We start from the raw sequence: 227,339 nt of genomic DNA on the forward strand, positions 1-227,339 counted from the left end.
ATCTCTATTTCTGTTTTATATCCCATAAATGTGAAGATCCCACACACAGGAAACGGGGGTAGATCTGTTAACAGTTTAATGGGGATAAGTAAATCATAAAACCAGTCCAGGCAGGGGTTTTTCAAGGAAAAAAATAAAAATGTAATTTTGGTAATCAAAGATTAGTTTTAAAGGGTTAGTTCACCAAAAAAAAAAAAAATTAAATAAATACCCCATGATTTACTAAGTCCATCAAAGTGTTTCCATCCATCATAAAAGTAATCCACATGGTTCTGCAGGGTAAATAAAGGCCTTCTGAAGTGAATTGATATGTTTGTTTTATCAACTAAAATTTCCGTCAGACGGCCATGCGCATCGATTTAGGGTGGAAGACTAACCTCTGACCCGACGTTCAACATAATGACAAACGTGGACACGTACAGTAGAGGATAAAGTAAAACAAAACACTAGTCACGAATTAGAAGTCTAAAACAACCATTTTTAAAGAGAAATCTTGGAGGAGCTTGAGTTTGTTACCCAAGTGCGAGAGGCGTAAGACACTTACGAAGTCCACTTGCGTATAAGTGTACGGCCAGAAACTAGTTATATGTTTTAAACATGGGTATTTCTCTTACACAAACATCCCTTCAGAAATCCTTTACCAACCCCCACAAAGCCATGTGGATTACTTTTATATTTTTTATAGTACTTTTTAAGTACCAGGTATTTTTTAAGTACCAGGTGTAAACAAGGCCTCGGACAGCATTGGTGGGATATAAAAATTAAGGGATTAATGCTAAATAAAGAAGTCTACTTCTCAATAAATATTACCGGGACTATCCTGAAAAAAAGTGCTATAATAAACTTGGGGTTAAAGGAAAATTAACTGCAGGTTGATACAGATTTTACTCCAGATGCTATGTTTAGGACTGATAAGAAAAAGAAAAAACACCATTACAAAAAAAGTAAACTTAGAGGGGCTTGGCAATGCTCGAGTATCAATATGTGCAGTCAAGCCACAAACAGGAGTTACACAACCTTTAAAGGTGCAGTGTGTAGATTTTTGTGACATCTAGCGGTTCGGTTACAAGCAGTGGGCTCAGCCCACTGCCCCCCCCCCTTTCCAAGAATCTACGGTTGCTAAAGCGGGACGAACATATCGTCGTCTGAAACAGCAGAGAATAACCAGAGTGAGCCAAGTTTCTGTACCACAGTCCACACCATGGATAACGTCTACAAAGCCATAGTCAGATGAGGATCAAGGGTCTTAATAGGGTCATTGTTTACAGTCAACGCATCTGCATGAGTGCAAAGGTGCGCCCGGCAAAAATAGTGTGATTGTAACAACGCACGTGCCTCCGCATCCCCTAGACACCATTTACTACACACAAATAAAAATGTTTTCTCCGGTTTTGAAAACTCTTCACGATCAGCAGATTGGTGACTCCTGTAACATTGACAGTCAGTAGTACAAATCAGCTGATTATCAAAGCCATAACAGCAAGGGAGAAGAATGAAGTTACACGTCCTTCTCAAAAAATTTGCATATTGTGATAAAGTTAACTATTTTCCATAATGTAATGATAAAAAAATAAACTTTCATATATTTTAGATTCATTGCACACCAACTGAAATATTTCAGGTGTTTTATTGTTTTAATACTGATGATTTTGGCATACAGCTGTAATGCCAAACCAGCAGAGGGAGCCCTCACCTGATTACTGACTGTGTTCCACTCCCTCTGCTTCTTCTGCACTCATTTCCTGTTTGACTGCTATTTAACCAGAGACCATTCTTTACTCATTGCGACGTATTGCCAGTTTACATGCCTTACCGAGCGGTATTTCCTGTTGATCCTGCTTGTCCATTGTGTATGATTCTGCCTGGTAATCTGTTTTTCGATTTTCTGTATTATTCCCTTTGTTTTGGTTGCCTGATCGGACTGATGTTTTTGCTTGGACCTTTTGCCTGCCTACTCACTCTTGCCTTTTGGAATTCCCCTTTGTATGTTGAAAGATCTGACTGCTACGGTACCTTGGTTTTGACCCTCTGCCTGCCTTATCGTATTTGTTTGTGGAAACTGTCTTTAATAAACTTCCGCACATGGATTCTAAATCAGCCTCAGCGTCCTTGTTACAGAATACTTCGCCTCCCATGAATCCAGCGGAAGTTTCGAACCTGCAAGCCTTCACTTATCAAAGCAAAATGTTAAAGGGATACCAGGAACAACTAACCAAGCTCCAATCAGTAAATGAACATCTAACACATTACATCCGATCACTCCCACAGCCAACGCCCAAGACGGTAAGCTTTGCTCTTTCTGAAAAGTTTGATGGTTCTTCTGAACAATGTAAAGGCTTCATTCGTCAAATCAGACTGTACTTTGATCATCAAGGGGATAAATTTGAATCAGAGGAGAAGAAATGTGCATTCTTAATGACGTTGTTAACGGGGAGAGCTATTGACTGGGCTGCAGCAGTTTGGGACTCTGATTCACGGTTCAAATATTCAGTGGAATATTTCATCCAGCAACTCCGTGAAGTGTTTAAATACCCCGCCGGAGGCAAAGATGTGTCAACACAAATCATTAACATCACACAAGGCAACTGCAAAAAAAATTTAAAAAAAATAAAATAAATGGGCATTTTTTATAAAATATACTTTATTTCACAAGAACATGTGCAGCATGCATTTTTTTTCGTGTAAAATAATAATGTCAAAATCTACAAGAGAGAAAATTCGGCATTGTTTTAAACGAAACAAATGTGTATACAAAATGACCAATTCAACCCTGGCAGGCCTGTTTTATCACAACAGTTTTCTATATATTTAACTTACAATTTATCAAATGAGTAACTCATTCTCAAGCCCATTTTGTCCTTACATTCTTGCTAAAATAACTATAATGCAATAACAATAATTGCACCCCTCCCTCACTTCCGGTAGAATTTAGAATTTTCCGGAGAATTTAATTTTTATCATTACATTATGGAAAATAATTAACTAGATCACAATATGCTATTTTTTTTTTTTTGAGAAGGACCTGTACATGAAACAATCCAACTTCATTTTACACCACTGACAAGGGAAAAGTAAATAAGTGTCTATGGCTAGTTTCTAGCATCTTTCTAGGTATAAACAAAACACGCTCTGTAAATTATGCTGAAACATGACATCACAAGATGTTGACCTTCATAGAAGGCTGCCTGCAGTTACATAGATATAAATGTCTCACTCTTGGGTAATAAAACATATTGGTTCATTGAGGAAAGCATTTATACACCACTGAACACAATTGTGGATCTTATTGCAATAGATCCTCAAATATTACCTATTGCACCTACAGTATAATTTGATACCATGTGAAACATGAACGGTGGCCCCAAGTTAGCAACTAGAGCTTAGTTAAATAGTTAAGTTAAATGGCTTGGGCAGATGCTTGGTCCATTTAGATCAAGTCTAGAACCTCAATGCACAAAGGTTTATTAGCGTGGCCCTATAAGTTAAACTGACAAGTCACGAAACATCCAACTCCGTCAGAAATCAATACCAAAGAGAAACTAATGTGTAGTTTCAGGAAGTTTATTAAATCACCAAATTCACAGGACCAGGAGGACTTCTCCACTAGACACCACAGTTTTCCCACTAGAGATGGTCTTGACGTGCACATCTCTTCCTGTAAAAAGTAGTAGAAGCATGAGGGGCATTTAAATAAATTCAGATCCTGAAGTCAATTTACAACAAACACTCACTTTTCCTAGCGCAACTTTGCTCACAGGAGCCAGAAGAGGTATTGCACACCGCTGTACTACAGTGGATGAAGATCTAACAGATGAGGAAAGGATTAAGCCATATAATTCACTATACATAGCACTAATATTAAAGTTCTCCGTAAGACTGTGGAGCTTACGGTTTCCTGCAGAGGAGCCAGTGATGCTGGATCTACAAATGTGAACATCTTCACAACAAAGCGCTTGTAGTGGGTTGGAAACTGAAGACCAGAAGATCCAGGCACTGGAACCAATGTGGTCAGGTAACGATCATCCTGGTACGGGCATCTGAGGGGCAAAGAGGCAGTCAGAAATGCCCAACAGCACACAGATAAAGACTAGCCTTACTCACCCATCAACCAGAAGGTCCCATTGGGGTAGACTGAGTGGATTGGGGGCTTGTGTTGCCCAGCAATGTCCCAGCATTAGGACAATGTTGGGGTCGGTCCTCTCCAAAATGCGCACCTCAACATACACAGGCTCTCGGAGGACTTTAGTAACTGGATAATCAGCGGCACTGTAGTAGGATGTGTACGCCTCGTCCCCTGAGGATACAGTGTTCAACTAAACTGCTACAACCTGGAGTTTAAGAGGCTTTAGGCATACTTGGGGCAAGCACCTACCTTCTGCACAGCCTTTAGTGACACATTGGCCATTTGCTAGTCTAAGTTCTACCCTGAGTGGTCCAGGAGCAGCTACTGGAGGTGGTGGAGGAACACTGTTGACCTCCACAACCAGAGCTTCAATAGAAGTACCAGAGTACCTACACTGGAAAAGAAGCCTAGACAAACCATGAGCTTGTAGCATTTGTCAGTGATTAACATGTATGATAAAGCATGTCACTTACTCAAAATGGCTGTCCCTTGTGATGGAACCAAGTGGTCCATTACCCACTTCATACGAGGAGCTCATTCGGTTTTCATACACCACATATCCACTGTCCTCCTGCATATAGCAACACTGTTGGCAATCCAATCCATTCTAAGCCATCCAGAAAATAAATATACACAAGCAGCTACTCACCATCATGCTCGTGCCACATGCGGTGACAGGGAACTGGTATATAACAAAGAAAGGAGTGGAACCCACAGGACTGCAAGGTGGGTCACTTCCACCCAGGAGACGGACTGAATCCAGGCTCAGTCGAGGCAGCGTAACATCTCTAGCCACCACCACCACAAACTGACCATCTCTTATACACTGGACAGTCACTGGAATGAGTTACTAATGAGTTTTTGCTGAAGATCAGTTTAACATGAACTCTTTGGATTGACTCACTCTTACCTGCCTTCCCATAGTAACACTGCTGTCCATTAAAGCAGCAGTTGATGGCAGCACACTCAGCATCACTAATACCAGGTGGTCCACATTGGATCTGCTCATAATCAGCAACAGCACATTTGTCAAGGGGCTCTGCCTGTGCCACTGGCTGCTTAGGCTGAGGAAATTGTTGACTAGCTTGCTGTTGAACAGACTGTTGAAACTGCTGAGGAATCTGTTGACTAGCTTGCTCTTGAACTAGAAATTGTTGACTTGCTTGCTGCTGAAACTGCTGAGGTGTCTGTTGACGAGCTTGCTGTTGAATCTGCTGAGGAAACTGTTGACTTGCTTGCTGTTGAACCTGCTGAGGAAACTGTTGACGAGCTTGCTGTTGAAACCGCTGGTCAGTTTGCTGGAACATCAGGGTTTGAGGATTCTGGGGCAGATTATTCCACTGTGGAACAGCGTGACATAAAGCACAGATCCAGACACAAAGTGCCAGAGATGGACAAGCACACCAACTTCCTGCCATTGTTCAACAACTATTCACACTGTTGAGATGCTGCACTTTGGTCTTTTTGTACCCTACAGACTGTGGCCAATTAATGATAATCCCTCCCTATTCATTAACAGTCATGATTCTCCAGACTTGCAAGGGTGGGGGTTAACGCAACCGCGGGATTCTATTGGTTCTTAAAACATGTTTGTTTGTTTTTCCACCCTATGTGAACATACACAAAACCACATATTGAGGCCATGTCCACACTAATACGTTTTCGTTTGAAAACGTATATTTTTCTCTCCGTTTTGGCCTTCCGTCCACATTGAGACGGCGTTTTAAGTCAACAAAAACGTATCGTTTGGAAAACGCTCTCCAAAGTGGATAAATTTGAAAACGCCGTTTTCGCGTTGTAGTGTGGACAGTGAAACCGGAGGTATTTCAAAACGATGACGTAAGTTTAGTCCATCAATAGATATTCATGTTTATCGGTATTGTGCCTGTTATGTGTTATTCATTTTTACACTATTGCTGTTACTTTCTATGTTACTTAATATGTGCTATTCTTCATAGCACAGTACTGCAAAGATAACAGATAATGTAGTCTACTCACATTGGCTGTCCTGCGGCAAAACAGGAGAGCAGTTGCGTTTTAGACCAAACATATGGTGACTGAATGGGACCTGGACGCATCCGTGATGGTGAGTCGCTGCCACAAAATGGCTATTTCTCTTTTCTAAATATATATATATATATATATACATGTGTGTTTTCTAAATATATATGGGCCTACTTAATTTCAACATATACTCTCCTTATCCAGTCCAATGAAAAGCATGTTGGGAAATCAACACAGCAAAGGACAGCAAATATCAGGAAATCAGGACAGCAAATACTCACTGAGTACATTTTCTGTCATATTTGCAGTACTGTGATATGTGCAAAGAGTGTGCAAAGTAACATTTTAGGAACAGTGTAAAAGTGAATAGCACAGGCACAATACCGGTAAACATGAACATCTACATGAATATCTATTGGCACAACGTGGATCACATGACTAAACTCTCATGACTTAAGAGTCACGGATGCGCATCACAGAACAGAGCAAGGTGAGCATTTGTGCTTATAAAACTTAAACTTTTTTATTTATTTTTTAAATGACCGATCGTTTCACTAGATAAGACCCTTATTCGTCGTCTGGTGTCGTTTAAAGCCCTTTGAAGCTGCACTGAAACTGTCATTTGAACCTTGAAATGGTTGGAGTCCATTGAAGTCCATTATGGAGAAAAATCATGTAATGTTTTCATCAAAAACATTAATTTCTTTTTGACTGAAGAAAGAAAGACATGGACATCTTGGATGACATGGGTGTGAGTAAATTATCAGCAAAAGTTTTTTTAAAAGTAAACTAATCCTTTAATTAAGGTAAGACTAAGCAGAAGTCAGGATCTGTCCCTTACCAATAAGCTGCCAATCTTAACTTCCTTCAATGGGAACTCATATAATCATGCCATGGTTTTCCATGTACACTTAGTTAGAATAATACTGCAATTATCAGAGGTTGAGGCTCACCCTATAGATTGTTCTAGGAACACTCTGTTGCTCTACGTGAAAATTCCATTATTAGTCTCTCCAGTCTAAGTACACATGACATGACTAATGCCAATTCTTCAGGTGGATCTCTAAAATTTCAATTGGCGTGCCCCAATGCTCCACCTAAACTGAATTTTAGTCTGTTACTAACTATCTTCACTGTTCAGGCATGTTATTTTCACATTGAATCACTTCACTCGCAGTACTCCAAACCGTGCTTCCTGATCTAGTCACATAGATATACAGTGTGTGTCGGACACTTAGGCATTTTTAAATGTGGTAATATTTAAACTATATGGACGAAGGAGTTATATGGATGAAGTTTTTACCACCAAGAAAGGCAGTGCTGTCTTTATGGCGAAAGTACTGGATTGAGACATCCAGAAGGAAATGTCACACACTATTGCTTGATTTTGAAATTAGTGGGGAGATCCCCGGAAGCTGAGGATTCAGGAAATTAATATGATAATGAAAATCCACTCAGGGGGACTTTTGTGCTTTGAAGCTGGTCATTTACGATGAGCAGTAAAGGACCAGCTTCAAAGCACAAAACCTATTTTGGATGATATTAAAAGCAGATTGTAAAAAAAAAAAATACAGGTTGCTCTTAGAGGAATCTGGACAATAAATAATAGTATCATCTGCGTAAAAATGAAACCTTGTATTATCAATATTAAAATCCAGACAATTTGTATGCTAAATAATTGACAGCACAGTTCTTTGAGGGACTCCCTTAACAACCTCAGTGGATCTGACTGAATACCTAGTTTCAACTCTGAAAAAAACCATTAAACTCTTACCTTAGCATTCAAGTTTAGAACTATGATGAAATGGTCCCTCTGTAGTTTTATTAGTCACCGCTTCAGCTGTGAAATTGACATTATTTCAACGTTTAATGTCAGTCGATTGCCACCTGGGGAACTTGTGACCATATTGGCCAACAATACTTTTGGGAAACACATTGAATGATTTGTGCAATCTGAATGCCGCTCCCAAACTGACATTTCTAGTATCAAAATGATAAACCTGCCAGACAACTTTTTTTACGGTGTTCTATGATTTAATATTGAGATGAGAAATGGAAAAAGTGTTAAAGGGAAAAGGTAAAAAAAAAAAAAAACAGGCAATATGAGGTGGTAAAGATTAGATTTTCACAATTACTTGTAGAAATTGTTGTACTAATTTACAGGGTGGTGAAACTGGTGCCAAATGCACCAATTTGAGCCACTGAATTAAATCCTTACAGTATACGTTGATTATTCCAACCCGATCTCACGTCCAAATCGTATGAATTCGACGAATGATTAAAAAGTGGCTAAATCGTAACAATTCATACGACCTCACTCGTACGAATTAGTACGACTTTGCTAAATTGTACATATTTTACGAATTGGCCAATTCGTATGACCTACCCCTTACCCCGGCCCTAAACCTACCCATCACTTGGGATTAGACAAATCGTACAAATTCGTATGAGTGAGGTCGTACGAATTAGTACGAATTAGACACTTTTTAATCATTCGTCGAATTCGTACGAATTGGTCGTGAGATAGCGTAGATTATTCCTAGGACAACAAACTACTATTCACGAGCAGTGTAAGCTATGTCACTACAGAAATGATTCTTATTTATGTGTCCTTGATTTTCTCTATTCTTGAGGCAGGATCATGACAGAATCATGTTTTGTGTACAAGCTCATGGCCTGTTGTTTGGGCCATATGCTTGTGTTGTCTCGTCACGTTACCCTGCCCCCTTATTATCCTCGTCTTGTCATCATTGCCTTGTTAGAATTACCTGTTCCCCTCATTAGTTTCTCCCCATTTAATCCCCTTGTGTTTGCTGTCCTGTGCCGGTTGATTGTCAAACTTTGTGATATTCTACCTGTGAGTGCCTTGTCTGGTAACAACTACAAGTTTTGTGTTAGTTTGCATTTTGTATTTACTGTCAGTTTAATGTCTAGTTCTTGTCAAGTGAATTCTAGTTTTGTTATCCTTTGTTCATCTTGCCCTGGTTTTGCCCCCCTCGCGGGTTTTGTATTCTGTTCTTAATAATAGTGAGTTTGCATACTGTCTGCATTTGGGTTCATCTGCTTTAATATGAAATCTAAAGGGAATTATGCCATGGTGCATTGAAGGGAAGAATGTAGTAAGCAATTCTTAGCTAGATGTGTGAAGCTGTTCTAACCATACAAAATTGATGTTTTGATGGAACACACTTTGTTTTTATGAGTGGTCAAGTTACACAATGAAGTACAGACACTTCATGAGGCGTTTGAGGTGTTCCATAGCAAAAACTATACTTAGTTCATTTCAGAGGAAGTACATTTAATGACTAATGAGGAAGGTTGTTTTACAAGATCGATTGGCTCTTGATGTATACTAGCCTCCCAGAAAGGGAATGCAAAGTGATTGCAACTGAGTGTTGTTCAAATATCACAGACTGGAAGAGCAGTGAACATTTAGCTTATGTTCTGCATGAACAGGTTGGCGAGGCAAGGCAAGGCAATTTGTTTATATAGCACATTTTATATACAATGGTAAGCTTTAAAAAAAGCTTTACATAGAAACAGAATTAACATACACTCACCTAAAGGGTTATTAGGAGCACCTGTTCAATTTCTCATTAATGCAATTATGTAATCAACCAATCACATGGCAGTTGCTTCAATGCATTTAGGGGTGTGGTCCTGGTCAAGATCTCCTGAACTCCAAACTGAATGTCAGAATGGAAAAGAAAGGTGATTTAAGCAATTTTGAGCGTGGCATGGTTGTTGGTGCCAGACGGACCGGTCTGAGTATTTCACGATCTGCTCAGTTACTGGGATTTTCACGCACAACCATTTCTAGGGTTTACAAAGAATGGTGTGAAAAGGGAAAAACATCCAGTTTGCGGCAGTCCTGTGGGTGAAAATGCCTTGTTGATGCTAGAGGTCAGAGGTGAATGGGCTGATTGAAATATCCACTCGTTACAACCGAGGTATGCAGCAAAGCATTTGTGAAGCCACAACACGCACAACCTTGAGGCGGATGGGCTACAACAGCAGAAGACCCCACCGGGTACCACTCATCTCCACTACAAATAGGAAAAGGAGGCTACAATTAGCAAGCGCTCACCAAAATTGGACTGGAAAAAATGGAAAAAACACTGGAAAAATGTTGCCTGATCTGATGAGTCTCGATTTCTGTTGAGACGTTCAGATGGTAGAGTCAGAATTTGGCGTAAACAGAATGAGAACATGGATCCATCATGCCTTGTTACCACTGTGCAGGCTGGTAGTGGTGGTGTAATGGTGTGGGGGATGTTTTCTTGGCACTGTTAGGGATTAACAATTTAAGGACCCAGAACCAGATATGAAGAATGAAGACCCGGAGTCAGAATTATAAAAAAATTAAAGAAAGTTTTACTGAACATAGTTTGCCATTTCATCAGCAGAAGTCAGCTTCAAGACTCACTCAGGAGTTCGTAGGCCGCCCCCTTACAGTTACAACAATCACAGCAGTTTTCAAGGTCTAAGCTACGTCATTGCTTACACGTTGAATGATTCTCATTGGCTAAGAAATAGATAAACACAGTAATTTTCCACACATATACAGATAGACGAAGCATATCTCCATCGATGATGTATCTGACATTCAGAGGCACGTCATGACCTTCCAGGTCACAGATTTGGGTTTCTGGCCTTCTCATTCAACCTCCAATAATGGCAGTGGTTCCTTAACCTGCAACCAAGAAGACTAACACTAAACTTTAGTCTAACTGGAGTAAGACTTTAACAAAGAAAAGGTGCCTTAAACTGTTGGCCTCTAATGCCCCCTTTATGTTTTAACACTCAAACATAAACCAAAATCCCTATTTCCTTATTATTTTCACTGTTACCGCATTCACATAGGACACTAGCAAATAAGAGCTCCTATCAAGGCTGAAGAGAGTCTGAGCGGCTTATTATCAGTTAAGTGTACCAAAAAGAAGCTGGTGACTTACATCAGCATGCATTTAAGAATATTATTTCACAAGCAAAAGCTCAAAGAATAAATGTATGTGTCGATAAATGATTAAGTAATAATGAATATACTTAATTATTGATTTTATAAAAGAAAAACATAAGCATTCAAAAGGATATGATATATATGCTGAAGAGGCAAGGGATTTGACCACCCCTTCAGCACACCTTAGTGACAATTGGGCATCGTTTAAATGCCACGTGCAGCCTACCTGAGCATTGTTTCTGACCATGTCCATCCTCTGATGGCTATTCCAGCAGGATAATGCATCATGTCACAAATCTTGAATCATTTCAAATTGGTTTCTTGAACATGACAATGAGTTCACTGTACTAAAATAGCCCCCACAGTCACCAGATCTCAACCCAATAGAGCATCTTTGGGATGTGGTGGAACGGGAGCTTCTTGCCCTGGATGTGCATCCCACAAATCTCCATCAACTGCAAGATGCTATCCTATCAATATGGGCCAACATTTCTAAAGAATGCTTTCAGCACCTTATTGAATCAGATGCACAAGTACAATAAAATCATAGAATAAAAATTATTAAATCAAAAACAGTTATAAAATAATTGAAATAATAAAAAGAGGATACATGTATCAGAAAAAGTGCAACCACAGATGTACACATTGTGCTCATTCACTAAATGCACTGCTAAACAGTTTTGTTTTGAGTCTGGATTTGAATTTGACTACTGAAGCCAATGGTTTTCATACCTTGCTTCGTTTTTTCTTTCTTTTTGAACACTCAATAGGCTACCATTTACAGTTGTGCTTAAGAGAAAGATATGCAGTGGAGAGAAGAGACCTGATGCACCTGCTCATAGAAGTTAACAGGTTACGTTTTTTTATGGCAGATAAATGGATGTAGCTGTTGAGTGTTGATTAAGGAATAACGATTTATTAATTTATGTTCACATTTTTTTTTAATTTACACACGCACACACAGGAACAGGAAGTAACAGTAACAAAAGTACCAAAATCACAAAACAAAGCAGGGGAAAACAATCATATATTAGTAACAAGTACTAACAAACACTGGAGTAACTGGAATTACAGGTGTGGAAAACCAGTCGATGAACATCATGCGCGTGCACGCGAGGTTGAGTCAGATTCTGGCAGGGAGACGAAATTGACAACACCTCAAACTCACGCCATTGGTTGAGCGCTAACTCAAATTCGTTTTCGTCCTTATATAAGCGTGATTTTCCAGCAGAGTTCATTGTGATCGCAGGTCGAAAGGATGACAGCTCGAGTGTACTGCACTGTGTTATTGTGTCTGGCTGGATGCTGGAGCTCAACAGAAGCTGCTCCAGAACAAAACTTCACAGGTGAGAAGATCCATGTTCTTTATCCTGGGTAAGATTTGTATGCACTTCATTTAGCGGAGAATATCTCAACTGCTGTAGACTATATGACCTCATTGAACAACATGTGATGTGTGCCAAAATTTTAATCTTTATAGAAATTCTTATACATTTCTACCAGTTTAATCTTCACATAAAGAGAAATACTTTTTGTATTACACTTTATCTTAAAAATAAAATAAAATATGCAAATTAGGCAATATCTCATTACATATGCGTACCTCTTGAAGCTACAGATTTTCTTTTTTTTATTGCAGAAAGGTAACATACAAACAATAACAAAACATAAACAACCAAAACAAAAATAAATACATAAATAAATAATAGAGCATAGTTCACATTCAATTTTAGCAAATAAGAGTATTACAAAACACCAGGGGTATTGAAGAGTGTATCGTAGCATTGTAAATATTTCACAGATTTTTCATTTTTTAACAATCTTATTGAAGAAATGTAGGAATCAAAATCATAACAAAATAAATTTAACATAGGAGATGAATTAAGGAATTTTTGTTTATGTATGTGAAATTTTGCTAATAAGATAAAAAGGTTAGCTACAGATTTTCTGTTGTGATCACAATGTTCACAATGACCATGTAGTGTAAGTGTTATACCTTTTTCACCAATGCCATGAAGTCGATAATGATTGCGTGTGTTTGCGGGTATGGAATGTCAAAGCTGACTTAATTAAAAAATAAATAAATACATAAATAAATAAATATACGAAGATATGTAAAAAAGCAAAAATACATTAATAAATACAGAAATTAATATATAAAGAAATGTAAAAAAGTACAAATAAATGAGTATTTATACTTTTATTTCCTTATTTATGTATAATTGTTTTTGATACAATAAATTATAAACGGATACTTTGACTGCCTGTTGCTATGGTTACTCACAGCTGATGTAGCCAGCACATTTATTAATTAATTTCAAATGGTAAACAATCAGTTTCACCTAGGGCTCTTTCTTCGTACATTGCTTAAAACATCTGAGATCAAATGAGACATCTAAGATGATATCATCATGCTAATCATGATCCGGCTAATTGGGTTCTTCGAACACTCCTGCCGGTTATGATTAGTATAGCTGGATTGAGTTATCTGAGATAACTGCGCGTTCTCCCGTTGGTTTATAAGGGGACATGTATCGATCAAGGGGGTAATCCATTGACCGGAAGTTGAAGCCTCGCGGGAGCTGCCATCTTGTAGCAGAACTTCACTTGCGTTAGCATTCCCATTGACTCCCAATCATTTTGGCGTCACTTTGACAGCGAATAACTTTACATCTGAGGCGTTTGAAGACCCCATTTGTCCTTTATTTATTTCTAAAGAAACACGACAATGTATAAAATGCTCCATTACCTTGTAGCTTATGTTATGGCCCCGTAGAAGCAGTTTTTTGTAAAAGTAGGCTAACGATTGTGTCATACCCATGCGACTCTCTGTCGCACAGTAGAGAGATTACCGTATGGACAGGAGAAGAAGCTCGCGCGCAATCGGGGAAACGTGGAGGCAAAATGACAAAATAATTAATCAGAATACCTAGCAAAATTGTCTCCTTCTCCTAGCTTATGGACAGCTCCTATTCACACTCTCCGCCTCTGCGAGTTTCAGAAGGGAATGATTCGGATTTCTCATGCCACATCCACTACAAGACAGAAGACAGATGGGTTGCTCTCGTCACATCTACGTTATCAAGCTCTGTTTGAGTCTGCGCGTCAGGGACGGAAGTGCTAAAAAATCGCCAAAAACAGGCTTGAATCGTCTCAATGGAGTTCCAATGAGATCACTCTGTCCACTTCTTATACTGTCTTTATACTAAATAGTGATCAGCAACGCTGCTATTGGCTGTTCAGCATGGCCAAAGAACACACCCATTTTTTCTCCCAAGCAGAGCAAGAGCTTTTAATGGAAGGTTATGCCGAATTTCAGTCTTTAATTAAAACGCCAGGGAACACCTCAAAGTGTGCAAAAGCCAGGAGAGAATGCTGGCAAAAGTAGAAGACAAATTAAATGTGTTTGTGGTGGCCATGTTAGATGTTTTAATAACTTATTATTATTATTAGCCTATTTTATTTTTATTTTCAAAATTTCATAATTACTTTGTTTATTGTAATGTCAGAGTCACCAAACTATAATAATGGACATGGTGAAAGTGAAGTACAAAAAAATTCTACTTAATGGTAATTTTACTAGGCCTTATAGGCCTACTAGTCTATTTTAAACACTGTTAAATAAATGATTGTCTGTTTATAAAAGCAACCAGGAAAAAGGCTGAGAATAAAATAAGGATGCTTCTACCCGGTATCACGACAAAACGTGAAATAATCACGTTGGTCCACTTTGGAAAACGTGTAGATGTCACGGTTTAACCCCCTCAAACGTGAAAACACGTTTGCGTTAACACGCTCCAGTGGAGAGATACCTGGATGTTGACCTATTCTACACGCTTCGCCTCTGCCATAACGACCTATTGGTTTTCATTAAACCGAGAAAATGGAAATTTGTTTTATTGACGATCACTGAGAAATGTTCTATTATTTAAGATGAAAAAAACATTTATTTTCAAGGTGAAAAGGATTCATTTGCATTGATCCACACCGAAAACAACGTCTAAATGTACGTTTTTAATGAAGTAGCCACCTAATGACAGTGTTACCCCTTTCGTTTTTTTCGTTTTCGGCGAAAAATTTACGTTTCTCCAATCTTCTCAAAACTCTGGATTCTGGTAGAGGGCCACGAGACTTTGACCTGAGTGCAAAAATGGAGGCTCTAGACCCTTCCAGAGCTGGGATATCAAAATTCAAAATTTCGACCCGAAAAAAAAACGACAGTGTTACCCCTTTCGTTTTTTTTTTAGTTTTCGGGTGAAAAATTAAGTTTCTCCAATCTTCTCAAAACTCTGGATTCTGATAGAGGGCCACGATACTTTGACCTGAGTGCAAAAATGGAGGCTCTAGACCCTTTCAGAGCTGAGATATCGAAATTCAAAATTTCGACCCGAGAAAAAAAACGACAGTGTTACCCCTTTCGTTTTTTTTAGTTTTTGGGCGAAAAATTAAGTTTCTCCAATCTTCTTAAAACTCTGGATTCTGATAAAGGGCCACGAGACTTTGACCTGAGTGCAAAAATGGAGGCTCTAGATCCTTCCAGAGCTGAGATATCGAAATTCAAAATTTTGACCCGAAAAAAAAAACGACAGTGTTACCCCTTTTGTTTTTTTCGTTTTCGGGCGAAAAATTAAGTTTCTCCAATCTTCTTAAAACTCTGGATTCTGATAGAGGGCCACGAGACTTTGACCGGAGTGCAAAAATGGAGGCTGTAGACCCTTCCAGAGCTGAGATATTGAAATTCAAAATTTCGACCCAAAAAAAAAAAAAAACGACAGTGTTACCACTTTCGTTTTTTTCGTTTTCGGGCGAAAAATTAAGTTTCTCCAATCTTCTCAAAACTCTGGATTCTGATTAAGGGCCACGAGACTTTGACCTGAGTGCAAAAATGGAGGCTCTAGACCCTTCCAGAGCTGAGATATCGAAATTCAAAATTTGACCCGAAAAAAAAACGACAGTGTTACCCCTTTCGTTTTTTTCGTTTTTGGGCGAAAAATTAAGTTTCTCCAATCTTCTCAAAACTCTGGATTCTTATAAAGGGCCACGAGACTTTGACCTGAGAGCAAAAATGGAGGCTCTAGACCCTTCCAGAGTTGACATATCGAAAATTCAAAATTTCGACCCGAAAAAAAAAAACGACAGTGTTACCCCTTTTGTTTTTTTCGTTTTCGGGCGAAAAATTACGTTTCTCCAATCTTCTCAAAACTCTGGATTCTGATAGAGGGCCACGAGACTTTGACCTGAGTGCAAAAATGGAGGCTCTAGACCCTTCCAGAGCTGAGATATCGAAATTCAAAATTTCGAGCCGAAAAAAAACCGACAGTGTTAACCCTTTCGTTTTTTTTCGTTTTCGGGCGAAAAATTAAGTTTCTCCAATCTTCTCAAAACTCTGGATTCTGATAGAGGGCCACGAGACTTTGACCTGAGTGCAAAAATGGAGGCTCTAGACCCTTCCAGAGCTGACATATCGAAATTCAAAATTTTTTGCACCAAAAAAAAACGACAGTGTTACCCCTTTCGTTTTTTCCATTTTCGTTAAAAAAATTAAGTTTCTCCAATCTTCTCAAAACTCTGGATTCTGATAGAGGGCCACGAGACTTTGACCTGAGTGCAAAAATGGAGGCTCTAGACCCTTCCAGAGCTGAGATATCGAAATTCAAAATTTCGACCCGAAAAAAAAACGACAGTGTTACCCCTTTTTTTTTTTTTTTTTGGCGAAAAATTAAGTTTCTCCAATGTTCTCAAAACTCTGGATTCTGATAGAGGGCCACAAGACTTTGACCTGAGTGCAAAAATGGAGTTTCTAGACCCTTCCAGAGCTGAGATATCAAAATTCAAAATTTCGACCCGAAAAAAAAACGACAGTGTTACCCCTTTCGTTTTTTGTCATTTTTGGCGAAAAATTAAGTTTCTCCAATCTTCTCAAAACTCTGGATTCTGATAGAGGGCCACGAGACTTTGACCTGAGTGCAAAAATGGAGTTTCTAGACCCTTCCAGAGCTGAGATATCGAAATTCAAAATTTCGAGCCGAAAAAAAAAAACGACAGTGTTACCCCTTTCGTTTTTTTTCGTTTTCGGGCGAAAAATTAAGTTTCTCCAATCTTCTTAAAACTCTGGATTCTGATAAAGGGCCACGAGACTTTGACCTGAGTGCAAAAATGGAGGCTGTAGACCCTTCCAGAGCTGAGATATTGAAATTCAAAATTTCGACCCAAAAAAAAAAACGACAGTGTTACCCCTTTCGTTTTTTTCGTTTTCGGGCGAAAAATTAAGTTTCTCCAATCTTCTCAAAACTCTGGATTCTGATAAAGGGCCACGAGACTTTGACCTGAGTGCAAAAATGGAGGCTCTAGACCCTTCCAGAGCTGAGATATCGAAATTCAAAATTTCGACCCGAAAAAAAAAAACGACAGTGTTACCCCTCTCGTTTTTTTTCGTTTTCGGTCGAAAAATTAAGTTTCTCCAATCTTCTCAAAACTCTGGATTCTGATAAAGGGCCACGAGACTTTGACCTGAGTGCAAAAATGGAGGCTCTAGACCCTTCCAGAGCTGAGATATCGAAATTCAAAATTTCGACCCGAAAAAAAAAACGACAGTGTTACCCCTTTCGTTTTTTTCGTTTTCGGGCGAAAAATTAAGTTTCTCCAATCTTCTCAAAACTCTGGATTCTGATAAAGGGCCACAAGACTTTGACCTGAGAGCAAAAATGGAGGCTCTAGACCCTTCCAGAGCTGACATATCGAAATTCAAAATTTCGAGCCGAAAAAAAAAACCGACAGTGTTACCCCTTTCGTTTTTTTTTCGTTTTCGGGCGAAAAATTAAGTTTCCCCAATCTTCTCAAAACTCTGTATTCTGATAGAGGGCCATAAGACTTAGTCCTGAGTTCAAAAATGGAGGCTCTAGACCCTTCCAGAGCTGAGATATCTAAACTCAAAATTTCGACCCGAAAAAAAAAAAACGACAGTGGTACCCCTTACGTTTTTTTGGGGGGGGGGGGGGCGAAAAATTAAGTTTCCCCAATCTTCTCAAAACTCTGGATTCTGATAGAGGGCCATGAGACTTACCCCTGAGTGCAAAAATGGAGGCTCTAGACCCTTCCAGAGCTGAGATATAGAAACTCAAAATTTCGACCAGAAAAAAAAACGACAGTGGTACCCCTTATGTTTTTTTTTTTTCGGGTGAAAAATTAAGTATCCCCAATCTTCTCAAAACTCTGGATTCTGATAGAGGGCCATGAGACTTAGTCCTGAGTGCAAAAATGGAGGCTCTAGACCCTTCCAGAGCTGAGATATCTAAACTCAAAATTTCGACCTGAAAAAAAAACGACAGTGGTACCCCTTACGTTTTTTTTGGGGGGGGGCGAAAAATTAAGTTTCCCCAATCTTCTCAAAACTCTGCATTCTGATAGAGGGTCATGAGACTTAGTCCTGAGTGCAAATATGGAGGCTCTAGACCCTTCCAGAGCTGAGATATCTAAACTCAAAATTTCGACCCGAAAAAAAAACGACAGTGGTACCCCTTACGTTTTTTTTTTTTCCGGTGAAAAATTAAGTATCCCCAATCTTCTCAAAACTCTGGATTCTGATAGAGGGCCATGAGACTTAGTCCTGAGTGCAAAATTGGAGGCTCTAGACCCTTCCAGAGCTGAGATATCAAAACTCAAAATTTCGACCCGAAAAAAAAAACGACAGTGGTACCCCTTACGTTTTTTTTGGGGGGGGGGGCGAAAAATTAAGTTTCCCCAATCTTCTCAAAACTCTGGATTCGGATAGAGGGTCATGAGACTTAGTCCTGAGTGCAAATATGGAGGCTCTAGACCCTTCCAGAGCTGAGATATCTAAACTCAAAATTTCGACCCGAAAAAAAAACGACAGTGGTACCCCTTACGTTTTTTTTTTTTCCGGTGAAAAATTAAGTATCCCCAATCTTCTCAAAACTCTGGATTCTGATAGAGGGCCATGAGACTTAGTCCTGAGTGCAAAATTGGAGGGTCTAGACCCTTCCAGAGCTGAGATATCTAAACTCGAAATTTCGACCTAAAAATATACGACAGTGGTACCCCTTACGTTTTTTTGGGGGGGGCGAAAAATTAAGTTTCCCCAATCTTCTCAAAATAGAGGGCCATGAGACTTAGTCCTGAGTGCAAAAATGGAGGCTCTAGACCCTTCCAGAGCTGAGATATCGAAACTCAAAATTTCGACCGGACAAAAAAACGACAGTGGTACCCCTTACGTTTTTTTGTCATTTTTGGCGAAAAATTAAGTTTCTCCAATCTTCTCAAAACTCTGGATTCTGATAGAGGGCCACGAGACTTTGACCTGAGTGCAAAAATGGAGTTTCTAGACCCTTCCAGAGCTGAGATATCGAAATTCAAAATTTCGAGCCGAAAAAAAAAAACGACAGTGTTACCCCTTTCGTTTTTTTTCGTTTTCGGGCGAAAAATTAAGTTTCTCCAATCTTCTTAAAACTCTGGATTCTGATAAAGGGCCACGAGACTTTGACCTGAGTGCAAAAATGGAGGCTGTAGACCCTTCCAGAGCTGAGATATTGAAATTCAAAATTTCGACCCAAAAAAAAAAACGACAGTGTTACCCCTTTCGTTTTTTTCGTTTTCGGGCGAAAAATTAAGTTTCTCCAATCTTCTCAAAACTCTGGATTCTGATAAAGGGCCACGAGACTTTGACCTGAGTGCAAAAATGGAGGCTCTAGACCCTTCCAGAGCTGAGATATCGAAATTCAAAATTTCGACCCGAAAAAAAAAACGACAGTGTTACCCCTCTCGTTTTTTTTCGTTTTCGGTCGAAAAATTAAGTTTCTCCAATCTTCTCAAAACTCTGGATTCTGATAAAGGGCCACGAGACTTTGACCTGAGTGCAAAAATGGAGGCTCTAGACCCTTCCAGAGCTGAGATATCGAAATTCAAAATTTCGACCCGAAAAAAAAAACGACAGTGTTACCCCTTTCGTTTTTTTCGTTTTCGGGCGAAAAATTAAGTTTCTCCAATCTTCTCAAAACTCTGGATTCTGATAAAGGGCCACAAGACTTTGACCTGAGAGCAAAAATGGAGGCTCTAGACCCTTCCAGAGCTGACATATCGAAATTCAAAATTTCGAGCCGAAAAAAAAAACCGACAGTGTTACCCCTTTCGTTTTTTTTTCGTTTTCGGGCGAAAAATTAAGTTTCCCCAATCTTCTCAAAACTCTGGATTCTGATAGAGGGCCATGAGACTTACCCCTGAGTGCAAAAATGGAGGCTCTAGACCCTTCCAGAGCTGAGATATAGAAACTCAAAATTTCGACCAGAAAAAAAACCGACAGTGGTACCCCTTATGTTTTTTTTTTTCGGGTGAAAAATTAAGTATCCCCAATCTTCTCAAAACTCTGGATTCTGATAGAGGGCCATGAGACTTAGTCCTGAGTGCAAAAATGGAGGCTCTAGACCCTTCCAGAGCTGAGATATCTAAACTCAAAATTTCGACCTGAAAAAAAAACGACAGTGGTACCCCTTACGTTTTTTTTGGGGGGGGGCGAAAAATTAAGTTTCCCCAATCTTCTCAAAACTCTGCATTCTGATAGAGGGTCATGAGACTTAGTCCTGAGTGCAAATATGGAGGCTCTAGACCCTTCCAGAGCTGAGATATCTAAACTCAAAATTTCGACCCGAAAAAAAAACGACAGTGGTACCCCTTACGTTTTTTTTTTCCGGTGAAAAATTAAGTATCCCCAATCTTCTCAAAACTCTGGATTCTGATAGAGGGCCATGAGACTTAGTCCTGAGTGCAAAATTGGAGGCTCTAGACCCTTCCAGAGCTGAGATATCAAAACTTAAAATTTCGACCCGAAAAAAAAACGACAGTGGTACCCCTTACGTTTTTTTTGGGGGGGGGGGGGGGGCGAAAAATTAAGTTTCCCCAATCTTCTCAAAACTCTGGATTCGGATAGAGGGTCATGAGACTTAGTCCTGAGTGCAAATATGGAGGCTCTAGACCCTTCCAGAGCTGAGATATCTAAACTCAAAATTTTGACCCGAAAAAAAAACGACAGTGGTACCCCTTACGTTTTTTTTTTTTCCGGTGAAAAATTAAGTATCCCCAATCTTCTCAAAACTCTGGATTCTGATAGAGGGCCATGAGACTTAGTCCTGAGTGCAAATATGGAGGCTCTAGACCCTTCCAGAGCTGAGATATCTAAACTCAAAATTTCGACCAGAAAAAAAAACGACAGTGGTACCCCTTACGTTTTTTTTTTTTCGGGTGAAAAATTAAGTATCCCCAATCTTCTCAAAACTCTGGATTCTGATAGAGGGCCATGAGACTTAGTCCTGAGTGCAAAAATGGAGGCTCTAGACCCTTCCAGAGCTGAGATATCGAAACTCAAAATTTCGACCCGAAAAAAAAAACGACAGTGGTACCCCTTACGTTTTTTTTGGGGGGGGGGGCGAAAAATTAAGTTTCCCCAATCTTCTCAAAACTCTGCATTCTGATAGAGGGCCATGAGACTTAGTCCTGAGTGCAAAAATGGAGGCTCTAGACCCTTCCAGAGCTGAGATATCGAAACTCAAAATTTCGACCCGAAAAAAAAAACGACAGTGGTACCCCTTACGTTTTTTTTTTGGGGGGGGGGGGGGCGAAAAATTAAGTTTCCCCAATCTTCTCAAAACTCTGGATTCGGATAGAGGGTCATGAGACTTAGTCCTGAGTGCAAATATGGAGGCTCTAGACCCTTCCAGAGCTGAGATATCGAAACTCAAAATTTCGACCGGACAAAAAAACGACAGTGGTACCCCTTACGTTTTTTTGGGGGGGGGCGAAAAATTAAGTTTCCCCAATCTTCTCAAAACTCTGGATTCGGATAGAGGGCCATGAGACTTAGTCCTGAGTGCAAATATGGAGGCTCTAGACCCTTCCAGAGCTGAGATATCGAAAATCAAAATTTCGACCTGAAAAAAAAAAACGACAGTGGTACCCCTTACATTTTTTTTGGGGGGGGGGGGCGAAAAATTAAGTTTCCCCAATCTTCTCAAAACTCTGGATTCTGATAGAGGGCCATGAGACTTAGTCCTGAGTGCAAAAATGGAGGCTCTAGACCCTTCCAGAGCTGAGATATAGAAACTAAAAATTTCGACCAGAAAAAAAAACGACAGTGGTACCCCTTATGTTTTTTTTTTTTTCGGGTGAAAAATTAAGTATCCCCAGTCTTCTCAAAACTCTGGATTCTGATAGAGGGCCATGAGACTTAGTCCTGAGTGCAAAAATGGAGGCTCTAGACCCTTCCATTGCTGAGATATCTAAACTCAAAATTTTGACCTGAAAAAAAAACGACAGTGGTACCCCTTACGTTTTTTTTGGGGGGGGGGGGGGCGAAAAATTAAGTTTCCCCAATCTTCTCAAAACTCTGGATTCTGATAGAGGACCATGAGACTTAGTCCTGAGTGCAAAATTGGAGGCTCTAGACCCTTCCAGAGCTGAGATATCGAAACTCAAAATTTCGACCCGAAAAAAAAACCGACAGTGGTACCCCTTACGTTTTTTTTTTTGGGGGGGGGGGGGGGGGGGCGAAAAATTAAGTTTCCCCAATCTTCTCAAAACTCTGGATTCGGATAGAGGGTCACGAGACTTAGTCCTGAGTGCAAAAATGGAGGCTCTAGACCCTTCCAGAGCTGAGATATCTAAACTCAAAATTTCGACCCGAAAAAAAAAACGACAGTGGTACCCCTTACGTTTTTTTTTTTTTTCGGGTGAAAAATTAAGTATCCCCAATCTTCTCAAAACTCTGGATTCTGATAGAGGGCCATGAGACTTAGTCCTGAGTGCAAAAATGGAGGCTCTAGACCCTTCCAGAGCTGAGATATCTAAACTCGAAATTTCGACCTAAAAAAAAAACGACAGTGGTACCCCTTACATTTTTTTTGGGGGGGGGGGGGGGGGCGAAAAATTAAGTTTCCCCAATCTTCTCAAAACTCTGGATTCTGATAGAGGGCCATGAGACTTAGTCCTGAGTGCAAAAATGGAGGCTCTAGACCCTTCCAGAGCTGAGATATCGAAACTCAAAATTTCGACCGGACAAAAAAACGACAGTGGTACCCCTTACGTTTTTTTGGGGGGGGCAAAAAATTAAGTTTCCCCAATCTTCTCAAAACTCTGGATTCGGATAGAGGGCCATGAGACTTAGTCCTGAGTGCAAATATGGAGGCTCTAGACCCTTCCAGAGCTGAGATATCTAAACTCAAAATTTCGACCTGAAAAAAAAACGACAGTGGTACCCCTTACGTTTTTTTGGGGGGGGGCAAAAAATTAAGTTTCCCCAATCTTCTCAAAACTCTGGATTCTGATAGAGGGCCATGAGACTTAGTCCTGAGTGCAAAAATGGAGGCTCTAGACCCTTCCAGAGCTGAGATATCGAAACTCAAAATTTCGACCTGAAAAAAAACGACAGTGGTACCCCTTACGTTTTTTTTTGGGGGGGGGGGGGGCGAAAAATTAAGTTTCCCCAATCTTCTCAAAACTCTGGATTCTGATAGAGGGCCATGAGACTTAGTCCTGAGTGCAAAAATGGAGGCTCTAGACCCTTCCAGAGCTGAGATATCGAAACTCAAAATTTCGACCCGAAAAAAAAAACGACAGTGGTACCCGAAAAATTAAGTTTCCCCGATCTTCTCAAAACTCTGGATTCGGATAGAGGGCCATGAGACTTAGTCCTGAGTGCAAAAATTGAGGCTCTAGACCCTTCCAGAGCTGAGATATCTAAACTCAAAATTTCGACCCGAAAAAAAAAACGACAGTGGTACCCCTTACGTTTTTTTTTTTCGGGTGAAAAATTAAGTATCCCCAATCTTCTCAAAACTCTGGATTCTGATAGAGGGCCATGAGACTTAGTCCTGAGTGCAAAATGGAGGCTCTAGACCCTTCCAGAGCTGAGATATCTAAACTCGAAATTTCGACCTAAAAAAAACCCGACAGTGGTACCCCTTACGTTTTTTTTTGGGGGGGGGGGCGAAAAATTAAGTTTCCCCAATCTTCTCAAAACTCTGTATTCTGATAGAGGGCCATGAGACTTAGTCCTGAGTGCAAAAATGGAGGCTCTAGACCCTTCCAGAGCTGAGATATCGAAACTCAAAATTTCGACCCGAAAAAAAAAACGACAGTTGTACCCCTTACGTTTTTTTTGGGGGGGGGGGGGGCGAAAAATTAAGTATCCCCAATCTTCTCAAAACTCTGGATTCGGATAGAGGGCCATGAGACTTAGTCCTGAGTGCAAAAATGGAGGCTCTAGACCCTTCCAGAGCTGAGATATCTAAACTCAAAATTTCGACCCGAAAAAAAACGACAGTGGTACCCCTTACGTTTTTTTGGGGGGGGGGGGGGGGGCGAAAATTAAGTTTCCCCAATCTTCTCAAAACTCTGGATTCTGATAGAGGGCCATGAGACTTAGTCCTGAGTGCAAAAATGGAGGCTCTGGACCCTTCCAGAGCTGAGATATTTAAACTCAAAATTTCGACCTGAAAAAAAAACGACAGTGGTACCCCTTATGTTTTTTTGGGGGGGGCAAAAAATTAAGTTTCCTCAATCTTCTCAAAACTCTGGATTCTGATAGAGGGCCATGAGACTTAGTCCTGAGTGCAAAAATGGAGGCTCTGGACCCTTCCAGAGCTGAGATATCGAAACTCAAAATTTCGAACGGAAAAAAAAACTACAGTGGTACCCCATACGTTTTTTTTGGGGGGGTGAAAAATTAAGTTTCCCCAATCTTCTCAAAACTCTGGATTCGGATAGAGGGCCATGAGACTTAGTCCTGAGTGCAAAAATGTAGGCTGTAGACCCTTCCAGAGCTGAGATATCTAAACTCAAAATTTCTACCAGAAAAAAAAAACGACAGTGGTACCCCTTACGTTTTTTTTGGGGGGTGCGAAAAATTAAGTTTCCCCAATCTTCTCAAAACTCTGGATTCTGATAGAGGGCCATGAGACTTACCCCTGAGTGCAAAAATGGAGGCTCTAGACCCTTCCAGAGCTGAGATATCGAAACTCAAAATTTCGACCAGAAAAAAAAAACGACAGTGGTACCCCTTACGTTTTTTTTGGGGGGGCGAAAAATTAAGTTTCCCCAATCTTCTCAAAACTCTGGATTCTGATAGAGGGCCATGAGACTTAGTCCTGAGTGCAAAAATGGAGGCTCTAGACCCTTCCAGAGCTGAAATATCGAAACTCAAAATTTCGACCGGAAAAAAAAACGACAGTGGTACCCCTTACGGTTTTTTTTTTGGGGGGGGGGGGGGGCGAAAAATTAAGTTTCCCCAATCTTCTCAAAACTCTGGATTCTGATAGAGGGCCATGAGACTTACCCCATAGTGCAAAAATGGAGGCTCTAGACCCTTCCAGAGCTGAGATATAGAAACTCAAAATTTCGACCAGAAAAAAAAACGACAGTGGTACTCCTTATGTTTTTTTTTTTTGGGGTGAAAAATTAAGTATCCCCAATTTTCTCAAAACTCTGGATTCTGATAGAGGGCCATGAGACTTAGTCCTGAGTGCAAAAATGGAGGCTCTAGACCCTTCCAGAGCTGAGATATCTAAACTAAAATTTCGACCCGAAAAAAAAAACGACAGTGGTACCCCTTACGTTTTTTTTGGGGGGGGGGGCGAAAAGTTAAGTTTCCCCAATCTTCTCAAAACTCTGTATTCTGATAGAGGGCCATGAGACTTAGTCCTGAGTGCAAAAATTGAGGCTCTAGACCCTTCCAGAGCTGAGATATCTAAACTCAAAATTTCGACCCGAAAAAAAAAACGACAGTGGTACCCCTTATGTTTTTTTTTTGGGGGGGGGGGGGGGGGAAACGACAGTGGTACCCCTTACGTTTTTTTTGGGGGGGAGGGGGGCGAAAAATTAAGTTTCCACAATCTTCTCAAAAGTCTGTATTCTGATAGAGGGCCATGAGACTTAGTCCTGAGTGCAAAAATGGAGGCTCTGGACCCTTCCAGAGCTGAGATATTTAAACTCAAAATTTCGACCTGAAAAAAAAACGACAGTGGTACCCCTTATGTTTTTTTGGGGGGGGCAAAAAATTAAGTTTCCTCAATCTTCTCAAAACTCTGGATTCTGATAGAGGGCCATGAGACTTAGTCCTGAGTGCAAATATGGAGGCTCTGGACCCTTCCAGAGCTGAGATATCGAAACTCAAAATTTCGACCCGAAAAAAAAAACGACAGTTGTACCCCTTACGTTTTTTTTGGGGGGGGGGGCGAAAAATTACGTTTCCCCAATCTTCTCAAAACTCTGGATTCGGATAGAGGGCCATGAGACTTAGTCCTGAGTGCAAAAATGGAGGCTCTAGACCCTTCCAGAGCTGAGATATCTAAACTCAAAATTTCGACCCGAAAAAAAACGACAGTGGTACCCCTTACGTTTTTTTGGGGGGGGGGGGCGAAAATTAAGTTTCCCCAATCTTCTCAAAACTCTGGATTCTGATAGAGGGCCATGAGACTTACCCCTGAGTGCAAAAATGGAGGCTCTAGACCCTTCCAAAGATGAGATATAGAAACTCAAAATTTCGACCAGAAAAAAAAACGACAGTGGTACCCCTTATGTTTTTTTTTTCGGGTGAAAAATTAAGTATCCCCAATCTTCTCAAAACTCTGGATTCTGATAGAGGGCCATGAGACTTAGTCCTGAGTGCAAAAATGGAGGCTCTAGACCCTTCCAGAGCTGAGATATCGAAACTCAAAATTTCGACCAGAAAAAAAAAACGACAGTGGTACCCCTTACGTTTTTTTTGGGGGGGGCGAAAAATTAAGTTTCCCCAATCTTCTCAAAACTCTGGATTCTGATAGAGGGCCATGAGACTTAGTCCTGAGTGCAAAAATGGAGGCTCTAGACCCTTCCAGAGCTGAAATATCGAAACTCAAAATTTCGACCGGAAAAAAAAACGACAGTGGTACCCCTTACGGTTTTTTTTTTGGGGGGGGGGGGGCGAAAAATTAAGTTTCCCCAATCTTCTCAAAACTCTGGATTCTGATAGAGGGCCATGAGACTTACCCCTGAGTGCAAAAATGGAGGCTCTAGACCCTTCCAGAGCTGAGATATAGAAACTCAAAATTTCGACCAGAAAAAAAAACGACAGTGGTACCCCTTATGTTTTTTTTTTTCGGGTGAAAAATTAAGTATCCCCAATCTTCTCAAAACTCTGGATTCTGATAGAGGGCCATGAGACTTAGTCCTGAGTGCAAAAATGGAGGCTCTAGACCCTTCCAGAGCTGAGATATCGAAACTCAAAATTTCGACCAGAAAAAAAAAACGACAGTGGTACCCCTTACGTTTTTTTTGGGGGGGGCGAAAAATTAAGTTTCCCCAATCTTCTCAAAACTCTGGATTCTGATAGAGGGCCATGAGACTTAGTCCTGAGTGCAAAAATGGAGGCTCTAGACCCTTCCAGAGCTGAAATATCGAAACTCAAAATTTCGACCGGAAAAAAAAACGACAGTGGTACCCCTTACGGTTTTTTTTTTGGGGGGGGGGGGGGCGAAAAATTAAGTTTCCCCAATCTTCTCAAAACTCTGGATTCTGATAGAGGGCCATGAGACTTACCCCTGAGTGCAAAAATGGAGGCTCTAGACCCTTCCAGAGCTGAGATATAGAAACTCAAAATTTCGACCAGAAAAAAAAACGACAGTGGTACTCCTTATGTTTTTTTTTTTTGGGGTGAAAAATTAAGTATCCCCAATCTTCTCAAAACTCTGGATTCTGATAGAGGGCCATGAGACTTAGTCCTGAGTGCAAAAATGGAGGCTCTAGACCCTTCCAGAGCTGAGATATCTAAACTAAAATTTCGACCCGAAAAAAAAAACGACAGTGGTACCCCTTACGTTTTTTTTGGGGGGGGGGCGAAAAGTTAAGTTTCCCCAATCTTCTCAAAACTCTGTATTCTGATAGAGGGCCATGAGACTTAGTCCTGAGTGCAAAAATTGAGGCTCTAGACCCTTCCAGAGCTGAGATATCTAAACTCAAAATTTCGACCCGAAAAAAAAAAACGACAGTGGTACCCCTTACGTTTTTTTTGGGGGGGGGGGGGGGGAACGACAGTGGTACCCCTTACGTTTTTTTTGGGGGGGGGGGGGGGCGAAAAATTAAGTTTCCACAATCTTCTCAAAAGTCTGTATTCTGATAGAGGGCCATGAGACTTAGTCCTGAGTGCAAAAATGGAGGCTCTGGACCCTTCCAGAGCTGAGATATTTAAACTCAAAATTTCGACCTGAAAAAAAAACGACAGTGGTACCCCTTATGTTTTTTTTGGGGGGGGCAAAAAATTAAGTTTCCTCAATCTTCTCAAAACTCTGGATTCTGATAGAGGGCCATGAGACTTAGTCCTGAGTGCAAAAATGGAGGCTCTGGACCCTTCCAGAGCTGAGATATCGAAACTCAAAATTTCGACCCGAAAAAAAAAACGACAGTTGTACCCCTTACGTTTTTTTTTGGGGGGGGGGGCGAAAAATTACGTTTCCCCAATCTTCTCAAAACTCTGGATTCGGATAGAGGGCCATGCGACTTAGTCCTGAGTGCAAAAATGGAGGCTCTAGACCCTTCCAGAGCTGAGATATCTAAACTCAAAATTTCGACCCGAAAAAAAACGACAGTGGTACCCCTTACGTTTTTTTTTGGGGGGGGGGGGGGGGGGCGAAAATTAAGTTTCCCCAATCTTCTCAAAACTCTGGATTCTGATAGAGGGCCATGAGACTTACCCCTGAGTGCAAAAATGGAGGCTCTAGACCCTTCCAAAGATGAGATATAGAAACTCAAAATTTCGACCAGAAAAAAAAACGACAGTGGTACCCCTTATGTTTTTTTTTTCGGGTGAAAAATTAAGTATCCCCAATCTTCTCAAAACTCTGGATTCTGATAGAGGGCCATGAGACTTAGTCCTGAGTGCAAAAATTGAGGCTCTAGACCCTTCCAGAGCTGAGATATCTAAACTCAAAATTTCGACCTGAAAAAAAAACGACAGTGGTACCCCTTACGTTTTTTTTGGGGGGGCGAAAAATTAAGTTTCCCCAATCTTCTCAAAACTCTGGATTCTGATAGAGGGCCATGAGACTTAGTCCTGAGTGCAAAAATGGAGGCTCTAGACCCTTCCAGAGCTGAGATATCGAAACTCAAAATTTCGACCGGAAAAAAAAAACGACAGTGGTACCCCTTATGTTTTTTTTTTGGGTGAAAAATTAAGTATCCCCAATCTTCTCAAAACTCTGGATTCTGAAAGAGGGCCATGAGACTTAGTCCTGAGTGCAAAAATGGAGGCTCTAGACCCTTCCAGAGCTGAGATATCTAAACTCAAAATTTCGACCCGAAAAAAAAAACGACAGTGGTACCCCTTACGTTTTTTTGGGGGGGGCGAAAAGTTAAGTTTCCCCAATCTTCTCAAAACTCTGTATTCTGATAGAGGGCCATGAGACTTAGTCCTGAGTGCAAAAATTGAGGCTCTAGACCCTTCCAGAGCTGAGATATCTAAACTCAAAATTTCGACCCGAAAAAAAAAACGACAGTGGTACCCCTTACGTTTTTTTTTGGGGGGGGGGGGGGCGAAAAATTAAGTTTCCACAATCTTCTCAAAAGTCTGTATTCTGATAGAGGGCCATGAGACTTAGTCCTGAGTGCAAAAATGGAGGCTCTGGACCCTTCCAGAGCTGAGATATTTAAACTCAAAATTTCGACCTGAAAAAAAAAACGACAGTGGTACCCCTTACGTTTTTTTTGGGGGGGTGAAAAATTAAGTTTCCCCAATCTTCTCAAAACTCTGGATTCGGATAGAGGGCCATGAGACTTAGTCCTGAGTGCAAAAATGTAGGCTGTAGACCCTTCCAGAGCTGAGATATCTAAACTCAAAATTTCTACCAGAAAAAAAAACGACAGTGGTACCCCTTACGTTTTTTTTGGGGGGGGGGTGAAAAAATAAGTTTCCCCAATCTTCTCAAAACTCTGGATTCTGATAGAGGGCCATGAGACTTACCCCTGAGTGCAAAAATGGAGGCTCTAGACCCTTCCAGAGCTGAGATATAGAAACTCAAAATTTCGACCAGAAAAAAAAAACGACAGTGGTACCCCTTACGTTTTTTTTGGGGGGGCGAAAAATTAAGTTTCCCCAATCTTCTCAAAACTCTGGATTCTGATAGAGGGCCATGAGACTTAGTCCTGAGTGCAAAAATGGAGGCTCTAGACCCTTCCAGAGCTGAAATATCGAAACTCAAAATTTCGACCGGAAAAAAAAACGACAGTGGTACCCCTTACGTTTTTTTTTGGGGGGGGGGGGGGGGGGGGGCGAAAAATTAAGTTTCCCCAATCTTCTCAAAACTCTGGATTCTGATAGAGGGCCATGAGACTTACCCCTGAGTGCAAAAATGGAGGCTCTAGACCCTTCCAGAGCTGAGATATAGAAACTCAAAATTTCGACCAGAAAAAAAAAACGACAGTGGTACCCCTTATGTTTTTTTTTTTTGGGTGAAAAATTAAGTATCCCCAATCTTCTCAAAACTCTGGATTCTGATAGAGGGCCATGAGACTTAGTCCTGAGTGCAAAAATGGAGGCTCTAGACCCTTCCAGAGCTGAGATATTTAAACTCAAAATTTCGACCTGAAAAAAAAAACGACAGTGGTACCCCTTATGTTTTTTTTGGGGGGGGCAAAAAATTAAGTTTCCTCAATCTTCTCAAAACTCTGGATTCTGATAGAGGGCCATGAGACTTAGTCCTGAGTGCAAAAATTGAGGCTCTAGACCCTTCCAGAGCTGAGATATCGAAACTCAAAATTTCGACCGGAAAAAAAAAACGACAGTGGTACCCCTTACGTTTTTTTTGGGGGGGGGGCGAAAAATTAAGTTTCCCCAATCTTCTCAAAACTCTGTATTCTGATAGAGGGCCATGAGACTTAGTCCTGAGTGCAAAAATGGAGGCTCTGGACCCTTCCAGAGCTGAGATATCTAAACTCGAAATTTCGACCTAAAAAAAAACGACAGTGGTACCCCTTACGTTTTTTTGGGGGGGGCGAAAAATTAAGTTTCCCCAATCTTCTCAAAACTCTGGATTCTGATAGAGGGCCATGAGACTTACCCCTGAGTGCAAAAATGGAGGCTCTAGACCCTTCCAGAGCTGAGATATAGAAACTCAAAATTTCGACCAGAAAAAAAAAACGACAGTGGTACCCCTTATGTTTTTTTTTTTTGGGTGAAAAATTAAGTATCCCCAATCTTCTCAAAACTCTGGATTCTGATAGAGGGCCATGAGACTTAGTCCTGAGTGCAAAAATGGAGGCTCTAGACCCTTCCAGAGCTGAGATATTTAAACTCAAAATTTCGACCTGAAAAAAAAAAACGACAGTGGTACCCATTATGTTTTTTTTGGGGGGGGCAAAAAATTAAGTTTCCTCAATCTTCTCAAAACTCTGGATTCTGATAGAGGGCCATGAGACTTAGTCCTGAGTGCAAAAATTGAGGCTCTAGACCCTTCCAGAGCTGAGATATCGAAACTCAAAATTTCGACCGGAAAAAAAAAACGACAGTGGTACCCCTTACGTTTTTTTGGGGGGGGGCGAAAAATTAAGTTTCCCCAATCTTCTCAAAACTCTGTATTCTGATAGAGGGCCATGAGACTTAGTCCTGAGTGCAAAAATGGAGGCTCTGGACCCTTCCAGAGCTGAGATATCTAAACTCGAAATTTCGACCTAAAAAAAAACGACAGTGGTACCCCTTACGTTTTTTTGGGGGGGGCGAAAAATTAAGTTTCCCCAATCTTCTCAAAACTCTGTATTCTGATAGAGGGCCATGAGACTTAGTCCTGAGTGCAAAAATGGAGGCTCTAGACCCTTCCAGAGCTGAGATATCGAAACTCAAAATTTCGACCCGAAAAAAAAAACGACAGTTGTACCCCTTACGTTTTTTTTTGAGGGGGGGGGGCGAAAAATTACGTTTCCCCAATCTTCTCAAAACTCTGGATTCGGATAGAGGGCCATGAGACTTAGTCCTGAGTGCAAAAATGGAGGCTCTAGACCCTTCCAGAGCTGAGATATCTAAACTCAAAATTTCGACCCGAAAAAAAACGACAGTGGTACCCCTTACGTTTTTTTGAGGGGGGGGGGCGAAAATTAAGTTTCCCCAATCTTCTCAAAACTCTGGATTCTGATAGAGGGCCATGAGACTTACCCCTGAGTGCAAAAATGGAGGCTCTAGACCCTTCCAAAGATGAGATATAGAAACTCAAAATTTCGACCAGAAAAAAAAACGACAGTGGTACCCCTTATGTTTTTTTTTTTTCAGGTGAAGAATTAAGTATCCCCAATCTTCTCAAAACTCTGGATTCTGATAGAGGGCCATGAGACTTAGTCCTGAGTGCAAAAATGGAGGCTCTAGACCCTTCCAGAGCTGAGATATCTAAACTAAAATTTCGACCCGAAAAAAAAAACGACAGTGGTACCCCTTATGTTTTTTTTTGGGGGGGGGGCGAAAAGTTAAGTTTCCCCAATCTTCTCAAAACTCTGTATTCTGATAGAGGGCCATGAGACTTAGTCCTGAGTGCAAAAATTGAGGCTCTAGACCCTTCCAGAGCTGAGATATCTAAACTCAAAATTTCGACCGGAAAAAAAAACGACAGTGGTACCCCTTACGTTTTTTTTGGGGGGGGGGCGAAAAATTAAGTTTCCACAATCTTCTCAAAAGTCTGTATTCTGATAGAGGGCCATGAGACTTAGTCCTGAGTGCAAAAATGGAGGCTCTAGACCCTTCCAGAGCTGAGATATTTAAACTCAAAATTTCGACCTGAAAAAAAAAACGACAGTGGTACCCCTTATGTTTTTTTTGGGGGGGGGGAAAAAATTAAGTTTCCTCAATCTTCTCAAAACTCTGGATTCTGATAGAGGGCCATGAGACTTAGTCCTGAGTGCAAAAATGGAGGCTCTAGACCCTTCCAGAGCTGAGATATCGAAACTCAAAATTTCGACCGGAAAAAAAAACGACAGTGGTACCCCTTATGTTTTTTTTGGGGGTGGCAAAAAATTAAGTTTCCTCAATCTTCTCAAAACTCTGGATTCTGATAGAGGGCCATGAGACTTAGTCCTGAGTGCAAAAATGGAGGCTCTAGACCCTTCCAGAGCTGAGATATCGAAACTCAAAATTTCGACCGGAAAAAAAAACGACAGTGGTACCCCTTACGTTTTTTTTGGGGGGGGTGAAAAATTAAGTTTCCTCAATCTTCTCAAAACTCTGGATTCTGATAGAGGGCCATGAGACTTAGTCCTGAGTGCAAAAATGGAGGCTCTAGACCCTTCCAGAGCTGAGATATCGAAACTCAAAATTTCGACCGGAAAAAAAAACGACAGTGGTAACCCTTACGTTTTTTTTTTTCGGGTGAAAAATTAAGTATCCCCAATATTCTCAAAACTCTGGATTCTGATAGAGGGCGATGCGACTTAGTCCTGAGTGCAAAAATGGAGGCTCTAGACCATTCCATAGCTGAGATATCTAAACTCAAAATTTCGACCTGAAAAAAAAAACGACAGTGGTACCCCTTACGTTTTTTTGGGGGGGGGCAAAAAATTAAGTTTACCCAATCTTCTCAAAACTCTGGATTCTGATAGAGGGCCATGAGAATTAGTCCTGAGTGCAAAAATGGAGGCTCTAGACCCTTCCAGAGCTGAGATACAGAAACTCAAAATTTCGACCAGAAAAAAAAAACGACAGTGGTACCCCTTACGTTTTTTTTTTCGGGTGAAAAATTAAGTATCCCCAATCTTCTCAAAACTCTGGATTCTGATAGAGGGCCATGAGACTTAGTCCTGAGTGCAAAAATGGAGGCTCTAGACCCTTCCAGAGCTGAGATATCTAAACTCGAAATTTCGACCTAAAAATATACGACAGTGGTACCCCTTACGTTTTTTTTGGGGGGGGCAAAAAATTAAGTTTCCTCAATCTTCTCAAAACTCTGGATTCTGATAGAGGGCCATGAGACTTAGTCCTGAGTGCAAAAATGGAGGCTCTGGACCCTTCCAGAGCTGAGATATCGAAACTCAAAATTTCGACCCGAAAAAAAAAACGACAGTTGTACCCCTTACGTTTTTTTTTGGGGGGGGGGGGGGGCGAAAAATTACGTTTCCCCAATCTTCTCAAAACTCTGGATTCGGATAGAGGGCCATGAGACTTAGTCCTGAGTGCAAAAATGGAGGCTCTAGACCCTTCCAGAGCTGAGATATCTAAACTCAAAATTTCGACCCGAAAAAAAACGACAGTGGTACCCCTTACGTTTTTTTTGGGGGGGGGCGAAAAATAAGTTTCCCCAATCTTCTCAAAACTCTGGATTCTGATAGAGGGCCATGAGACTTACCCCTGAGTGCAAAAATGGAGGCTCTAGACCCTTCCAAAGATGAGATATAGAAACTCAAAATTTCGACCAGAAAAAAAAACGACAGCGGTACCCCTTATGTTTTTTTTTTCGGGTGAAAAATTAAGTATCCCCAATCTTCTCAAAACTCTGGATTCTGATAGAGGGCCATGAGACTTAGTCCTGAGTGCAAAAATTGAGGCTCTAGACCCTTCCAGAGCTGAGATATCTAAACTCAAAATTTCGACCTGAAAAAAAAAACGACAGTGGTACCCCTTACGTTTTTTTTGGGGGGGGCGAAAAATTAAGTTTCCCCAATCTTCTCAAAACTCTGGATTCTGATAGAGGGCCATGAGACTTAGTCCTGAGTGCAAAAATGGAGGCTCTAGACCCTTCCAGAGCTGAGATATCGAAACTCAAAATTTCGACCGGAAAAAAAAAACGACAGTGGTACCCCTTATGTTTTTTTTTTTGGGTGAAAAATTAAGTATCCCCAATCTTCTCAAAACTCTGGATTCTGATAGAGGGCCATGAGACTTAGTCCTGAGTGCAAAAATGGAGGCTCTAGACCCTTCCAGAGCTGAGATATCTAAACTCAAAATTTCGACCCGAAAAAAAAAATGACAGTGGTACCCCTTACGTTTTTTTTGGGGGGGCGAAAAGTTAAGTTTCCCCAATCTTCTCAAAACTCTGTATTCTGATAGAGGGCCATGAGACTTAGTCCTGAGTGCAAAAATGGAGGCTCTGGACCCTTCCAGAGCTGAGATATTTAAACTCAAAATTTCGACCTGAAAAAAAAAACGACAGTGGTACCCCTTATGTTTTTTTGGGGGGGGGCAAAAAATTAAGTTTCCTCAATCTTCTCAAAACTCTGGATTCTGATAGAGGGCCATGAGACTTAGTCCTGAGTGCAAAAATGGAGGCTCTAGACCCTTCCAGAGCTGAGATATCGAAACTCAAAATTTCGACCGGAAAAAAAAACGACAGTGGTACCCCTTACGTTTTTTTTGGGGGGGTGAAAAATTAAGTTTCCCCAATCTTCTCAAAACTCTGGATTCTGATAGAGGGCCATGAGACTTAGTCCTGAGTGCAAAAATGGAGGCTCTAGACCCTTCCAGAGCTGAAATATCGAAACTCAAAATTTCGACCGGAAAAAAAAACGACAGTGGTACCCCTTACGTTTTTTTTTGGGGGGGGGGGGGGCGAAAAATTAAGTTTCCCCAATCTTCTCAAAACTCTGGATTCTGATAGAGGGCCATGAGACTTACCCCTGAGTGCAAAAATGGAGGCTCTAGACCCTTCCAGAGCTGAGATATAGAAACTCAAAATTTCGACCAGAAAAAAAAAACGACAGTGGTACCCCTTATGTTTTTTTTTTTTTGGGTGAAAAATTAAGTATCCCCAATCTTCTCAAAACTCTGGATTCTGATAGAGGGCCATGAGACTTAGTCCTGAGTGCAAAAATGGAGGCTCTAGACCCTTCCAGAGCTGAGATATTTAAACTCAAAATTTCGACCTGAAAAAAAAAAACGACAGTGGTACCCCTTATGTTTTTTTTTGGGGGGGGCAAAAAATTAAGTTTCCTCAATTTTCTCAAAACTCTGGATTCTGATAGAGGGCCATGAGACTTAGTCCTGAGTGCAAAAATGGAGGCTCTAGACCCTTCCAGAGCTGAGATATCGAAACTCAAAATTTCGACCGGAAAAAAAAACGACAGTGGTACCCCTTATGTTTTTTTTGGGGGGGGCAAAAAATTAAGTTTCCTCAATCTTCTCAAAACTCTGGATTCTGATAGAGGGCCATGAGACTTAGTCCTGAGTGCAAAAATGGAGGCTCTAGACCCTTCCAGAGCTGAGATATCGAAACTCAAAATTTCGACCGGAAAAAAAAACGACAGTGGTACCCCTTACGTTTTTTGGGGGGGGGGGGGCGAAAAATTAAGTTTCCCCAATCTTCTCAAAACTCTGTATTCTGATAGAGGGCCATGAGACTTAGTCCTGAGTGCAAAAATGGAGGCTCTGGACCCTTCCAGAGCTGAGATATCTAAACTCGAAATTTCGACCTAAAAAAAAACGACAGTTGTACCCCTTACATTTTTTTTGGGGGGGGGGCGAAAAATTACGTTTCCCCAATCTTCTCAAAACTCTGGATTCGGATAGAGGGCCATGAGACTTAGTCCTGAGTGCAAAAATGGAGGCTCTAGACCCTTCCAGAGCTGAGATATCTAAACTCAAAATTTCGACCCGAAAAAAAACGACAGTGGTACCCCTTACGTTTTTTTGGGGGGGGGGGGGCGAAAATTAAGTTTCCCCAATCTTCTCAAAACTCTGGATTCTGATAGAGGGCCATGAGACTTACCCCTGAGTGCAAAAATGGAGGCTCTAGACCCTCTCCAAAGATGAGATATAGAAACTCAAAATTTCGACCAGAAAAAAAAACGACAGTGGTACCCCTTATGTTTTTTTTTTTTTCGGGTGAAAAATTAAGTATCCCCAATCTTCTCAAAACTCTGGATTCTGATAGAGGGCCATGAGACTTAGTCCTGAGTGAAAAAATTGAGGCTCTAGACCCTTCCAGAGCTGAGATATCTAAACTCAAAATTTCGACCTGAAAAAAAAACGACAGTGGTACCCCTTACGTTTTTTTGGGGGGGGCGAAAAATTAAGTTTCCCCAATCTTCTCAAAACTCTGGATTCTTATAGAGGGCCATGAGACTTAGTCCTGAGTGCAAAAATGAAGGATCTAGACCCTTCCAGAGCTGAGATATCTAAACTCAAAATTTCGACCCGAAAAAAAAACGACAGTGGTACCCCTTACGTTTTTTTTGGGGGGGCGAAAAATTAAGTTTCCACAATCTTCTCAAAAGTCTGTATTCTGATAGAGGGCCATGAGACTTAGTCCTGAGTGCAAAAATGGAGGCTCTAGACCCTTCCAGAGCTGAGATATCTAAACTCAAAATTTCGACCTGAAAAAAAAAAACGACAGTGGTACCCCTTATGTTTTTTTGGGGGGGGCAAAAAATTAAGTTTCCTCAATCTTCTCAAAACTCTGGATTCTGATAGAGGGCCATGAGACTTAGTCCTGAGTGCAAAAATGGAGGCTCTGGACCCTTCCAGAGCTGAGATATTTAAACTCAAAATTTAGACCTGAAAAAAAAACGACAGTGGTACCCCTTATGTTTTTTTGGGGGGGGGGGCAAAAAATTAAGTTTCCTCAATCTTCTCAAAACTCTGGATTCTGATAGAGGGCCATGAGACTTAGTCCTGAGTGCAAAAATGGAGGCTCTAGACCCTTCCAGAGCTGAGATATCTAAACTCAAAATTTCGACCTGAAAAAAAAACGACAGTGGTACCCCTTACGTTTTTTTTGGGGGGGGCGAAAAATTAAGTTTCCCCAATCTTCTCAAAACTCTGGATTCTGATAGAGGGCCATGAGACTTAGTCCTGAGTGCAAAAATGGAGGCTCTAGACCCTTCCAGAGCTGAGATATCGAAACTCAAAATTTCGACCGGAAAAAAAAACGACAGTGGTACCCCTTATGTTTTTTTTTTTTTGGGTGAAAAATTAAGTATCCCCAATCTTCTCAAAACTCTGGATTCTGATAGAGGGCCATGAGACTTAGTCCTGAGTGCAAAAATGGAGGCTCTAGACCCTTCCAGAGCTGAGATATCTAAACTCAAAATTTCGACCCGAAAAAAAAAAGACAGTGGTAACCCTTACGTTTTTTTGGGGGGGGCGAAAAGTTAAGTTTCCCCAATCTTCTCAAAACTCTGTATTCTGATAGAGGGCCATGAGACTTACTCCTGAGTGCAAAAATGGAGGCTCTAGACCCTTCCAGAGCTGAGATATTTAAACTCAAAATTTCGACCTGAAAAAAAAAACGACAGTGGTACCCCTTATGTTTTTTTTGGGGGGGGCAAAAAATTAAGTTTCCTCAATCTTCTCAAAACTCTGGATTCTGATAGAGGGCCATGAGACTTAGTCCTGAGTGCAAAAATGGAGGCTCTAGACCCTTCCAGAGCTGAGATATCGAAACTCAAAATTTCGACCGGAAAAAAAAACGACAGTGGTACCCCTTACGTTTTTTTGGGGGGGGTGAAAAATTAAGTTTCCCCAATCTTCTCAAAACTCTGGATTCGGATAGAGGGCCATGAGACTTAGTCCTGAGTGCAAAAATGTAGGCTGTAGACCCTTCCAGAGCTGAGATATCTAAACTCAAAATTTCTACCAGAAAAAAAAAACGACAGTGGTACCCCTTACGTTTTTTTGGGGGAGGGGGTGAAAAATTAAGTTTCCCCAATCTTCTCAAAACTCTGGATTCTGATAGAGGGCCATGAGACTTACCCCTGAGTGCAAAAATGGAGGCTCTAGACCCTTCCAGAGCTGAGATATTTAAACTCAAAATTTCGACCTGAAAAAAAAAACGACAGTGGTACCCCTTATGTTTTTTTTGGGGGGGCAAAAAATTAAGTTTCCTCAATCTTCTCAAAACTCTAGATTCTGATAGAGGGCCATGAGACTTAGTCCTGAGTGCAAAAATGGAGGCTCTAGACCCTTCCAGAGCTGAGATATCGAAACTCAAAATTTCGACCGGAAAAAAAAACGACAGTGGTACCCCTTACGTTTTTTTTGGGGGGGGCGAAAAATTAAGTTTCCCCAATCTTCTCAAAACTCTGGATTCGGATAGAGGGCCATGAGACTTAGTCCTGAGTGCAAAAATGTAGGCTCTAGACCCTTCCAGAGCTGAGATATCTAAACTCAAAATTTCTACCAGAAAAAAAACGACAGTGGTACCCCTTACGTTTTTTGGGGGGGCGAAAAATTAAGTTTCCCCAATCTTCTCAAAACTCTGGATTCTGATAGAGGGCGATGCGACTTAGTCCTGAGTGCAAAAATGGAGGCTCTAGACCCTTCCAGAGCTGAGATATAGAAACTCAAAATTTCGACCAGAAAAAAAAACGACAGTGGTACCCCTTACGGGTTTTTTTTTGGGGGGGGGGGGGGGGGGGGTGAAAAATTAAGTTTCCCCAATCTTCTCAAAACTCTGGATTCTGATAGAGGGCCACGAGACTTACCCCTGAGTGCAAAAATGGAGGCTCTAGACCCTTCCAGAGCTGAGATATTTAAACTCAAAATTTCGACCTGAAAAAAAAAAAACGACAGTGGTACCCCTTATGTTTTTTTTGGGGGGGCAAAAAATTAAGTTTCCTCAATCTTCTCAAAACTCTAGATTCTGATAGAGGGCCATGAGACTTAGTCCTGAGTGCAAAAATGGAGGCTCTAGACCCTTCCAGAGCTGAGATATCGAAACTCAAAATTTCGACCGGAAAAAAAAACGACAGTGGTACCCCTTATGTTTTTTTTGGGGGGGGCAAAAAATTAAGTTTCCTCAATCTTCTCAAAACTCTGGATTCTGATAGAGGGCCATGAGACTTAGTCCTGAGTGCAAAAATGGAGGCTCTAGACCCTTCCAGAGCTGAGATATCGAAACTCAAAATTTCGACCGGAAAAAAAAACGACAGTGGTACCCCTTATGTTTTTTTTGGGGGGGGCAAAAAATTAAGTTTCCTCAATCTTCTCAAAACTCTGGATTCTGATAGAGGGCCATGAGACTTAGTCCTGAGTGCAAAAATGGAGGCTCTAGACCCTTCCAGAGCTGAGATATCGAAACTCAAAATTTCGACCGGAAAAAAAAAACGACAGTGGTACCCCTTACGTTTTTTTTGGGGGGGGGGTGAAAAATTAAGTTTCCTCAATCTTCTCAAAACTCTGGATTCTGATAGAGGGCCATGAGACTTAGTCCTGAGTGCAAAAATGGAGGCTCTAGACCCTCCCACAGCTGAGATATCGAAACTCAAAATTTCGACCGAAAAAAAAAACGACAGTGGTACCCCTTACGTTTTTTTTGGGGGGGTGAAAAATTAAGTTTCCCCAATCTTCTCAAAACTCTGGATTCGGATAGAGGGCCATGAGACTTAGTCCTGAGTGCAAAAATGTAGGCTGTAGACCCTTCCAGAGCTGAGATATCTAAACTCAAAATTTCTACCAGAAAAAAAAACGACAGTGGTACCCCTTACGTTTTTTTTTGGGGGGGGGCGAAAAATTAAGTTTCCCCAATCTTCTCAAAACTCTGGATTCTGATAGAGGGCCATGAGACTTACCCCTGAGTGCAAAAATGGAGTCTCTAGACCCTTCCAGAGCTGAGATATAGAAACTCAAAATTTCGACCAGAAAAAAAAAACGACAGTGGTAACCCTTATGTTTTTTTTTTTCGGGTGAAAAATTAAGTATCCCCAATCTTCTCAAAACTCTAGATTCTGATAGAGGGCCATGAGACTTAGTCCTGAGTGCAAAAATGGAGGCTCTAGACCCTTCCAGAGCTGAGATATCGAAACTCAAAATTTCGACCGGAAAAAAAAACGACAGTGGTACCCCTTATGTTTTTTTTGGGGGGGGCAAAAAATTAAGTTTCCTCAATCTTCTCAAAACTCTGGATTCTGATAGAGGGCCATGAGACTTAGTCCTGAGTGCAAAAATGGAGGCTCTAGACCCTTCCAGAGCTGAGATATCGAAACTCAAAATTTCGACCGGAAAAAAAAACGACAGTGGTACCCCTTATGTTTTTTTTGGGGGGGGCAAAAAATTAAGTTTCCTCAATCTTCTCAAAACTCTGGATTCTGATAGAGGGCCATGAGACTTAGTCCTGAGTGCAAAAATGGAGGCTCTAGACCCTTCCAGAGCTGAGATATCGAAACTCAAAATTTCGACCGGAAAAAAAAAACGACAGTGGTACCCCTTACGTTTTTTTTGGGGGGGGGGTGAAAAATTAAGTTTCCTCAATCTTCTCAAAACTCTGGATTCTGATAGAGGGCCATGAGACTTAGTCCTGAGTGCAAAAATGGAGGCTCTAGACCCTCCCACAGCTGAGATATCGAAACTCAAAATTTCGACCGAAAAAAAAAACGACAGTGGTACCCCTTACGTTTTTTTTGGGGGGGTGAAAAATTAAGTTTCCCCAATCTTCTCAAAACTCTGGATTCGGATAGAGGGCCATGAGACTTAGTCCTGAGTGCAAAAATGTAGGCTGTAGACCCTTCCAGAGCTGAGATATCTAAACTCAAAATTTCTACCAGAAAAAAAAACGACAGTGGTACCCCTTACGTTTTTTTTTGGGGGGGGGCGAAAAATTAAGTTTCCCCAATCTTCTCAAAACTCTGGATTCTGATAGAGGGCCATGAGACTTACCCCTGAGTGCAAAAATGGAGTCTCTAGACCCTTCCAGAGCTGAGATATAGAAACTCAAAATTTCGACCAGAAAAAAAAAACGACAGTGGTAACCCTTATGTTTTTTTTTTTCGGGTGAAAAATTAAGTATCCCCAATCTTCTCAAAACTCTGGATTCTGATAGAGGGCGATGCGACTTAGTCCTGAGTGCAAAAATGGAGGCTCTAGACCATTCCATAGCTGAGATATCTAAACTCAAAATTTCGACCTGAAAAAAAAAACGACAGTGGTACCCCTTACGTTTTTTTTGGGGGGGCAAAAAATTAAGTTTACCCAATCTTCTCAAAACTCTGGATTCTGATAGAGAGCCATGAGAATTAGTCCTGAGTGCAAAAATGGAGGCTCTAGACCCTTCCAGAGCTGAGATACAGAAACTCAAAATTTCGACCAGAAAAAAAAAACGACAGTGGTACCCCTTACGTTTTTTTTTTCGGGTGAAAAATTAAGTATCCCCAATCTTCTCAAAACTCTGGATTCTGATAGAGGGCCATGAGACTTAGTCCTGAGTGCAAAAATGGAGGCTCTAGACCCTTCCAGAGCTGAGATATCGAAACTCAAAATTTCGACCGGAAAAAAAAACGACAGTGGTACCCCTTATGTTTTTTTTGGGGGGGGCAAAAAATTAAGTTTCCTCAATCTTCTCAAAACTCTGGATTCTGATAGAGGGCCATGAGACTTAGTCCTGAGTGCAAAAATGGAGGCTCTAGACCCTTCCAGAGCTGAGATATCGAAACTCAAAATTTCGACCGGAAAAAAAAACGACAGTGGTACCCCTTACGTTTTTTTTGGGGGGGGTGAAAAATTAAGTTTCCTCAATCTTCTCAAAACTCTGGATTCTGATAGAGGGCCATGAGACTTAGTCCTGAGTGCAAAAATGGAGGCTCTAGACCCTTCCAGAGCTGAGATATCGAAACTCAAAATTTCGACCGAAAAAAAAAACGACAGTGGTACCCCTTACGTTTTTTTTGGGGGGGTGAAAAATTAAGTTTCCCCAATCTTCTCAAAACTCTGGATTCGGATAGAGGGCCATGAGACTTAGTCCTGAGTGCAAAAATGTAGGCTGTAGACCCTTCCAGAGCTGAGATATCTAAACTCAAAATTTCTACCAGAAAAATAAACGACAGTGGTACCCCTTACGTTTTTTTGGGGGGGGGGCGAAAAATTAAGTTTCCCCAATCTTCTCAAAACTCTGGATTCTGATAGAGGGCCATGAGACTTACCCCTGAGTGCAAAAATGGAGTCTCTAGACCCTTCCAGAGCTGAGATATAGAAACTCAAAATTTCGACCAGAAAAAAAAAACGACAGTGGTACCCCTTATGTTTTTTTTTTTCGGGTGAAAAATTAAGTATCCCCAATCTTCTCAAAACTCTGGATTCTGATAGAGGGCCATGAGACTTAGTCCTGAGTGCAAAAATGGAGGCTCTAGACCCTTCCAGAGCTGAGATATCGAAACTCAAAATTTCGACCGGAAAAAAAAACGACAGTGGTACCCCTTACGTTTTTTTTTTCGGGTGAAAAATTAAGTATCCCCAATCTTCTCAAAACTCTGGATTCTGATAGAGGGCCATGAGACTTAGTCCTGAGTGCAAAAATGGAGGCTCTAGACCCTTCCAGAGCTGAGATATCTAAACTCAAAATTTCGACCCGAAAAAAAAAACGACAGTGGTACCCCTTACGTTTTTTTTTTGGGGGGGGGGGGGGGGCGAAAAATTAAGTTTCCACAATCTTCTCAAAAGTCTGTATTCTGATAGAGGGCCATGAGACTTAGTCCTGAGTGCAAAAATGGAGGCTCTGGACCCTTCCAGAGCTGAGATATTTAAACTCAAAATTTCGACCTGAAAAAAAAACGACAGTGGTACCCCTTATGTTTTTTTGGGGGGGGCAAAAAATTAAGTTTCCTCAATCTTCTCAAAACTCTGGATTCTGATAGAGGGCAATGAGACTTAGTCCTGAGTGCAAAAATGGAGGCTCTAGACCCTTCCAGAGCTGAGATATCGAAACTCAAAATTTCGACCGGAAAAAAAAAACGACAGTGGTACCCCTTACGTTTTTTTGGGGGGGGCGAAAAATTAAGTTTCCCCAATCTTCTCAAAACTCTGGATTCGGATAGAGGGCCATGAGACTTAGTCCTGAGTGCAAAAATGTAGGCTCTAGACCCTTCCAGAGCTGAGATATCTAAACTCAAAATTTCTACCAGAAAAAAAACGACAGTGGTACCCCTTACGTTTTTTGGGGGGGCGAAAAATTAAGTTTCCCCAATCTTCTCAAAACTCTGGATTCTGATAGAGGGCCATGAGACTTACCCCTGAGTGCAAAAATGGAGGCTCTAGACCCTTCCAGAGCTGAGATATAGAAACTCAAAATTTCGACCAGAAAAAAAAACGACAGTGGTACCCCTTATGTTTTTTTTTTTCGGGTGAAAAATTAAGTATCCCCAATCTTCTCAAAACTCTGGATTCTGATAGAGGGCGATGCGACTTAGTCCTGAGTGCAAAAATGGAGGCTCTAGACCATTCCATAGCTGAGATATCTAAACTCAAAATTTCGACCTGAAAAAAAAAACGACAGTGGTACCCCTTACGTTTTTTTTGGGGGGGCGAAAAATTAAGTTTCCACAATCTTCTCAAAAGTCTGTATTCTGATAGAGGGCCATGAGACTTAGTCCTGAGTGCAAAAATGGAGGCTCTGGACCCTTCCAGAGCTGAGATATTTAAACTCAAAATTTCGACCTGAAAAAAAAAACGACAGTGGTACCCCTTATGTTTTTTTGGGGGGGGCAAAAAATTAAGTTTCCTCAATCTTCTCAAAACTCTGGATTCTGATAGAGGGCAATGAGACTTAGTCCTGAGTGCAAAAATGGAGGCTCTAGACCCTTCCAGAGCTGAGATATCGAAACTCAAAATTTCGACCGGAAAAAAAAACGACAGTGGTACCCCTTACGTTTTTTTGGGGGGGGGCGAAAAATTAAGTTTCCCCAATCTTCTCAAAACTCTGGATTCGGATAGAGGGCCATGAGACTTAGTCCTGAGTGCAAAAATGTAGGCTCTAGACCCTTCCAGAGCTGAGATATCTAAACTCGAAATTTCGACCTAAAAAAAAACGACAGTGGTACCCCTTACGTTTTTTTGGGGGGGGCGAAAAATTAAGTTTCCCCAATCTTCTCAAAACTCTGGATTCTGATAGAGGGCCATGAGACTTACCCCTGAGTGCAAAAATGGAGGCTCTAGACCCTTCCAGAGCTGAGATATAGAAACTCAAAATTTCGACCAGAAAAAAAAAACGACAGTGGTACCCCTTATGTTTTTTTTTTTTGGGTGAAAAATTAAGTATCCCCAATCTTCTCAAAACTCTGGATTCTGATAGAGGGCCATGAGACTTAGTCCTGAGTGCAAAAATGGAGGCTCTAGACCCTTCCAGAGCTGAGATATTTAAACTCAAAATTTCGACCTGAAAAAAAAAAACGACAGTGGTACCCATTATGTTTTTTTTGGGGGGGGCAAAAAATTAAGTTTCCTCAATCTTCTCAAAACTCTGGATTCTGATAGAGGGCCATGAGACTTAGTCCTGAGTGCAAAAATTGAGGCTCTAGACCCTTCCAGAGCTGAGATATCGAAACTCAAAATTTCGACCGGAAAAAAAAAAATGACAGTGGTACCCCTTACGTTTTTTTGGGGGGGGGCGAAAAATTAAGTTTCCCCAATCTTCTCAAAACTCTGTATTCTGATAGAGGGCCATGAGACTTAGTCCTGAGTGCAAAAATGGAGGCTCTGGACCCTTCCAGAGCTGAGATATCTAAACTCGAAATTTCGACCTAAAAAAAAACGACAGTGGTACCCCTTACGTTTTTTTGGGGGGGGCGAAAAATTAAGTTTCCCCAATCTTCTCAAAACTCTGTATTCTGATAGAGGGCCATGAGACTTAGTCCTGAGTGCAAAAATGGAGGCTCTAGACCCTTCCAGAGCTGAGATATCGAAACTCAAAATTTCGACCCGAAAAAAAAAACGACAGTTGTACCCCTTACGTTTTTTTTTGAGGGGGGGGGGCGAAAAATTACGTTTCCCCAATCTTCTCAAAACTCTGGATTCGGATAGAGGGCCATGAGACTTAGTCCTGAGTGCAAAAATGGAGGCTCTAGACCCTTCCAGAGCTGAGATATCTAAACTCAAAATTTCGACCCGAAAAAAAACGACAGTGGTACCCCTTACGTTTTTTTGAGGGGGGGGGGCGAAAATTAAGTTTCCCCAATCTTCTCAAAACTCTGGATTCTGATAGAGGGCCATGAGACTTACCCCTGAGTGCAAAAATGGAGGCTCTAGACCCTTCCAAAGATGAGATATAGAAACTCAAAATTTCGACCAGAAAAAAAAACGACAGTGGTACCCCTTATGTTTTTTTTTTTTCGGGTGAAGAATTAAGTATCCCCAATCTTCTCAAAACTCTGGATTCTGATAGAGGGCCATGAGACTTAGTCCTGAGTGCAAAAATGGAGGCTCTAGACCCTTCCAGAGCTGAGATATCTAAACTAAAATTTCGACCCGAAAAAAAAAACGACAGTGGTACCCCTTATGTTTTTTTTTGGGGGGGGGGCGAAAAGTTAAGTTTCCCCAATCTTCTCAAAACTCTGTATTCTGATAGAGGGCCATGAGACTTAGTCCTGAGTGCAAAAATTGAGGCTCTAGACCCTTCCAGAGCTGAGATATCTAAACTCAAAATTTCGACCGGAAAAAAAAACGACAGTGGTACCCCTTACGTTTTTTTTGGGGGGGGGGCGAAAAATTAAAGGTGCAATGTGTAACAAAGTTGAGTATCTATTAACAGAAATGCAATATGACATCCATAACTATGTTTTCAGTGGTGTATAAAGAACTTACTTAATTAGCCGTAATGTTTTTATTACCTTAGAATGAGACATTAATAGCTCCATAACCGCGGGAATCCCCTTCTATGAAGGTCGCCATGTTGTGACGTCATTTTCCTACCGTAGCCGAACGCGAACAAACAGCGCTACAGAACGCGTTTCATCACTACCTTGAAAGAGAAGTAGCGGAAAGCTGGAAGCTAGCCTTACACTCCGTGAGTAGTGACTTTTCCCTTGTGAGTGGTGTAAAATATGTAGTTGGGATTGTTTCATGTAACTTAGTTCTCCCTCGCTGTGTTATGGGTTTGTTATGTTGGGGATAGATGTGCTGTTACGTTCGTGAGACAGCTGATGATTAGTATTCATGTCATTGACCGTAAAACAGTACGTTACAGGAATCACTAACCCGTCGATAGAGACTTTTACTAAAGTCTTTTATCACTAAAGTCGATCGCGAAGAATTTTAAAAATCAGAGAAAAAAAGCCTATTGTGTGTAGTAAATAGTATCTATGGGATGCGGAGATGACATGATTGTAACAGCGCGCGCACTTCCGACCTTTGGACTCATGCGATGCAGACGCGTCCCAGCTCAGCCACAGTAACAGCTCATATTAGCCAGCTAAACTATTACTACCCTGTTAGAAAAAATATATAGCTGCTCCCTCGCTGTATTATGGGTTTGCTACAGTATGTGGGGAGAAATGTGCTGCTGGTTACGTTTGTGAGACAATCAGCTGATTATTATTTTATTAAATTATATATTAAAACCCTTGATCCTCACCTGACTATGGCTTTGTAAACAGTATTCATGATGTGGTTTATAATGGACTGTGGTACAGAAACAGTGACAATGTTACACACTCTTGGCTTACTCTGGCTATTCTCTGCTGTCTCAGCCGACGAGATGTTTGTCCCGTTTTAGCAACCGTAGCTTCTTCGAAAGGGAGGGGTGAGCAGTGGGCTGAGCCCTTAGTGCAAACCTGGTGCAAACTCGCAACCGAACCACTAGATGTCGCTAAAAGTCACACATTGCTCCTTTAAGTTTCCACAATCTTCTCAAAAGTCTGTATTCTGATAGAGGGCCATGAGACTTAGTCCTGAGTGCAAAAATGGAGGCTCTAGACCCTTCCAGAGCTGAGATATTTAAACTCAAAATTTCGACCTGAAAAAAAAAACGACAGTGGTACCCCTTATGTTTTTTTTGGGGGGGGGGAAAAAATTAAGTTTCCTCAATCTTCTCAAAACTCTGGATTCTGATAGAGGGCCATGAGACTTAGTCCTGAGTGCAAAAATGGAGGCTCTAGACCCTTCCAGAGCTGAGATATCGAAACTCAAAATTTCGACCGGAAAAAAAAACGACAGTGGTACCCCTTATGTTTTTTTTGGGGGTGGCAAAAAATTAAGTTTCCTCAATCTTCTCAAAACTCTGGATTCTGATAGAGGGCCATGAGACTTAGTCCTGAGTGCAAAAATGGAGGCTCTAGACCCTTCCAGAGCTGAGATATCGAAACTCAAAATTTCGACCGGAAAAAAAAACGACAGTGGTACCCCTTACGTTTTTTTTGGGGGGGGTGAAAAATTAAGTTTCCTCAATCTTCTCAAAACTCTGGATTCTGATAGAGGGCCATGAGACTTAGTCCTGAGTGCAAAAATGGAGGCTCTAGACCCTTCCAGAGCTGAGATATCGAAACTCAAAATTTCGACCGGAAAAAAAAACGACAGTGGTAACCCTTACGTTTTTTTTTTTCGGGTGAAAAATTAAGTATCCCCAATATTCTCAAAACTCTGGATTCTGATAGAGGGCGATGCGACTTAGTCCTGAGTGCAAAAATGGAGGCTCTAGACCATTCCATAGCTGAGATATCTAAACTCAAAATTTCGACCTGAAAAAAAAAACGACAGTGGTACCCCTTACGATTTTTGGGGGGGGGCAAAAAATTAAGTTTACCCAATCTTCTCAAAACTCTGGATTCTGATAGAGGGCCATGAGAATTAGTCCTGAGTGCAAAAATGGAGGCTCTAGACCCTTCCAGAGCTGAGATACAGAAACTCAAAATTTCGACCAGAAAAAAAAAACGACAGTGGTACCCCTTACGTTTTTTTTTGGGGGGGGGGGGGGCGAAAAATTAAGTTTCCACAATCTTCTCAAAAGTCTGTATTCTGATAGAGGGCCATGAGACTTAGTCCTGAGTGCAAAAATGGAGGCTCTGGACCCTTCCAGAGCTGAGATATTTAAACTCAAAATTTCGACCTGAAAAAAAAACGACAGTGGTACCCCTTATGTTTTTTTGGGGGGGGGCAAAAAATTAAGTTTCCTCAATCTTCTCAAAACTCTGGATTCTGATAGAGGGCCATGAGACTTAGTCCTGAGTGCAAAAATGGAGGCTCTGGACCCTTCCAGAGCTGAGATATCGAAACTCAAAATTTCGACCCGAAAAAAAAAACGACAGTTGTACCCCTTACGTTTTTTTTTGGGGGGGGGGGGGGCGAAAAATTACGTTTCCCCAATCTTCTCAAAACTCTGGATTCGGATAGAGGGCCATGAGACTTAGTCCTGAGTGCAAAAATGGAGGCTCTAGACCCTTCCAGAGCTGAGATATCTAAACTCAAAATTTCGACCCGAAAAAAAACGACAGTGGTACCCCTTACGTTTTTTTTGGGGGGGGGCGAAAAATAAGTTTCCCCAATCTTCTCAAAACTCTGGATTCTGATAGAGGGCCATGAGACTTACCCCTGAGTGCAAAAATGGAGGCTCTAGACCCTTCCAAAGATGAGATATAGAAACTCAAAATTTCGACCAGAAAAAAAAACGACAGCGGTACCCCTTATGTTTTTTTTTTCGGGTGAAAAATTAAGTATCCCCAATCTTCTCAAAACTCTAGATTCTGATAGAGGGCCATGAGACTTAGTCCTGAGTGCAAAAATTGAGGCTCTAGACCCTTCCAGAGCTGAGATATCTAAACTCAAAATTTCGACCTGAAAAAAAAAACGACAGTGGTACCCCTTACGTTTTTTTTGGGGGGGGCGAAAAATTAAGTTTCCCCAATCTTCTCAAAACTCTGGATTCTGATAGAGGGCCATGAGACTTAGTCCTGAGTGCAAAAATGGAGGCTCTAGACCCTTCCAGAGCTGAGATATCGAAACTCAAAATTTCGACCGGAAAAAAAAAACGACAGTGGTACCCCTTATGTTTTTTTTTTTGGGTGAAAAATTAAGTATCCCCAATCTTCTCAAAACTCTGGATTCTGATAGAGGGCCATGAGACTTAGTCCTGAGTGCAAAAATGGAGGCTCTAGACCCTTCCAGAGCTGAGATATCTAAACTCAAAATTTCGACCCGAAAAAAAAAATGACAGTGGTACCCCTTACGTTTTTTTTGGGGGGGCGAAAAGTTAAGTTTCCCCAATCTTCTCAAAACTCTGTATTCTGATAGAGGGCCATGAGACTTAGTCCTGAGTGCAAAAATGGAGGCTCTGGACCCTTCCAGAGCTGAGATATTTAAACTCAAAATTTCGACCTGAAAAAAAAAACGACAGTGGTACCCCTTATGTTTTTTGGGGGGGGGGCAAAAAATTAAGTTTCCTCAATCTTCTCAAAACTCTGGATTCTGATAGAGGGCCATGAGACTTAGTCCTGAGTGCAAAAATGGAGGCTCTAGACCCTTCCAGAGCTGAGATATCGAAACTCAAAATTTCGACCGGAAAAAAAAACGACAGTGGTACCCCTTACGTTTTTTTTGGGGGGGTGAAAAATTAAGTTTCCCCAATCTTCTCAAAACTCTGGATTCTGATAGAGGGCCATGAGACTTAGTCCTGAGTGCAAAAATGGAGGCTCTAGACCCTTCCAGAGCTGAAATATCGAAACTCAAAATTTCGACCGGAAAAAAAAACGACAGTGGTACCCCTTACGTTTTTTTTTTGGGGGGGGGGGGGGCGAAAAATTAAGTTTCCCCAATCTTCTCAAAACTCTGGATTCTGATAGAGGGCCATGAGACTTACCCCTGAGTGCAAAAATGGAGGCTCTAGACCCTTCCAGAGCTGAGATATAGAAACTCAAAATTTCGACCAGAAAAAAAAAACGACAGTGGTACCCCTTATGTTTTTTTTTTTTGGGTGAAAAATTAAGTATCCCCAATCTTCTCAAAACTCTGGATTCTGATAGAGGGCCATGAGACTTAGTCCTGAGTGCAAAAATGGAGGCTCTAGACCCTTCCAGAGCTGAGATATTTAAACTCAAAATTTCGACCTGAAAAAAAAAAACGACAGTGGTACCCCTTATGTTTTTTTTTGGGGGGGGCAAAAAATTAAGTTTCCTCAATTTTCTCAAAACTCTGGATTCTGATAGAGGGCCATGAGACTTAGTCCTGAGTGCAAAAATGGAGGCTCTAGACCCTTCCAGAGCTGAGATATCGAAACTCAAAATTTCGACCGGAAAAAAAAACGACAGTGGTACCCCTTATGTTTTTTTTGGGGGGGGCAAAAAATTAAGTTTCCTCAATCTTCTCAAAACTCTGGATTCTGATAGAGGGCCATGAGACTTAGTCCTGAGTGCAAAAATGGAGGCTCTAGACCCTTCCAGAGCTGAGATATCGAAACTCAAAATTTCGACCGGAAAAAAAAACGACAGTGGTACCCCTTACGTTTTTTGGGGGGGGGGGGGGGCGAAAAATTAAGTTTCCCCAATCTTCTCAAAACTCTGTATTCTGATAGAGGGCCATGAGACTTAGTCCTGAGTGCAAAAATGGAGGCTCTGGACCCTTCCAGAGCTGAGATATCTAAACTCGAAATTTCGACCTAAAAAAAAACGACAGTTGTACCCCTTACATTTTTTTTTGGGGGGGGGGCGAAAAATTACGTTTCCCCAATCTTCTCAAAACTCTGGATTCGGATAGAGGGCCATGAGACTTAGTCCTGAGTGCAAAAATGGAGGCTCTAGACCCTTCCAGAGCTGAGATATCTAAACTCAAAATTTCGACCCGAAAAAAAACGACAGTGGTACCCCTTACGTTTTTTTGGGGGGGGGGGGGGCGAAAATTAAGTTTCCCCAATCTTCTCAAAACTCTGGATTCTGATAGAGGGCCATGAGACTTACCCCTGAGTGCAAAAATGGAGGCTCTAGACCCTCTCCAAAGATGAGATATAGAAACTCAAAATTTCGACCAGAAAAAAAAACGACAGTGGTACCCCTTATGTTTTTTTTTTTTTCGGGTGAAAAATTAAGTATCCCCAATCTTCTCAAAACTCTGGATTCTGATAGAGGGCCATGAGACTTAGTCCTGAGTGAAAAAATTGAGGCTCTAGACCCTTCCAGAGCTGAGATATCTAAACTCAAAATTTCGACCTGAAAAAAAAACGACAGTGGTACCCCTTACGTTTTTTTTGGGGGGGCGAAAAATTAAGTTTCCCCAATCTTCTCAAAACTCTGGATTCTTATAGAGGGCCATGAGACTTAGTCCTGAGTGCAAAAATGAAGGATCTAGACCCTTCCAGAGCTGAGATATCTAAACTCAAAATTTCGACCCGAAAAAAAAACGACAGTGGTACCCCTTACGTTTTTTTTGGGGGGGCGAAAAATTAAGTTTCCACAATCTTCTCAAAAGTCTGTATTCTGATAGAGGGCCATGAGACTTAGTACTGAGTGCAAAAATGGAGGCTCTAGACCCTTCCAGAGCTGAGATATCTAAACTCAAAATTTCGACCTGAAAAAAAAAAACGACAGTGGTACCCCTTATGTTTTTTTGGGGGGGGCAAAAAATTAAGTTTCCTCAATCTTCTCAAAACTCTGGATTCTGATAGAGGGCCATGAGACTTAGTCCTGAGTGCAAAAATGGAGGCTCTGGACCCTTCCAGAGCTGAGATATTTAAACTCAAAATTTAGACCTGAAAAAAAAACGACAGTGGTACCCCTTATGTTTTTTTGGGGGGGGGGGCAAAAAATTAAGTTTCCTCAATCTTCTCAAAACTCTGGATTCTGATAGAGGGCCATGAGACTTAGTCCTGAGTGCAAAAATGGAGGCTCTAGACCCTTCCAGAGCTGAGATATCTAAACTCAAAATTTCGACCTGAAAAAAAAACGACAGTGGTACCCCTTACGTTTTTTTTGGGGGGGGCGAAAAATTAAGTTTCCCCAATCTTCTCAAAACTCTGGATTCTGATAGAGGGCCATGAGACTTAGTCCTGAGTGCAAAAATGGAGGCTCTAGACCCTTCCAGAGCTGAGATATCGAAACTCAAAATTTCGACCGGAAAAAAAAACGACAGTGGTACCCCTTATGTTTTTTTTTTTTGGGTGAAAAATTAAGTATCCCCAATCTTCTCAAAACTCTGGATTCTGATAGAGGGCCATGAGACTTAGTCCTGAGTGCAAAAATGGAGGCTCTAGACCCTTCCAGAGCTGAGATATCTAAACTCAAAATTTCGACCCGAAAAAAAAAAGACAGTGGTAACCCTTACGTTTTTTTGGGGGGGGCGAAAAGTTAAGTTTCCCCAATCTTCTCAAAACTCTGTATTCTGATAGAGGGCCATGAGACTTACTCCTGAGTGCAAAAATGGAGGCTCTAGACCCTTCCAGAGCTGAGATATTTAAACTCAAAATTTCGACCTGAAAAAAAAAACGACAGTGGTACCCCTTATGTTTTTTTTGGGGGGGGCAAAAAATTAAGTTTCCTCAATCTTCTCAAAACTCTGGATTCTGATAGAGGGCCATGAGACTTAGTCCTGAGTGCAAAAATGGAGGCTCTAGACCCTTCCAGAGCTGAGATATCGAAACTCAAAATTTCGACCGGAAAAAAAAACGACAGTGGTACCCCTTACGTTTTTTTGGGGGGGGTGAAAAATTAAGTTTCCCCAATCTTCTCAAAACTCTGGATTCGGATAGAGGGCCATGAGACTTAGTCCTGAGTGCAAAAATGTAGGCTGTAGACCCTTCCAGAGCTGAGATATCTAAACTCAAAATTTCTACCAGAAAAAAAAACGACAGTGGTACCCCTTACGTTTTTTTGGGGGAGGGGGTGAAAAATTAAGTTTCCCCAATCTTCTCAAAACTCTGGATTCTGATAGAGGGCCATGAGACTTACCCCTGAGTGCAAAAATGGAGGCTCTAGACCCTTCCAGAGCTGAGATATTTAAACTCAAAATTTCGACCTGAAAAAAAAAACGACAGTGGTACCCCTTATGTTTTTTTTGGGGGGGCAAAAAATTAAGTTTCCTCAATCTTCTCAAAACTCTAGATTCTGATAGAGGGCCATGAGACTTAGTCCTGAGTGCAAAAATGGAGGCTCTAGACCCTTCCAGAGCTGAGATATCGAAACTCAAAATTTCGACCGGAAAAAAAAACGACAGTGGTACCCCTTACGTTTTTTTTGGGGGGGGCGAAAAATTAAGTTTCCCCAATCTTCTCAAAACTCTGGATTCGGATAGAGGGCCATGAGACTTAGTCCTGAGTGCAAAAATGTAGGCTCTAGACCCTTCCAGAGCTGAGATATCTAAACTCAAAATTTCTACCAGAAAAAAAACGACAGTGGTACCCCTTACGTTTTTTGGGGGGGCGAAAAATTAAGTTTCCCCAATCTTCTCAAAACTCTGGATTCTGATAGAGGGCGATGCGACTTAGTCCTGAGTGCAAAAATGGAGGCTCTAGACCCTTCCAGAGCTGAGATATAGAAACTCAAAATTTCGACCAGAAAAAAAAACGACAGTGGTACCCCTTACGGGTTTTTTTTGGGGGGGGGGGGGGGGGGGGGGGGGGGGTGAAAAATTAAGTTTCCCCAATCTTCTCAAAACTCTGGATTCTGATAGAGGGCCACGAGACTTACCCCTGAGTGCAAAAATGGAGGCTCTAGACCCTTCCAGAGCTGAGATATTTAAACTCAAAATTTCGACCTGAAAAAAAAAAAACGACAGTGGTACCCCTTATGTTTTTTTTGGGGGGGCAAAAAATTAAGTTTCCTCAATCTTCTCAAAACTCTAGATTCTGATAGAGGGCCATGAGACTTAGTCCTGAGTGCAAAAATGGAGGCTCTAGACCCTTCCAGAGCTGAGATATCGAAACTCAAAATTTCGACCGGAAAAAAAAACGACAGTGGTACCCCTTATGTTTTTTTTGGGGGGGGCAAAAAATTAAGTTTCCTCAATCTTCTCAAAACTCTGGATTCTGATAGAGGGCCATGAGACTTAGTCCTGAGTGCAAAAATGGAGGCTCTAGACCCTTCCAGAGCTGAGATATCGAAACTCAAAATTTCGACCGGAAAAAAAAAACGACAGTGGTACCCCTTACGTTTTTTTTGGGGGGGGGGTGAAAAATTAAGTTTCCTCAATCTTCTCAAAACTCTGGATTCTGATAGAGGGCCATGAGACTTAGTCCTGAGTGCAAAAATGGAGGCTCTAGACCCTCCCACAGCTGAGATATCGAAACTCAAAATTTCGACCGAAAAAAAAAACGACAGTGGTACCCCTTACGTTTTTTTTGGGGGGGTGAAAAATTAAGTTTCCCCAATCTTCTCAAAACTCTGGATTCGGATAGAGGGCCATGAGACTTAGTCCTGAGTGCAAAAATGTAGGCTGTAGACCCTTCCAGAGCTGAGATATCTAAACTCAAAATTTCTACCAGAAAAAAAAACGACAGTGGTACCCCTTACGTTTTTTTTTGGGGGGGGGGCGAAAAATTAAGTTTCCCCAATCTTCTCAAAACTCTGGATTCTGATAGAGGGCCATGAGACTTACCCCTGAGTGCAAAAATGGAGTCTCTAGACCCTTCCAGAGCTGAGATATAGAAACTCAAAATTTCGACCAGAAAAAAAAAACGACAGTGGTAACCCTTATGTTTTTTTTTTTCGGGTGAAAAATTAAGTATCCCCAATCTTCTCAAAACTCTGGATTCTGATAGAGGGCGATGCGACTTAGTCCTGAGTGCAAAAATGGAGGCTCTAGACCATTCCATAGCTGAGATATCTAAACTCAAAATTTCGACCTGAAAAAAAAAACGACAGTGGTACCCCTTACGTTTTTTTTGGGGGGGCAAAAAATTAAGTTTACCCAATCTTCTCAAAACTCTGGATTCTGATAGAGAGCCATGAGAATTAGTCCTGAGTGCAAAAATGGAGGCTCTAGACCCTTCCAGAGCTGAGATACAGAAACTCAAAATTTCGACCAGAAAAAAAAAACGACAGTGGTACCCCTTACGTTTTTTTTTTCGGGTGAAAAATTAAGTATCCCCAATCTTCTCAAAACTCTGGATTCTGATAGAGGGCCATGAGACTTAGTCCTGAGTGCAAAAATGGAGGCTCTAGACCCTTCCAGAGCTGAGATATCGAAACTCAAAATTTCGACCGGAAAAAAAAACGACAGTGGTACCCCTTATGTTTTTTTTGGGGGGGGCAAAAAATTAAGTTTCCTCAATCTTCTCAAAACTCTGGATTCTGATAGAGGGCCATGAGACTTAGTCCTGAGTGCAAAAATGGAGGCTCTAGACCCTTCCAGAGCTGAGATATCGAAACTCAAAATTTCGACCGGAAAAAAAAACGACAGTGGTACCCCTTACGTTTTTTTTGGGGGGGGTGAAAAATTAAGTTTCCTCAATCTTCTCAAAACTCTGGATTCTGATAGAGGGCCATGAGACTTAGTCCTGAGTGCAAAAATGGAGGCTCTAGACCCTTCCAGAGCTGAGATATCGAAACTCAAAATTTCGACCGAAAAAAAAAACGACAGTGGTACCCCTTACGTTTTTTTTGGGGGGGTGAAAAATTAAGTTTCCCCAATCTTCTCAAAACTCTGGATTCGGATAGAGGGCCATGAGACTTAGTCCTGAGTGCAAAAATGTAGGCTGTAGACCCTTCCAGAGCTGAGATATCTAAACTCAAAATTTCTACCAGAAAAATAAACGACAGTGGTACCCCTTACGTTTTTTTTGGGGGGGGGGCGAAAAATTAAGTTTCCCCAATCTTCTCAAAACTCTGGATTCTGATAGAGGGCCATGAGACTTACCCCTGAGTGCAAAAATGGAGTCTCTAGACCCTTCCAGAGCTGAGATATAGAAACTCAAAATTTCGACCAGAAAAAAAAAACGACAGTGGTACCCCTTATGTTTTTTTTTTTCGGGTGAAAAATTAAGTATCCCCAATCTTCTCAAAACTCTGGATTCTGATAGAGGGCCATGAGACTTAGTCCTGAGTGCAAAAATGGAGGCTCTAGACCCTTCCAGAGCTGAGATATCGAAACTCAAAATTTCGACCGGAAAAAAAAACGACAGTGGTACCCCTTACGTTTTTTTTTTCGGGTGAAAAATTAAGTATCCCCAATCTTCTCAAAACTCTGGATTCTGATAGAGGGCCATGAGACTTAGTCCTGAGTGCAAAAATGGAGGCTCTAGACCCTTCCAGAGCTGAGATATCTAAACTCAAAATTTCGACCCGAAAAAAAAAACGACAGTGGTACCCCTTACGTTTTTTTTTTTGGGGGGGGGGGGGGGGCGAAAAATTAAGTTTCCACAATCTTCTCAAAAGTCTGTATTCTGATAGAGGGCCATGAGACTTACCCCTGAGTGCAAAAATGGAGGCTCTAGACCCTTCCAGAGCTGAGATATAGAAACTCAAAATTTCGACCAGAAAAAAAAACGACAGTGGTACCCCTTATGTTTTTTTTTTTCGGGTGAAAAATTAAGTATCCCCAATCTTCTCAAAACTCTGGATTCTGATAGAGGGCGATGCGACTTAGTCCTGAGTGCAAAAATGGAGGCTCTAGACCATTCCATAGCTGAGATATCTAAACTCAAAATTTCGACCTGAAAAAAAAAACGACAGTGGTACCCCTTACGTTTTTTTTGGGGGGGCGAAAAATTAAGTTTCCACAATCTTCTCAAAAGTCTGTATTCTGATAGAGGGCCATGAGACTTAGTCCTGAGTGCAAAAATGGAGGCTCTGGACCCTTCCAGAGCTGAGATATTTAAACTCAAAATTTCGACCTGAAAAAAAAAACGACAGTGGTACCCCTTATGTTTTTTTGGGGGGGGCAAAAAATTAAGTTTCCTCAATCTTCTCAAAACTCTGGATTCTGATAGAGGGCAATGAGACTTAGTCCTGAGTGCAAAAATGGAGGCTCTAGACCCTTCCAGAGCTGAGATATCGAAACTCAAAATTTCGACCGGAAAAAAAAACGACAGTGGTACCCCTTACGTTTTTTTGGGGGGGGGCGAAAAATTAAGTTTCCCCAATCTTCTCAAAACTCTGGATTCGGATAGAGGGCCATGAGACTTAGTCCTGAGTGCAAAAATGTAGGCTCTAGACCCTTCCAGAGCTGAGATATCTAAACTCAAAATTTCTACCAGAAAAAAAACGACAGTGGTACCCCTTACGTTTTTCGGGGGGGCGAAAAATTAAGTTTCCCCAATCTTCTCAAAACTCTGGATTCTGATAGAGGGCCATGAGACTTACCCCTGAGTGCAAAAATGGAGGCTCTAGACCCTTCCAGAGCTGAGATATAGAAACTCAAAATTTCGACCAGAAAAAAAAACGACAGTGGTACCCCTTATGTTTTTTTTTTCGGGTGAAAAATTAAGTATCCCCAATCTTCTCAAAACTCTGGATTCTGATAGAGGGCGATGCGACTTAGTCCTGAGTGCAAAAATGGAGGCTCTAGACCCTTCCAGAGCTGAGATATAGAAACTCAAAATTTCGACCAGAAAAAAAAACGACAGTGGTACCCCTTATGTTTTTTTTTTCGGGTGAAAAATTAAGTATCCCCAATCTTCTCAAAACTCTGGATTCTGATAGAGGGCCATGAGACTTAGTCCTGAGTGCAAAAATGTAGGCTGTAGACCCTTCCAGAGCTGAGATATCTAAACTCAAAATTTCTACCAGAAAAAAAAACGACAGTGGTACCCCTTATGTTTTTTTTTTCGGGTGAAAAATTAAGTATCCCCAATCTTCTCAAAACTCTGGATTCTGATAGAGGGCGATGCGACTTAGTCCTGAGTGCAAAAATGGAGGCTCTAGACCCTTCCAGAGCTGAGATATAGAAACTCAAAATTTCGACCAGAAAAAAAAACGACAGTGGTACCCCTTATGTTTTTTTTTTCGGGTGAAAAATTAAGTATCCCCAATCTTCTCAAAACTCTGGATTCTGATAGAGGGCCATGAGACTTAGTCCTGAGTGCAAAAATGTAGGCTGTAGACCCTTCCAGAGCTGAGATATCTAAACTCAAAATTTCTACCAGAAAAAAAAACGACAGTGGTACCCCTTACGTTTTTTTTTTGGGGGGGGGGGGGGTGAAAAATTAAGTTTCCCCAATCTTCTCAAAACTCTGGATTCTGATAGAGGGCCATGAGACTTAGTCCTGAGTGCAAAAATGTAGGCTGTAGACCCTTCCAGAGCTGAGATATCTAAACTCAAAATTTCTACCAGAAAAAAAAACGACAGTGGTACCCCTTACGTTTTTTTTTTTGGGGGGGGGGGGGGGGGTGAAAAATTAAGTTTCCCCAATCTTCTCAAAACTCTGGATTCTGATAGAGGGCCATGAGACTTACCCCTGAGTGCAAAAATGGAGGCTCTAGACCCTTCCAGAGCTGAGATATTTAAACTCAAAATTTCGACCTGAAAAAAAAAAAACGACAGTGGTACCCCTTATGTTTTTTTTGGGGGGGCAAAAAATTAAGTTTCCTCAATCTTCTCAAAACTCTAGATTCTGATAGAGGGCCATGAGACTTAGTCCTGAGTGCAAAAATGGAGGCTCTAGACCCTTCCAGAGCTGAGATATCGAAACTCAAAATTTCGACCGGAAAAAAAAACGACAGTGGTACCCCTTATGTTTTTTTTGGGGGGGGCAAAAAATTAAGTTTCCTCAATCTTCTCAAAACTCTGGATTCTGATAGAGGGCCATGAGACTTAGTCCTGAGTGCAAAAATGGAGGCTCTAGACCCTTCCAGAGCTGAGATATCGAAACTCAAAATTTCGACCGGAAAAAAAAACGACAGTGGTACCCCTTACGTTTTTTTTGGGGGGGGTGAAAAATTAAGTTTCCTCAATCTTCTCAAAACTCTGGATTCTGATAGAGGGCCATGAGACTTAGTCCTGAGTGCAAAAATGGAGGCTCTAGACCCTTCCAGAGCTGAGATATCGAAACTCAAAATTTCGACCGAAAAAAAAAACGACAGTGGTACCCCTTACGTTTTTTTTGGGGGGGTGAAAAATTAAGTTTCCCCAATCTTCTCAAAACTCTGGATTCGGATAGAGGGCCATGAGACTTAGTCCTGAGTGCAAAAATGTAGGCTGTAGACCCTTCCAGAGCTGAGATATCTAAACTCAAAATTTCTACCAGAAAAAAAAACGACAGTGGTACCCCTTACGTTTTTTTGGGGGGGGGGGCGAAAAATTAAGTTTCCCCAATCTTCTCAAAACTCTGGATTCTGATAGAGGGCCATGAGACTTACCCCTGAGTGCAAAAATGGAGTCTCTAGACCCTTCCAGAGCTGAGATATAGAAACTCAAAATTTCGACCAGAAAAAAAAAACGACAGTGGTACCCCTTATGTTTTTTTTTTCGGGTGAAAAATTAAGTATCCCCAATCTTCTCAAAACTCTGGATTCTGATAGAGGGCCATGAGACTTAGTCCTGAGTGCAAAAATGGAGGCTCTAGACCCTTTCAGAGCTGAGATATCGAAACTCAAAATTTCGACCGGAAAAAAAAACGACAGTGGTACCCCTTACGTTTTTTTTGGGGGGGGTGAAAAATTAAGTTTCCTCAATCTTCTCAAAACTCTGGATTCTGATAGAGGGCCATGAGACTTAGTCCTGAGTGCAAAAATGGAGGCTCTAGACCCTTCCAGAGCTGAGATATCGAAACTCAAAATTTCGACCGAAAAAAAAAACGACAGTGGTACCCCTTACGTTTTTTTTGGGGGGGTGAAAAATTAAGTTTCCCCAATCTTCTCAAAACTCTGGATTCGGATAGAGGGCCATGAGACTTAGTCCTGAGTGCAAAAATGTAGGCTGTAGACCCTTCCAGAGCTGAGATATCTAAACTCAAAATTTCTACCAGAAAAAAAAAACGACAGTGGTACCCCTTACGTTTTTTTGGGGGGGGGGGCGAAAAATTAAGTTTCCCCAATCTTCTCAAAACTCTGGATTCTGATAGAGGGCCATGAGACTTACCCCTGAGTGCAAAAATGGAGTCTCTAGACCCTTCCAGAGCTGAGATATAGAAACTCAAAATTTCGACCAGAAAAAAAAAACGACAGTGGTACCCCTTATGTTTTTTTTTTTCGGGTGAAAAATTAAGTATCCCCAATCTTCTCAAAACTCTGGATTCTGATAGAGGGCCATGAGAATTAGTCCTGAGTGCAAAAATGGAGGCTCTAGACCCTTCCAGAGCTGAGATACAGAAACTCAAAATTTCGACCAGAAAAAAAAAACGACAGTGGTACCCCTTACGTTTTTTTTGGGGGGGCAAAAAATTAAGTTTACCCAATCTTCTCAAAACTCTGGATTCTGATAGAGAGCCATGAGAATTAGTCCTGAGTGCAAAAATGGAGGCTCTAGACCCTTCCAGAGCTGAGATACAGAAACTCAAAATTTCGACCAGAAAAAAAAAACGACAGTGGTACCCCTTACGTTTTTTTTTTCGGGTGAAAAATTAAGTATCCCCAATCTTCTCAAAACTCTGGATTCTGATAGAGGGCCATGAGAATTAGTCCTGAGTGCAAAAATGGAGGCTCTAGACCATTCCATAGCTGAGATATCTAAACTCAAAATTTCGACCTGAAAAAAAAAACGACAGTGGTACCCCTTACGTTTTTTTGGGGGGGCGAAAAATTAAGTTTCCACAATCTTCTCAAAAGTCTGTATTCTGATAGAGGGCCATGAGACTTAGTCCTGAGTGCAAAAATGGAGGCTCTGGACCCTTCCAGAGCTGAGATATTTAAACTCAAAATTTCGACCTGAAAAAAAAAACGACAGTGGTACCCCTTATGTTTTTTTGGGGGGGGCAAAAAATTAAGTTTCCTCAATCTTCTCAAAACTCTGGATTCTGATAGAGGGCAATGAGACTTAGTCCTGAGTGCAAAAATGGAGGCTCTAGACCCTTCCAGAGCTGAGATATCGAAACTCAAAATTTCGACCGGAAAAAAAAACGACAGTGGTACCCCTTACGTTTTTTTGGGGGGGGCGAAAAATTAAGTTTCCCCAATCTTCTCAAAACTCTGGATTCGGATAGAGGGCCATGAGACTTAGTCCTGAGTGCAAAAATGTAGGCTCTAGACCCTTCCAGAGCTGAGATATCTAAACTCAAAATTTCTACCAGAAAAAAAACGACAGTGGTACCCCTTACGTTTTTCGGGGGGGCGAAAAATTAAGTTTCCCCAATCTTCTCAAAACTCTGGATTCTGATAGAGGGCCATGAGACTTACCCCTGAGTGCAAAAATGGAGGCTCTAGACCCTTCCAGAGCTGAGATATAGAAACTCAAAATTTCGACCAGAAAAAAAAACGACAGTGGTACCCCTTATGTTTTTTTTTTCGGGTGAAAAATTAAGTATCCCCAATCTTCTCAAAACTCTGGATTCTGATAGAGGGCGATGCGACTTAGTCCTGAGTGCAAAAATGGAGGCTCTAGACCCTTCCAGAGCTGAGATATAGAAACTCAAAATTTCGACCAGAAAAAAAAACGACAGTGGTACCCCTTATGTTTTTTTTTTCGGGTGAAAAATTAAGTATCCCCAATCTTCTCAAAACTCTGGATTCTGATAGAGGGCCATGAGACTTAGTCCTGAGTGCAAAAATGTAGGCTGTAGACCCTTCCAGAGCTGAGATATCTAAACTCAAAATTTCTACCAGAAAAAAAAACGACAGTGGTACCCCTTATGTTTTTTTTTTCGGGTGAAAAATTAAGTATCCCCAATCTTCTCAAAACTCTGGATTCTGATAGAGGGCGATGCGACTTAGTCCTGAGTGCAAAAATGGAGGCTCTAGACCCTTCCAGAGCTGAGATATAGAAACTCAAAATTTCGACCAGAAAAAAAAACGACAGTGGTACCCCTTATGTTTTTTTTTTCGGGTGAAAAATTAAGTATCCCCAATCTTCTCAAAACTCTGGATTCTGATAGAGGGCCATGAGACTTAGTCCTGAGTGCAAAAATGTAGGCTGTAGACCCTTCCAGAGCTGAGATATCTAAACTCAAAATTTCTACCAGAAAAAAAAACGACAGTGGTACCCCTTACGTTTTTTTTTGGGGGGGGGGGGGGGGGGGTGAAAAATTAAGTTTCCCCAATCTTCTCAAAACTCTGGATTCTGATAGAGGGCCATGAGACTTACCCCTGAGTGCAAAAATGGAGGCTCTAGACCCTTCCAGAGCTGAGATATTTAAACTCAAAATTTCGACCTGAAAAAAAAAAACGACAGTGGTACCCCTTATGTTTTTTTTGGGGGGGCAAAAAATTAAGTTTCCTCAATCTTCTCAAAACTCTAGATTCTGATAGAGGGCCATGAGACTTAGTCCTGAGTGCAAAAATGGAGGCTCTAGACCCTTCCAGAGCTGAGATATCGAAACTCAAAATTTCGACCGGAAAAAAAAACGACAGTGGTACCCCTTATGTTTTTTTTGGGGGGGGCAAAAAATTAAGTTTCCTCAATCTTCTCAAAACTCTGGATTCTGATAGAGGGCCATGAGACTTAGTCCTGAGTGCAAAAATGGAGGCTCTAGACCCTTCCAGAGCTGAGATATCGAAACTCAAAATTTCGACCGGAAAAAAAAACGACAGTGGTACCCCTTACGTTTTTTTTGGGGGGGGTGAAAAATTAAGTTTCCTCAATCTTCTCAAAACTCTGGATTCTGATAGAGGGCCATGAGACTTAGTCCTGAGTGCAAAAATGGAGGCTCTAGACCCTTCCAGAGCTGAGATATCGAAACTCAAAATTTCGACCGAAAAAAAAAACGACAGTGGTACCCCTTACGTTTTTTTTGGGGGGGTGAAAAATTAAGTTTCCCCAATCTTCTCAAAACTCTGGATTCGGATAGAGGGCCATGAGACTTAGTCCTGAGTGCAAAAATGTAGGCTGTAGACCCTTCCAGAGCTGAGATATCTAAACTCAAAATTTCTACCAGAAAAAAAAACGACAGTGGTACCCCTTACGTTTTTTTGGGGGGGGGGGGCGAAAAATTAAGTTTCCCCAATCTTCTCAAAACTCTGGATTCTGATAGAGGGCCATGAGACTTACCCCTGAGTGCAAAAATGGAGTCTCTAGACCCTTCCAGAGCTGAGATATAGAAACTCAAAATTTCGACCAGAAAAAAAAAACGACAGTGGTACCCCTTATGTTTTTTTTTTTCGGGTGAAAAATTAAGTATCCCCAATCTTCTCAAAACTCTGGATTCTGATAGAGGGCCATGAGACTTAGTCCTGAGTGCAAAAATGGAGGCTCTAGACCCTTTCAGAGCTGAGATATCGAAACTCAAAATTTCGACCGGAAAAAAAAACGACAGTGGTACCCCTTACGTTTTTTTTGGGGGGGGTGAAAAATTAAGTTTCCTCAATCTTCTCAAAACTCTGGATTCTGATAGAGGGCCATGAGACTTAGTCCTGAGTGCAAAAATGGAGGCTCTAGACCCTTCCAGAGCTGAGATATCGAAACTCAAAATTTCGACCGAAAAAAAAAACGACAGTGGTACCCCTTACGTTTTTTTTGGGGGGGTGAAAAATTAAGTTTCCCCAATCTTCTCAAAACTCTGGATTCGGATAGAGGGCCATGAGACTTAGTCCTGAGTGCAAAAATGTAGGCTGTAGACCCTTCCAGAGCTGAGATATCTAAACTCAAAATTTCTACCAGAAAAAAAAAACGACAGTGGTACCCCTTACGTTTTTTTTGGGGGGGGGGGCGAAAAATTAAGTTTCCCCAATCTTCTCAAAACTCTGGATTCTGATAGAGGGCCATGAGACTTACCCCTGAGTGCAAAAATGGAGTCTCTAGACCCTTCCAGAGCTGAGATATAGAAACTCAAAATTTCGACCAGAAAAAAAAAACGACAGTGGTACCCCTTATGTTTTTTTTTTTCGGGTGAAAAATTAAGTATCCCCAATCTTCTCAAAACTCTGGATTCTGATAGAGGGCCATGAGAATTAGTCCTGAGTGCAAAAATGGAGGCTCTAGACCCTTCCAGAGCTGAGATACAGAAACTCAAAATTTCGACCAGAAAAAAAAAACGACAGTGGTACCCCTTACGTTTTTTTTGGGGGGGCAAAAAATTAAGTTTACCCAATCTTCTCAAAACTCTGGATTCTGATAGAGAGCCATGAGAATTAGTCCTGAGTGCAAAAATGGAGGCTCTAGACCCTTCCAGAGCTGAGATACAGAAACTCAAAATTTCGACCAGAAAAAAAAAACGACAGTGGTACCCCTTACGTTTTTTTTTTCGGGTGAAAAATTAAGTATCCCCAATCTTCTCAAAACTCTGGATTCTGATAGAGGGCCATGAGACTTAGTCCTGAGTGCAAAAATGGAGGCTCTAGACCCTTCCAGAGCTGAGATATCTAAACTCAAAATTTCGACCCGAAAAAAAAAACGACAGTGGTACCCCTTACGTTTTTTTTTGGGGGGGGGGGGGGGGCGAAAAATTAAGTTTCCACAATCTTCTCAAAAGTCTGTATTCTGATAGAGGGCCATGAGACTTAGTCCTGAGTGCAAAAATGGAGGCTCTGGACCCTTCCAGAGCTGAGATATTTAAACTCAAAATTTCGACCTGAAAAAAAAACGACAGTGGTACCCCTTATGTTTTTTTGGGGGGGGCAAAAAATTAAGTTTCCTCAATCTTCTCAAAACTCTGGATTCTGATAGAGGGCAATGAGACTTAGTCCTGAGTGCAAAAATGGAGGCTCTAGACCCTTCCAGAGCTGAGATATCGAAACTCAAAATTTCGACCGGAAAAAAAAACGACAGTGGTACCCCTTACGTTTTTTTTTGGGGGGGGCGAAAAATTAAGTTTCCCCAATCTTCTCAAAACTCTGGATTCGGATAGAGGGCCATGAGACTTAGTCCTGAGTGCAAAAATGTAGGCTCTAGACCCTTCCAGAGCTGAGATATCTAAACTCAAAATTTCTACCAGAAAAAAAACGACAGTGGTACCCCTTACGTTTTTTGGGGGGGCGAAAAATTAAGTTTCCCCAATCTTCTCAAAACTCTGGATTCTGATAGAGGGCCATGAGACTTACCCCTGAGTGCAAAAATGGAGGCTCTAGACCCTTCCAGAGCTGAGATATAGAAACTCAAAATTTCGACCAGAAAAAAAAACGACAGTGGTACCCCTTATGTTTTTTTTTTTCGGGTGAAAAATTAAGTATCCCCAATCTTCTCAAAACTCTGGATTCTGATAGAGGGCGATGCGACTTAGTCCTGAGTGCAAAAATGGAGGCTCTAGACCATTCCATAGCTGAGATATCTAAACTCAAAATTTCGACCTGAAAAAAAAAACGACAGTGGTACCCCTTACGTTTTTTTTGGGGGGGCGAAAAATTAAGTTTCCACAATCTTCTCAAAAGTCTGTATTCTGATAGAGGGCCATGAGACTTAGTCCTGAGTGCAAAAATGGAGGCTCTGGACCCTTCCAGAGCTGAGATATTTAAACTCAAAATTTCGACCTGAAAAAAAAAACGACAGTGGTACCCCTTATGTTTTTTTGGGGGGGGCAAAAAATTAAGTTTCCTCAATCTTCTCAAAACTCTGGATTCTGATAGAGGGCAATGAGACTTAGTCCTGAGTGCAAAAATGGAGGCTCTAGACCCTTCCAGAGCTGAGATATCGAAACTCAAAATTTCGACCGGAAAAAAAAACGACAGTGGTACCCCTTACGTTTTTTTGGGGGGGGCGAAAAATTAAGTTTCCCCAATCTTCTCAAAACTCTGGATTCGGATAGAGGGCCATGAGACTTAGTCCTGAGTGCAAAAATGTAGGCTCTAGACCCTTCCAGAGCTGAGATATCTAAACTCAAAATTTCTACCAGAAAAAAAACGACAGTGGTACCCCTTACGTTTTTCGGGGGGGCGAAAAATTAAGTTTCCCCAATCTTCTCAAAACTCTGGATTCTGATAGAGGGCCATGAGACTTACCCCTGAGTGCAAAAATGGAGGCTCTAGACCCTTCCAGAGCTGAGATATAGAAACTCAAAATTTCGACCAGAAAAAAAAACGACAGTGGTACCCCTTATGTTTTTTTTTTCGGGTGAAAAATTAAGTATCCCCAATCTTCTCAAAACTCTGGATTCTGATAGAGGGCGATGCGACTTAGTCCTGAGTGCAAAAATGGAGGCTCTAGACCCTTCCAGAGCTGAGATATAGAAACTCAAAATTTCGACCAGAAAAAAAAACGACAGTGGTACCCCTTATGTTTTTTTTTTCGGGTGAAAAATTAAGTATCCCCAATCTTCTCAAAACTCTGGATTCTGATAGAGGGCCATGAGACTTAGTCCTGAGTGCAAAAATGTAGGCTGTAGACCCTTCCAGAGCTGAGATATCTAAACTCAAAATTTCTACCAGAAAAAAAAACGACAGTGGTACCCCTTATGTTTTTTTTTTCGGGTGAAAAATTAAGTATCCCCAATCTTCTCAAAACTCTGGATTCTGATAGAGGGCGATGCGACTTAGTCCTGAGTGCAAAAATGGGGGCTCTAGACCCTTCCAGAGCTGAGATATAGAAACTCAAAATTTCGACCAGAAAAAAAAACGACAGTGGTACCCCTTATGTTTTTTTTTTCGGGTGAAAAATTAAGTATCCCCAATCTTCTCAAAACTCTGGATTCTGATAGAGGGCCATGAGACTTAGTCCTGAGTGCAAAAATGTAGGCTGTAGACCCTTCCAGAGCTGAGATATCTAAACTCAAAATTTCTACCAGAAAAAAAAACGACAGTGGTACCCCTTACGTTTTTTTTTGGGGGGGGGGGGGGGGGTGAAAAATTAAGTTTCCCCAATCTTCTCAAAACTCTGGATTCTGATAGAGGGCCATGAGACTTACCCCTGAGTGCAAAAATGGAGGCTCTAGACCCTTCCAGAGCTGAGATATTTAAACTCAAAATTTCGACCTGAAAAAAAAAAACGACAGTGGTACCCCTTATGTTTTTTTTGGGGGGGCAAAAAATTAAGTTTCCTCAATCTTCTCAAAACTCTAGATTCTGATAGAGGGCCATGAGACTTAGTCCTGAGTGCAAAAATGGAGGCTCTAGACCCTTCCAGAGCTGAGATATCGAAACTCAAAATTTCGACCGGAAAAAAAAACGACAGTGGTACCCCTTATGTTTTTTTTGGGGGGGGCAAAAAATTAAGTTTCCTCAATCTTCTCAAAACTCTGGATTCTGATAGAGGGCCATGAGACTTAGTCCTGAGTGCAAAAATGGAGGCTCTAGACCCTTCCAGAGCTGAGATATCGAAACTCAAAATTTCGACCGGAAAAAAAAACGACAGTGGTACCCCTTACGTTTTTTTTGGGGGGGGTGAAAAATTAAGTTTCCTCAATCTTCTCAAAACTCTGGATTCTGATAGAGGGCCATGAGACTTAGTCCTGAGTGCAAAAATGGAGGCTCTAGACCCTTCCAGAGCTGAGATATCGAAACTCAAAATTTCGACCGAAAAAAAAAACGACAGTGGTACCCCTTACGTTTTTTTTGGGGGGGTGAAAAATTAAGTTTCCCCAATCTTCTCAAAACTCTGGATTCGGATAGAGGGCCATGAGACTTAGTCCTGAGTGCAAAAATGTAGGCTGTAGACCCTTCCAGAGCTGAGATATCTAAACTCAAAATTTCTACCAGAAAAAAAAACGACAGTGGTACCCCTTACGTTTTTTTGGGGGGGGGGGCGAAAAATTAAGTTTCCCCAATCTTCTCAAAACTCTGGATTCTGATAGAGGGCCATGAGACTTACCCCTGAGTGCAAAAATGGAGTCTCTAGACCCTTCCAGAGCTGAGATATAGAAACTCAAAATTTCGACCAGAAAAAAAAAACGACAGTGGTACCCCTTATGTTTTTTTTTTTCGGGTGAAAAATTAAGTATCCCCAATCTTCTCAAAACTCTGGATTCTGATAGAGGGCCATGAGACTTAGTCCTGAGTGCAAAAATGGAGGCTCTAGACCCTTTCAGAGCTGAGATATCGAAACTCAAAATTTCGACCGGAAAAAAAAACGACAGTGGTACCCCTTACGTTTTTTTTGGGGGGGGTGAAAAATTAAGTTTCCTCAATCTTCTCAAAACTCTGGATTCTGATAGAGGGCCATGAGACTTAGTCCTGAGTGCAAAAATGGAGGCTCTAGACCCTTCCAGAGCTGAGATATCGAAACTCAAAATTTCGACCGAAAAAAAAAACGACAGTGGTACCCCTTACGTTTTTTTTGGGGGGGTGAAAAATTAAGTTTCCCCAATCTTCTCAAAACTCTGGATTCGGATAGAGGGCCATGAGACTTAGTCCTGAGTGCAAAAATGTAGGCTGTAGACCCTTCCAGAGCTGAGATATCTAAACTCAAAATTTCTACCAGAAAAAAAAAACGACAGTGGTACCCCTTACGTTTTTTTGGGGGGGGGGGCGAAAAATTAAGTTTCCCCAATCTTCTCAAAACTCTGGATTCTGATAGAGGGCCATGAGACTTACCCCTGAGTGCAAAAATGGAGTCTCTAGACCCTTCCAGAGCTGAGATATAGAAACTCAAAATTTCGACCAGAAAAAAAAAACGACAGTGGTACCCCTTATGTTTTTTTTTTTTCGGGTGAAAAATTAAGTATCCCCAATCTTCTCAAAACTCTGGATTCTGATAGAGGGCCATGAGAATTAGTCCTGAGTGCAAAAATGGAGGCTCTAGACCCTTCCAGAGCTGAGATACAGAAACTCAAAATTTCGACCAGAAAAAAAAAACGACAGTGGTACCCCTTACGTTTTTTTTGGGGGGGCAAAAAATTAAGTTTACCCAATCTTCTCAAAACTCTGGATTCTGATAGAGAGCCATGAGAATTAGTCCTGAGTGCAAAAATGGAGGCTCTAGACCCTTCCAGAGCTGAGATACAGAAACTCAAAATTTCGACCAGAAAAAAAAAACGACAGTGGTACCCCTTACGTTTTTTTTTTCGGGTGAAAAATTAAGTATCCCCAATCTTCTCAAAACTCTGGATTCTGATAGAGGGCCATGAGAATTAGTCCTGAGTGCAAAAATGGAGGCTCTAGACCATTCCATAGCTGAGATATCTAAACTCAAAATTTCGACCTGAAAAAAAAAACGACAGTGGTACCCCTTACGTTTTTTTTGGGGGGGCGAAAAATTAAGTTTCCACAATCTTCTCAAAAGTCTGTATTCTGATAGAGGGCCATGAGACTTAGTCCTGAGTGCAAAAATGGAGGCTCTGGACCCTTCCAGAGCTGAGATATTTAAACTCAAAATTTCGACCTGAAAAAAAAAACGACAGTGGTACCCCTTATGTTTTTTTGGGGGGGGCAAAAAATTAAGTTTCCTCAATCTTCTCAAAACTCTGGATTCTGATAGAGGGCAATGAGACTTAGTCCTGAGTGCAAAAATGGAGGCTCTAGACCCTTCCAGAGCTGAGATATCGAAACTCAAAATTTCGACCGGAAAAAAAAACGACAGTGGTACCCCTTACGTTTTTTTGGGGGGGGCGAAAAATTAAGTTTCCCCAATCTTCTCAAAACTCTGGATTCGGATAGAGGGCCATGAGACTTAGTCCTGAGTGCAAAAATGTAGGCTCTAGACCCTTCCAGAGCTGAGATATCTAAACTCAAAATTTCTACCAGAAAAAAAACGACAGTGGTACCCCTTACGTTTTTCGGGGGGGCGAAAAATTAAGTTTCCCCAATCTTCTCAAAACTCTGGATTCTGATAGAGGGCCATGAGACTTACCCCTGAGTGCAAAAATGGAGGCTCTAGACCCTTCCAGAGCTGAGATATAGAAACTCAAAATTTCGACCAGAAAAAAAAACGACAGTGGTACCCCTTATGTTTTTTTTTTCGGGTGAAAAATTAAGTATCCCCAATCTTCTCAAAACTCTGGATTCTGATAGAGGGCGATGCGACTTAGTCCTGAGTGCAAAAATGGAGGCTCTAGACCCTTCCAGAGCTGAGATATAGAAACTCAAAATTTCGACCAGAAAAAAAAACGACAGTGGTACCCCTTATGTTTTTTTTTTCGGGTGAAAAATTAAGTATCCCCAATCTTCTCAAAACTCTGGATTCTGATAGAGGGCCATGAGACTTAGTCCTGAGTGCAAAAATGTAGGCTGTAGACCCTTCCAGAGCTGAGATATCTAAACTCAAAATTTCTACCAGAAAAAAAAACGACAGTGGTACCCCTTATGTTTTTTTTTTCGGGTGAAAAATTAAGTATCCCCAATCTTCTCAAAACTCTGGATTCTGATAGAGGGCGATGCGACTTAGTCCTGAGTGCAAAAATGGAGGCTCTAGACCCTTCCAGAGCTGAGATATAGAAACTCAAAATTTCGACCAGAAAAAAAAACGACAGTGGTACCCCTTATGTTTTTTTTTTCGGGTGAAAAATTAAGTATCCCCAATCTTCTCAAAACTCTGGATTCTGATAGAGGGCGATGCGACTTAGTCCTGAGTGCAAAAATGGAGGCTCTAGACCCTTCCAGAGCTGAGATATAGAAACTCAAAATTTCGACCAGAAAAAAAAACGACAGTGGTACCCCTTATGTTTTTTTTTTCGGGTGAAAAATTAAGTATCCCCAATCTTCTCAAAACTCTGGATTCTGATAGAGGGCCATGAGACTTAGTCCTGAGTGCAAAAATGTAGGCTGTAGACCCTTCCAGAGCTGAGATATCTAAACTCAAAATTTCTACCAGAAAAAAAAACGACAGTGGTACCCCTTATGTTTTTTTTTTCGGGTGAAAAATTAAGTATCCCCAATCTTCTCAAAACTCTGGATTCTGATAGAGGGCGATGCGACTTAGTCCTGAGTGCAAAAATGGAGGCTCTAGACCCTTCCAGAGCTGAGATATAGAAACTCAAAATTTCGACCAGAAAAAAAAACGACAGTGGTACCCCTTATGTTTTTTTTTTCGGGTGAAAAATTAAGTATCCCCAATCTTCTCAAAACTCTGGATTCTGATAGAGGGCCATGAGACTTAGTCCTGAGTGCAAAAATGTAGGCTGTAGACCCTTCCAGAGCTGAGATATCTAAACTCAAAATTTCTACCAGAAAAAAAAACGACAGTGGTACCCCTTACGTTTTTTTTGGGGGGGGGGGGGGGGGGGGGGGGGGGGGGGGTGAAAAATTAAGTTTCCCCAATCTTCTCAAAACTCTGGATTGTGATAGAGGGCCATGAGACTTACCCCTGAGTGCAAAAATGGAGGCTCTAGACCCTTCCAGAGCTGAGATATTTAAACTCAAAATTTCGACCTGAAAAAAAAAAACGACAGTGGTACCCCTTATGTTTTTTTTGGGGGGGCAAAAAATTAAGTTTCCTCAATCTTCTCAAAACTCTAGATTCTGATAGAGGGCCATGAGACTTAGTCCTGAGTGCAAAAATGGAGGCTCTAGACCCTTCCAGAGCTGAGATATCGAAACTCAAAATTTCGACCGGAAAAAAAAACGACAGTGGTACCCCTTATGTTTTTTTTGGGGGGGGCAAAAAATTAAGTTTCCTCAATCTTCTCAAAACTCTGGATTCTGATAGAGGGCCATGAGACTTAGTCCTGAGTGCAAAAATGGAGGCTCTAGACCCTTCCAGAGCTGAGATATCGAAACTCAAAATTTCGACCGGAAAAAAAAACGACAGTGGTACCCCTTACGTTTTTTTTGGGGGGGGTGAAAAATTAAGTTTCCTCAATCTTCTCAAAACTCTGGATTCTGATAGAGGGCCATGAGACTTAGTCCTGAGTGCAAAAATGGAGGCTCTAGACCCTTCCAGAGCTGAGATATCGAAACTCAAAATTTCGACCGAAAAAAAAAACGACAGTGGTACCCCTTACGTTTTTTTTGGGGGGGTGAAAAATTAAGTTTCCCCAATCTTCTCAAAACTCTGGATTCGGATAGAGGGCCATGAGACTTAGTCCTGAGTGCAAAAATGTAGGCTGTAGACCCTTCCAGAGCTGAGATATCTAAACTCAAAATTTCTACCAGAAAAAAAAACGACAGTGGTACCCCTTACGTTTTTTTGGGGGGGGGGGGCGAAAAATTAAGTTTCCCCAATCTTCTCAAAACTCTGGATTCTGATAGAGGGCCATGAGACTTACCCCTGAGTGCAAAAATGGAGTCTCTAGACCCTTCCAGAGCTGAGATATAGAAACTCAAAATTTCGACCAGAAAAAAAAAACGACAGTGGTACCCCTTATGTTTTTTTTTTTCGGGTGAAAAATTAAGTATCCCCAATCTTCTCAAAACTCTGGATTCTGATAGAGGGCCATGAGACTTAGTCCTGAGTGCAAAAATGGAGGCTCTAGACCCTTTCAGAGCTGAGATATCGAAACTCAAAATTTCGACCGGAAAAAAAAACGACAGTGGTACCCCTTACGTTTTTTTTGGGGGGGGTGAAAAATTAAGTTTCCTCAATCTTCTCAAAACTCTGGATTCTGATAGAGGGCCATGAGACTTAGTCCTGAGTGCAAAAATGGAGGCTCTAGACCCTTCCAGAGCTGAGATATCGAAACTCAAAATTTCGACCGAAAAAAAAAACGACAGTGGTACCCCTTACGTTTTTTTTGGGGGGGTGAAAAATTAAGTTTCCCCAATCTTCTCAAAACTCTGGATTCGGATAGAGGGCCATGAGACTTAGTCCTGAGTGCAAAAATGTAGGCTGTAGACCCTTCCAGAGCTGAGATATCTAAACTCAAAATTTCTACCAGAAAAAAAAAACGACAGTGGTACCCCTTACGTTTTTTTTGGGGGGGGGGGCGAAAAATTAAGTTTCCCCAATCTTCTCAAAACTCTGGATTCTGATAGAGGGCCATGAGACTTACCCCTGAGTGCAAAAATGGAGTCTCTAGACCCTTCCAGAGCTGAGATATAGAAACTCAAAATTTCGACCAGAAAAAAAAAACGACAGTGGTACCCCTTATGTTTTTTTTTTTCGGGTGAAAAATTAAGTATCCCCAATCTTCTCAAAACTCTGGATTCTGATAGAGGGCCATGAGAATTAGTCCTGAGTGCAAAAATGGAGGCTCTAGACCCTTCCAGAGCTGAGATACAGAAACTCAAAATTTCGACCAGAAAAAAAAAACGACAGTGGTACCCCTTACGTTTTTTTTGGGGGGGCAAAAAATTAAGTTTACCCAATCTTCTCAAAACTCTGGATTCTGATAGAGAGCCATGAGAATTAGTCCTGAGTGCAAAAATGGAGGCTCTAGACCCTTCCAGAGCTGAGATACAGAAACTCAAAATTTCGACCAGAAAAAAAAAACGACAGTGGTACCCCTTACGTTTTTTTTTTCGGGTGAAAAATTAAGTATCCCCAATCTTCTCAAAACTCTGGATTCTGATAGAGGGCCATGAGACTTAGTCCTGAGTGCAAAAATGGAGGCTCTAGACCCTTCCAGAGCTGAGATATCTAAACTCAAAATTTCGACCCGAAAAAAAAAACGACAGTGGTACCCCTTACGTTTTTTTTTGGGGGGGGGGGGGGGGGCGAAAAATTAAGTTTCCACAATCTTCTCAAAAGTCTGTATTCTGATAGAGGGCCATGAGACTTAGTCCTGAGTGCAAAAATGGAGGCTCTGGACCCTTCCAGAGCTGAGATATTTAAACTCAAAATTTCGACCTGAAAAAAAAACGACAGTGGTACCCCTTATGTTTTTTTGGGGGGGGCAAAAAATTAAGTTTCCTCAATCTTCTCAAAACTCTGGATTCTGATAGAGGGCAATGAGACTTAGTCCTGAGTGCAAAAATGGAGGCTCTAGACCCTTCCAGAGCTGAGATATCGAAACTCAAAATTTCGACCGGAAAAAAAAACGACAGTGGTACCCCTTACGTTTTTTTTTGGGGGGGGCGAAAAATTAAGTTTCCCCAATCTTCTCAAAACTCTGGATTCGGATAGAGGGCCATGAGACTTAGTCCTGAGTGCAAAAATGTAGGCTCTAGACCCTTCCAGAGCTGAGATATCTAAACTCAAAATTTCTACCAGAAAAAAAACGACAGTGGTACCCCTTACGTTTTTTGGGGGGGCGAAAAATTAAGTTTCCCCAATCTTCTCAAAACTCTGGATTCTGATAGAGGGCCATGAGACTTACCCCTGAGTGCAAAAATGGAGGCTCTAGACCCTTCCAGAGCTGAGATATAGAAACTCAAAATTTCGACCAGAAAAAAAAACGACAGTGGTACCCCTTATGTTTTTTTTTTTCGGGTGAAAAATTAAGTATCCCCAATCTTCTCAAAACTCTGGATTCTGATAGAGGGCGATGCGACTTAGTCCTGAGTGCAAAAATGGAGGCTCTAGACCATTCCATAGCTGAGATATCTAAACTCAAAATTTCGACCTGAAAAAAAAAACGACAGTGGTACCCCTTACGTTTTTTTTGGGGGGGCGAAAAATTAAGTTTCCACAATCTTCTCAAAAGTCTGTATTCTGATAGAGGGCCATGAGACTTAGTCCTGAGTGCAAAAATGGAGGCTCTGGACCCTTCCAGAGCTGAGATATTTAAACTCAAAATTTCGACCTGAAAAAAAAAACGACAGTGGTACCCCTTATGTTTTTTTGGGGGGGGCAAAAAATTAAGTTTCCTCAATCTTCTCAAAACTCTGGATTCTGATAGAGGGCAATGAGACTTAGTCCTGAGTGCAAAAATGGAGGCTCTAGACCCTTCCAGAGCTGAGATATCGAAACTCAAAATTTCGACCGGAAAAAAAAACGACAGTGGTACCCCTTACGTTTTTTTGGGGGGGGCGAAAAATTAAGTTTCCCCAATCTTCTCAAAACTCTGGATTCGGATAGAGGGCCATGAGACTTAGTCCTGAGTGCAAAAATGTAGGCTCTAGACCCTTCCAGAGCTGAGATATCTAAACTCAAAATTTCTACCAGAAAAAAAACGACAGTGGTACCCCTTACGTTTTTCGGGGGGGCGAAAAATTAAGTTTCCCCAATCTTCTCAAAACTCTGGATTCTGATAGAGGGCCATGAGACTTACCCCTGAGTGCAAAAATGGAGGCTCTAGACCCTTCCAGAGCTGAGATATAGAAACTCAAAATTTCGACCAGAAAAAAAAACGACAGTGGTACCCCTTATGTTTTTTTTTTCGGGTGAAAAATTAAGTATCCCCAATCTTCTCAAAACTCTGGATTCTGATAGAGGGCGATGCGACTTAGTCCTGAGTGCAAAAATGGAGGCTCTAGACCCTTCCAGAGCTGAGATATAGAAACTCAAAATTTCGACCAGAAAAAAAAACGACAGTGGTACCCCTTATGTTTTTTTTTTCGGGTGAAAAATTAAGTATCCCCAATCTTCTCAAAACTCTGGATTCTGATAGAGGGCCATGAGACTTAGTCCTGAGTGCAAAAATGTAGGCTGTAGACCCTTCCAGAGCTGAGATATCTAAACTCAAAATTTCTACCAGAAAAAAAAACGACAGTGGTACCCCTTATGTTTTTTTTTTCGGGTGAAAAATTAAGTATCCCCAATCTTCTCAAAACTCTGGATTCTGATAGAGGGCGATGCGACTTAGTCCTGAGTGCAAAAATGGGGGCTCTAGACCCTTCCAGAGCTGAGATATAGAAACTCAAAATTTCGACCAGAAAAAAAAACGACAGTGGTACCCCTTATGTTTTTTTTTTCGGGTGAAAAATTAAGTATCCCCAATCTTCTCAAAACTCTGGATTCTGATAGAGGGCCATGAGACTTAGTCCTGAGTGCAAAAATGTAGGCTGTAGACCCTTCCAGAGCTGAGATATCTAAACTCAAAATTTCTACCAGAAAAAAAAACGACAGTGGTACCCCTTACGTTTTTTTTTGGGGGGGGGGGGGGGGTGAAAAATTAAGTTTCCCCAATCTTCTCAAAACTCTGGATTCTGATAGAGGGCCATGAGACTTACCCCTGAGTGCAAAAATGGAGGCTCTAGACCCTTCCAGAGCTGAGATATTTAAACTCAAAATTTCGACCTGAAAAAAAAAAACGACAGTGGTACCCCTTATGTTTTTTTTGGGGGGGCAAAAAATTAAGTTTCCTCAATCTTCTCAAAACTCTAGATTCTGATAGAGGGCCATGAGACTTAGTCCTGAGTGCAAAAATGGAGGCTCTAGACCCTTCCAGAGCTGAGATATCGAAACTCAAAATTTCGACCGGAAAAAAAAACGACAGTGGTACCCCTTATGTTTTTTTTGGGGGGGGCAAAAAATTAAGTTTCCTCAATCTTCTCAAAACTCTGGATTCTGATAGAGGGCCATGAGACTTAGTCCTGAGTGCAAAAATGGAGGCTCTAGACCCTTCCAGAGCTGAGATATCGAAACTCAAAATTTCGACCGGAAAAAAAAACGACAGTGGTACCCCTTACGTTTTTTTTGGGGGGGGTGAAAAATTAAGTTTCCTCAATCTTCTCAAAACTCTGGATTCTGATAGAGGGCCATGAGACTTAGTCCTGAGTGCAAAAATGGAGGCTCTAGACCCTTCCAGAGCTGAGATATCGAAACTCAAAATTTCGACCGAAAAAAAAAACGACAGTGGTACCCCTTACGTTTTTTTTGGGGGGGTGAAAAATTAAGTTTCCCCAATCTTCTCAAAACTCTGGATTCGGATAGAGGGCCATGAGACTTAGTCCTGAGTGCAAAAATGTAGGCTGTAGACCCTTCCAGAGCTGAGATATCTAAACTCAAAATTTCTACCAGAAAAAAAAAACGACAGTGGTACCCCTTACGTTTTTTTTTGGGGGGGGGCGAAAAATTAAGTTTCCCCAATCTTCTCAAAACTCTGGATTCTGATAGAGGGCCATGAGACTTACCCCTGAGTGCAAAAATGGAGTCTCTAGACCCTTCCAGAGCTGAGATATAGAAACTCAAAATTTCGACCAGAAAAAAAAAACGACAGTGGTACCCCTTATGTTTTTTTTTTTCGGGTGAAAAATTAAGTATCCCCAATCTTCTCAAAACTCTGGATTCTGATAGAGGGCGATGCGACTTAGTCCTGAGTGCAAAAATGGAGGCTCTAGACCATTCCATAGCTGAGATATCTAAACTCAAAATTTCGACCTGAAAAAAAAACGACAGTGGTACCCCTTACGTTTTTTTGGGGGGGGCAAAAAATTAAGTTTACCCAATCTTCTCAAAACTCTGGATTCTGATAGAGAGCCATGAGAATTAGTCCTGAGTGCAAAAATGGAGGCTCTAGACCCTTCCAGAGCTGAGATACAGAAACTCAAAATTTCGACCAGAAAAAAAAAACGACAGTGGTACCCCTTACGTTTTTTTTTTCGGGTGAAAAATTAAGTATCCCCAATCTTCTCAAAACTCTGGATTCTGATAGAGGGCCATGAGACTTAGTCCTGAGTGCAAAAATGGAGGCTCTAGACCCTTCCAGAGCTGAGATATCGAAACTCAAAATTTCGACCGGAAAAAAAAACGACAGTGGTACCCCTTATGTTTTTTTTGGGGGGGGGCAAAAAATTAAGTTTCCTCAATCTTCTCAAAACTCTGGATTCTGATAGAGGGCCATGAGACTTAGTCCTGAGTGCAAAAATGGAGGCTCTAGACCCTTCCAGAGCTGAGATATCGAAACTCAAAATTTCGACCGGAAAAAAAAACGACAGTGGTACCCCTTACGTTTTTTTTGGGGGGGGTGAAAAATTAAGTTTCCTCAATCTTCTCAAAACTCTGGATTCTGATAGAGGGCCATGAGACTTAGTCCTGAGTGCAAAAATGGAGGCTCTAGACCCTTCCAGAGCTGAGATATCGAAACTCAAAATTTCGAGCGAAAAAAAAAACGACAGTGGTACCCCTTACGTTTTTTTTGGGGGGGTGAAAAATTAAGTTTCCCCAATCTTCTCAAAACTCTGGATTCAGATAGAGGGCCATGAGACTTAGTCCTGAGTGCAAAAATGTAGGCTGTAGACCCTTCCAAAGCTGAGATATCTAAACTCAAAATTTCTACCAGAAAAAAAACGACAGTGGTACCCCTTACGTTTTTTGGGGGGGCGAAAAATTAAGTTTCCCCAATCTTCTCAAAACTCTGGATTCTGATAGAGGGCCATGAGACTTACCCCTGAGTGCAAAAATGGAGGCTCTAGACCCTTCCAGAGCTGAGATATAGAAACTCAAAATTTCGATCAGAAAAAAAAACGACAGTGGTACCCCTTATGTTTTTTTTTTCGGGTGAAAAATTAAGTATCCCCAATCTTCTCAAAACTCTGGATTCTGATAGAGGGCGATGCGACTTAGTCCTGAGTGCAAAAATGGAGGCTCTAGACCATTCCATAGCTGAGATATCTAAACTCAAAATTTCGATCAGAAAAAAAAACGACAGTGGTACCCCTTATGTTTTTTTTTTCGGGTGAAAAATTAAGTATCCCCAATCTTCTCAAAACTCTGGATTCTGATAGAGGGCCATGAGAATTAGTCCTGAGTGCAAAAATGGAGGCTCTAGACCCTTCCAGAGCTGAGATACAGAAACTCAAAATTTCGACCAGAAAAAAAAATGACAGTGGTACCCCTTACGTTTTTTTTTTCGGGGGGGCGAAAAATTAAGTTTCCCCAATCTTCTCAAAACTCTGGATTCGGACAGAGGGCCATGAGACTTAGTCCTGAGTGCAAAAATGGAGGCTCTAGACCATTCCAGAGCTGAGATATCGAAACTCAAAATTTCGACCCGAAAAAAAAACGACAGTGGTACCCCTTACGTTTTTTTTGGGGGGGGGCGAAAAATTAAGTTTCCCCAATCTTCTCAAAACTCTGGATTTGGATAGAGGACCATGAGACTTAGTCCTGAGTGCAAAATTGGAGGCTCTAGACCCTTCCAGAGCTGAGATATCTAAACTCAAAATTTCTACCGGAAAAAAAAAAACGACAGTGGTACCCCTTACGTTTTTTTTTGGGGGGGGGGCGAAAAATTAAGTTTCCCCAATCTTCTCAAAACTTTGGATTCTGATAGAGGGCCATGAGACTTACCCCTGAGTGCAAAAATAAAGGCTCTAGACCCTTCCAGAGCTGAGATATAGAAACTCAAAATTTCGACCAGAAAAAAAACGACAGTGGTACCCCTTATGTTTTTTTTTTTCGGGTGAAAAATTAAGTATCCCCAATCTTCTCAAAACTCTGGATTCTGATAGAGGTCCATGAGACTTAGTCCTGAGTGCAAAAATCGAGGCTCTAGACCCTTCCAGAGCTGAGATATCTAAACTCAAAATTTCGACCCGAAAAAAAAAACGACAGTGGTACCCCTTACGTTTTTTTTGGGGGGGCGAAAAGTTAAGTTTCCCCAATCTTCTCAAAACTCTGGATTCGGATAGAGGGCGATGCGACTTAGTCCTGAGTGCAAAAATGGAGGCTCTAGACCATTCCATAGCTGAGATATCTAAACTCAAAATTTCGACCTGAAAAAAAAAAACGACAGTGGTACCCCTTACGTTTTTTTTGGGGGGGCGAAAAATTAAGTTTACCCAATCTTCTCAAAACTCTGGATTCTGATAGAGGGCCATGAGAATTAGTCCTGAGTGCAAAAATGGAGGCTCTAGACCCTTCCAGAGCTGAGATACAGAAACTCAAAATTTCGACCAGAAAAAAAAATGACAGTGGTACCCCTTACGTTTTTTTTTTTCGGGGGGGGGCGAAAAATTAAGTTTCCCCAATCTTCTCAAAACTCTGGATTCGGACAGAGGGCCATGAGACTTAGTCCTGAGTGCAAAAATGGAGGCTCTAGACCATTCCAGAGCTGAGATATCGAAACCCCACGTAGCATTAATGCCATTATAAATATCTCAATATCTCAGCTCTGGAAGGGTCTAGAGCCTCCATTTTGGCACTCAGGACTAAGTTTATATATTTCCTGCTTTATATTTTGGGGTGACGTGTGACCAGGATCTGGTTTTGATGAGATTCACACACTGACTGCGGTGTGTGTGTGTGTGTGTGTGTGTGTGTGTGTGTGTGTGCGTGTGCACCTGCTGTCTGGTCTAGTACACAGTAGTGCAGTGCCAGATCAGTGCTGTGTGTAATAAGCCCAGCAGTGTTTATGTGGATGAGTGCGTGTTGGCGCTGATTGTGTCCTCTTCACATCCGTTCCTCCAGTCCTCCAGCACCTGACTGCCAACACTCACTTCAGTCCCTAATATGAAGACATGTTGTGATGGATCCGTGTCAATATCGGGATTCTGATAACACCTGGTTTGGCCTATACATCCTTTAACATTCCCAGTTATTTAAGCCTCTAAATGTGTGTGTTGTGTACCGTTATAACTGATCTTCAGGCAGTTTCATGGGATTTATGTAACACGTTGGCCCCCCCTTTTTTTTGTAGGGAAAGTGTTGGATATTTATAATGGCATAAATGCTAAGTGGGATCTCCATATCTCAGCTCTAGAAGGGTCTAGAGCCTCCATTTTGGTACTCAGGTCTAAGTCTCATGGCCCTCTATCAGAATCCAGAGTTTCGAGAAGATTAGAGAAACTCAAAATTTCGACCCAAAAAAAAAACGACAGTGGTACCCCTTTCGTTTTTTTTTTTTTTCGGGCGAAAAATTAAGTTTCTCCAATCTTCTCAAAACTCTGGATTCTGATAGAGGGCCATGAGACTTAAACCTGAGTGCAAAAATGGAGGTTCTAGACCCTTCCAGAGATGAGATATTGAGATTCCACGTAGCATTAATGCCATTATAAATATCTCAATATCTCAGCTCTGGAAGGGTCTAGAGCCTCCATTTTGGCACTCAGGACTACGTTTTTATATTTCCTGCTTTATATTTTGGGGTGAAGTGTGACCAGGATCTGTTTTTTTTTTTTTTTTTTTTTTTTAAATCCTTTTATTTTCAATTTTCATGAAGACAACCCACATGCACAATGCCACCAAACAATAACTGTACAGTAGTACGGCTAAATATATTTCTTAAGCAATATCATTGTACATGTTATATTAGGCTGAATACTTAACAGCTTTTTAAAATTAGAAGAACCCCCCCCCCCCCCCCTCCCACAATATTGCAATGATTGTAGAAGGTATCTTCAAGTGCTCTACAAACAAAAAGTTTTATAAATAGGCAAAGAATAAACATACACAGTTTTATCCTAGTGAATGGCAACAACAGGAATCAAAATAACATATAAAGCTTGATCAATCCATCTGTAAAAATTTTCTTACTGGTTCCCAAATCTTAATGAAAATGGATAATTTGTCTTTTAATGTAAATCTCAGTTCTTCCAAGTACAACGTATTTCCCAATTCCCTAGCCCACATCTCAAAAGTGGGGACAGCATCTGCTTTCCACATTTGTAAAATAAGTTTTTTTGCCAACATCATACACAACGAAATGGCCTGTGTCTGATATTTATTACAAAAAGCGTTCTCTGCTCCTAAAAGTCCAGTGCAAGGCTCAGGCTCCAACTCAATAGAATTTGCTTCAGAAATCAATTTAAATATACATTTCCAAAATTGCTGAATTTTACAACATAACGAATGAAACAGTGTGCCTTCTGCCATCTTACACTTATTGCATAGTGGAGAAATTGTGGGATATATTTTATGAAGTTTTGACTTTGAATAATGAAGCCTATGTATTACCTTAAAATGAATCAAATTGTGCCTAGCATTCACAGAACATGTATGTATGTTTCTCAAGCATTCATCCCACACATTTTCATGAATGCTAAGACCAATTTCCTCCTCCCAGTCATGTTGTATTTTCTCTGTGTTGCTAACCAGATTTTTTTACCAGTAATTTGTAAAAGTTATACACACTACCATTCAAACCAGGATGTACATTCACGATTCTCTCTAAGGTGGGATTCAAATTCAAAACTTCAAAGTTTTGAATGTGCTTTCTAACAAAGTCTCTAACTTGCAAATAACGGAAGAAATGTGCAGAAACAAGAGCATAGTTCTGTTTTAGCTGTTCAAAATAGCTAAATGTGCCTTCTCTATAAAGATCTAGAATTGTTACTATACCCATGTGTCTCCATTGAAAAAAGAGTTTATCATGTAACCCCAGAGGAAAAGCATGATTATTACAAATTGGAGTGCAGGATCTGGTTTTGATGAGATTCACAGACTGACTGCGGTGTGTGTGTGTGTGTGTGCGTGTGCACCTGCTGTCTGGTCTATTACACAGTAGTGCAGTGCCAGATCAGTGCTGTGTGTAATAAGCCCAGCAGTGTTTATGTGGATGAGTGCGTGTTGCAGCTGATTGTGTCCTCTTCACATCCGTTCCTCCAGTCCTCCAGCACCTGACTGCCAACACTCACTTCAGTCCCTAATATGAAGACATGTTGTGATGGATCCGTGTCAATATCGGGATTCTGATAACACCTGATTTGGCCTATACATCCTTTAACATTCCCAGTTATTTAAGCCTCTAAATGTGCGTGTTGTGTACCGTTATAACCGATCTTCAGGCAGTTTCATGGGCTTTATGTAACACGTTGGCCCCCCCTTTTTTGTAGGGAAAGTGTTGGATATTTATAATGGCATAAATGCTAAGTGGGATCTCCATATCTCAGCTCTGGAAGGGTCTAGTAAAGATATAAAATGTAAAACCTAACATTAAGGTCTGTAGCGTTATATTTTGCCAACGAACTAAAATTGAAACCATGTTATACAAATCTGTGTTTCGAAAAGGGAGAAGAGAGAGTTCGGCAAGGCGGATTCGAACTCGCGTTCAGCGCTTCAAAAATCTGCTGTCAAGTACTTCACGCCCTACCACCCACGCCACTGAGGCTGTTTCAACACGGGTGTCGTTTTGCTGTAAAGACAGGCACTAGTGCAAATATATGTTCCGTTGTAGAAAATGTAAAAAAAAAAAAAATGTTTTCTTCCCTTAGCTTGGGCCATGGCGAACTTCCAATAAATACATTTTATCAGACCGGGCCGGGCCGGCCCTCGCGGCTTCGAAACTACCGGTGTCAGAACACCGGCCCACCGAGAAAACTCCCGACTCTCCCGATTGCCACTCCGCTTCTGATGAGCAGTGACAGATCAATGCGACTCAGATGAACGCACTGAATTGTCACTACTGAAGTGAACACAAATCTGTGTAGCCAACTCAATTACTAATTATTATTTTTACTAACCCCCCAAACTATAATTTTCATCCCTTTTGGGATGGTCCAAATGTTTTCAGACTCTTTAAAGTGATGTGGAGCATAAGTAAAATGGTGCTTTTGACATTGGGTTAATGTAAACCTGTTGTAGGAGAGCTGCAAAATAAAAACAGCCTAGTAGGCCCTTTAAAAACTAATGGAAATGTTGATAGCACACAAATCATTTTTTTATGCTTATTCAAACCTACCTACCTAGATCACTCACATCAGCTAGAAACACCAAGGGTTCACTCTAAGCATGGAGATTCTGCTTTTAGCTATTATGCCAGCAGCCGCCACTGGAACCAGCTTCCAGAAGAGATCAGGTGAGCTCAGTAGTCACATTTAAATCCAGGCTCAAAACACATCTGTTTAGCTGTACATTTTGCCACTGTTCGTCCGACTGTTACTGTACTTCGTTTTATTTTTGATTCTAAATTGTTTTAATTATTTACTGTATTTTATTTTTATAATTATTTTTATTTTTCATATGTTTTATTCTAAACTGTTCTAATTATTCTGATTTCTTTTGATTATTTTAATTTTTTCTATGTAAAGCACTTTGAATTGCCATTGTGTATGAAATGTGCTATATAAATAAACTTGCCTTACCTACCTACCAGTATTAACTTTCACATGCAGTTACACATTAACCTACCTACCAGCATTAAATAAAAAAAAATATCAAACAACCCATACATCCCCACATGTTGTTTGAGAGGGTTTCAAGAAAGATCCTCCTCACTCCTCCAAAAACAAACTCCAGCATATTCAGGTGTCAGACACGACTGGATCTTCAAACGGCACAGGGTTCTGTGGTCAGATGAGACTAAAAAAAGAGCTTTTTGGCAGTAAGCACACTAGATAGTTTGGTGGACATGAGGATAAAAAGTACCATGTGTACAATTTAATAAACCATTGGATCTTTAATGTTGGGGACCTATTTTTCAACAGGAGGTCCTGGACTTCTTATTCAGACACATGGCATTGTGGATTCTATTAAATATCAACAGATACAAAATCAAAACCTGACACCTTCTGCTAGAAATCTTATTATGGGCCATGGTTGGATCTGCCATCTGGACAACGATCCAAGACAAACATCAAAATCAACACAAAAATTTGTTAGGGAGCACAAAATTAAGCTTCTGCCATGACCGTCCCAGAACCCTATAGAAAATGAGTGGTCCGAACTGAAGAAAAGAAGCACAAACATGGATCTGGGAATCTGAAGGATCTGGAGAGTCTGTATGGAGGAATGGTCTCTGATCTCAGGTCAGGTGTTATCCAAACACATCAGGCATTATAGCAGAAAACTCAGAGCAGTTATCTTGGCAAAAAGATATTGCAAAAAGGTATTTAATAAAAGGGTATGAGTAATTGTGGCCAACGTGTTTTGGAAAAAAACATTTATTTTATGTGATCCCAGATTACACATTAACAAACATACCTACCAACCAGTATTAACGTTCACATAGTTACACATAAACCAACCTACCAGTATTAACTTTCACATGCAGTTACACATAAACCAACCTACCTATAAGTATTAACTTTCACATGCAGTTACACATTAACCTACCTACCTACCAGTATTAACTTTCACATGCAGTTACACATAAACCAACCTACCAGTATTAACTTTCACATGCAGTTACACATTAACCAACCTACCTATAAGTATTAACTTTCACATGCAGTTACACATTAACCTACCTACCTACCAGTATTAACTTTCACATGCAGTTACACATTAACCAACCTACCTACAAGTATTAACTTTCACATACAGTTACACATTAACCTACCTACCTACTGTATTAACTTTCACATGCAGTTACACATTAACCTACCTACAAGTATTAACTTTAACATGCAGTTACACATTAACCTACCTACCAGTATTAACTTTCACATGCAGTTACACATTAACCAACCTACCTACCTATAAGTATTAACTTTCACATACAGTTACACATTAACCAACCTACCTACCTATAAGTATTAACTTTCACATGCAGTTACACATTAACCTACCTACCTACAAGTATTAACTTTCACATACAGTTACACATTAACCAACCTACCTACCTATAAGTATTAACTTTCACATGCAGTTACACATTAACCTACCTACCAGTATTAACTTTCACATACAGTTACACATTAACCTACCTACCTACAAGTATTACCTTTCACATGCAGTTACACATTAACCTACCTACCTACAAGTATTAACTTTCACATGCAGTTACACATTAACCTACCTACCTACCTAGAAGTATTAACTTTCACATACAGTTACACATTAACCTACCTACCTACAAGTATTAACTTTCACATACAGTTACACATTAACCTACCTACCTACCAGTATTAACTTTCACATAAAGTTACATATTAACCTACCTACCTACCAGTATTAACTTTCACATACAGTTACACATTAACCTACCTACCAGTATTAACTTTCACATACAGTTACACATTAACCTACCTACCAGTATTAACTTTCACATACAGTTACACATTAACCTACCTACCTACAAGTATTAACTTTCACATGCAGTTACACATTAACCTACCTACCTACCTACCAGTATTAACTTTCACATACAGTTACACATTAACCTACCTACCAGTATTAAATTTCACATACAGTTACACATTAACCTACCTACAAGTATTAACTTTCACATGCAGTTACACATAAACCAACCTACCAGTATTAACTTTCACATACAGTTACACATTAACCTACCTACCAGTATTAACTTTCACATGCAGTTACACATTGACCTACCTATCAGTATTAACTTTCATAGTTACACATAAACCAACCTATCAGTATTAACTTTCACATACAGTTGCACATTAACCAACCTACCAGTATTAACTTTCACATGCAGTTACACATTAACTTTCACATACAGTTACTCATTATCGTTCGCATGCTGTTACTCGTCATTTCACATGCAGGTACTCATCATTTTTCACAGGCAGGTACTCGTTAACTTTCACATGAAGCTACTCGTAAACTTTCGCTTGCAATTACTCAACAACTTTCTCACGCAGTTACATATCGATTTTCACTGCAGTTACACATTAGCTTTCACATGCAGTTACACATCAACTTTCACAAGCAGTTACTCGTCGCCTTTCGCATGCCGTTACTCATCAACTTCGCTTGCAAGTTACTCATTAACTTCAGTGCAGTTACTTATCATTTCACATGCAGCTACTCATAAACTCCGCTTACAAATTACTCATCAACTTTCAGATGCAGTTCCACATCAACTTTCTCATGCAGTTACACATAGACTTTCACATGCAGTTACCGGTTAACTTCGCTTGCAGTTACTCATTACCTTTCACATGCTTGCTACTCGTCTTTCACATGCAAGTACTCATATCTTTCACATGCAGCTACTCGTTACCTTTCGCATGCAGCTACTGGACATTTTCTGATGCAGTTACATATCGATTTTCACTGCAGTTACACATTAGCTTTCGCATGCAGTTACACATTAACTTTCACTGCAGTTACTCGTTGCCTTTCGCATGCAGCTACTCATTAACTTCGCTTGCAAGTTACTCATTAACTTCACGTACAGCTACTCACCATTTCACTGCAGTTACACGTTAACTTCGCTTGCAAGTTACTCATACTTTCACCTCAAGTTACTCGTACTTTCACCTGCAGTTACACATTAATTATCACACGCAGTTACACATATGACTTTCGCAAGCATTTACTCAATAACTTTCACCAGCAGTTACACATTAACTTCCACTTGCAGCTACTCATAAACTTCATCTGCAGATACTCATCAACAGTAACATGCACTTTACTCACCGACTTTCACCTGTAGTTACACATAGACTTTCACTGCAGTTACACATCGACTTTCACAGCAGTTACTAAATAACTTTTACATGCAGTTACACATTAACTTTCACATGCAGTTACTCATTAACTTTCACATGCAGTTACACATTAACTCTCACATGCAGTTACACATTAACTCACATGTAGATTAGGGGTGTGCGATATGACGATTTTTAATCGTGGACGATTAAAATGTCTCCACGATCTGCTTTTGAAGAAATATCGTAGTATCGTGTTACAGTGCATTCTATCAGTTCAGTTCTGGCGCCCCGTCTCAACTGTACAACGCGACGTATAGCCTACACATCACACGTTAATGAACAGGTACGGGACACTGCAATTCACAAAAGTTCATTACTTGCATAAGCCTTGCCGGTTAAACATTTAATTCACGCGCTGATGCGCTGTTTTAACGTGCGCTTTCCTGACCGCAAACCCCCGACGCTCACAGGCACTAGAAGCCTGTCAAACAGCGCCTGAATACTGGACTAAGTTATCTCTCGAGTCTTATTACGCTAATACTGTTAAATACACACAATGTTTACATAAACAGACTATGTCTAAAGTGAAAGCAAACATTTGAGAGAATATCTGGTGTAATATGCGTCTATATTAAACGCGTCGCGTGCTGGTCTAAAAGCCACAGGAATAAATAGTAGCCTACTGCCGCTTGTCCTTAAAGGGATAGTTCACAAAAAAAAAAAAAAAAAAAAAAATCTGTCATTATTTACTCACTCTAATGTTGTTCCAAACCTGTATTAATTTCTTTCTTGTGCTGAACACAAAAGATGATTTTTTTTTTTAATGTGGGTAACCAAACAGTTGCTGGTCCCCATTAACTTCCTGGAGAGAACCTATAAAAAACTATAGGGGGACCAGCAACTGTTCGGTTACCCACATTATTCAAAATAACTTTTATTTTCAACAGAAGAAAGAAACTTATTCGGGTTTAAAACATCTTGAGAGAGTAAATTGAGACCATTTTCATTTTTGAGGGAACTATCCCTAAAAAACACAAGGAGAAAATCACTCTGACTGAGAACTTTAATAGTAGCTTTAATAAGAATCAATAATTTATTCAGTGAAGTCTATGTAGTGTTTTAATTTCATATTTGTTAATTTAATCACTTTCTTCAATGCTACTGCTAAATACACCTACTGCATCTGAAAAAATAACGTGCTATTTATTTAATTTGAATATTAATTTGTGTAATGTTTATCTTGTCTTATTTTTTTAATAACAAAGAAAATAATGACAAAGATTTTTATCTTTACCACTGGCCTAAATGTATGCCTTTCTTTTTTTATTTTGTTACCTAAGGCTTTGTTTTTAACATAGGGACATTAGTTTGGCTGTAATGAACAGCCACTTGCAAAATATTAAAACCAACTTGAAAAAGAATCGTGATAAAAAATCGTGATCGTGATTTTCCTAAAAAAATCGTGATATTATATTTTTGCCATATCGCCCACCCCTAATGTAGATACACATTAACTTTCACATGCAGTTACACGGTAACACTTTACAATAAGGTTCGTTAGTTAACATTAGTTAACTACATTAGTTAATATGAACTAATAATGAATAGCACATATACAGCATTTGTTAATCTTTGTTAATGTTATTTTCAACATTTACTAATACTTGATTAAAATCTTGTTAACATTAGTTAATTCACCGTGAACTAACATGAACAAACAATGAACAGCTGTGTTTTCATGAACTAACATTAACAAAGATGAACAAATGCAGTAACAAATGTATTGCTCATGGTTAGTGCACGTTAGTAAATACATTAACTAATGAACCTTATTGTAAAGTGTTACCAGTTACACATTGTCGGTTAAAAACAAGAAAGTGGCTAGTAAAAACGTCGAGTGGCTGGTCGATTTTGAAATCCACAGTGGCCGCCGGTGGACAAAAGAGTTGATTTCCATCCCTGCTTGGTAATGTCAAGGTGTCATAACAAAGACATCTCAAACAATGTCATATTTGCATTAAAACTTTCATAACTGAGCAAAAGACACTTAATGACAGTTGTCACAAACATGCATAAACCTTCCTTCATATTCATAATACATCATGTTAGTCTTATGCATACCCCTTCAAGTAATGTGTTACCAAAGAATGACTCTGAGACAGTTCATAAGAGAAACGTGTGCAGTATTCCGTGTTGCAAGAATGCTGTCTTGACGAAGCCTAACTTGCTTCATAAATGTAATATATTTTTTAATATTTAATTTATCAGTCAGAGCAGGAATCAAGGCTACATTCGAATAAACAAAGCCAGCGGAGCGATTATCTCTGTCCATCTTGAGGAATGAAAACGGTTGAACCAAAGAACGTATATTGACAAGAAGTGAACGCTCCATTGCAACACAAGTATTTTGCAGTATTATCTTATATTAATGACCGTTGAAACAAAACTATGTAAACAAAAAAAAAAAACACAGCCACTGTTCAAAGTGGCAATTAAAGTTATAGGATAACGGACACAGCGCATCAATGATCATCATGTTTGTAGCATGATCCAGGGGATTAAAACGTACAAAATATATTTCAGGCCTAATGGAGTTGGTAACTAATATAAGTAGTAAATGTGTAAAGTTGCATACAATGGAAATACCATAGACTGTAAAAAATATGGACAAAGCGTCTGTGACGTCACTCATAGACTTTCTGAAGAACAGGTTTGAGGCTGTTTATGGGGGGTATGGGTGGCACCATATTAGAAAATCTTGAGAAATACAAAATACAAATGTTCAGAAATACAAATGTTTCAGAAAGGATACAGAGATGCGTCGTGTCAGATCATGGCCAAGACGTCCAATTCCACTCGGTGCAGCCCGTTATCAGCTGTCAATCAAAGTTAACCGCCCTTATTTTTCATACATTTTACATCCAAATACGATCTAAACTAACGAGTTAGAAAAAAATTCACTCACCTCACAGTTGTCAGGCACTCAGAACCTATCGAAAAATACAATAAAAGTCAAACTGTAAACATATGAATTGATGCTGTGAAAACGGACATTTTAATGTGAGGTCTATGGATATTCACCCCCTTTTGGGACCGGCCTCTAGCGGATTTTCGATGGATTGCAGTTTTTCCCACTTCCGGGTAGGCTTCATTTTTCAGATTAGAATTTTGCCGCTTGGGAAAAATTAGAAGAAAAAACTACCTCAAAAAACTGTTATCTATGCTGTTGTCCAGTAACTCCAGTTGGAATTTTCACCCCAAAATGGCGGCCCCGCTCCTGAAGCGCCACCTAGTGGCTTTTACCAAAAAAGCATCAGAGTTTTGCTTCTTGTTCTTCTATACTCTTTGGTTGAACTCTGACCAATAAGAGGATCGTTTTATACATGTGGCTTGCATAAACACATTTTGGTACGCTTTGAAATGTTGCCTTGTGAAAGCAAACCGAACGAGTAAAAAATTAAATCCGTGCTTCAGAACACAGAAAATGACCTACAGGTATGAAAATGCAGTCCTACACTGCAACCTATGGCATGAGTTGGGCTTTGCTTATCAGGTTTTCAGATAATCAAGTCATTTTGTGTGAAAAGACAATGGTCATGAAAACAGTAGACTTCCTTTTGGAAAAAAATACTTTTGGCATTTGGTTGGAGAGACAGTGCTCACAGAAGGCACATGCAAACTTTCTTTCTCAATTGGCTCATTTTGGCTTTCATGGGCTCTATAATAACATTTTCTACTAGGGCTGAACGATTTTGAAAAATTGCGATTTTTTTTAACCAATATTGCGATTGCGATTTAATATGCGATTTAAAAAAAAGTTCTTTACCTTCTGTATTAGTCGACAAAGACAAGCAATAAATCATTGTACAGTAGAGATGGGAATCTTTAGATAGCTCATGATCCGATCTAATTAATTAATCTTAATAACTCTTAAAATATGCATTTAATTACTTGTGTAAAAACACATACTTTAAAAAATAAAAAACATTTAATTAAACCAATTACATGTTAAGAATTTTAAAATAGGCTATATAAAATAATATAGCTTCAAAATATAAAAGCTAGTAAATAAAGAGAAACAAAAAAAGCATTACAAGCAATTAACAAAGAGTGGTCTCAGTATTTAAAAGTAGGCTGTCTGAATGTTTTTCATTCAAGAGCTGGAGTGATTTCCCCTCAGTTTAGATATGATAAGCTGCATTCACACTAATGCATCTCTTTTGAAATTGTAAATGTGGTTTGTCCTGTTGGTTTAAGATATAACTGACCGTGTTCACATTAATTTCGTGTCATAAAAGCATTTTGACATGCAAGTACATTTAACCTAGTGTTGTCACGGTACCAAAATTTCAGTATTCGGTACCGATACCAGTTAAAATTCACGGTTCTCGGTACCAATTTCGGTACCAAAGCTTAGTTTAAATTTACATATATTTAAGTGTTTATCACGGTTACAAGTATGGAAACTGTACATTCGTATTATAAACACTTTAGAAAAAGATTAGATAAAATGACCTAAAATAAACAATAGTATACACTAACACATTTTTAAAGTTGTTTGTAAAGTTTTAATCCATTATTTATTTAATGCACAATGAATTAAGTGAACAAACATGAACAATCAGGTGTTTGTAATAAATAACATTTTCAAACATTAATTAATGTTGTAAAAATATATTGTTCACTCAATGTGTTGATAACTAAGTAATGTTTATGAATGGTATCTTTGTAGCATTACCATAAAACATGTTTTATTTGACTTGACTGTCCTTTTATTAATCTAAAACTGAATTCATATTTAATTTTAAAAAGGCTTTTTAAACCTGCTGAGTTATAAAGGCAAGAATACGCCTAGAACTGGCACTGACATTAAATGACAATACTAATACCAGTAGTACTCTGGTGTCGGGTAGATACTACTGTGCTCATGTACTCGTAAAACTACCCCGAAAGCACTTTAGAGGCCGTTCACATGTCGCGCGTGTTTTTTATTATATTTTTGCGCGTGCTTATTCTTTCCAAAGCGCTTGCTCTCACGCGGCGTCTGTCGTTGCTATGCAACGCCAACGAGTTTTTATTAGGAGCGCGCTTGAATCACGCCTATATTTGAAATTGCAAATTTGCATGTAATCGGCCTCTTATGGCAACGTGACATTAGTAGGGCTGCAACTAACGATTACTTTGATAATCGATTAATCGGACGATTATTTTTTCGATTAATCGATTAATCTGATAAAAAATTATATTCCTTTTTTTTTATTATAACAAAATAAAACCCTAAAAACCACACTCTTTTGTGTGTTAAACTTCATTATAAAGAAAAACAACAAATAAAAAAAATATATATGACCATAACCTATGACAAAAATGCTATTGTAAACTAGATTAGTGGATAAGTCAGCAAAACTTAGCCAAGAAAAATCACAAGTGCACAATAATTTTATAAAATCTGAACATTTAGTGAAAAAAACATTCCTTAGTGGGGAACAAATAAGAGACAATAAGTGTAGCACTAACTATGGTAAAATGTACACATTGCTCTTTGTATTCTTGTTATACATTCATGAAAAACATCGTAAAAATCAGATGCACAACTGTTTTAAATGTAAAGCACAGCTGTTTAGTGAGGAAGCAAAATATAATAGATAGGACAGAACAAGAAAGGCTATTAATAAGCTTTCATTGCGCAAAAGTATTATGACATGATCATGAAAGAGCTGCACAAAGTGCTTATGCGCATCGCGAGCGCTGAATAATGCGCTTGAAGCAACACGGAGTCACAGGGCGGCGCGCAGCTCTTCAGTGTCCGCCGCATTAAAGTTAAAAGCACCAAGGAAAGAGAAAGGCATATTGACTGTGTATTATACAGTATCTATGCAATAGTTTATTAAGCCTTTTCTTTTAACAGTTTTAAATTTCAGTTAGGCTACTGTGCACGTGAAGAACAAATATACTGCGCCGACTTTACTATAGTGTTGTGATCTAACAGACACTCAGTAGAAAGTGATTAAGTTACAGCAATAAAAGTCTAGCAAGATAGAAAAACCATCATAGACCTTTATCTACGGATCAATTATAATAATAACATTGAATCATCTTGGAAAGAGATCATCATGCTAACTGTTGTAACGCGACGCGCTGTTTGAACACCGAATAGAGAATGACTGACAGCCGCAGTGGAGGGAAAAAGCTTAGGTTAACTTGAATTTAATGACTTAAATATACATTTCTATCTCACATTATACTATAGTATGGCTTCATAAAGTATACACGATTAACGTAGGTCACCTATTATGGTTTTAAAACGGCGAATTTGCCGAAAGGTGAATGATTTTCGTGTATGCTGCATATTGATAGCGGTTTCCTGATGCCTGCAAATTAGTTCAAACTCACGAATCAAGAGCGCGCATGCGAGACAGAAGATAATGTGCTCCAAACCGTCCGTGTTGCGCGCGCGAGACAGGGTAGAGCGGCGAGGGAGAGAGACTGCATGTGCGCCTCATGAAGCGCATGTAAGAAGCGCATGTTCCATGTAAACAATCCCCGTGACGTAATCAGAGCAACTAATCGATAATGACATTCGTTGACAACGATTTTCATAATCGATTATAATCGATTTTATCGATTAGTTGTTGCAGCCCTAGACATTAGCCTAATCCAAAATGTTTCCATATGTGGCTCTTTCCTCCTTTCGTTTCAACAAGTGGATTCAGAGAGAGAGCGAGCCATATCAGCGTTATGAAGAGGACGCAACTGTGCACGTTTCAGACATCGCGTCTAGAACAGAACTGGATTAACCTGGTACTCGGTACCTAGAAAAGCTGGTACCGTAACATTTTTTTTTTTTAGTACCGACTTGGTACCGAAGTACCGAGTTTTTTGACAACACTAATTTAACCAATGAGTCGCTTACGGCCGCGTGCACGAGCGCTCTTCACAAAGCACGCGTTAGTATTTTAAAATGAAATCAGCCTTCTCAGTGATTTTCAATGGTTTTAATATATATATAAGCCAACTGCATTCCAAAAGACATAAATAATGCCTCTGTGAAGCATTTGTAAAGAAAATTCCCACGGGAGAGAACGCGCACTGCAAGTGTAACGTTATAAACATCAAGCAAAGCGGCAAAACCTGTTCAATGAAGCCCGCGAATGTCCTTGTAATTCGGTTCAATCCCGAACTTTATGAAATAACGCTCCTATGTTTCGGAAGGTTCGAGCGGTGTCGTGTGTGTGAGTGAGGAAGAGAGAGAGCGAGAGAGCGAGAAAATAGAAGCAAGCAGAACGGTTCGTTTCTAAAGCACGCGCAGCGTCATCACGCATCTGTGTTTAAAAACTAAGCTCAGACTTGATTCTGAAATACTCTGAATCGATCCAGGATTGTTGAGGAGAGAATAAATAACACAATATCACATACATTAAAAATAAACTGTTCTTTTCTGAACGCCAAACCGCGTAGCGTGGCAAGTTGATGCTTTTATCTTGCAGACTGCTTTTCTCTCGCGTGTCACGTGACCAGTGTAATCGCAGCTCTTGCGATTACAAAATCGCGTTTCATCATATCGCGATTTTATCGCAAATGCAATTAATCGTTCAGCCCTATTTTCTACCTCATGAATTTCGCTGAATATGAAATGAATATCTTCATAAATGGATATTAAAGGCTTTAGCTGTGCTTTGCCGCTGCAGTATAATAGAAACCCACATTTTGCTTAAGCCGAACAATAACTCCTGGCAAATAAACCGTCGAGGTATAAAACAGTTAACGGTAAAGCTGTAAACGTGCATGGGAGAGAGCAGACCTTGCCTATATCAGAGCAACTCAAAATTTCGACCCAAAAAAAACGACAGTGGTACCCCTGTGGGTTTTTTTTGGTGCGAAAGAATAAGTTTCTCCAATCTTCTTGAAACTCTGGATTCTGATAGAGGGCCATGAGACTTAGACCTGAGTGCAAAAATGGAGGCTCCAGACCCTTCCAGAGCTGAGATATTGAGATCCCACTTAGCATTTATGCCATTATAAATATCTCAATATGTCAGCACTGGAAGGGTCTAGAACCTCCATTTTTGCACTCAGGTCTAAATCCCATGGCCCTCTATCAGAATCCAGAGTTTCAAGAAGATCAGAGAAACTCAAAATTTCGACTCCAAAAAAAAAAAAAAACGACAGTGGTACCCCTGTCGTTTTTTTTTTCGGTGCGAAAAAATAAGTTTCTCCAATCTTCTTGAAACTCTGGATTCTGATACAGGGCCATGGGATTTAGACCTGAGTGCAAAAATGGAGGTTCTAGACCCTTCCAGAGCTGAGATATTGAGATCCCACGTAGCATTTATGCCATTGGGTTCGTGGACGGTGGAATTATGGGACGGCGCTTGGTGCTACGGACTCAGGGGCCCTAGCTGAGTGCAGTAAAATAGTTTTTATCATGACAGGAACTTTAATTAAAATGTCCAAAAAAAAAAAACACTACCCAAATCCCCATTCAATAGATTGCCGGTGGGATCGCGTCTAATTGCAGCTTATTGCATGAACTGCGGAAAAACTTTAAAAATATATAGTGGGCTATTGGACAAATAGTGGGTTTGTGGGATGGAAGCATGGCCTGGGAGTGGTAACGGGACGTTTGGTAAATATAGTGGGTTATTGGACAAATAGTGGGTTCGAGGGGACCGGTCAGTGGGCGGGGGGCCGGTCGCCCTTACGAAGCGGTGGTCGGATGGAGACCTCCAATGATTCCACGCTCATTCACGGCATCATCAAGCTATGCCTTTGTTTAGAATAAGCGACTTCTAGTGGCGAAACTTGCATACTGTGCCTTTAATACAGAATCAAGAATTAACACCAACCTCTTTGTTCTTCAGTATGTTTCATTCTGCAGTGTTCTGGATCTCATGTTCTCAGTGTCCTTCAATAAACTCTGTGTTTGTGTAAGCTCTTCCTGATGGTTTGATGCTCGTCTTCATTTGTAGCTGAGGGAAATATTCCAGCGTTTATTGGTGAACTGCAGTGGGAGGAGTTTCACTGAAGGAGGAGTTTCACTGGAGGAGGAGGAGCATCACTGAAGGAGGAGATCTGACAAAATCAATAAGAAAACACATACTGAGTTTGTTTTTATACTAATTTACACATTTTAAATGTTTATGCCCACCTTTTCTATCTAGTAAAGTAACTTTTTAGTTAATTAATCTCAAAGGTCTGATTTCACAGACAGGGCTTGGATTAAGCCAGGAATAGGCCTTTGATCAATTAGGGCAATTAAGTAGCTTTTGGGCTAGGGGTGTAACGATACCCTCATGTTAGGATTCGATATATATCATAATAGTGAACTCCGAATATCGAATGATATTGCGATACTGCAAGACATATGGTAAAAGGTAAACAAAGAAATTACTGTTGATTAAAATGCTAAATTTGGTATTACATTGGGAGTGGAAATGAAAAGGTTTGGACTTGGTGTTGGGAAACCAATGCACAGGACCACAGACACCAGAATAAAAAGAATTCATGATTCTGAAGCTGAAAATACAGAATTATATTTAGATGAATATGCTTGCAATGTTATTGGTAACATAGGACATTTGGCATTATCAGAACTGACAAATATCCCCCTCATTGCTTTATTATACTCAACATAATACAGTAGTTTAATGTAGTACCACCGACACTAAAACTCTATAAACTTGAATTTTTTTGCATACAGTAATTTTCATTTTGGGTGAACTACACTCAAAACCGTTTGTTACTATCCGCGCAATGCCCTGAACACACACTAAATGTAGACTATCTTGAATACCGCATTGGAGCGTATCCTATCATGCATTAGGTGCGGGAACTCGCATGCCCCGAAATCACAAGATGATGAGGAAAACATTCCACTGCAAGTTAAATGAACTACATTTTACATGTAATTTGGTAGAAAAACACATTGTTAAAGGTGCCATCTGTAAAAATTGAGGTTAAAATATCCCAAAAATGAGCAACACGCATCAAAAGATTGAGAAGAAATAAGGTTGATGATGTCATTAAAAAACTGACAAGTAATAGTGCTGCCGAGATATTAACCTGAATTAGCATGCTAAATTACTAGCCCCGGCCCGGCAGGTGTCGTAATACCAGTTTCGACCATGGGAGGCGGTATGCGGGCGGGCAACGTTACCACCAGCCAAACTGCAGTACACGAGTAAGTCGCGCTCGCGCCAGCTTGTGTGTACTTGAACCTGACGTCAGTCGTGTGGAAAATACAGCCCACTACTACATTTCAGTTCAGGGAAGAGTTAAAAAAAAATGATTGGTCGATATTATGCATGAGGAATACATTTTGGTAAGTTGTAGCATACTGTATCTTTCAACAGTGTTCGTGTTCTTTTACCATTAGCTAGTAGAGATGATCGGTTCACGTGCGCTAGGGATCTGTCGTGTAAAGCGCCAATACTGTATTTATTGTTTGAATTGCGTAATAAAATGAACAGAATCTGAGAGCTGACATCGGTCTCCGTGTCCTTTTCTGTGCATGACAAAAATGTGTGGCGTGAAAGTGTGTGAAAAGTGTTGTGAGAGTTGGCAGCTCTGAAAGACGCTAGCTTGGTCCACATCAGGGAATTGCTGTCTGTCAAATTAATTCAAACTAATGATAAAAATGTAATATGAACAAATCGAATATCATAAAACTAGAAATAATAGCCTGGGCTTTAATTTTCCCATATCGTCGAAATGCACCGACTTGTCTATGAGACGGCCCTTATAATTTAGTATTGAGATGTTGTTCATTAAGTCTCTAATCTCTGAAAATCTCCAAATGCTCCACGTGAAACTGCGGTCTTCCAACCTTTTACTATCGCGTCAATTGATTTGATTAATATGCACGAGGGAGACAGAGCAACACAGCACTCGCCCATATTGTTTGAAGACATGAGAGAGCGCGTGGCCGTGGAGGTATTTCTGGAGGTATACTGCCCCCATCTGGTATGAAACATGTTGTATGATTTGATTTTAAATCCCATTTGGCACCTTTAAAGTGTCATTATAATGTTGCAAAGATGAGTATGGTATGTGTATTTTGTACATTTGCAGCTGCTTTTTAAATCACTTAATTAAAAGCACCATATTTTTTAATTATGCCTTTTGTTACATTGGGACTACTAACCAGACATTGTTGATTTTAAAATGCAAAGAATTGAAAATTTAAATAAAGCTCTGTAAACACTTGCATTTTTGTGTCCCATTGGGTAATCAAAAGTTCTAGTCATCACACCTACTTGAACACTTGGGCTAAATGCAGGAAATACCTACATCGTGCAAGTACACAAGTGCAAAGACCGCAAGTGTGGTCCTTCAAAAAACAAAAACATTACTAATGTGCATCTTGAGACAAAACAATAGCACTGACATTTTAAAATGCACTGACATTTTGCTGCTAGAAACAGATTGTTACAGACTGTATACTGAAAGAATAAAAGTGGTCTAATGTTAAAATATTATTTCTCAAATGATACAGTAAAATTGCAGGAACATAAAGACTAATGAAACCCATCTTTATCAAACATTGTAATTCGCCGATATGAATAGTTAATTTTCTACAACTATGTTACACATCTAGAAAGGAGCAGACGTCGTTTCTGGTGCAACACATTTTATATTGGGGCTTTGCATGCAATCCTGCAAGACAGATTTAACAGTACACGGTCAATCATCAGTGGAGCATCTCAATTTGGTGTGTTATCTGCTCGTCTCTGCATTAACTGCTATATTGTGCGCATTCTCACATTCAGTATGACATTTAATAATTGCTCATTATAACATTCCCTGTTGCTCACTAACCTAAATTAACATACAGTTTGCAAATCAAACATGTGAACATACAGTATATCTCGCCCCATATCAAAAATAACAAATAACCCTCGTTAAACTTAATTTGAACCTATACATTTCCCTTTGTCTGTTAAACACTTTCCAAAGTACATACATTCTCTTTCTCAGCATGACTTGTTTACTCTAAATAACACATTACACTTTAATGTTCTCTCATGTCACATTTCACGACTCTTTTATATCATTATTGAGCAAATCACTTTGTTTGAGTTTCACGTATACCGTGAAACCGTGATATTTTCTGAGACGATTATCATACCGTGAAAATCTCATACCGTTACAACCCTATTTCTAACAATGGAAAGATTAATGCAAATGGGTGGAGTTGCTAGGGCTGTAACATATACGATATAAAATCGAAATCGCGATACTCAGGTCCACGATACTGTATCGCGATGTGAGAAGGCAGAATCGCGATACACCCCTTCCACCTCCCAGTTATCTTTCCCATCCAGATCCAATGCTATCTTTGAATTACTATTTATATTATTTGAAGTTAACATTATAAAATATGTAGACCTACACCACAAAACTAGTTGAGGTTAAATTAGCCAAAACTGAAATCCATCAAAATAATACATTCTCAGAAAATGCATTTAATACCAATATATTGACACTTCTGTTTATATGTTTTATGTTTATAGTAGGGGTGTAACGGTACACAAAAATCACGGTTCGGTACGTACCTCGGTTTTAAAGTCACGGTTCGGTACGTTTTCGATACAGCAAAAAGAAAGAAATGCCAGAGAACTTTCCTATTTGTTTAAAGAAAAAATATTTTTAAATAAGTGTGAGATAGATCTTGAAACTTTCAGGTTTATAAATAGGGGTCATCTTTGAAGGATGAACAAATAATGTTTTGGTCATCACATTAAAAATAACATTTAAATATATATTTATTTATATAATATTTGAATTTTAAAGTGCTGGAAAAAGATGTGTGAAGTACTTGAAAGCATTTCCCATTCCAGCCAAACTGGTTCCGTCTTACTATATTAAATCCATGGTGAATGTTGCTGGTCTGTGGACGTAAAGTACTAGTTCATTCACGGCACAATGTTTCTCCTGGTTTCCATGACAGCGCTGTTTGATCTAATAGAGATCTACGGTTAATAACGTAGAAATGTGAATGCATCTCACTAGATCTCACAGCGATGTTATTACCTCAGTGGCGAATTCAAATGTTTTCTTTACCGGATCCCTTAGCGCGGTGTGGTAACAGTGTTGCTTGAGGCCACCCTTAAAAATATTCTTGTTTGCCGTAACCCGACCGACCCTGTCAATTTAGAGCCGACCCAATTTTTTATTTTTTTTCCTTTTTGTCCGACCGACTTGCCGATTGTAACTTGCGTTCAGACCGACCGATTTTTTTTTTTTACTCTTCAAACGACTAATTCAAATTCAATAAAAAAATATTAATTATATTTTAGTTAGTATTGTGAAAGTTGCTTGTGTCTACATAGCCTACAAACGTAGGCTACGTTCTTTATTAAACAAAAACCCGTGGCGTCATATTCATCAGATTATGTTTACACTAGGGCTGCACGATTAATCGAAAAAAAATCACGATCTCGATTCAAACATAAATGCGATCTCCTTTCTTAATGATGGCGATTCACTTCCGTGTATTTCCCTGCATTCAGATCATGCTGCATTTACGCGTTATATTGGTCACACTCACACAAAAACAAAACAATAATTCACAAATCAATCATGCGGACGTTTCATCAGGGAATGTCTAAATTAAAGTTGTTGCACGTGAGCAGCGCATATTTTTTTTGGGCTTGCATGTTAATCAAAGTATTCACCGGGTGCAGGGGCAGCGCGTGAGCAGCAGTGAAACGCGCGCTCAATTAAAGTGAAAGCACACTTTTGAGGGACAAAATTAATGATTTCACTCAAAAAGTAGTTTCACACAATGTCTAGTCAGTTTTAACAAGAACTGAAGTACCTTAAAACTTATATAAAAATAATAGCCGAGTCCCATAGACGCCTGTATCTTTTACACGCCTGTGTGGCTGCAGGTTTGGGTAAATAAAAGCTCGTCTCAAATAGGGCGGGTCTGTTTTTTAATTTCGGTTTGTTAATCTTCTAAAACCGTCAGATCGTCTGCTTTTTGGAGGCCGCTTTAGCACATATTAGTCCCGCCAAATTCTAGTTTGATCGGCGAGTGATGATGTAGAATAGAAACTGCTGCGCTTGAAAGGGCGGAGAGAGAGAGAGAGAGAGGGAGAGAGAGAGAGAGAGAGAGAGAGAGAGAGAGGTCTTCAAACAACACGAAAGTTTGGAAAACCGCAGTTTCACATAGAGCATTTTGGAGAGTTTTAGATATGAAGACTCAAATATTTATAGAAGATTTAGGCTACCCATTTAAACTTGTTTGTAATTATTCAGTTTGGGTGAAAGTGTGATGTCTAATTTAAAAAAAAAGCTATAGTAAACTAGCCAGAAAATATTAAATATAGCCTACACTTACTTTTACAGTAGTTCATGACTAATACACAGACAGCTACATAGGCTAGCCCCAAAGAACCAGCTTAAACAATTTAGATTTTTTTTTTTGTTACTGCACGTTATTAGACTGTCTTATGTTTTTTTTTTTTTTACTTGAGTGCAATACATTTTGGATGGAAAAAAAAAGAGAATCGTGTAAGAGAATCGAGATCTCAATTCCCATGGAGAAAAATCGTGATTCACATTTTAGCAAGAATCGTGCAGCCCTAGTTTACACCATTGGTTTAACGTTACGCGTGTCACTATATGGCTTGAACGTTCGCTCGTTTCAGTGTTCCCGCTTGGTACCCGGTATTAAAAGGGCAACGGGGCTGAATATAAACCATTTCTATATATAATAAAAATATTAAACAATTTGTCTGTGATGCAATTTTGCTATTCGCAGTCCAGAAGAGAGAGCGATCTCTCACCCGGAGCCACAGCGAGCACAGCACGACAGCCCTGCTTAATGAGTGACAATGAGGACAGAACGTGGTTACCTACACTTTAGATCTGGGATATTATTCTAATTGTATTTTAGATTTCCGCTTTCAAAGATTATAAAAAGAAGATATTTGAGATGAAACCATTACAGACGCATTCTGTCTAGCGCAACTTCCTTCCCTTCACAGCGTTGCGCTGTCATTTCTTCCTAAAACCCAAACGTACCGTCAGAATCAGCACGATCGGTGATTGTTGTAAAATGCAGTCTGTACTGTTGCTAAACTGCGGACACGTTCAATCATTAAAAGAGCTATTAAAAGTACAAAAGTCTGCGCAAAACACGTTGTTCACGACGCGCGCTCCGAAATGCACTAAAACGAGACAAGAAAAGTAGGCTATAGCCTCGTTTTGGGCTTGATGTGCGCATCTAAACCATCAAATATACATAAAATATAAAATGACCTGCTCTGAGATTCATTTAAACACAGTTTATGTCTTAATTGGACGTAAATAGTTGGTAAAAATTATGGTGCATCAGTCATCTATTACAGTAGAGTTCTGCATTCGGTCTTAAAGGGGCAGTAGTCTAATAAACGTGACGATTGAGCCAATGCGAATCAAACAACAAAAGGCAGATAAAAATCACTCACAGCTCTTGAATGAATAACTTAAACTTTAATAACCATTAATCTAACTATGATAAACTATGCAGTGTCATTTTACATTTGATTACTAGCTAAATTAAATTTCTTTTCAGAGAGAGCGACAGACTTAACTGAAAAGTAGCTAATTTTAGACCTTCCTGAAATTAAAGCACTGTGTATATAGGCTAATTTGTATCTTTGTTTAATTGTATTCTTTGTTTGACCATGTGTTTGTACTTGTTTTTGCTTATCTCATGTATATATGCATAACAAATAGATATATTATACATTTTGTGACTAGCCTAAAATGTAACTGGTCATATTTTGCATTAACACCTAGCGGTGGATCCACAGTTTGAAGACCCAGTCAGTGACGTCACAATATGCATTTTTTTTTTTTTAATTCACGATCACCATCTCCAAAATTGTACCTTTTTTTTTACACTGAATCTTGGAGAAAAAAAAATATAGACCTACCTACCGACCCTTTTTTTAAAAAAAATTGCTGTTACTGCAAACCAAAATATTTTTAAGGATGGCCTGATCGAGATCGGCTCGCGCTGCACAGATGTTGCTGGTCCGAACTGATAAACGATCCGTGAAGCACATAACGAGGAGCGCAGTTTCGTTCTGCTTTCATTACGCTTGCCATTTGGATGTTGCGCAACGTTGTGTTGGCCGCGTCAGCACGAATTTTGCCGGCAAGAAAAATGGTCCAAGCAATCGTTCGGTTTGTATGCGTACCGAACCGGAAGCCTCGAACCGAAACGGTTCAATACGAATACATATACCGTTACACCCCTAGTTTATAGCCTACTCCCTTAATAAAATCCAGTACGTCCACACATTAGAAAAATACAAGTCTACACTTGCATTTTATATTTAATATGAAGGAAACACACGCGTACATGGACGCGACACAAAACATCTTTAATATTTAGGTAGCAAAAATATAGCCTATATTTTTTATAATTCTGTAAATTACACTGTACAAACCAAAATAAATACTAGGCTGCCCACCGAATATATTTATATATTTATATTTACCATATATAGGGCGCACCAGATTATAAAGCTCATAAGATACTGCAGTCAAACGTTTGACTGGGTTTGCGTTATGCATCCACTATGTGCTAAAGGCTAAAGAGAATGTAGCGAGTGCGCGGCGCCGGAGGTGAGGCGTTTATTTAGTAAGCATGAGCGCGCTGAAGCGGGCACGTACATTCGCAGCCTGACCCATATGAGTATTCAATGTGCGAGGCTCGCTAACAGCAACAGTTGGCTGTTTTGAATGAGACGACACGGTTACCGTGAACAACGGGGAGCGCTTTATGCGCGAGCAGCACCGGGGACAGTGGGTCTGTTAAGAGTGAGCGCTCGTGAGCGGGCATGTGATTTACACACATAAAAATACGTACTACTTTTTTTTTCTTCGTCATTTTCTTTGCTTTATTTGTGGTAGTCCAGTGTTCCTCTTTATGTTTGGCGGTTTCGCCGGGTCCCGCATGGAAGTTAGAGAAAATAGAGGAGTCAACGGTTATATGACGCCATAAACGGGCGACGAAACGGAAATAAAGAAACGTCCCGTGTCTTCGAATTAAACTATTTCTCCGTATTTGAAAGTTGGTGGAAACTGTCGGGATAATGTAAATACACATCTAATAGAAATATATAACATAGATACAGTTATTTTTGCTATTTTTAAAGCAGAAAAAATACATTTTGTGGTTTTAAAATGATGGTACACGGCAACCTTTTCACGACTTCAAAGACAGACGCAGGTAATCGCACGCGCTCTGCTGATATATCTGGCTACACATCATCACCAAAATAAAACAGTCTTGTTATCATATTACATTATATACTTGTTTAACATGCAATACATGCATGAAGTTCAAAACAAGAAGGGTATAGCCTTATAAATAATATATAGTTGGAGCACAGAAAACAACCCAAAAGCAGCAGCCTACACTGCCTAGTTTAGTTTAATAATTTGCATAGTTATTATTGTTTTTTGGTGTTCAGATTCTATACGTTTCTCCAAATGTTATTTAATAAAAATACCTGTATATTTTTTCCTCTCAAAATCTATTTTTCAGCCCAAGCCTCGCCCCCGTGATAGAATCACGATACGAATCGAATCGTGGGTCAAAAATCGTGATACGAACCGAATCGTGGGTTTGGTGTATCGTTACAGCCCTAGGAGTTGCCCTTTAACTCTAATGTCCCCGCTGCGTGCAACTTGGGCAAAATGGCGGACACCCGCGAACTCCACGTGTGTTACTGAACTCGCGTCACTTAAACTATTATTTTACCCATCAATATCACACAACCTCTACATAACAGTACTGTCTTTCCATCTCCATTGCATAATACCAATTATCGTTTCACATACGAAGTTTCATTGCCGCGTTGTTTCTGATCACGCTCTATCCACGGGTGATAACAATTTCGTGCTCAAAACTTACGTTACTTAACATAAATCCTAAATACTCAAATACTAAACATAACTGTTCGTGGACCCATTTGACTTAAGTAATCTTACCTGTAAAAAAGATATAACAGTAGCAACACAGTCAATCATCAGTGCAGCATCTCTGCTAGTTGCACCGTACGTGGCCGCCATTTTGGATTTCTGATCCGTGGCGTGAGTGTGCGGTCGGACACTTCCGGTTTCGCTTTACGTCGCCGGTGTGGTGAAGAGATGGGCTGCGTCCGAAACCGCATACTTCCCTACTATATAGTAGGGAAAAAGCAGTAGGCGAGCGAATAAGTATGCCCGAATCCTAAGTATCCATAAAAGAGTAGGCGAGAATTACCAGAATGACGTACTAATTATCGCGAGATTCCGGCATACGTATACTTATATATCCCATAAAAGAGTAGGCGAGAAGTTCCCTTGATTGGTAGACATCCTGATGGACAGTGTGAATGTGGAGAAAAGGAAACAGTGGTGCATGTATTAATGCAGTGCAGGAGGTACTCTCGGCAAAGGAAGAAATTGTTCAGGGAACTGGGAGCAACAGGAGAAACTGTTTTTAATTTATGCTCTTTATTGAATTTGGACAGTTGGGAAAAATTAAAGAAATTGATGGAGTATTTGCGAAATATTGGAGTATATAAAAAGATATAATTTTTTTTTTTTTTTTTTTTTTTTTTTTTTTCCCGAGCAGTTTTCAAATTGTAAATAAAGATTAGAGAACGGAGGAGGGCAGCAATACGCCATAGCTGCGTCTAGCCTGCCGGAAGTATAAGAAGAAGAAGAGAAGTTCCCGGATGATCTCCTGCTTTCGCCCAGATTTTTGAGTGTTCATCGTATGGATGCTCTTCTATCCCAGGAGGCCACGGGAGAGCATACGTCATTATCAACATCGCGGAGATCAGCGAAGCAGGGGTTTTCAAATGTGAGTAAACACGGTTCCTTGTGTTTAAATCGTATGTGTTAAACTACTATAGAGTAAACGTTTTAACTGTTGAAGGTCTAAAGGACTTAGACAGTATAGTATTGTGATTTTGCTGTAAACACATGTTTTATTATAGCTAGTTAGTTAAACAGGGGAGCTCCAGTAAGTAGGCTACACGTAACGTTAAGTTTCTAAAATGGATTTACATAACCATATAACGTTACATCTTAAACACGCTTATTTAAAATGTCTATTTACATCTGAAATGAAAATATTGTTTAAGTATTGCATATTGCACATCCCAAAATGAAAAATACATCTGAGTGATGTAACGTTATGTGTGCTATTATGAAGGATAATTCACTGACACTACTTAGACAAATGTGCTGTAAATAAGGTAAATAAACAAATCTATAAAGTAACTAAATATGTTATATTTAATTTGTCCCTTATTAGTGTTGATATATTTCAAACATTTAAGTTGGATTAAAAGTGAGTTAACATATCAACCTCCGCATGTAAATTCAGTGTTGAGCTCGTAATGTGAATCGTATGTTACAGGGACAGAAGAACCGGCTCATGATGCTGAATGCTGTCATCAAAGGCTTTGAGTAAGTATACTACAGAAATGGATAACAAAATCTATTCAATCTTAAATTGTAGTTTATTTGAATTATTGTAAATTCAAGTCGAGAAATTACAACACTTTTCTGATTCTTGATTTCTGTGCATTTGCTGCAGAGCTTTTGTGGTGGAGCAGGACCTGCAAGGAAAGATGATGGCAGCATTTGTTTTAGGGATTTTACTCAAATATAAAGTAAGGTTATTTTTAATACATAAATCAAATGACATTGTGTGTTAAAATGACTGCTTTTGTATAATGTTTGTGCATTTTTGTAGGATCTGAAATGTCTGCAGACTGGTGTGAGCACTGAGGATGAGGAGCCCAGAGCTGCATCCTGGAAGTGGTGCCATGGATGAGACGCTCCATCTGTCCACCTGCCCTTATGAGTTCCTCCATCTCTCCACCTGCCTTTACGAGACCCTCGATCTCTCCACCTGCCCTTATTGCCTCAGATTGTGAAGCGCAGCGCAGCAACAAGCTCTGGGACGAAGGCACAGTCACCTCTGGTGAATTCATCAGAATAAAGCCGCAGAATGGGAACCGCTGTGTTGAGTCGGCAGTAGGTTATGGTGTTCAGCGCCTGTAAATACATGTTTGTAGTTTGAATAAAGCTTTGTTTCATGTGTTGTTGACTTTTATTGTTTATTGTGATGGTTACTTTTATTTGTTCTTTTACTCATTTATTCATTTTTATTATTGTTGTCAGTATATAAAATGTAATTATTTAATTAATGTATCCATTAATTAATTGATTGACTGACAATTGAGATGTTTCACTGCATTTGCATTTATGAATAGAAATGTATTCATGCATAACTGTCATATGACAAAACAAATTACATTTTGCTTGTTATATTAAATTATGTTTTTAGTATATAAAAAAGTTATATTTAAGTATTGGTCAGCATTTAATATTACGTATTATTTTGTATAAGTTTTGGGGTGGGCTAACAATGCAATTCATTCTGAGGTAATATTAATTTTTAAGGAGTGATACTTACATTTTTCGAGTATAAAATCAACAGTTTTCTCCAAAAGAGATCTTCGAGCAGCTGCCCGTCTCCTTTATGCAGACATTACAAACGCAGGGGAAAACTGTTCTAGGTTGTGCTGTCGAGTTACTGATGTTATGAAGTGTTAGTGCACCTGTTAATCATATAATTTAAACTTCTAAACGTATTACATACAAGATACCATAACAGTCAAAATGACAAAACAGAAAACACAAAGATCATTGGCTTGTGTACATCATAATATGACATCATAATATAATATTTATACACAGGAAAAAGGAACAATAACAAGGCTAAATATCTTTAAATAGTTCTTCATAATACATACAAAAAAATGTTGTTTTGTTGTTATAAGTCTGAGGGATGAAACGAGGTAAATTCATCAAGAAAAGGAGGAAAACTTAAATGAGAAACTTTTTGGGTATAAAATAAAGAAATTAACAACATATATTCAAGAGGTGACGATTTGGGGGTTTCTTAAAAAAAATATATCGTTATAAGAATAACACTGTGGGTCACATTAGTAGGGTTTAAAATATAACAACTTAAATCAACCTTAAAGGCAGCTGTTTCTTAGTAGGTAGTAGGTCACATGATAACGTAGTAGGTCTTTTCGTAGTAGGTCACATGATAACGTTAACATGGCAGATGTTCTCATTCATACTCAACGAGATTTGGCTATTTAGCGCTCGTTGAGTAATTATTATGAGTCATTCATGTATTTTAACTTATATGTTTCATAATACTAGTATATAAACAAATCTGTAGATTGTAAATTTAAACATTTCTCGTTCTTATTGTTTTTTAGTTAGTTTACATAGTAGCATAGCATTTATACGCGGCAAACGTCAGAATGACTAGCCGAGTTAAGGCTGTTCCAGGCGGGCTAGATGTGCTGCTGATCCCTGGTTCTGACAACTCCGAAAACGTCAGAACAATGTTTTAAAAAGGCGCAGTCTTTATAAATAAACCACAGATTTGAGCTTTAAAGGTGCAATGTGTAACAAAGTTGAGTATCTATTAACAGAAATGCAATATGACATCCATAACTATGTTTTCAGTGGTGTATAAAGAACTTACTTAATTAGCCGTAATGTTTTTATTACCTTAGAATGAGACATTAATAGCTCCATAACCGCGGGAATCCCCTTCTATGAAGGTCGCCATGTTGTGACGTCATTTTCCTACCGTAGCCGAACGCGAACAAACAGCGCTACAGAACGCGTTTCATCACTACCTTGAAAGAGAAGTAGCGGAAAGCTGGAAGCTAGCCTTACACTCCGTGAGTAGTGACTTTTCCCTTGTGAGTGGTGTAAAATATGTAGTTGGGATTGTTTCATGTAACTTAGTTCTCCCTCGCTGTGTTATGGGTTTGTTATGTTGGGGATAGATGTGCTGTTACGTTCGTGAGACAGCTGATGATTAGTATTCATGTCATTGACCGTAAAACAGTACGTTACAGGAATCACTAACCCGTCGATAGAGACTTTTACTAAAGTCTTTTATCACTAAAGTCGATCGCGAAGAATTTTAAAAATCAGAGAAAAAAAGCCTATTGTGTGTAGTAAATAGTATCTATGGGATGCGGAGATGACATGATTGTAACAGCGCGCGCACTTCCGACCTTTGGACTCATGCGATGCAGACGCGTCCCAGCTCAGCCACAGTAACAGCTCATATTAGCCAGCTAAACTATTACTACCCTGTTAGAAAAAATATATAGCTGCTCCCTCGCTGTATTATGGGTTTGCTACAGTATGTGGGGAGAAATGTGCTGCTGGTTACGTTTGTGAGACAATCAGCTGATTATTATTTTATTAAATTATATATTAAAACCCTTGATCCTCACCTGACTATGGCTTTGTAAACAGTATTCATGATGTGGTTTATAATGGACTGTGGTACAGAAACAGTGACAATGTTACACACTCTTGGCTTACTCTGGCTATTCTCTGCTGTCTCAGCCGACGAGATGTTTGTCCCGTTTTAGCAACCGTAGCTTCTTCGAAAGGGAGGGGTGAGCAGTGGGCTGAGCCCTTAGTGCAAACCTGGTGCAAACTCGCAACCGAACCACTAGATGTCGCTAAAAGTCACACATTGCTCCTTTAAACAACTATATTCAACTATATCAAATTACACTGAAGGCGCAATCGCTACGGTATTTCCTTTAAAGGGAGGGGGTTGACTGCTTTTTTCTTTGCATGATTCTGTTTATGGGATGCAATATATTCGTGTTTTTTTAAGTCTTATTTTTTCATTAACTTCACCTTTATTGTAAATGGCCTAAATAAAGTTATGAAACTTCACTTTTCCCTCAGCCAAAACGATTTGGCATGAAACAAACTATATTAAAATAGTTTAGCATTGTTTGGTCTTATAAGATAAACAAAAACATGCACTGAAAAGTTGATGGTTGATTAGGCCTATTTGTCAAGATAGCATAAGTAATTGTTTTTCATAGATTAAAATAGCTTTTAAATTACACAAACTGGCAATATTAGATCGGTTTAAAACATCTCCCCTTAAAACGCTATTGGTCTCGACTATTTAAAGGTTCTCAAAGCGATCCTGGTGTTGACGTTCGAATATTTTCAAACAAATCGGAGCTCCCTCCTCCGCATCTCATCTCCTCCCCCTCCCTTCCGTGCTTCCTGAAATAATTGTGAACGTGCATAGTTCTAGCTAATTATATCCTTGTGTGGGTTTGGCGAACATAAGCGTCAATTTAGAAGAAAAAGAAAACAATTTAACGTTACCCACCTGTCCAGCAAAAACAGAGCAACCTGAATGTCGGACTGGAAGCCCTTCTGCCGCCGGAGTTCTCGCCATCGTTCAAAAGCTTTGCTAGCGATGTAAATTCGGAACTTCGCACGTTCTTTATCCGACTCCTTCTTCTTTTTAATTTGTTCCTCAGAACGACGTCTCTTTGGTCGTGTGTTGGTAATTTTTCACACTTCCCTCTGATGCTTAATTCGCTGCTCTCCTTCACACACACACCCCCTTCATGTGCACGCGCACTAACCCCCCAGACCCACCCTCAAATACTTGCCAGTGATTGACTGGAACACTGTTTGTTAGGTTTCGTGGTGCGGGTGGGACATGATTGTTTTTGTTGCCTTTTGTGGAGCCTGTGGTGTCTACAGAGACGGCGTTTTTTTACAGTGTGTTTAGGGGACAGGCAGCTAGCCGATAGTGAGGAGACGTTTGAAGTATGTGACAAAAAATGTTTTGGCCCAGCATCGCTTAGAGAACCTTTAAATAAAGTTACAGGAATTTGACTTGGCCTGAAAAAAAAAAAAAAAATTCAGTCAGAAGAATTTTTTTGTCAATTTAATCCCTGCATCCAAAAACATTCTCAAAAAAAAAAAAATCATAAATAAATAAAAATGCATGATTAAATAGCAAAATAAATAATTAATACTAGAATAACACTGCATTAAGTCATTCTAAACTGTTTCTATGATCCACATATTTTACGTCAAACTAAAGCATTCCTTTTTGAAAAAGTAGCTATCTAACAAAGTATTTATATATGATATTTTACAATCAATATGCTCAAGACTAATTAGCCTTCCTTGAAATAAGCAGATTTGGTCTATTCATCAATGCAAATTTACTGCAACTGCTGAAATGCAAATTGAATAGGATGAAAAAATATGTATTGTATACAATTTTATTACAGTTATATGAATTCATTAATTGTGTGTTTATTATATGAATGATTAATATAATTATGCATTTATATAAATAAGGCTGTTCTATTATTATTTGTGAGTGACACTAATACATTGGATTGTTTTATTTATTACAGTTTTTCTATCACTTTTGTAAAGTGAAAAGTTAATATAAATTGTATTTTATTGTTTTGATTTAGAGCAGTAAATAACTGCTATTAAAAGATAACAGGGTATCACTGTTTATTGCTGATTTTAAAGCTTACTGAACTTGAACTGATTTGGATATCTACAGTTCTACATAAAAACACAACATAATAATGGCCCCTCTGTAATAATTGTGGCCCCTCTTGTGCCCCCCAGTTGAAAAAATCCTAGAATCGCCCCTGCGCGTGTGTGTCACATACATTAATAAATATGAATAAATAAAGAACATTTAAATAACTATTTCTATCCAGTTATTTCAGGTACGTGTTGAGTATATTTGCACTCATAGATGTAACTATTAGAGTCATAAAGCTTGAAGTGTGTAGCTGTTGGTTTAGGTGACATTTTGTGGGTTATAACAACAGGATGTGTGGTTTGGTTTTCTAAAGTACAGTGCAAGCTTTTCTCCTCTTTCTCATTAAGCTAATGAGAGGCTGTTTCTTTGTAATTAATTGTGAAATTTACTTGCAACTTGCACTGTGCAAGTACTGGTATTCACTTGTTTTGTGGAAAAGACTATTTGATTAATTAATGCAGAAGTGCATTACTTGTAATTTTTAAACATATATATATATATATATATATATATATATATATATATATATATATATATATATATATATATGTCTCATTTGTTTTTCACAATATTTTTTTAAAGCAGGGTTTTTAGCATATTTCTAAAAGTGTAATTAAGTGTATATTTATTAGCATTGCGTTTCTAAAACATTTTTAAATACAATTAAAATATGTTTGTATTTAGCATATTTCTTAAAAATGTAATTAAATACCAATGTACTTCTAGTACACTTTTTAGAAACATATTTAAAGCATGATTGTCATTAGCATATTTATTAAAATATAATTAAGCATACATTTATTACCAATGTACTAATAATATACTTTTTTAGAAATACATTAAAAGTATGCTTTTCTATAGTGTATTTCTTAAAAGTGTATTTAAACATATATTTATTACCAATGTAGTTCTAATATACTTTTTAGAAATACATTTAAAGTATAATTATCATTAGCATATTTATTAAAAATATAATAAAGCATACATTTATTACCAATATATTACTAATATACTTTTTATAAATACATTAAAAGTATGCTTTTCTATAGTACATTTCTTAAAAGTGTAATTAAATATATATTTATTACCAATGTACTTCTAGTATACTTTTTAGAAATATACTAAAATGCAATAAAATACATTTTTAGTACACTTTAAATAAGCATGTTGTAAATACAAATGTATTATAAACACACTATTTGTATTTCAAATATATTTTTAATACATTTAATACAACGTCTTTTTCACCTGGGTACGGCTCCAGTTATAGGTATTATATTATACTCTATTGGATTATATTGTATATTGTATTGTATTATAATATATAGTGCTGTCAATCGATTAAACTAAACTAATCACACGTTTTTCTGTAATTAATCGTGATTAATCATTATTTAAAAGTTCTTTATATATTTGTATATGTTGTGTCCAAATGAATGTAGACACAACATAAAGACAGCAGCAAAGATTTTAAACATTTGTATAATGGCATATTTTAATAAAAAGCTACTACTGGAGTAAAGTAAAACTAAAGTAAAATGACGCCGCTGCTGAGAAACTAGTTCCTGTAAATGTAATGTGATCATTGAGATGTAAAAGTACTTTGATTTCTAACATTATTCTCTCAACAGACATTTACATCGATAGCCTGGCGTTATAATTTATTTGATTTTGGTCTGATATTGTGGGTAAAACTGCACCGTTGAAATATGCAACTGGAAGGACTGGATTTTTTTTTTTTTGGAAAACTGTCTCTACTGTTAAATAACACCCAGGCTAACTTGAAAATGATCCTGACCTGAACCACGCCTTTAATGTCACTAAATGGCCAGACTAAATCTAAATCTCTATCCATACAGTCTAGGTGCCCAACTGAAGCGAATCCAGTGAGTGGTCAGTGCCCTGCCGGACACAAATGATGCTCATCCACCTGTGATCATGCATGCAGTGACGCTGTGCCGATTTAATCACCGGAAAGAGTTGTGGGAATGATTTAGCATAATGCATATATGAATTATTTTACTTAAATCAAATCAATACTTTTTTTTTCTTGCATTAGTGTGTTGCATATGCATATGCATATGGACATGGCTAGACGGCTAACTAAATATAACAACCCCATGTCCTTAGGAACAAGCTGAAGTAATCAAAAAAAAAACTAATTTGCTTTTCTGGGGCGGTTTCTGAATTACACATGCATAGAACTGATTACATTAGAGAATGATGATGTAACGAGTCCTGTTAACTTTGCCATGCACCTATCCCTAAACTGCTGTATCGTTTTTAGTTTGATATGAGGTCCTCTCGGCCATGATTAAAGCATCTTCAACAGGCATCGATTGGAGTCTTTCTGTCAGGCTAGACACTAGAGATCTCACTTCTATTCTCAAGTGATAGTGTGTTAAGTAGAATAAGTGTAGAGCCATCTAGTAGAGTACACATTTGAAGTGTCTAAAAGCACCAGTTTAATTTAAGTCGGGTGCATAAGGTAATTTCTACCACTATACGTATAGGCCTATATATTATTGATTTTGAGAAGCCCTGGCAGCTACAAATCCCACTTGTCTAAAATCCACTTCATAACACCATACCTTGAACATCAGTCTCTTCTGGCTAGGACTGTATCATGTTGTCCAGCAGTATCACATTCCTTCTGCACAGACAAATTGCTTCCTGCTGGAAGTGGAAATGAGTTTTGCATTGGGCCTAGTTAGGACACAGTGTAACTGCCATACTTGCATCTGTAGTGGCAGAAATAGGTAAAAGCAGATGATGGTACGACTTGTATAGTTTGATTTGATCAGTGGTACTAGTGAGCAGTGCCGATCCTGACCTCCCTGAGGCCCTAAGCAAAATTCTAAGGGGCCCTCTACCTGACCCGTCACGCTGTGACGTGAGCTCATTGATATCAAGAATTAACTTTTGTACAAGTGAACATGTAATTCCTGATATCAAAAATAGACATTGGTAGATAAAAATGTAACTAAGGGGCCTTACTAGTAAAAAATAATCAAGAATTCACATTGAAAATAGTAAAAAAAAAATGATATTCTTAATATCAAAAATACATAAACTGTGAATGAATAAAAGCTAAAATGGCTTGCCATGGCATGTTAGTTTTTTTTTTTTATTATGCATGTTGAAGCAATTCTTGATTTATGGTTATTATTTACTGAGGGATGTGCATCCATATTGACCAGTATGTCCAGCTAATCAACATTTTAAATTCAATATAGCCTATATATCAATAGTCAATCAATGACAAATTGTCAATATTGCTTTCCATCTTGCATAAGTAGTGCTGCTGCAGTTGTTTAGAATGTTTAACTACACATTGACTGAGACTAGATAATCAGTGTCTTGTTTTAAAAGTATGTATGTATAATGTGTACTTTGATGAGAGGAGTGCCATCATTTCCCGCCCATATATTGTATAGTATGTCCACATATATTTCTGCTTGAAAAAATGCGCGTTTCATTTCGTGCACGCGCATATGAACACACATGATAGCCTAACACACGCGACGCGGTTATCTTTTCCGAGCTGCAGTAAACAAACACCGTTGCGCAACTTGCACTTTGTTGTTTATCAAAAACAAACGTAATAAATAATTGTATTTTACTCTCACTTTTGTCAGTCAGGCACAAAGAGAAGTGACGCAAGAGATGCACTGCCTGTCTGCCCAGCTAGGTCAGCAAGACCGAAAAAACACAATAGAAATGCATATAAACTTAACTTTACTTTGCTGACTGACATCAAACTTGGAGAGGAGAGAACACAAGTTTACCTAAATGTTGTTCCCGCAATTCACTCTCATGCTTTTTCTTCTTTCTCTTATCTTGTCCAGAGGGATAGTTTCGCTTCATTTTGTCAACATTAATTGACGTGCTATGACACGAGGAGGGGGAGGCGGGGCCTTGAGTAATTTGCGGGGCCCTAGGCAGCTTGCGTAGTGAGCGTATAGGGCGGATCGGCTCTGCTAGTGAGTTACTACAAATCTGTTTTCATTCTGAAAAAAAAAACAACAACAAAAAAACACGTTCAACATGTTATGGGTTTCCAGTTAATTTATTATTGGAAAGTTAACCAGTGTTAAAGAGCTGTTTCAGAATTTGAATTCAATAGCACACAGTCTGAAAGCCATTATTTGGTCAGCCCATGGGAAAATGCACAACAATAGACAAAACACTAAAAAAAATAGTCCAGTCCTTCAAAACAACACATATTTGAATATCAGTGCATTACAGAAAGTGGAAAATACTTGCCACATCAATTTTCAGTAGTTGGATTGTAGTGTATGTTTCTGTGACACTTGGTCGCACTCTCAAAGAGGTGGTGGACACAGATTACTTACCATCACGCTCTTCCATGTATATTTATCCCAGAAGCCCGATCCATGCAGTTCCTTTGAGAAACGTTCACGTGACAGCAAACTATGGTTTTATAAAAACATAGCAACATACATACAACAAAACATAAAAAGGTGGCTAATCTTTGCTTATGTGACTCACAAAACAAAAACATTAAAAAGGTGGCAAATCCATCTGTCTTGGAAGCTCACTTGTTCAACAAAAGTTCAGAAAAGTCACTAGGTACCGTGTCCTTCCAGGGCTGAAAAGCATCTTTAAACTCCATCAGATGCTGTTTTAGAGTCATGATTCTCTCAGCTGCTTAATATGGACATTTCCGGCATCAGACCTGCTCTCGGCACTCAGGTCAGCAGTGGCACTCCTCTTATGCGACGAACGAGGTTGGCCAACCGTTTGGCGAGCGGTGGACTCGGTTCATCCACCTGGAACGTACGGGTCAGCAAGTTGTAAAAGGAGCCGTAGCCGACCGCGACCACTGTGCAGGTGAGGCAGATGACGTTGTAGGGCATGCTGAAGTCAGGCGTTGGTAAATTTACCAGCAGGGGTTCGGTGTACACTCGCACAAAGTAGCTCGATTCTTCTTTGACTGGAACACTGGAAGTCAGAGGTGAAAATGTTACGATGAACCAAAACAAATAAAATCACATTTATTTACTATTAACCAGTTTATCCTTACAAACTGCTAAACAACGGTTGGTCTTGTGTGAAGTTGGTGTTCACTGCAACCATACTTGGCACAAGGGCGCTGACCACAGAGGACCTGCAGTAACATTTATGGCACATCATTCAGATATATAGTAGGGAGTGGCAGACAGGATGTGTAACAAATTCTTACATCAATAGACATTTTATCACATTTGAATTACAAAAAAAAGAAAGGATCTTTCATAATACTTAATCAAGAGTCTTACCCAACGTAGAAGCCGTGGTTGGGATCAGGGGTGTACTCTGTCCATTTGAGCAGGGCCCTTTCAAACTGTACCGTGACCTCTGTCATCGAGTGAGGCGGTAACTGGATCAGCATCTCCAGTAGATGAGGACGATGGCGGTCTTTAGCGGGCTGGTAGTGAATATAACCTACAGGACAAGCAACAAATGTCTAGAAACTCTTTATGGCCTTGAGACCTATTTCTGTCCACTTAAGCCTAGTTCACACTACATGATTTTAAAATGTTGGGCTGAACTGTGCAGTTCACATTACATGACTTGCTCTCAGTGAAATCATGAGTGTTCAAGTTGTTTAGCTGTTCACACCACACAACACAACGTGATTGATCCACAACAGGAGGTAACTCACTACACGAGTTAACAACGCACTGCATAGAGATACAACCACGATCGGATGATAAGAGCATATCATTTGTGACTCAATGAGAGCTGTTTCAGTACTATAGTACGGTCTAAATCCTGAAAATAATCAAACAAATAACGAGTTGACAACACGATTCTATCTGGTCTAGAAACCATGTTTTGTAACGAAAAACCACGCAATAAAACGAACCAGAAATGACGCGAAACTACAGAGAAGAACATAACACGCGAATATGGACGTCAGACAGAAACTAGTGCTGCACACTGTTTGCTCGACGATCTGCTCTGAGAAAAAAAATGCAAAAAAGAAAAAGTAAGATTTACCTGGTGTCCTCAACCCATGCGTTGCTATGATTGGCTGTACTCATGACATCACTGAGATTGAGTCGCGCGACTGCTCGAGATATCTAGCAGGCTAGATATTTTTCTGAGCTCGGTGACCTGTCTGCGAGCTGTCTTTGATGCGTTGTTGGCTCTTTCACACTAACGGATTGGCGAGCGTTAATCGTCCGCTAATCGCCCGCGATTTGCACGCGATAACACCCTGACTTGTCGGCGACTCAACGATTTGCAAATCGGGCTTAAATCGGGCTTAAAATCACGTAGTGTGAACTAGGCTTAAGGATGATTTTAAAATAAGGATGGTTTAATAGCTTTAAACTTTATACTTTATACATTTTAAAAGAATGTTGACTAGTCATTTGCCTAGTCAAACGTTCCCTATCAAAAGCTACTCTCAATAATGCGCCAAGTTGCGCAATGAAAAAAAACATCGTTGTGAATCTGGAGAGGTTATCATCTCGATTGGCACATCAATTGCCTTGAATTGATGGCTGTATTTCTGACCCTGAAGTACTTCCTCCAACACTTAAGGGGCTACCATGTCCTAGAGCGGGTGGACAACACATCGGTAGACACCCACATAAATCGCCAAGGAGGACTGCATTCGCACAGGTTCTGCTTTGGACTCAGGGCGATTTACATCCCTGGGCATTTGAATATGTCTTTCTGTCAGGCTGTGACAATGGGAATGGAAATGCCACCCCGAGGTAGACAAACAGATTTGGGAAGAATTTCGTGAGGTAGAAGAAGACCTCTTCACCGGACACTAAACAGTGCAATTTCCCCTCTAGTTATCTCTATCTCTGACTCACAAAACAAAATATAGAAAAGGTGGCTAATCCATCTGTCTTGGAAGCTCATTTGTTCAACAAAAAAAAAAACGCTATTGCCTGGGCTGGACGCCATTGCCACGCATGGCCAAGACTGCTTCTTTATCCATTTGCACTGATTGCTCTGTTCCTGGGAGTCCTAGCCATGGTCCGTCAACTCAACAAGGATCTTGACTCTTATTGATGAAATAGGAGGTATCTTCTGTCTCAGGCATAAGGGACAATATCTCATCCCCGACCTTCACGTTTGGCCCCTGAGGCCACCCTTAAAAATATTCTTGTTTGCCGTAACCCGACCGACCCTGTCAATTTAGGGCCGACCCAATTTTTTATTTTTTTTTCCTTTTTGTCCGACCGACTTGCCGGTTGTAACCTGCGTTCAGACCGACCGATTTTTTTTTTACTCTTCAAACGACTAATTCAAATTCAATAAAATAATATTAATTATATTTTAGTTAGTATTGTGAAAGTTGCTTGTGTCTACATACCCTACAAACGTAGGCTACGTTCTTTCTTAAATAAAAACCCGTGGCGTCATATTCATCAGATGTTTACACCATTGGTTTAACGTTACGCGTGTCACTATATGGCTTGTACGTTCGCTCGTTTCAGTGTTCCCGCTATTAAAAGGGCAACGGGGCTGAATATCAACCATTTCTATATATAATAAAAATATTAAACAATTTGTCTGTGATGCAATTTTGCTATTCGCAGTCCAGAAGAGAGAGCGATCTCTCACCCGGAGCCGGAGCGCGCACAGCACGACAGCCCTGCTTAATGAGTGACAATGAGGACAAAACGTGGTTACACTTTAGATCTGGGATATTATTCTAATTGTATTTTAGATTTCCGCTTTCAAAGATTATAAAAAGAAGATATTTGAGATGAAACCATTACAGACGCATCTGTCTAGCGCAACTTCCTTCCCTTCACAGCGTTGCGCTGTCATTTCTTCCTAAAACCCAAACGTACCGTCAGAATCAGCACGATCGGTGATTGTTGTAAAATGCAGTCTGTACTGTTGCTAAACTGCGGACGCGTGCAATCATTAAAAGAGCTATTAAAAGTACTAAAGTCTGCGCAAGAGACGTTGTTCACGACGCGCGACGCGCTCCGAAATGCACTAAAACGAGACAAGAAAAGTAGGCTATCGCCTCATTTTGGGCTTCATGTGCGCATCTAAACCATCAAATATACATAAACACAGTTTATGTCTTAATTGGACGTAAATAGTTGGGAGAAAACGATGGTGCATCATCAGTCATCTATTACAGTAGAGTTCTGCGTTCGGTCTTAAAGGGGCAGTAGTCTAATAAACGTGACGATTGAGCCAATGCGAATCAAACAACAAAAGGCAGATAAAAATCACTCACAGGCAGCTCTTGAATGAATAACTTAAACTTTAATAAGCATTAATCTAACTATGATAAACTATGCAGTGTCATTTTACATTTGATTACTAGCTAAATTAAATTTCTTTTCAGAGAGAGCGACAGACTTAACTAATTTTAGACCTTCCTGAAATTAAAGCACTGTGTATATAGGCTAATTTGTATCTTTGTTTAATTATATTCTTTGTTTGACCATGTGTTTGTACTTGTTTTTGCTTATCTCATGTATATATGCATAACAAATAGATATTTTATACATTTTGTGACTAGCCTAAAATGTAACTGGTCGTATTTTGCATTAACACCTAGCGGCCGATGCACAGTTTGAAGACCCAGTCAGTGACGTCACAATATGCATTTTTTTTTTAAATTCACGATCACCATCTCCAAAATTTTACCTTTTTTTTTTACACTGAATCTTGGAAAAAAAAATATAGACCTACCTACCGACCCTTTTTTTTCAAAAAATTGCTGTTACTGCAAACCAAAATATTTTTAAGGATGGCCTGAGGGGTATCAACTGAGGGATGCTGGGCCTTCCAGCTGATGTTGTAAAGACAATTCTGGGTACCAGCACTCCCTCCACAAGAAGGATTTATGCCCTTAAATGGGAACTCTTTGAAAGATGGTGTACCGCACACTGTGCAGAGCCAGTTCACTACCAGATTGTTTGAGTGCTGGAGTTTCTGTAGGAAAAATTATCAGCATGCCTTGCAACTCTCAGGGTATCTGTGGCCGGCTGATTGACTTGTCAGTTGTCACACCCTTGATGGGTCTCCAGCCGAGAAGCACGCTCTGATCGCCCGCCTCATTTGTGGAGCAAGGCGGCTGAACCCTCCCATTAGAGAAAAGATTCCTTCGTGGGACTTGGCCGTGGTCCTTGAGGAGCTAGTCAAGACCCCTTTTTGGACCACTTGAGTTAGTGCCTGACAAGCTTCTGACTGTAAAGATGTTTTTTTTTTTTTCTTATGGCCATTACTTTTCTAAAGATAATTGGGGATTTGGAGGCTCTCTTAATTTCACCATCCTGCTTAGACTCTGCCCCTGGATGGGTCAAGGCTATTTTGCACCATTCTTGACCAAGCATCCAGTCGTTCTTGAAGCCTCCGGTCTTCCTCCGTTCACTTCACTGGAGCAGGAGAAACTTAACCTACTGTGTCTAGTTTGTGCTCTTCAGACTTACATCCACTTCACTAGCCAGTGGTGTAAGTCAGAGCAACTTTTCATTTGCTATGGGGCGGAGATGGCCACCACCAAAAGCAAACAATGTCATACTGGGTGTGGGATACTATTGTTCTAGCCCAGTGGTTCCCAAACTTTTTAGAGTGGCCTATCCCTGAGGGGTTTACCATCCTTCTGCATATCCCCTCTCTTGATGGTAAAAACAAAGTGATACTTTTAAATATTAAACTAAAACCACCATTAGGTGGCGGTAAGTGACTGCCTTAATGAGCGAGTCATCGAGTCAGTCATTCGTTCTGTAGCCAATTTCTGAATTAATCATTGAATGATTGACTCCGAGTTTGTTCAAAGCTGCAGATTTGTTTCCGAAACACTGATGTGTGCTGTAGTTTTGCTGTGTCCTTCGTTGGAACTATTATTTCGTTGAAGTAAATACTGACAGTACAGTGTTTAAAATGCACGTTTTGTTTGTTAAACCGTTGTATAACATTCAATGTCACGTTTGCAATCGTGTAGATATTTGGGAACAGTTGCATTCTTGCTCGTTATCAACATTAAATACAAGAACTCACACATATTTTTGATATATCCTCACGCATTTCAATGACGTCAGAGGTTCTTAAAAGTTCTTGCCGTGTTTGCCACCCATACTTCACAACCGGTTAAACAAAGTTTTCCCATAGCGCTAACTCAGTGTAGCATCTCGTTCCCGCTTTTTCAGGGAACAGGGTTACAGTCAAATAACTACAAGACATTTATAAAAAATAAAAAAAATAAATCATTTTTTACATAAATAAATAAGTATACATGTTAATATACTGTGTTTTTGTAAGAAGTCTCACCAAGGCTACATTTATTTGATAAAAAAAGGTGAAAATTAGGGCTGTGAAATGATTAATCGCATCCAAAATAAAAGTTTGTGTTTACATAATATGCGTGTACTGTGTATAATTATTTATTACCTCTGACGTAATTATTTATATATATATATATATATATATATATACATATACACACACACACACACACACGTATATTTAAGAAAATGTATATATAAATATACACAGTATATATACAAGCAAATATTTTTTAAACATATACATGCATGTGTGATTTATATATACAATTATACACAGTACACACACATATTATGTAAACAAACTTTTAATCGTGATTAATCATCTCACAGCCCTAATACATACATACATATATATCATACATATAAATGCTGACTAAATTTATATTACAATACATTTAAAGAAGATTCAAGTGCCCATAATTGAAGAACTAAAACTAGCAATAAATATATAAAAACAATACATAAAGTTTGGAATCCAAGATAATGGTAGAATAAACTCACTGGGTTTGTTATCACGTGACTTGCTGGTGACTGTCAGGGTGTGAATGTACAGCTGCAGATACCAGGGCACCGAATCCATCAGCAGTACAGGAAAAGCCCGATATGGGTGGTTATTATAGATGACTGTGTGAATTTCCCCTGTCTGCAGCCCAAAACCAGCCACGTACCGCTCTGCGTGAAGCAGAGGACGCAGCATATCACCTAAAGATTTAAAGAGTCACACATAAAAAATTAGTATGTTCCAAAGTACATTAGATTGTAACAATAACGTAAATAGTCACTTATTTTCACCTTTTATATATATTTTTTTTACAATAATAATGCTGAAACCATCACAGTCTTACAATGGCTATAATAGGGCAATCAGGGTCAAGTCCATCACATGGACACCAACTATTAAACTCATTCATACCACTGTCCCCTTTCCAGCGCAGTAGGAGATTGAGTGACCGTAACTGGCCAAACGTCTCCGCTCTGGTCAGGTCATACACTGAATATGTCCTGCGATCCCCAAGCACTACAGCTTGGCTGAGCAGATGAGTGGCTGGACTCAAGTCAAACAGCTCCCCCTGTTGGACAAACAGCATAACGCTCAAACAAAACTGACTGAAAACTACAGTGGAAAATAACAAATCATCACAAAGCAGATAGAAAGTTTTTGTCTTTGTTTCACCTCAGGGTTGTCTGTGATGTCGACATAGACTTTACTAGAAGAAGCAAGAGGACATGCCTCTGTCAGTGTTCGAGAAAACATCTTAAACAGGGACCACTCTGTAAAAAGATTAAAGTAAATAGTAATCAATACGCAGATAGATAGAGCATAGTATTTGCTTCAGGTATGTAACTGCAAAAATAATGTATAGGGTGCACCAAACCTTATACAAAGTCTAAGCCTTTTCTATGTTTTTATGACACTTATATTTAGATTTCCTCTTATTTTTATTCTATTAAACCTGTGAAACTCATGTAAACAACACTTCAGTGAAATGGAGACATTTTAGCTAAGATTCAACAAACAAATACACGTGTACTAGAAGAGCTCGGCCATTGTAGGATTACAAATTCATTTAAATGTTTAATTTAGATTCCAATACAGTATTTTATATTGAGAAAGTTAATAAATGATGAGATCAGGAAATCTCTGCAAACGGTAGGGGTTCTCGTGTCTCATGCTGAGCCACATGCTTTGTTTCAGAGTGTCTCCACCTCTATGTAACCCCTCCCCCTTAAAAGGTATATCAACTACAATGTATACTGCATTAGGCAGACTTAGCTAAGATTTTTGGATGAAGCAGATTACAGCAATGCAACAGCGATAAAGAACCCTTCTTAAAAAGACACAACCGACATCTTCTAACATCAAACATTCATTTATTACTCACCCTTTTTGCCTTGGCCTGAAGTGTAGAGATCAAACACAACATTGAGAGTTTGTCTCAGCTCCCATGCTTTACTTGTGCATTGCTCATCCTAGGAGAGAAAATCTGGAGGGTCAATGTACAGACTGTACAATTTTCCAGACAATATAGTCTGAGCCAGAGCATAATTTCTGTATATTTAAAGAAAGCTTTAAAAAGACCCTTACCTGACAGACAGGTCTGATGTGAACAGCCTGAGAGTGGAAACTGCTGTGAAACAGCTTCTCTGACTTCATAAGAACAGCCAGACCTGCCTGCAGAAAAGAAAAAAGGCATAAATCAATGCATTTAATGCCTTCTTTTAAATGACAAGCAATTAAAATCACATGCAATGATCTGAACCTTAGAACCGCAAGGGAGAAGTTTCTTCCAGGGTGTCAGATTCTCAGTGCACACAATTTCACGTGGTAATGTGGCATATCGTAGAAAACGGTGATCTGTAGCTGTTTAGACAAAAAAATATTAATATCAAGTACATAAACGTTACCGTAATTTGTTGCTTTAAAAATATAGTGTGAGCTTTCAGGGTGAATTTAAATAAAGATAAATCTCCTGCTGACGTGACATTGACTGAAACCTAAATGTTCAACAACTGAAGTTGCAAAGTAACGTATTTTCTTCCGTATTGTGAAGTACAAAGTAAAAATGAATTATTGGGAAAAATTAGGGCAGGGACTTGGATCTGTCTATCTGTTGATCTCCAAAAAGGAACATCTCACATAATAAGATCAATAACATGCATTTAAAAATGATTAACATTGTCAGTGTGAACACTTCTCTATAATGAACTAAAAGGGCCATACCATTCCCCAGACCCAGCGGTTTAAAAGAAGCACTGGGCTGAACTGTGTTGGTCAGGTCAATGAAGTTCAGAGACGCACAGAAGATTCCAGAGAGGACGTTGGTAAGCTCCTTCCAGTTTCCATCCACACTGAGAATTCAACAAAAGTCAGTGGACTGTTAATCCATTTTGGGGTTACATACTATTCTATTCAAATTGCAGAATCAATATAATTTGTTTATAAATCAGGGATCCTTTATGATGATTTCCACACCTGATTAAAGCACATATAACTACTCACTCGCTAACGGTGTGATGGAACCAGACCCACAGCTCCGCTCCAGGTGGAGAGGGGATGAAGGGCTGCCCCCACTGCATGGTCCTCCAGAAGCCCTGCGTGAAGGAGATGTGCAGCTCTCGCACAGAAAACTTGGACAGCACTTGGCCGAGGGATTTGGGGAACAGCCGGTAGTGAGAAACTGAAGGCAAAAAAAGACAAATCATGAAATGCTTTTGGGATATTTAGAGTAGAGTCGTCATGAAACGGTAGTTTTTTCCCTAATGTGGTACATTTGAGTGAAACGGTTTCTTGAACAAGAAAAAAATGTAGGATGGGACTTGATTTTGTCCTTCAGGAAATTGTTTGAATCGTTGTGGTTTGCTATGCTGTGACATTAAACACTGACAGGTATCCTTATTATGTTGTACAAAAAGCACATCTCAGAATCTGTAATTTGGAGTATTTGTTGTGGTGTCAAACACCTGTGCCAGTGAACACGTCACCGGAGAAGAGAAGTTGTTACAAGAACAATGGGAAGTTATTTTGATTCAAGGTTATGAGGCACATTAACATTGATGTGGGCAGAGATAGATCTTTTCTAATAAATACTGTAATATTCCATGTAATTCCTAAAAAAAAAAAGTGTCCTGGTTACTTGTTCCTGGTTTAAATTAAGAACTAGATTTGACTTCATTTTCTAAATCCATTTTCTTTTGTTTAAAATTGTATTTTATTTAAATATTCCATGTGCGTGTGTGTTATATATGCTAGAGTTCTTTGTGATGCACAAATTCTTTAGGTGATGTGACATGGGTCACTTCTAACAGAGAGGATAACTCACCTTTCTGTCCCTCTTGCAGGAAGTCAGTATCCCATAGTGTGCGAAACTGGAAGCTGGCATAAATGTCCCCGGAGTGCAGGGGCCGGATGACCAGCTCCTCCTCAAACTGATCTTTCGCCGGTGCTAGTCTAAAAGATTCGCTGTCTTTCGTGCCATCGCTTCTGTCCAGCTCAACATCAGTCGACTGCCATTGCCTTTCATTCGTTTTCTCTTCAGCGATGCTTTCGTCGGCATTTACTTCACGCAGAGAGTCTGATACGCTCTGTTGTTCTCCAGTATTATCGTTTGATTTTTCAAGCGTTTCACAGCTAACGTTACTTGGGTGAGTTAAACTAAAAACAATCAAAATGATTACTGTAGACAGACCGCACCTGTGCGCTGCCATTTTTGCTATGGTTTCTCTCGCGGCAACACTTCCTGGATGTGGTTGATAGAACTGACCAATCAGCGAAGGGTATGTTGAAATTTGACCAATGGGAAAGATGAATCTTATATTTCACCTACAGCAGAAGAGATTCTTTCTTAGTGCATAAGATTGTAATTAATTGTTAATAAATATCAGTATTATCTTAAATATCAGTAGTAATGTGAAGTAAGAAATGCTAGATTAACTTTATTGCTATTCAGAAACCCACTATAAGCTCAGTAATTAGGGTAATTACTAAGACTGTAGAACTTTAGAAGATTATATTACAGGGGGTTCTGATGTTATGAATAATAAACTAGCTTATTAATAATTTCGCAAGTAATGATGAATAATTCTTTAAAGAACGCTGCTAAGACTACATCAAGTATGCTACATTAGTTAATTTCAATGTAGCTACACTTCTCTGCCTGTGGTGTCACTCTTGGATTCTGTGTGAAAATCCAGACAGGATTCAATTTATTTGACTACTTTTTGGTTTAAAATACTCTTTTAGGTTATTCAAGACATCACTCATCCGGACCAAACTGGCTTTAATAGAAATAGACAAAGCTTCTTTAACCTCAGAAGGCTGATGAACATATTTTATCCCTCATCAGACTCATAGTACATGATGCCAGAAGCCCAGTCTCTGTCAATGCAGAGAAGGCTTTTGACCATGTTGAGTGGTACTATTTATTTTATACATAAAAAGAAATGGGTTTGGTGATAAATTTGTGTCCTGGATAAAACTCTTATAGGCTATTCTTCCCCTTTGACGTTGATAAAAACAAATGGTATTAGTTCTGGATATTTTTTCTCTTCACTGTGGGACAAGACATTGCCCGTCACCATTTTTGTTTGCTAGAACTTCTTGCAATCTCTTTTCGTACTAATTGCAATATCACTGGCATCCCATAGCCTAGAGCTGTAAAAGAACAGAAAATTTCCCTCTATGCTGATGATGTCGTGTTATATTTCAGATCCAGAAACTTTAGGACAATGTCTCAGGTTATAAAATAAACTCTAAAGAGTGAGTTTTTTTAAAATAAACACAGCCAGAGCAAGAGCTCTTTTAGCATCAGGTCTTCCATTTAAATCAGCCTCAGATTAGTTTCATTGCTTGGGAGTTACAGTAACATGGGAACATGCAATCTCTTCAAAAAAAATACTTTATTCTAATCTTGGAGAGAGCAAAAGAGGAGGTGGAAAACTCTCCCACTGCACTTCCATCGGTCCATACCTAGTGAGATATTGTATTGTGAGTTTGCAGCCAACACCCAGCCCTACAATATTTTGGCCTAATATTTACTATAAGCACCCAGAGACCTCACCACCACATCCCAGAGCATGGGCAAACTAGACCAACATTTTTCTGAAGTTCTTAAACCTTTCAGTTATTCAGAATGTAGTATGTAGCATGATCTTCAAATCTGAATTTATATTTTTCTTCCTTCTTTCAACAGGTCCCCTAGTCCCTTCAGCATTTACTTTAAAACTTCAGCTTTGTTGCAAAGCAAAAACAAAGGCACTTTTAAGAGCCACATTTGTCTAGTTAATTGTTGTCAGTGTCTCTGGTGCTGTTGTTTATGCTCTTCCCCCACCCACCCCCTATCCCTTTAGTGTTGTTATGTCAGTGTTTTGTCTTGTTTGTCCTTGTTCATCATGAGTGACAATTCCAATGTCGAACTGGTCCTTAAGGAGCTTGATGAGCTTGTTGGTCATTCTAAATTAAATGATGAACTTCAGACCTTGGAAGGTTTCATCAATAAGATGCAGGGAGAACAGGAGCCAGCACCATCCACCAGCCATCAATCTGTCCAGAAGACTCCACCATCCACCAGCCCATCAACCAGAAGCTGTAACGTGCTGCGTAACACGAGAATGAAGCTCATTGGTTCCTGCAGAAGCTCAAATCAAAAAGATCTTAATTTGTATTCCGAAGATGAGCGAAAGTCTTACAGGTTTATGGGAACGACCCTTCACATGACCCTTCACATGAATCACTCCCATTTTCTCAAATAGTGCATTTTAAAGTCATCATGAAATAGACTTTGCAATAGTCTTTTAGTCCATGTATACCAGTGAAACTTATTGAACAAGAATAAATGAAGGGTGGGATTTTGATTTTGTCCTTTGGGAATTGATTTTATCTTCATGGTTTTCTGTGACAGGTTGTCCCGCCCTCTTCATGATGAGATGTCACTGCATGAATGGGGTTAAGTTAAAGACACATATATTAAAATACGAATAATAATGATGTGCACGGATAAATAATAATAAATAATGCAATGTTCCTTTAAAAAAACAAAAAATAACAATAATTAATCTATCAATTTTGATTTCAAGGGGACTTTAAGAGTTCCGTTCAAAAACACAGATTCGTTCCGAACGAAACACTAGGCTAAGGTCTACTGTTTATAAAATGCTCAAATAAATGAATTAATTTATGAAAGCACTGTAAAAACGTCATGCGCTAGCATCCTGTGATTCAGAACGGATGCTCGCTTCTCAGTGGGTCATTGTGGAGTGGAGAAAGGTGGCATCTGCGCGCGCGCGTACACACACACACACACACACACACACACACACACACACACACACACACACACACACACACACACACACACACACACACACACACACACACACACACACACACACACACACACACACACACACACACACACACACACACAAATACCCCAGCCCTTATGACAGACACACTCGGTCTCCCTCCCTCATGCACACACACACACACACACACACACAGTGACTGTAAAGGGTTCTAATTCAGCATGCTTGCTGCTGGATGCTCGTAGACCGAGACACACTCGCCCCACCGTCGGGTTTTTACTGCCTCAGAAAGGGATTTCAATATTATATTTCTAGCTCCTCATGGCTTCATCGGACGGAATAGACAAATGTCTTCTGCACAGAGGCAGATCTCAAAGTGACCCGAACATCCTCAGCGAGTCTGGCATTGATCTCTCGCACAGCGCAGGTAAGATGATGCAGATATTGTCTGGAGATGCCATTAGAATAAGCGCTTTTCATTTCCACGCGCAATGGAGGTGAAAGTGGTTCAATAATCTGCGCTAATAGCCCCCACTTTCATTTGGATGTTGTGTGCTGCACGATTGAAATCAATCAAATTACGCCGCATTTGGTGCTCTTGTCTGTATCCCGTTGAAATGCATCTGGATACCATAGTGATATTTCCCTACGGACCTGTGTTATAGTTGCTATAACGAGACGTTGAGTGAACGAGAGACAAAACAGCAGAGCAGACAGTATAGAGATTATGTGCCCAACTGTGGCTTATGCTACAATTCAAAATGAGCAGACACAAAGATTTAGATGCTTTTTTTTTCATTGTGGGAGGATCCGCGTTGTCTTTTGTCTCGTGCACATCCTTTCGTGTGCAATCTCTGTTAGCATTTAATACAGATTTGCTATGGAAGACCTGATGAAATGAGATGCATTTTTTTTTTTTTTTGCTGCTTTGGCAACATTGCCAACAGTGTCTGATACCTTCGTTCCGCACTGAGACTGCGCATTCACTGCATTCAACAGAGCAGGTCAATGGTGTCTCCACAAGAAACTGATGTAGTCCCAGCCGTCATGTTTCTTGATGCTGTACTAAAAGCACATCTCACAGAGTCTGTGATTTGGAGTCTTTTAGTGTGGTGTAAAATCGCTTGTGTCTATTCATTGTCATCGTAGAGTGAACGTCTGGGTCATTACACCCTAAATTCAGAGGAAAGAATACAAGACTGTAGGCCTACTATAATAAGAAACTGGAAATAGAAGCTAAGTCAAATTTATGCCTGAAGTTTTTGTGCATTGACATTATTTTTTAAAACAGTTAACCACATTTCTGCTCCCAATTCTTATTACTGTAATGTATGACATAATAATATAGTAGCCTATTGAAAATTGTATGTGCAACAGTAAGCAGTAATTGTTGTTTTGCTTTATTTCTGCTGAATATTTAATATATTATAGCAGGGATGATTCTAGTATTTCAATATTGGGAGTGCCCAGCCCCAATGAGGGTATGATTAAAAAATAAATTATATATATATATATATATATATATATATATATATATATATATATATATATATACAGTATATATATATACAGTATATATATATATATATATATATATATATATATAATATATATATAAATAAAATATATAAAATAAAATAATAAATAATATAAAATAATAAATTATTATAAATAAATAAAATAATTGCCCTATTTTAAACCATGCCCTTTTTGTTTTCTAATAAAACAATAAGAATAACAGCACATTGATTCTATAAATTTGATACAATTCAAATTGACATAGAAAAACACGTCACTTTGTAAAGAAACACCACACGCCTGTAGACTGAACACATAATACACACGTGCATGATGTCACTCTTTTCATAACTTCGCTTTTTGTAGTTTGACACGAGTATCATTTTCAAAAACTTGCACTCTGAAACTCAAAAGTTAGCATTTTCAGGCCCCCTAAACGTAGGCTAGTTGTTGTGAAAATGAACAGCCAAAATGCATAAAAAGTTTTCAGTGTTTAATTGAATACAGTGTTGTAAACAGCCCCTAAGGCTAATATACAGTATGTGTCATAATCAGCTGCCGGGTCATTATTATTATTATTATTATTTATTTATTTATTTATTTTTTGCTGCCGGGTCATTATTTAGTAGATTGAAATAATCGCATGTTGTTTCTCCTCTGTCATGATAAGCAGTTTAAATGTGAGCGTTGATTGAGTGCTGTCTGTCACTGCACTGTAGAAATTATTTATATGATTTGTTGTCATGTTATTCAGATTTCAGTTTCTGTTGAATAAACTAATCTTGTGTATTGTATTAAAAGTAGGGTAGGTAATTTCAGACAGGCTAGCAATAGCAAGCTAGCTTTAAAACCATAAGATTCCACCTTTCCTTCAGAGTGTCTCCAAAGCCACGCTTCCTTCAAAACACACGAACGAGTACAGCAGAGTCTGCAAAGCGACACGAGAGAATGCGTTAAATTACCTCATTTCTCAAAGGAAAAGTTCGTAGTTTTGGTTCAGGAGGACTGTTAAAGGTGACTGCTGTTTGTTTGCGGCGCGTGACTGCCTGTCTACAACTCTGTACTGTCATGATGATACACACTGATGACGTGTGATGTTTGCACGAGCAGGTGCTCGGAGGTGTGCAAACACATGGGGTTGTCTGGCAGGTATCATTGCTTTATAATAAAAAGTATTTATGAAAAACATTGCATACCCTACATTTAACTTATTGTTTATGAAATAAAAATGTTAAGGCAACCAGCTTAGGCTACTTACTTTTTAAGTTTAACCACCCAATCATTTTTACACTGTGATTTTGTCTTTGATAGTTTAACGATTTAATGTCTTTTTAGCTGGACAATAACTTTAGCCGACGTAAACCAAAACAATCTGTTATTTTAATTTCCTATTATCACTGTAAATCTGATTTGAAACAATCTATATTGTTAAAAGCGCTATATAAATGATGGTGACTTGATTTGACTTTAATCATTTCTGTGCATGATGTTAATCTAATTCTACATCCACAATACCACTTTTTTAATGCATTTGAAGTATTTAAAATATTTAAAATAAGTACTGTATTTAAAATATTTAATGTATTTAAAATAAGGACCTACTCTCTGCGATTCCGATTCGTATAAATTTGAAAGGGGACTGAGGCCAATGCAGAATTGTGTAGAGATTATAGAGCTACAGGTAATCACAAATTTATATATACATTTTTACTGTAACACACTGAGAAATCACTGAGAAAAAGAATTACAAAAGTATTTATGTGTGTGTGTGTGTGTGTATATGAAGAGTTCAGATGCAAAAGCCTCTAAATGCCATTTGAAATTGTCTTCTTTAATGATGATTTTTATCAAACTTGTATATTTAAGTTCAGTAATTTCACTTAAATAACAATTAATAGGTAATTATCATTGCCATTTAAGTGAAATTACTGAACTTAAATATACAAGTTTGATAAAAATCATCATTAAAGAAGAAAATTTCAAATGGCATTTAGAGGCTTTTGCATCTGAACTCTTCATATATATTAGGGCTGTCAAATGATTAATCGTGATTAATCGCATCCAAAATAAAAGTTTGTGTTTACATAATATATGTAGGTGCACTGTGTATAATTATTTTATGTATACAAATACACACACATGCTTATGTATATATATATATATATATAAAACGTCGGGCATTCATGATGCTAAGTGTCTTTTAGGACTGGAAATATTGCCCAATGACCAATCAATCCTGTACTGTCTTGGGAAAGATGAAGAGAAAATGGCAGTTGATCTTTTTCAATCTGAACTTAAAATCTATTGTGATGAAGATAACTTCTTTGAATCCCCCCCCCCAGTGTCACCTTTAGGTTTATTGGATTATTCTGTATGGACCACTGTTTCATCATGGCTGTGCTACCAATCAATATGACCAAGAGTCAAGTTAACCGTACTCTTTCTGGTGATGAGAAAATCAGATGTAACGTTACATATGCAGGTACTTCCACTCTGCCAGTGTGGGAGCAGCGCATTTTTACAAGAGACTGTTCACTGTTGAGTGCAGGTATTTTTAGGCCTTTAAATACAGAGGAGATGCACTTCTAGATTAATATTGCTCAGATGCTCTGCAGATATATAGAGAAAGGGTTGCTTTGAGTGACACTTTGTTTATTTAAAAAAATAATCCATTTAATGAATTACATTTGCATTAAAATGTCTCTATTACAGGAGCACATGGGAAAACTGATGAAGCTAAGAAAGATATGCGAGCTGTAAGAGAGCGAGATAGAGACTGAAATAGAGAGAGAGTGAGCTTTACCAGTGCTTTTCTGAGAGGAGCTCCGCTATCATTCTGTTCCTGAGCTAAACATTCATTCTTTAAATGTCTGAACGATATGTGACCATTCTCTCGAGTGCACATCATGCCTAGAGAAGACTGCTGCATCACGACTGAACAATGTGGCAGTTCACACCGCTCACAGATCTATGCCTGTTAACGCTTCGGTTTGTGATGAAGCTGTTTTAGCACTTTCCTTCTTCATCAGAAAATCTGTCGTTGCGTTTCATCATTCCACACTCTTAAAAATAAAGGTTTTTTACTGCCATTGATGAAAAATGAAGAATCTTTAATATCCAATGAAACTTTCCATTTCACAAACAGGCTCTGTAGGTTCACACTTAAACCTTAAATGTTTTTAGTTATAGGAACGCCTTTTGGGGTACTAAGGGTGTGTTGCATTAAAACAAACTCTGGTGCGGTTTCTTTGTTTGTGTGGTTCATTTGAACAAGTGTGAACGCTGTCATCCAAACCCTGGTGCTCACCAAACACCTTAAAAGATGGATCTCTCCACTTCCCAAAAAACTCTGATGATATCAAATGATATATGGACATGGATCAAAGACATAAACAAACCAAAAACGGGACATGAAGTCACTAGATGTGACAGATGTGACGCTTAAATGTACAGAATGCTTAAGCATTCCTGTTTTTCTCTCTGTTTCTCACCTGTTTTGCCACTTCTCACCAAAGTCACATGATCCACTTCTCATGTGTCCCATCACAGTTCTGTACAGGCGTCAGAACCACGTCTCCTGCCAGTAGATCTTTGTGTGTGTAACGGAGGGATTCCTGACGCTGTTTTGACTCCTTTACACGTTTTATAAGCTCTTCGGGAGTTCTCAGCTGGTCAAGACATCATCATATGTAGGCTACGCACATACAGCGAGCACATTTAGCCCAGCACACAGCATTGTTTTGGATGTTTTGTAAATTCTGTCTCAAAATATACGTAATAAAAGTCGACCAATCAGGTTTTGAACATATGCCTTTAGGTTCAGTCTCTTTAGGTTCGGTGTTAAAATGTCAATGTGAAAGCCAAGCGGACAAGGACTAATGTTTTTTCGTTTGGTCCGTACCAAGCAAACCGAACTACAAGTGTGAACAAACCCTAAATAAGCATCTACTTTAGGGTTAGGGCCCTTTCACTTCAGACCTACCTTGTTTGTCTTGTTTGTACCTTGTCACTTCAGAGTTTCTACTGTGGTGCAAATGCAACCAAATGGCCCATGGGGAAAATGTAGTTCTCTGCAGACCGCCCTGGTGACTAGTTGCTAAAACTGAGTTCCTAGAACTAGTGTGAAAGCATCTTAAATAAAAGTATACTTTACACACACACACACACACACACACACATATATATATATATATATATATGAAGAGCTCTTTTCCAAAACGCTATAAATCCATTTCAATAGTTTTCAGGAAAACTACATTTTTTACCTAGACCCACACATTTTGTGAATATTCAAATTATCCTGTTTAAATGTTTTATTGGTTCAGTCTGAACATTTTGAACAATAATTATTAAATCAAACAACAATATTGTTAATGATAATTTAAAAGTTAATTTTATTTTTTTCCAAAACGCTATAAATCGAAATAAACCTCAAACAAATAGTACCAATTTCAGCATATGCATGAAAAAAACAAATTATTAATACCAATTTCAACATATGCATGAAAAAAGCGAATTATTAAAAATGATCAATATATGATAACGATATTCAAAAAAGGGATGGGCACCCCTCCAGCACATGCACACACACACAGGCTACATAACATGTGAGCAAAGCGGAGCAGCATGACGCTTAAATATAAGTTAAAAAAAACAAAAAAACAAAATAAACATTTCACATTTGTTTTTAATAATATTACATTACTTATTTTTATTATTTCATCTATGTTGAGTAGGCTATGAAAAGGGAACCGCATGAGATTAGTAAGATAGGATCAAAATTCAAAAGCTGCCCAATATCGGAAAATATTTGGAGTGCGTCAGACATGATTTTGACCACTTATTAAGTTTTGTTTTGTAGAAAGCTTGTAAATTTCGTTTCATATAAATTGTATCTTCATTTTAATAAATGTTTCATCGACAAATTGACTGGATTAATACATTAGAAGTAAATATCAGACAATATAATCAGGACACAGAGGCGCGCAGGTGAACCGGAGCGCGTCTCATAATATGAACCGAAACACCGCGATGCTTGCCTCACACAGGCCTGAGAACTAAGCTACAGAAAGCTTTAAATATCTACTTTTAAACAAAACAATTAAAAACTAAAATAAATTGGCAACTCTCTGCGTATGTAGGCTAATTCGAAGTATGCGTTTCTCTATGCGCGTTCACTGCGAAGATGGCGAGTAAGCATCATCAACTTTATCTTTGTTGCTGACACTGAGACCCCGTTTACACCTGGTATTAAAATGCGATCTGTATCCAGATAAGTTATCCGGATAATAAGTACTGATTCCATTTACATGGCCACATAAATGTGTTTTTGCAAAACGGATATAAATCCGATCTTCACCTCCTGCGTTATATGCAGATTTATTGGATTGCACGCCACCAAAAGCAACAGATCTGAGCGGCATTTTATTGATCATCAGCTAATTTCCAAATCAGAGACATCAATAAGAGAGAGTGGCAACAGGCCTGGTAAGATAATTTCGTTTCTTTACTTGAAGATGTGTTAACTGCGTCTGTGACTTACTTTTCGATGTTTGCACGTTGAATAGACGCTCAGCTGCTCATCTGCGGTGATGCGTGTCGCATCTGACTAGGCTATAACATGACATATAGCCTATATAACACGCTCTCACTCGTTTATTTTTTAGCATTTTTGGGAGGAGTAAAATATACATATGTGGTTTCAACAACCAGATTGCGTTTACACCTAGTAAAGATCCGGACACAATGCGAGCCAGACTACCTCCAGATGTGGTCAGGCAGATTCGATCACGATCCGATCACAACGCGTTTACACCTTGCATTAACATGCGTTTTTTATTATCCGGATAACTTATCTGGATACAGATCGCATTTTAATACCAGGTGTAAACGGGGTCTGACAGAAAACACTAGTTTATTAATAAACAATTCAAATGTTTCATCCATCATTACTTTTGCCGGTTCTTTGTGGCAAGCTTTATGCATACGTTGAGATGCGGAATATGCAATTAAAAACGCTCATATGGTTTCTCTCCCATTTAATTAAATCAATATATGTGATTACTGATAATACAAATGGCTTAAATGATCTACTACTAGTCGACTAGAAAACTAGGACTCATTTTGAGGAATGAATGAACATAATAAACCTCTGTTCAGAGTGCCGCCGTGCTGGATTGTGTAGAGCGCTCATTGAATTTGAGGATTTATCGTGTTTAGGCTAAAAACAGGGCTGGCGCTTATCGTGGTTTGGAAAGAAACTGTATCTTGCAGTACATTTTAAACAAGGAAATATAGCGATTCGGCATGAAACGTTGATAGAGCAGTGAAAGGGTTCTGTCCGCAGCAGAATGACACGACAAACTCATTTTTTTTAAAAATGTCGTTTAACGCGTTTTGGAAAAGAGCTCTTCATATATATATATATATATATGTTATGAATATATTACTAATTCAATCATTTACTTCGTTAGAAATATATTCCTGTGATCAAAGCTGAATTGCTGCACCATTACTCCAGTTACATATTTTTTTTAGAAATCGTTCTACTATGATGATTTTACAGCTTGATAAATATTTTTCTTTGGTGAATAAAAATATAAAAAAACATTTATTTGAAATAGAAATTATCTTTAACTTTAAAGGGTTAGTTTACCCCAAAATGAAAATTCTGTCAGTATTTACTCACGCTCACGTTGTTCCAACCCCGTAAGACCTTCGTTCATCTTCGGAACACAAATTAAGATATTTTTTATTAAATCTGAGAGCTGGATCACTCCTCCATAGGCTTCTAAAGGAATCGAAACTGGCCGGCCCAGAAAGAGTGACTACAGCAGCTCAATCTTAACTTTATCAAGCGACGAGAATATATTTTGTGCGAAAAATAACGACTTTATTCAACTATTAATTTCCTTCTTTGTGGGTCATGAGAGATTTCACGTAGTGAAACAGCGCAAAGCTTCTAGGTTGACGTATTGGTCGTCACACGCATCACACACGACCGGCCAATAGAGCTGGTAAGTCCCACCCCTTAGCCCCGCTGGACCTCTAGGTTGAAAAATCGTCAATGCAAGTGAATGAGAGAAAATAATTATTTTCTAATCTCGTTTGAATTTTGCAATGAATGTGAACACATGTTGTCTCTGAATTTTTTATATAATGTTTCGTGTAAAGAATGCTACAATTTAGCGGGTATAATTTTCATACGGTTAGACTTTGTGTGAGAGCACTTTGTGGACTACAACTCTTTCGACGTGTTTGATATACATCACCCCCACTAGCACACAGATCCCGCTAAACATGCCTGTGTCTTTGGTGCACTTCACCACCTTCTTTCAGGGAGAGGACAAACTAGTTGAGCGTGGTGAAAACCGTGATTTGTGGAGGGAAAATGTGTTATGCGGCAACGTCACATATGCGACGTGTAGTCTTTCTAGTTATGTCTATTCCACAACTGCTAGCCAAAGAATCATACAATATACTGTCAAACTCGTTACATGAGAAATTATATAAAAAATTCACAGACAACATATGTTACATTCATGGCACAATTCAAACGGGATCAGAAAATAATTATTTTCTCTCATTCACTTGCATTGACGCTTTTTCAACCTAGAGGTCCACTTGGAGTTTTACGGATGGGCGGGACTTACCAGCTCAATAGTCTAGGTGTGACGTACAGCACAGAACCGTTGCTCAGTTTCACTAAGTGAAATCTCAGAGCCCGCCGAGAAGGAAATGTATAGTTGTGGACGTCTTGCGTCAAAGGACTATTTGTCTACACAACTAGCTCAGCATGTAGTTCTCTTGCCCACAGCTCTCAGAGGTGTGTTAACCTTTTAAACTCTGCTCGATATGTCAAAGAATGCTTCAAGGGTTGAACAAAGACAGCGCAGGGAGACATATATAATCATGACTAAGATCTGATTTGTCCCATAAGATTATCATCAAGTTCATTAAAAGAGTCTTAAATTTAGATACGAGGCACCACATCACTTCACACCTATTTACACATTAAAAGTGTCTTCTCAGCTTGCGTGAACTTCTTGCCCTTGAAAAATGGGATGAAAATGAACCATTTGGATGAAAGCCTAATTGAGATACTCAAAGTTGTCTTTGAGAATAAGAACTTTTAAGAGTAGATAAAACGTAGAAGGTACAAGGAAAGCACAAGCTCAGACATTAGCCTAGCTGACAGATCTTGGTCATAACTGCTTGTATGTACAACCCGATCTCACGGGAATTCGTATGAATTTTACGAGGTGGCTAATTCGTAACAATTCATATGACCTCAGTCGTACGAATTAGTACTTTTTTGCTAAATCGTACATATTTTACGAATTGGCCAGTTCGTACAAATGACCTAGCCCTGACCCTTCTAAACCTAACCACCACGTGGGTTTAGACAAATCGTACGAATTCGTACGAGTGAGGTCGTATGAATTAGTGCGAATTAGCCACTTTTTAATCACTCGAATTCGTACGAATTGGTCGTGGGATAGGGTAGGTATGTATTATGTTTTATTTTTTGTTGTTCATCCAGTATCTCGGAAACTGGATAGTTGTGTGATATTCTATCTTGACAGTGCACTAAATTCTAGGGATGCACCGAATATTCGGCCGCCGAAAATTTTCGGCCGAAAATGGCCCAAAAGTGCTTTTTCGTTTTTCGGCCGAAAGACTTTTATCACCGAAACAATAGGCCGAAATGTTGTGATGACGCAAACAGAAACCGCGACCTGCACGTGCTTGTCTGAAGCAACATGTCTGCGGTGTGGAAGTATTTCAGTGTATCTGAACCCGCGAGGAGATGGAAACCTTGTTTATCCACCTATATCTGCTCTAAATAATGCGTGCCGCCATGACGACGAATCCGGTTGCGAGCGGGTCAAGAGCGGTGCGCGCGCTGTCTGTGGAGACTCGCGCTGCGGAGGCAGGCGAAAGTATAAACAAGGCAGCGCGAGTCTCCACAGACAGCGCGCGCACCGCTTTTGACCCGCTCGCAACCGGATTCGTCGTCATGGCGGCACGCATTATTTAGAGCAGATAAAGGTGGATGAAACAATTAAAAATTATAAATAAGCTGCCTTGTTTACTTTCGCCTGCCTCTGCAGCGCGAGTCTCCACAAACAGCGCGTGCATCGAGGCGTTTATACTTCGTTGCGCGTCTTGTTGTACTATTCCTTGAAACGACAGGGGACGACTCAAGTAGCTGTCCTCTAACCAATCAGGAATCGGCGAAGACAGATAAATACATGACAATGTTTATTTTTTAGTATTCCACCACCAATACAAAAATAATCATGTAAAACCCAGTAAACCCTGAGATTATTGCTTGTTACATTACAAAAAAATATGTATATGGGAACATGTATAGAACTAAATTAATGCTCTCTTAAATATTTTCTACATTCACTAAACATGTTTCATTAAGTTTCATGTACATTTGTATTAAACATGGACCATTGTTCATTTAAAAAGGCTTTTTATGCTATTGTATGCTACATTTTTAAAATGTAACTAATTTAGACGTGCAAACTGGGTGCTAGTGTGATGAGAAGTTTGCGCTCGGCTTTGTTTTTGAGAGAACATTTCATTTTAAAACCTTTCTGCAGGCCAGTAGATTATTATTTAATGTACACATGAGTGGGGTCAAGTTAAACATTTTAGTTTGAATTTTATTTTATACTGTGCATTGTGCTAAATAAATATTTGCATATATTGTAATTGATTTATTCTTTGAAAATGTTATATTAATTTATGCAATTGCAATGCCTTGATTTTAGTAAAGTTTGTACACAGTCATAGCCATAAATGCAATGATACTAATAATTGGCATAATTTATTTCGGTGTTTCGGTTTTCGGTTTTCGGCCTTGGTTTCCTCTTTTTCGGTTTTCGGTTTCGGCCAAGAATTTTCATTTCGGTGCATCCCTACTAAATTCTTCAAATAGACAGCATCACCACAGCAATAAATCTAATGGTTATTATACATCTTAATTGGACAATGTTTGCTTTCTTTTCCACCCGGATTTTGCGAGACTTCTCATTTTTGTGGCCAAAAGTTGTAGCAATACTTATGGCATTTTTGTGTTTTTGCGGTAACCAGCAGTAATTTGTGATGCTTAGATATTTTGTGTTAGTGGCAGGAAAGAGTATAGAATCTCTGGATGAAAACATCTGAAAAAGAAGCAAAAACAAGCGATAGAATGATAACTTATCCACATTTAAAATAACACTATCATCAAACATTAAAGGGTTAGTTCACCCAAAAATGAAAATTAAGTCATTAATTACTCACCCCCATGCTGTACCAACCCCGTAAGACCTTCGTTCGTCTTCGGAACACAAATGAAGATATTTTTGATTAAATTTGAGAGCTGTATAACTACCACATTGGCTCCTAAGGGACTGCCTCTTGACGGCCCAGAAAGTCAATGAAGAAAATGTTTAAATATCCCAAGTGACTACCGTGGCTCAACTATATGTTTATCAAGCGACGCGAATACTTTTTGTGCGAAAAAACAAACAAAAATAACGAGTTTATTCGACTATTTTTTTCTTCCTTGTAGGCCAGAACGAGACTTCCTTATAGATTTCCACGACGCATGCGCGAGATTTGCGATCTGCGTACACCAGCTTACATTACTTCAGATCGCAATTCTCGCGCATGCGTCGTGGAAATCTATAAGGAAGTCTCGTTCTGGCCTACAAGGAAGAAAAAAATAGTCGAATAAACTCGTTATTTTTGTTCGTTTTTTCGCACAAAAAGTATTCGCGTCGCTTGATAAACATATAGTTGAGCCACGGTAGTCACTTGGGATATTTAAACATTTTCTTCATTGACTTTTTGGGCCGTCAAGAGGCAGTCCCTTAGGAGCCAATGTGGTAGTTATACAGCTCTCAAATTTAATCAAAAATATCTTCATTTGTGTTCCGAAGACGAACGAAGGTCTGACGGGGTTGGTACAGCATGGGGGTGAGTAATTAATGACTTAATTTTCATTTTTGGGTGAACTAACCCTTTAAACAGCATATAAATCAAAACTGCCTAACGTTACAGAATGAAATGTCGAGCCAGGAAATGTTAATGGACTCGGTCTACTCCATCTATCGCTTTCGCTCGTTGTTCTGAATCTGATCTGGATGTAGTCTTTGACAAAAATGTTATTTTTCTCAGCTTCTTGTACAAAATACAAAATGCTTTTTTATGTAACTCAGGGCAGATTCACACAAAACACATTTTTCCATTGCACTTTTCCATTGTTTTTCTATTTAAGTGGGTTTGACAGACGACTTTGCTCTCGTGTTTTGCAGAGTCTTGGCATGATGCTTTTTTAGGGAAAAATCGGGTCTATTGGAGACGTCAAATAGATTTTTGAGTTTCTGTTCCTCTCAATTCCGATTTCGTTTGAACTCCTACGGTGGCCAATGTAGTCCAAGATTAACACGGCTTCCAGTTCAACCTCGTCCATGAGTGTTAACTCAAACGTAAACGTAAAAGGCGAAGCATTTTACATTTTGTTGCTTATCATGCAATAGTAACTGTAGTCATTGGTTGCCAGGTTGTTGCTATAGGTGTTTTGAGTTGTTTTTAACATTACTTTGGTGTTGCTAGGTTGTTCCTGGTTGTGGCTTTTTGGCGACTAAAATCCCACCTCTTTATGATATTTTGATTAAAAAGAAACGCATCTTTTTCGGCAGCACTTGATCCAGTACTACCAACTCTTTCTCTTCTATTCTATATATATATATATATATATATATATATATATATATATATATGCACATGTACTGCATTAGATTAAACAAGAAGGGTCACAGCACTTGTATATTGTTGTCCTGTTAATTTAACTGCTTCTATTGTTGTCATTTGTAAGTCGCTTTGGATAAAAGCGTCTGCTAAATGAATAAATGTAAATGATATGTGACTTGGGTGCCTTCTTCAATGTAACTATGTGAAAGGGATCACACTGTCCACAAGAAAGCACATAATGAGGGGTCAGTAGCTCAAATGTGTGAAACCGTTATGTGCTGAAGTTCAATACTTAGGTTAAAAGTGTGTTCAAATCCCTATAAGGTAATAGTAATAGTGGTTCTTGCCTTTGCAAAGATACGAAGTAACAACAACATCGTTGCTATAACAATGCAGTGGCTTCTGCCTTTAAAAATCCTTAGGTGTCATTCCAGCTTGACATTGTCTTTCCTCAATGCAGACTAAGGTATATGCACCGCATAGTGTACAAGAGGAGACAAGACCTGACCTTGTTAAGCGCAGTTCAGCAGCTTCCAGCTCTCCTCAGGCGTGAAAAGCCAACACAACAACAAGCTCAGCGACCTCCCCAGAGATACAACACAGAGCAGAAGATAAGATAAGCCGTATGACATTCTGTCTGTCTTTTTAGTTGTGTATATCTTAAGCAAAAAGTTGAATATTTTTGATTGTGTGTGTGTATGACAGTGACAGTGAAAGCGAGGAAAGCAGAACTGTTTGATTTCTTACAATAGAGAGACGTCTCAGTGATACGGTTCGATTACTGCAGCTCTCAAATTAGAAATGAGCTTCACTGATTCCCTCTCATGAGTATAAACTTTTTCCAGGATGGTGGAAACAGGCAGAAACCCCTGTGCAATATAAACATTCATATTAATAATATACATTACTATAAAATTATGCTACTATAAAAATGACTAAATAAAATAAAAAAGTAACTATCACATCTCAAGAAATTTTACTGTTATATACTATTTAAGCCAAATGTTTCAGTCTTAAATTTATAGAAAAAACACACATATGAGTCAATTGTTGATGTAAAGTAAGACTATTGACACATAAATGAATGCGAATGGCGTAGCTCATATTAATTGGTATATCTGATTGTTTGAGTTCAAATTGAGACATTAAAATGTCAATAAAAGATTTTTATTCCAAATAAAAATCCTGAAAAGATGTATCAGGGTTTCCACAAACATATTAAGCAGCACAACATGTTTTCAACATTGGTAATAATCAGAAATATTTCATGAGCATCATGTGAAGGATCATGTGACACTGAAGACTGGAGTGATGATGTAAGGATTCAGATTTGATCACACTTTTACTGTATCAAATAAATGAAGCCTTAGTAAACATAAGCGACTTCTATCAAAAACATTAAAGAATCTTCCCGACCCCCAACTTGAAAAGAGATTTGTCTGTCCTGTGGGAGGCCATTAGAGTGAATAGGGGGTTCAAATTCTAATCGCCGTAATGCACAGTCAACAGATCTTGGTATCTTGGCTCTTCTGAGCGGCTGAGAGAGGAAATGTAGTTAATATTGAATGTAATGCTGTTGGAAAGAGCAGGCCTCACTCTGCATACCTGAACCATCTCAAATATTTCAGAAACTCATTTCTCATTCATAAGCTTGAGCGGAGCTGCCTTGGATGGATGGCGTAGCTCAGCTGAACCTGAGTTTATTGTGCCGTTTGCAATTCAATGAATTTCAGAGTGTCTGACTGTTTGTGTTGAACTGTAAGTGAAACCATGACTGTAATGCAGTTTAAAGGCGATATAGGATGGAGTCAGGGGAAGGAGAGAAAAAGAGAGAGACTGAGTGGGAGTGAGTGAAAAGGGAACAGGGGAGGTGGGAAAAAAACAACAATGAAGAGACACAGAAGGATGGAAATGACTTCAAGTGACTCACCAGAGAGTCAATGAGTATCTTTAAACAGCAAATGTATTGAATTGCGAACATTAGGGCATATTTCTGAACCATTTGCACGCCCACATCAGTCAGAAGTGGCTTTAAAGACGCATTTGTGATGCGGTTATCAATGTGTCATTCTGTGATTAGCTTGACGTATGCAAAAATTTTCTATACAGTATAAGAGTCAAGAAATATTTGAACAATATATACCGTTTTGGCGTGTGACAGTTCACTGTAGCACTTCAGTTCTAGCAGAACCGATCATCTCATCCATTTTAATACTAGTTACAACACAAAATAAACATGATTGAACATCAGAAGGTGCATGTTGAAAAGTTTCATGTCAAAAGAAACCATTTTGAAATGTATCATGTCTGATGTAATCGCTCAATCAATGTTTCAACCACAGAAAAAACAGCTTGCAAACAATGTCATGTAATGTTTAATAAAAATGCACCAGCTGACAGGGTTCCCTGTATAGTTTACAATGTTTGTTGGGAAAGATTTTGTCCTTGAGGAAAGATTTTCTTAATAAGCTGATCATGAAGATCTGGACCAAAGGTCATTATATAAATATAAATGGATTATGAATATAAATGGAAATTCTCAAAATATGAAACTGTCTGAGGTTGTCTGAAGGTTTGTTGCCTAATGTGCATGGAGTTTATGGGGTTTCCAAGTAAGACTTCCATCAAAGATTCAGTGATATCAGTCATGCTGAGACCGGTGACCTGAAGTTGACCTATGTGACATATAAATCATGACCAAGAACATTAAATTGCTATTGACTTCCTAAAGCATTGTGGTCAAAATAAATAAAAGAACATTGAATGGGTACATATTTATACTTATTCATATGCCTTACTGTACAAGCACTAGACAGCTAGATTTCTAGTGAATAATCATTTTTTGGGCATCAACTACCCTTTAACTTTGGAGGCTTTTTAAAGTGAGAATGTGACTTTTCCCTTGACTGCCGTCTTTGAGCATTTGTCCATGAGACCTTGAATTTTTTTAGATTTCTTGGAATAGTTATTTGACCCAATTTAACACCTTCACTGTTATATTACAGACCGAAAAGGATAACTGAAAGGTCACACAACTGATTCTTGCTCAGAGGACAATGTCCATGGTCCCATATCCAGCATGCTTTGCTTGAGGTGTTCAGATTTTCTTTACCGCTCTGTGTTTTTTCCCTCCTCTGACGTCTCTTAACACAGAGACTGAATCATCACAGCTTGGTAAGTCGATGTCTAGCCCTAGACGTCTCAGAGAATGCACAGCAGAGGTCTGTTTGATGATGTCAAAAGCTACTGTTGCTTTTTCTAAGCAACACAGGCCAAAGCTTCGAGCTGTCTCAAGTCCCTTTAAGCCTCGTCAGAGACTTGTTATTTAGTCTGTTCCACTTTTAGCATCTTAAGGAGGCTACACCACAGGCACTTGTCTTCTGCCAGATGGCTGCACAGTTGTTGAGCCAGGGGGTAAACTACGGGGTTTATTTTCTTGGACGACAGTAACCGTTCATTTCTCACACTAAACTACCTGCTCTTGTAAATCATTTCTGAAAACTGATAGTTTGTGTTTTCATACTGATTGCATAAACTAATATGTGCCAGAAGAAAAGGTTCTTTATAGAACCTCAAAGGGTTCTTTCAGGCACTTCATACAGTATATAGAACCTTTTAGGGGTTTCCATAGGATCGTTTTATGGGTTATCGTTTTATGGAAAAACACCAGCAAATTAAGATCTTCATCAGTTTGACAACACGTGCTGCAAATACTCACAATGCAACCAAATACAGAAATGCTCTGCAAATACTCACAATGCAACCAAATACAGAAATGCTCTGCAAATACTCACAACGCGACCAAATATAGAAACACTACAAATACTCACAACGCAACCAAATACATAAATGCTCCGCAAATACTCCCAACACAACCAAATACATAAATGCTCCGCAAATACTCACAACACAACCAAATACAGAAACACACTGCAAATACTCACAACGCGACCAAATACAGAAACAAACTGCATATACTCCCAACCTGCACTGTAATGAATTGCTGTAAAAATTACAGCCATATTTTACAGCCGCTGGCTGTTTTCTAATAATACAGCATTTTGCTGTAAACTGCAATGCATTCTGGGGCCGCGTGGCGGTTTGATTTAAAATACAGAATATTGCTGGAAATTTCAAATCGACACAGAGGCATTGTGATCTTTAACGGTCGTGTCGTCGACTTTCAGATAGCGGCAAGAGGAGTGATTCTCAACTGGTAAGTGACTTATTTCAGTTTCTTATGTTTCATGTTGTGTTACTCGTAGACTATGAAGGTAATGTTATATTCGCGATTCATATTGGTTACCGAGGATCACGCATCCTCCGTACGGGGCGCGAGGGAGACTTGCGCGGGGCTTCAGCAGCCCAGACGCGGGTAGTATTTCACACATTCCCCGGGATCTATGGGCTCCTTTGTTGAGAAGAATTACATGCTTTTCTGACAACAGTCGGTATTCACACGAGCTTCGTGTTGATCAGCACACTTCGCCGTGATTATTTTATGGTGTATATTAAATCAAAATCAAGTAATCTGTTAAAATGGGCGCCGAAATGAAAAAAAAAAAAAACAGATTATGAATGTTGCTGTGTCGTAACGTTATGTTTAATATTCCGGTGTCAAAATCCCTTATATTTCAGTACGAATATAAGCTATATATCCTATATATTTTAGCTATAACGTTAGCCTAAGTTACTCTCTGTGTGTAATTTGCTTATTTGTTTTCATACTTCCTTTGTTAATTTTATTTAAAAGAAAGAGTTCCTGCACTCTGAATACTAAAATATAGTTTACATATAAAATGCTGAAACATAAAAATGGTATAGTAAAAAATAAACTATTGTCACATGTGGTATTGTTTTAGGAGACACTTTGACAAGAGGACACTGGAAGGCCAAGTTGTGTGTGAGGAGAGCATTCAGCCCAGCTTCCTGTCTGGCCTTACTACTGTTCACTGCATATTATTACATATTCAATCAGGAGGAGCCAGCCTGCACCTTGGAGTTCATTTAAAGGTAATTATTGCATTCTTAACAACCTCAGTACATTTTACACATGTACTCAATATCTGCCTTTTGATGTATTATCTATTGACTTAAAGGGATAGTTTACTTTGAAAGTAATTTTTGATATGTTTTAGCTTACCTCAAGGGAATCCAAGATCTAGGTGTCTTTGTTTTCACAGTATTTTTAATTTCGACATTTTTAGGTCGAACCATTCTTGTCTTCAGTCATAATGGAGGTCTATGGTCACCACCTCAAAGAGCATGCACTGAGAAGTCCAAATTAAACATGATTTAATGACTCGTAAATGTAAGTACACATTGATGGCCTAAGACAAACGGAAGTGATCTCTCGCGCGTATACGTCACTCGTCTCGTACGTCATTCGTTTTCTCACACAAACCGCTCGTTTCGTGTCTTAGGCTATCAATGTGTACTTACATTTACGAGTCATTAAATCATGTTTAATTTGGACTTCTCTGTGCATGCTCTTTGAGGTGGTGACCATAGACCTCCATTATATGACTGAAGACAAGAATGGTTCGACTTAAAAATATCAAAATTGAAAATACTGTGGAAACAAAGACACCTACATCTTGGATGCCCTTGAGGTAAGATAAAACATATCAAAAATTAATTTCAAAGTGAACTATCCCTTTAATTAGTTAAATCAGGTGTTTTAATTTGTGGACATAGGGTTAGGGTTGGGAGGTCTTCCTGGGAGGTCCTCATGACTGGAGTTGAGAAACACTGCTCTAACAGATTTCAAAATCATGATTACAAGCATGAAAAACTTAAAACCAATCCTAATTACATATTGTCTGTTTCCTGACCCTTTATGTGCTTTGTAAGAGAGGAACAAAGAAGAAAATTGCCATCTAAAAGGACAGGGCAAATGGTACAGAAGAAACAGGTTGCAGTGAACCCACATGTTGCCACTCTTCCCTGCAAAGTGGTGTATTCAGTGGAATTTCTGAAATGTAAGTACACACACAAATATCTATTTTTCCTTTAATTGTAACCTTTTAATATTCTTTATCTGACTCTAACTGTATCTGTCATCCCTCTGTCTGTCTCTGACTGTATCATTATGTTTTGTAATATATCTAATGTAATGTCCTTTTCAATATTTCTAGCCACTCTTTGCATCCTGTGATGGAACAGCATCCGGAGCTGAATTATTCTCCATTTTTGATCATACTTGTTTTGGACTCACTTGGGGCCTTGTTGTTTGGACATGTTTGTCTGGGAACGAAGAGGTGAAAATTCATTCATGTCTGTTTTTTTTTTTTGTTTTTTTTTTCAGAACCATTTTATTATGATCATGTTGGTCAACTTGTTGTTTTAAATGTCATTTGCGTATTTCTTCTTTGTGTGAAGGGCCCTGATGGCTTATTTGTTTTAAGTAATTTAAAAAAAAAAAATTCATGTCCATTTGTAAATAATAATAAAAAAATAAAAAAAAATATACAAAATACACTGTTTTATGCTTTTTTTCCATGCATATTTTAAAGTTATAAATTAAATAAATGTTGACCTGTTTTTATAGGATGTTGAATAGTTTGTTTGTTTTGTGAAGTAATAGGGGAATTAAGTTGCGTGTTATACAACACTTACTGAATTTAAAAACAATTGTTTAAAGCTTATGCAGTTGATAAATAATTAACATTTAAAATTCAGCTGGCATTTTACATATTTCCCAGATATGGCGAATACAAAGATTCATGGAACTACTGTAAAAAATACAGTTATTTACTGTAATCAGAGAATACAGTGAAAATCTGTAAATTAAATTACAGAACTATACTGTAAAAAATACAGTAACTGGCTGGCAACCCTGCTGCCAGTATTTTACTGTAAAATTTACAGGAAAATTTTTTACAGTGTGACTAAATACAGAAACACACCGCAAATATTCACAATGCAACCAAATAAAGACACACTACAAATACTCACAACACAATCAAAACCAGAAACGCGCTGCAAATACACACAACACAACCAAATACAGAAATGCTCTGCAAATACTCACAACGCACCCAAATACAGAAACACACCACAAATACTCACAATGCAACCAAATACAGAAACACTACAAATACTCACAACGCAACCAAATACAGAAATGCTCCGCAAATACTCACAACGCGACCAAATACAGAAACACACTGCAAATACTCACAAATGCGACCAAATGAAGAGTTCAGATGCAAAAGCCTCTAAATGCCATTTGAAATTTTCTTCTAAAATGACCATTTTTATCAAGCTTGTATATTTAAGTTCAGTTATTTCACTTAAATGACAATTAATAGGTAATCTTTATTGCTTTTTAAGTGAAATTACTGAACTTAAATATACAAGCTTGATAAAAATTATCATTTTAGAAGAAAATTTCAAATGGCACTTAGAGGCTTTTGCATCTGAACTCTTCAAATACAGAAACACACTGCAAATACTCACAACTTGACTAAATACAGAAACACACCACAAATACTCACAATGCAACCAAATAAAGAAACACTACAAATACTCACAACACAAGCAAATGTGCATAAATGCATAAGTGCTCCGCAAAAAATTCTCACAATGCGACCAAATACATAAACACACTGCAAATACTCACAACGCAACCAAATATAAAAATACGCTGCAAATACACACAATGCAACCAAATACAGAAACACACTGCAAATACTCACAAGTCAACCAAATACAGAAATGCTCCGCAAAATATTCACAGTGTGTATGTAAACTGGTCTCAGATCAGCTCTAAACAGCACAACTATAGCACCTCATATTGCAGGACCCCCTGGCCCGACCACTTACAATGAGGCCCACGTTCACGCGTCTGCTATGATTCCATCTTTAGACTGTAGTCATTGATGAATTGAATAATATTCTCAATCTCCCACTTTCATCTCTAGGGTGACATTACAATAACAAGCTCTTAGTATCTATCTGCTGCAGACAAATGGGTTTTGCCTGCTGCCTGTTTATGTGGTCAGCATCTCCAAAACAAGCCTCAGAGGACAGACTGTACGCAACTCCATTACATTTACATACATTTAAAGCGTCTCCCAATGCCAAAGAACTGTATTAAATAAAAGCATCTATCACCTGAGTGTAGATGTAAAAACGGAATTTCAGCTTTATTCTCCTCTGAGTGTTTTGCCTGAGCTGGAAAAATGAGAGTCGATATGAGTCGATATGTATGTATTTGAAAACAGACATAAATTAAATAGTATGGACCATATTAAAATGGATAGTTCATCCAAAAAAAAAGAAAAAAGAAAATACTCTCATCATTTATATACCCTCATGCCTTCCTGATGTACATGACTTTCGTTTTTCAGATAAACACAAACAAGGATTTTTAGGAAAATAATCCATCTCTGTTACACCCTTTTCCACCGACGGGGTCCTGGTGTGGATTCCCGACCTGTCCCTGTACTCTCTGAACCGCAAAACAGAAGTGCCGCACCACACTGCCGCATTCAGTAGCCGAGAACAGGCTTAGGCTCCAGAACACAAACCTATTCTGGTGGAAAAGGGGTAGTAATGCCAGTGAATGGACCACTCGGTTGACGCTGGAAAAATCCATACGACCTTTACTGCTGGGCGGTTTGACCAAAAATTTATATCACAGATTTTTTTTTCAAAATCAAGCCGGTTTTCCGGTTTATGACAGTTTTATTTTTCCCCATGCATAATCAGGTGTACAAAGCATGCAATAAAATGACTTAGAATGGTCTATTTTATTGTCATTAATTAATATTGTAGAATAGAATAGCGCCCAGTATAAGCTAAAATTGTTATTTCTTAACGTTCTAATAACCAAGCAAGAAAGTTAATACAACGTCTAAAAAAACTGGACGTTTTGAATGTTCCAACATTCAGAAATAACGTTTTTATAACTTGGGAACGTTATGAAACATTCTTATAACTTAAAATTGTTAGCTGGGGAAGAGGATTGATTCGCGGTTACAATGAACACGTTTTAAGTGCAGGATTCTCTGAGCGAGCCCAGAGAATAGACCTATTCTTACAAGAGCCGCGTGTATCTGAGAGCGCGTGCGCGCGATATTCCATGCGCGCTCACGCATTTTATTTATTTACTTTAGCGCTACAATACCATATGCTGATTTCACGTAGCTTCCATTTTGAAATCGAAAGCGAGGCTCCGGTGGGAAGAATCCCGGAAGTACAGATAAACACCAATGTCTTGGACTACCAACCTGAAGCTGCTGCCGCGATTTGCACTACTAGATGTTAATATCCAATATAGGATATGTATATAGTTCGTTCCTGCTTTTTTTATGTTCTGAATATATATTTAAAAAATGTATTTATAAACTTATAAATTTCACTGTATATAGTCTAAACTATGAAAGAAATGTATGTACATTTTTAGAATAACAAATTTCAACATTAAACACAACAATACGCCATCGCATTCACGACTCTCCTATTATTTAAAGCGACACTTCCCGTTTTCTTCCCACCGGAGCCATTTCAAAATGTCAGCTGTGTGAAATCAGCGTATAGTGCGCCCTTGACATTTGACAGGAAAATAACGCCATAGTTCTGCAGCATCCATCTCCCCAAAAAGTAACACCAGAGCACTGCTGTTTGGTTTACACGTTTACACTCGCCTCACCGTCGCTGCTTAGAAGTGCAACATTGTAAAGGGTCCGTCGAAACAGCGGCGCAGTGTAATGTTCGTTCCGAACGTTGTGTAATTAAATACATCGGTATGGCGTATATTAAAAATTAACATCATAACAAAAATATACAACGGTTTTCGGCATGAACCTCTTTACCGCCCAACACTACCTCACTGGATGAATTGGTGTCTTCTGAAGAGAAATGGTAGGTGTAAGAAAAATACTATTTTACTAATACTAATATTTTTTATTTTTATTTCATACACTCATGCCTTCAAGTGAACTATATTAGTGGACTAATGTAGGGAATTGTGAATGAGGGTATAGGGGGCGATTTTTAACACAGCCTTTGTTTTAAAAGTACCATTGAACAACAGAGACTTCTCGTGCGCAGATTCACAACACACTTACTTCAAACACTTTGTGTGACAGTAGACCGAAAGCAATGATTTAAAGTTACAAATAGTTTATAATAGGGCTGTCAAGCGATTAATCGCGATCAATCGCATCTAAAAGAAAAGTTTGTGTTTATATAATATATGTGGGTGCACTGTGTATAATTATTTTATATATATAAATACACACACATGCTTGTGAATATTTAAGAAATATTTTCATGTATATACTGTATCTAGATTTATATATAATTTATGTTATATATAAATATTTTATATATAAATAATATTTTTTCTTAAATATACATGCATGTGTGTGTGTGTGTGTGTGTGTGTGTGTATATATATATATATATATATATATATATACACAAAATAATTGTACACAGTGCACCCACATATATTATGTAAACACAAACTTTTATTTTGGATGCGAATAATCGCGATTAATCGTTTGACAGCCCTAGTTTATAATATTAGTTTTTTTTTGTACACACACCTACAATCAATTCACTTCAGAAGACTGTGATTCATCCATTGTTGGAACGTTGTGTGTGATTTTTCCAAGCATCAACCAAGCAGCACCATGGCATTACATGTATTATTTTCCATTACATGGCATTACATATATTATTATTATCTTAATTTGTGTTTATCTGGAGAAAGAAGGTCGTATACATCTTGACATGAGGATGAGTATGATGAGAGATTTATTTTTTATTTTTAGGTGGCTATCCCTTTAAGTGTGTTCTTGGAACTGACATAAACATTTTTCTCTTCTATATTTCGTCCAGAATGGCACTGATACGCAGCATATTGTTATATACAGTATATAAAACAAAATACAGTTCAAATTGAAGGTAACAATGACTTATGACTTAGCCGCGTAATAAAGGAGTGCAGATTTGCTGACAGAGCTATACGCAGTATTTGCCAATCTGCAATGTTTAAAGGGGGTTTGTAGTGTCTGTCAGTCTCTTTGTTGTCTCGGTCTGTTAATTGTACAGATACCCTCCTCTTTTAAAACCATGTTTAGAGTGTTTTCAATGAGCCGTGACCGAGATAAAAGCCTTTGATAAAACAAACTGAAACTTCTTAAGCAGCCTAAATCAAACCAGGCAGGATTACTTAAGGCAGGATCTCCATTTTATTTATTTATTTTCCATCTGCAAACAGTAGAGCCTGGAAGTAGAAGTGTTTCAACAATAAAATATTAATAATAATGCTACTACAGTACAAGTGGGTGTGTTCTGTTTTGAATTGTGTTATATTGATCATTGTATTAATAACTGGCAAGTGGCAACTAAATGATTAGTTAATCCAATCCCCTGTTTAGATATAAATGTATATGAATATACTGTATAGTATCATGGCAATGCTAAAATTAACAATGAATAATGAAATATGTTAATAATGATCTGTCACGCTATATAATGGTATCATATTTTTCCGCCTAGTGATAATGCACCTAAAAATGTACAGTATTGTATCACGATTGTTATAAAAGTGGGAGTTTTCTGTTCTGTAATTTTATCCTGTATTGTATTATAATGACTGTATTAATAGACTCTGTGCATGAGATATACGTCCACTGGGTCACCGTGAGTCGTATATCAGCGGTGTTTGGCAGGTGTTTTGAGATATTGGTAACGTGGGCTTCTGTGGCACACGTCCAGCATGCAGGCCTATGAGCTGATTGCCTCTCTGTTCACAAAACGCTGTGCTTTGCTCTTCTGTCACTTACTTTATGAATAACTGCACTGATATTCATTCAAAAATTGTCAGATGTGCTGTGGTTTCATTTTATATTCCTTTTGAAAATTGTCTCTCGCTTTTAGAACAACCGTGCTTCTTAATGCATTGTAACAGCCACTGCGGCCACCATTAATATTAAGCTACTATTGAACGCTTTACATTTTTTTTCTTATTCCGTTTTTCAATTTGCAACAGATTAGCTTGTCCAGTGCAACACCAGCCCCTTGTAACGCACCTCCCTGGCCTGCATTGAAGAAAGGGGTAGTGTGCTTGATATTATATGTTATGAAAGACCGGGCCCTGATTGGCTGCTTGAGGTCTTCAGCAAGCGCTTCCGTATAGCAACAGACCCCCGTTCCCCCTCCTCTCTCCCTTTCCCCCATCCTCCCTTTCCTAAGACAGTGGCGGCCCCTCACACAGTGCTCGGATTCATCCTTTTGCTCTGCATCTGGAGGAGCAGTAACCATAGTAACAGCTAGGCTTTGCTGACCCTGGCTTTGCTGACTCGCCTCGCCGCGCAGTTTTCAGGCTTGACCTGGATTCCGTGTGGCGCTGGATAGTTGAGCAGAGGCGCTCAGTCGATTGACCCGGTTCTTTTCTTGTATGGTCAATGGTCGGAGGACCTCCGTGCATGTGGTGCGCGGCGCAGCGCCTCTGGGTTTGTGACGGCACCCGCTCGCTGCCCCTGCCCACACTACACTATTTCGGTAACTGAGTGTTTGGCAGAACGTTGACTCATTTGCTCTATGAATGGCGCTTTTCCCTTTTCCTGCGTGTGAATATTTAAAAGGATTAGGTCTAGCCAGCTGAAGGATATGATGCTGCTGTGGGTGTTGTAGAGGCTTTGTTTGGTAAAATATACAATTGATGTATATGCGTGTGATTAACATTTGCTTTAAAATAGAAAAATCCTATTGAAAAATAAATGACAAGTTGTAAGAGGTACATGCTTTGTAATTACCGTCTTTTTTGTGTTGGGAAATTATGTTATCATGTTCATTTTACAATAATGAGCCTACATGAAATGTTTTGAAGAATAGATGGAAAAATATTAATTTAAATATTTTTTTTTTCTAAAATAAAATAATTTACTTAAATATTCAAGTATTTGAAGTGCTTCTAAAAGGAGTTGGAAAGCAGTAGGAAAATCAATCCAGAGTCAATCCTCAAAAAAAAAAAAAAAAAATTGAATGTTCTAAAATATTAAGGTATTTAAATAAATAAATAAAACTGACTAAAATAAAAATAAAATCTAAAGGATTAAAATATTTAACCCCTTAACTGTCACATCCCACAGGTAGGATAATATCTTAGAAAAGGCCTTAAGTAATGTTGACAAACTATATCATTTGAAAGCTTACAATCTCTTGTTTCCACATTTGGTGACTGATTTTCAAAATAAATTAGACAGGAGCCGTAATTTATCAATTTGCAACAAGAATATTTTCATACTCAAAACTTGTTCATACCTTTATTTTGAAATAGCAATGAACATTAAAAATCATTAATAATAATAAAAAATGGTAGAAAGAGTTCAAAAGATTGCATCCATTCAATTATTTTAGAGAAAAAGGTCTGAAAATGTTTTAAATATTAAGAAAAAATAAATAAATTCACCATTTGTGATGTGGCAGGAATCTATAAACGCACATGCATGTTGTTTGTATGTGTTTCTTAGAGGTTGAATTCATATCAAAATCTGCCAAACTTCCCATACTACTTCTGAATAGGATCTCTACTTCATAAATTGTATGAAAATTTTGTAAATGATGGTTCAGAATTAGATCATTCAAAACATATGGAAATGGAGGCGCTAGGTGCCCTAGTGAAAAAGTTTGGTACTGCGCCCCAAACAAAATCTCACAGAAAGCTCATTTTTTGAGATATCAACCTAAAATTTTAAACACAATTTGTTCAGATTTTTGGCTTTGATTTTTCTGCAATTTTAGAGTAGCCCAGGTTTTGAAAATATGTATTTTAGATAAAATATGAATTATTATTTTTTTTACATTGTACATTTCCATAAACTTAAACTTCTGTAACTTTTTTCTGTTTCACTTTCTTAATTTATTCGACAAAAATCTGGCAAATGTCTTCTTTAAAACAAGACCATATATATATATATATATATATATATATATATATATTAAAAATAAATTACTATACGTATTCAAAATCAGCATCATGTGTTGTACCATTGGATGTCACTGCTCAGTGCTGATGGTCTCCTGTCTATCTCGTGTGTGTTACAGATGTGATGGAGCAGCAGAATGTGTTGCGCTCCAGCTGTTTGGTGAGTGGAGTCCACACCCCTCCCATCCGACGCCACAGCAAGCTGGCCACACTGGGGCGTATTTTCAGGCCGTGGAAATGGAGGAAAAAGAAAAACGAGAAGCTGAAGCAGAGCTCTACAGGTGAGACAACCGGGCTTTGTTGCCCTTTTATTTGTCTGTCTTATATTACTGAAAACACAGTGAAGTAAGTTGATAATACAGATGGATATTTTGTAGTGTTGAGTGATATAAAAGTAACTTTTATTGGAAAAAAATTCCAGTGCACACCAGAGGCAATTAATAACAAAGATTTATGAATGAGGAAAATATTGCAAGACAAATGCAATTTGTCAAAATTTGCTCAAATGACCAAAATTACACAAAATAGTGATAGAAGTGGAAAACAAAGCTAACACAATCAGGGGGCTCTGAATGATAAATATATAAATGGTTATGAGTGATCTTAATCTTTGATAATGAACACTTTGATAATGAACACTTTAAAAACACTGTTGAATGTAATTTTTAGCAAATCTTAAAATTTTCAATAATTCTGTGTTGCCTAAATTCACTTGTAGAGTTTAAAATGTCTGATTTGACAAAATAGAATTGAATTTTAATATCGAACATAGAATGGAAATAATAATTGGCTTATATCGTCCAGAATTTTAAAATGAATGGATCCCTAACTAGTACTTCATTCATTTCTATAGAGATATTAACTTAGCTTGGGCTGCGAGAAAGAGGACCGAGAACAGACCCCTGGGGGACACCCCAGATAACAAAACTGATGGAGGATTTGTGTTTTCAGAAGAAAAGCAAACTGCTGTTTGCCATTGAAGAACTAAACCAAAGGAGAGTTTCCATTTTAGTGATGCCAACATCTAAGAGACAGAATCCATAAAGACTTGAGGTCCAGAAGGAGTTGAATATTAAACACTCCTGATTCAGCAGAAAGGAAGAGGTCATTTATGGCCCTGTGGAGAGATGTCTCTGCTATGTAAAGGACATTATTCTGCTTTGAAAGGCTTGTATAGATTATAAAAAAAACTTGGTGCCACTCTAATTGAGGGGAAACAGCTCGGAAAACTGTCGGGCAGTGGTTTGTGATAGGTCTGTAATTACTTAACACAGAAGGACCTAGACAAAGTTTCCTGAGAATTAGGGTGTCTGCAGCAGTTTTTAGTTTTAATGGAACAGTCCCAGAGGCAAGAGATCTTTTAATCAAGCGGGAAATGAGTGAAATAATAGCAAACAGCTGTAGAAACAGTTTAATTACATAATGAGACAATATTGTCATCCCATTTCTACTTTCAAAATCCAATTAAGTTTAGCAGAGGAAGTGATACACAAATGATAGTGGATGCATGCAGGGAATATGGGAGGATTGCTTGTCTTCTGATGGTGTTAAGATTGGGAATGAGTAGGAAATTAGTTAGTGCACTGTTAGTGCAAAGACAATCCTGTGGCAAACGGCATGTACACCATTTTTGGAGATATTAACCATTAACTCTTCTACTTTCAAATATTCTGTTATTTCAAATAAATTCTGTCAAATCATTTACTCACTCTAAAAGCATTTCAAACCTGTACTGCATATGACTTCCTTCTGTGGAACATAAAACAAGATATTTTGAAGAATGTTTCAACTTTTTGTCCATTCAATGAAAGTCAGTGGGGACCAATGTTGTTTTAGACCCCATTTACTCTCTTTATTGGAACAAAAATGTTTTAAATGTATAGATTTTCTATGTTTCAAAGAAGCAAGAATGTCAAACAGGTGTGGAACCACATGAGTATAGATACCCTGAAAAGATGCGAGAGTCTGACAGTAAACATCTTAGCGTTTATACAGACTCAGGTTCAAATCCAACAAATCCAGATCACAAATGAAGTGATCAGCATTTTTCTATGTAATAAAGTAGCTTTAACATTTTGTTCCACAGGGGGGGAAACTTGACAGATGTTTGCAGTCTGTTATTGGACTGACCATTTTATTTAAAGTAAATTTACAATGACACTCAAAAAATATATAATATGTAGGCCTTGAAGGAGTAGTTTACTTTTGCTGATAATTTACTCACCCCCATGTCATTCAAGATGTCCATGTCTTTCTTTCTTCAGTCGAAACGAAATTAAGGTTTTTGATGAAAACATTCCAGGATTTTTCTCCATATAATGGACTTGGAACCAAACGGTTCAAGGTCCTAAAACAGTTTCAGTGCAAACTGATCAAAAGGCTTTAAATGATTTTCAGACGATGAATAAGGGTCTTATCAAGCGAAACGATCGCCCATTAAAAAAAAAAAATAAGAAAAAGAACAGTTTAAGTTTTATAAGCTCAAATGGTCGCCTTGCTCTGTTCTGTGATGAGCGTTCGTGACTCTCCTATTCGAACTCGTTTATCAAAATGAACAAATCTTTTTGTGTCATTTGGTTCATTCAACGAACAAAATGAACGAGTTGACTCGGGAAAAGATTCGTTCATTTTGATGAACGAGTTCAAATAGGAGAGTCACGAAAGCGCGTCACAGAACAGAGCAAGGCGACCATTTGAGCTTAAAACTTAAACTTTGTTTTTTTTTTTTTTAAATAAGTGATTGTTTCGCTTGATAAGACCCTTATTCGTCGTCTGGAATCGTTTAAAGCCCTTTGAACAGTTTGCAGTTTGCACTGAAACTGTCTTTTGGACCTTGAACCGTTTGGTTCCCATTGAAGTCCATTGTATGGAGAAAAATCCTGGAATGTTTTCATCAAAAACCTTAATTTCTTTTCGACTGAAGAAAGAAAGACATGGACATCTTTGATGACACGGGGGGGTGAGTAAATTATCAGCAAAGGTTGTTTTTTTTTTTAAAGTGAACTACTCCTGTAAATTTGAGATTTACTTATGTAACCCCTTTCCCAGTGCTAATTATGATACTGAATGTAGCTAACCCAATTTCGTAAATATAACACGAGATGGGGCCCTGGGTCTGTCCTGAATAATAATAAAATAAATAACGCAGGTGTTGATTTATTTTATGATAACTTAATTAAATAAACTTTGCAACAGCTTACTTTGGCAGTGCCTCCACTTAGTAGTAAATTATTACTTTGCTTCAAATTATCCTACTAAGATGCTTTTTAATTCACAGATTAAACCCACAAAGAATGGTGTAAACTGCAGGTGAAAAACCACACAGAAATGTGAATGGAGTACTTGTATACAATTTACTGTGAAAAATAAAAGAATATGAAAATAAAACGTTCAATTATTGTGATTAAATAGGTTGCATTTAGGATGAAACAGGTAAATAATAAGCAGAATCTAATTGAAACAATTCCAATATGAATCCTAAATTCAATTTACACCCAAATCAGATTAATAACCTTTCAACTTAGTTGAACCATAATGACAAAAAACACAAAGGCCGCTTCGCTTTCAAAGCAAACAAAATGGTTAACGTTACTGCACGTGCTTTGTAGTACTCACGACCTCAGATGATGTCCAGTTGCAACCGAACATCAAGCGCAATTGTACTAGGCTGCAAGTTCAATCAGTGAGCCGATCCAGATTCCAGTGAAGAATCCTCGACGCCACGCATCAGAGAAACTTTCCACACTGACAAGGAGATGATCCCCATAACACAACCACAAAAACAACTGTCCGTTTCCTGTGCAAAATATGTTATAATCAGTCCATGTAACTTAGCAAATAAATCACAAACATAACGGGTGAATATAATGTGCACAAACAGTCACAAAAGGTATGCTAACATGCTACTCGCGATTAGCATTTCCCTCAGTACTTAGAATACAGACAGTATTAAACACAAAAAATGAAAATTTACCTTCAAACAATTAGAGAAACATCCCAGAACAGCACAACGATTGGTCATCCATTATAACTGGATGTACTTTCTCGTATTCTTACAAAAACTACGCGGATTGCGAGTTCCTTTCACTTTCACCATGCACTTCTGCAAATACAACGCACATCTCCAAAACCCCGCCCCTCATGAATAATCACCGTCGGAATTTACCCAATCAGAAAACGATAAAATAAAGATGCAGATATTTCAGAGCAAGCAAGTTATGGTGCCAAAAAGCATGTTAATATTAGTCATTTAAAACCAAACGTATTAACCCTTTGTGGTCTGTATTTCTAAATGAATATAAAATCCCATCTGGGCTACACTTATATGTATTTGAATGGCCTTTTCAACTATTAATCTTGATGCAATGCATATTTGCCAGTCATACATCTGCTCTCCAAAAAATCATGGCATAGTTTATTTTTAACAGTTTACATACATATTACGAATCATTATTTTCAATCAACATTTTTAATCAAGATGTATTAAAATAGCTTTGAATCAGCATACATTTGTTCAAATGTATGAGATTGAAATAAATTGGATTTATTGATGATAAATATACATAAACGTGGTTATTATGTATTTAAAACATTATTTATCAGTACTATTGCAGACATCTACCCTGTTTATTTTTCATTTATGTATGACTGACATGTATGCATCACCTAAAGTTTATTAGTTTGTTAAAACTGCAATCCAATTACGGCCATTTTTAGAGTGTAGACTACTCAATTGATGTGCATGACGCTTGCTTTATAGCACCCCCATAGAGAACTCAAATAACATCCACGAATCATGACCAAGTCTCAAAGTTAAAGTCACGAACACCTACCGATATCATGTCAGCTCGAGGATGGCACAGATGGAGCTACGTGAGCGTGTGTGAATGAAACCGGTTGTGCGTACGTATATCAGTGCGAGTATGTTTACACATATGAGGAATTTGTCTTTGTGTCAGAAGCTTCAACAGCACAGACAGAATAACAGCGACCAATATAAAATGCATAACACAAAAAATATACAAATACATAATGTACAATATAGCGATATGTGTTTGTACAGTATGTTATAACTTATGTTGATGAGTGTTTGTGAGTTGAGCAATCTAATGCAAGCCTAAAAGCATGAAAACACTGTTCCTCTGTGTGCAGATGTGGCCTTGGCCTGTGGACTTCATTCTCCAGACCCCGGCTCTCCCATCCTGGGCATCTCCGATGCTGACATCCGGCTGTCGGGCTCTCAGGGGCCCATTCTCAGCATCAGTAGCATGGAGTACCTCAGCTCAGAGCAAGACAATCTCCCTTCCAGTGAGTCCTCTTCATACGTATATTTACATTTTTTTTATGTCCAAAATTGAAGAACTGTACCAATGTTGCTTAGCCAATAGCAGGAGTTTGGGGCGGGGCTATCTGTTTGACTAGCTGGGAAAGCCATTATGTCACTGCATCATGTTTACAGTGACACACTTTAAAAGACTTTTTGCCAGAATCCTTGACAAACACGCAATACACAAATATGACCAATGAACAACAGCCTTGAATTGGATTCCTAATAGTCTAAGCTATGATTTTGTGTTTCCTATTAGTAGTAGATTCTGTGCAGGACAACGGGACAATGGAAGAGCCCAATTCAAATGAGGAAGAGGAGGAGGACGAGGAGGCTGTTCCCTCTGAAAATGAGAATGAAGATGTTGAGGAAGATGAAGACGACGGAGAGGAAGATGAGGAAGATGAACCGCACGAGCAGTCTCCCCCAAGCAGTCACGGCAATCTCGTTTCTCAGCTAAGCACGGAGGAAGGTGTGTTCCTTTTTCGCTAATGAAAATCAGATCATATTTGATATTGTGGAATATATATATATGATTGTGTTTTTGGTTTCCACAGATCCGGGTAAAGTCGTCGTCGCATCAGTGCCTCATTCAAACTCTTTTCTCCAAAAAGAACTGTCTAGAGTCTCTGATGGCCCCAGTCCTGTGGTTTTAAGAGGGCATTTCACTAATTCTGTGGGGTCGCCGCATATAGGTAGCATACATCCGCCGCTGCCCCCTAGCTGTATAATAGAAGAACTGCACCGAGCACTGGCATCAAAGCTCAGACAGGAAAGGTGAGGATGTTAAACCCATCATTACTTTAATTTGCTTGATTTCAGAATGATTTTTTAGGAGGTTTAAGAAGTATTTTTTCTGCAAAATTATTGTCAAAGTGTTTCTTTTTCTATTTTAGCATTGAGCGAGAGCCAAGTGGAGATGGTGAGAACAGAAAGGAAGCAGAGGAAAACAAGGAAAACGTTCGACAAGACAACTGCTTCACTGACGCTTCAGGAATTATCTACGACATGGACGACTGGAACGAGTCTGTCATTTCTGGTGGGTGTACTGCACAACTATTAAAGACGCTATATTATGTATGTACTAAGCCTTGTTTTGTTTTTGGGCTCTACTAGAATAGGTTCTCATGATTTAATGTTAAAAAAAGTATTTTCACATATTTGACATTGTTGAATCACCTCACTCCCCCGTCTGTCAGTTACACTCTGTTTAGTTCCTGTCTCTATGAAGCCCCTCCTTCTGAAAAGTGCAGTGTGCTCTGATTGGTCGGCTGTATCAGCGTGTTGTGATTTGTCAACTGCTTCAAGCGTATTTCGGAATTGTCACACCCTTTACCATAACCTCGAGTATAGACAAGCGTTGGGGAAGCTACTCTGAAACTGTAGTTTGACAAGCTACAAGCTACTCGTAAGTTAAAGTATTTAAACTACTGTCAAGCTACCCTTTTGGAAAAGTAGTTAGCTACAAGTTACTATCAAAAAGTAGCTAGCGACATTGAAACTACTTTTGCTTTGGTGATATTTGTTTCATTTTAAATCACCATTGTGGTGATCAGTATTTGCTTTAGTTGGACCCTTGGTCCCAAATCGCCTTACTTTAGCTTTACTTTACTTTAGCTTGTAGTTGTGTGTTTGAATAACATCATTGTTTGTGCAGAGAAAGCCAAGAAAATAAAAAAATCAACTTTCTTCAGCTGCTTGTTAATGATGACAAACTCAACACAATGCAAGCATTAAACAGCATTTAAACTTTGTTTTTAATATCTGGTATTTATAACCACCAATCTTGTGGAACTGCATTATTTGGATCAGTGACTTTAAGATTTTGGATATGGTGACAACCAAAACAAAAAAGCTTGGGAATCAAGGATGTTTTGTACTATGAAAACTACCCATCATGCATTGTAGCATGAAGCATTTTCTTGTTTATTGTCACCATTGTTGTGAGTCATATGCAAAATCTTGATGTCTGTGTGTGACTATATGGTACATTTTCTCAAAATATAGTCTAAACTTGCTTTTTGTTCACCTTCCATGCTACTAGCCCAAATAATGCAGTTCCACAAGGTTGGTGGTTATAAACTCCAGATATAAACACAAAAGTTTAAAACAATGCAATACAATTATGATTTCAAATAGTATTGTTTTATTACACAGTCACACAACACTCAAATATCTCAGACTGTTTGTCAAAAGCGCAAAATTGCAACAAATAGCCTAAAACATTGCAAGAACAAAATATACATCCAACGTGAATTGCATTTCAGAACATTTTCTCAAATATACCGATTGATCTAGGACAAATAAGGCCATGGGTAATTATCGTTTGTTGTTTCTCCATCCTCCAAATCTGCTGTCACGTCTTGCTATATAATCATAATATGGGTGTGTCAACCCACTTCTGTACGTCAGTGAACCGTTAGCCGCAAGATGCGTGATTAAACAACAGGTGGCGGTAATGGCAAAAAAATGAGTTTGTAATCTAACAAGAAGAAGAATATCTTTTCATCGCGTTGATTCGTGCAGGCTCGACAAACGCAATGTAGCTTTTACTCGCGCTACACCGCTACTTGCTGCAAAAAGTAGTTCGCTACTGGAAAAGCTACACTGTTTAAAAAGCAACTGAGCTACTTCCAAGCTACTGAAAAATATAGTTAAGTTAGTGGCATCGCTACTTGTAGTTAACTACTCCCCAACACTGGTTTCAACACACTACAAACTCAACTCAACCAGGCCTCGCATCCAATTATTTTGCTTATGCCTTGTGCGGGAATTATTTATATGAGGAATATTGTGACGTGTTTATTCCCGGAAGAAAACTGAAGACTCCAATCGAAGCGTTTCAGGGAGTTCCGAAACAGTGTTTACTGGTATAGACCTTATGCACCAGAGAAACGTGGGCACCGTCATCTTTAGAATATTGTCTTTGAACTTCCGTTTTTGCGGTCGCTCTGTATATTTCTATGGCGTTGCTGTCGAGGAGTAATTAGCTGGAGAAGTGGATTTACTTATTGTAGAGTTAAAAAAAGTTATCATGAGCATTGTAATGTTTATCATAAGCATTGTAGAGCAGATGTCTTAATGTCGAGCAGGAAATTATGTACGAGCAGTTCATTCATATGCAAGATCGCTGTGAAAATACAGACCGGAAGTCAAAAGACAACGAGCACAGCACTGAAAAGGGGCGGGGCTATATAAGGTCTATAGAGAATATCTCCCTTTGGAATGTAACTTTGCAGACCTTTTTAATGCTCAAACAGCAACATTGTAGAAGTTTGTAAACGTAAAGAAGGGTATTAGATCCTCTTTAATACGATGCACATAATCATGAGATACTGCAACGATTTATTATAACTAGATAACAATCTAATTTGTGCCGAATGTTTACCACGATATAGTCATTGGATCAATGTGTTTTTTCATAATACAAGTGGCAAGAGAGTAATTTCTGTCTGGAAATATGAAGCGTTTTAGCTTGTTTTGTCATTAAGTTATGAGTTCTTTGGCAAATGTGTGCAGGCACGTTGCCGAGGAGGATGAGGAAGGAGCTGCTGGCCGTGAAGCTTCGGAATCGTCCCAGCAAACAGGAGCTGGAAGACAGGAACATTTTTCCTACGCGGAGTGACCAGGAGAGACAGGAGATCCGTCAACAGATCGAAATGAAACTTGCCAAGTAAGTCATACATGCATGTTGACTGCACTGCATATGCAAGTACTGTATATAAGCTATTACACTGCCCTCTTCAGGACATGTTTTGGAAATGCATGAGAATGTCATCTTCAGGGGACTTCTTGGAGACTGCTTAATAGATTTTTTTTTTTTTTTGCCGTACAAATCTGTTATCACTGGCAACCTTTATTCTAATACTCATTTAGCTACTAATTTATATCCATTAATTATAAGTCCAGGGGGAATGTCAGTGCTTGAGTTGAGTTGAATGCTCAAACATCTCCATTAAAGACAGCAAATCTGTTCAGAAATCACTTAAGGATAATATGGACAAGTGTACTCATGGTCCAATGATTGCAAGTGTACTCATGGTTCAATGATGTACTTATCGTGTACAATGATTACAATGTGATGTAAAGTAGCAGAAACTGGGATTACAGTCAGTTGAGGATTGAGTTAATCTGAAAGAATAAATCCACTACAGTTTTCATTCGATTACCTTTGATTATATACGTATGAACACCTGTTCAGAAGTTCAGAAGTTCAATTCGGAGTATATGGTGCATGCGTTGCTTACGTTTTGTGTAATGTTACAAAGAATTGATAAACTACTGGGAGTGAAAATGTTTTTTTTGTTTTGCTGTGTTGTGTTTTGCTTTGATGTTTTATGTTCTGTTTTGTTTTGTTTTGCATTTCTTTGTTGTGCTTGTGTTGTAATTTACTTTGCTGTGTTTGTTTTATGTTTGTTTTGTTTTATGTTTTTGCTGCTTTGCTTTGTGTTTTTGTTTTGTTTAATACATTATTGCATTTTTAATGTGGCGTTTTAAATCTCAGGGGCCATTCACACGGCATCTTTCTCAAATAAAAACGGAAAACATTTGATTTTTTTTATTTTTTCAACATTTGAACGTTTTGGCCGTTCATTTAATCAACAACAGCGTTTTGGGTGCCTGAAAACGCAAACTTTAGAAAACAGGTTTCAAAGTGCCCGTTTTAGAAAACGATATATCCAAAACGTGAATTTGTGAAAACTGTGACGAAATTCATATACTTGTTCAGTAAAGAGATATCGCCAACTACTGGCCTCACTGCAGAATACAGCGTTTGGTAACACTTTACTTGAAGGGGTGTTCATAAGACTGACATGAAAACTTCATAACCATGACATGACATATGTCTTGAATATGAAGTAGGGTTTATGCATGTTTATGACAACTGTCATTAAGTGTCATTTGCTCAATAATGCAAATATGACATTGTTTAAGATGTCTGTGTTATGACATCTTGACATAAACCAATACATCATAACCTGTCAATTTAATGTCAAGTTGTCATGACAAAGACACTAAGTTAAACTGTCATGTTGTTGGTTTTGACATTGGCTGTCATGAGGCATTATAACTGTGTCATGAATATATTTCGTGACCTCAACTACAGTGGTACTAATTGAATTTGTCATTAAAAAGTTATAATGGCTTCATGACAGCCAATGTCAAAACCAACCACCTGACAGTTTAATGCATTTCTTAAGTTTGATAATTAATCTGCTATGTCATGTCTATGACAGGTTGTGTTGTCTTAGTAATGTCAAGTTGTCATGACAAAGACACTGACAGGTTATGATGTATTGGTTTATGTCAAAGTGTCATAACAAAGACATCTCAAACAATGTCATTCATATTTGCATTAAAAATGTCATAACTGAGCGAATGACACTTAATGACAGTTGTCACAAACATGCATAAAACTTCCTTCATATTCATAACATTTGTCATGTCATGATTATGAAGATGTAATGTTAGTCTTATGCACACCCCTTCAAGTAAAGTGTTACCCAGCGTTTTTAGTCGTTTTTGCAGATCTGTGTGATCATTTTGACAATGTTATCATCTGTATGCAAAAGATGCATCGTTCTCGTGTAAACATACCCTCAGAGTTTAGAACTTAAGTGAAGATAAATGTTGACATCTGCTACTTCAGCCTGATAGAAGCAATGTAGTGTTTAAATCTGATCTTTACAACTAAGTGCTAGGGAAAATATAGAGGATGGCTTCAGCGCCTCATGCAATTACAGATCTTGTCAGGATAAGTCTTATGTAATCAGCTCTGGTATATTTCACCATTGAAATCAGCCTTTTGTGGATTCTTAGAAGAAACAGCCTACAGCCATTATGTCCAGTTTAATTTAGGCTTTGGGAGAGCTTTGTTCAGGCCATGGTGACAGATACGAGGTGCTACAATGTTTTAAGATGGTATGTGACCATCCTAGGTTATGTAATACGAGAAACAGGAGTGGTTTGTAAGAAAGATGTGATTCAGATGAGCGTGTAAGTGGAAAGCAGGCCCTGTGCTGATGCAGGGGTTTACACTAGATTAACTGCAGGTTAGGCAACACGTTCTACAGATTCATGCATATGATGGACATTTATCGTGGACATTGATGGACACTGAATAAAATGACTTCTACGTATAAAATAGTACTGGATGCTTAAAAAACAGTAAATTATTTGTACGCAGGGACTTAATTAACCAACAAATAATTGTTGTGCTTTTGAGGATTTTGGAGCCATAAAACTGGACGTTTTAGCTGCTTATCAGATACTTTCCCTGATAGCAAGGACATTTAGATCTTCTAATCATAGGGTTTGTGTGTCTTTTACTCTTTGTCAGTTGTTATTTTAGAGCTTAAAAGGCCTGGTTTTCCCCAGAAATTATAATGTTGATGATTTTACATAACACACAATTCATACAGTATATTGATATCAAATCTGTATTGATTGCTCAACATGAAATGAGGTTTGAAACCCATTTTATTTTGGTGATGATAAAGACGTGTACTTAATTGCACTAAAAAGTGTTTAAAAGCACTTACAATCTTAAAAGTATATTTTTAAAAAAACTACTTGCAGATGATATAATATTAATGAAATAAAAACCACATAAGTGTACTTAGAGCGTTCACTTTCATGACTGTTTCTTTTTTAAAAAGCACACTTAGCAGTAATGTCAAATGATAAGTTTTACTTTTAAATTTTAAATGATTATGTTTTAATATTTTGTTGTGCTTTTAAGAAGAACAATTCAATTGATGTTCTGACTAAAGCATGTCCAGTATTACCTTTAAAGTTACATTCTTTCAAATGTAAATTTGTCATAATAAATGTGTAATTACATATATTTAAGTAGCCTATATGACACAAGTTTTGGTTACACTTTATTTTAAGGTGTCCTTGTTACGGTGTAATTATACAAATACTGAGCAATATTGATAAACTACATTACTAGGGTCATGGTTCAGGGTTAGTCGTTGTAATTATGCATAATGTTATTACTATTGCATGCACATTGCAAGCATTGTTACCCAAGTTTGAACTGACATTAAAATATATTTTAGTTTACCATAAATGCTTGTTCAGTGCACTTCAACCATATTTTAGAGACAATAGAAGTATTACATATAAAGATGGACTTAAGCACTCACTGTAAAATCTAATATGCTTTATCTACTCAATAGAATTGTGGCAACAGATTGCAAGCAATATTATTAATTAAATTGAACAAATTAGAACTGAGTAATAATTAATCAAATTATATCTTAAAAGTTAACCCAGTTAACCACTAACAGACAGATTAGAGATGAATTAAGAACTTTATTTTATATTGCCAACATTGAAGACACCTGATGTTAACAAGCAGAATCACTGAAGGAGAAAACCGAAATTTTAAAACAAGCCTAAAACAAACACCGATCACCATAATGGTGACTTCAATTTATGTTTTTTGTGGGTTGTTGTTGTAAGTTTTCCTTATTTTAAATGGTTAACTTTTAAGGAATTAATTTGATTAATTATTACTCAATTCTAATTTGTTAAATAATATTTCTTGTAATATGTTGCCACATTTTTTTTTTTGATTAGATAAAGCATTTTCATTTTTACAGTGTACTTAAGTGGGTCAAAAAACGAGTGAAATGAGTGTTTTTAATTCCAAGTTTAATTTCCCGAAAACATTACATTCAGTTTGCACTTACTATATATTGCAAGTATATTCTTTTAATACTGTAACTAGTACTTCTTTTATAAATACTTGGGTGCATGGCTTTATTTTGAGGCATTTTGGAATTGACTGCATTTTGAAAAGCTGCATTTTGCGACAGAATGAAAGCATGAAAAATGAAAAGGATCGGGTCAGGTCATTTCAGAGGTCGAGCATGTTTTTACTTTATGATGAAAGCTTTAACATGGACTCACTAATCGTCCACAGTGAACATGTACACTATTAAAGTAGTAAATAGGAACATTTTAATGTCATGTTTAGGTGACAGTCAGCATAAATGAGTATAACTAGGCCAGAGTGAAGTGTGACGGTCAGGACAGGCTGAAGTCTGAGCGAAACACACACTGACACTTTGCCGCAGCAGCATGTCATGACCTTCCTATCTTTGGCTTGCCTTGCTTTACTCCGCCACTGAAGAAAGACACGGCTGGAGCTATTTTTAGAGCTCAGACTGGTGAATAATGGATGGTAGTGCGTGTTCCCCTCCTCCATCTCCACCTCACTGTAGTGAATATCAAACACGGCGGTAGTCTACTGTATACTCGCAGCAGCTTCTCCTATCTGATGGAAATATGTTAGGACGAAGCACACTGCTGTCCATCTGTTAATTAAACCAGTCTGATGAATGACCTGTGTATAATGCCACGAGCTTCCAGTGTTGCACTGGCAGATCTCTTTGTTTCCGTGTTCACGGGGAAGCTACTGTTGCTAGGCAACTCGTGATACAGGTCAATAATATCCAGGCAGCTTCCAAGGGAGCTTTGGGAGTTGGTCTCCATTTCAGTTCATGAAATATTAACACCGCCACATCTGCTGGAATCCCGTCTTACTCAGCTTATGTGAGTGACAACAGTGTTACAATGGCTGGAATGCAGTCTAATGCTGTAAAATGTCTTATTAACCAGATCTCACCGCGGATCTTGGCATAATAAAGTATTTTTATATTAATAGTGTGTTTGAAAGCAATTTCCATGAGACAACTTGCCGCTTTATTCCATACTTGGTCTAATGCAAATCACAACAATCGGTCCTATTGTGCAGCATTTTCGACTTTGTTACGTTTAGTAATGTTTCGTAATAAATATAATAATAAATATAGCAGACTTGTAGAAATATGATTTGAAATATTGATGATATTATACTGATTTAGGTAAGACATTATTTTACGGTGTCCTAGTTACATATGCTACTACATAATAACAGTAAATTATACATAATCACATAATGCTAAACCAAAATCCTAATCTAACCCCATAGTAAGTACTTTACTCAAATATATAATTACACTGTAACAATGACACCTTAAAATAAAGTGTAACCCAGATTTATGTTGTTACTTATTACAACTCATTGTTACTTTTTCACAACTTATAAGACTGGCAGGGGGGGAAACTGTTAATTGATCACACATTAAAATAATATCCTACCCAATTATAAATAAAATAAATAAACAGCTGGAATATTAAATCGACATTTTTATGTCCATATTTAATGCTCATCGCGTGGCAAAATCAACTCAAACCAGTAGTGAAATGATGTACAACTATTTAAAATTCCTTTTATTTAATTGTGAAATATGATCGAGTAAAACTCGCACTATGATTTTTGGATTAAAATATATATTGTGTATATGTATGTAGCCTATATATATATATATATATATATATAGTAAAATATTACGACATACGGGGACATAGGCGACTGCAAGATCTAGTTACTTTGGTCTATAATTTCTATTTGCTATTTGCCAGTATATTATATTAAAATGTTCAATTATCAAACGATCGCTTAACTACTACAAAGGCGCGTGGAGAGGCAGTGCGCACTACAAAGAGCGCGCGTGGAGCTCTCATCACTCGGCACGCGCCAGCCCGTTCAAAAGAGCGCGCGCCCGCACTCAGTCTCAAACAACAACAAGGAGCCCGAGTTCTTTCTCTCTCGGACCGTTATACACGTCAGGGACTGCACTTTCTCACCCATTTGAGTCTCGTCGGTACCGCCTCTTGATAATTGGTGTTTAATTAGCAAAAGGGCTCAAAAGCCGGGTGTTTGAGCATCCAGATGAGGAGTAATAACTGCCAGGCTGAACACAAAGGACGGAGAGACTTTGAGCGTCCCTTCAGGATCTCCCTCACTCACCTCTGGGTCTCACCGAGCTGCCTCTGCTTCTGGACGGGACAGTAATGGTTCAAAACCACATTCTGCTCTTTTTCCGCAGGAGACTCAGTCAACGGCCGGCCGTTGAAGAGCTGGAGAGCAGAAATATTTTAAAACGTGAGTATTACACGATAATCAATAAAAATAGAAATGTGAATCTATAAACGCTGTAACGTTATGCATCAACAACTGTTGATTGGAAAAGTAATAATAACATTGTTTATGATATTCCACTTAAGTTTTTTTTTTTCCATTTACCAATAAATGTTTAGGTTTCGGGATTTGTTTTTAACCAAACTGTGTAAAAAGATGATTCACATCTATGTTATATAAAGGGAATTTACTGATATACCATGTGGTTAAAATGGTCATTAATGGGTAGTCCCATTCAATACAATGGTTACACTGTATTTAATTTGCATATTAATGTGTTATTAGGCTATATTATCTAATGAAAAGAAGTGTAATAATTGGCAACACCCTAGGAATATTAATATATAATTTCCCTATTTGATGTCTCCCAACATGCCTGATAAACATGTTTGCCCTGGTGTCTCTACAGTGGACATGTATGAAATCAATGCCCTGTTTTATAACAGAAAGTCATTTTGATTAGAAACCCCATACCTTTTCCTTTAAATGTTGATCTATGACAAACAATTTGAAAATGAGTCAGATTTAAATGGTAATTACAAATATAGTTGAACTACTGTATTAAGTCAATTGCTAAGTGAAAAGTAATAAAATGAAATGTTTTTGGGGTCTGTTAAGGTGAAAAAAATTGTTGACATGCTTTTTGTACTTAGGCATAATGTTATTGTGTCTTCCATTGCTTTGTACTGCACACAAAATCACTACGGAGTTCGTGATATTAAATAAGTATTGTATCAAATAGATTACTGTAATCTGTCTGTCAGATAAAACACATCAGAGAAAAACAAGGCTTGCTAAAGCAGGCATGTGAAGTGACCCCTGTGACTGTGTACTTGATTAGATCGCCCTCATTGAGTCTCTCTTTTGCTCTTTCAGAGAGGAACGATCAGACGGAGCAAGAGGAAAGAAGAGAGATCAAACAGAGACTCAACAGAAAGGTAAACACTCTATGTTAAGTTTCATTTCACTTACAGTATGCTTTATTTTCCTCATGGTCACTGAATGTAAGGAAGCTGTGGTCTGTACAATTATCACACTCCTAATATTTCTACTTGTAATAAGACATTATTCAACACTGTCTAATGCTGAATAAAGATTCACGCACCATTCAAGGACAAGCAGTGGTTTTCAAAAGGGTAAAGCAATTTTGTGTAATAATTTCCAGATTTAGTTACATCGGATGCATCAGATTAGGAGAACTTCTATACAAGCATTCAGACAATAGATGATGAGAAGAATGAAAAAGAAAAGAGTTGATATGAGAGCAGGACCTCAATTATTGAGATGGTTTACAGTATGCGTTTAAATGTGTGTGTATGTATATACAGTATATATATATATATATATATATATATATACATATGCTTGCCTGCATTATTTCATGGTAAAAAAAAAAACTCAAAATGACGGTGTGATATATAGAGTACTATAACATTTGAAGAATATTTCTAGTTTGCAATTACACATTGTTATTGTTATTATTAAAATTTAGCAACAACAACAATAATACTACTAATAATTATATTTTGAAATAATTTCGTTTTATGTTTTTTTCCCCCAGTGAGCAAGAACTCATTATTTAGATTTGATTAAAGGTGCTGTATTTATTTATTTTTTGTACTACTAAAGCATGAAAAAATCATAGTATGTTTCTTAAATCTCCGAGCAAACATGCTAAGTTCAAATACTTGTTTCTCCGAGAAACACCGAGCCAGTAAATCTGCTTTGAAATGTGCGTTCCGTGACAGAATTTTTGTTTTTTTGATTCCTGCAGAAAAAGTGCATCTCATAACTTGTGCACGGCCCCATTAACATCACTCTTTTTCTTACAGCTCAACCAGAGGCCAACAGTTGATGAACTAAGAGAAAGAAAGATTCTCATCCGCTTCAGTGATTATGTGGAGGTGGCCAAAGCCCAGGATTATGACAGGAGAGCTGATAAACCCTGGACGAGACTGTCTGCTGCTGACAAGGTACGATGTCAGAAAATCTTTATAGTGATCTCCAGTTTGTCTTAAATTCAATAAGACAGCACAGAGAAAAATTATACTTCTTATTATTAGTATTAGGGATTATTTCGAGGTTTGTTGTTAAGTGGATAAAAGGCAATCTAATTTGTGTCAGCAGTCATAACTGAAGCAGCTTGTCAACATGAAACCATGCGTTTAAGGGTGTGTTCACTCTTGGCAGGTTTGGTTGGATTAAAACGAACTCTGGTGCGGTTGCTGTTAGTGCGGTTCAGTTGAATAAGTGTAAACGCTGTCATCCATACCTTGGATGGATCCATACGACAGTGGGTTAATAAATGCCTTCTGAACCGAAATAATGTGTTTTTGTACAGAAAATATCCATATTTATAACGTTATTAACTATACTTACTGGCTTCTGGTAACAAGAGTACGTGAGTCTAGTTTTGGCAGAAGAGTGACCTCTGACCCGACGCATGACGTATGATATTGGAGTTGCGTAAGCTTAGGTGAGAGTAGACTCCTCTCGAGGTTCAAACCAATAGAGCTGGGCAACAAACTCAAGCTCCTCCCACATTTATCTGTAAACATTCTCGCTTTAGACCAGTGTTGCCAAGTCCACTTATTATAAGCGACTTTGGGCTTGTTTTTCTGGAAAGTCGCTTGCAAATATATTGGTAGTGTTTTTTTTGGGCTTGTTTCTAAAGTGTAGTTGTTTGGGATTGGGGTTATTTAAATGTACGAGTTTGTCTTGCCTGTTCCCTCTCTCCCTTTCCCCGCTTCTAATTGGCTGTGACATAGGTGGCAACAAGTACTAGCCAATCAGAGGCAGAGCAGGGCAATCGTTGTTTTTTTGTTTTTTTTTCTGGTTAGGAAAACGTCAGTGAGTGATGTTAAAATGAAAATTTGTGCGAGTCTGGACCATCGCGACTGATGGTGACTGGACTGTAGGAGTATTATATATTAATTATATGTTAGACATTATAGATTTAGATATTATAATTTAATATCGTTTAACCCTTTAACTGTCACTCCCCCTTTTTCCACATAGACATGAAAACCACTATTCAAACTTGAATGGTTGTAATTTAAGAATTCTTTGGAATATAGACCTTTTTGGTCTTGTTTTAAAGAAGACATTTGCCAAATTATTTTTGAAGTGAAGTATTATGAAACTGAAAGTGAAACAGAAAAAAGTTAAGTTTAAGTTTGAGTTTATGAAAATGAACAATGTAAAAATATAATTATTTCTATTTTATATAAAATATATATATTACATAATATATTTTACTCTAAAACTGCAAGAAAAGAAATGTAAGCCAAAAATCTGAAGAAGTTAAGTTCCAAATTTTAGGTTGATATCTCAAAAATGAGCTTTCAGTCAGATTTTATTTGGGTGCAGTACCAACACTAAATGGACAGCCAAGCTTCATTACAGAAGAAAAATAAACTGTACCGTGTGCACAGTTTACCAATCTGTCCACGTGGATGTAAATTGACAATCACGGTTTAAAACTAACCGATCCATCCCCACGGGTTAGGGGTCACTCTCCAGCCGCAAAAGCTAGTTATTATAGCTAATGAAGTTTTAAATATGAATTTACGTTGGGCCAAAGGTCAATCTTCTGCCAGAACTAGACTCACTTACAGCCTTTACCGGTTACTTTATAAGTTAAAAAATTCATACTTTTCTTACAAAAACGCTTCAGAATGCCTTTATTAACCCCTTGGAGTCGCATGGATTAACTTTTATGATGGATGGATGCGCTTTTTTGGGCTATAAGTTACTATTCACTTCCATTATAAAGCTTGGAGGAGCCTGGATATATATATCTTTTAACTCAGATTGTGTTTGGCTGAAATAAGAAAGTCATTTACACCTAGGATGGCTTGGGTTTGAGTAAATTATGGATTAATTTCATTTTAAGTGTAGGGTGATCAGATTTCTCATGGTGGAAAACGGGATGGACAGGCACTCATCTGACTTGATCTCCTCCATGCTCTCCGCACTTCACTTACTGCAAGTTAATCGATAACGAATTGTGATTGAATGGTAATTATGTTCTCCAAAATATACTATGACAAGATTGGCTACCTTTGATTAGGCTATTCTCGCATGACAGAAGACTGCTACTCACTTTTATGATCACCTAGGAAAGACCATTTAGGGAAGAAAAAAACAAAACATGATTTTTTTTATTCAAAGTCAGGACACTGAAAATAGAGCTGGAAACCGGGACGTCTGGTCACCCAACTTAAGTGGCTTTTTTATCAAAGTCCCTTTAAGGCATTTCACTCGGCGGCCATCTTTGACTAAAATCTTTGCTTTCACTTGCGATTCCACAGGCGGCCATCCGCAAAGAGTTGAACGAGTTCAAAAGCACTGAAATGGAGGTCCATGCTTCAAGCAAGCATCTAACAAGGTCAGTATGTGCGTGTAACCCTCTCACAGATGTGCCCTCGCTATTTTTAGATGGACAAAATCCAGAGCCGAAGACAAACGGTCTGGTCCAAAAATGACTGGGACACGTACATATGAAATTATGACTGTGTCACCTTGATATGGGTGGTTTGGGATAAAAGGTTGCTCTCTACATAATTATGACATTAGTGGCCATTAGAGCTCTTATGTTTGATCTTTCTAAAAATAACTGATTGATGCAACACACTATAATCAAGTCCTGTCCAATCATATGGTCGTGTTTGTGAAAGGCACCTTTGTTGATTTGTCTCCTCTCGACCAGGTTTCACAGGCCCTAAGAGGGGGTTTTCTTCTGTGAAGAAAATGCTGAAAGTGGTGTTCATGTTAAATCCTGGAGGTGCCTCTTCCAGAGCTGTGGCTTCGTCCATGGGATTCCCGTATTCTTCCAGCGGCCTGGGCCGAGTGGTGTTTGGGGGTGGTTAGCGCTGGAGGCTGCGTCTCCTTCACGGATGGCCACAGGGACAAACCTGAAGGACATCTGTGGAGACATTTAACCTGAGGCTGACGGAGTGGAGCGGCAGAAGACTTTTTGATGTTTTTAAAACTGGACTACATTTCAATGACTGCTAAGGAAAGATGAATCAGTTCTGGGTAAATGTTTGTGTACATGTAACCAGCCTCACTTGAAAAATAAGTAAAAAGGAAAAAAAAGAAGAAGAAAGAAAAATAAACTTGAGGGTTAATAAGCCTGCTATAAATGAATTTCATATTTACTGTAAAAAAGTCAGTTTGAACAGGGTTGTTCATGTCATCACTTGAAAAAAAAAAACTTTGTAAGCACTACTTGTCTTCAAAATACAATTTTGGAAATACTCCTGTGTTGTTTAGTCTGATTATATACCCACACAAAAGCTTGGGATTGGTAAGAATTGTTTAGTTTTTGGCTCATCAAAACAGAATTTACTTTTTTTTTTAATTGTTATTTTATTACAATTTAAAATAACATATTTTTCTAACATGTTTTACATTTTAATATGTTAAAAAACTAATTCATTCCAGTGATGCAAAGCTGAATTTTCAGCACCACTACTGCAGTCTTCAGTGTCACATGATCCTTAAGAAAACTGCAAAAAATTATTAATTATAAAATTATAAATGTCTTTGTCACTTTTGATCAGTTTAATTAATCTTCGCTGAATAAAACGATTAATTTCCTTATGTAAACATTCAACGGCCACTTTAGGTACACTTTGCTAGTAACAGACTGGAACCTCTTTTGCTCTTTCATGATCTCCTGTTCCACCACATCCCAAAACTGCTCTATTGGATTGAGATCTGGTGACTGTGGAGGCCGTTTGAGTTTAGTGAACTCATATTCAAGAAACCAGTTTGAGATTATTGTGACATGGCATGTTATCCTGCTGGAAGAAGCCATCACAAAATGGTACACTGTGGTCATAAAGGGATGGAAATGGTCGGCAAGCTGAGATGTTTAAACAATGCTCAGTTGGTGCTAAAGTTCCCAAAGTTTGTAAAGACCAGCAGCAGCCTGAACTGTTGATACAAGGCGGGATGGATCCATGCTTTCATGTTGTTTACAACAAATTCTGACTCTGTCTGATTAAAGGCACACTATGCACTCTCTGGTTTTTTTGTAAAACAGTGACCTCTAGAGCCGCTGTGGTGTACTTGCACTGTCGTAAATAACCGTTATTCCCCTGTTACTGCATATCTACTGAACTACTGTCAAGTGCTAGACTGCTTTTTAATAATAAAGTTGCCTATCGCGTTTGCTGGCTTATAGCGTTTTTACATGATTTCTGCAAAATCAGAAGTAAATAGCCTATAGTGTATAGGCTACTGTATAATTTCATTCATGTTTTTTGATTGTAATGTTAAAATTACAAAATGTCAGATGACATCAATCAAGTTAAATGTACGTCGCATTATTTCATAACATTGGACGTTATGATTTAGACATGATTACAATTTATCATAATAGCAAATTGTGTTCAATTATTTACAACCTCTAGGCTTATATATGTCCTAATAATTATGTGAGATATTGACTATGTCCTCATGGTAATCGCAAGAATCAACATTAACAGCGTCAAGATTTGATTGATTCATAATCAACACAATTTGAAGTTACAGTCGGGAAGTGTACTGTTAGTCAGATAAACTTGATATAACAGTAACTTACACACGTCATAAGAAATCCGAACCAGACACAGGACTAAAGATACGTGATAAATACACATCACAACACCTGAGTTCAGCTGGCAAACTAGCTCTTGTGGCAAGCTCGGCAATAAAACATAACGAAAAAAACAACAAGACTAAGAGAAACGACTGTTTTTAGGAAGTCTGCTTAAAGCTCTGGTAATCGAAAGCTATAGACATGTGAGAATTATTGAACTGGTCTTATTATCAACAACGGATGAATGAACAGCACCGTAAAAAATTACATACCACAAGCCAGTGCAGCAACATACAATATAGAAACAACTAGTATACAAATACAAACAAGTTTATAAATAAGAGATTTACTTACAAGTCCATCAACAAGATCGCCAGGTCAGCATCGCAGTTACAATCCAGTGCAGCTTTTAAGCTCGCGCCAACGAGTGAAAGCCCGACCGAGTGGACTCTTGTCCGGTTTCTAGCACGGTCCGATTCTCTTTCCCTGTTTCGAAAGTAGCTTCATACAGTATGATGTTGTTGATGCGTGTGACGTCGTTGCCGTAAACCATTTCGTGATTCTCACGCGCTGTGTCAGGGGCGCCACTCTCAAACTTGCATGGCTGGTTTTTCCGGCGGCGTCCCCCCCAAGCTTTCCTACCAGGATGATTCGCCCTACTATGACTTTGTTAACCACCAAAACGACTTTGAAGCTGTTATATTAAGGTACAGATCTTGCATAGAGTGCCTTTAAGCGCAGCAAAAATCGAGACTCATCAGACCAGGCATTTTTCCAATCTTCATTGTCCGGTTGCCCATGTGAATTGTAGCCTCAGTTCCCTTTCATACGTCGGATGTCGACAAATGGGGTTCGCTTAAAAAGCCTCTCATCTTCGAAAGAAATAAAACGAGCCAATGGCAAGGAAATGCCATGGGTCTTCAGAATTTGCATGGCGTAACTCCGCCCCACCACGTGGGAATAAAAGGAGTACCCTGGCAATATGCAGATATGTTTTCGCTCTGGAGTCAAGAAGTTTTCCATGGTGAGAACGTGTGGTGTGATGGCGTTTTCCAGCGAGTTTCACATTCCTGCCTGCTGAACTGAACAGCGTGTGTGTTTCTCCCTGGGCGCTTCAGCACTTCTGTGAGCTTTTCTCTCACAAAAAGAGCGTGCACGTATTTCTAAAGACAATCTGCCCGTGTATTTCTGAGTGCGGTATTCTGATAGATTCAGCTGATGGGCATGAGCACTTGGGCTTTGATCACGTTCAGACAGCGTTTGTGGATGTGTCACGTTCTCCCAGCGGGAACAAGACCATCGCAATGTAATGGTTGAGACTCGATGAGCTCAATAGAGTAAGACTCCCCTCATCCACACCCCAATTCTATTTTCTGGAACTAAAATAACGAAATATCCTCAGTCCACAACCCGTCTTTCACATTGCAAGCCACGCGGTTCCGAATGAGTTCGCCAACCCGAGCTAGCAGGCCCGCAATCTCATTCGGTCTCCCGGCTGATGAAATCATGTATATCGCCGCATCACAAGGTGAGCTGGAGTCCTCTGGAGATGATGGCTCATCTGTGCTGCCATCCATGCTTTCCCGGGCTGCCGCGAGTATTGGGCTTGTCTGGAACCATCCGCCATGTCCCGAGCACTTAAGGCTGATGATTGGTTTTTGGGGGTGACGAACCCAAATCCTTTCTACCCAGACGTGCATGAAGAGGTCATGAGATCGTGGGAGTCTCCTTTGACTTTCACAACTGCTCAGCAGCCTCTTCCGCCTTCTCTGCCCTCGCAGAGGCCGTAGCCAAGGGTACACTGGGGTTCCCACCATGGAGTGTTCTGTGGTAACAAATCTGTGTCCCCACAGCGCCTCCACCTGGCGTGGAGACCCTCAGCACCCCTCTGATGCCTGTAGGTCTACTCTGGTGGCAAAGACCTATAGAGCTCCTTGTTATTGCCATCCTTCTGGGTGCTCAATGACATGGACGAGGGTAGGGTTGATTCAGAGCTCATCCAAAAGCTGCCTGACCTCTCAGTAGTTCTAACTGCCCCGCAGAGTGCTCCCTTTGAGCCTCTGCAATCAGTGGAGATTAATTTCCAGTCTTTGAAGACAGCTCTTGATGGCCTCCATCAAGAGGGTAGGGAACCTGAACCTGCATTCTCCGTTGACGAACTGTGACTGGAGTTTGGGCCGGCTAACTCTCACGTGATCCCGAGACCCCGGCTTGGATATATGCCCAAGGTTCCCACCACTCCCTTCTGGGACCAGGTGGTGAACCTGCAAGTGCTGCCCCTGGAGGAGGCAGACCCAGCCTTGGCACTGCTCTGTACAGTATGTGCTCTCCGCACCTATGTAGACAGAACGCAGTGTTTCAGGACCTCAGACCAGCTCTTTGTCTGTTATGGTGGAAAGCTGAAGGGAAAGGCTCTCTCCAAGCAAAGGCCGTCTCACTGGATAGCTTGCCATTCCACTCCATGGACTGGATACATATATTTCCTTGGGTGAGCTTTCCTCAAGCCCTGAGTTCCTCCAGCACTGCTGACGTCAACGCCAGTGTCTATTGTGCGTTGGCTAGGTGCATCCGTGTGCATGGTCCCCCCTCTGGGCGACCCCCACATGTGTATTTCCACTGTAAGCCTCTCTGAGCATGTGTCTTTCCCTTGGCAAGCCACCTTGCCAACCCTAGGGTTGAAATATTCCACCTTCAGCTGGACACCCCAGTGCCCTCCATATGCTTCCCTCTGGGTCACATATGTGTATTTTCTAAGTCTGAGTTACTGTTGTCTTTCTATCAGCTGGAACCAGTCTGGTCATTCTCCTCTGACCTCTGGCATCAACAAGGCATTTTCTCCTACAGAACTGCCGCTCAATGGATATTTGATATTTTTCTTTACCATTCTTTGCAGGTTGTAATCCCAGTAGATCAGCAGTTTTTGAAATACTCAGACCAGCCCATCTGGCACCAACAATCATGTCACATTGAATAAGTCACTTAAATCACCATCCTTCCCCTATCTGATGCTCAGCTTGAACTTTGGCACCGGCTTGACCATGGCTGAATGAAAGTGAATGAAAAGGAGTGAGTGAATTCGGATAGTCGTTGAGCGTACATCGGTTGTACACTCGTTATTGCAGTGCATTGTGCGATTGAATAAGTGCACTCAATAATGTCCACTATGGTTTCAGACACCACTCCAAATGGCTGTCCCCTCAACTAATGCCCTAAATGAGGGTATGGGGGCGATTTCGGATTCAGCCATTAGCCGTTTCTCAATATGCATTCTTGTCTGTACTTGTGTTCTTGTGGACTTGAGAAACGTTTTCAGTCGCTGCCCAAGTACTGTTCCAATTCAAAGTTCACATCTAGCCAAGTCCACTTCAAATCCCCCGATGTGTTCTTGATCCGCCCCGTTTACTGAGGATGCATCGAGAGGTGACTTGTGCAGACTTGAGATAGCCAGGTAACCCAGAATGCATCTCGCGTCAACCAGCGTCAATGGGAGAGGAGAAAATCTGTAAAATATCAAAATACTACTGTTATTATGTCATGAAATGTAATTTTAAAGAGTGTTTCGGGCGAGAATGTGGTTTAAATCTCAAATCTGTGGTTTATCTATAAAGATAGCACCTATTTAAAAAATGTATCTGACGTTTTCGGAGCTCTGACCTGCAAGCCTTCAACGGTGCCCAGCGCTCATCAACCCCGACTGGAACAGCTTTTCCTCGGCTAGTGCTTCTGACGTTTGCTGCTGAAACAGATGCCTCATCTAGTGGATAAACTTGACGTATAATTCTGTATAATAGTCTATCTTTGGTCTCGTCTCATTTAACTAGTTTGTTCCATGGCAAAAAAAAAAAAAAAAAATCGTTTTATTGTGTTATTATAAATAAATATTTTTATTTATTTATTTCATTTTTTTAAATGATCTTCACTATATGAACAATTCAATAAAATGAACTCTGTCTTTGTTAAATGTCAATAAAAATCAATAACGTTTCATATTTTTAAAATGAAAACAAAAAGATCATGTTCATTTTGTTATTAATATATGGAGTGAAGATAATAAATATACGCCTAAACCACATATATGTTTAAGATTTTTTTTTTAATGAAAAGAGGCAAAGTGGTGTTTATAACAAATTTTGTTTTATTTTTGAAGTTGTAGCATATTTTGTTTTATTGTTGCCTAAAATATATATAAAAAGATAGATAATCTGGAGTAGCCATATTTTGTGACGCGATCAAGTACGCTCTGTTCCATTTGCAGAATACCCGGATAACCGGACTTGCGTCCTCTCATCCTCGGGAGTTCGTTCTCCTGAGTCTGAACTAGTCTGAACTACCAAGGACGCACGTCCGAACTTTGCGTACTTGGTATTAAGAAACGGCTAGTGTCTCGGTTGCGCATAAAATGTCTACATGCCTAAATGAGTGGCTACCACTGATTGGCTGATTAGATATTTGCGTTAACATGCAGTTTGACAGGTGTACCTAATAAAGTGGTCGTGAGCATTTAAAAAAATCTTAGTGGCCCCAAACTTTTGAACAGTAGCCTATGCATTCATACACACACACACAAACACACACACACATACACGATTTATATTATATAAATAGATACTGCAGGAAACTTTTGACTGTGGCATTTATGGAGGACACTAATTAAATAAATAAAAACAGTTAAGTTTTCAGGATTTATTTTTCAACCAGATTTATTCTCCCATAAATTGAACCCATAAGGTTTGCTTATTCAGGCCTTTGCTAGGGAACACAAAAAAGGAAAGTTATGTCGACTTAAGATGGTTTAAGAATCCAGAGTCCGCTTTTTAATTTCTGCACACATAAATAAATCTAAAGGTGATTATTATGAGGTGGAATATTACAAATAAATACATTAGTTCTTACATCACCTATAACAAATACTTCATTTTAGTGAAGCTTTTCACAACTATTCATTATTCATATTAAAAATCACCAGCAAATATGCGCACAAAAACTATATACAGCCAACAATTTTTTTTTCCAAGGAGACCAGAATAAACCTCATAAAATACAATATTCAAAGTAAAAACCTTTTGAATAGTATTAATTTAAAAGAACATAACATTAATAACATCAAAGCATACAAACATATTTTAAGAATGGCTTCTATAAAATAGTTTTCAAAAAGGGTGTTTTTTTACTCTGGTCAGAACCTGGATGGATCTGGGAAGAACAAGGACTGTAGACCTCTTCGCACACTTGTCAAATCTTCATCGTGCTACAAAGACAAGAACAATTTCATTCAGTCCTGAAGAAATTTATGTGAATTTAAGTATTAAAAATTAAAAACACTTGGGCTCTTTCTCACCATTTCTTTGAAGAAACGCTCCTGAACTGATTTCATGTTTTTCTTCATCAAAGACACCTGCAACAGAAGCAACCTTGGTTCAAAAAGTGTCTAATCTTGACAATCAATGCTTAAAAATGGATTTGTACTGTACATATTGTTGTTGTAACTACAATTATCAAACTATTCTGGACCCCAGAGATTCAGATCCTCACCTCCAAAGAGAAGATTTGTTCCTCATAGTCTAGACAATCATGTGCATCAGTCTGAACCGTACTTTTTAACCTCTGTAGTCTGAAACAACAAAATCTAGTCTTTTAATTTGCCCTTTTCAAAGTTCTAATGAAATCACAAGATTCTTGCCATTATAACACTACATAATAAACAAATAAGCAGCATTACATAAATCTTGCACCATTTTAGCTACGAATGGCTAGGAAATCCTGTTTGTTACTGCAACCCAGAACAACCAACAGATTGTTTCATAGGGCCCTATCTTGCACCCAGCGCAATTGACTTGTACACAGACGCATGCATCATTCGTATTTTGCACCCATCCAAAGCAGACTTTTCCCTCCACAAACTAGGGAATGAACTTGCGCTCCCTGGGCAGTTCAGCACAAAAAAGGAGGCGTGTTCCGGCGCAAACAATCCCAGGTGCTATTTTGCAGTTCCAGAAAACAATTGCACGTGCATTCAGATGCTATTTTAAGCACGCATGCTTGGCCATAATACAGTGTGAACAGCGCGCATACACTGTAGATGATTCTCTCTTCTACTCTCTTTTACTTTTTGCAAATGATACATTATTATAAGGAAAAATATGAAAACACGAGGGATATTGTTGTGTCCATGACGATGGGAAAAATAGGCATAACGCTTAAACATTTACCCAAATTATTATACGCATGTTTAACCGAAGCTAATTTGGGTGGGTTTGTCCCATCCCCAATGTCACTTCTCTTTCTTTTACGGCCCTGACGAGAACATCGATCGCCTCAGCTGTGAACCGATTCTGAAGTGCGCCTGGTAAATGCGCCGTTATAATAGTATTGCGCCATTGAACAAGTGCACCTCATTCATAATGCTCCAAAGGGAATATATGACATAGGTTTGTTTCCCTTTACGCCCAAACCACACCTATGAATAATGAAGCTACTTCAGACCAACCCCTTTTAGATTTGCGTCAAGCACAAGAGTCATTTATCCAGCCGGTTAAATAGCAACAAGCCCGAGATCCGCCCACAAAGTTACTTGCGCTTTGTGCTCGACATGTTTTAGATCGTTAAAATAGGGCCCCTGGTCATAAACAGGTATTGTGATTGCATTTACATTACAGCTAAGAAATCAATGGCATTCATCTCATGTTCATCCTGTTATATTCTCACCTCTTGGTTCCTTTCTCTTGGTATTTATGGAAGGCCAAGGTCTGCTTTTGCCAGTAAGTCTGCAATTAGTTTGATTAAATCAGAGGCTATTTACATTAAGTTAATTTTTTTTTTTAATTCTTATTACAAGGCACTTGGCAAGTCAGCACACTCACGGTCAGTTCTTCCTCCATGCTCCTCAAAGCCATGTCGTCTTGCTCCAGGTCTTCTATTTCGCCCAACAGGACTTGTTTTACTTTCTCCAGTCTCTGAGAACTATACAAGGAGAGCAGACAAAGACAGCAGAAGAGGTACATATCAAATCTGCTAGAAGGCAGAAAATCGGACCTCTTTTAAGTTGAGGGTCATGTCTGACCTGTACTGGTGTACTTGAACACTGACAGATGACATGTGTTGCTGTAAGGTCTTAAAAGACTGTCTGGTGTAAAGATCTGTTGTCCTGCAGCAATTCTGAGAAGTACACAAGAGAAGTTGCTGGAAAAGGCGAATAAACACTCATTGAATGCAGCACGTTTGAATCCTCAAATGGTCGTTTAGTACGGTGTCACGATTTCGAAATTAATTCACAATCTCGAACTTTGAATTAAAAAATGGAATCGTCGATGCCGCCTTTCCCCCCATGTCACGTCCGTTCGGCTTGCCAAGCGGAAAAAACACACGTGTTGAAGTGCTGCGAGTCTATGGTCAACCTCCTCTAAATTGGCTACAGCCATTCAAAATATAGCATGGCAACTGCAGATGCAGGAGACCCATCAACAGAACTTGAACCCCCTCCTCTTTCATTGAAGTCACAGGTGTGGAAATTTTTTAGATTTACAGTGAATAATGTTGAGTAATGTAAACGTTCGTGCTTAAAAAAAAGCCATAGTTTGCAGACACCCCAAGTCTCGCAGAAGTTTCCCGCATATCGAAAGGGGCTGCCTGATGCACGCAAATTAGTTAAAATCTCTCGGAATCTAGAGTGAGCGAGCAAGAGCAAGCGTGGAAGCCGAGACAGAAAAAACTGTGCCCCAAACCGTATTGCACACACGGCAGAGAGGGAGAGAGCGAGAGACCTTGCGTTTGTGCCTCATAAAGTGCATGTAAGACAAAGAGCATCCCGATTGGCCGATTGATAAAAATTGAGACTCGAATTAAATCATGACCTTAAAATCGAAAATGTAATCGAATCGAGAATTTGGAGAATTGTTTAGTGAGAAAAGTGAGATGAATAGCACCTTGAGCTTCCTCTTGATCTCTGAGCTGAATTGATGGCAGATAAAGCCCACCTCGTGAGCAGGCTGGGTCAGGTCGATGTCTCCCTCCACACTGTCACGCCTGCAACTGGACCTCGTACAAGATGACAGTGTCTCCACTTCCTCAACTGCAGGAAATACACACACACATTAGTCAAACTTCAGCACATTCAAAAGCAGTACAGTACAGCTGAGCTTCTGAACTATTCAGTTATTCATGAGATTTTTTGTTTTGAGGAAATGTATACTTTTATTTAGCAAGGATGCATTAAATTGATCAAAAGTGACAGTAAAGACATTACTGTAAAAAAAGATTTGTTGAAATAAATGCTGCTTTTGAACTTTCTATTCATCAAAGAATCCTGAAAAATGTATCAGTTTCCTCAAAATTAGTAATGATGTTGAAAATTCAGCGATTCATCATAATAAATAACATTTCGATATATATTACAATAGAAAACAGTTATTTTAAATTGTAAAAACTTTTAATAATATTGACCATTTTTTACTGTATTTTTCAGGGATGCAAACACAAGTATGGTCAAAAAAGAGAGAGAGGTAATCGAAGCCCTCGCCCCGCGGAAAATATCCAGAAACTTACATTGCCACCAAACCCTGCCATCCCCGGCCCAACCCTAAGCACATATATGTGTAAGCCTTTTAATAATTTTTCACACACACAAAAAAAAAAGTTTTATAAAAAGACAAACCTCACATATTTCAGCCTTTAAATATTTTTTTCACAAAAAAAAGTTGTTATACAACGAAAACCTCCTATATTTCAGCCTTTAAAATCATTTTTATAAAAATAATGAGTCAAAAAAAATTACTTGACATTTACATTAATGCACATTAGCTAACTTTATTATTAAAAGTAAAATTCGCCAGATTTTCCTGTAGCGTCTGTCGTTGCTAAGCATCCATGCACTCCACTCTACATAACACGACGACAAAGAAGTTTTAGTAGCTAATAGATTTTCACCATCGAAAAAACGCTTGCTGTAGGTCTGCTACAAGATTTATTTATGGAGAAGAGAAAAACACCGGTAGCGTTTGGGCGCACCCCCATCCTTCATGTTCACTGAGCTTTCAATGGGTTCTTGTCACATGAAATGCGATGCGCTTGAGGCATTCTGAAAAGTTTTCATCTCGCTGCGCCTGGAAAAAAATCGCTTCAATTATGAGAGCACTTGCCGCGCACCTACATTTGAAATAGTAAACTTGAGAGTGCAAAAGACATAAATAGAAATATCTTGTGATATTTCTATTTACTTGTTTGGTGGAGGCAATCCAGAATTATTGTTGGTGAAATTATAATCAGACACACCCACAGAAATCTCTTCGGATCTGCACGATTCACACAAGTCACCGAAACTGACGTGAAAAAAGCGGGAGGTGCTGAAAAGCGCGCTGTTTGCATCCCTGATTTTTGATCAATTAAATACAGCCTTGGTGAGCTCTCTCTCTCTCTCATTACTGGAGATTGTTGTTTCCTTGGCCCTTTTATTCAGGCCTCTTTGGTAACTTTTCTTTCTTCTTCCATTGTCTGCGACTATGTCCTCATCCTCTTCCTCTGAGCTGCTCTGATCCTTCACCAGCAATTTAGTATTGGGGCCTGAGGGACAGAAACACAAAGTCATTCACTGAATCAAACAAATCAAGGCGATTTTTCCCAGCAGAATCACCGGTAACAGTGCCTGATGAGTCAGGATAGGGATTAATATGTGTCTATGAAACTTAATGAAAAGAACATTCAGTTAAACTGACCGCAAAACCCAAATATTCAGTAATGTGCTATGTGTTATATTAGAGACTACATCACATCAAAACAATAAACCACATCTTTAACAAGGGTTGCTTAATTTTTATCCTCGCTGTGTCATGCTGGGTATCTCTGCCCACAGTTAAATCTCATTGGTCCAAAATCTCACTTTACATGGCTGTATATTAAAGATGCAATAGATCATCTGGGATGATCAACTTTTGCCTACATTGAAGGCATATGATCCCCACCCTCCCTGTAAATCTTCATTAACATAAACACGCACCAGTCGAACTATCGGTCACTTTCACTTCTCTCCAAAGGCATGTTGACAAACACCACGCGTAACACATTCGTCTCATTCGGTCTGGCTGAGTATCAAAAGTGAAGTGAATGGAAAGATGGCGAGGGCGGCCATCAGCTATGTTTTGAATGGCTGGTATTTTCATAAAGGGAGAAAATACTCAAGGCCGGACACTTGTTGCATAATGCCTAGTTAGGACGACACATAATTCTTATTAAAAGGTGATAAATACCCTTACTAGGAGTCCAGTGTTTATCAGTAGGCATGAACAGCTTTCTGGGCTTCATTTTTTGTGCTATCTGAGAGGGAGAAGGTGCCTTATTCTCTTTGTCCTCCTCACTGTCCTCATCTCCCTCTGAGAAATCAGCAGACTGGCATGGGATGAGATGCTTGTGGTGGATGGAGGACGGACCTGATTGGCAATTGACAAAAAGAATACATAAGATGCTTATTTTTGTAAACTAATAAATTACATAAAACCAAATTCACCTGACTTAAATTCTGGTCTCTCAGCCTTACTTCCTTGCTTGCTTGCTGGTGTTTTCTGTAAATCGTACAAGAATAAAGTAGTAATGTACTACTGTAGAAATGTAGAAATGTACTACTATCCAAAGTGCAATTGTGCTTGGAAATAAACTGTCAATCCTTTACCTCTAACTCAGTGCACATCATGGCAAAGTTGCTCACAGATTGGGTCATTGTCATAGAAATGACAGACCCCCTTCCAAAAGATGCTGGGCTGGTTCTGTTCATGTCACCCATGTGCTCCTCCTGGAGGTCAGGAGAGATGATTGGGGAGGACAGGGTGCATTTCTCTTTGATGACGAGGGGCTGAGTTGAAGTCAGTAATGAGTGGACCGGACTCAGCTCAACCTGCAGGAGTGGGACAGAGGTGAACTGGCATTACATCAGTGGCTTTCAATCCTGATCCTAGAGACCCACCACTCTGCACATTTTTAATGTCTCCCTTATTGGACACACCTGATTCAGATCATCAGCTCATTAGGAGAGAGAGCCATGAACTGAGCTGAGTGTGTCAGATAAGAGAGACATACAAAATGTGCAGAGCGGTGGGTCCCCAGGACCAGGATTGAAAATGTGATGTGTGATGGCACAGTGGATAAGACACATGCCTTTGGTGTGAGAGACCCAGGTTCAAATCCACTGTGAGACACCAATGTGTCCCTGAGCAAGACACTTAACCCCATATATTGCTATATATGTCAGATGCGTGCGACCTCTGACATATATAGCAATTGTAAATCGCTTTGGATAAAATTGTCAGCTAATATAAATAAATAAAATGAAAACAACACCATTACTTTAAAGGGTTAGTTCACCCAAAAATGTCGTCCCAAGCCCGTTCATCTACAGAACAGTTTCAGATATTTTAGATTTAGTCTGAGAGTTTTCTGTCCCTCCATTAAAAATGTATGTACGCTGGTATACTGTCCTTGTCAAGAAAGGAAATAAAGACATCATCAAAGTAGTCCATGTGACATTAGTGTGTTAGTTAAAATGTTTGAAGCATCGAAAATTCATTTTGGTCCAAAAATAACAAAAACTTTATACTTTATTCAGCATTGTATTCTCTGTTGTTTCTGTTGTCAATCTGTGTTCAGTGACGCTGCTGACGCGTATCTGGTACGTACGTGTTTTTTGTGAGGGGACATGTCTGCATAGGAAATTACACCCATAGGTAAAACATCATCCCCGGGCTTTATGAACTTGCACTTCAAGCTTTCACCAACAACGCTAATGTGACGCATGGATCACAGTCTATCACACTGTGTCGCTTGGACCCGTCCTGCTCTACTTCTGATAGGCTTGTAACTGGTATGAAATACCTGCTGTTATGAAAATCAATTACATAGATACTGTATGAATAAAACAGTATTATATAACATAATTACATAATCACAGTGGATAACTGTATTAACACAATAAACTAAATTGTGTGCGCATGCCTTTCAAACCATAAATCTGTTTTCAGATTTTAAAAGAATCATTGTGACATTTAAATATATATATATATATATATATATATATATATATACAGTATATATGAAGAGTTCAGATGCAAAAGCCTCTAAGTGCCATTTGAAATTTTCTTCTAAAATGATCATTTTTATCAAGCTTGTATATTTAAGTTTAGTAATTTCACTTAAATGACAATTAATAGGTAATCTTCATTGCCATTTAAGTGAAATTACTGAACTTAAATATACAAGCTTCATAAAAATGACCATTCTAGAAGAAAATTTCAAATGGCACTTAGAGGCTTTTGCATCTGAACTCTTCATATATAGCGGTAAATGCAGAGGTGTCTCGTCCGTCAGCTGTTCTGATATTTACTACTGTAATGAACATGAACTTAACTTTTAATAAGCAGGGAAAATTTCCAACTTTAAACAAATAACCATTTAATGTTTAGGACATTTACATTGTAAGAATGTTTAAGGGGACTTCACATGCGGACTCGTTAGGTAATGTTCTCTTATTAAAATCAGAAGATTTCCTATTTATTCAATAGAATGTGAGGGAATATTAGGAAATATTATAGGATACCTATATGGCCAGTAGAAAAAAAAATATTAGTATTGAACAATGCTTCAGTGTCATCAAATAATTTTAATTAGCTAATTTGCTGCTCGAGGAACTTTTCTTATTATTATCAATTATATATAATATGTTGTATTGTCATGTATGTATTTATCATTTTGTTGAAAAGTTTTAATATTTTTCGGAACCTTTCATAATTTTCTTTACATAGAAATATTTTGCAACATTTTAAATGTCTTTACTCTCATTTGGAACCAGTTAAAAGTATTTGCAAGAAGAAATATTAAATATTTTTTCAGCTTTTCTTTTTTAGTGTGGTCCAAATACTTTTTGGGACATCTGTATGATCAGATCTACGAATAAAATGAGACTTAAAGGCTATATTAAAGGTTAGAGGAACCAACGAGTCAATGTTTAAAAAAATAAAGTAGGAACTAGATTTTCTTTACTGAGCACTGTGCTCACAATATTGTACAGATTATTACCATCGTATATCAGTTAATAGCAAAGCTATTATTGGTCATCTAGGAGTATTGGAACTTACCAATAACAGAAACTAATACGTTGATATCCGTCCAGACTAGTGTTACGTGATATAACTTAGTGGCAGTGGCGGTTCTACTTTGAATTACACCCAGGGCGAGACCCCCTTCGAGCGCCCCCGGAAAAAAAAAAAAAAAAAAAAAAAACTTTGCATATTATAGGCTACTGTAAAAACTCATAATTAAAGTTGATTTTAGTTGATCATTATGAAAAGTATTAGATAATATGGTATATCACATACACAGAATCGTGTTCAAGCCTAATACAAAGTGAAATCAATTCACCGAGTTAATAACATTAAAGATTTGTTTTAAAGGAGTGTCTTTCATTTTACCTACTAAACTTAAAAAAAAGGTTAACACACAAAAAAGGGTTTTATATAAAGTTAAACCTCATATTTCAGCATTTAAATCATCTCTATAAAAAGAATGAGTCAATAAAGATACATTCCTGACATTTCTACCCTAACATTTGTATTGCACAGTAGCTTATCTTTTATTATTAATAGTAAAATTCGTACCGATTTTCGCATGGCTGTCATTGCTATAGAACCATGCACTCATTACACTGCGCTCTACACAACGACAAAGGAGTTTTAGTAGCGAATGTATTTCCACCACAGAAAAACGCTTGCTGTTGCTCTGCTAAAAGATTTATTTACGGTGAAGAGAAAAAACACCAGAGTGTTTGGGTGCACGTGCACTCCCATACTAAAAAGTTTATGAGCGCGCTTCCCGTGAGCGCATAATGAGCGCGCTTACCGTGCGCCTATTTGAAACGTATGATTTGAAATAACGACCTCGAGCGCGCAAAAGACGCGATACGTGAACTAATCAGGAGATCCCCTTGACATCGCTTCTGCGCACGGCACCTTCTCAGCAAGCAGGGCGCCATTGCCAATAATTGAATCGAAATAAAAAATAGAAAAACTTCGCGGCACAGAGTATATTTTTTTTAACTGCTCGTGCCGCCCCCCACGTGACATGAAGAAATGCCCCCCCGGGCGACTGCCCGGTTCGCCCGTGCCTAGAACCGCTACTGCTTAGTGGCTTCTCATCGAGAGACAAAGAGATATTTGCATTCCTGATTCACGTTTTTGTTCCATAGGTGCTTGTGTGGGAAATGCGAGGCATTGTTCACAGCTGAGGAAAGTCAGTGCTGCAGGGAGGTGGATGCAATCTTAGTGGAAATGGGCCTTAGTGGAAATGTCACCCGCCAGGTTCTTGCTTCGGCATGCCATGTTGAACTCCATCATATCGCTGAGATGATAATCCTCCGATCTGAAGTGAATGCTACACATGACCGTGTTTTTCGAAGCCAATGCCATGTTTTTCTCATCACCTGCACAAACCGCACCCGGGCACGATAGATAGCACTGTGGACCTGATAACCTGTGGACTCGATGTCTTGACAGGCCTCCACAAACACAATTTACCATGACGATGATAAATTAAAATACAAAAACTACCGAAAACGACCGCTCTTACCAAATACCAATCTACTCTGCACTGAGCTAAGGCTCCCTTTCGTGACGTAAACTGACGCGATGTTGAAAAAAAAAATGCTCATTTTTTTATGAGCAGTCAAAGAAACACTCACTTTATCTACCTTATGTCGTTTTAAAACATTTTAAATCCTGCTTTAACTTTTCATATGGTATTTTCATACAAGGTTATATATTAATTTAGATTTTTTTACCAGTAATATGCTTTTTAAGACCTTTAATACTGTCCATAAGTAGTTGATTTAAGAATGTTATTTGGAAACCTGCCCTATGGTTGCTTCCTGTTTACCTGAGCCGTAGGTCGATTCTTCTTGCAGCCTCTGGAGCTTGTGGAAACAGGTGTAATGGAGAAAGGAGGTTTCACAGCACCTTTTTTCCCTAGTGTTTTACAGCGAGAGGGGGCCTGGATTTCTTTGAGAGGACTGAGTGGCTCTAGTGGAGAAGAGTCAGCATCGATTGGAGAGATAGACAGAGAACGGAGAGGTGTAGTATTGGATCTCACGTTGGTTATTTTTTCGGCTGCTATAGAGAAAAATAAAATGCAAATTACACAGCGTTTACAAAAGATTGTACTAGGATGTCCATTTATTAAATTTAGTGTGATTCAGTATCAATAATTAACACAATTATTTTGATTAATAGCCATTCAACTACACAAACTCATTTAAAGCAATTTAATTCTTACATCTCATCCTCTCAATGGAGGGAGGCGAGGCAAATGTGGAAGATAATCTTGCAGCCCAAGATTCTTTCTGTCTTCTGGCGGACCTCTGAGCAGATGAGGTCTTCTTCACCGTGAGATCCTCTGGATCGGACAACTTCTTGCCTTTATCAATCCTCAGATCTGGCTGAGTCTTCACAATGGCTTTTTCTGCCTTTTTCAGCACATTCGTCTCACTTTGTTGTCTGGCTACTTCTACAGATGTTTTTTCTCTCTTTTGTTCCCGTCCTGCAGCTTGAGGTGGGACAGTCTGCTGAGACGTTACTGGTCGGACAACTGCCTTTTTCTATTTGGAACAAAACAACTTTCATCAGGACTGTTATCATTAGTCTTTGAAAGTCTTCAATGAAGGCAATAACACTAATGAAGATCCGCTTGAACTAACTTTGCTAATAGAGAAAAATCACATGCCTTAGATGGTGGTGCTTTTTCACTCTCTGATAGGCTGGACTGGTCGTCTGAGTCAGACGGCTCTCTGTAGGTTTTGGTCAAGGCTGCAGCTCTTTGAGGTCGTCCTGTGGCTTTCTTATTTTTGATGCTTGGCTGCTGTTTATCCTCCTGCTCGGCCACTTTCTTCTGCCTCTTCTGTTATTCACCCAATCCGAAAGAAAAGGGAATGATTAATATCAACAACTTTAAAAACACAAAATACTACTCATTCATAAAAGTGTAACAAACTTTTGTACAGGAGGGAAATATAATTGAGAACAGAACTGCTCTTCTGAAGTAAAAGTTCATTTTATATGCAGACCCACACTGATATTCAGACTAAACTGAGCAGCAGCAAAAATGCTTAATTCAGAAATGAGTCCTGCTTATGAAATTACAACTATGAGCACAAAATCACCCATATTTACCAATAAACACCACCTATGAAGCAATTTTACATGGGAATTCTTACTTATTTTACATGCAGAAAGGTTAACCAATCAAAATAGAGGTCATCTTATCCGTAAAATAGTAAAGGTCACATACTTTTTCCCCCTTTGTTGGTGCAAATATTACAAAAGTAAAAAATAGCTGTAATATGGCTCCTTTAAGACCTAATTTGTGAAATTTTTGGCCTTGTTCTTACCCGCTTTGGCTTGATTTGTTCTTTCACTGGCTTTGGCGAAGGTGTAAATGGCGATTTAACTGAAATAAAATAAAACTGTAAGAGATTATCTGGTGCAGGAGGATGTAAAAGAGGGAGGGAAAGTAGTTATCAATAAATTGCATGTAGTCCTTAATTAAATAGATGCCACCCATCTTTAATGTAATGAAGATGGTGAACAAGTGTTAAAAAGTACTGCTAGAGATGTAAAGCTGGGTACACATTGCACGATTTTGCTGTTCTTACTCTACACGACTGTCTGAGGTACCATTTAGTTGCTGCTGTGTGCACATAACTACAGGAAGGATCAGCGTCAGGGGGTCACACATTACACAACATTTCAATAGGAATAATCGCAGACAACTCTGTCTAGTCTACAAACTACGTTTCACCTGGAAATAATGTAAAATCACACGCGAGACAGGAATTCTTCTTTTTAAAATGATGTACGCAAGAAGCTTGTGATTTGCAGCGAAAAAAAAAAAATGCAGTATATGAATGAGAGAATGCCTGCTTGCAGTTCTGTTGCAGGCCCACCTGAACCTTCCCTTGCCCTGTATCAATCTCTCTCATTAGCTAATTAATTTCCTGTCAAGACATAATTCACATCGCACAACTTTCAGTCACAGACAAGTCTAGATTTTAAGCATGCTTTATGGGTATCGACGCTTCTATCAGATCGTATCTTTAATCATACACAATACGAGATAGTCACTTATACCGATTTGCCACAGATTTCGGGTTTCTGCCAGTGATATCCACAAAACTGTCACCAAGTGAAAATTGGGGGCGACATCTTGCAGTGTATACCCGGCATAAGGCATCTCTTCTCAAAAATATAGCGATGGGTGTAACATACATGCAGAGTCAGCTGATGGAAAGGTGGGTTTAACTGGTTGCCGGCTGTAGTCTGCCACTTTGGGTTTGGGTTTCCTGTTGGCAGATTTTAACCAGCTAACCTCTGTCATATTGTCTGTGTCCGTATCACTGAACAGGTGTTTATTCACATTTGTCGCAGCAACCTAGGGGTGTAATAAACATACAAGTATTAAATGTGGACTTTTGATTGGGATATATCAAATCAAGTGGCCATCCTCAAATAATTTAAGAAATGGGAAACCTTTGGGAGCTTCCTAGCAGACTTGGAAAAAGCTGGAGAATTACTTAGTGCACTAAAAGAAAAAAGAACAAAAACTTTGTAAATATGCAATAAAATACATAATATAATAAGAAGAAGTCACATGCCCACAAATATGCAGGGTTTCTTTGGAGAAATTTTAACTGTCCACATAACTACTAAACTCTGCAGTTAGGTTCACCAGTTAAACACTAGAGGGGGCTATTTTTTATAAATTAACAGAATTACCTGCTTTCCACTCGGGATGAATCAGAGGATTTCTTTCTCTGAAGAGGACAAAATTAAGAACTTATGACAATTATTATCATACTCTTAAATACTACACATTTTATGATATTTATTTTGTTTAGCTATGGATGTCCTCACCACACTAATTGTTGGTGTGTCCTCTGTAAATGCATAAATATCCCTGAAGAGACCAAACAATAAATGTATTTATTTTTAACAGTCGTTTTCGAAAGAACTGTCTCTAATTAAAAGGAGGGAAGTCATTAAAATGCAATACTCATGCTTCTGGGTTGGTCTCTTGGATTTAAGCAAACTTGAACTCTTGGCAGCAGTTTTCTCCTGTAACATATGATGAGTGAAAATAAAAATGTACATTGATTAGATAGCATCATAATTATACAACTGAATCTATCAACTTGCATTACAAATGTCTTTCTAAATGACTTACAGTGGATGATGGATGGCTACTCTTTTTGAACAGATATCTGAAAGTGAAGGAAACACTATGATTGCATGCTAGAAAAGAGGAAAAGCTGAGGCGTAATCGAATGGTCCGTCTGTGTCACCTGTTTGTAGATGCAAACTGGGCGCCAGGGTCAGGGGACGCTGCTTTGGCACTTATTTTATAATGACTCGAAATCATCTTCACCATACTGTCTGTTCCACAAGTCACCTTCAGAACATCAACAACAAAGGCTAAGTTTAATATAATAAATCTTCTGTTAAAAGTTTTCTCTGTTGCATTAGGCTATGAATTAATAATGTCTTTTCATTTACAGTAGCATGAACTACGAGTAGTCGAGTAACTCAAGTATTGTTGTGATAAGAAGAGTTTGCCTAGAACAAATCAACTCCAAGTAATAGTAACACTTGCCTTAGCATAAACTAATAACAATACACCTTTATAACATAAAGACATCTATTTAAACTAAAAGAGTCTCACATTCTCAAGGTCTGATGCATCGCCCTTAACTTTGCTACTCTTCCCTCTCTGTTGTGTAGGTCTAGCAGGCATGGACCTCACTGATTTCTCCACTTTCTCTTTCTCTTGACTTGCAGTTCTGGGCTCCAGTGAGGAGCCTCTCTGGGTTGCATGGCCATCTGTACCCTGCTGCTTCTTCAGCACTTCCTCCAATCTCTGAGTGAGCTGGGTTTGCAGCTGATTATGGGTCAGGGTTTTCGATGCACACTGTGCCGGGGACAGGCGCCGAGGTGGGGGATGAGAACTACCATCTGGAGATGATTACACAGAATGCAAGATTACTAAGAGTGTAACGGTACACAGTCACGGTTCATACCTCAGTGCAGACTTCACGGTTTGGAACGAGTTCGGTATAATGGAGAAAAGAAAATGCAGAAAGCAATTTTTTTTTATTATGCATGTCTCAGGCTGTACCACCCAGTGTATAACTACATTTAAGTAATTCATGAAATTAACATTACTATTGGAGCATTCTCTCTCTCTCTCTCTCTCTCTCTCTCTCTCTCTCTCTTCTGTGTGTGTGTGGGGGCTGGATTAAAGGGAAATAAATGTCTTAAACCTTGTATTAAATACATTTTATTAATAAAGTAAAGGCATAAAAGCAGTTTAGTGCATTAAAAATATTTTTATATTAGTTTATACATTAAATTAATAAAAAGACAAAAATACCTTGAGATATGAGATATGAATGACTGTAAATTATTATATTTTATTATGAGAATTAGACCGCCTAGTGATAAGAGACATGAAACTAGCACAGTTATGTTGGAAAGTGGTTCAAACTGTCAATTATAGTATAGAGGTCATAATACAAAAAAATCCTTGACTGCAGGATGCCAAGTTGCCTAACTGAGTAGGCAAGAGTGCCATGTAATGTAGTTTAATATATTTGCTGATACAACATACTTTACAAAATAATCACCTTAACAGTCACTCTCTCCTATCTGTTCACTCACCTGATACAGAGCATTTTTTAGATCTATCTTTTTCCAGCAGTGATCCAGATACAGAGATTCTCATTTTGCTGGAGTTCCAGAGACCCGGTGAACTGAATTGTTATAAGTAACAGATTGACATGCATTAGATAAGAGTCCTCTTTACAATGAATGTAATGTTATTCTACTACCCAGTTAAACAGTTGAGAACTTTAACCGAAATGCCATTAGAAATGCACTCACATTGAGCTACCCTTTACCACAGGTTGGGAGTCTGGGACTATGCTGTTATCTTTCCGAAAAAGAAATAAAATAAGGTTAATAACATTAAAATATGTTAACAATAGCACTGTAATAGCATGCTTAGTTCATTAAATACCAAAAGTGTTCTCTTCATATTCTGTGTCAGCATGCACCATCTCTACTACTTTGTCAACTGGAATATTCTGCAGAAAGCATATTTTTATAGGGTTAGAGGAGAAAAAAGGAGTAAAAAAACAGAAAACACAAAATGAACAATTAATAAAATAACGTATGAAACCTTAAGAAACCGTATGAAATCTTAAAACCAAACAAATATAAATAAAATTCAGAGCACCTTGCGGTACTTTTTTCCTTTAGCCTTAATGCTCTGGATTTTCTGTTGGTCCTCATTCTGGGCAGCAGGGGTTGACTAATAAGACACACACACAAGATTCACTGATATTACAAAAACACGTACAGTATATGCCTTTGTTAGTTTAATTGTGTTTCATAAACTCTTTTCTCCATTTGTTAGTCTGCATTAGTATAAACTGCCCTGCTGAAAAATCCAGCATAAATCAGCATGAAGTTCATGTTGTCCAGGCTGGTTTGTGCTAGTTAGAGCTGGAGTATCTCAATCCCAACTGAGCTGGTGTAGCTGGTCCACTGGCACTCCTGCTTCCCACTCTGGGGGCCAGCAAGCCATCAACCCATGCTGGATTTATCAGCAGGGTTGCAGAACATTTGAAGTATCTGAAACTGTCTAAAAAGGTTATACCTGTGCTTGAATTGCATGGGCCTTCTTTTGGTCGTTCTCACAGTGAAAAAAAGATGTTTTGGACATCATGAGGTCTCTAATCTCAATTTCCTTTTTCCTCTCTGAAGAGCTCATCATCTGAAGAGCTGGTTTCACCATTGGCTTCATCACTAGAAAAAAAGGTCCAAGCCAGTTGCAAAACTTCATATTGCTTTTTTAAATTGCATAATCTACAGGTGGCTGTGTTACAGTAATTTCATCATAAGAGATGATCTTTATTGTGTGTGGTAATCAACAACATTCCATAACTTTACTTGTTTTCAACCAGGATCTAAAATTAATACTGGCCAAGCGCCAATAATATATGTGTCAGGAGTCGTGCAGGATGCAGAAGACAAGGACAAAATGGGGATTTTTCATCTTAAAAATTAAAATGTTGGATAACTCTTATTTTAAAAAAATATACCATTGTAAACAGTAGGATGTTTATTGGCTATGTTCACTGGTTAATATAATTTTTTTTCACTCCTTTTGTTTTTTAATTAATATTAAGACATTATGAATGATAATAGCTAAAGTTAATTTCATCTACACCCTAAATTAAGCTAAGCTTAGTGATTCATTGTCAGCCCCAGTGCCACCAGATTTTTTTTTTTTTTTTTTGTAGAACTCAATGTGAGTTCTCATTTGAGGTGATGTTGCTCATTTGAGTCTGGAGCCCTGTGAACTTAAAATACAACAGCATATCGTAATATCTGTACTTTAAGTCTCTTTATTATTTAAAGAATTTGTCTGTTTTACAGTTATTTTGGGGGAAATTGTAATAATTGCATTGCAAGCTGATTTAAGGTGTGCCCCTAAATTTTCTGCTTGTGCTCCTAAAATTTCAGTCAGGGACAACAGCGCTCCTAGTAAAAAAAGTTAGTCTGGAGCCCTAAAATACTATGCAGTGTTATTTTACATTTGATTACTTTATTTGTGGTCTATATTTTGGTGTTATTGGCAAAAACAGTTGCATGGCTGGTAAAAAAATATTTATTCACAGGGAAATCTTCTGAAGTCACAGGCCATTTGGCAGGTGTGGCAAAACGTTAGATTTAGGCCCTGTTTTCAACCGAAAGCATTCCTTTAAACATGGTAAGATGTGTAAAACAGAACATTGAGTACTTACACTCTTACTGTGGACATCTAAGAAGCCGGGAAAAGATTTTCTTACAGATAAATTCATAAACTGCTTAGTGACCTACCTAAAGACACACAACTGGAGGAACAGCTTCCCTGTGGACGACCCGTGGATACCTTCATCTGTAGAGGCGTTACCATCTGAGAAAAAGAGATTTGTGCTCTTAGCTCTGGAGAACAAGAGACCTCTGACCACTATGATTCCATTAACGTGCACAGAGAGATGTAACATAATATACTTTTATTAAAAATTCTCATTAGTATTTTAAGAAAATACTAATTTTACCTGGTTAAAAACAGCTTTGTTTTTAGCACGCCGTTATAGTGCATATGGAAAAAACTTTTTTTCACGATTTGGAAAGATTAATATAAAGGTTAATAAAACTTTACACTTACTTCTGGAGGTATAAATAGTTGCTACCGATTCGTTTTTCAGGAGAAGCTTCTTAGCAAAACCAGCTCATACTTGTTTATAAAGCAGTCGCGCAAACATGAACTCATCGACTTTGTTTGTGGGGAATATTCCCTTCAAAAACAAAACTCAGCCACTCTTAAATCCGAACCGTCTTCAGCGGTTCGGATTTAGGAACATCAAAAGACTGCTGTGTTCATTATTACACCCAAGAACAAAACACCACAATCACACTGGATAGATTTAATCATTATATGATGGTTGTGTACAGGCACTGCCAACACACATTTCAGTACAATCAACTTGTAATAGTGCATGTACCATTATATGACCCCTTTAAAGAGCTTCAAGGGACAAAATACAAACTTGTAACTTTAACGGGGTAAATGAGGACAAAAGTTCACCAAAGTTAATTATACAGGTCATCTAATTTAATAACTAGCTTGGAATTAGGGATGTGAGGGTGAGGATATTTTCCCACCGGTTAATCGACGTGTGACAACCTTCAAGACGTGCAAGTGGTCACTTCCGGCACATGCAGACTGAAGCGCCCGTGCCGTCAGATCAGATTAAACCTTTTGAAAAAACGGGCGCTGGTGTCTTATTTTGGCTTATCTTAGAATGCTTTAAATTACACTTTTTCTCATTCATTTCTATGGGTGCCCATTTTTGACCCAAATACATGATTAAGGATTTTTTTTTCACCCACTTAACATTGTAGAATTGAGTTAAAATAAATGTGTGTGTTCAAAAGCCAAACTTAGGAAAAGTAGTCAAGTCTTGTACCACTCAGATCAAGGGAAGTATTTTTTTTAAATAAATCAAAACTATTTTGCCCACATTTGTCCAGAATACGGTTTTAGGGTTAAACTAAATAATGAAAACAAAACTAGGCTTTTTTTATAGGCCCATTTTCTTTTCTTTTACTTTATACATTTTTTTTATATGGGGCCATTTAACCATTTAACCAAAAAATCCTTACGCCACCTTCGCACTGGCAGTTGAAATCAGCTCCGTAATATGCAATACACCCCCAACGGACATCGTACTACACAGTGAAAAACGTTGGACGCGGGTAGAACAAAAATGGCGGAGAGATAAGAAAGGTTAAAATTTATTTTATTTAAGTTTTGTGTCAGGTTTGTTTATCAGTACAATAGCAACGCTCAACTTCCGCTGGAATTGTCGATAGGAACCGTCCGTAGCTTTTCGCATGAGTTAAATTTTTTTAACACATCCGGATGACCAACGGACATGATTTTCTTGGCACAGCCCTCGGTCGGACCCGTTTCGGACCCAATAGCATGCGTTCTGCGAATCTCCATAGGAAATGAATGACTTCCGGTCATTTTGGAGCCGTATCGGAGTAATGTAATAGGCTTCTCAATGTAATAATAATACTAACTCTAATAATCATAATTGTTTAAACTTTATTTTTTAACGAATAATCACAATTTTTCTTGCATATTTTAATTTGACAGTAAAACTTAATAAAACAATAAACAGTAAAAGTGTAGTGCAGCACTTCGCTTGACAAAAACTTAATGTCATATGATTAAAAGATCAATGATATTAATGTTTTATGCCTTATTTGATTGCCAGAAAAAATGTAATGCACAACACAGAATTTCTGAAAAAACTTTTTTAAAGAATTGATTCTTAAATAATTGACAATTAAAGTTTAATTAAACCATTAAAATGGAATACAGAATACTTCTAATTCAATTCAAAGCTCTCACGAAACATCATTATGCTATATAAAAGCTCTACGGGCATCCTAAAATGGAAACTTCAAATGTTTATTTTGTGAGCATCTTGTCTTACCTGTTGGGGGACATTGCTTGTATCTGGTGTTAGATGTGTGAGAGACTGGCAGGGAATGCCATGCCTCACTGATGATGTTGCTCTTCCCTCTACACGCACAGAGGGGGACACTTGACTTTCAGGAACAAAAACCTGTGTCAGAGTTAAATTATTGTTAAAAAAGGATAAAAGCCCACAACTCACAACAGAAAGCCAACTTTTTTTTGTCACAATGTCACAATTAACCTTAGGAAAAGGATGTATAAAAACATCTTTTAATATTGACTCACCTGTGAACTTTCCTGTGAACTTTTGATGTGAACAATTGTTTTCACAATAGAGGGCTTTCTAACAGACATCTGACAATAAAGCAAAAGGGGAAACATGAAGGTTGATATGCTGTGTGATAGTTGCATTAAAGAAGTCATTACACATTTAATAGAAGTGTTTCATTCCCCTTAGCAGATTTAATCAGATGTTAAGCTCAAAGGCTTATCAAGTAAATGATGCGATCCTAATAACCACATAAAAACACAAATTTAATCAATGCATTAATCAATCAAACATAGTGGTGCACGATATATCGGCCGCCGATATAATATCGGCCGATTTGGTCAATTTTTTACACATCGGTATCGTTCCGATGTCAAAATAGGGCCGATGTGAACAGGCCGATGATCATCTGTGTATTTGACGTGCGTGTAGGTGTGAGTGTGGGGGCGGGGATGTTTGTTTTTGCACGCGTATTAAAAGCGCAAGTGCGTTTAAACATCAAGCCACGAAGACTAGAATTGGTGAGCTGTTTTCTGCCAGCCTTCCTAATGTGTATTTTTGTCCCGCCAAAGCCATATTTGACCGGTAAGTGATGTAGATGAGTGACTGCTGCGCTTGTTTAACTGAGGGAACAAGAGAGAGTGAAAGCACCGGTCGCGCGCCGTCTTCAAAATGTCTTGCGCTTGTTTAACTGAGGGAACAAGAAAGAGTGAAAGCACCGGTCACGCGCGCCGTCTTCAAAATGTCTTGCTCTCTCTCTCTCTCTCTCTCCCTCCCTCCCGCATGTTTATGAATTGAGTTGACTGAATATCTTTGAGAATACGCGATGGTTAAAGGTCGGAAGACCGAAGTTTTTTTCTTCTGAACTACTGGTCGTGAATTGTGAAACCACACTTTCAATAAACCAAAAAAATCTATCTGTTGATGAAATGTTTTCTGTGTCGACTGTCGAGACCATAGACTGTAAAAATAGGTCGAGACAAATCTCGTGCGATGTTCTAAACTGCCTGGATAATCACAACGTGTGCCGTGGTTCCGTTAATGACACGTCCGATTCGCGAACTAATGACTCCTTTGAACCGATTCACTTTAATGAATGGTTAAAACAACTGATCTGTCCAACACTGAGCTCAAGAGACATAAATCGGAAACACTTTACAGTAAGGTTCCATTTATTAAAGTGTACATTAAATGTACACTTTAATAAATGGAACCTTATTGTAAAGTGTAAGGTTAATAGATTAATAGAATGTTAACAAATTTTGTTAACATTCTATTAATATTAGTTTCTATGCAGATTTACTCCATGACAAAACTACCCCAGTCATTCTAGAATGATTCATTCTTTCCAAATAGAGCAATTCAAGTAATCTGTTGAAATTGTTTTTATATCACAATATATATCGCAGAAAAATAAAATATCACAATGTCATTTTTTTACCAATATCGTGCAGCCCTAATCCTCGCTATGTGTTTTCTATACAGGGATATCGACATCGGTAAATATCGGTATCGGCCATAACAGCAATGTTAATATCGGTTATCGGTATCGGCCACAAATTTTCACATCGGTGCATCACTAATCAAACACCATGTCAATCCATTAATTTAGTTTTGGACTAATCATTCTGCTGTAAAACTTTAAAAAAAACAACACTGTGTATAAGATAAGATCAATGAATATCTCGACTATGACTATGTATCTAACAATTGATATTGGGGTTTGCACTTTGCACTGAATTCACTAAAAAAAATATTCAGATTAGATCAGATTCTTGACATTTATATATCTTAAAAGTTGTACTTTCATGTACAGGCATGTCCATCAGTGATCTTTTAAAGTAACCTCACCCTGTTTTTAGCCTGACCATAAACATTCTCAGTGGCTCGCAGGATGTCTAGAGAAGAGCTGAATTTGATGCAGACTCTGGAGCCCTCTAAGCTGTCGATGTTGACAGGCTCAGTCAGAACCAGATGGAGAGTCTTTCTGCCGCTCTCCTCTGTGAAGTCAAATATAGACAGATGTGTTGTTCATATACAGCTTAGAATACTTAGAAAGATTGATATGGATCCAGAACTTTTGTTTTTGTGGGACTTGAGATCATTTGCAGAAGTTGCAGAAAAATGTTGATTGTACTACCTTCTACTGTGTAACTGTGGACCTCATTGTCAGCAATACACAGAGTGTTCCACTGGCCATCCTGACAGTATGGAGATACAAAAAAACAATAACTGTCAAATATGATTAAATGCAAGCACACAGAGGTGCATTTCAGACAGTGCACGAACACCAAATTGATTCATTTTTCGCATCTCTTTCCACTTGAACTGACACACACACATAAAATACCCGTCTCGGCAAGTATTCGCGTAAACGCAGTCGGTTGTGTCTTAAGTGATAGGTCTTAAAGTTACAGCAGCCTATACATAACTGCTGCTGTCTGTGTCACCTAATGCGAATCAAACAACAAAACACAGCTTTAACAAAGATCAATCCACATTTAATTTACGCAGTGAATACTATAGTGTTATTTTACATTCAGCCTAATTATTACATTTCTGTACCTGAAGGCTACAGTTAGACTTTACTTTATTTGTAACATTATTATGTTGCATTTATCTATGCATGTAATGAATGTATTTGTTCTTATTTTAAAATTTAAACCCTGACTTTTGTCTGATCCGTTGCACCACTAATAAAGAGACATCCACTCCTGCACTGCATGTTCATGCATTTGGGGGGCGAAGCAATGTAGGAAGCTCGGTGTTTGTTTGGGTTAATTTCAAATATCAAGAGAATTTCTCAGAAATCACTTACTACGTACTATAATTATTTTCCAAGGTCAAATGTAATATTGAGAGACTGGAGTCATTACCTGAGCATCCTTATCAGTCACACAGAAGTAAAAAGAGATGCTTTGACTTCCAAGGTTAAAGTCAATCCAGAACGCTTCAAGATTCCTATCCTCTGGCATGAGCAGCTGTAAACATTATAATACAGAAATTTACATGTATGCATTTCCATAGTCATTCCTATTGACTTTGTGCCTTATTAAATATGAAAACGAACCTCATGTTTGTCTAAAAATGCCTGCAGGCAAGGGTATGAGTACACACTGTGAGAAGATAAACCAAGACATGTTACACAATCTGTAAAAAAGTGAAAGCTGTCAAAAGACACTAAGTGAGTACCTTCTCCCATCTCCTTGCATGCCATTCACCATATTTAGAAACTTCCTGCAGTCCTGTCACAAAGAGAAATACAAAAAACATGCTAAAAAAATTCTATCCAATCAAAAAATAAATAAATAAATAAATAAAATACATTTTTTGTTAATGTCAGGCCATATTTACAGTCTCAAACTCAGAATCCTTCAGCTTCTTGAATGCAGAGGAGACAAAAGACATAGTAAACCAGGAGTCAGCTAATTCATTCCTCTGAGCTGGTGTAGTCATTCTGCAGAGGGCCTCCATTAAAGACACCTGCAGGTCATAATCTAAACAGCAGCAGAAATGTGGCTAAATCAGTCGTAGTATGAGTGCTTTTGAATTAGGATTCTTTAATTGCACTTTCTAAACTAATCTGCCAGTATTCACTACAATGGATTTTAACACTAACCTCCACCTCTTAGTATTCGACTGGCCACGTCATTCCTGATTAAAAACAGAACAGACTAAAGATTTAAAATACAAGCATACTTGTACTCAGGGACTTTCCTGAATAAATGTGTCCACAGGAGCAAAATGGAAACATTTATATGTATGGTTAAGAACTCAAGAATCCTTCAAGAAACAGGAGAGTGATAATGCATGATCATCCAACATACATCATACACGAGCCCTCTTGAGATGACAAGATCGTCTTCTTCTTTTTCAGCTCCATGGGAATCTTTGCCAGAATAGCGTTGAGTTTCCTTGCTGCCTGTCATGAAGAGTAAATAATAATCCTTCATACATTCCCTCTTGTAATTCAGTCTTCTAAGTCTGGGTAAACACAGCTCAAGTAACAGGTCATGTCACATGTCATGACTGGAGGTGTTGAATGAGTTTTTGTCAATTGGTTGAAACAATTAATTCCATGCATATCAGTGGTGACTGAAGCTAAGCTGTATTGAATATCTTACCTCTTTCTGGATCATGATGTTTATTTGGGGATCGGAGGCCAGTTTGCCAATGTGACTAAGCAGAGCTTCTGTAACTTCACATGTACCTGAGAAAATGCACATATTTAAATAAATGCACTGTTCAACCTACTTTTTGTTTTTGTCTTTTTTCCCCCTCCAAAATACTGAAAATCTGGAACAAAACACTCACCTTCTTTACAACTTTCATGAACAACCTACAGAGGTCAAAAAAAAAAAAAAAAAAAAAAATCACAGATCAGACTAATGTATTGCAGTGTGCGTGTTTATAAATTGTGCCACACACATCCTCAAAAGGTCAAAAGGTAGTTAGTAAACATTCAGTCAACTCCACTGACCAGTTCGTAAGATATAGCCAAAATAAATAATTATTTAAATGCATTACGACACTGGACATGTGTGCAAGGTATTTTCGAATATGATTAAGCTCAATCGGAACGACTGAGGTGTTTGCATGAAGGCTGTCCAATTGAGCTCAATCTGATTACTAACAGAATATGTGGGTGCATGTAAATGTAACTATTTAAATGCACATCCCAAAAATGTGCAGTTACGAACCATCAGTGCATCAAAGAAGTCCTCAGCCAGCTTTATCAATGTCTCATTTCTTGATGACCCTGCCTCCACCCACAGCTTTCTGGCCTTCTCGAACCACTGGACCATGTAAACATATACATTTTAAACCATGAATATAATATTCTCTTTCACCAAAACAGACATACAGAGAGAACAGAAACATTGATTATACACTTATCTTTTTAACAAATCCCTGGGCGACTATTACAGATATTCCACCACCTCCTGGAAACACCAGCATCTCACCATATTTGTGTAAAATGGTGAGCACCAGACAACCATGGTCCACATTTCCAAGATCCATTTCCTGCAAGAAGACACAATAGAGTGCATTAGTGCCGGCCACTTTTTTAGTGGTGTTGGTTCCAGAAGTATTTGTCCCCTATTCATTTTCCCCATAGGGATTCAGAAAAAAAGCCTTTGTTAAAGGGTTATAAGGGATGAAACAAATCAGGTATCAGGTATGAATCTAATTACACATTTTTAATACAGGCAAAAAAGTTTTTGAAATTCTGACAAAAATACCACGGTCAATTTGCAAGCAAAGATGGAGTTGGTGATGACGAAAAATGTCACTTCGCATTATGTAAATATTTCACGCAAAAGGAGAGTCTGTGGATATCTCACATGAAATTTGCAAACATTGCACAAGAGTTATGTCAGTGAAGGAGTCTCAAACCACAATCAATTACTCCCTGAAATTGAAAGCAAAAACTGCCTGAGCTTTTGCCATCTGACTCTGTTCAGCGCATTCATTCTCTGACATGACAAGACATGATCTACTTCAGTGCTGATAAAGGTATTATCAAATCTTAACTTATTTGCATAACATTTATCTTGTCTATAGGAACATTAATGATAGTGAAAAAACTAGAAGAATCCATATTCATTTATTTTATTGCAAATGCATTATTTAACACATAACTTACCCTGTTGAACAGCTTATCCAGCTTGGTCATGAATTGTCTGGAACATTTCAAAGAGGTTTCCTCCTTGCTTTCATTTTGCAGAAATGTTTCTAGGGCCTGAAAATTATTGTGTTTTAAAGCCTCATCCACCAGTTTCTCCACCTAAGTAATAAATTATAACGTGAACTTTGTGGTATTGTGCAAAAACTGAATACATAGAGTCACGTATAATTACAGGAGACAAAGGCATTACAGAGTTCATTTTCCAAGAAATAAGCGTGAAGTAAACAGCTCTTTTGTTTATTTCTCACCTGATGGTCCTGAAAAGGTGCCATGATGCACAGACGATGACCTGTTTTAAATGTTGAAGATATTAAATATGATCTCAGACGTACACAATTCAAAGAAAATACAATTCCAGGAAAGATGAGAACCTCTAAATGTCAGTCTTTCTAATTCTCGAATTTATATTAACAACAAAAGTTAATAAACTGCGTAACGTTACTTTGGCTGTGTTTAGTTTAGGATGCGAGGTTAATCAAATTATGTTGTAACGTTACTGTATAGGCGGCGAATGTATGTGGCAAAAAATAAATAAATAAACAACACACATAGCCTACATAAAAGTAAAGATTAAAGCTGTAACGTTAGGTGATAATATTTGTCTATGTGATGGAGTAGGCTAAATCGTTGCTAGTTTAGCCTGTTGGCGAAGTGCTCAGATTAACTTTACGTTAACGTTAATTTAACGTTTACTTACCTCAGATTATGACTGACGCTTCAACGGACTTCAGGAGGAACTTTCAAATCTTTCAACAAATAACGTTAATGTGAAGTTAACGCTGATCGTTAAAGACGAAAATGCTCTCTCAAAATCGTTTGTAAAAGAAAGATTTCTTTCGTGTTTGTCGGTTGTATGGAGCCGTTGTGTTTTAATAACGCGGGAAAGTGAAATGACGAGCACGCGCGGCCACATTAACAGACGCTGGCAAAAAAAAGTTGTTCTTTGGAGTCGGATCTTTTCAATGAATCGATGTTTCTCGATTCAAATCTCGAGTGGACAGACTATTAATAAATAAACTTTGTTTTCATTAAAGTAAATTATTTTTAAAAACCTAACAATATACCTATTAAGTTCAAATTCATTTTTAGTACATTAAAATAATACAAATTATTTTGTTTTGTTATCTTATACGAACAAATGAACCGACTAAACTATATAAAATGGTGTCTTAATAATAAATGATAAAAAAAATAAAACTAAATAATTACTATATCATTTTAGGTTTGAAACATTTCTTTGTAGTTTTAAAGCTGTTGACATAAAACTTTTGTCCTTCAATTTATATATTTTCAAATATCAGGGTGGCGCAACTGCAAACATGGCTCTTTTATTATGAATTGACAAGGTAATAACATTAAAGATGATAATACATTATGCAGTGGAGCTCTATTATCTTTGTGGCGGAGTGAAAAGGTTTGTAGATCTCTCTGAAATAATTTCCAGTATGTGGGTATTGGCACACTTACACTGTTCTTGGTACAATTACAGTATACATACAACTATTTGATTTGGTGGTACCGCCTAACATAAAAAGTCAAAAAATGAATTTGAACACTTTGAAATGTTAACAACTGAAACTTGTTAAAACCATAGACTGTAAAAAATGGCTCAAACATTTTTCATGACTCAAAAATATGCATTACATCCATTTTGAAAAGACTATTTAAAAAAATGACTCAAATGTCAATTATTGTAAATTAGTTTGTTTTCATGAACTGAATGATGGTGGCATCAACAAACTGAAGTTACAATAATAATAATAATAATAAACACACTTAAAAGCACAAATGTGTGTCTAAATATGGCTTTATTGGAAGTTAAAGGACAATGTGATAGTCACTGAATATTTTTTTAACCAGTTGTTTAAAACAAGTGGTATTCCCCATCTCCACTGAACACATTCTTATAATTTATTCAATCAACATCTGTGTTTACAATATACACAAGTAGGCTACTATTAAAATGCACCACATAGTGACAATAAATCCTTAAACAAACAAGTGCAAATCTGAAAAAAACAAACAAAAAAAACATAGTCAAGGCACTTTTTGATTCTATATTGCATTATCAAAGTCATCATACAGTAATACTCTCAGTGCTATAGTGCAATTAAACAGTTCTTAGTTAAAATTCTCATATTTCAAAATATTATTCACAAAGGAAATGTGCTAGGTAAGATCTCCAGAAGCTCAGCAATATATCACATGGCAAAAATGCTGGTAGTTGCAAGTAAAACGTAAAAAAGTGAAAACAGTGCTCTAAAAAAGTTCCATCTAACTTTCAGTGTCCTCAGATAAAGTGTATCATGCTGTCTTCACATTCCTTCGGCACAGGCAGGTTGTAACTCTGACAGGTTAATTTGTAATTCTGCCCACCATTGTTATCCCAAAACTGAGTCCCCATTACTTTATAACAGACCGCAAACTCCAGCACAGCCCCAGGGTGAAGGATGAATGGAGGAACGGGAAGATGAAACCGAAAAGTGTCACAGCAGGGGCCATTTGAAATAGATTTGCTTGCAACCCAGTAAGCCTTGGTTTCTGAGCAACTCTTCCAGTTTGTAAAGGAATAGCGAACACTCACATCCTTCTCAAACGCCAAATTTACAACTTGAATGATCCCTATAATGCCAGGCTCATAGCACAAAACCCGCTCCAGACACACTTGCTGAAAACACAGACGCTCCGTGAAGTTTGAGCATTCGCCTGGCTGGAGAGAGAACATGGGTTTCAAATATGGTAGGGATATCTCCATCCTCTTACTCGAGGCCAGCTCAGAATTCATTAACAGTCGAAAGAGAACATGCTCTGGGACAAAAGGGTCCTCGCCGCTTTTGAAAATCTTGACATTTTCCAGGTCCAACCCCAAAGAGTCCACAAATCGGACGCTGGCTCTGCGACTAAGCTTCCTTCTCTCTGATGGAGATGGAAGGGATTGAGTCCGCCTCTGGATGATGGATTTGGTTGGGGGTTCACACGACAGGCTGCGGCCAGAATGCTTTGGAGGCGTTCTCGGGCTAGGTGGACGGATTTTAACTGGCCTCCTCCCACTGTCCAGTTTTGAGCGGGACATGCCCTGGGAAATCGGTGTGCAACTTGAGCCACCTGATACAGTGGTAAAAAATAGGTCAGCATTCATCTCTTCGAGGGGTGTGTCTTTATTGCAACATCCCAAAGACCAGGCCATGTTTATTAGAAATAGTTCCCTTCCAGTGCACCTTGCACAGATAGCTTAGAGAGACCTGAAAATCAGAAACATTCTAGGTTATATAAATACTTATTACATATATTCGAGTAAGTGCAAAGAAGCACGTCTTGTTTTACAGGCTATGGATTGTTCTGGCATAACACTGTGCAGCTGTGCAAACATGGCAGGCTCACTAACTACTAGCTCACTTTTATCCAATACATTTAATACATTTTAAAATGATACAGTCGGTGTCAGTGCAAACGTATACAGTCAATGACTTTGGCTCTGTACACAAATTCAAACAAAAAAAGTTGTTCAAGTTCGTGTTTTCATTGTCTCACCAGTAAAATCCGACGTGTTTGGGTTTACGACGCATCTGAAGATAACGTTACTCCGACGCTATTTTTATAAACCAAGCGTTCATAATGTGGAGGAACTTCACACAAACTCTGTGCAAAGGTGAAGTAGGCTATGCTACGTGATTTCACTCACATTCGATGCATTTCTTGCAAACTGCGCAAAGCTGGTAGGGGTGTGACGTCACCGGCAGGGGGCGTGGCAACTGCGTCAGCTGTATTCGGGAAATGCTGTAGGTCTCATGGTTGCCATGTCCGCCGATTATAACCTGCTTTGGGCTTTTAAAAGTAAAAAAAAAATGTTGTTTTTTTATCAAAATTAAAGCTTTTTGGCTTTTAGTATGAATATGTTAGTCTTACTGTTAGCTATAAGCGATATTTATATTTAGAAGACATAAATAGGAGGTAAACGCGGTGAATGAGAGACTACATTAAATAAATATTTCGTGTGTTACCATTTGCAAAAGAAAAACTCCACAATAGTATTTTTTGTAACTTTCAAAAAGAGTAATAATAATAAAAAATTGAGATTATCATGATAACGGCAGTCAGAAGTGAAAAAGATGCTCGAATTTACATCACTTCCACAGCAGCTGTATAGAAACACCTATTACAGCAGCATTAACTACTTTTTGTAATTTGATGCAAAGGTAATATAATAGCTATATATGGTGTTAAAAAATGAAGAAAAAAAAACTTTGCATGATTTATGATGCTGATTACGTTAAATGCGTCATCACAAGGGTCCATTAAAGACGAAATGATAACAGTAGTCCATAAAAAAAATGTCAATTTAGATTTCGCATTGCATTTGAGGTGTGGTTTTGATGTTTTTTAGACCCAGAGGGCTCACTACTTATTTTATGTTTTTTTTTTAACCGGGATGTTTACCGTTGATCTGGCAACACTTCTGGTCATTTGAATAAAACCGTGATTCTTGCGAATTTACAGTACACAACCACAATAGCAGCCTCTTGATACTGCGTAGCCTATTTTGTTTTGGGTTTTTTGCCGTGTTTTAAGAGTAACAAAAATAACAGGAAGCGGTGAAATTACCCCGCATTCTCGCATTTCAGTTATAAACTTCAATTCCCATCATGCCAGTCGTAGGATCACGACGACAACGATGCTTGAACATACAAAGCAGCAGGTAAACAAGTCTGGTCGAGCTGTAGTGATGCACAGTAACGGCGATTTCAACGCGTTTCGCTCGGTGCAAGATGATGAGAATTTCGTGAACAAGATGCTAAGGTGATTATTGCTCTGTTAAAAATTTGTTTGCTCGACCCAGTTTAATTGATTGCTCTAATTCTTGGCAAACTGGAATATATATAAGCGGTGACGCTGTTATTTCGCTTCATATCTGCAATGATGCTCTTCTGTCGCACAGTGCGTGTATGCGCTCACAAGTGGGACATTTTTGGGCACAACTGAGAGCTTGGAAACTGCGCCTGTACACTTCATAGTGTTGCTGCGATGGGACCCATCCTGCAGGAACGAACTGCGTCTGCGACGCTGAAGAAGGTGCCAGACCAGGAGAAGGTTAGAATGAAAAATGCAGAAAACACTGGGATTGTTGCCAGGTAAGTTTGATTAGAGCAATTGATTAAAATCAAACAGAAATAATATATTATATATTTCACTAAGAATATGTGCTTTATTTGCAGCAATAATAAGAGAGGAGGATATGTCAACCAGAATAAGAAACCTCTCAAAAAAACAGTGTCCTTGCATCCAGGCCAGGAGAAGGATCCTCTGCCTAAAGCCAAAATTGTAAGTTACATATGAAACATTAAGATTCATCTAACGTCTTTATTTTTGTTTGCAGCATTTTGAATATGTTTTCATGATCTTCCCAAGGTCCAAAATGGCATTAAACCAAAGAAAGCTAAGAGTCCAACTGGCGGCACTTGCAAGTTGCGTGGGTGAGTTTAACTTGGAATATGGAATTTATTAAAAGTAACAATGGATAGTATTAAAATAAAACAAATGGATATTTCACTGTAGAATGCTCTAACTGATCATGAGCGAGTCAATGAGTCATTCAAACGATTTGTTTAAACGACTGATTAATTCAAGAATGAGGTAACTGTTTTCGAATGTGTCATTGAATCTTCGACTCAACCTTCATTCGAAACACTGAGTCATTCAGTAATGAAAACAGGGCTGAGTGTTGCTGGGAGATGCACGTTCTGGTGTGATCTTTGTTTGAAACTATTTTTGCTGCTGAAACAGAACATAAACCGTCAATATTGCATGTAAAATGTAAGTGACTTAATTTTAACATGTTCTTGAACTATTGTATGAAATCTTGTCAGATTTTAAATCGTGATGTTATTCAGGAAAACAGCACTCGGCATATGCGAGTTTAAAAATGAAATAAGAAACTCGACATTTTGAAATTTTTATGCGACTGAGCTTCTTTGTGTGAGCCTCAACAGTGCAACCTTGTTGGCGTCAGTTATGGCTAACATTTATTATCCACCATCAATCGTAACTTACAATAAATGTAATGAAATCTTAATCATTCTCATGGATTGGTGATACCCTAGTAATTATTATTATTTTTTTTTATTGACTTTTTAATCAGGCTACTTGTCTGGTCGGGCAAGTAAAATTCTCTTTTTCTTGTCCCTTCAAAAAATCCACTTATCCCGGACAAGCGTTAGAGGCCCCCTGAAATCAAAATTTAAGTTTTTTAGCTCTTAGGGTGAATGTTAGCCATTATGTTATAAATAAGCTGGTGTGTTCCAAAACCTCAACAAAATTCGCATTCAGGAGATATAAGCATTCAAAACTTCTGCTAAAATGGATCACGGATTTTTATGTCACCGTGGACTTAAGCTTCTCATCACATCTTCTGTCCAATCAAATGCTCTCTAGAATCTGAAGCGTCCCGCTCCTTATGCTATAATACCACTTGGCCAAAGCGATCGTGGCTCTACCTGACTGTACATTCGGCAGTGAACGCAAGCTCCTCGTGGTCATTAGTTCCATCAGTTAACTGTTGGAGTTACTTCGACTCGCCGCAGTAATATCAGATCATTATCATTTCATTGAAGTAGGAAAATCAATATTGTCAACCCAGCCCTAATAAATTAATAAAATATCTCACTTGAACTATTTCTGTAGCACACAGGGAGAATCAGACATGAGGCCTTCACGTCCCAAACTGTCATGTCCCGAGCGTGGACAGGAGAGGCAGAAAATTCAGCTGGAGCCTCAGTGCTGTAGAGAGATGGTACTGAGCCAAGTGGCCATGGAGAAGAGCCGTCGTGCTCTCTCGCTGCCCTTGGCTCCTCAGCCAGTGCTGCAGCATTTCACCCTGAAGAATCACGTCCCTGATCTGGAGTCACTCCGCCTTTTGGAGCACCAGGAGGACGACACGGACAGCGCCAGCGACCTGTCTGACTCCGAGAGGCTCCCTGTCCTGCCTTCTCCCTGCACTCCTCCTCAGCTTAACCTCCGAGCAGAGGTGATCACCTCCATGGACCTGCATCCCGACATACCTGGACCCAGGTTGGTGGAGGAGGATGATGTCAGCTACAGCTACCCAGACTTCCTGCCACCTCCATTCAATACCTGGAGCCTGAGGCAGCTCGCCATTTTCCTCAACACGGAGGGTAAGAGGGCTCCCCGGCCAAAACCCGTAGGGCAGCTCGAGAACTATCTGGAGCGCCTCCTCCAGCTGGAGTGGCACCAGATACAAACCATTCAGGCTGAGAGTGGGCAGCACGTCGTGCCCATCCGAACAAAAGTTCATGCCACCAGTGTTCTAGCAAACAGCAACCGGACCAGGCCTCACACTGCTCCTCCGACTCGCCTCAGCTCTCCGAAAAGCTTTCGCCAGGGTCAGCGGGGCTTCTTCTCTTCAGTGAGCAGCCCATCATCCACCCAGCTTTCTCGCCTAGTTTGCCCTCACTGCCATATCCGTTACCCACTCTGCAACGGCACTTGCTCATCGTATGCCTACCAGCGCCATTCCCGCCTCAGTCCCCTTTTAGAGCGCAAAGCTCCTCCGGCCAACACCCAAAAGAGAAGCAGCAGCGAAAGCCGGACTGAAAGCCGCACCACATCGAAAAACCAGCACCTGGTCAGTCCTCAAGGAGCAAAGGCTCAGCAGAACCACATGCAGGCCGTGGGTAACGTGCGCAGGTTATCTCAAGAACTGAACTCGAATGTCAAATCCCATTCTTTGGTCAAGAAAGGAAAGAGTGTGAGGTCAAATGAGGCAGAGAAACAGAAAGATCCACCTGGAGCGAAATGTGAAGGGGTTGATAGGCGAGTTCCTGCCGCTATAAAGCGGGATGCTGGCGGTCCAGGGAAAAAAATGGTTAAGGATTGTCCAAGAGCCGAAACAGGTGAAGTACGGTTAAGATCTGGCACTAAAAGAATGGTCGCCAACAGCTGCGACGCAAAAGTGCCATCAGGTACTAAGACTAATGGCAAAGTGAAAAATACTCAGTACGCCAAATAGTTAGTGCTCCATTCATGCCTATTTTCAGTTGCCTCAAAAACATTTCCATTTTGCATATTGTAAAGAAGAGCTAATTAACAATTCTAATATCACTGCAGTTAAAAGTAGTTGTATGTAGAAGGGATAAAGGTGCGGTCAGATTAGCAAAATTTGGCGGGAAAAAGGTCTATTCTCTAATGGCAGTAGTGTTGTCAAAAGTACCGACTTTGGTACCAAGTTGGCACTTCAATTTGAAATATGTGACTATACCAGCATTTTCTTCTAGCATTTTAAGCGCTGTTGAACAAATTCTTAAACACATCTGATTGGCCATTGTGTTCACGCACTCAACACAACTTTAAAATTAAGGAGCTTTCTTTTGGTCAATGATAACTTGAAACCGTTTGGCCTCAGGTGAAATTGCGCGGTTTTCTGTTGAAAGGTTAAATGTGACCGCACCCTTAAAGGGATAGTTCAGCCAAAAATGAAAATTCTGTCATTTGCTCACCCTCAAGTTGAATGAGTTTCTTTCTTCTGCTAAATGCAAAGGAAGATATTTTGAAAGAACGATTGGAACCAAACAGTTGTGGGGCACCATTGACTTCCATAGTATTTGGATCCAATTGTTCTTCAAAATATCTTCCTTTGTGTTCAGCAGAAGAAAGAAACTCATACAGGTTTGCAACAACGAGAATTTTTTTCGTAAATGATCATGACAGAATTTTCATTTTTGGGTGGTATCCCTTTAAAAAATGCATCCTTCTCATTAGAAATCATGCCTTTTCACCATTTTAGTATATTTCAATGTGCATTCCTTCAAGATATATTTATTTTATCTGCTTAAGTACATAAAAGCAGGTTATCTTTGCTTACTGTACGCACAAATACTCTATAAAATGAAACAAACGTAGTTAAATCCAGTGTGCATGTACATATCTCTTATTTTAGGGAGGTACGGCTAAGAATGTCAGTGTGTGGCATTTTGTGTAGTGAGCACTACTGGTCAAAGAATGTATATTTTTGAGATGAATAATGAATGTTTTGTAACGACTGTATTTTTGTAAAGTGCTATTTACAAGCACTTCTTTTCTTGTTATTTATTCAATAATTTATGTTTATTACAATGGTTTTAAATTTAAGTTAAGAATGTTTTGTGTAATTCATTATTTATCTTTGAATGTTTTGGAAGACATTAGCCTTTCAATGAGTTAGATTTAGTTGAATAGTGATGTTAGGATTGTTGGTGGTTTTGTGGTGCGATGTGTGTCGATGAAGACGGAACTATTAAGATAATACGATAGATAAGGTTATCTATGTTTGTTTACTTCTTGAGAACTTTTCAGGTGATTACATTGAACTTCATGTCTCTAAATATGGCATGTTTTGTTTTTTGGAACAATGATGGTAGTGCTTTTGTAGTTTTATATGTGCAATGCATATGACTTGAAAGTTGGTACAGGTTGATGCCATACAGTACGCAGTCCCACATTTCCATACTTGATGTACTGTATGTAGCACCATTTCATTGTGGATGTCATGTACTGTAAAGTATCCCTTATCAGGCAAAAAACACATAAATCTACTTTTGTCCTATCATTGTCAGATTGTTCTTTTTATTTTGCTGACACTTGGTAGAGTTGAATGTAGCTATTTTTATGAGATCCAAAATAAAACGTTTTCATTACATCATCAGAGCCTCTGTCTACAGTATTTATTTGAATGCAGAGATTGATACCATCATTGAAATTTCATTAAACTCATTTTAAAACGGTAAACAGTGACCGACCATATCATTTTCAGCAAGTAAATGAAAACGTTCAGAGGCTTTGCAATCTTATCTGGGTATTTAAATGCTCATATTTACACTAATCTGTATCCTTAGGTTAATATTATACGCATTGTAGATATTTGTGGGAAAATGCATAGTTTGTCACACTGATTAGAGGTCATCTGCATGTCATGTTCTCTTCTGTCCTGGAAAAGGCTTTAGAAGCTGTTGAAGCTGTTTCTGGCGATCATTCACGCAGCCTGTAAAACAAAATAAGAAAAAAGCATTTATTGTAGGAGACATTAGTAAATGCTGTATGTGATGCATTCCACAAATAGGTGTTTCATTATTTGTTTTAACAATAAAGATGCAAATCCCATGTTCATAAGAGAGAAAACAGAGCAAATAGAACATATAGCATTAAGAGTAGTGGTAATATGTTATTTGCAACCCTGTTACCACATCTTTTAAAACAACATTTTAACAACATTAACATTTTGTAGGCAATGATAAAATCCCACAAGGCTTAAAACGGTACCAGCTTTTGGTCAAATAAATAAATAAAATTAAATGAAAAATAAATTGGCTCATTTAGAATTCCTGAGCTCCTGAACGTTTTTAACATTAAAGGGATAGTTCATGAAAAAAATGTAAGATAAACTAAAGCTGCAAGCAGCATTTAGCTGTGTTCAAGCAGTTCAGGCCTTTAAGCACAAAAGACATTAAGTTTTATGTAGCAAGCATTTAACCACTTTACTTACTTACATTTCAGTGTGATTTTCATTATTTACCATATTCCAGTATGATTTACCACGATTCTAGCATGATTTATCATAGTTTTGTGCTTGAACACCTAATAAGAATGAGACCTTTTTGACGGTTATAGCGCCACCAATGGTCCGATCTCCATGAAACTTTGCATGCTTCTTCACCATGTTCTGACACATGCTCGTAAATTTTTGTGAAGATCTTGTCCGTCTTGAGCCAAGGATCACAGTGGTGTAAAGACCTTGATACTAAGTCAGAGGGTCTAGGAGTTATGAGCAATTTAGTACTTTTGGTTGCTGTAACGCCACCTATGAGCCAATCAGGCTCATACTCTGATAGGTTCTCCTCAATTTGAGGCCCTACCATTTGGCTGAGTTTCAATCTCTAGGCCTTACGGTTTTGGCTGCACGATGTGTTTTAGGGTTTTTTTTTTTCTCCTAGCAATTACAGTAGGTTTTCAGCACTTCGTGCTTGAACAATGAACACCTAAAATTTATTTCCCCTCATGTCATTACAAACCTGAACACAAAAGAACATATTTTGGTAGCCAAAAATATGTACAAAATATGTTCCACAGAACTTATTGGAGACTTAAAGTGCTATTTGGTACCCTATGTTTAGAAAGTATCATGCATGTTTTATATACTTGTTGGAACTGGATGTAATTCACAAATTCCTAAGAGTGTCTCTAAAAAGCTCAACTATGGACAGAAACAGGCTCATTGAGTGCACTATAGGCCAAGATCTCCAATGAGGCAGTAAAAGACACTAACCAAGGTGTGTATTTGCTACGAGGCAAGAACAACCCATGGCTTCTAGACCGACATCTGTGTAGACGGGTCCATCGTTCCACATTAGGTCAAATCCGCCAACCCTCTTCTCCTTGCCTGTCAGACTGAAGCAGAATAAAATGTTTTGGACAACAATGTCAACATAGACAATCCTACACTCTCTCTTCCATGTAATTTTTGCAGTTTGTCAAATGTCAAATGGTACCGGCCCTCCATGTCTACAATGTGCAAGGTGTCCTCCAGCAGTCTGTATTTTAGGTCATAGTCCTCCTGACTGCTGGCTGTGAGGGAGGGTGAAGCGTTCACTTCGATTAGCCACCTGCATGATGGCAAACTGATGTCATTTTTTTGTTGTTTATTAGCAATGCAAGGTATTTCTACATTCATACAGATCTGATAAGCGACATGAAGTCCAAAATAAAGCATTCTCACGGCTTTAAATCCTGGTCCAGCAATATGTCATATCCGTACAACTCAAAACAGTGTTTGTCATTGATGATGGTCTTCTGAACACTGAGCAAGCTGCGAATAAATATGTTGTCAATTTCTTTAAACAGAGTCTGCACTGTCTCGAAACCATGCTTAGCCGTCAGATAACAGCGCAGCTGTTGCATCAGCCACTTACAACCCTAGGAGAGAGTACAAGTCAGCGATTACTGCTTTTCAATAAAGTATATTTTAATGAACATAATAGTGTACTTTCAACATACCTTCTCAGGATCATAATCAGGAGCAGTTTTTTGCACTGCAACATTGGTGAGATGAACGTCTGTTTACATCAAGGTTAACGGTGATAAACAAGTGAATTCCATGTTTGTTTATGTACGATGGGGCGTAAAATAAAAATAGAGTGTAGTTCAGAAATATATAGCAAAGGATACACTGATCATCTATGCTGTTGAGAGAGAACCTGGTGTTGGAAAATCTAGCAAAACCATCACGATACAGCCAGGCCTTTAGTGGAATATACTGACAAAAACAAAATGACATTCATTATATTGCCTGTCTTGTTTTAAAAATGCAACATTCATTTGTGTGTCAACAGTGATGTGAAGTCAAACAGGACATTGTATTTGGAGCTGTTCACCATAATACCAAAACATGCATCGTTCATTTTTGTGTCAACACTGATGTGAAGTCAACCAGGACATTGTACTTGGAGCTATTCACCATAATACCAAAGATTGTATAATAAGTAACAATCATTCTGCAAATACATTATTTATGTTATAATTATGCATTTGCAAACTTATAGCCTAGTTTTTTTAATGAGACATCAGGTATGCTGGGGAAGAAAATGGTGTAGAAATAAATTTGGTGTAGAAACTCAGCTTTTCCACAAGTCGGAATCTCATTATTGCGGTAATTTCAACATGGTGTCTTCTTTTTTCAACACCATCTTCATTTACTTACCCTCAAGTTGTTCCAATTAGCATTAAATATAAGATATTTTGAAAGATTATGGTTAACCAAACATGGGCCCTATTGACTTTCCATAGTATCATAAGTCAGTGGGGTCCATCAGTGTTGCCAGATTGGAAATATCCAAGTATCGTAACAGACGCTCAAAATGATCGCATTTGGAAGAAAATTATTGTACACGAGCCAAGCGGCTGACCAGATTGTTTCCCGAGTTCAAGTCGAGACCGAGACCAAAGAGAGTCCAGTCCGAGTCGAGACCGAGACCAAAGAGAGTCGAGTCCGAGTCGAGACCAAGACCAAAGAGAGTCGAGTCCGAGTCGAGACCAAGACCAAAGACAGTCGAGTCTGAGGCGAGACCAAAGAGAGTCGAGTCCAAGTCGAGTCCGAGACCAAAGACAGTCGAGTCCGAGTCGAGACAAGACCAAAGAGAGTAAAGTCCGAGTCGAGACCGAGACCAAAGACAGTCGAGTCCGAGTCGAGACCGAGACCAAGACCAAAGAGAGTCAAGTCCGAGTCGAGACCAATACCATAGAGGGTCGAGTCCGAGTCGAGACCGAGAACAAAGAGAGTCGAGTCCGAGTCAAGACCGAGACCAAAGAGAGTTGAGTCCGAGTCGAGACCAGAGAAGTTGGATAACCTAAGGTTGGGTCTCAAACCAGACTTAAAGATATCTTCAAGAATATGTAAAATATTTGGTTGTAACAATAAAATTGGCACCATACTCAAACAATAAAGCAAATATAAACCTTATGCACCAGAGAAACGTGGGCACCGTCATCTTTGGAATATTGTCTTTGAACTTCCGTTTTTGTGTTTGCTCTGGCATCTATGCCATCTATTTCTATGGCATCGCTGTCTAGGAGTAATTAGCTGGTGAAGTGGATTTACTTATTGTAGAGTTAACAGCGCTCTTTCACATAACATTACTGCACACAAATTATTTGTGGCTCTTATATACTAACTGAATTATGGATGATAAGGCAGACATTTTAGTTGAGCTAGAGGCTCCACATCACATCTGACCTGGGTCCTGCTGCATTTGCGCGCCGCGAACAGTTGCGCACAAGAAAGTCAGCAATCATTGTCCTAATATGTTCGACTACAAATCAATTCCGAGTCAAAATGCACACCATGACAAGACCGAGACCATTAAAATATACAGTAGAGTCCGAGTCTCGAGTACACAACACTGATCGTACATTATGGGATTTTTTTTGTTATTGATCGTACATCGTACAGAGGTCAAAACTATCGAACAAATACGATAATTATCGTATGTCTGGCAACACTTGGGTCCATGAACTGTGTGTTTACAGACATTCTTTAAAATATCTTCTTTTGTGTTCAACAGAAGAAAGAAATTCACACAAGTTTGGAACAACTTGAGGGTGAATAAATGAACTATCCCTTAAATTTCATGTGCAATTGCAAACAATAATGCATTTTTTAAACATGTTTCTCACTGCAGAAGAAGAAAGTACTTTATCAACGAAAAATTACTACTGTACATATTTATGAAATACAAAACGTTCACTTACTGATGTCACAAGAACATAGACTCTCAAGTCAAATTTTCTCCCTGGTGGTAGAGATATTCAGCAATTATTATTATAAAATAAATCAAATAAAGACAATATGTACTGAAGAAAAAGGCCAATTCACACTGCACTACCAGAAGCCGACATACAATCACCAGATTACAGTACGACATTCCGTGACTCAATGATCAATCGGTAAAAACAAGCTCTAAGAGAGGACAACAGGGGTACCGGACTGATCCGGCAAAACCTGGCGAAGTGTCATCTGTCGGTGCAGTGTGATTCGGCCTTAAAATCTATTAGATGTACCAGCTATGAGGTAGGGATTTTCGATGTAGCGCTGAGCGACATAGCTTTCAACTTGAGCCTCATCTCTCTGTTCTTCAGAGCGGGTCCCATCCTAAAACCAACAGCAGCACCGTTGCACAACATAGAGGTTTGGCATGAGGGTGAGCAACTAATGAAAGAATTTGCATGTTTGGGAAAATGTAAGATTTAAGATTCAGTGTTGTCCAATTTGTATTACCTTCCTCCAATCTATGATATCTTTGAGTTTCCGAAACAGAAAAATTCCTTTCCCTTGAGATCGTGCCACCTGTGATGGGAAGTTATTGTAACAATGGATAACCTGTTGATGATCGGTTTGGTAGTATTGTACTGCCGCAAACACTCACAGGCTTCATGATCCAAGTGCTCCCTGGGCTTCTCTTAAACTCTTCCACAAATATGTGATACTCACTGGGCAGCTCAAACGTCCGTGGGAAAAAGTCACATTTGGCTGCCTCTAAACGCCCAGCCTCCCGCTCTAAATTTTTTCTATACCTCTTCAGGTTTTTTACCATCAGGTTCTTACGAGTCAGCTAAAAAAATATATAAATAAATCATGATTATTTTCTGTTAACCGTCATTCGATTGTAATATGCACACTATTCTGCTATTCCACACTATTCATGATACTGACCTCGTAGTGGTTGCGAAAGTGACATATCCGCACGTGCTCCTCCATGTACGAGTGATCAAAGTTCTCTCTCAGCCATCCAACATCACACCAGTTAAAGTCCCAATCACCTTCACTGTATGGAGAGGCATGAATGCATGATGCAAAGATGATGCTGTACATACCGTAGGGTTCGAAAACACGCACAGTACAAGCTCAGCACTTACTCTTTCACCACTACCCAGCCTGGTCTCTGGTTTAGGACATCCTGAATGGTGTTGGTCAGGCCACATCTGTATCGTATATAACTCCTTACCTCCCTGAAAATGAACCACATTGGATTGTTCAACTACCTTTTATTCATACACATGTATATACATACACACAGACAACAGTTTGAACTTCAGAGAAAATATTAAATGCTTTTTAAAAATGCAGTTTGTACAAGCATTGCCACTAAAAGATTGTTTTAATGTTATTGAAAAATGCCTCTTATGCTCATCAAGATTGCATTTATTTAGTCCAAAATACAGTAATATTGTCAATTTTTATTACAATTTAAAATAAATATTATCTGTTTGAATATGTTTTAAAATGTAATTTATTAAAGGGATAGTTAACCCAAAATGATGACAGAATTTAAATTTTTGGGTGAACTGTCCATTTATTAATGTCAATGTTGATTTATATTTCAATGAATTCATATTCAAATTAATATTTTTTGTTGAAACCGTGATACATTTTTAGGAATATTTGAACGTCATTTGATTGCAATGTAAATCTTTTGTAACATTATAAGGTTAAATGTATTTGCTGCCACTTTCGAATGAAATGTCATTCATTGCATTAGAAAGCAAAAGCTAACAGACTTACCCTTCCTTTTTCCTCTGAGAACTGTAGGCACCTTTATGTCCAGCTGTCTGCTGTTTAAAGTAAAAAAAAAACTGTTTAAAGTGTTTTTGTTTGAAAGTGTGCAGAAATAGTTATTGTATATATATATATTTTTGTTTCAAACGTCACCGGCTTACCTTATTCTTGGACATGTCAGAAACGAACCATAGTAACAGCGGAACCAGCAGCGTGAGACTAGAACTGTGGTGTTGTTGTTGTCATAGTGAATCACCGCGGACCAATCACCTCACAGTATTCCGCAGTGACGTTCTGTGGGGGGTGATAGACTACAGAACTATGCTACAGATCTGCTACAGACGTGAGGTCGCCATCTTGGAACGGTTTGCTTATCGTTACCTGATCGTATTGCAGAATATACGTTTTTGGTATTGATGCCACACCGTTCAGATTCTGGTTGTGAAACCACAGACAGAGATTTAAATTCCCGAAGATATAGTTTAACATTTTACAGGTGAGAATATGTTTGTTTTAATTTGTATCAACTCAATATTACAGGATTTTACTATGGTACTTTTTAATGTTTTTACTTTTACCATTGCAACTTGTTATTATTGTTGTGTTAGCTGACGCCTTCGTCTTGTTTTATTGTGTTAGTTTTGCAAAATCATCTGCTATACATTATCTGCAATATGCGTCTACGGTTGCAAACCTATATAAAATAAATGTATTTTGATGTTGCAGGCTTTGACACAGTTCCAATATGGCGGACTGCATATAAACATGGGCTCTGATAAACCATAAACCTGTCTAAAACAGCCGCCAATGAGCTTATTTATATATATATATATATATATATATAGACCATTTTGCAAGATGTAAACAACTGGTCCAGAAACACTTCCTGTTTCAGTTTGTAACTGTTTTCTTTATTTCACATGTAAAGAAAACATCTTAAAGATGTTTGTTTAACTTTTTGATTCAGTTTTATATGTTCTGTTGGTTGTATTTTATCCCTGCTTTTTATGTAGTGTTAAAAAACTGAAACAGGAAGTGCTTCTGGACCAGTGTTGTTTACATCTTGCAAAATAAAAAGTTTACTTTTTATATAAAACCTTACAAACAAACATGTAGGCCTATGAATAAATCAATAAAAACTCTGCTCTCAAATACCACATATAACATACTATTTTCTTATTTCCTATTAATTGACTCATGAAAAAAAAAAATAGACGGGGAAGACAAATGAATGAAGTTGAATTCATTTTATGATGCTGGAAAGATTTGTGCCTTGGAATAAACATCACGAATGTACACTAGGGGGCAGCATCATTTTAATAAAATTATCCACAAGGAAACAAAATCTTCACGGTGCGCATGAAGCATTAAGCTTAAAAAAATGTAAACGAACGTCAACACTTCTTTTCAACCAGCATATTTTTTCTTAATATCTGACTCAAATAAACATGTCGAGCAGAATAAAGGCAGCAGTTAGATGAAATATCTAGCCTATATATCAGTGATTCAACCTTGTTTACTCCAAAGCAGTTGGGGGGCTTAAATTATAGACTGTAAAATATATGGTTGATAATATGCAACAAACATATCTTCTGTAAAATGATTGCATCGCTTCCGGTTCAGGTCTTTTGCATGTGCTTCGTTAAATAAAGCTGTTTTACTCACTATCAAAGGAGCTAATAAAGATGGCCATAACTGATGTCCAGCATGCAGATTGATATCTAAATCAATATATCGATATATATCTTTAGCCAGGTTAGCTTTTTATGCGCACTGAAAAAAGAGGAGAATATAGGAAAAGAGGCCAACTTTGCATGGCAAATTTTGCAAATGGAGCTTGAAGTAAGTAGTTTTAAGTTTTAGCGTCATGTCGCGTTAATCAACGTATATTGTTTTATTTTTATTGGCTAGTAAGTAGACATAAGTCATAGCAGCTAACACACTGTGAGATGATCATGCTAAACTTCTGACAATATTGCTGGCTATCTTTGGATCTCTCTCACTGTAGGAGCAGTGTTTAAAAACCACAACCACAGAAACCACCAAGATTGGTCATCTTTCGTCTGGGACAGCCCAAAATTGTACAATGTGAATCGGACATTAGGCCTAGCGCTTTTGTCCGACTAGCTAGCAGATGCGATGAGACATGTTTTAATGTTTGTTAATGTATGTCGTATGTTCGATATAAATCCTATTCTGTGTTTAATTAAGTTAGATATATTTTTAGTTGTTTAATTAAACTTTAAATAATTTTAAGCCTTATTTCAGTCACTTGGAAGGTTACTAAGGGCCCTTACCAACATGTACAACATCCTAGGCCCATTATTTGTGTTTGTTTTTTGGAGTTTTTGGTCAAATGACGCTTGACTTTGGTGGGCACTGCTTTATGTGAAAGTTCAAGTGATTGTTAAGTGAGTTGACCAAGACGGGACATGTTGACCGCAGTAGATAATGTTCTGCAGCTGTGTGATTCGAGCTCTCAGTTCATAAAATCTGACATCTATACGCTCCTTCTCCAAATGGACAATTATCTATTAAAACCAATCTGCCATCTCTTCAAAAGCAAAGTAAATCTCGGGGGATGAAATGTACTTCATCCATGGATCAGCAGAATCCTTTACACATAGAGAAAGGATTACCTGTATGAATCCAGCCATGCCGACTGCCTGGGCAAGTATGTTTTTATCCTTCATCTCTCCTTGGGAGATGTGAGAAGCAAACACAAACTGTGGTGAAACAGCTCCTTGTTCTGTGGCGCTGGTCCAGAGTCCTCAGCCCAGAGCTTCTCTAAGCATTGTTGGATTCTACGTGGAATGTTGGCGTGGAGGGTAATTGCCTCTGAG

General features: G+C 38.8%; 7 protein-coding genes and 5 long non-coding RNA genes across 17 annotated transcripts; 4 read left to right on the forward strand and 8 right to left on the reverse strand.

Moving 5' to 3' along the window:
- Window positions 1-3,545: 3,545 nt before the first annotated feature.
- On the reverse strand, window positions 3,546-5,577 carry LOC120460710 (zona pellucida sperm-binding protein 4). 2 transcript variants are annotated; one of them, XM_039648634.2, is made up of 9 exons: window positions 5,371-5,577; window positions 5,034-5,334; window positions 4,773-4,960; window positions 4,597-4,694; window positions 4,373-4,530; window positions 4,102-4,294; window positions 3,890-4,037; window positions 3,732-3,804; window positions 3,546-3,655 (listed from the first exon to the last, which is right to left on the reverse strand). In XM_039648634.2, exons 1-9 carry the CDS (start codon window positions 5,539-5,541, stop codon window positions 3,579-3,581), a joined length of 1,407 nt encoding a protein of 468 aa, XP_039504568.2. In that variant the 5' UTR covers window positions 5,542-5,577; the 3' UTR covers window positions 3,546-3,578. The 2 variants fall into 2 exon arrangements, with proteins under 2 accessions (XP_039504568.2, XP_039504567.2); XM_039648633.2 differs by having other exon boundaries at window positions 5,034-5,577.
- An 81,915-nt stretch (window positions 5,578-87,492) lies between these two features.
- On the reverse strand, window positions 87,493-105,933 carry LOC120479046 (uncharacterized). 2 transcript variants are annotated; one of them, XR_016148094.1, is made up of 6 exons: window positions 105,621-105,933; window positions 96,473-96,698; window positions 90,708-90,800; window positions 90,592-90,616; window positions 90,439-90,502; window positions 87,493-89,588 (listed from the first exon to the last, which is right to left on the reverse strand). It is a non-coding gene; the product is annotated as an uncharacterized LOC120479046 (long non-coding RNA). The 2 variants fall into 2 exon arrangements; XR_016148093.1 differs by lacking the exon at window positions 90,708-90,800 and having other exon boundaries at window positions 105,621-105,928.
- A 417-nt stretch (window positions 105,934-106,350) lies between these two features.
- Window positions 106,351-107,736, forward strand: LOC120462921 (uncharacterized). The gene is made up of 4 exons (XR_016148076.1): window positions 106,351-106,479; window positions 107,041-107,090; window positions 107,221-107,296; window positions 107,380-107,736. It is a non-coding gene; the product is annotated as an uncharacterized LOC120462921 (long non-coding RNA).
- On the reverse strand, window positions 107,302-141,322 carry LOC148970553 (uncharacterized). The gene is made up of 2 exons (XR_016148080.1): window positions 140,979-141,322; window positions 107,302-107,684 (listed from the first exon to the last, which is right to left on the reverse strand). It is a non-coding gene; the product is annotated as an uncharacterized LOC148970553 (long non-coding RNA).
- On the reverse strand, window positions 116,125-126,609 carry pigt (phosphatidylinositol glycan anchor biosynthesis, class T). The gene is made up of 12 exons (XM_039652798.2): window positions 126,182-126,609; window positions 125,362-125,539; window positions 125,083-125,210; window positions 124,622-124,722; window positions 124,447-124,533; window positions 124,244-124,331; window positions 123,535-123,632; window positions 123,274-123,430; window positions 122,862-123,062; window positions 117,357-117,522; window positions 117,122-117,205; window positions 116,125-117,039 (listed from the first exon to the last, which is right to left on the reverse strand). The coding sequence occupies exons 1-12, from the start codon at window positions 126,564-126,566 to the stop codon at window positions 116,787-116,789; spliced, it is 1,926 nt and encodes a 641-aa protein (XP_039508732.2). The 5' UTR covers window positions 126,567-126,609; the 3' UTR covers window positions 116,125-116,786.
- Window positions 129,240-177,011, forward strand: phactr3a (phosphatase and actin regulator 3a). 2 transcript variants are annotated; one of them, XM_039653124.2, is made up of 12 exons: window positions 129,240-129,588; window positions 156,501-156,662; window positions 161,533-161,688; window positions 161,970-162,179; window positions 162,265-162,484; window positions 162,604-162,746; window positions 165,227-165,380; window positions 171,652-171,707; window positions 172,620-172,681; window positions 173,576-173,716; window positions 176,057-176,133; window positions 176,455-177,011. In XM_039653124.2, the coding sequence occupies exons 1-12, from the start codon at window positions 129,483-129,485 to the stop codon at window positions 176,468-176,470; spliced, it is 1,503 nt and encodes a 500-aa protein (XP_039509058.2). In that variant the 5' UTR covers window positions 129,240-129,482; the 3' UTR covers window positions 176,471-177,011. The 2 variants fall into 2 exon arrangements, with proteins under 2 accessions (XP_039509058.2, XP_039509057.2); XM_039653123.2 differs by having other exon boundaries at window positions 129,241-129,588; window positions 161,967-162,179.
- On the forward strand, window positions 146,937-148,890 carry LOC120461559 (uncharacterized). The gene is made up of 3 exons (XR_016148223.1): window positions 146,937-147,446; window positions 148,287-148,414; window positions 148,571-148,890. It is a non-coding gene; the product is annotated as an uncharacterized LOC120461559 (long non-coding RNA).
- LOC148970554 (uncharacterized) lies at window positions 159,716-160,674 on the reverse strand. The gene is made up of 2 exons (XR_016148079.1): window positions 160,355-160,674; window positions 159,716-160,177 (listed from the first exon to the last, which is right to left on the reverse strand). It is a non-coding gene; the product is annotated as an uncharacterized LOC148970554 (long non-coding RNA).
- A 5,989-nt stretch (window positions 177,012-183,000) lies between the features above and the next one.
- sycp2 (synaptonemal complex protein 2) lies at window positions 183,001-208,688 on the reverse strand. The gene is made up of 45 exons (XM_039651877.2): window positions 208,652-208,688; window positions 208,362-208,502; window positions 207,611-207,739; window positions 207,415-207,519; window positions 207,029-207,053; window positions 206,839-206,924; window positions 206,542-206,636; window positions 206,334-206,368; window positions 206,069-206,211; window positions 205,907-205,959; window positions 205,785-205,830; window positions 205,591-205,695; window positions 204,855-204,915; window positions 204,566-204,714; window positions 202,732-202,800; window positions 202,463-202,594; window positions 200,292-200,367; window positions 199,066-199,214; window positions 198,643-198,717; window positions 198,424-198,490; window positions 198,288-198,336; window positions 198,066-198,157; window positions 197,071-197,360; window positions 196,694-196,800; window positions 196,576-196,612; window positions 196,405-196,466; window positions 196,266-196,308; window positions 196,128-196,165; window positions 195,882-195,933; window positions 195,621-195,783; window positions 194,744-194,802; window positions 194,080-194,253; window positions 193,633-193,954; window positions 193,237-193,469; window positions 188,990-189,211; window positions 188,828-188,882; window positions 188,571-188,750; window positions 187,750-187,887; window positions 186,255-186,400; window positions 185,393-185,487; window positions 185,193-185,292; window positions 185,038-185,096; window positions 183,865-183,943; window positions 183,671-183,727; window positions 183,001-183,580 (listed from the first exon to the last, which is right to left on the reverse strand). Exons 1-45 carry the CDS (start codon window positions 208,673-208,675, stop codon window positions 183,509-183,511), a joined length of 4,689 nt encoding a protein of 1,562 aa, XP_039507811.2. The 5' UTR covers window positions 208,676-208,688; the 3' UTR covers window positions 183,001-183,508.
- Window positions 208,689-210,194: 1,506 nt separating this feature from the next.
- On the reverse strand, window positions 210,195-212,186 carry ppp1r3da (protein phosphatase 1, regulatory subunit 3Da). Of its 2 annotated transcripts, none has more exons than XM_089124516.1 (2): window positions 212,086-212,186; window positions 210,195-211,645 (listed from the first exon to the last, which is right to left on the reverse strand). In XM_089124516.1, the coding sequence occupies exon 2, from the start codon at window positions 211,588-211,590 to the stop codon at window positions 210,694-210,696; it is 897 nt and encodes a 298-aa protein (XP_088980642.1). In that variant the 5' UTR covers window positions 211,591-211,645; window positions 212,086-212,186; the 3' UTR covers window positions 210,195-210,693. The 2 variants fall into 2 exon arrangements, with proteins under 2 accessions (XP_088980642.1, XP_039507345.2); XM_039651411.2 differs by having other exon boundaries at window positions 211,935-212,141.
- A 687-nt stretch (window positions 212,187-212,873) lies between these two features.
- fam217ba (family with sequence similarity 217 member Ba) lies at window positions 212,874-218,099 on the forward strand. 2 transcript variants are annotated; one of them, XM_039652797.2, is made up of 5 exons: window positions 213,063-213,200; window positions 213,340-213,532; window positions 213,617-213,722; window positions 213,810-213,874; window positions 215,082-218,099. In XM_039652797.2, exons 2-5 carry the CDS (start codon window positions 213,426-213,428, stop codon window positions 216,424-216,426), a joined length of 1,623 nt encoding a protein of 540 aa, XP_039508731.2. In that variant the 5' UTR covers window positions 213,063-213,200; window positions 213,340-213,425; the 3' UTR covers window positions 216,427-218,099. The 2 variants fall into 2 exon arrangements, with proteins under 2 accessions (XP_088980415.1, XP_039508731.2); XM_089124289.1 differs by lacking the exon at window positions 213,340-213,532 and having other exon boundaries at window positions 212,874-213,200.
- On the reverse strand, window positions 217,994-224,794 carry ttll9 (tubulin tyrosine ligase-like family, member 9). The gene is made up of 14 exons (XM_039652796.2): window positions 224,658-224,794; window positions 224,503-224,552; window positions 223,857-223,949; window positions 223,654-223,765; window positions 223,367-223,552; window positions 223,219-223,287; window positions 223,002-223,092; window positions 222,693-222,733; window positions 220,614-220,701; window positions 220,443-220,501; window positions 220,165-220,361; window positions 219,938-220,051; window positions 219,715-219,836; window positions 217,994-218,433 (listed from the first exon to the last, which is right to left on the reverse strand). The coding sequence occupies exons 1-14, from the start codon at window positions 224,670-224,672 to the stop codon at window positions 218,363-218,365; spliced, it is 1,308 nt and encodes a 435-aa protein (XP_039508730.2). The 5' UTR covers window positions 224,673-224,794; the 3' UTR covers window positions 217,994-218,362.
- Window positions 224,795-227,339: the final 2,545 nt, after the last annotated feature.

Source organism: Pimephales promelas, chromosome 20 (assembly GCF_988280905.1).
Source record: "Pimephales promelas chromosome 20, fPimPro1.hap1.1, whole genome shotgun sequence".
Classification (NCBI taxonomy): Eukaryota; Metazoa; Chordata; class Actinopteri; order Cypriniformes; family Leuciscidae; genus Pimephales; species Pimephales promelas.

Coding starts and splice junctions, on each gene's coding strand:
- LOC120460710 (XM_039648633.2), bottom strand. CDS start 5,541: ATGGCAGGAAGTTGGTGTGCTTGTCCATCTCTGGCACTTTGTGTCTGG. Junction 4,695..4,772: donor CATGTGGCACGAGCATGATG/GTGAGTAGCTGC, acceptor TGCTATATGCAG/GAGGACAGTGGATATGTGGT. Junction 4,295..4,372: donor CACTAAAGGCTGTGCAGAAG/GTAGGTGCTTGC, acceptor CTGTATCCTCAG/GGGACGAGGCGTACACATCC.
- pigt (XM_039652798.2), bottom strand. CDS start 126,566: ATGGCAGCGCACAGGTGCGGTCTGTCTACAGTAATCATTTTGATTGTT. Junction 124,534..124,621: donor TTCTCCCTTGCGGTTCTAAG/GTTCAGATCATT, acceptor TCTTTTCTGCAG/GCAGGTCTGGCTGTTCTTAT. Junction 117,523..122,861: donor GTCACGTGATAACAAACCCA/GTGAGTTTATTC, acceptor CTTGTCCTGTAG/GTTATATTCACTACCAGCCC.
- phactr3a (XM_039653123.2), top strand. CDS start 129,483: ATGGCTTCATCGGACGGAATAGACAAATGTCTTCTGCACAGAGGCAGA. Junction 165,381..171,651: donor ATCGAAATGAAACTTGCCAA/GTAAGTCATACA, acceptor CTTTTTCCGCAG/GAGACTCAGTCAACGGCCGG. Junction 173,717..176,056: donor GACTGTCTGCTGCTGACAAG/GTACGATGTCAG, acceptor GCGATTCCACAG/GCGGCCATCCGCAAAGAGTT.
- sycp2 (XM_039651877.2), bottom strand. CDS start 208,675: ATGGCACCTTTTCAGGACCATCAG. Junction 204,916..205,590: donor TGACTGATAAGGATGCTCAG/GTAATGACTCCA, acceptor CCATACTGTCAG/GATGGCCAGTGGAACACTCT. Junction 186,401..187,749: donor CAAGGAAACAACAATCTCCA/GTAATGAGAGAG, acceptor TATTTCCTGCAG/TTGAGGAAGTGGAGACACTG.
- ppp1r3da (XM_089124516.1), bottom strand. CDS start 211,590: ATGGCCTGGTCTTTGGGATGTTGCAATAAAGACACACCCCTCGAAGAG.
- fam217ba (XM_089124289.1), top strand. CDS start 213,076: ATGCTTGAACATACAAAGCAGCAGGTAAACAAGTCTGGTCGAGCTGTA. Junction 213,201..213,616: donor TTCGTGAACAAGATGCTAAG/GTGATTATTGCT, acceptor CTTTATTTGCAG/CAATAATAAGAGAGGAGGAT. Junction 213,875..215,081: donor GGCACTTGCAAGTTGCGTGG/GTGAGTTTAACT, acceptor CTATTTCTGTAG/CACACAGGGAGAATCAGACA.
- ttll9 (XM_039652796.2), bottom strand. Junction 223,288..223,366: donor GCACTTGGATCATGAAGCCT/GTGAGTGTTTGC, acceptor TTCCCATCACAG/GTGGCACGATCTCAAGGGAA. Junction 223,093..223,218: donor ATATCATAGATTGGAGGAAG/GTAATACAAATT, acceptor TGTTGGTTTTAG/GATGGGACCCGCTCTGAAGA.